At 47.4% G+C, this 288,358-nt stretch overlaps 1 protein-coding gene and 1 non-coding gene across 3 annotated transcripts; both read left to right on the top strand.

The window, feature by feature from the left end:
* Window positions 1–1,333: 1,333 nt before the first annotated feature.
* Window positions 1,334–1,406, top strand: TRNAV-CAC (transfer RNA valine (anticodon CAC)). The gene has a single exon. It is a non-coding gene; the product is annotated as a tRNA-Val (tRNA).
* A 50,803-nt stretch (window positions 1,407–52,209) lies between these two features.
* On the top strand, window positions 52,210–274,845 carry LOC141166932 (LIM homeobox transcription factor 1-alpha-like). 2 transcript variants are annotated; one of them, XM_073654138.1, is made up of 9 exons: window positions 52,210–52,385; window positions 58,344–58,435; window positions 79,855–80,035; window positions 193,453–193,685; window positions 201,061–201,212; window positions 272,191–272,280; window positions 273,129–273,246; window positions 273,506–273,658; window positions 274,318–274,845. In XM_073654138.1, exons 1-9 carry the CDS (start codon window positions 52,285–52,287, stop codon window positions 274,467–274,469), a joined length of 1,272 nt encoding a protein of 423 aa, XP_073510239.1. In that variant the 5' UTR covers window positions 52,210–52,284; the 3' UTR covers window positions 274,470–274,845. The 2 variants fall into 2 exon arrangements, with proteins under 2 accessions (XP_073510239.1, XP_073510240.1); XM_073654139.1 differs by having other exon boundaries at window positions 272,191–272,268; window positions 274,318–274,842.
* The last annotated feature ends 13,513 nt before the right edge of the window (window positions 274,846–288,358 follow it).

The raw sequence follows: 288,358 nt of genomic DNA, 5'->3' as shown, positions 1-288,358 counted from the left end.
TCTCTGCATGCGGGCTTTCCCCATAGACCTAACTTCTATAAGGAGAGTCCACATGTGGAAAAAAAAAATGGTGCCACTCATTAGCATATTGAGCAGCAGCCACCAGCAGCTTCTCCACAGCAGGCTCTGGATGGTGTGAACGTAGCCTTATTGTGCCCCCTCCACCATGTTATATTTTTTATATTTTTTGCCCCCTGGACGAAGCATTTCCTGTGCGAAACGCACGTCGGGTGGGTGCCTGGACCTCTGACCTGAGCTCATTGGCAACTATGGCTATATCTCAGTCTTTTTTATAGTCCCTTTGGGCATTGATATTTATATATATGGTTGTACTGGGATAATGGACCAACAGAGGTTATCTGCTAACTACTAATTTATATATTTATGGATTGTTATTATTCTCTGTGACAAGTATATATATCTTTTCTCTGTTGCTCGAGGTATTTAATATTGTGTTTTGTACTGACTACTAATTATATGCTTATGTTAGCTATTTGAATGACACAGTTGTCAGCTTACACACATTATGGGTCCAGGCACCCCACCACTTTTTTCATCTGTGGTGTGCCTTGCTTTTATGATTATTGTATGTATTTTTTAAATGTATTTCATTAAAGTATTGGCATTTTTCAACTTTGGGTCTTATAGTGTTTTTTGCCCTTATTATTTTTGGTGTATTTTTTAACTGAAGAAAGACCCTTTTTTCATCAAAATATCATTTTTTTTATTTTTAGACATTTTAAAGTCTCAAAAAAAGTCTCAATTTCACTCATTTTACTAAGAGCTGTAAAAATCAACGAAAAAACATCCTGGAACATGAGGTTGCATTTCTGAAGACTTTTCACTCATGGTAACTTTTGTGCTAATTAAGTCAAAATTTTTATTTTTTAGCAGAGTAAATTTGCCCCATCATTTGCAAGTTTGGTGCATGAAAATGTTAAAATATAAATCAGGGGTCTACAGAATTTACCATAGTCAATGGCTACCAAGATGTTGGATGCCAGTAACCTCGTTGCCACATTCTCAGAGCCATTACTATTCAATACTTTGGTCTTAGATGCAAATCAGTAATGTAATAAAATCTACAGCTTTTCTGCCCCGGGGGATTTTACCTTATCAGTAGCTGCAGAATGGATGTGATTTTAACAAAACTCATCCGCATGCTGAAGTATAAAATCTGGGTGGAGATCAGTATGAGATCGGTGGAGGTCTGGCTCCCGGACACCATCAGCGGCTGGACAGATGCAGTGTATGGTGCAGAACACAGCAGTTCCAAACAACCCCTCTCACATTCCTATTTTTGAACTCTGTCCCTGATCAAAGAGTCAGCTGTGTTTCTGTAGTGTAGTGGTTATCACGTTCGCCTCACACGCGAAAGGTCCCTGGTTCGAAACCGGGCAGGAACAGTTATGCAGTTTTAAAGGGTTTTTTTACATACTTTATGCAATTATGTACTTGTCATACATGCCCTGTCTGTGGTTTATACTACACAATACATGTATGTTCAGAGAAATTGTTACTTAACAAAATATTGCTAGTTAATCACCATTCACTGTTCAGGTAGAAAATGTGAAAGAGTTGATTATAAAATGAAAAAATGTTTTTGCTTCCGTACGTTTACTGCATTACAATTCTCCATGATCGACACTTGTAAAATAAAAGCTAAAGCTAATTATTACGGATGAGCGAGCATGCTCAGATAAGGAGTTATCTGAGCGTGCTCGGGTTTAAATAGAGGAGCCGGTGTGCTTGAGTCAGATGCTCAAGTACCCGCTGCCACATGTATCGTGGCTGGTGCACAGTCGCTAAACATGCGGAGAATGCCCGGTATAAATGACATTGAATTGAGGGTAGAGGGTGGGGGAGAGCAAATGATATTGAATTGAGGGTGGGGGAGAGCAGATGATAATGAATTGAGAGTGGAGAAAAGCAAATAATAATGAATTGAATGTGGAGGGTGGGGGAGAGCTAATAATAATGAATGGAGGGTGGGGGAGAGCAAATGATAATGAATGGAGAGTGGGGGAGAGCAAATGATAATGATTTGAGGGGATGGGAGAGCAACTGACAATGAATTGAGGCTGGGGGGAGAGCAAGTGATAATTATTGAGGGTGGAGGGTGGGAGAGAGCAAATAATAATATATTGAGGCTTGAGGGTGGGGGAGAGCAAATGATAATGAATTGAGTGTGGGGGCTGGGGGAAAGCAAATGATAATGAATTGAGGATGGGGTGGGGAAGAGCAAATGATAATGAATTGAGGGTGGAAGTTGGGGGAGAGCAAATGATAATGAACTGAGAGTGGGGGAAAGCAAATAATAATGAATTGAATGTGGAGAGTGGGAGAGAGAAAATGATAATGATTTGAGGGTAGGGGGTGGGGGGAGCAAATGATAATGAATTGAGGGTGGAGAGTGGGGGAGAGCAAATGATAATGAATTGAGGGTGGGGGTGGTGGAGAGCAAATGATAATGAATTGAGGGTGGGAAGTGGGGGAGAGCAAATGATAATGATCTGAAGGTGGGGGAGAGAAAATGATAATGAATTGAGGGTGGGGGTGGGGAGAGCAAATGATAATAAATTGAGGGTGGAGGTGTGGGAGAGAGCAAATTATAATTAATAGAAGGTGGGGGTTGGGAGAGAGATGACATAATGAATTGGGGCCATGGCGGCAAGTAAATATAATAAATTGGAGGGCATGTATTTATAATGAGTTTGAGGAGCGGATGGTGAACAGTGGAGGGCTTTGAGGATGCAGGGCAGAGGCTGGTAATAAATTGGAGGAAAGAGTACAGGGGCTAATTCATTTATATATTTATTGGCCAGCGCAAAGTGGCTAATTATAGTTAATGGGGGAAACAGTAGTGGATTCAATTTATATTTGTAATGACGGGTTGCATAATAGCTAATTATATATTAATGGCGTGTGCATGTCTGTATTCAGCGGTGCAGTGTGCGGGGATTTCTCATTTAGGAAACAAATATGTACATGTACAGTATGTGACATTTTTATTTTCAGGGGCGCGGTGATCAGTGTGGCAATTTCTGCAGTGACCGAGTACCGGTGTTAGGACGTCGACAAGAGGGTTTGATAAGGTGAAAGAGAAAAAGTCTGTAGACAGACAAAATGTAAGCGGTATGTAAGTATTTATTCTGTATAGAGTGTTACGGGTCCGGGTGGTGGAACCTCTGTGCCGCGGTGCAAGGAGGGACCCAGAGGGTCGTGACTAAGTATCAACTCAGACCGACCCTGGTCGTACGGCGGCTAACGACTCCGTGACCAGGGAGGGACCGAGCAGAGGGACCAGGTGCTACTCTGGGGACGACCTTGTAAGAGAGCAGGTGGCTCCCACGGGTCAGCAGACTGGGACTTACCGGTATAGCGGATGGAGACAACAGGCAGGCAGAAGTCTCTGGATAGTTGACAGGTGGTCACGGCACGTGACGGCAGAGCAGGTTGAAGTCTCTAGGTTAGCAGGCGGGTGGTCACGGCAAGTGACAGCAGGAGCCTTCAGGTAGGCTATCAGGTAACAGGCAGGTAACAGGCGAGTGCTCCCAGGTGAGCGGGCTAGCAGGCATGGCAGGTAGCAGGCAGGTAACTGGTAGGAACAGGCAGGTAACAGGCGAGTGCTCCCAGGTGAGCGGGTTAGCAGGCACGGCAGGTAGCAGGCAGGTAATTGGCAGATGCTTCCTGGTAAGCAGGCGGACTTGCCCATAGACAGACTGGCGGGTAGAACGGAAGGTAGACTGTCGGGCTGGAGAGTAGTCAGACTGGCAGGCTGGAACAGTAGTCAGGCTGGCAACTAGACCTGAGGGCTGAAGCAGAGGTAAGTATACTGTGCATCAACTTTTGCTAGGGCACCTCCATTTTGGAGGAGGTGCATTATATATGGGAGGACCCTCAGCTATTGGCCGGGGACTCCTTAGGACGGCGCGCGCGGCCCCTTTAAGAGAGAGGGAGCGCGTGCGCGCCCTAAGCACAGTGCCCGGGAAGCTGCACGCGCCGGCAGCACCAGGAAAAGGAGCGCAGGAGGACGCGGAGCGGGGAGATGAGTGGGACGGCGTCTCTGCCTGGCAGGAGGCAGAGACGCCGATGCTACAGTACCCCCCCTTTACGCCCCCTCTTTTTTAGGCCAGAAAGAAATTTTTCAAGGAGAAACGGGGCATGGATGTTCTCCCTGGGTTCCCAAGTTCTCTCCTCTGGGCCAAACCCCTTCCAATCCACCAGAAAAAAGGTTTTTCCTCTTACCCTCTTGGTGGCCGGAATGTTCTCTACCTCAAAAACGTCCTCAGCGGAAACCGGGGCAGGGGAAGTACCTGGATTGTTGGAAAAAGAATTAAAGACAACTGGTTTGAGGAGAGATACGTGGAAGGAGTTGGGAATCCATAAGGTGGCTGGAAGCTTTAACTTGTAGGCCACTGGATTCATTTGTTTAAGGACTTCAAATGGACCGATGAACCGAGCACCCAACTTGTAGGAGGGTATTTTGAGCCGAACATGTTTGGAGGAGAGCCAAACCTTGTCTCCCGGAAGGAATTGACTCGGATCCAGACGTCTTTTGTCAGCAAATCTCTTCATCCGCTCGGAGGACTGAAGAAGTGCGGACCTAGTATTCTCCCAAATGGTGAGCATTAACAAAGTGCCGGAGGTAGCCGGTAAGGATCTGGTTGATCCTCTCCACTTGACCATTGGACTGTGGATGGTAAGCGGAGGAGAAATCTAGGGTGACATCCAGCCGCTTACACGTAGCTCTCCAGAAACGTGAGGTGAACTGAACCCCACGATCCGACACGATGTGGAGGGGTAGACCATGGAGACGAAAGATATGAAGGAAGAAGTCCTTAGCTAGCTCTGATGCAGACGGGAGACCAGGCAGAGGGATGAAGTGGGCCATTTTAGAAAAGCGGTCGGAGACCACCCAAATGACTGTACAACCAGCAGAGACAGGGAAATCTATAATAAAGTCCATAGCAATGTGTTGCCACGAGGCATCAGGTACGGGAAGAGGTAGGAGATGACCGGCTGGTAGATGTCTGGGAACTTTGTTGCGGGCACAAGACGAACAGGCTGAGACGAAGTCTACCACATCCTTGCGCAGGGTAGGCCACCAGTAATGTCGGGTAATGAGCAGGAAGGTCTTTTTCTGGCCAGCATGGCCGGCTAGTTTAGATGAATGACCCCAGTGAAGAACCTTCTTCCGATCTGGTACTGCTACAAACGTCTTGCCGGGTGGAAGACGAGTCAGATCCAAGGGGGCCACATTCATAACCTTGGAGGGATCGATGATGTGCATAGGCTCCTCCTCTTGGTCGGAGGACAGGAAGGATCGGGACAAGGTGTCGGCTTTGACATTTTTGTCTGCCGGGCGGAAATGTAGGACGAAGTCGAAGCGGGCAAAGAACAAAGACCACCGGGCCTGACGCGGATTGAGTCTTTGGGCATTTTGGAGATATGCCAGATTTTTGTGATCTATATAGATGATCACCAGGTATAGAGCCCCTTCAAGCAGGTAACGCCACTCCTCTAGCGCCATTTTAACGGCTAACAGTTCTCGGTCTCCTATAGAGTAGTTGCGCTCAGAGGAGGAGAAGAGTTTGGAGAAGAAGCCGCAGGTTACCATTCTCCCGGAAGAAGACTTTTGGGTGATCACTGCTCTGGCACCGGAGGAGGCAGCATCAACCTCCAGGTAGAACTGTTTGTTGCAATCCGGACGGTGCAGCACTGGGGCCGAGGAGAAGGCTTGCTTTAAGGAAAGGAAGGCCTCCTCAGGTTCGGGTGACCATTCCTTGGGATTTTCTCCCTTACGGGTGAGCGCAGATATGGGAGCAGTCTGAGAAGAGAAGTGCGGGATGAAGAGACGATAGTAGTTGGCGAAGCCCAGGAATCGCTGAATTGCCTTCAACCCCTCTGGACGGGGCCACTTTAGGACAGCAGAGAGCTTCTCAGGATCCTTTCGTAGGCCTGTCTGGGAGATAACATAGCCCAGGAATGGAAGAGAGGTCTGCTCGAAGAGGCACTTCTCGTATTTTGCATAGAGGTGGTTCTGCCTGAGCCTAAGCAGGACCTGACTAACATCCCTCCGGTGTGTGGGAAGATCCGGAGAGAAGACCAAGATATCGTCCAGGTATACCACCACGCAGGAGAAAAGAAGATCACGGAAGATGTCGTTGAACAATCCTTGGAAGACAGTGAGAGCATTGCAGAGACTGAAGGGCATCACACGGTACTCATAGGGACCGTCCCGGGTATTGAATGCCGTCTTCCACTCATCGCCTTGACGGATTCGGACCAGGTTATACGCTCCACGTAGATCCAGCTTGGAAAAGATCTTGGCACCCTTAAGGCGATCAAACAACTCGGAGATGAGTGGCAGGGGATATTTGTTTTTTACCGTGATCTGATTGAGTCCTCTATAATCAATACAGGGGCGTAGCGAACCATCCTTCTTTTTGACAAAGAAGAATCCGGCTCCAGCCGGGGAGGTAGATTTCCGGATGAATCCCCTAGCCAGATTCTCTTCAATGTACTCAGACATGGCCCGGGTTTCGGCTGCCGACAACGGGTAAATACGCCCACGGGGTGGAGTGGCGCCAGGTACCAGGTCGATCGGGCAATCATATGGCCTATGAGGTGGCAGTGTCTCTGCTTCCTTTTTATCGAAGACATCCGGGGCCAGTAAGGAGCCGGTAGACTGGGTAAATTAGCTGGGGTAGGTGGAGGACGAGTCGGGCGAACCGGAATCAGGCAGGTCCTATGGCAGTCCTGCCCCCACCGGAGTACTTCTCCAGATTGCCAGTTCAGCATGGGTTCATGTGTCTGGAGCCAGGGTAGACCTAGCAATAGGGAGTGAGAGAGTCCGGACAGCACATGGAAGGAGATTTTCTCCGAGTGCAGCATTCCCACCTGCAGGGTTAGGGGCTCAGTGACGAGCAGGATGGTCACCGGAAGGAGTCTTCCATCCACGGAGGCGACGGACAATGGTTCAGCCAGAGGTTTGGTGAGAATTCGGTATCTCTCTACCAGGGACTGGGAAATGAGGTTTCCAGCAGCTCCAGTATCCAGATGAGCAATTTCAAAGAGACGGTTCTCTCCCCAGGAGATAGAGACAGACAAAATCAGGGATGGAGAGGGCTTACTTTTGCCTAGGACAACCTCTCCGAGTGGTCCTAGACACTGAAGTTTCCCGGCATCTCTGGGCAGGAACGGATCAGGTGCTCTTTACTGCCACAATAGAAACAGCTCCCCTCGGCTCGACGTGACTCTTGGCGAGATTTGACCATCTTGGTTTGGTCGATCTGCATGGGTTCGGGCGAGTGCGCCCGGGGAGTGACTGGTAGAGAGGCGGGTCTCTGGAAAGTAGGAGCAAGGCGGAGGAATTTTCTCTCCCGGGTGGTCTCTTTGATGCGTTCTTGGAACCGAATGTCAATCCGGGTAGCGAGTGAGACCAGGTCATCCAGGGTGGTTGGAATGTCCCGACCGGCTAGCTCATCCTTAATCCGGCTGGAAAGGCCCTCCCAGAAGATGGACACCAGAGCCTCGTTATCCCAGGCAAGCTCAGAAACGAGGGTACGGAACCATATGGCATATTGGCCCATGGTGAGACTCTCTTGGCGGAGACGTAGCAGAGAGGAGGCTGAAGAGGATTTTCGTCCTGGTTCATCGAAGACTTTCTGGAAAGCAGCGAGGAAAGATGATAGGTCGGACACCAGGGGATCCCCTCTCTCCCACAGGGGATTTAGCCATGCCAGTGCCTCCCCAATGAGATGGGACATAATGAATGCCACCTTGGCCCGGTTGGAGATGAACTGATGTGCCAAGAGTTCAAAGTGCAGGGTGCACTGGTTTATGAAACCCAGAGCTAAGGCGGGGTTGCCAGCAAAACGTGGAGGTGCCGAGAGCAGGGGTCCATAGCCGGATGCCATAATAGGACTAGGTTGTGGTGCCACAGAAGTAGGCGCTGCCTGACCAGAGAAGGACACAGACGGATCGGATAATGCACCTAGGCGAAAGTTAACAGACCGCAGGTAGGACAGGACCGACTCCTGTTGAGTAGTGTTGAGCGAACATGCTCGACACTGCTCGGTACTCGTCCGAGCATCACGCTACTTGGGATGTTCGGCGAGCACCGAGCATTTCCGGGTTACTCGGGCGGGAGCTCGGGTCTCCGCCCTGCATGTTTGCCGCTCTTTACAGAGCCAATGAACATGCAGGGATTGCCAGCCAGTCACTGTAATGCTGCAGCCATGTTGGTTGTGGGCATTACAGTGATTGGCTGGCCGCACAGCGTCACCTCGAGTATTTAAAATGGGGCGCCGCCATCTTGGGCACAGTCGCTCTGGATTAGACAGTGTAGGGACAACGCTGCTGATTTAGGGAGAGATATAAACTGCGAAATAGTTAGTGTAGGGTCTGTAAAGGCTGCCAGATCAAACAAACAGTCCTTTTCAGGACTAATATCCATCCCAGATACCAGACAGGCAGGTGGTATAGGAGACACAGTGGTTATACCAGTAAACGCTGCATTACAGTCCTGTGTGCTCCTGTTGCTGAAATTGCTGGACTTAGTAGGTGTCGGGGGCTTTTTTTTTTCATCTAAATCCTCCCTTTTTTTTCCTCCTTCACACTGTACAAATACCCGTCTTATTAACCTTTTGGTGTGTCCCCCCCCCCAAAAAAAAGTGTGTCTCTGATTTTTCAGGCACAAATATAACTGTTGAAAATAGTCTGGTGTAGGCTAGAGAAACAGAAGTGTTGTTTTGCACTTCCACGGTTCAAACCTCTGTATTATCCATTTTGGGCCATTTGTATCTAAAAAAAAAAAACAGTTTGAGTGTGTCGCTCACTGTTCAGCCGCAAATCTATATATTTAAAAAAGTCTGGTATATCCCAGTAAACAATAACTGTGGTTTTGCCATCCCACGGTAAAAAATCTCTATTATTCAGCTTTTGGTAGTTTTTTCCATAAAGAAAAACAGTAGTGTCTCCTGACTGTTGTGACACAAAAATATATCTGTTGAAAGTAGTCTTGTGTAGGCCCGACATCCCAGTGTGGTTTCACAGTTCCACAGGTCAAATCGCTGTACTATCCAGTTTTGGGCCTTTGGTATCTAAAAAAAAGCAGTTTGTGTGTGTCGCTCACTGTTCAGCCGCAAATATCTCTATTTAAAAAAGTGTGGTGTACCCCAGTAAACAATAACTGTGGTTTTCCTCTTCCACGGTTCTAATCTACTCTTTATTACCCTTTTTCCATTGATAGTGCAAGTGTAAGCTATTTTACTTCATTTACAATGGGCAAGGAAGGGACGTGGAAGTGGACGTTCTGGTGATGGTTCGTGCAGAGGACGGGGCCGTGGCCAAGGTGAAAATGTGCCACAACGAACAGCCACATCTTCTCGCTCCCACTTCTTGACCGAATTACTAGGGAAGCACAGAACAACACCAGTATTGAGAACTGATCAGTGTGAACAGGTTATTAATTGGATAGCAGATAATACTTCCAGTTACCTGGGCACCACCACCTCCGGTCTGTCTTCCACACGGTCAACTCTTAGTAGCCATGAGTCTCGACCGCATACTCCTCCTCACCCTGATGCTCCTTCCTCCCACCATGCCGAGTGTCGTCAGACAGCAAGTGATCCCACACTTGGACACTCTGAAGAGCTGTTCACTGGTCCATTTCCATATTTGGGCCCCTCGCCTGATACGCTTGAAGTGGTGGAAGAGGAGATCCCATGTTGCGATGCCCAAATATTTGAACAGCCACGGCCACAGGAAGTCGACGTTGGCAATCTGTCACAAGAGGTGGACGATGACGAGACACAATTGCCAGGAAGTGAGGAGGAGGATCGTGGTGTGCAAGTGGAAGAGGAGGAGGTGGTGGATGATCTAGTAACTGACCCAACGTGGGAGGAGGACATGCAGAGTGAGGCCAGCAGCACACAGGGGGAGGGAGGCAGAGTACCCCAACAGGCAGGAAGAAGCAGTGTGGTGGCCGCAGACAGAAGGCAGGCAACCGTTCCCCGTAACACCAACACGAGGGACGTTGCCAGTACAAGCGGTAGGTCTTCCAGAGTCTGGAATTTTTTTAAAGACTCTGCTGATAACCCCAAAAAGGCCATACGTTCCACCTGCCATGCCAGCATCAGCAGGGGTGACAAAACTACCAGCCTGACCACCACCAGCATGATCAGGCACATATCAGCAAAGCACCCGACTTTGTGGGGCGAAACCCAGGGTCCACGACCAGTGTCAGCGGGTGTCACCACTGCTTCTTCCACTGTTGTGCGTGCAATAGAACCCCCTGTTGTGTGTGAAAGGCAATCCCCTGTCCATACTGCATGTAAAGATGCCCCCTCCTCTCAGTCTTCACTTGTTAATGCAGTTTCTCAAGAAACAGCATCAACGTCCACGTCCACGTCCCACCGCAGCGTTCAATTGTCCATATCCCAGACCTTTGAACGAAAGCGGAAATTTGCAGCTAACGCCCCACAGGCCACAGTCCTAAATTCGCACATTTCACGACTGCTTGCATTGGAAATGCTGCCTTTTAGGCTGGTGGAGACGGAATCCTTCCGCAATCTTATGGTGGTGGCCGTCCCTCGGTACTCGGTCCCCAGCCGACACTATTTTGCCCGGTGTGCCATCCCTGCACTACACAAGCACGTGTCCCAAAGCATCTGCCGTGCCCTCAACAACGCAGTTACTGGGAGAGTCCACCTGACAACGGACACGTGGACAAGTGCTTGTGGCCAGGGACGGTACATCTCTCTGACGGCACACTGGGTAAACATAGTGGAAGCTGGGACCCAGTCGGACCTTGGGACAGAACACATCCTCCCCACACCGAGGATTGCGGGCTCTATGTCAGTCAGAGTTGCCCCCACAGTGTACAGCTCCTGCGCATCCTCCTCCTCCTCCTCATGTTCAGCCTCCATCTCAGATATCACCACATCAGTTACAAGCTGGAAGCATTGCAGTACTGCCTCCGCCAAGCGGCAACAGGCTGTGCTGAAACTCATAAGCTTAGGTGATAAACCTCACACTGCTTGTGAGTTGTGGACAACTGTGAAAGAGCAGGCAGATCTGTGGCTGAGACCGCTGAACCTACATCCCGGCATGGTCGTGTGTGACAATGGTCGTAACCTGGTGGCGGCTCTGAGGCGAGGTGAGATCACACACGTACCATGCCTGGCTCATGTGCTTAACCTCGTGGTTCAGCGGTTTCTTAAATCGTACCCCGAGTTGCCAGATCTGCTCGTCAAAGTACGTCGCCTGTCAGCTCATTTTCGCAAGTCGGCTACAGCTTCCGCCGCCCTTGCTGTGTTGCAGCAGCGTTTGCAGCTTCCGGCACACCGACTGGTGTGTGATGTCCCCACATGTTGGGACTCTACCCTCCACATGTTGCAAAGGATTTGTGAGCAGAAGAGAGCAGTTATGGAGTACCAGCTGCAACAAGGCCGTCGATATTCAGGTCAGACTCCACACATAAGACCTCAGTAGTGGACCTGGATGTCTGACATATGTACCATCCTGACAAACTTTGAGGAGGCCACCAAGATGGTGAGTGGCGATGACGCCATCATTAGTGTCAGCATCCCACTTGTCTGTCTTTTGCAACACTCTCTGCAGAGAATTAAAGAGGAGGCATTGCAGCCAGAGTATGAGGAGATGGATCAAGAAGCCGTAGCGGGCGATTACACACAGCCCAGCCTCATCTCATCCCAACGTGCATTGGGGGACAATGAGGGAGAGGAGGAGGAGGAGGAAGAACAGGAGCTGCTATCATGCGTTGTAGACGGTAGTACCTGTACAAGTGTCATACCGTCGGTTCAGCGTGGGTGGCCTGAGGACAGGGGGGAGGAGGAAGAGGAGGAGGAGGAGAGCATGGTCAGTCGTCATCTTGGTGAGGACACGGAAATCTTGCCCGTTACCAGTCTGGCACGCATGGCTGACTTTATGTTACGCTGACTTAACCATGACCCTCGCGTTGTCAAAATGTTGGGTGACAGTCATTACTGGTTGGTGACACTTGTAGACCCCCGCTACAAGGAGAACTTTCACTCTCTTATTCCTGAGGTGGAAAGGTCTACAAAAATGGGGCAGTACCAGAAGGCCCTTGCTGCAGAACTCTTAAAAAAATTCCCATCTGAACACGCTAGCGGCAGAGGTCACAGTTCGTTGCCCAACCAAGGCGTACAGGCAAGAGAGACGCAACTCCAATCCAGCAGAGGCAGGGGAACACTGTCAACGTTCTGGGACAGTTTTCTGACACCCGCCCAGCTTACTGGCCCTGAGGCGCGGGGTACTCTCACAAGGAGCGGAAAGTTTCAAAAGATGGTGAGGGAGTACCTTGCCAACCGTACCAGCGTCCTCCGTGATTCCTCTGTGCTTTTTTTTTTTTTTTTAAACCAATTATTTTTATTTAGGTTTCAAAAATTTACAGCAAACAGTTATCAATATACATATAACAATTCACATAACGTGTAGTAATACAGTCAAAACCCTCTCCCCCCTCCCCCCTCCCGCCAATACTCCTTATGCCGGGCATACCTGGGAACATTGACAATCATATTACCGCCATCCATGCGGACCATATTTTCCCAAAAGTTCTCTCTCCATGCCTCCGCCTGTAAATGCTTTCCTCTAAATGCATTACCGTACGTGTCTGAGCAATAAATTCCCTCCTAGTGGGGGTTCCGAATCTGTCCATTTTCGTGGTATTATTTTGTGTGCCACATATAGCTATCGCGCTATCGCCAGTTTGTAATGTTCTGAGACAGGTATTCCATCCACCTCCCCCAAAACACACAGCACCGGGTTTCTGTCAATTGTACATGTATAAGCCCTCTCAATTTTGTTAACAACGACCAACCAATAAGCCACTAGCCGTGGGCATGACCATAGCATGTGTAGCAGTCCGGCCTGGTCCGTGCCACATCTAGGGCAACTGGAATCTCCCCTCAAGCCCGCCTTGTACAGGCGCAGCGGTGTTTTGTATGTCCTATGTATTATGTATAATTGGGAGATCCGTGCCTGCTCGCTTAGAGAGATCTTCGGGACATATTCTAGAATTGCCTCCCATTGTTCTGTTGTGAGGGTACCCACCTCCCTTTCCCATTTACTCTTTGCAATGAAGTGATTTCCCCCCAGATAGGAGTGCAGTAGGTCATGATATAAGCTCGATATGATTCCCCTCGTTCCTCCCTTCATACATACAGAGTCTAGTACAATGTCACCCTGAACCGTCATGGCTCCCAATCCACACTGTGCCCTCCAAGCATGTCGAAGCCTATAGTATTGAAATCCCCATACCAAAGGCAAATCAAATTCTTCTCTCAATTTCTCAAAGGTCTTCAGGTCCGTTCCACTCTGCAGCTGGCACACATATCTCACTCCTTGCGCCTTCCAATTGCCCATTTGACACAGCTTATTAAGTTCCGGCAGATGTTCATTGCCCAACACCGGTGAGTACTTAGTCAGCCCGTCCACCCCCCTGATCTTTTTAATAGTGTCCCATACCTTCTGAGTCAAGCCTAAGGTAGGATATATTGCTCCCAATTTCTTAAAGGTACCATCCTCTAACGCCTGGACCAGTGGGCGTCTCCCCGACACATGTACCAGCACCCGGCAAGCTGCCCCTCCACAATCGGGTTCTCTCCATCCCCTGACATGCTGGCCCTGTACTGCCAAGAAATAGACCCAGGGATTGGGTGCGGCCAATCCTCCCTCCTCCTTCCCATTTTGCAGCGTTCCCAATTTAATCCTTGCCTGCCTCTTGCCCCATATCAAGGATCTGAAGATAGAATCAATACCCTGAAACCGTTTTTTTGGTAGCCATATCAGTGAGTTGTGCAAAACGTACATTAGTTGTGGCATAAGGACCATCTTAATCAGGTTAGTTCTACCCGTCACCGTCAAAGCCAATTGGCACCATGCGCCTATTTTCTTTTTAAATTTCTCTAGCAGAGGAACTAAATTCAGATCCGTGAATCGTGTCAATGGAAGCGCCACCCATATCCCAAGGTATTTAAATTGTGAAACCAGCTGGAGCTGCTTCCCCCTCTCATCTATCTCCTCCGCTTTTATTGGTCTATCTACAGCCATGACATAAGACTTGTGCCAGTTTATCTCCAGTCCCGAAATGCTCCCAAAGTGTTTAATTACATCCATCGTGCACCCCAATGTCTCTCCTGCATTTTCCAGAAATAACAGGATGTCATCGGCAAACAGTGATATTTTTTCTTACAGCCTCCCAAATTTAAATCCGACTACTCCTCTCTCAGCTCTTATTTTGGCCGCCAGGGGCTCCACTGCCACCGCAAACAATAGCGGGGACAGCGGGCACCCCTGCCTTGTGCCCCTATGTAAGTCAAACATCCCGGACCGTTCACCATTCACCTTAACTACCGCCCTTGGGGATGAGTACAATAACTTCACCCAGGCCATGAATGCGGGGCCAAATCCCATTATTTCCATGATTTTCCATAAATATTTCCATTCCACGCTATCAAATGCTTTTCTAGCGTCCAATGACTTCACTATTCTCCCGCCACCATTATCAGCAGGCAGCTGCATATTAAGAAATAATCTTCTCAAGTTAACAGCCGTGGAGCGGTTGGGCATAAAGCCCGACTGGTCCTCGTGAATAACAGTATGCGCAACCTCGGTGAGCCGGGTGGCCAGGATCTTAGCGAGTATTTTGACATCCGTTGTCAACAACGATATGGGCCTATACGACTCCGCATCCATGGGGTCTTTCCCCTCCTTTGGCAGAACCACTATCACCGCTTCCTCCATTGATCTCGGTAACGCCCCCTTCACCAAAGCCTCATCAAACACAGATTTCAATTTTGGAGCTAGCAGTTCCACCAGCTCCCTGTACACCTCCCCAGGTAGACCATCAACACCCGGTGATTTGTTATTGGGCATAGACAGAATTGCACATTCCACCTCCTCCACACTCACAGGTTCATCCAACCTCATCCTATCTTCCTCAGACAATTTAGACAGTGAGATGCCTTCCAAAAATTCCTCTACGGCCCCCTCCGTGTCCCGTACTCTTGAATTGTACAGTGCCATGTAATATTCCTTGAAGACCTCCAATATGTCCTTTGTGTCTGTCAGAGTCGTCCCCGTTTGGTCTCTCAACCTGTACACCCTGGAAGACTCCCTCTGTGCCGCAGATATCACCGCCAACAAGCGACCCACTCTCTCTCCTTCCTCAAAGAATTGGGCTTGCTGAAATGCCCTTTTCCTCTCAGCTTGCATCATGTGCAGTTTATTAACTGCCTCCTGTGCCAATTTTAGTCTATTGTGAGCTACACTCGTTGGCGCCAAAATCATGTCTGCCTCTGCCCTTGTCAAGTCATCCTTTATTTGTTGATCTGCCAATTTAGTTTTGGTCTTACACCGTGAGATCTCACTTATAAAGAGTCCCCTCGTAAATGCCTTCATAGCCTCCCACACCACTGTGGCCTCAGCACTCCCTTCATTTACTTGGAAGAAGTGCTCTAGTTCTTTGGTTATGCCACCCATATCCACCACTTTAAGCCACGTCGGGTGAAGACGCCAACCTCCCCTCTGACCCTGAGCAGATCCCACTAGAAGCGTGACAACCATAGGACTATGATCCGATAGAGTCCTCTGTAGGTATTCCACCTCCCCAACCATCCCATCCATAGCAGTATCCCCAAAAGCCAGGTCTATCCTTGACAGTGTTCCGTGTGTAGCCGAATGACACGAGAAGGTCCTCTTACCCTCATTTCGTACTCTCCACAGATCCACCAGCCCCAGCTCCCCCACGTAGGTGCCAAATGCAGTCATTCCGTCCCGTCCAGCTTCCATACCTGCCGGACGTACTTTATCCCAGTAATCATTCATGGTGTTGTTAACATCTCCCATAATCAACATCGGAGCCTCCCCCCATCTGGCCGTCAAGTCCATTACTGCTTGAAGTTCCTTTTTAGAATAAGGTGGAGGGATATATAAAGCCACTAAAATCATTTTGTGTCCATACAATCTGCACGTAATCCATACATACTGCCCTTCACTGTCTACTTGCACTGCCAGCTCTTCATAATGTGCGTTTTTGTGTATTAGGACTGACACCCCCCTGGAGTACGAGGAATAAGTGGAATGATATGTCTTTAACATCCACCCTCTCGATAGCCAGTGCCTAGTATCTCTAGTGAGATGGGTCTCCTGTAAGCACGCAATCATAGGATCACAAGATCTGATGTGATTCAGAACTGCTGCCCTCTTAATCCTGCCAGATATACCACGTAGATTCCAACTTAAAATCCGAACCGTACGGTTACTCATTGTGCATTAGAAAAAACAATCCACCATCATAAAGTAACATCTTTCCATTTTGTTCCCAAGCATACCAGGTCAAACAGCATAAGCAACCCCATTTTCCCGCAAATCCAACCCATCCAACTCCCCCCCTCCCTCGCCCTCCCCCACCCCCTAACCCCCATCCTTCTCTTGTCACTCTCTTCCCAACGTGAGAGTGGGAGCTCAAAGAACCTGAGCAACATCGTAGTATACCGCATATCAACATGCGCCGTGTCCTCCTCCAGCATTGGCAGTCTCTCCACCACATAATCAATAGTATGCATAGTCCCGAACCATTAATCAAACAAATTAACTATAAAACTATAAAACGTAGATCCCAGCGGGGGTTTCTCCCCCTCCTCTGCGGTTTCGCAGAGCAATGCAGAGCCACAACCCTGTCCAGTGGTCAGGATAGCAGGGTCGTGCATTCACCGTGCCGAGTCCTCAGCTTCTCTCAATTTGCTCCGGTTCCGCTCCAACCACGAGGCGGCCTCTACCGGTGACGGGAAAAAATTGACCTTTCCAAAGGCTTCCACTCTTAATTTGGCAGGATAAATTGTAGAGTATTTCACATTCAAAGAGCGGAGCTGTTTCTTCACTTCACCATACCTTTTTAATTATTGGGTATCCAAGCTGGACACTTGGAATGAACTCGCTCTGTACGCCTTGGAGGTCCTGGCCTGCCCTGCCGCTAGCGTGTTATCGGAGCGTGTTTTTAGTGCCGCTGGGGGAATTATAACTGATAAGCGCACTCGCCTGTCAACTGACAATGCTGACAAGCTGACCCTTATCAAAATGAACAAGGGCTGGATTGGGCCAGACTTCTCATCACCACCAAATGACAGCAGAGTAACATAAAGTCAAATCCACTGTGTTTTTTCGGGAGGTGTATTCACATGCACCGCTTCACACCCACACATGGGTATACGCTTCCTTGTTTCGGCTGTTTTACCTTCTTCTCCTTATCCTCAGCCTCCACCACCACTATACCACCAGGGTGCCAGCATTGAAAGTTCCTCCGTCCTTATTTTTGGCAGCTTTTGCTTGCAAGGCATAAGCAAATACTATGGGACACCCACTCCCCAATAATAGGACTTATGTTTGTAATATGCTGTACTGCATGGCTCTTGTAAGGGGCATTGCAAGTTGCTCCGTCCTAATTTTTGGCAGCTTTTGCTTGGAAAGCATAAGCAAATACTATGGGACACCCACTCCCCAAAAATGGGACTTATGTTTGTAATATGCTGCACTGCATGTGACGCGCCCCCTGGGCCGTGTGTACACGTGTGTGGGATACCCGGTGCCGGGTCTCTGGGGTCTGTAGTCTCCGTGGCGGTGACCTGGTCCCGTGGCTCAGGCTGGTCAAACCAGTGGCAGTCTTTCTTAGGTTTTGAGGTTAATTGTCCGACTGCGCCACCCGTGGATTGCGGTCAGGGAGTACCACCGCTGCGAGGCAGACCGCTGAGGCTGGTGTTGTGTGCGCAGCAGAGAATGGGATAACTCCCCACGGGAGGAGTATAGCCTCAGGGCAGTGAGTGTGGATGATGGGGGTGATGGTGCACGAGCGCAGCAGGAACGACTCAGAGTCTTTGCAGTGCAGTTCAGGGTCTTTACTGATGATTATAAGGTAGACCCTCCCGGGAGTACTGGCTAGCATAAGAGGCCTGGTCAGTCTGTGAGCAAGCAGGAATTCCCCTGGCCAGGTGGAGTTGTAGGCCTCCCCGTCTGTCTGCACTCTCCCTGGCTACCTTGCTGTAAGCGGGTAGAAGTAGCCCACGTCCCTGAGTGTACCGTGTAGTGCTCACCCGTATGGCTGGTGACTTGGGGCCTTCTGTTAGCCTCCGCTCCACGACGGCGGTGCTGATCCCTTGCTTGTGACTGAGCCTCCGGGCTTCTATGGCCAGAGGACCTGAAATCCCTTGCCGGCTGGTTTCTGCTGCTGGATATATAAGTCCTCACAACCTCGGACTCCTGTGTCCGGTTCCTATTGTCTTCTGCCAGGGCGAGCTCTGCTCAGCTTCCAACCCCTGGTCTTTAGCTCCTAGCCCCTACAGAGCTCCTTGCTGTTACTTTCCCTTGCTCTCACTCTGACTCTGACTGTTCTCTGTTCTCTGACTCACTCAGCCCCGCCCCAGATCCAGTTTATAAGGGCAGAATTCTCCCCTCCTAGGACTGGGGCAGGAGGATGTTGCATGTTTAAGGGATCCTGACCAGGAAACCTCCCACTTGCTCTCCGACGTAATATCTCTATTACTGTGGTGACCAGACCCCTGGGGTGCCACACATGGCTCTTGTAAGGGGCATTGCAGTTCCTCATAATTTTTGGAAAGCCTTCCATTCACTGCTTAGGCCAACAGTGCACAGGAGACCCAGTTTTTATAAATGGAAAAAAAGGTTTAGTTAACACCCTCTGACCTCCATGTAATTTCCAAGGGGCATTGGAGTGCCTCGAAATTTTTGGTAGGCATTGCACTCACTGTATGCCCTATAACTGTGTAGCCGAACCGCTCCTTTTGTTACAGAAACATATCCTACAAGACATATCTGGTTGACTGGCCTGATATTGATGTGAATGGTCCCTGTTCCTCCTGCTCTTTCTCCTTTGCCACTACCTCATCCATCATTTATCACCTGAAGCTTTGTTTTAACGGGAGTCATAGAACTTGGATAGTAGCAGGAAAACATCCAGCAATCCTCGGAGGAGGTAGGATATGCGCCAAAACGCTGACCACCTCAGGCCTAGCCACTACTACATACATGCGCTTGCATTACAACAAAACAAAGCAGATGCTAACTTCTATCATCCTCATCATGCTCCTCACCTTGGCACTCTCAACTCCCCTGATGGAGAAGCCAGGGCCCACCGGAGGAGTCTGATAGTCCGGTGGGCTCGGCCAATGCTGCCCTAAAGCAGGCCACGCTAAGAAAAGTGTGGGAAAGGTTACCGGGACAAATAGGGGTGGCTGGGGACCGAGTATGGACACCCGGCCACACCCTGGAGGCTGGGGAGCAAGCGGGGACACCCAGCCACCAGGCGGCTGGGGACTGGATATGGATACCAGGCCGCCGACACAGCCATGGCGTGGTGGCCAGATTCCGCCTCCACATGCCTAAAAGGCCCAATTTAAAGTGCAAGCAAGCAAGCAGTATGGTATTGCAGCCTGGTGGTGGGTGGGTGGCAGGCTGCATACTTGCGCTTGCATTGCTAGGAATGGGAGAGGTACAATTGAACACTGCCCTGGGACAAGGACTTGAATGGGGATAGTTGCAAGTCTGCAACGACAGGTGCAAGGTGGGAGGCATCTTTGCATGTACCATGAACAGGGGTTTGGCATGCACACACTACAGCGGAATAGGCTCTCCTTCCCACTAAATGCACTGGGGAGGGCACAGGTAATGTTTTGGTATACGCGCTTAATCTTATGTATAAGGCACACCAGGACAAATAGGGGCAGCTGGGGACTGAGCATGGATACCTCGCTGCCGAAGCAGCCATGAGATAGTGGCCAGTGGCCAGCTTCGGCCTCCTCCAAACTAAAAGGCCCCATTTCAAGTGCAAGCTAGCAGTATGGAATTGCAGTCTGGGGGTGGGTGGGTGGCAGGCTGCACACTTACACTTGCATTAAAAGAAAACATAGCAGATGCTAACTTCTGTCATCATCATCATGCTCCTCACCTTGGCACTCTCAACTCCACCGGTGGAGAAGTCAGGGCCCACCGGAGGAGTCTGGTTCTCTGGTGGGCTCGTCCAATGCTGCCTAAAGCAGGCCGGGCTAAGAAAAGTGTGTGGGGGGATGTTCCAAGGAGAAATAGGGGCGGCTGGGGACCGTTTATGGACACCCGGCTGCCCCCAGGCGGCTGGGGACCATGTGTGGACACCTGGCCGCGGGGCGGCTGGGGACCGAGTATGGACACCCGGCCGCCGGGCGGCTGGGGACTGAGTATGGATTCCAGGCCGCCAACACAGCCATGACATGGTGGCCAGATTCCGCCTCCACATGCCTAAAAGGCCCAATTTCAAGTTCAAGCAAGCAAGCAGTATGGTATTGCAGCCTGGGGGTGGTTGGGTGGCAGGCTGCATACTTGCGCTTGTATTGCAAGGAATGGGGGAGGTACAATTGAACACTGCCCTGGGACTAGAACTTGCATGGGGATAGTTGCAAGTCTGCATCTTCTGATGCGGCAAGGATCACTTATGATGGGCACACTTTTAGACAGTGACCTGGGTGTCATAGATGCTTCCAGGGGTCTTCCCCATGCTGTTCCCATGTCTTTTCAGCACTTTATGCATGTGTCACACAGCACATGGCCAGATAAGGTTGTAAAATGTTAAAATGACAATTCCCGGTGAATGCATTTGTCATAGTTGAAAGCAATACAAAAGTGCAAAAACGCATAAAAAATGCTACTTGTGAACATAGCCGAAGGTGTGGAGGAGTATTTTTGTTTTTGGTCATTTATTTTAACTTATACACAAGTCTTTTCCCTGGAAAGGATGTTCCTTAACATATTTCACAGGAAAAAAGTTTCACTTTCGTTTTTGAACGTTTTATTGTGAGCCCGTAAAAGTGGCTTAATACCTCTGACCACGTTGTTGACAGCAGTGACCTGGGGGTCAGAAATGCTTCCTGGGGCGATCCCCATGCTGTCCCCATGTCATTTGAGCACTGTCACTATCGTTTTGGGCACTTGTTAGGCTTTTAAAAGATTGCCGGGGGTGCCACCGCAAAAATGCTCGAGTATCCCATAGACTAACATTGGGCTCGTTGCTCGGGTTGAGAACCCGAGTATCACGGCGAGCTCGGCCCGAGCTTCGAGCACCCGAGCATTTTAGTGCTCGCTCAACACTACTGTTGAGCTCTCTGACGTAAGACCTCCTGGTGCAGGTCAGAGATTGCGGGGGTCTGGGGGCCACCGGGTTCCATGGCCCGAGCAAACTGTTACGGGTCCGGGTGGTGGAACCTCTGTGCCGTGGTGCAAGGAGGGACCCAGAGGGGCGTGACTAAGTATCAACTCAGACCGACCCAGGTCGTACGGCGGCTAACGACTCCGTGACCAGGGAGGGACCGAGCAGAGGGACCAGGTGCTACTCTGGGGACGACCTTGTAAGAGAGCAGGTGGCTCCCACGGGTCAGCAGACTGGGACTTACCGGTATAGCGGATGGACACAACAGGCAGGCAGAAGTCTCTGGATAGTTGACAGGTGGTCACGGCACGTGACGGCAGAGCAGGTTGAAGTCTCTAGGTTAGCAGGCGGGTGGTCACGGCAAGTGACAGCAGGAGCCTCCAGGTTGGCTATCAGGTAACAGGCAGGTAACAGGCGAGTGCTCCCAGGTGAGCGGGCTAGCAGGCACGGCAGGTAGCAGGCAGGTAGCTGGCAGGAACAGGCAGGTAACAGGTGAGTGCTCCCAGGTGAGCGGGCTAGCAGGCACGGCAGGTAGCAGGCAGGTAGCTGGCAGGAACAGGCAGGTAACAGGCGAGTGCTCCCAGGTGAGCGGGTTAGCAGGCACGGCAGGTAGCAGGCAGGTAAGTGGCAGATCCTGGTAAGCAGGCGGACTTGCCCATAAACAGACTGGCGGGTAGAATGGAAGGCAGACTGTCGGGCTAGAGAGTAGTCAGACTGGAGGGCTGGAACAGTAGTCAGGCTGGCAACTAGACCTGAGGGCTGAAGCTGAGGTAAATATACTGTGCATCAACTTTTGCTTGGGCACCTCCATTTTGGAGGAGGTGCCTTATATATGGGAGGACCCTCGGCTATTGGCCGGGGACTCCTTAGGATGGCGCGCGCATCCCCATTAAGAGAGAGGGAGTGCGCACGCTCCCTAAGCACAGTGCCCGGGAAGCTGCGTGCGCCGGTAGCAGCAGGAAGAGGAGCACAGGAGGACGCCGCGCGGAGAGCGGGGAGTTGAGAGGGACAGCGTCTCTGCCTGGCAGGAGTCAGAGACACCGATGCTACATAGAGGTTTTGTATAGGGGGATGTTTTCACAGACTGGCCAGTGGCACTAAACGACCACTAATCAGTTAACCATTACCGATCGACTGTCTTTTATTACAGTCTGTCTAAACAAGCTATCAAAGGGGTGGTCCGAGACAAAGTGTATTTTCATCCTAAATTTCTATTTAATAACATAATCAAATCTTTTTTCTAATATAAATTAAACATTCTTTATCCTTCCCTAACTACATTATATAACTGTTTTATTTTTTTTTCTACTACTTCCCTTTTGATGGCACCTCATGTGAGAATCTCACTGCATGCTGGGTTACTCAAATGAAGCATCATCAGGGGGCTTTCACCTCTCTGAAACAAAGAGTCATCAGTGACCTCTGTTTCAGGAGCTGAGCTAGTCCCTGCTCTACTGAGCATACGTCGTTGTCAATTCCGACAAATGCTCAGTAGATTCCTGTCACTGTACAATATTCTTCTCAGTGCATAGTGACCATGCATACTCTCGTCTGCTCTGATCAGAAGTGACGTCACTTGCAGAAGTGGGGCTGGTCTCTGCCCACTTGTTCTCTACTTATAATGTTCACTGACAGTGCTCTCTGCTGCCGGAACATCACTTCTGATGTAGTCTGCGAGAGAGCGCACCGTCATTGTGCACTTAGAAGAACAGTGCACAGTGACAATGTGGCTTCTACTCTCAGCTCCTCACTTGTCCTCTCTTCACCTCTCAATCTAGCAACACTCAGAGGTCCATTGACCATCTTCCATTTTTTTTGCATACTCAATTAAAGGGGTTGTCCGAGTGTTTAACATTGATGGAGTCTGCTTTGGAGAGGTCATCAATGTCTGATAGGTAGGGGTACAACACCCAACACTCCCGCTGATTAGCTGTTCCCAGTGTTAGTGGTGGATACCTCCGACATTGGGAATAGCTGATCGGTCGGAGTGGCGGGTGTCGTACCCCCACCGATCAGACATTGATGGTCTATTCTAAGGAGATGCCATCAGTGTTAAAGTACCTCAAGTACCAACAATGAAGAGTAGATGGTGCCAATACCACATTCTACAGTGCCCAGCACAGGAAACATGTACTACAATTATAGTCTTTTTCATGTACAGTACAACTTATCCTATAAACAAAGTGTGGCGCCCCTGAGGGTTCGACCGCCACAGGAATGCTGCACTTCTCCAATGTAGTGTGGTGTTCCTCCTCTGAGGTAAGGCCAGTGTGATAGTTGTGACCTAGCCTTTTGCATCCAACACCACATTTCTCCACCAGAGGGAGCTAGTTTGCACTAGGTGCTGCTCCCCTGGTTACAGGGAGACTGGGGAACACAAAGTGGTAGGAACCAGTTAGTGGGTGTGGGTGGAGGAACACTAGTTAGTGACACTTCAAATTTCATATTTAAAAGAATGCCATCTTTGATCTTGGTTCTTCTCTGGTCCTTTTGGATCTTCCTAAGTCATAGGTTCTAGTGGTCGTACTGTGCTGTCAAAATACTGTGTGTAATGTGACTTCCCTCCGGGAGCGCAGATCCTGTGTGGGCCTGCACCGGCATGGGACACAGCCCTCGTACCCCGATCTTTGGGACGAGAGGTAGGTTGCAGACAAGGAATGTCTCAACCCGGCCAAGGACCAGGATCAAGAAGGCCTGGGAGCTTTAGAGTGTGGCTCCCTAGCAAATGGGTCCCGGGGAGGATGCAGACGGAGCGGAGCATGCCACCTGTCCTCTCCTACCTGATCTATTCAGAGGGATTCCGGCTGCAAGAGGGGTACCAGCCCCCGACACCCGACCTTGTACTCCACGTCCAGGACGGGAAAGCCCGGTTAGGCCCTGAGGATTCCACCGGGCGTCGGATGGAGAGGAATTGCCACCCGAGCCCTACACCCGAGAGGAGCTCAGAGGGAGACCCGGCCTATCTACACACGCACAGACGGGAAAGGGTGAAGTCTGTAGTGCAGGAACACTCTGGTGTAGGGTCGCTACCGAACACTGGACTTCCTCGGAGGTAGTCGGACCCCCGTCCCTGGTGGCCGCAGGACTCCGCGAGGAGCAGGGAGTCGCCTTCCCGCTAATGTCTCTGAGTGAGTAAAGCCTTGGAAGTTCACCCCTATGGCCTCCGGACTGTTCATTACGCGCCATACCACGCGACGTGGTGCCCGTACTCCCCGCGCTACTGCTACCCCCTTCATCCTGCCTTGCCTGCCCTGAGGCCTTGCTCTGCCTGTGGGGAGCAGCAAGAACTTTAGCCGCCATGACATCGGGCCTCAGTGGACTGTAGCGGCGCTGGTGGCCCCTTCACCAGACACCACAGGTGGCATAGTCATTAATCAGCCACTCAACCCGGAATAGCCCACACCATCTCTTTCTAATGTGACTGCCCTGAGCACGGGTCGGGCCCGGGCCACGGTTGCATCCCATCTCTTCGACACAGGGCCCGACACAGAGTCCCCCAACACCCAGGGTAAAACACGGGCTTTCTGAGTAGAGGCGTCACAAAAGCAAATCACGTCTTTCAAACATAAAGCTCACTGATTCTGTCTGGTGCTATATCTGGAGGCACTTTGACTGGTATTGCGTGTAAGTGGGCACTTTATAGAGTTTATAGAGGGTTTCTCTAGAAACCACTACATAGGCATAAAAAGCACTCTCAATTTTTAGAGATTTTTTTTGCAGAAACCACTTTATAAGTACATACTTATTTAACTCACACTTTAAAAAAGGAGACACAATGGACACTCAAATTGACACTGTAATGTAAGAACATTCTCCTACTGATTGGCACTACGCAAGAGAGCACTCTAACAAGATAAAAGGTCAATTGCAAAAAGAACTTCGGCACTCCATACATGAAAATATAAGAAATATTGTATCTAGACTAATGTCACTTTGAAAAATGAAGGTTTTTTGCGCATAATTTGGCCAATTTATGTGTGCCCATCAACCATGACAAGGTCACCTTCGTATGATGGGAAACTACGCTACGCTACCACTGGATATGCCACTCTTGGGCTGTAAGCCTGTATGGACAATATGTCTTTGCTTGGGCTTTTAACCTACAATGTATGGGCTGGTAGAGCTAGTTAAAACCACCTGTGACTGAATGGGAGGGACACATGGTCAGAAAAAAGGCTGTCAAACTTCTAATAGTGTGAACACGTACCTGCTGCAATGCTCCAGGAGCGGGATCCCAAAAATGATTAATAGAAAAAAAGAGAGGGGTCGCTCACTGGTCTATTCGGGTGCTCTGAAGAAAAGAGTAATCTCAATTGCAAAAAGAACTTCGGCACTCCATACATGAAAATATAAGAAATATTGTATCTAGACTAATGTCACTTTGAAAAATGAAGGTTTTTTGCGCATAATTTGGCCAATTTATGTGTGCCCATCAACCATGACAAGGTCACCTTCGTATGATGGGAAACTACGCTACGCTACCACTGGATATGCCACTCTTGGGCTGTAAGCCTGTATGGACAATATGTCTTTGCTTGGGCTTTTAACCTACAATGTATGGGCTGGTAGAGCTAGTTAAAACCACCTGTGACTGAATGGGAGGGACACATGGTCAGAAAAAAGGCTGTCAAACTTCTAATAGTGTGAACACGTACCTGCTGCAATGCTCCAGGAGCGGGATCCCAAAAATGATTAATAGAAAAAAAGAGAGGGGTCGCTCACTGGTCTATTCGGGTGCTCTGAAGAAAAGAGTAATCTCAATTGCAAAAAGAACTTCGGCACTCCATACATGAAAATATAAGAAATATTGTATCTAGACTAATGTCACTTTGAAAAATGAAGGTTTTTTGCGCATAATTTGGCCAATTTATGTGTGCCCATCAACCATGACAAGGTCACCTTCGTATGATGGGAAACTACGCTACGCTACCACTGGATATGCCACTCTTGGGCTGTAAGCCTGTATGGACAATATGTCTTTGCTTGGGCTTTTAACCTACAATGTATGGGCTGGTAGAGCTAGTTAAAACCACCTGTGACTCAATGGGAGGGACACATGGTCAGAAAAAAGGCTGTCAAACTTCTAATAGTGTGAACACGTACCTGCTGCAATGCTCCAGGAGCGGGATCCCAAAAATGATTAATAGAAAAAAGAGAGGGGTCGCTCACTGGTCTATTCACTGTGTCCCTCCCATTCAGTCACAGGTGGTTTTAACTAGCTCTACCAGCCCATACATTGTAGGTTAAAAGCCCAAGCAAAGACATATTGTCCATACAGGCTTACAGCCCAAGAGTGGCATATCCAGTGGTAGCGTAGCGTAGTTTCCCATCATACGAAGGTGACCTTGTCATGGTTGATGGGCACACATAAATTGGCCAAATTATGCGCAAAAAACCTTCATTTTTCAAAGTGACATTAGTCTAGATACAATATTTCTTATATTTTCATGTATGGAGTGCCGAAGTTCTTTTTGCAATTGAGATTACTTTTTTCTTCAGAGCACCCGAATAGACCAGTGAGCGACCCCTCTCTTTTTTCTAAGATAAAAGGTCAGACACCCAGGGAGGAGATTTATGTTGTCACAGCAGGTCGGAATATGATGTAAAAGAGATGTACTAATTAAACAGTTTCACAGCAAGTACTGGAAATAATAGTAATAACAGTCTGGGCTGGATGGAGAAAAGTGAAAAAGGGAATGATAACAATTAAAATAGACATCAACCTAGGGATTATTGGATTTATCGTGGTTAGTCTGTGAGCTTTGGTCAGATTTTAGTAAGTTTAAAAATGACCTGTAGACCAACTATAAAAGGTTGTTATTTTGCTCCTCTGTGGTCAGATTTAATCACTGTTGGGTACAACCTGGATAGGCATTGCATGTTGCTGTTTTTAGACAAACCTTAGGAGACATATTTAGAGACCAGTCCACATAGTAGCCAGAAATGTTGCAACAGGTAAACTACTCTAGTGTAGATCCTTATAAAATGAAATTACAAGTCCACAACAGAAATCCAATTATCAACTTTGGTTCCTCTAATAAATATCCTTAGAGAAATTCATCAGGGCTGACTATACATACAATTTCAATCTTCCTTGGTGGTCTAGTGGTTAGGATTTGGCGCTCTCACCGCCGCGGCCCGGGTTCGATTCCCGGTCAGGGAAAGTAATTTTATTCTTCCAGTAATAATCTACAATAAATTTTATAAATAATTTATCATTATTAGCATCATTTATTTTTTGTTGCAGTCATTATGGATCAGTTTCATTATGTCAAAAGTTAAAATGTAACCTTTATTAATATAGCTAAAATAAATCAGAGACTTGATAACAGGTCACAAGGACCATGAGTGCAAAAAATTATTATCTGCTAACCTATTATGGGACCTACACCTCCCTATGTGTTAGGGGTGTGAATAGTATTAAGTGACACAGGTGGACACCTATGTACAACTCACCCACCAAATTAGCTGACAGATGGATGGTCAATAACAATAGACCAGCTGAGAGAAGCAACAACATGGGTATGACATATAATGGTTAAGTTGGAGAGTCACTATTATGAGAAATAATGGAACAGTCTCACCACTTTGAGGTCAGTAATCTCCAGTGTTCTCATCAGCTCACAGACCAGGGCTCTTTAAATACTCAGCCTCCAGCCGTGTAATAGACACACTCTCGACGCGTTTCCTCACATTGGTGGATCATCAGGGGAGATAAGTGTTGGTGTGTCAAGGTCTGTTGCCGGTTCTGGCATGCGGCACCGCTCATAGACAGCATCTAACCTTTTTATATTAAGCCGCGCTCCTATGCGGCCGATACGTCACTTCCGGTTGCGGCCCCATTACTTCCGGCGTGTGCGCCGCATCAACCAGCGGTGACACGCAAACGTCACATCCGATGCGCGCATGCTGCAGCGCTAACAGATTGGGCAAGACGCTTACTTCAGTAGTGATGGCAACCAAAGAAATAGAACAGTGACCAAATGGTCATCGCTTTAAAGGGGGGAAGTGGACAAAACACCCACTAGAACCCTAGTAGTCACCAAAACTAGAGAGAAAATAACCACAAAAACAATTAGCTAGAAATGAGTAGAAAGGCTGAATGTGATGACATATATCCAATTAACATCACACCGCACCTTTTAAGTGAATGGCAATAGGAATCTGTCACGGGATCAGTAAAGTCAGTAGGCTAGAGACAAACGATGTACAATCCGCGACGCACATACTGCCCCAGAAAAAAAGGGGGGGTAAAGGGTTGTTCAGAGATGGATGAGAGGAATTAAAGGGGCAGGTGAGCTGAGACACAGGGAGAACAGAGATCGGGACCGCAGGTGATGACTGGAAAGAGGAAAAAGATCTAGACAGACCCTACCAATTCCCTAAGCACCGTATTCCCTACCTAACTGTGGAGGTTGGCACCCTAAAAACCTGCGCAAGTTGGCGCCCCCACTCAGTGACGGCTGTTTCTACACTCCTTTCCCTATATTGTCCCTATGGCTAAAGAAAAGACCTAAAAGGCAGCTCTTCGTTCAGGCCATATGGGGTTACAGTCTGTAGTTTAAAGATCCATTTAGTTTCTCTCTGTATGATCATTTTGTCCCAATCACCTCCCCTGGGAGGGGGAGGAATTTTGTCGATGCCCATGAACCTCATGGCTTCCGGATGATCTGGATGCATGGTATTGACATGTCTTGCTATGGGGCTATCTCTCTTCGGGGTAGTGTCTCGCTGGTGCTCCCCCACCCTTCTCCTGAGCTCCTCTTTTGGTTTTACCCACATATTCAGCACCGCAGAAGCACGTGGCCTTGTATATTATCCCTTTAGACCTGCAGTTGATAAAGTGTTTTATTACAAAGGTCTCACCCGTAATGTTGCTCGTAAAATTCTTACCCTGGGTCATCAACTTGCAGGCCACACACCCACTACATTTGAAACTGCCTTTTATGGACCGTGATAGCCAGCTGTCTTCGTGATGGCTAATGTAGTGGCTATGAACAAGCCTATCCCCTAAGGATCTGCCTCTTTTATAGGTGATTTGAGGAGCAGAACTAACAGATGTGCCTATGTCCTCATCCATCTGGAGGATTGGCCAGTGCTTCAACAGTGTCTTATGGACCATGTCCGCTCTATTGGAGAAAGTCGTGACAAGCCTGCATATATTATCGTCCTTTTTGGGTTTGGGAGGTGGATTCAATAGAGAAGTGCTTTCCCTCACTACCGTCTCCCTGTATGCTCTTGACAACACCTTGCCCGGGTAACCCCTCTCATGAAAACGTCTACGCAGATTGACGGCCTGCTCTTCAAAGGAAATATCGTCCGAACAGTTCCTACGGACACGCATGAACTGCCCTTTCGGGATTCCCTTCTTAAGGGGGATTGGATGGTTACTCTCCGACCTCAGAAGGGAATTTGCTGCAGTTGCTTTCCTAAATGTTTTAGTGCTTATCAATCCATCCTTCTCCTTTTGGATTAAAATATCCAAAAAGTGGAGTCTCTCCATATCTATATCAAAAGTGAAGCGGAGGTTCAGGTTATTGTGGTTAAGTCTGTCAACAAAATCTTCAAAATGTCTCGTCCCCTTTCCACATCACTAAAACGTCGTCAATGTAACGGATCCAATGAAGCACACGGTCACTTCTGTCCACAGGTATGTCCCCGAAGACCACGGTTTCCTCCCACCAGCCCAGGTACAGATTAGCGTACGATGGGGTTCATGGACTCCCCATCGCCGTCCCCCTGAGCTGGTGGAAGTACTTCCTGTCAAACAAAAAAACTTTTCTTGACAAACAGAAACGGAGTGCCTCCAGGATAAAACTGTTGTGCTCACTATATTGTCTGCCCCTCCCACTCAAAAAGCGTTGAACTGCCTCTAGGCCCCTCTCGTGTGGAATAGAAGAGTATAATGATTCTACATCGATACTGGCTAACATCACCTCGGGGTCCACCACCATGTTTTCCAATCTTCGAAGGAGATCGGTTGTGTCACCAACAAATGAATTAAGACCTATTACAAACTGGCCTAGCTCCTTATCCAAGTAAATGCCCAAATTTTGGGTTAGATTTTTAACCCCTGACACAATTGGTCGCCCCTTCAAAGGTTTTAATCCTTTGTGTCCTTTTGGTAAACTGCAAAAAGTCGCCATAACCGGATGGCTTGGACAAATAAAGTCAATCTCCTGTTTACTGAGGACCCCATTCCCCAGGGCCTCCCTGGCTAGTCTATATAATTCCAGGGAAAACTCTTTAGTTGGATTGGAGTCCAAGATACAATAACAGTCTTTATCTTTTAACAGTTTTGTACACATAGAGTGATAATCACCCGAATTCATGATCACCACATTGCCGCATTTATCTGATGGTTTGATGGTTATTGTGTGATCTTTTTCAAGGGCCATTAGGGCTTGCCTTTCTTGGCGTGTGAGATTGTACTTATTCCATGATGGTTGTCTCCCCATATCTTGTAAGTCTTTAGTCACCATACCAAGGAAGACGTCAATCGGGCCGAGGACGTATTGAGGGGGGTGGGGCATCTTTGTGCTTTTAAATTTAAGGTCCGTAAAAGGGCCCTTCCCTTCAGAGTTGGGATCAGGGTCACTGAGATGAAAAAGTGTCCTAATGTCTGTCAGTAGGTCATCTTGTACTCCAAATTCGGTACACGTTTGTTTGTCATTCCTAATAAGAAGTTTGCGCCACTTCAATTTTCGGACAAACAGGTATATGTCCTTGATAGTTTCAAACGAGTCATAGTCAGTGGTAGGTACAAAGCTCAGACCCTTACTTAATACTGCCATTTCTGGGGCAGAAAGGGCCCTGGAAGACAGGTTGAATATTTGGGGGTTTATTGTGGAGTCAGGGGGTTTTCAGATTGAATCTGCTGCGTAGAGGATAACCCTCCTCTAAAAAATGTGTTCCAGGGGAGGATCTCCTGTTGTTACCTCGACCCCTACCACCCCTGCCTCTTTGTCTACCCCGTTGAGACTTGGGTCTTCCCTCTGACTCTGAGAAATCAGTGTCTGTTGATGATAGGTCAGTATCTGGATGTCTAAAACCCCTATTTGTTCTATTTCTTTGGTTGCCATCACTACTGAAGTAAGCGTCTTGCCCGATCTGTTAGCTCTGCAGCACGCGCGCGTTTGCGTGTCACCGCTGGTTGATGCGGCCCACACGCCGGAAGTAATGGGCCGCAACCGGAAGTGACGTATCGGCCGCATAGGAGCGCGGCTTAATATAAAAAGGTTAGATGCTGTCTATGAGCGGTGCCGCATGCCAGAATCGGCAACAGACCTTGACACACCAACACTTATCTCCCCTGATGATCCACCAATGTGAGGAAACGCGTCGGGAGTTTGTCTATTGCACAGCTGGAGGCTGAGTATTTAAAGAGCCCCTGTCTGTGAGCTGATGAGAACACTGGAGATTACTGACATCAAAGTGGTGAGACTGTTCCATTATTTCTCATAATAGTGACTCTCCAACTTAACCATTATATGTCATACCCATGTTATTGCTTCTCTCAGCTGGTCTATTGTTATTGACCATCCATCTGTCAGCTAATTTGGTGGGTGAGTTGTACATAGGTGTCCACCTGTGTCACTTAACACTATTCACACCCCTAACATATAGGGAGGTGTAAGTCCCATAATAGGTTGGCAGATAATAATTTTTTGCACTCATGGTCCTTGTGACCTTTTTATCAAGTCTCTGATTTATTTTAGCTATATTAATAAAGGTTACATTTTAACTTTTGACTTTTCTTCACCACTTCTCTGCTGTGTTAGGCCATGTGCCCAGGTAGCGTTTTTGTAGCGTTTTTTCGGCGTTTTTACGGCTGCGAAAACGCTTGTAAAACAGTCTTCCATACAAAGCAATGTGAATTCGGATGTGCTGTGCACATGATGTGCTAATTTGCGCGTGGTGAAAAAATGAAATAAAAAAGTTAAAAATAAACAAACCTGTATATTCACCTCTCCGGCGGCCCCCGGTCTGCTCCCGGCCACGTCCTCTCTGCTTGGCGTCCCGCAGTGTACTGTCAGGACCTGCGGTGATGTCATTTAGTCACCTGATGGTCACGCGACCGCTGACGTCGGCGGTCAGGTGATTGTCGCGTGACCATCAGCTGACTAAATGACGTCACCGCAGGTCCTGAAAGCACACTGCGGGATGCCGAAGAGAGAGGATCGCAGGATCGCCACCGGGAGGGGACTGGAGGAGACCAGAGAGGTGAGGATACCGTTTTTTTTTTTTATTTTTAACGTTTTAATTCTCTTTTTTTTTTACTATAGATGCTGCATTTAAAGCATCAGTTGTTCACACATTATAAATCCATGCCGGTTGCATGGATTTATATTGTGTGACCAACTTGTCAAGCACTTTTCCAAGTGATGCTCAAAATCGCTTGGAAAACTGCTTGAAAAAACGAATGCGAAAATGCTGAAAAAATGCTTCTCTCTGGAAGAAAAAACGCATGTAAAAACGCTGAAAAAATGTAAATCTGCATGCGTTTTTTTCTGCCACAGAGAGGCAAAAACACTCTGCATCAAATCTGCTACGTGGGCACATAGCCTTAAGCCCCCGTCTCACATAGCGAGATCGCTAGCGAGATCGCTGCTGAGTCACGGTTTTGGTGACGCAACAGCGACCTCACCAGCGATGTCGTTATGTGTGACACTTTGCAGCGATCAGGCCCCTGCCGCTTCAGCAGCAGGCTGGTAACCAGGAGCAGGACATCGTGGAAAGATTCTTTCCATGATGTCGCTGCTCCCCTGATCGCTGGTGAGCCTGCCTGTTTGACAGCTCACCAGCGATCACTTAGCGACGCACCAGCGATACCGGCTAGGTCACATCGTTGTCGGGATCGGTGGTGCTTCGTTATGTGAGATGGTACCTTTATACTCATTTATAAGTGGTTCCAACAATACCCTATTGTTTTTCTAATCAATTTCATTATGCACTGACTTAATCCCTTAACGACTGCTGATATCACCTCTTCATGGCAGGGACCTTATTCCTAAGCGCTGAGTTTTCACGCACTGAGGAGTAAGTGGATAGCACCCCCTATCTAGGGACAAAAATCCCACAGATGTCAGCTGTATATAGCCGATTAACCCCTTAAATGCTGCGGTCAATTGCGACAGTGGAATATATGTTTAAAAGGGGATAGGACTCCCTGTTTATCACTATCGGTGCCCCTCTAATTGTAATTGCGGGTGCTGATAGTTGCCATGGCACCCAGAGGTCATCTGATGATCTCAGGGTATGGTGCCCTGTTAGACTCTGTATGAAACAAACAATCAAATTGAAATATATTCATGCCCCAAAGTGGGACTAGTTAAGAAAAAGTTAAAAAAAATGTGTAAATATGTAAAAAAAAAAAAAAACACAAAAAATCACAAATAGCAGTTTCGCCGCTAAAAACGCAGCTTTTGCGTAAAACCAAAAATAAACAAATAAAAGTACACATAATTGTAATTGCCAGGTCCGGAACGAGCCAAACTATAAAATTGTCATGTTATTCATTCTATACGGTGAACACTGTTAAAAAAAAATACACAGCAAAAATGTAGCTTTTTCTTCATAATGACACACAAAAAACGACATAAAAATAAAAATAAATATTCTTCTACTGCTGTTTATTTGTTCATTCTGCCTCCCAAAAAATTGGAATAAGACTTGGTTCAGAATTATCCTGTGCTCTCTGCTGAGCACTTACATCGGGGTCTCCGTGAAAATTTCATAAAACTTGATTCATACAAAATCCCTGTTGGAACCACTCACTATAATGAGGCAGATGGAGACACTTTGGACTCCGCCTGGCTTCTGTTCTGGCCATGTCCCATTATTTTAGGCATCTTTTAAGCGCACAAGCTTGGATGACCACACATGTATGCATACCTAAAAAGATGCAGCCGCCAAATGGAGCAGACACCAAACGAACTGCAAAGCATCTCCATCTGCCTCATTATAGTGAGGGGTTCAGACGGGTTTTCAGCTGAATCGCATTTTTGTGGATTTACATGGAAACCCTGACGTACGTGCTCAGCGTAGAAAGCAAGAATGCGGTCCTAACCATATACTGAAAATATAATGTACCCAAAATGTTACCAATAAAACCCCTAACTTATCCTGCACAAAACCAACCCACATTCAGGTCCATCATCTGTCACTGAAAATAGAGGGGATTCTCACGTTACTGGTAGAACAAAGACTCTGAAAAAGCAAAATGGCTCTGACCCCTCAAATAAAGTCCAGTTAAACTGAGTTCCCAAAGCCAAATGCCCCCCTCCTTGTGTGTCCCACTGTGTGCCTAAACCACAGCAAGCGGCCACATGTATGGCATTACTGTAGTGGGGAGAGCCCAATTAACAATTTACAGAGTGCATGTCTCCAGATACACAAGCTGGGTATAGTCTATGGGGAACTACAATTCCTAAACTGCAATTCTCCAGAAAAACATGGTGTGGATGCTACAAAGTGAAAACACCCTTGGGGCGAAAATGGTCACTGCAGCCATAAATGAATTAATTGAGAGGTATTTTCTGCTGCTCTGGCACCTCAGGAGCTCTGCAAATGTCGCCGGCAAACTATTCTAGCAAAATATGTGCTCCAAAAGCCAAATAGCACTAATTCCTACTAAGCCCTGCTGTGTGATCAAACCGTAGTTTCTGATGACATATGTGGCAACAAATAGTTGTTCCAGTTTCAACTGTTAACATGTTGTATAACTGAAAAATTTGCAGCTAATAAAATAATTACTTTTTTTATCACTAAAATGTTATATTTCCATGTTCCAATTGTTACACGCATGCCGCTAGGTTCATATAGGGGCGAGACAGGTTATATGAATTCTTTGGAATCCTGAGGGAACCGTTACTCAGGGCGACCATAGACCATGTGCTGCAGCTTCTCTCAGGCACACAGGGGTATTGATCCTCATCCACAGACACGACGGTAGTTTCACTTGCTGACCAGACACACTTGACAAGAGTCCTCATAAACGGTAGAACAGTAGTATTTAATAAGAAGCCGCACAGCCAGTGCAAGTTACGTCTTATGAGCAACAGGCTCCAGTGACAAACAGTACAGTTTCCTTAGCAGCACAGCAGTTCACAGTCTTCCCAGTAGTACAGAACAGCACAGCTCTAATGCAAAGGCACATTCATGAACACAGCATTTCTTACAGCATAGTGAGATGGAGGAGGGGGTGGGTTTGCTGAGGGAGATGATCCCTGTGACACCATTTCTTCCAGTCCTTATCTTTCTGCCTGACAATACTCTGCACTGTTAATTCAGGAACTCTACCTGACCTGTGCTTAGCTTCACTCCTGACTTGAATAATTTTCACTTGCAGTGGCCTTCTGTGAGATACAGAACTCACACACACCACCTTTCTCTTCGGCTCCAGCCAGACAGTAAACAACTTCCCCACAATCCCCCTGGGGCTCTGCTAAAACACTCCCCTTCTCCTGTGACTGTGTTAACCCCTCTAGTGGCTTCTGGAGCACACTTCCTGTCTCATGTGCTTGTGCTACCTCTAATAGTTGTGAATGCTTTTAAAGCTACAGCACTATTTCTGCGTGTCACACTCTGCAACAGCACTACTTCTGCATGTCACACAATGTTATAAAATTCTGTGAGGCACCTGTGTGTTCAAAGTACTCACTACACCCCCAGATTAATTCCTTAAGCAGTGAATTCCAATATGACGTCATTTGTGGGTGTCTATGGCTTTTTTGTAACCTCAGGTCCTCTGCAAATGCAACACAATGTGCAAATTTGAGTTCCAAAAATTAAATAGCGCTCTTTGATTTCCAAGCTCAACTGGGTGTGCAAACATTCGTTTTTGATCACTTATGGGTTATCACTGTGTTTCAGATAAATTGCATAACAAATTATGGGGTCCATTTTCTCGCATTACCTCTCATGAAAATTATAAATTTGGTGCTAAAACAGTATTTTCGGTGGACAAAAATATTTTTTTTTGTCTTCACTTGTAAATGTAATAAAGTTTTGTGAATCACCTATGGGTTAAAAATTCTCAGTACATGCCTAGATGAATTCCTTGAGTGGTTTCGTTTTCAAAATGGAGTCACTTGTTGGGGGTTTCTGCTGTTTTGGCATGTCAATGAAAGAAGAAGAATAAAAAATAATAAAATAAAGGAAAAGCTGATGAAACTTTCGCAGACTTGCTTTATCTAGACATGCGACATGGTGTCCACAATCCGTGCATTCTAAAAATCAAATAGCACTCTTTCCATTCAGGACACTGCCATGAGCCCAAATGGGAGTTTTTGACCAAATATTGAATATTGCCACATTTGGGAAAAATTGCAAAACAAATTATGGAATCCGTTTTCTCCTGTTACCCCTTGAGAAAATAACAAACTTGGGGCAAAAATAAAATTTTACTGGAAAAAATGTAATTTTTCATTATCACACCCAAATGTTATAAAGTTATGTGAAGCACATATGGGTTCAAATTACTCAACAAACTTCAAAACAAATTAATTTTAGTTTCCAAAAAGGGGTCACTTTTAGGGGTTTCTGCTGTTTTGGTACCTCAGATTCTCTTTTCCATCCACAAGACTTGTTTTGGTAGAAGATATTTGGTAGATCTGAATGACACCGTTCATTTTACTATACAATATACTGGAAAAAAGGGAAAAAATTCCAACTGCGATGAAATTGCAAAAAAAAAAAAAATGAAATTGTTTTTCTAGATCTTGTATTTTTACCGCGTTCCTTCTGTGGTAAAAAAAGACCTGCCCCTTTTCCCGATCCTTCGTGCTACCAGTAATGGGGAAATCCCCCCTATTTTTCCACTGACAGATGATGGAACTCATTGGGGACAAATCTGCTCCATTGATTATTGTTGAATTCTCAGAGATGTTTTGAAGAAATCCAGGTTGGGAAAATCAGGTCACCTGGCCACATACCTCACTGCTCTATTCCCGGTGGGCCAGCAGAAGAGTGAGACTCTGTAATTTGCACCATCTTGTGTACTTGCTGGGACTGTTATATATGTTTTTTGTCTGTTTGGTGGTTCAATAAAGTATTGCCACACTGTTTTACCCTCACCCTGTGTTGTCTAAGTAATATCTCCACATTCGCTGTACTGCTATTGCACTATAACAAGTCCATTTGAGGTGGTCAAATTTTACTGTGGTAATAATCCTGAAATTTTTTTTGAAGCTGCAAAATATTATACTCCATTTAAACTGCGCCAGTTGTGCGTTGAAATCAGCCATCCAGACTTGGCCGGTAACCAATAGCATCGCTATACTGCTATTGCTCTAAAACAAGTCCATCAGAAATGGTAAATTTTATTGCGGTAATAATCCTGAAATTTTTTTGAAGCTGCAAAATATTATACTCCATTTAAAATGGGCAATGCGCATGGTAAGGGACCAGGAAGTGGACATGATGCTGATGGTGCACGCAGAGGCTGAGGCCGTGAGCAAGGGGAAACTGTGCCTGCTGCGGGAGCACAACAAACACCCAGGTCATGTTGACCTACCTTCTTGTCCCACTTTCTAGGAGGGCACGGAACACTACTCTTGAAGCCAGACCAGTGTAAAAAGGTTGTTGGTTGGATAGCAGATAATGCTTCCAGTCAGTTTGCCACCACCACCCTGTCTTCCACACGGTCCTGTCTCAGTAGCCGTGAGTCTGGACAACATATTCCTCACCCTGATCATTCTTCCTCCCACCATGCCAAGTGCCCGGAGGCAAGTGATTCCACACTTGGACACTCCGAAGAGCTGTTCACATTTCCATTTATAGATTCTGGCCTCTCGCCCTGCCCCCTTCAAGTGGGACATGAGGAGATCGCATGTAGCAATGCCCAAATATTTGAGCAGCCACGGTCACAAGAAGGTGACAGTGGGAAAGTACAATTAATGTCACAAGAGGTGGATGATGATGAGACACAATTGCCAGCAAATCAGGGGGAGGACCAGGGTGTGGAAGTGGAAGATGAGGTGGTGGACAATGAAGTCACTGACCCAACCTGGGAAGGTAATATGCAGGACGAGGACAGCACCGCAGAGGGGGAGGGATCCGTAGCACCACAACAGGCAGGAAGAGGCAGTGGGGTGGCCACAGACACAAGGAAGGAAACTGTTCCCCTGAACACCAACACGAGGGAAGTTGACAGTCCAAGGGTAAGGTCTTCCCGAGTCTAGAGCTTTTTTAAAGACTGTCCAGTTAACCCAAAAAAGGCCATTTGCAACATCTGCCATGCCAGCATCAGCAGGGGCAGCACAACTACCAGCCTGACCACCACCAGCATGATCAGGCACATGACAGCAAAGCACCTGACTAGTTGGGCTGAATGCCAGGGTCTAGAAACAGTGTCTGCGAGTGACACCACTGCCTGTTTGCCTTTTGTACATTTGCGACAATACCCTGTCTATGACGCAGGTGAAAATGCCTTCCACCCTGCACCTGTCTAGAAACAGTGTCTGCGAGTGACACCACTGCCTGTTTGCCTTTTGTACATTCGCGAAAATACCCTGTCTATGACGCAGGTGAAAATGCCTTCCACCCTGTACCTGTTGTTACACATTTGCAACCACCGTTAGAAACCATGTCCATGTTCCAGTGCAGCGTTCAGTTGTCCCTACCCCAGTCCTTAGAACGAAAGTGCATATGCGCAGCCACCAACCCAAACACCACAATACTAAATTGCCACATTTCCAGACTGATTGCCCTGGAAATGTTGCATTTCAGGCTTGTTGTGATGGAAGCTTTCCGCAACCTCATGGCGGCCGTCCCTTGGTATTCGGATCCCAGCCGCCACTATTTCTCCTAGTGTGCCATCCCTGCCTTACACAAGCATGTGTCCCAGAACATTACCCATGCCCTCACCAATGCAGTTACTAGGAAGGTCCACCTAATCATGGACACGTGAAAAGTGCTTGTGGCCAGGGACATTATATTTCACTGACAGCTCACTGGGTGAATATTGTGGAAGTCGGGGCCCAGTCGGACTCTGGGATGGAACACGTGCTACTGATGCCAAGGATTGTGGGCCCTGGTTCAATCAGGGTTGCCCCCACCTTCTACAGCAGTTCCTGTACCTCCTCCTCAGCCTCTATGTCCGCAACGACAACATCAGTCGCAAGGTGGAAGCACTGCAGCACTGCCTCGGCAAAGTGGCAACAGGCTCTGCTGAATCTAATCCGCTTAGATGACAAAACGCACACCGCTGTTTTGAAAGCTGTAAAAGAGTATACAGATCTGTGGTTCTCACCCCTGAACCTACAACCAGTCATGGTCATGTGTGACAATGGCCGTAACCTGGAGGCAGCTTTGAAGCTTGACAACCTCGTACACGTCCCATGCCTTGCCCACATGTCCACTTAGTGGTTCAGCGGTTTCTCAAAACCTACCCTGATCTGCCCGAGCTGCTTGTGAAAGTGTGTCGTGTGTGTGCCCATTCCCACAAGTCAACTACAGCTTTTGCCACCCTGGCAGTGCTTCAGCAGCGTTTGCAACTTCCAGCTCACCGACTGGTCTGTGACATCACCATGCATTGGAACTCAACGTTGCATATGTTGGGAAGGCTTTGTTAGCAGCAGAGGGCAATTGTTGGGTACCAGCTCCATCATGTCCGTCGATATTCCGGTCAGCCTCCGCACATAAGAGCTGATAAGTGGACATGGATGTCTGACATCTGTGCAGTTCTCCAAAACGTTGAGGACTCCACCAAGATGTTGAGCGGCGATGATGCCATAATCAGCATCACCATCCCGCTTCTCTGTCTACTGAAACGCTCATTGCTCACAATTAAAGATGAGGCTTTGCAGGTGGAGTAAGTTGTGATGAAGCAAGAAACTATACAGGGTTATGCTACGCAGCCCAGCCTCATCTCATCTTCTCAACGCGGATTGGGTGATAATGAAGAGGAGGAGAAACAGGAGCTGGTTTCCTGCGCTACAGATGGAACTACCCACATCACCTTCACCCTGTCTGTTCAGCGTGGTTGGCCTGAAGAGGAGGAGGAGAGGGAGGATGAGGAGGAGGACCAGGAGGAGGACGAGCAGGAGAACATGGACAGTCGTCCTCTTGGTGGGGACAGGGAAGTCTTGGCTGTTGGCAGTCTGGCACACATGGCTGAGTTTATGTTCCTCTGCCTTTCCCATGACCCTCGCATTGAAGGCATTTTGAGCAACAGTAATTACTGGTTGGTCATCCTTCTACACTCATGCTACAAGGAAAACTTTCTATCTCTCCTTCTCGTGGTGGAGAGGTCTATTAATATGTTTCAGCACCAGAAGGTCCTAGTTGAAGAATTATTAAAAAAAATTCCCATCTGACAGCACTGACAGCAGATGTCACAGTTACTTGGACAACCAAGGAGTACAGGCAAGAGAGACAGATACCAGATGCAACAGAGGCAGGGGAACACTCTCAAAAGTCTGGGACAGTTTTCTCACACCCTCAAAGAGCACAGGCCCTGATGCGCAGGGTACTCTGATAAGGAGGGAAAAGTTTTGGAAGATGCTGAAGGAGTACCTTGGTGACCTTACCAGTGTCCTCCATGATTCCTCTGTGCCTTTCAACTATTGGGTGTTCAAGCTGGACACATGGCATGAACTGGCCATGAACAGGCTTTCTACACATTGGAGGTCCTGGCCTGCCTTGCCACTAGCATTTTGTCAGAGCAGGTTTTTAGTGCCCCCGGTGGTATTATAACTGATAGGCGCATCCACGTATCAACTGAAAATGCTGACAGGCTGATTCTTATCAAAATGAACGAGGGCTGGATTGGGCCAGACTTCTCAACATCACCGGATGACAGCAGTGGAACATAAGCTGAAATCCAGTGATTATTGGAGGGTCTATTCCCATTCACCCCTTCACACCCAGACATTGGTATACGCTTCAGGAATTCCTCTTTTTTATGTCGTCCTCCTCCTTCTCCTTCTCCTCATCCTCCACCAACATATCACCAGGGTGACCATCATGCAACACCCACATAATTATGGTGTTCATGATGCCTGCAGGAACTATTTTTAGAGGCCTACCTCTAACATTCTATAAAATATATATGTATACCCCCAGGGGTAAATGTTTTTCAGCCTGGGCATTACCAGTCTAGGAGACCCACTAAAAAAAATTAAAAAAAATTCTGAGGCTGATTCAAATCAATTCTATATTCTGCAATATTTCCTCTCTTATCTGTATTTCGTGTACTGTGAGCTATCGCACAAGGGATAGCATATTGCAGGCATCTAGTCAGGGAGTATAGCCTGCTGCAACCAAAGAAAAAGAAAAGTAAATTCTATTCTATTCCCTATTAATACCGTTGATAGCTGCATTTAGTATAGGGATAGTTGCTAGGTGGTATCATCTGCTGGAAATGCGTGTTCATTCTGGTCACATACATCTCATCCATAGTCCATAACTTGATTGATTTCTTCCATACACTCATTGACTGAATCATAATTTTTACGGTGATCTGAACTCAGAAATTCATCAAAGTTGACAGAAATTTTTCAAAGTTGACAGAAATTCATCAAAGTTAATAAAATGTACCAATTTAATGTGTCATTCGCAGTTTCTCTTCAGCATTTGTATGTAAGAGATAGTGGTGGGAGACTTGATAATACTGGAGCTGGAATTACCATTTCAAAACTCTCCAGCTCTTTGTTTCTATCCATTTCTGGGTGCTTCTTGAAGTATGTTTGGGGTCATTGTTCTGCTGCTTGGACCCTTGACCCAGGATGCAAATCCAGCTTTTTTACACTGGGCACTACATTGTGACCCAAAATACTTTAAGAATCTTCACATTTCATGATGCCTTGCACACAGTCAAGGCACCCAGTGCTAGAAGCAGCAAAACAGCCCCTACATTTCTTTGAACCTTCACCATATTTGACTTTAACTAATTTACAGTAAACGGTTGTATGATGTGCTTTAACAAAAAGCTCTATCTTGGTCTCATCTGTCCACAAGATGCCCGCTGGCCCTCTAAAAACAGTGGGGGCCGCCTGCTGGCATGCTACAAATTGTGAGGGCTGCCTGCCAGCCCTCCAAGTTTCAAACTTTACAGTATTAATACTATTAATACAAAAAAGAAAATTTGACCACCTCAGATGGATAAACTATATTGCAGTAGAAATATACGGCTATGCGAAGCATAGCCAGATACTAGCCCTCCAAAAATTCTTTGTGAGAGATCGCTGCTGGCCCTCTAAAAATGTTGAGTGAAGGCCGGCTGCTAGAACTCTAAAATTTGAGTGAGGGCCACCTGCCCTCTGACAATAGTGAGAGCCACCTGATGGCCCTCTACATATAGTGAGGCCCGCCTGATGGCCCTGTAAAAGTAGGCTTTGTGACTTTCAGAGTCCCTCCTTCATAAATTAAACAGGATGTGTCTGATCATGTCTTACACATCACATGGCCAGATAGGGTAGTAAAATGTTAAAATTACATTTGCTGGTGAATGTTTTTTTCACCATTGAAAGCAACGCGAATGTGCAAAACTGAAGCAAAAACACTACGTGTGAACATAACCCAAAGTGTGGAGGAAATTTTTTTTTCTGTTATTTATTTTGCCTTATATACAAGTCATTATCCTGGAAAGAATGCTTCTTAACATTCTTTGCAGTAAAATCCTTTTTTTTTTTCAGTTTTATATGTTTTATTGTCAGTCCGTAAAAGTGGCGTAATACTCTGACAACATTGTTCTCAACAGCGCCCTGGGATTCAGAGATGCTTCCAGGGGTCTTCCCCATGCTGTTCCCATGTCATTTCAGCGCTGTTTCCATAGATTTAGCCAATTTTTAGACACCCTCCAGATGCCTATGTTTCCAATTGACTTCCATTATACTTGATACTCAGATAGAGCACCTGAGCATTATGATTTGCTCGACCCGAGTAACGAGTACCTGAGCATTTCAGTTTCTCGCTCATCACTACTTTTAATGCTCCATTCACATTTATCCTGTGCTCTATGCCGAGCTCTGTATTTCCATCTAAATCTCCAAAATATGTGATTCAGATAGAACCCCCGACTGATCGATTGTCTATAATGAGGCCACAGTTACTCTGCACACCATCTACCCTTTATTTGGTGGTGCCTGTCTTTTCAGAGTTGCACATAAGTGTATACGGCTGACCTTTTTCGCTGTAAAAAAACGTACACCAACAGACCACTCCGATAGATCGGGTTGTTCTGCACGTGGCAATACCAAATATTTTTGCTTTTTTTAACATAAGAAAATGAGAATTTATTGGCGAAACATGTTTTGTGATTTTTACATTATTTTTTTTTATATATATATATTTATTTTTACACTGTGCTGCTTGATGTGATACATTTTTGTTTGTGACTAATGATATTGCAGCAATGACATTTTTTTGATCTACATCTAAAAACTCGATTGAAAACTCAGATGTTCTTAATGATATAGTGGAAAATGTATGAGGGGGAAAAAAAAAAAAGTGTATATTGATTAATGCAATAATTACCAATATTGAAAAAAATATTTGTTTATTGTAAGATCTCATTTCTGTAAAAATAACTCATATTTTATGAAATTTTATATACTAGACTAACAATTATTATGTATTTTTATGATCAGTACCATGTATTTTTTTTTTATAACCACCACCAGGTATATTTTAATCACAACTATGTATTCTAAAATTACTATTATATATTATATATATTGAAAGAGAAAGAAAGAAGGGGAAAGGGAAGGAAATGAAAAGAGAAAGGAATTTTTATTATACATATGTTCATTCTAATATCAAAAATATACCATTCTAGTACCCAGAATGGTGTTAGAATGTAATGTTGAACAACTACCCACTCTCCTTACTTAATTGGGGTGCGGTGTCAATCCTAATTAATTTAACCAAGTTAAGGGAAAGAAAAAAGGAAAAAAAAAGGAAAAAAAACATGACATCTTAAGAGTGACCAGTCTATAAAGATTGTCTTCCCTTAAAGTCCTTACGAGTGCATATTATACCTGATGAAGGCCGTTGCTGGCAGAAACACGTTGTTTGTTCTTAGCATAGTGTCCGAATAAATCTGATTTAGAGAAAAAGAATTCATCTGTAGCCATCCTTATCCTCTGGAAGCGCCGAAAAAGGAAAATCTTCTCTCCACTACAATATCCAACATGCAAGCCTTACACCAGGGCTGCTGACATAGTTCCCGCATTTGTGCTGCAGACCAGAGGATTGCAAAGAGCTGATCCACTATACGGATCAATTGAGTAAAAATACAAGACATCTAAAGTGTGAGTGCAAAAAAACAAAACTTGTTGTGGTAAATGCAGATATTCATCTACACTTAGACTCTGCGACCCTTGTCTCCCCTTTTATCTTTCTTTATAACAGGTCTATCAGTTGAATTTGTTCGGAGGAGCATAGACTGGTGTTCAGTTGTATTATTTCGAGGATCTTCCAGCCATTCCACTCCAGAGTCGGCTCTGTCCTTTGAGCTTCGGACACAGACACAGTCCATGGTTTCTGCTCTTCTGCAATCAGGGCCCGTTGGATTTCAGGGACTGTCTCTCTTTCATATACTTACAAATCACGACAGGATAATCATGTACAGGGATGGATTAAGAGTATCACTTGACTTGTCACATGATCCCCCTTTGATAGATCATGTGATAGTTCATGTGAAATTAATTCTGCACAATATTAATATATTAATTATAATAATTTTTTTTATATTAATTGTATAACTTAGTATTGAGCACAATTAAGTATGCTGACATCCCCCTATGTATGTAGGGTCTCATACTGTATAATATGATCTTCCACATAATCCTCCTATACACAGCCGGAGTCCGCACGGCGCCCCCCCTCCCCCCGCACAGCCGGAGTCCGCACGGCGCCCCCCCCCGCACAGCTGGAGTCCGCGCGGCGCCCCCCCCCATGTACAGCCAGAGTCCGCACGGCGCCCCGCTCCCCGCACAGCGGGAGTCCGCACGGCGCCCCCCCCGCACAGCCGGAGTCCACGCGGCGCCCCCCCCATGCACAGCCGGAGGCCGCACGGCGCCCCCCCAGATACAGCCGGAGGCCGCACGGCGCCCCCCCAGATATAGCCGGAGGCCGCACGGCGCCCCCCCCAGATACAGCATGAGGCCGCACGGCGCCCCCCCAGATACAGCATGAGGCCGCACGGCGCCCCCCCAGATACAGCATGAGGCCGCACGGCGCCCCCCCAGATACAGCATGAGGCCGCACAGCGCCCACCCCCAGATACAGCATGAGGCCGCACGGCGCCCCCCCAGACACAGCAGGAGGCTGCATGCGATCACGCACATGTAACACGGGTACTTTAGATGCAGTGACACAGAAATACAGAGTAGCCAATACGAGGTTAATAAACAGGGGAGGTTTATGATAACAGGGTCAATCTCCACACAGGGAGTAACAGGGGAAAATATGGGGGAAAAACAAGGGAAGTAGCAGGTAAAAGTCTGTTACTGATAGTTCACAGTTTAACTAGATATAGCAGAGTTTTTTCACGCAGACATGCGCGCAAGCACAGTACGCAGTCAAGCGCGCACGCACGGTACGCAGACATGCACACACATGCACATGGTACACAGATATGCACACAGACACATGCATACAAGCATACGTACATATCTTATAAACACATAAAACTGTCCTGTTCAGCAGCTCCTCAGGCATGTCTCAGTGCAGGGCCGCCGGCGTGTCACAGACATGGCCCTGGACCATCAGAAGGGCCCACTCGCCGTTGGGGCTGGGCTGCTTCTACGGCATCTGTGTAGGACCTCTGGCGCTGCTTGATCGCCGGCACTTCACCTGACAAGGCCGTGTGCTGTGCGGTTGTGTCTGGTAGTAATGACGCGGCAGGGGCAATACACAAGCACAATTATAGGCGCAGTGTCGCCCCTGCCGTGTCATTAATACCAGACACAGCCGCACAACTCACGGCGAGGTCAGGTGAAGTGCCGGCGGTCCTGCACAGATGCCGGGGAAACGGCCCGGGCCCCGACAGCGAATGAGCCCCTCTGATAGTCCACAAATACATAGACATAGATACATTCACATATACATACATACACATATATGTGTACATATAAACACTGCTCAAAAAAATAAAGGGAATACTCAAATAACACATCCTAGATCTGAATGAATGAAATATTCTCATTGAATACTTTGTTCTGTACAAAGTTGAATGTGCTGACAACAAAATCACACAAAAATCATCAATGGAAATAAAATGTATTAATCAATGGAAGCCTGGATTTGGAGTCACCCCCAAAATTAAAGTGGAAAGACACACTACAGGCTGATCCAACTTTGATGTAATGTCCTTAAAAGAAGTCAAAATGAGGCTCAGTATTGTGTGTGGCCTCCACGTGCCTGTGTGACCTCCCTACAACGCCTGGGCATGCTCCTGATGAGGTTGCGGATGGTCTCCTGTAGGATCTCCTCCCAGACCTGGACTAAAGCATCAGCCAACTCCTGGACAGTCTGTGGTGCAACGTGACGTTGGTGGATGGAGCGAGACATGATGTCCCAGATGTGCTCAATCGGATTCAGGTCTGGGGAACGGGCGAGCCAGTCCATAGCTTCATAGCTGGCATTGTCCTGCATTAGGAGGAACCCAGGGCTAACCGCATCAGCATATGGTCTCACAAGGGGTCTGAGGATCTCATCTCAGTACCTAATGGCAGTCAGGCTACCTCTGGCGAGTACATGGAGGGCTATGCGGCTCTCCAAAGAAATGCCACCCCACACCATTACTGACCCACTGCCAAACCGGTCATGCTGAAGGATGTTGCAGGCAGCAGATGGCTCTCCACGGCGTCTCCAGACTCTTGTCACGTCTGTCACATGTGCACAGTGTGAACCTGCTTTCATCTGTGAAGAGCACAGGGCGCCAGTGGCGACTTTGACAATCCCGGTGTTCTGTGCATTTCTTCACCTGTCCAGGAGTTGGCGGATGCTTTAGTCCAGGTCTGGGAGGAGATCCCACAGGAGACCATCCGCAACCTCATCAGGAGCATGCCCAGGCGTTGTAGGGAGGTCATACAGGCACGTGGAGGCCACACACAATACTGAGCCTCATTTTGACTTGTTTTAAGGACATTACATCAAAGTTGGATCAGCCTGTAGTGTGTTTTTCCACTTTAATTTTGGGGGTGACTCCATATCAAGGCCTCCATTGGTTAATAAATTTTATTTCCATTGATGATTTTTGTGTGATTTTGTTGTCAGCACATTCAGCTTTGTACAGAAGAAAGTATTCAATAAGAATTTTTCATTCATTCAGATCTAGGATGTGTTATTTGAGTGTTCCCTTTATTTTTTTGAGCAGTGTATATTGTGCAGGGTAAAGCCTCAGGGGATTACAGTAGCCGCCATGTTGATGAGCTGGTGACAAATCTCATTTACTTGATTTACAATTTTTTTTTGCATGGAAGTGACCTGCGGAAGGGACTTTAAAATTCTGCTCAATGTAAATTGCTTGTGCGAATTTTAATAGGGGGGAAAAATGAAAGTGATTCTGCAGCAAAATACACAAACAGATTAGTGGCAAATGTGGACCCGACCGTAGTGATCATTGTTATAACTTATATTGAGGACCATTGATGGATGTATGGATGGATGGATTATGGAAAGATAGACAGAAAGATAGATAGATAGATAGATAGATAGATAGATAGATAGATACTGTAGATAGATAGATATGAATTCCAGTGTGACCTAAACAGCCACACTCATTACAAGGTACATACACACAAGGTATAAAGAAACAATGACTTCACTTACAATCAGCCTTTGGATGTAAAACAAATGACTCAAACTTTATACAAAAGCTAAAAAGTATAGACAGATAGAGCCTCCAGGAAAAATGTACAAGAGCTGAAAATGAATAACTGGTGTCCAGAGAATACAGGGAAATCTCTGTACCTGCCTTAAACCATGAAACAGGGCTGATACACAGGAGGAATATTGGTCTAGTACAAAGAGGAGCTCCAATAGCACATCAAATTGGTGAAGTGCAAAGACAGCCATATACGGATCAGAATCAGCAGTACCAACCTGACCTCTCATTCTGCTGTCTACCTCTGCGCCATGAACATACCACTGTTGGGGGTAGAAGAAGACATCTTGTCAAGAAGGAGTTAATGTGAATAGTGTTATATATGAATGTGTTATGGTTATTTGTTTGATAAAGAGTTTGCATTTTATCCTTATGGCTGGTTTGTGTCTCGGTTTCCTGGAGGTTTTATCTCAAGACCATCCTCGAGGAATGGGGAGGTCTGTCTATTAGGGGAACCATTACAAAACATTGGGATATAGTTTGCAACACCCAGGGTAGTATACAGTGAACAACTTTGGATTAGCCCATTAGTTGGGAGGGGTTAGATCACATAATAAGAGAAGCACTTCCTTGTTTAGTCAGTGGAGGACAGGAGAGAGTCAAGTTCGGAGTCAAGTGGTAGTGGAGTTCAGTCAGAGGAAGTGCTAGATAGTGACAGTGTTTGACAGGTTCCAAGACAGCGATTCTGCAGAGGTGAAGGGGTCCTGTCAGTGTCAAGTCTCCAAACAGTATGAGGACACATCCAAAGCTTGTGGACATCGGGGCAGTCTTGGGCCTGGGGCCCAGAAGAGTCATTGAGCGCCATGTCTCTGTCTCCTCTGTGAGAAAGATGCCGGGCCAGGTCACAATGAAAGGGAAAGATGGCGGGTCACAGGGAAGCTGTTATGCCAGATAGAAGGTCCCTGGTATCAACAGGTGCCGTTGAGGCAGGGGCACGTCGGGCAGAATGGAGTCAAGGACTGATAGTACACTAGACAAAGGGAACATCATCCAGTGGGGATTCTGTCTCACTCTGTGTGCTGCAACCTCATGTATCCGAATAGCACAGTAAAGCTGAACCTGTTGAACCGGAACTTCACCACCACCACAGTCCCCTTACTTCAATCCTCCAGTCAGCTTTGAGATTCTACAAGGAGAAACCGCCCATTATCAGGCCCGGGGCAAAGTTCTCATCTTTCAAGATGCCAGTGCAAAAACAGAGAGAGAAAAAGACTTTCTGACCACAGATTGAAGCTACATATCTGGTAGAAAGGTGATTCCGGCAGCTAAACAGGAAAGGGTTCTTTACAGTTAGAGCAGTCAGACTGGGAATGCCCGACCACAAGAGGTAGTAATGGCAGACACTACAAGAGCTTTCAAAAAAGGGCCGGATGATTTCCTTGATACACATAACATTGTGGATTACAGTTAAATTAGACAAAATGTACAATTGGGGGACGAAAGTTGAACGTGATGAACCTAGGACTTTATTCAACCTACGTTACTATGTTACTATGTTAAGAAATGGCAGGTGATGCAAATTTCCCATCTTTAAAAAAAAACAGCCTCCTCTAACCTTGTGCCAAAAAACAGAAGCCATTGGTTCTTCTAAGCAGCTGCCTAGCTCTCTGAAAATGAAAGTGGTTAAGGCCCACAAAGCAGGAGAAGGCTATAAGAAGATAGCAAAGCATTTTCAAGTTGCCCTTTCCTCAGTTTGAAATGTAATTAAGAAATGGCAATTAACAGGAACAGTAGAGGTCAAGATAAGGTCTGGAAGCCCAAGGAAAATTTTAGTGAGAGCTGCTCTTACGATTGCTAGAGATGCAAATCAGAACCCCCGCTTGACTGCAAAAGACATTCAGAAAAATTTAGCAGACTCTGGAGTTGTTGTACATTATTCTACAGTTCAGAGACACCTGCACAAATATGGCCTTCATAGAAGAGTCATAAGAAGAAAACCTCTCCTGTGTTCTCACCATAAACTTCAGCAACAGAAGAATGTAAAAGAACATCTAAACAAGCTTGATGCATTTTGTAAACAAGTCCTGTGGACCGATGAGGTTAAAATAGAACTCATTGGCCACAATGATCAAAAGGTATGTGTGGAGAAAAAAGGGCACATAATTTCAGGAAAAGAACATGTCGCCAACCATTAAGCATGGGGGTGGATCAATCATGCTTTGGGGTTGTGTTGCAGCCAATGGCACGTTGAACATTTCACGGGTAGAGGGAAGTCAATGAAATTTCAACAAATTCTTGAAACAAACATAACACCATCTGTAAAAAAGCTGAAGTTGAAAAGAGGATGGCTTCTACAAATGGATAATGATCCTAAACACACATCAAAATCCACAATAGACGACCTCAAAAGGCGCAAGCTGAAGGTTTTACAATGGCCCTCACAGTCTCCTAATCTGAACATCATTGAAAATTTGTGGCTAGACCTCAAAATAGCAGTGCATGCAAGATGACCCAGGAATCTCACAGAACTGGAAGAATTTTCCAAGGAAGAATGGATGAAAATCACTTATCCCTTAAGAATTGAAAGACTCTTGGCTGCCTACAAAAAGCGCTTACAAGTTGTGATACTTTCAAAAGGTTGGTGCTACTAGGTACTAACATGCAGGGTGCCGAAATTTTTGCATTGGCCCATTTTTGTAATTTTTAAAATGTAAAAGATAACTATATATATACAGTATATATATATATATATATATATATATATATATATATATATATATATATATATTTTAATTTATTTTTTTTTGCCAAAATACAAAGGAAATGTGTCATCTTTAACTTTAGGCCTTTTAGAGACCATTTCATCTTCAACTTGCTTAACTATTCACAATAAGAGTAATTTTGACCAGAGGTGCCAAACTTTTAGAGGCCATTGTATGTCAGTGACTAGAGGAACAATGTCATTACCTCACAGAAACTGACCATGTACTGGAGTCTAAAGCAAGACTACAGTCTGGCTCCATATCTGTAAAAATTACTGAACCTCAGAGACCACTGGATCCTGAGCCTGTACAGACCCAGTGCCCACACTCTGGCCATCGAGCCCGGCTGGTGCTGACAGACATACAAGCCCAGAGAGGATAGACTTTGCCCATACTGTGACCTGGAGCCCTTAAAGGATGAGACCCACTTCCTGCTACTCTGAACCAAACAGACAGCAGTGAAGGACACTTATTTCAGGAGACTCTCCGATCTTCCCGAATTTCATCCTGCTGGGGGAAGAAGAGAGCACGGTGGAGATAGGAGCACAGTAGCGCATGCCATAAACTATGAAAAAAATTATATACCATGGATTTGCATAGCTCCTAGCTTGGATGTGCCTCCATCTATCATCCCTACAGTCAATATCACTATTCCCTACTGTACACTTGCTTTGGCAAAACTATGTGTGATAGATGGATAGATGGATTGATGGATAGATGTATAGATGGATGGTTGGATAGATGGATGGATAGATGGATTGATGGATGGATAGATGGATAGATAGATGGATGGCTGGATAGATGGATGGATAGATGGATTGATGGATGGATAGATGGATAGATAGATGGATTGATAGATGGATGGATGGATGGATGGAAGGATGGATAAATGATAGATAGATAGATAGATAGAAGCAGCACCAACGCGGTCTGAGGGTGCAAATCAGACCTCAACCAGGTCTACAATAGAGTAGCTTGAGAAAGGTTCCTAGAGGAATAAAAAATTGCTATTGGATATGCACTAATAAAGGCACCGTATACTGTATTTTTTCACTTATTGGAGGAGTGCTGTAGTTCTTTGGACACCAGATAGATAGATAGATAGATAGATGTGAGACCTATTGATGTATCTATATTTATATGTATATAAATAGGAGGTAAATCTGTCACAGATTTGTGGTAAAATCTGCGGTAAGATTAGCGTCAGATGTAGACATGATCTTGATGGTTATTATTCTATCTTATATTGATGACCATTAGATAGCTAAATATGAGATGGAACAGATTCCGAAATTCTAATAAATGTCCGTTAATCTATACGGTTAACCTTTTATTGCCTAGACTGCAAAAAAAACAAACAACCAAGTAGACTTCACTTTTAACCAGCCCTCCTATTCTCCCTCACACCTCCCCTCCGTTCTTCTCTCTCTTTTTCAGGAGGTGAAGTCAGATGATGGATGAGCTTTCTTGAAGTTCTTATGATGAACTGATGAAGATTTTTGCTTATGGTAAAGATTAACAAATCTTGGAAGGAGGAACACACAGAACTAAGAAGCATAAATACGGGGGGAAAAAAAAAACATCTCGAGGTGATAACCGGTGCAAGGTAAGAAACGAGGCGTCATCGATCATTGAATGGTTCTAATTTTATAAATGGGGAGATAATTCCTCAGTGGATTGTACTTTGTGGGTTGTATCCGAGCTGTGTTATTTTCAAATTTTGTCTTTTTTATTGCACTAAGAAAGTAATTCTACATTTTACTTGCTTTTTATTTCATGTTTTAGTTTTGTTTTGTTTGTTATTTTACTTGTTTTATTATATATATATTTATATATCCTTTAATGTTTTAATAAAGCAAAGCAGAGAAGCTCCTGGTAATGTTATTGTTATTTTAATACCACAAGTATCAGGGGAATACAGCGCCATTCATGCAAAGGCTATGGTGGTTAATGTGATCTTAATATACCCTAGAGCCAGTGAGGTTTAATAAGGGGGAGACACAATAGCGTCAGGTTATATTAAAGCAGCTGATCCACAGAAAATTCTGACCAGACGTTTCATTTAGGATGGAGAACTTTAAGCGTGATTACCGGAATTGCTTAATGTTCATCGGAAGAAGATTAGATAAGGTGGAAGTCAGATTTGTATTAAAAAATATATTTTTTTCCAAGAAATATATTTAATATTGCAAAAATGATAATTCATCATAATAATATAAGAATATATAGTATGTACAGAATAAAATATAAGAATGTATTCTTAAAAAGAATACATTATATACTGCTTATATTACATTGTTGTGTAATGTCCATTACTTAATACCTGCAACATATATTCACTGCCACAACCATCGTTAGCTTTTCTTACATCGCTTAAGATCATTTAACAAAAGTCACTGATTAGGAAAGAAATATAAAATATATCATAGATATCTGGGGGTTTTTTTGTTTTCCTTTTTTTTAATCCTTTTTTTTTTAATAAATTAAAAAAAGAAAAAATAAATAGACATATATATATATATATATATATATATATATATATCCATGTATATGTTTCTTTTCTTTTCCTTTTTAACATAAATATATATATATATATTCACGTATATGTTTCTTTTCTTTTCCTTTTTAACATATATATATATATATATATATATATATATCCACGTATATGTTTCTTTTCTTTTCCTTTTTAACATATATATATATCCACGTATATATTTCTTTTCTTTTTTAACATATATATATATACATCCACGTATATGTTTCTTTTCTTTTCCTTTTTAATATAAATATATTAAAAAGTGAAAAAAAAAATAAACTTATAAAATAAAATAATAAAATTAACATAAATACACACAAACATTTATACATATATATGTTTTTTTTATATTAAAAAGAAGAAAAAAATATATGCGTATTTATATGTTTATTTAATATTTTTCACTCTTTAATATTAATTTATACATTAAAAAGGAAAAGAAAATATACATATATGTGCATATATATATATTCATATATAAATATATATATTTTTTTCATTTTCTAATCTATGAAAAAAAGGAAGAAAAAAGTTTATATATATATATATATATATACAGTATATATATATATATATATATATATACAGTATTTTATTATGCAAATATATATCTTATAGGTTTTTAAGGTTGAAGGGAGAAAATATAATAATTAAATATATATATGTGTGTGTGTGTATATATATATATAAATATGTGTATATATCCATATATATAGGTGTAATATAAATATATATATACATTTTTTTTCTTCTATGAATATATACATGCGTAAATATACTGTATATCAAGCATTATAGTCTGCCAATGGAATGCTGAAAACTGGAAAACTGGCACTAAAATAAAATTTTAAGTTACAGTTATCGACATAGGAATAATTTTATGCATAATATAGCATTTAAGGATAGGGTATATCATTTATATTGTTCATGTACTTAAATAAGCATAAAATAGACATAAAAAAGCATAATAACTTGGTTTATAATGGCCTTTTTTTATATGAACTGTACAGACCTTATACATTTTTCTTAATTCTTGCATTATTATACATGAGGTGTTGATACAAATAAATCTTTTTTTAAATTTCCAAAAATATAACAATAATAAAAAAATATACTAAAAACCAAACAATTGAAAATATTTATCATAGGACGACTGAGACAAAAAAAAATGAATTAAAAAAATAAATACAAAAGTTTTTGGATATTCTCAGTTGTAAAATTGGGAAAAAAAATAATTCAATGAAAGTAATCATAATTTTTTAGATTTTAATATAACTTTTTTAAATAAAATATGAATTGAACATTTTGCCTTCAATTTTACCAGGTTCGAAAATGAGCAACGCCAGATATTTCAACATATTAGGTTTAATAAAAAAATAATTTTAAAATAAACTTCTGTAAGGGAATGCTAGACCGACCTTGGAGCATGGTATAGTATAATATAATATTGCACTGTTGTTACGTAAAATTTATATAAAAAAAACCTCTAAAAACCCAATGCATTTGCTGTTATCGGATGCTCTCATGGATAATATTGCCGCTTTAATTTATTTACAGGCTGCTTGATTTGTTTCTTATATTTATAATAGTATTCTTTACTAAGTAATGTTTTTCAAGGTCGGTCATAAGGACTTTTATAAGGGAGATAACCAGTTTCCCATGTAAAAGGCAAACAGTTCCAACCTCTTCTTCTTGCAGATGAAGCAAGATCATAATAAGGCAGCCTGGGATGTGTTTTTGATCCTTAAAATTAAAAAAAAAAAAAAAAAATAGAAAAATCGATTCCAGTCCTATATGAAAAAAAAACCATCGACATGCTGCTGTTGATGGATCTGCCGTTGTTAGAGTCAGCATAGTCATTACTTACCAGTGTGTATGGGCTGTGAATGTCATTGTGTTTTGCACAAACTTATGTCTTACCCAGTCAGATCCAAGCCTTATATTACAAAACAGAAAATTAAAGCATCAACAAGCTGCTGTTGATGGATCTTTCATTGTTAGAGACGCTTAGTCATTACCTACTGGTGTATATGGGCTGTGAATGTCATTGTGTTTTACACAAACTTATGTCCTACCCAGGCATATCCAAGCCTTATATTACAAAAAAGAAAATGAAGCTATCGACATGCTGCTGTTGATGGATCTGCCACATCAGCATAGTCATTGCTTACTGGTGTGTATGGGCTGTGAATGTCATTGTGTTTTACACAAACTTATGTCCTGCCCAGTCAGATGCAAGCCTTATATTACAAAACAAAAACAAGCTGCTGTTGATGGATCTGCTGTTGTGAGAGTCAGCGTAGTCATTACTTACCCGTGCAAATGGCATCCTGCTTTGTATGGGTTGCAAAGATGATTGTGTTTTATACAAACTTATGTTCTACTCAGTCAGATCCAAGCCTTATATTACAAAACAGAAAATGAAACCACCAACAAGCTGCTGTTGATGGATCTGCCATTGTTAGAGTCAGCATAGTTATTACTTACTGGTGTGTATGAGCTGTGAATGTGATTGTGTTTTACACAAACTTATGTCCTACCCAGTCAGATCCAAGCCTTATATAACAAAACAGAAAATGAAACCATCAACAAGCTGCTGTTGATGGATCCGCTGTTGTTAGCGTCAGTATAGTCATTACTTACGTACTTCCAGTTTTGTATGGGCTGGGGATATGATTTTTTTTTAACAACCTTATTCCCTGTCCAGTCAGACTCATTAAGGATCCTTCCATGCCGCATCTTGCAGTATCCGGTGGAGGTCTAATATTCGTCCGGTGTATCTCCTCACCTTTGCCACCGATGTATATACAGTATATCATCTCTGTGTACCTCTAATATGGTGGCCTGACTGAGAACACATGGCACTCACACTTTTGGCCTCCATCAGATAAATGGAAATCTATAAATATGTCTAAGCAAGTGAAAATAGCCAAATACATAAAATGAGTGTTAGGTATTTATTTGGTGATCAGACTGTTGGGATAATGATCATCAAGTATTCATAATTTATCCATAACCATAAAAAGATTAATTGGTTACCACTGACCTGCTTGTTGACAGTCTCCATGTAGAAAACCATTAATATAGCTAGATTTACAGCTATTATTTTATAGCTAGATTTACATATTTTAACTGCACAAATGTCTTAGCATTGTTATATGGAGATAACTTCGCCAGAATAAACCTTTAGCTACATGCAAATATTACATTTCCCTCTTTAATAAAAGTTCTTATGCTTCTATATAATAAACACCTGAGTAGTTTGTTGAATGAATAATGAGATTCTGCTATTATCTGTACATTGTGAATCAAGTTTATTGGGCCAAATACTGCTCATGTTGGGCGGATAAGTGGCTTACTCCTGCACAGGGGCCCACCGGGGGATTCTCCAGTTGACCGGTGGGCCAGTTTGAGCCTAGTAGAGCACACTCACCAATGTTATTCAATAAGGCTGTTCAGATGACAATAACCGAGTGTCCATGTGAAAAAAATCGCAGCCTGCATTATTCTCTTCCATATTTCTAAATCACCAGAAGAAAAAAGCCAACAAGAGGTCAATAATATTGGTGCAATATATTGAAAATGTATTGATCAATGATGGGTGTACAGGTTTGGGAACAACAAACAAGAAAGCGAGCGCATGGTCTGGGTAGCAAACAAGTAATCACAAATAGGTAATTTTAAAAATAGAAAGTCAACTTAAAATAGATAAATTGATTTCTGTAAGATGTCAGAAATCAGATAGAATACAGACATATAAGTAGCCCGGGGATCTAAGTAAAAAGAGACATGGAGAGGTTATAATAGAAATGCACAGCCTTGTTATCAAAAGAGTTAAGTTGTAAGTATAAAAGAACCAGAAATGGGTGAGTATATATGATATATATAAAATGCTGCAGTGCAAAAAGGTGTCTCTGTGTAGGGATGACAAACAAGTGTATTGGATTAGATAACTCAGCTCATTTTATAATGTCACCATATCAGATAGATCCAGTCTCTACTGCGTGTTATACTGTTATATTCTGTACATATAAGTATACAAATCTTCTACAATATATATTGCGTGTACCTGTATGAGAGTCAGCCAGGTTGCTACCAGGATGCGCCCACCCCGACGCGCGTTTCAGCATGAGCCTTCGTCAGGGGTGAAAACATGGATGAAAAAGGTGTCTCTGTGTAGGGATGACAAACAAGTGTATTGGATTAGATGACTCAGCTCATTTTATAATATCACCATATTAGATAGACCCAGTCTCTACTGCGCGTTATACTGTTATATGCTATACATATGAGTATGTAAATCTTCTACAATATATATTGCATGCACCTGTATGAGAGTCAGCCAGGTTGCTACCAGGATGCGCCCACCCCAACGCGTGTTTCAGCATGAGCCTTCGTCAGGGGTGAAAACATGGATGAACCATGGATAATTTTTCATATTGTCATCTAACCCTGGTCTTAAAGGGAACCAGATATTAGATTCATGTAGCCTGAATGAACCACAGGCAGCATGAATCAGAGTCTATGCCATGGCGTTCTGGAGAAAATATACTTTGAATAGCCGACCTGGGAATGTGCATTTCGGATGAATCGTCCTAGGCGGGTTACAGCTGTCTCCACTACACTGACATGTCTTTCGTAGTCTCTAGCCGACTTTTCAGAATCTGTTTTCTCAGAAACACCGCAGTGTAACTGTCAAGTTCCTTTTCATTTTATTTTATATTATTTCTCCCCCGCTGCTGCTTTTTCCACGTTGTCTTTTTTCATACTGAGAATGTCTATAGATTCCCATAATGATATCTCTACATCTTTCTTGATTGATGATTCAAAGGAATGTAGAATAGAGAAAGCTAACTCATCCGGTGCTCGTTTCAGGATCAGGCGGGAGAATGGCTATAGCATTGGAGCATAATGTGGGTAGAGTCTGATAAAATAATAAAATATTCTATTTTACAAAAAAATGTAGGGTCTTTAACCTATGAAAGGAGGTTCTCCGATTCACTCTCTTCCACATGTTCTCCTCAGGTGTTGGATGCAATTGCTGAATCCTATGAAAACTATGAAAACGGAAAGTACTCCCTCTTCGTGCCAGGAACATTCCCCCTTTCGTGGGCTGGGTGAGTAATTACCTTGTAAACTTCAGCTTTGAATGCAATTGCTAGTATAGCTTTCTCATAAAATACGTCAACTAGTGTCCTCACAACTCAAGATTGGCACTGAATAGTTCAGGATTTCCTTGACGTGAACATTCAGCAGAATTGAAATACGGAAATACTAATTATAATGCAAAATTAGGGTCTCACAGATGTCGCTAAAAAACTTAATTCGAACCTGGGCCCAACATAGAATCATAGAATCATAGAATGGTAGAGTTGGAAGGGACCTCCTGGGTCATCTGGTCCAACCCCCTGCTCAAAGCAGGATTCACTAGATCATCTCAGACAGATGTCTGTCCAGCCTCTGTTTGAATACGTCCATTGAAGGGGAACTCACCACCTCTCGTGGCAGCCTGTTCCACTCATTAATCACCCTAACTGTCAAAAAGTTTTTTTCTAATATCTAATCTGTGTCTCCTCCCATTTAGTTTCATCCCATTGCTTCTAGTCTTTCCTTGTGCAAATGAGAATAAAGATGATCCTTCTACAATGTGACAGCCCTTAGCTATTAAGTCTCCTCTCAGTCTTCTTTTTTGCAAGCTAAACATTCCCAAATCCTGCAACCGTTCCTCATAGGACATGGTTTGCACACCAGTCACCATTCTGGTCGCTCTTCTCTGAACTTGCTCCAGTTTGTCGATGTCTTTTTTAAAATGTGGTGCCCAAAACTGTACACAGTATTCCAGGTCTGACCAAAGAGGAGTAAAGACCGATAATGACTTCACGTGATCTAGACTGTATGCTTCAGTTAATACATCCCAGAATTGTATTTGCCTTTTTTGCTGCTGCATCACACTGTTGACTCATGTTCAGTCTATGATCTATTAGTATACCTAAGTCTTTTTCACATGTACTGTTGCTTAGCTCTATTCCTCCCATTCTGTATATGCTTTTTTCATTTTTATTGCCCAGATGTAGTACTTTGCATTTTTCCCTGTTAAAAACCATTCTGTTGGTTGCTGCCCACTGCTCCAGTTTATTTTGGTCTTTTTGAATCCTCTCTCTCTCTTCTCTAGTATTAGCTATCCCTCCTAGCTTTGTGTCATCAGCAAATTTAATCAGTTTACCCTCAATTCCTTCATCTAAATCATTGATAAAGATGTTGAACAATACAGGTCCCAGGACGGAGCCCTGTGGTACCCCACTTGAGACATTCATCCAGCTGGATGTGAAGCCATTTACAACCACCCTTTGAGTCCGATCACTAAGCCAGTTATGAATCCACCTAACAGTTGCCTGGTCCATTGCATACTTGGTCATTTTTTCAATAAGGATGGTGTGAGATACTTTGTCAAATGCTTTGCTGAAGTCAAGATATACTATATCTACAGCATTTCCCTGATCCACCCAGCCAGTGATTCTGTCATAGAAGGAAATTAAGTTAGTCTGACATGACTTGTTAGTTACAAACCCATGCTGACTCTGGTTAATCACTTCATTCTTATCCATGTACTTACATACATGTTGTTTAATAATTTGTTCAAAGATCTTTCCTGGTATAGAAGTCAGACTCACCGGCCTATAGTTCCCTGGGTCCACCTTCTTCCCCTTTTTGAAGATAGGAACAACATTTGCTCTTCTCCAGTCTTCTGGGACTTCTCCTGTTCTCCAAGAATTTTGAAAGATTATGGAGAGTGGTTCTAAAATTTCTTCTACGATCTCCTTCAGTACTCTGGGGTGTAATTCATCTGGACCTGGAGACTTGAACTCATTTATGTTAGCTAAATATTCCCTCACAATCTTTCTGTTTACAGATAACTTGGATTCCTCTATTCCTTTAAAAGGACAGTGAAGATCAGTTGATGTTACATTTTCTTTCTGAGAGAAAACAGATGCAAAATAGAAATTAAAAAGTTCGGCCTTCTCAACATCCTCTCTTACCATTTCTCCATTTTCATCCTGTAAAAATCCTATAGCATCTTTGACTTTTCTTTTACTTTTGACATACCCCCAAAATCCTTTTTTATTGCTTTTGACATCTCTTGCAAGCCTTAATTCATTGTCAGCTTTAGCTAACCTGATACGTGCCCTACAGGATCTGCAGACTGCATTATAATCTTCTTTAGATATGCCTCCCTCTTTCCTCCAGTACAGATTTTATGATCTTCGGGTTACACATCAAGTCTTATTATGTAGTCAGCGTTTCAGGAAACATTAGCTTATAATTAATCAAGCCCGGTGTTTTATATGTCAGGCTTGATGCAGGGTTCTGCTGAAGTAAACTGGGTCAAATTCATTAAGAGGTATGCTCCACTTAATCAATTTGGCTCAACTTTCGGCTGTCCGGCGTGCCAGAATCAAAAAACATCCTGCAGTCATGGTCTGGTGAACATTTCTGCTATAATTTACCTCACTTTTGTGGTGTAAACTATATGTTATCTGTTGGGGCGCGAGGCCGTGTCCCTTTGGCCACATTTCAAAAACTTGTTGGAGCTCGTGTAAAAATGCCAACAGTCACCAAATTTTTGTGCAACTGCATCTTACATAAAATGTTGTGACTTTTTAATGGCAGAAAATGCTTGATAAATTGGCCCCTATGTGTCTAAATTTTAGATCCTTTCGATTCTTTACAACTAAAGCTTTATTCTCATCTTTAAAAGCTATTACCTATCTAAAGGATCGTTGGGGTCCAACTCCTAGGATTCCCACAGGTCATAAGAACAGGGCTCTGAAATGCACCATCAGAGTAGATTAAGGGTTGCATATGAATGCCACCATTCCAGTCGTTCTCTATGAAACTACCAGAGATAGCCCAGCGCTGAACGTAGTTATTTCCAGTAGACCAGTAGACAATGAGTAGGGTAGTGAAAAATAAAAAAATTAAAAATCGTTGACTTGTTTATATCTTGTATATTGTAGAATACAATCAATGTCATAATGCCTCCCAAAAGAGAAATACATATATATATATATATATATATATATATATATATATATATATATACAGTTGGAACCAGAAGTTTACATACACTATATAAAAAGACACATATGCATGTTTTTCTCAATATCTGACATGAAATCAGAATAAACCTTTCCAGTTTTAGGTCAATTTTTTATATTTGCCAAATGCCAGAATAATGAGAGAGAGAATGTTTTAAGGCATTTTTATTACTTACTACAAAGTCAAAAGTTTACATACATTTCATTAGTATTTGGTACCATTGACCTTAAACTGAATGACTTGGGTCAAACGTTTGGGATATCCTTCCACAAGCTTCTCACAATGCTTCGGGTCATTGTCCATTTGGAAGACCGATTTCCGCCCAAGCGTTAACTTCCTGGCTGATGTCTTGAGATGTTGCCACATAATCTTCTTTTCTCATGATGCCATCTATTTTGTGAAGTGCACCAGTCCCTCCTGCAGCAAAACAACCCCACAACATGATGCTGCCACCCCAGTGTTTCACAGTTGGGATGGTGTTTTTAGGCTTCCAAGCTTCTCCCTTTTTCCTCCAAACGTAACCATGGTCATTATGCCCAAAAAGTTCAATTTTAGTTTCATCAGACCACAGGACTTGTCTCCAAAAATTAAGGTGTTTGTTCCTGTGTGCATTTGCAAAAATTAATCTGGCTTTTTTATGCTTCTTTTGGAGTAATGGCTTCTTCCTGGCAGAGTGGCCTTTCAGCCTATGTTGATGCAGTACTCATTTCACTGTGGATGTTGACATAATCTTACCAGATTCCGTCATTATCTTGACAAGGTCTTTTGCTTTTGTCCTTGGGTTGATATGCACATGTCGGACCAAAGCACATTCATCTCTGGGACACAGAACCCATCTCCTTCCTGAGTGGTATGATGGCTGGACATTTCCATCTTGTTTGTACTTGCGTATAATTGTTTGTACAGATGAACGAGGCACCTTCAGATATCTTGAAATTGTACCCAAGGTTGAGCCAGACTTATGAAAGTCCAGAATTCTCTTCCTGATATCTTGGCTGATTTATTTACACTTTCCCATGATGTTACACAAAGAAGCAGTGTGTTTCAGGTGTGCATTAGAATACATCCACAGGTGTGTCTCTAATTAACTCAGATGTTGCTAAAAAACCTATCAGAAGCTTCCAAACACATGACATCATCATATGGTCAGTCCAGAATTGTTTAAAGGCATAGTAATCTTAGTGTATGTAAACTTTTGACTTTGCATTAAGTAATAAAAATGCCTTAAAACATTCTCTCTCTCTCATTATTCTGGCATTTGGCAAATATTACAAATTATGGTAATCCTAACTGACCTAAAACTGGAAAGGTTTATTCTGATTTCATGTCAGATATTGAGAAAAACATGCGTATGTGTCTTTTTATATAGTGGATGTAAACTTCTGGTTTCAACTGTATATATGACTAAAACGCACTTTCTGTAGGGAAAATTAGAAAAAAACTTTCTGTAATGAACCGAAAGTCATTTCCTGAAACAGTAATTTAAGTCAGTGGCTTTAAATAATTAAAATTTGGATCAATTTCAGAGGGGACGGATCTGAGTTGTTTGTGTAGACACCAAATATGGCTCTACCAATCTAGCTACAAATCCTAAATCAGAGGTTTCTGTACTGCATTTGGCAAAGGAATGAGAATAAGTCGAGGAATAAATTTTGGGACTTGTGGGTCAGTTCTAAATTTACAACATAGTTTGTATTGTTTAGTGCGCTGCAGCCTGTTCTTAACCACATAGAATATAACAACATAGTTGGCGATCATAAGCAGACAGAATAGGGATCCATGATGTATTTTGGTGAGTGCTAGAGCTAGTTAAAGTAAAATATTCTGCAAAACCAACATCAGGCTTAAGAATCTTTGTAACTGTTAGCACTATCGGGCCAATTCATCAAAGATTTTACGTCAGAAAAATGGTGTAAACGCTATGAAATCGTGGACTTGCACAAAAAAATTGCAACTTATGGATTTTTTCACGCCAGTATGATTTAGTTCTGCTAAAGTGTGAGGAGCTGGGGAGGAGACAGGATGGGGTGTGGCCACGCCCACCTGTCCAATTCCTAAAAAAGTGATGGTATTTTGTATGCCACAGATGCTTCTCCAGTACCTGACTGGAGTAGCATTTCTGGCACTGCTCAAGCCACTTTTAAAATGCAACCGAAATAAGCAAGTGGTGTGGGCCTCTTAATGAATTTGGTGCCTTGTACTCTATCAAGACCGGTGTAAAGCTTGGTTCATTTAAGCAATTTCACCAAAATTTTGACGTAAATTGATTAGAAAATTTACAAAATTTGGGGCATTTTCACACCAGTGTCCACCAGCTCCACCAAAATGGGCAAAGCTGGAGCAGGATGGGGGACGTGCCAGGGACAAGATGCCACAGGATGTCTAATTCATGATGAGCTGGGGCATCCCTTATGCCAGAAATCTTACTCCAGTCTTTGACTGGAGGAAGATTTGTGGCGAGATACTCAGAAGTGCACACCACTTGTCAAACACTCCTAATTCATTAAGGCTGTGTGCACACGATGCGTTTTTAGTGCGTTTCCGCAGCGTTTTTGCAGCTGCGGAAACACATTAAAAACGCATGGTAGAAGGGCAGCAATGTTCCCCAATGATAATCCGCATGTGCTGTGCTCATGCTGCGGATTTTTCCGCAGCGTTTATGCAGCGCTCAAAAATCCGCAGCATGTCCATTAATTTTGCGGAAATGTGGCGTTTTCGCCACCATTGACTTGCATTAGAACGCATGGATTACGCATCACTGTATATGTAGATGCGCATTCCATGCGTTCTAATGTGCGAATGGTACCCGGGTGTAGAGGAGAGGAGAGTCTCATTCACACCCAGGTACCATTAAAAAATCTGTAAAAAAAGAATAAAATAAAAAATAAATGTATACTTACCTTCTGTCGGCCCGCGCACCGCTCCTGCTTGGTTCGAGGCACTTTGCAGTGAGTTGAAGGACCTGCGCTGACGTCAGAGTCATGTGACGGGTCACGTGACGCTGACGTCGGCAGTAGTGTTGAGCCACCCCCGTAGTGTTCGAGTTCGGTTCGGTTCGTCGAACACCCGTGTGTTCGCCGAACTGTTCGTCAAACTGTTCGTCGAACACCTTCGAACACCGTTATAACCAATGGCAGGCAAACAAAAACACATAGAAACACATAGAAAACACCTTCAAAGGTGTCCAAAAGCTGACAAACTGCTCAGAAGACATAACTAACACATGGAAAAGTGACAAGTACATATAGTCATGCGAAAATAAAAGAGGTGGAGGAGTAAAAGGAGGGGGAGACACAGATATAGGCATGTCATGCCCTTCTAAAATCCAAAAAGTGAGAAGCCGACACGTTCAGTCCGCTCCTGCCCGTGCCACCTCCGTGTCGCCGGGTTTGTGCCAGAGCCGCGGTGAACCCTGACGGCCAGCCCCCCTCTCCCAATACTGGTGCCTGTCCGCTGGTGGGTCGAGCGAGCCCCCCTGTGGTGGAGGCAGCTCTAAGCTTTTTAATTTAAATTGTCTCTCTAATTTGAATGAATACACTTTAAATCCATTTACAAGGATCTATTGGAGGGCAAGTCTCATGCCAGCAGCCGCGTAATTCCAGCTCCAGTAGCGTCCACTAAAGCTGCTGCAGTTAAAAAGCTTTTATAAGGATCGAGCTCGGCTGTCCACCGCAAGGCATCCTACTGCCAGTCCCAGCCCCTATGCCTTGGGGTGCCTCCTGATGCTCTTCACTGAGTATCCCGTGGTCCCGAAGCATTTCCTTTGAAAAAATTAAGTGTCAAAACTACAGGTGGTGTAGCTTGCTTAACAGCCGGGATAATCTGCTGACTAGCAGACACTGCTACTAGGCACAAAGTATTTCCTGGGCTAGATGCAGTTAAAAATTTGTAATTAGATACTCTCGTTGGATGCTGAGAAAGCATTCCATAGAGTCTCCTGGCACGCCATATATGATTCTCTTAAAAAGCTTGGGGTAGGGGTCTAGGGGACCCTTTTATAGCCAAAATCACGGCCCTGTATCGCAATACGTCACCTAGGCTGAAGATAAATGGAACTGTATTACCCTGAGGGCTCGGTTGCTACAGAGGTATTGCACCTCACCCAGAGGTGTGATATCTCACTTTCAGGTAAGGATGGAGTGTGGATCAGGACCCGACACCTGCATGCATTACACCACATTGCCGTGGGGCAGGGCGACCAATATGCCCCTGAGATGGGCACGACAGTCCCTGTCCCTGGCTGGAGTGGGGGGAGGGAACACTGAGGAAGGGGAACCCTGTAGTGCAGGAGCAGGGAGGAAGCAGTTCCTGGGTGCATTGAGAAGGGAGTATAAAAGGTGGGCACCATCTTAGTTCAGTGCAGAGAAGTCTGAGCAGAAGTGGCAGGGAGCAGGGGCTCTGCATGAGCTCTGCTCCGGAGGCGGGCCTAGTAACAGAGGCCCAGGCCTGGAAGAGGGAGAAGGAAGGAAGAGGAGCAGAGAAGGCTCCAGGAACGAGGAATGAAGGGATCCCAGGGGTGCGGACGGGCGAGTCGCCACCGCACGCCCGAATCCACCTGCGTGGAGGGGTCAGGCCAAAGGGGGAGACCGGTCCCCGAAACTAGTGGAGGCAGGAAACGACCCTCAGCTAGAAACCGGAGGCTGTGACATTTTATGTGGCGCAGCCCCTCGCTACACCCGCTAGGAAGGCACCACATAGGGTCAGGGAAACTGGCGCCAAGTTTACCAAGAGGAGGCCCGAGGCAGCCGGACAGAAGGGTTGGTAAGAAAGGCCAGACAAAGGACACACAAAGGGGGTCCTGTGAAGCGCTCCAAAGTTATCTGGGAGTTGTCTGAGCCCCTCACCTGGTGAGCACAGTACGACGTGGGCAGCCGTTACCTGCAGACGTGGTCTGGATAATAAGAACTGTGAGTAAAGGCCCTGGACTGCATCACTGACTCCGTGTCGTTACTGCTGCTGCCCTGCACCATCACCCCCATCCTCCGCATACACTGCCCTGAGGCTATACTCCTCCCGTGGGGAGTTATGCTACGCTCTGCTGCACCCACAACACCAGCCTCAGCGGTCTGCCCTGGAGCGGCGGTTCACACTGACCGCAATCCACGGGTGGCGTAGTCGGACATTTAAACATCAAAACCACATAAATAGTTCCGCCACTGGTTTGACCGCCCTGAGCCACGGAACTGGGTCGCCGCCACGGAGACTACAACCACCAGCATCCACCAAAAAGGGTCCGGCTCCGGGTGTCCCAAGGCCCAGGGGGCGCGTCAGAACATTTTCATCACCTTTCACAATCACCAATGGGACAAGGCACGGATGTTCTCTGTCCCCTCTCTTATACATCCTAGTGACGGAGCACCTGCTCTCATCAATTCGCCATAACCCCAATATTAGGTGGATTGAGGTGGGAGGCACCGAGTACAAGTGCTCTCTATTTGCTGATGATGTCCTAGTATATATCACTCAATCACATATATCCATCCATGCTGTTATGGCTGAAATAGATCACTTTGTTACATGGTCAAATTTTAAAATCAATGCAGCGAAGTCTGAGGCCCTCGATGTCTCCCTCCCCAAATCCATATAGGATTCCATCCAGTCCAACTTTCCCTTTGCCTGGCCCTCACAGGGTATCAAATACTTAGGAATTCCTATTCATAGAGACCTCTCCCATCTATGTTATCTTAATTTTGGGCCCTTTATTGAACAACTCCATACAGACCACGGTTGGCAAGTTAGAACTGTAAGATTCACTACGTGAACCACTGGTGTTTTGTGGAAAAGCACATGTACACTGTGTTCCAAATTATTATGCAAAAAGTGTTTAGGAGTGATAAGGGAAGAATTTGTTTGTTTGTCAGTTAAACTCATTGATGGTGATGTGTGTCAGGGCTCTTTATATCACTGTAAGCAATTGCAGACACCTGTGCTAATTAGTTTGGCAGGTGTGTCCAATGAAAGGCAAGACTACTTAAGAAGGCTGTCTCACATTATTAAGCAGCCTACATTTTCTGCCAAAATGGGAAAGAAAAAGGATGTGTCGGCTGCTGAGAAGCAACAAATTGTGGAGTGTTTAGGTCAAGGCATGACTACAATCAACATTGTGCGATGATCAGGATGAAGTGTCTTGGCAATCAAGAAGTATGTAGCTGATTCACAGTACACACGTGTGCGTGCTGATAAGGGCAAATTGAGGACTCTTTCCTACAAGCAATTACGTCAGGTTAAAAGAGCAGCGGCAAAAAAGCCTTGTCATAGCAGCAGACAAGTTTTTGAAGCTGCTGGTGCCTCCAACGTCCCCCGAACAACAAGATGCAGGGTCCTTCAGAGGTTTGCAGCTGTGCATACGCCATCCTGTCGACCTCCTCTATCCACTTCACACAAGCAGAAACGGCTCCAGTGGGCCAAACATTACATGAAGACTGATTTCAAAACAGTTTTTTCACGGATGAGTGCCGTGCAGCGCTCGATGGTCCAGATGGATGGAGTGGAGGATGGCTGGTTGATGGACACCCCACGCAAACACGGCTACAGCGCCAACAAGGAGGAGGTGGAGTAATGTTTTGGGCTGGAATCATGGGGAGAGAGATTGTCGGCCCCTTTAGGATCCCTGAAGGCGCTAAAGATGAACTCCATAATGTATGTGGATTTTCTCAAACAGCACTTCCTGCCATGGTTCAAGAAGAAGAACCGTGTATTTCACAGCAAGATCATTTTTTTGCATGATAATGCACCATCTCATGCTGCACATAAAACATCTGCATCTCTGGCTGATATGGGCATAAAAGGGGACAAACTTATGATGTGACCCCCATGCTCCCCTGACCTCTACCCCATTCAGAACCTCTGGAGCATCATCAAAAGGAGTGTCTATGATGGCGGGAGGCAGTTCACATCTAAGCAACAGCTCTGGGAGGGTATTCTGTCCTCATGCAAAACAATTGAAGCAGAAACCATCCAAAACCTGACAAATTCAATGGACGAGAGAGTTCAGAAGCTCCTTTCGAACAAGGGGTCCTATGTGAAAATGTAACATCACCTAGAATAAAGTTTTGAGTTGAAAACTGTTTGATTTTAGTTTCTAATAACCTGCTAATGCTTATAATTTCAAAAATGACCATTTTTTTGGTCTTTATTAAAATGAAAAGGTTGATCGAAAAGTTTGGCGGATCTAAGAGTGTGGCAACCCAGTAGTCATGATTACTTCGAATTCTGACAATATGAGGGTCATGTTGCAGGTAGTGCAGCAAGAAGGCACTTATGTGTCTTGCGCATCTCGGAGCCCCAAAATTATTTTCCGGGCTAGATGCAGCTAAAAATTATTATTAATTTTAAATCTGGTGGAGCTTAGTATAGATGGCCTAATAGGATCAGTGCTGCACACTGCTACAAAGCCCAAATTATTTTCCAGCCAAGATACAGATAAACATGATTAGTAATTTTAAATCTGGTAGAGCTTATTATAGATGGCCTAATAGAATCAGTGCTGCACACTGCTACAAAGCCCAAATTATTTTCCAGCCAAGATACAGATAAACATGATTAGTAATTTGAAAGCTTAAAACGGTTGGTAGGGTGATTTTAACCAATCATCCATCTTTTACTCTCCCCAGGATGACACAGGGGTAGAAAAGTCGTTTCGGATCCATGATTTGTTCATCTTTATGAACGTGAGTCTGTCTACATTATCAGTGGAGAGCCGCGTGCGCTTATCTGTCAGCACACCACCAGCAGCGCTGAACACACGTTCAGACAGAACGCTGGCTGCGGGGCATGACAAGATCTCCAAGGCGTAAGTGGCTAGCTCCGGCCATTTATCCAGATTGGAAGCCCAAAAAGAGCAAGGGTCCAGTGACACAGTCATGGCTTCAATGTTTACTTGGAGATACTCCTGTACCATCGTCTCTAGGCGTTGACTATGTGTCAGACTTCTTGTCTCCTGTGGCCTTGCAAAGGATGGGCTAAAAAAGTGGTGAAATGATTGCGCAAAATTGATGTTACCAGCAGATACTGTGGTTCTGTTATGGTTTGAGTGCTGAACACTTGACGGTCCCACGGTTGGCAAGTTGGAACTGTGAGATTCACTACGTGCACCACTGGTGTTTTGTGGAAAAGCACATGTAAGATTCTGCAACAGTCTCTGCTGATACTCCTGCATGCGTGCATCCCTTTCTATGGCAGGAATAATTTCTGCAAATTTACTTTTGTACCGGGGATCTAACAGTGTGGCAACCCAGTAGTCAGGATTATTTCTAATTCTCCCAATTCGAGGGTCATGTTGCAGGTAGTGCAGCAAGAAGGCACTCATGTGTGTTGCGCATCCAGGAGCACCAAGTCCCTGTTGTGTTGGTGGCGAGGTAGCAATCATGCTTCCTTCCTCTGTCCTCTCCCCCCAACCTCGCACAACAGAAATGTGATCAAGGTCTCCCTCATCTGATGAGTCTTCCATCAGTTCGTCCTCCACTTCTTCCTGGGCTCCTGCACCTTCCTCACTAGTTTGGCTGCTACCATGCGCCCTGGTAAAACCATCTCCCCCACCCTCACATGCCTGCCGCCTTGGTGCTGCCGACCGTCTGGACCTTGCAGATGTTAGCCCTTCCGCATACAACTCCTCCTCCTCTACTTCCTCCACCTCCTCTTGTGCCACCACCTGACTCCGAATTCTGTTTAACATGTGCTCCAGCATGTAAATCACCGGAATAGTCATGCTGATAATGGCATCGTCAGCACTAAACATCTTCGTCGCCATTTCAAAACTGTGCAGAAGGGTGCATAGGTCCCTGATCTGAGACCACTCCTCCAGCGTGATTTGCCCCACGTCTGGATCTCGTTGGCCCAGGCTATACGTCAGAACGTATTGGACCAGGGCTTGTCGGTGCTGCCACAGTCGCTGCAACATGTGCAGAGTTGAATTCCACCGGGTAGGCACATCGCATTTTAGCCGGTGAAGTGGCAGGCCCAACGACTTCTGTAGAGATGTAAGTCGCTGAGCTGAGGGATGCGAACGGCGGAAGTGAGCACACAGCGACCGTGCCCTCTGCAGAAGGCCATCTAGTCTGGGATAGTGGGCTAAAAATTGCTGGACAGGTTCAACACGTGAGCCATACAAGGCACGTGTGTGACATTGCCCCGGCGAAGGGCCGCACCCAGGTTTGCAGCATTGTCGCACACGGCCTTCCCTGGTTTAAGGTCCAGTGGAGACAACCATTCATGAAATTGGTTCTCCAGAGCTGACCACAACTCCTCAGCTGTGTGACTCACATTTCCCAGACATTTCAAAGTAAAAACCGCCTGATGACGTTGAGCCCTACTGCCAGCATAGTAAGGAGGTGTGCAGGATACCTTCTGCGCAGTTAGAAAGCTTGTGGCATGACCAGACAGGCTTTGGGTGCAGGTGGAAGACCGAGAGGAGGTTGAGGAGGCAGAAGCAGTGGAGGAACTTTGACATAAAGAGGATTGACGCACAACTCGTGGGGACGGCAAGACTTGGACAGCAGCCCCTTGTCCTGCTGTCACCATAGTTACCCAGTGCCCAGTCAGCGACATGTAACGCCCCTGTCCATGCCTACTCGTCCAAGTGTCTGTGGTGAAATGCACCCTGTCACACACAGAGTTTCTCAAAGAAGCGGTGATGTTGTGTGCGACATGCTGGTGGAGCGCAGGCACACCTTTCTTTGAGAAGTAGTGCCGACTGGGCATCTGGTACTGGGGCACTGCGACGGACATAAGGTCTCGAAAATCCTCTGTGTCCACCAGGCGGAAAGGCAGCATTTCTGTAGCCAAGAGCTTGCAGATGGTGAAATTCAACCTCTTAGCTTTCTCATGGCTAGGAGGAAATGGTCTTTTACTTGTCCACATCTGAGGGACCGAGGGCTGGCTATTGTGCTTAGACGGGGTTGATAAGGGTGTCCCCGGCAAACTGCCAGTCTGTGAGGAAGATGCAGGCGGACATGTTAGGTTGCCTTGATCCAAAGGTGGTGCTATCGATGTCGGACAGCGCTCAACACCAGCTGGTATATTCAGTTTGCAACCTGATGGAGGTCAGTATAGATGGACTAATAGAGAAAGTCCCACACACTGCTAGAAGGCCAAATATTTTTTCAGAGCTAGATGCAGAAAAAAATTATATTCAATTTGCAACCTGATGGAGGTCAGTATAGATGGACTAATAGAATGATGCTATGCCCAAAAGATTTTACTTCACTAGGTGCAGTGAAAAAATTGGTATTCTATACACAGGTGGTATATCTTGCAACACAGATAGGCTACTCCACTGACTAACACACTCTGCAATAGGCCAAAAAGGATTAGCTTTGCTAGATTCAGCCAAATGCTGAGAAAAAAACTTGCACAGCACTGGCACAGACCTGCCTGGCAAAAACTGATAGGAACTGATGTAACCTAGTCCTGAAAAGGACTGCAATTACAATTAGTCTTTACTCCCACAATCTATCTATTTAAGAGCACAGACCTGCCTGATAAAAGTCATAGGAAATGCTGTAACCTAGTCCTTAAAAGGACTGCAATCACAACTATTCCCTACTCCCAAGCTATCTGTAGATTTGTGCGAAAATTGGCTTGAAATTAACAAGGTATAGCGCACACAGCAATAGCGGTGCCGTCTAACACGCAGCTGCAGCAGTGAGAAAATGGTGGCGACGGGGAAAATGGCTTGGTCTTATAGGGCAAGGACATGTGACATACACTGCCAATGACACATGCCCTTGCTTGTGTGAAAAAAAGCACTTCGCTCCGTGTGTGCGCTGCTGATAGGCTGACAGATTGCACCTCCCCACTGTAAATGCGGGAAAGAGAAAAAAAAATGGAGTTCTTCATTGTTCCTGCAGAGATCCATCCCCTGCCCCTCCCCCCGCCCCGCTGTACACTCAAACTGCGTATTAACATTAATTTTCATCATTACTGAGAAAAAATCCAGTTATGATTTTGGTGCACGAACAGTTATCGAACATAACCTCGAACAGCTGAATTTTTCTCAAATCGTTCGTGTTCGCCGAACAGCTCGAACACCGCCCAAAACAGCTCGAATTTGAGATTGGCGAACAGTTCGAGTAGAACAACGCTCATCTCTAGTCGGCAGGTCTTTCAATTCAATGTTGCCGGCAAGGGAGAGCGGAGTGAGCGGGACACCGGGGGCCATCGGAGGGTAAGTATACATTATTTTTTATTTTTACCACTCTCTCGGGTCACACTATATAAATCCATGCTGTTTGCATGGATTTATATAGTGTGACCTAGTTGTCACAAGCACTTTCCAAGTGATGCTAATCGCTTGGAAAGCGGTTGTCATTCCGCATGCGGAAATGTCAGTGGGTAACCGCTCCATTTCCGCATGTCCCTGGCAGGAAAACGCATGTACAATCCGCATGTACAATCCGCATGTACAATCCGCATGTACAAACCGCATGTACAAACCGCATGTACAAACCGCATGTACAATCCGCATGTACAATCCGCATGCGTTTTTTTCTGCCAGGGAGATGCAGAAACGCTCAGGAAAAAATCCTGAGCATTTCTGCATCGTGTGCACATAGCCTAAGGAACGTGTACTTCCTAATCAATCAAGAGCATCTAACTCTTTCACGCCCCTTGATCAAGACCGGTGTGAACAACACCAGTCTGGATGAATCAGGGCCTTTGTTTTTTGCGAAAAAGCAAACACCATTTTCAGGAAAGCCATTGTAGCAAAGCGCTCTCTGTACCCTTCCATGTGTTCTACTCTCCTCCTAGTAAAGTATCTCTCCATGTGGCCATTAAAAATTGTTGGACATTTGTATTATCCGAGGGTTGGTATTGTTGAGTGTATACCCAATTTAAAGCATGCAATTATATAGGTGGAATGCTGCAAACTTCTAAGATGGATTTTTTTTTCTTTCTTTGCCTCTTTCTTGAACGGTAAAATATGAGCAAGAGAAGGTTTGAACTGTCAAAAGAAGTATATGATGGATAAGGAAGTTCGATCTACTGCGCCCTGGCAGGTGGCGTGAGATTCATTTGCTTGTCAATTGTGACGTCACAGTCTACAGAGTGTCTTGCTGGTCAGAATTCATCCAACATGTTTCGGAGAAAAACAATCTCTTTCATCAGGAAGGATGATGTGGTTTATAAAGGTCCATAACGAGCATAACGAGTTCAATAATTCTTTTATCAGATACTTTATAGTTGGGGAACCCTGACAATCCTGCGCTAAAAAGACCACGCTGCATTCATAGCACTTTACCTGATAGTCTGGCACTTGGACACTCCATCTTGTAGCCTGTAAATCATAGTGACGTCTATGTAATGTGCTTATTAGAAATGACCAAATCAATTTGAAGAAAATTAAATTCACTTTCATAAAAAATTTGGATTCACCAGAACCTGATTTTTTTGTGATTCGATTTGCTTAATTCTTTTTAGGGCCAGGAAAGAGGCTAAAAATATATATATATATATTCATATTACCCATCATCTGTCCTTGTTTCGTATCTCCTCGGCCCGTTCTCTGCTTGCTCTCTTCTTCCCTCTGGCTCTTTTCTTCTGTCTTCAGCACTTGTGAGGTTGACTAGGCATTAAGTCACATCATTACGAGGTGAGGGCTAGTGATCGACACGGAAAGAGGAAGACTGAAGAAGGAGGAGAAGACTGGAACCAAAGGGAGAAGGCGAGTCAACAAAGGAATGGGCAAGGGAGTTGTGGCGCCAGGACAGATGAGGGTCATAGTGAGCATGATATATATTTTTTTAACCACTCTGTTCCTAAGGCTTTAGGATCTGGAGAGATTTCAGGGCATAATAAACAGCTTTTATCAGCAATATAATTTGTGTTGAGAATCCAAATTTCTGCCAGTTTTCAGCAGATTGGCTCATCTCTCGTGTTCATGTACAGATGTGTGATGGCTTGGAGGTCCTAATAATGTGGCACCAGTTGTCTATTACCAATTTTCATTTTATTTTAATAAAAAAAAAATCAATGTGTGACTTCTCCGCAGTGCAAAAAGTAGTGACTCATACAGCAGGCAATGCAAGGAGTTAACATTGCCGAGGTCACAAAGTCGAAACTCACTCCACTTGTGTTTGTATTGAAGATTGACTTTACGAAGGTCAAGTTTAGCCCTGTGTACATAGGATGGATATTCTCTCTGCCTCCACATTTCGAATGCTTCATCACTAACTTTGAAGAGATGCCAGAGATGAAGTACCAGATAAAATTAGACACAAACCTACATGTTCTTATTTCCTGTGGTAAACAGATGTATTTGGGTTTTACACTTGACTACAGATAATACGATGTCGGTGGAGAGAACATTCAACTTGTTTATGTTTCCCTTTCATTTTTTTGTTGGCAAAGGGTGGCATTTTTTTCTGTTTTTTTTTTTACAATCTACAAAGAATTAGATTAGACTAGCAAAAATTAGAGGTAGGACTACCAACCATGGACAAATATCTAGCACGGTAGAAGGTATAATAAAATAAAACTTTTATTGGGTATATGTTAAAATAACCATATGGCTCAAACAGAAAAACTGACCATGACAAGAAAAACAAAAAACGACACACATCAATAATAGCCACGAACACAACACACGCGGGAGGGGAAGCATACCCTAGTACTGTAGCCCCCTTATAGTGTAATAATGATGTAAATATAGCAGATGAATGAGAAAGGAACAGTCTCACCATTAGTTGGAGTACAGCCTTACTCATAGCAATTAGGATCCCCACTCAGCTGGTATTCCATCCAGAGAGGCACAGTCCACAGAGGAGATAATAACAATGGGGGTGGGGGGAGGGAATACCCACACAATAGCCAAAAAGAATATCTCTTGTATAAAAAGAGGACCGAGGATCTATTGCACATGTCCCAAAAACATTCCCATTCCCTACGCGTTTCGTTGATTAACTCATCAGGGGAGAATGGGGGAGAAGGGGACAGCCGTATTGGTCCTTGACAGAAAAGGGTTCCCAAAGCAATTAATAGTAAGGAACTACACGTGCTACACATAAGTGAGTGGCGTTTAAGTATACTCGCTTCTGGCGCCATATTTCAGACGAAAAACGTCACTTCCGGTGCGCGATATATCGCATCACGGCGCCCACGTTAGGCGGCATAGGGCGCAGAGACTAGTATGCCGTGCGCACCAAGCTAGAACGCACCCTTGGAACGCTCGCGTCATACAGGAAACCGGAAGGGGCGGGTAAGTGCGTCACTACCGGTCTGAGGCGATCCAGCCTGGAACGCATCGGCGATTCCTGCGCAGCAGTGTCGCACAAATAGAGATAAAAGGAGGCACATATTGCACACCTTGCGCTCAAAACAGGGACACAGGAAGAATTATAAGGCGCCACAAATAGAACACCCACCGGCATAAATAGGAGTGTAATTAGAAAGAGGAGCATGATATACATACAGAAGAAGGTATAATTCATGTCCACATGTATAACAATATTCCATATACGCTATAACACTTGATCAAGATGGAAAAAACAAGTGTGTGAAACACAAATACTGGGTATAAGATAGATAAATAGAAACATCATAATAAATCCAATAGATGCATCCCACTTTTAATGGTTCTAGAATTAAAGGGGTAAGAGTAGCAATCCAACAAAGTGGTTGCATAGCCCCTAAAAAAACCTTCAAACATAAACAATCCTACAACCTTGGGCATACAAAACCCGAGGGAGGATAGGAGTTTTAAGGTGGTAGTTTTGGCCGGGTAAGAGGCCAAAGGTCATGAATAGAGGAGTAAATGTCATAAAAAACTTGCTGACAGGCAGGTATAACAGGTGGATGGACCAACATGACATAGACTAGCAAAAACGAACACAAAAAAATTCCCAACTAAAAATATAAAAAATTGAGGGAATTTTAGTATAGGGGATGTTCATTGTGAAGGACAATGATTTGGCTCTCATGTGAATGGTCGGACTTTGGAATAATTTGTATTACAATTTTGTTCCTTTTGCTTTCCTTAATCTTTTCTTTATACATTTTTATGTAAAGTACAATATGAGGGATTATGCCTATGATGTCTTTTAGACGCCGGCACACCCACATCGATTTTGCTCTACCAAGACGCTTCAGGAAAATGCTATGTATTTCCTGAAGCTTCTTTTGTAACATCTTTTACTATGGGTTTGCCACCAATATCTTTTTTTTTTTTTTTTACATTCTATATATCCTATCTATAAAATATTGGTGGCTTCACGGCAGAATCCACCAACAGAATGGACCTATTAATTATTTTAGCCAATTTATTCCTTTCGAAGCCTGAAGTGGTTAAATGAAGTGACAAAAGATGGATCATATGTATGACAATTCGTTTTGACGTTGCAATGCATATGTTCATTCTTTTTGATATTTTTTAAGAGCTTTTTTCAGGCAGACTCCAAGTGGAATCCACCTAAAAAAGACGTTGTGTGCACATATCCTAAAATCACCAGGATATAGAACTTTGTAATAGGAACATTGAGACACCGAGCAAGTCCTCGACAAGACTTAAAAACGAGCGGCAAGCAACCAAGATATTTGGCCTTTACAGATCAGGATTTGTAAGGCTCAAAGCAACATCTTGTATCTAGAAAAAATAAGTAAATGTAAAAGAAAAGAAAAAGAAAGAAGAGCGTAGTGTTGGATGAAAAAAAGTGTGGAGATATACGAGGTGTTGCTAGGGGTGCACATTATAAGAGAAGAATTTGGAATTCAGAAGATTCTAAAAATGCAGTCTTATAATGTCAGGATTTGAGGAATTTATCATGATTTCCTTACAAGAAGCTGTGAGGTCCTTCATCCATATCACCTTCTGCACTTTCAAAAGCCAAAGTTTTAGTGATGGAGGGTCCGTTTCCAAAGAGTAAAAATAAAGGCTCTTGGCATCTATTAGATGACCTACTACCATCTTGTTGTAGGAGGATATTGGTATATAATTCAGTTGAAGAAGGTTTTGGTAAAAAATGGCAATGTAGGGTCAGTAAATTTTGAAGTTACACAATAGACTCCAGTCCAAAGCTGGTCAGCATAGGGCAATCCCAAAAGATTTGTTTAAGAGTACCAGTGTCCACCCCACATCTCCAGAGAAACTGAAAAACAGTAAAACCCACGGCCTATGAGAGACTCCATGCTTCAACCCACTTGGAAACTTCTGCAGGGACTCTTTCCGGTCCCTCAGGGGATGATGTCGGGTGTAGGGAGATCGGTCAGTCATGGGGAGCAAGACAGGGAAAAGCCACCGAGGATCTGCCTCTTAGACTAACCATCCAAGATGCATAGTGCAGCACTATGGCCGGCGCCCCTGCATGGTGTCCCCTTCCCCCTCCATGCAGGGACGCCGGCTTACTCACTGCTCCGGCCCTCGGCGTGGTCCCTGGCGTACTCCCTGTTCTCTACTGCTGAGCACACGCAGTACCCGGCGGCGCATTGTGCGCGCGCACTCCCCTGCTCTTAAAGGGGCAGCACGCATATACTAAATGCCCTCAGCTTGTTGCTAAGAAGCATTTAGCATAATGAGTACACCTGCTAGATGGCTCTCAGCCAATTGCTGGAAGTCATCCTGTATGAAAGACTCCCTCCCGATTAGGGAGTCGCCAAGCAATGAGTTTAGTCATTAGGTAGTGTGGTGTTCTACCAGGACAGCTGTGAGATCCCCTGGTCCCGGTGCGGCCAGGGTCCTGAACCCAGTGCGGCCAGGGTCCTGAACCCGAATGCCAGGTCCTGATGTGGCCAGCGTCCTGAACCCGAATCCCTGGTCCCTGTGTGGCCCGGTCCTGAACTCAAATTCCTGGTCCCAGTGCAGCCAGTGCCTGAACATTGTCCCCCAGTCCTGGTGTCCTGGTGCGGCCAGTCCTGTTCCAAAAGTCCCCTGGGCTCGGTGCGGCTAGTGTCTGAACATTATCCTCCATTCCTGGTGCGGCCAGTCTTGTTCCCAAAGTCCCCTGGTCTCAATGCGGCCAGTGACTGAATACTGTCCCCTGGTCCTGGTGTGGCCAGTCCTGTCACCTAACTCCCCTAGTCCCAGTGCAGCCAGTGCCTGAACAATGTCTCCTGGTCCTGGTGCCACCAGTCCTGTTCCCGAAATCCCCTGGCCCCAGTGTGGCCAGCGCCAGAACATTGTCCCCCGGTCCGTGTGCAGCCAGTCCCTGATCCAATATCCTAGACCGGTGTGTCTAAACGTAGCCTTAATTGGTGTCAGCTAACCTGACCCCTGGGGTCAGCAGCTGCAGTATAGGGTTCTGGCTAGGAGTGGTACCTGGCAGCTACCTGCAGCTCAGTCTGTCTCCACCATCAGGACCTCCAGTGAACACAAGGTAGCCTCTTAGTTATGCCCCTACCTAGGCAGGCCAGACCCTGTGGCACAGTGGGTCCACAAATCCAGGTGGGCCACCATTGGGCATAACACATAGTCCTTGATGAGCTTTTCAAAATGTGTTTTTTCTTAAACATTTTGGAGTAAAATATACATTGCCACAATAATGGCACCATTGTCTGCTTCATTCTGCCTGTGGTCCTGGCAGCATGAAGCAGATGGCAAGTTCTCTATAAAAGGATCCTCCTTATAAACTATTTATATACAGTATGCCATGTTGGAGGCAACATCGTGGCACTTTTGCCACCAAATCACACGGAGAGTCTCACCATCAATCTAGTCTCAGACTCTGTTCTCTGTGGTTCACTGCAGCTTCTTTACGGGAATCATCACTCTGCTAGTCCACTGGCATCGTCACTACACCCAGTTCATTCCCATTCATTCAATCTGTGTAGCCACTGATGACGGACAAGTTGGATTACCAGAAGAACTTTCAATACATTATCTGTCATATATTTGAGCCATCATTCCCTTTTGTTATAGAACATGATGTAATGTCAGATGCTGAGAAAACATTAATAATCAGTGTGCATTCATTGTGGTTTCCTCTGCCTTTTTGGAAATACTATTTTCAATATTTTCATAGTTTTTTTTTTATTAAAGGGGGCCTGTCTCCAGATCTACAGAGACCAGTTTTTAGTCTTATTTTATTCCTTCTGCTCTCCTGAGTAATCTGGTTTTTGTATTATTATAATCTGCTATACGGTTACAGAGATATGGTTGTTTTTAAATAGAGCTAATTTTTATGGTCTTAAGCAAATGGGGCGAGGCTAACGGGGAAATAGTGTGGAGTAGTCAAAAGACACGCCCTCAAAGAATCGTGTCAGCCACGCCCCCCTATTAAAGACCATGAAAATTATCTCTAAATATAAAGGCCTATATCTCTGGAACCGTATGGCGGATTTTAAAAAAACAAAAAACTGAACAATCAGGGGACCAGCAGGAATAAGATAAGAGCAAAAACTGTTCACTTTTGATCTGGCACCAGGTCTTCTTTAAGAAATGCCTAATTCTTATACAAGTTGATGATGATGTATAAAATCAGAGCATTACGAGATTTTCAACATGTTATTTCAGATCACAAGATGAATGAAGTGTGTGCGGGTTGTGGATGCACTATATCAGACCGATTCCTGCTCAGAGTGAATGACAGATCTTGGCACGAGTGCTGCGTTAAGTGCGCAGCCTGCCTACAGATCCTATCTGGGACCTGCTATTATCGTAACCGTCAGCTGTATTGCAAAGAAGACTATGAAAAGTAAGTGAGCATCATTACTAAAGTTCTCTTGGTAATTTTATAAGTATTGGTAGGGGTTACGTGAAGTAGTATATATTCCATGAACCGTTGGATTTCCATAGCTTTTTATTTTACAGAAGTGTGAAAAATAGGACAGTTTGGGGTGAGAGGGAAACATGGGCAGATCTTTTTGAGGCCAATTAAATTTGTCACAATTTTTTTTAAAAAAAATAAAAATCTGAATATTAATTTTTTAGGATTCGGCTTTAGGCTGACGGAAATTTGGCTGGATTATAAAGGGCCAGAAAAAAAAATTGAAAAAAAAAGAATTATTCTTATTTGGCTCTCATCTGTTTCGTTGCTCAGTCCTACTCTGGTCTAGTCGTTGTCACTGGTGCGGACTGTTCATGGATATGTTGGGTGTGGTATCCTGGTACCCGTTCGACGGCTGTTGATCGAAACAGTTGTCATAAGGCAGTAGATCTGTTCCAGAATAACTTTGGACACTGAATTAGGAACTGTTTAACCCCTTCACAACTTATGACGTGTATGTGCTATCTGTAGCAATGTAATAGAAGGAGAAAAGTCTTTCAGAGAGTCAGTGCGAGATGTATGTAATAAGGAGAAAGAGCGCCATCTGGTGAGCATTTCAAGTGACCTCCAGCAGAGGATTTCAAAATTTAACAGTTGAGCGCGCAGTGCCTAAGGTGGTTTCGGCGCCAGACACATGGAGAGACGTGACGCAGGCCGGACGCGCTCAAGGGCCCAGCGAGAGAGACCGGGGCGAGAGACTCGTAAGGCAAGACGGGTGGCTGCCGGTGAACGAGTGCGGGAGTCAGCGCAGCGGTCCCTTGGGTATCACGGCTACGGAAGAGGACCGGTACTTGGATACGACTTTAAGGAAATGTACAAGACCCTCCTACCCACGACGTGTTAAGCGACCCGATTGGCAGGACAAAGAGAGAATAGAAACGAGTCGTGCCGGAGAGATCACGTTAGCAAAAGCTGACGAGTGTCATCACTGAACAGGGCTGTCACTTCAACCGCTCCCTCACGGTACCGGGAACAATCGGGTTTCGGGTATCAGGTTTGGAAGGGGACGGATGAGGTGGAACAGGCCAAAAGGGATCTAATTGACTTAGCGGGAATAACCGGAGACCCCCGCTAGGGCCATTTGCCCAACCGATAACCGATGGACTTCAGTGATTAATCCCATATTTGGGCTAGATACAGTATTTTAGAGAAGGATTTTATTGCTATTTCATAAGTATTTGTTATTGTTTTCATTACTAACCCCTGTTGCAATCCGTATCAGCTTTGTTTGATATATATACATATATAAATTATTTATAGCTATTTTGACTTCCCTCATGTTTGGTATCTACAAACTCGTAATGACCTAGGGAATCATAATGACAGGTCAGCTTTAGCATTTAGTGAACATGGTAAAAAAAAATCCAGAAAACCATTGTGGAATTACACCTTTTTTGCTTTTTCACTGCACTTGGAAATTTTTTCTTGTTTTCCAGTACACAATATGGTAAAACCAATGGTGTCATTCAAAAGTACAATTTATCCCACACAAAAAAAACAAGCCTTCATACGGCTATATTGATGAAAAAATAAAAAAGTTATGGCTCTGGGAAAAAGGGGAGCACAAAACGAAAAACGCAAAAATGGAAAATAGCAAGGTGGTGAAGGGGTTAAAGGGAACCTGTCACCAGATTGTCCTCATATAAAGTAGGGCCAGAACTTGTAATCCCTATGTGACAGCATTCTAGAAAGCTGTATGTATGTCCTCAATCTGCTCCGCATAATTCTTTTATTATACTCACCTATGGCGGGGTTCTGAATTTATTTTATTTTTTTAAAGACAGAATCCCTTCCTAGAAAATTTTAGGTGGACTCATGAAATGATAAAATACTCATCTTAAAAAAGCAGATTTATAATTCTGACGTTGGTAAGTACACCAGCCTCATTAGCTGTAAGATTTTTTTTTTATTATTTTTTTTAAACAAATGCAGATGATAGTTTTGAGTTGAAATTTTTCAAAACTTGAAAAAAGGAAGAACAACTTTTTCGATTCATCCCGTCCTAATTTTGCCTCCCCCCCAAAAAAAAACAGGGAGTCGTATACGAGCTAGAGAATAGGCCTCCATACACACAGGGCAGTAATTCCAGGATGAGCTTTTATATAGTTCCCACTCCAAGCCGTATAGACAGAACGAGAGACTCACATTGTGGAAAATAGGAGAGAGAACCTATAAAAAATATCATCAGCGGGTGTTTTGCAGTCCGAAAACTGCGGATGAATGAAAGTTTGTGGGATGAGAAAGAAATAAGCTAAAACTAACAGCTGCGCCGGGGTCCGTACATGTGAGATATAATGCCGGGTGATGAAAAGCTTTAATCCCACACATGGAGCCCCTTCCTCGCCCTCTGTCCCAGGCCACAGACTTTCCTTGGCACCTGATTTAAGGCATGAGATCCGTGCCCAGACTGCGTCTTATCACAGAAGAATAGGGGTGGGATCGACAGAAACCATTTGATGGTCTATCCCTCCTCCGCAGCCGACTCATCTGAACGTCTTTCTTTTGCCAAATAACAAAAAAAAAAAATTGCATTGAATGCATATTAGCTGTAATCCCATTTTCAGGTCACTGGGTGGAGGATTTGTAGTTTAGAAAGAGATGTTACTAATGTTTATTGAAGTGAATTATTGGGGAGAGCATATCCCTGGGTTGTGACCAATCCATTTCCATCACATTATAAATTAAAATTAATGGTGAAAAAGAGCAAAATGTGTCCTCAAATATGGAGGATGTAGGAGATAGATCTGATTCTACAACAGAGCTTTCTTGGTATGCTCTGATCTGGGCAAAGGTCATTGCAAAAGGTGGGGAGGAGGTGAGCTGTGACATCACCTATTGTGAATGGTGGATCCTGTGTTATCTACTGTATATAGAGCTGTTATCAGTCATTGTACAGGAGGAGGAGGTGTGCTGTGACATCACCTATTGTGAATGGTGGATCCTGTGTTATCTACTGTATATAGAGCTGTTATCAGTCATTGTACAGGAGGAGGAGGTGAGCTGTGACATCACCTATTGTGAATGGTGGATCCTGTGTTATCTACTGTATATAGAGGTGTTATCAGTCATTGTACAGGAGGAGGAGGTGAGCTGCAACATCACCTATTGTGAATGGTGGATCCTGTGTTATCTACTGTATATAGAGGTGTTATCTGTCATTGTACAGGAGGAGGAGGAGGTGAGCTGCAACATCACCTATTGTGAATGGTGGATCCTGTGTTATCTACTGTATATAGAGCTGTTATCAGTCATTGTACAGGAGGAGGAGGTGAGCTGCAACATCACCTATTGTGAATGGTGGATCCTGTGTTATCTACTGTATATAGAGGTGTTATCTGTCATTGTACAGGAGGAGGAGGAGGTGAGCTGTGACATCGCCTATTGTGAATGATGGATCCTGTGTTATCTACTGTATATAGAGCTGTTATCAGTCATTGTACAGGAGGGGGAGGAGGTGAGCTGCAACATCACCTATTGTGAATGGTGGATCCTGTGTTATCTACTGTATATAGAGGTGTTATCTGTCATTGTACAGGAGGAGGAGGAGGTGAGCTGCGACATCACCTATTGTGAATGGTGGATCCTGTGTTATCTACTGTATATAGAGGTGTTATCTGTCATTGTACAGGAGGAGGAGGAGGTGAGCTGTGACATCACCTATTGTGAATGGTGGATCCTGTGTTATCTACTGTATATAGAGGTGTTATCTGTCATTGTACAGGAGGAGGAGGAGATGAGCTGTGACATCACCTATTGTGAATGGTGGATCCTGTGTTATCTGCTGTATATAAAGGCGTTATCAGTCATTGTACAGGAGGAGGAGGTGAGCTGTGATATCACCTATTGTGAATGGTGGATCCTGTGTTATCTACTGTATATAGAGGTGTTATCAGTCATTGTACAGGAGGAGGAGGTGAGCTGCGACATCACCTATTGTGAATGGTGGATCCTGTGTTATCTACTGTATATAGAGGTGTTATCTGTCATTGTACAGGAGGAGGATGTGAGCTTTGACATCACCTATTGTGAATGGTGGATCCTGTATTATATACTATATATAGAGGTGTTATCAGTCATTGTACAGGAGGAGGAGGTGAGCTGTGATATCACCTATTGTGAATGGTGGATCCTGTGTTAGCTACTGTATATATAGGTGTTATCAGTCATTGTACAGGAGAAGGAGGTGAGCTGTGATATCACCTATTGTGAATGTGGGATCCTGTGTTATCTACTGTATATAGAGGTATTATCAGTCATTGTACAGGAATAAGAGGAGGTGAGCTGTGACATCACCTATTGTGAATGGTGGATCCTGTGTTATCTACTGTATATAGAGGTGTTATCAGTCATTGTACAGGAGGAGGAGGTGAGCTGTGATATCACCTATTGTGAATGGTGGATCCTGTGTTTGTTATCTACTGTATATAGAGCTGTTATCAGTCATTGTACAGGAGGAGGAGGTGAGCTGTGATATCACCTATTGTGAATGGTGGATCCTGTGTTATCTACTGTATATAGAGGTGTTATCAGTCATTGTACAGGAGGAGGAGGTGAGCTGTGATATCACCTATTGTGAATGGTGGATCCTGTGTTTGTTATCTACTGTATATAGAGCTGTTATCAGTCATTGTACAGGAGGAGGAGGTGAGCTGTGATATCACCTATTGTGAATGGTGGATCCTGTGTTATCTACTGTATATAGAGGTGTTATCAGTCATTGTACAGGAGGAGGAGGTGAGCTGTGATATCACCTATTGTGAATGGTGGATCCTGTGTGTGTTATCTACTGTATATAGAGCTGTTATCAGTCATTGTACAGGAGGAGGAGGTGAGCTGTGATATCACCTATTGTGAATGGTAGATCCTGTGTGTGTTATCTACTGTATATAGAGCTGTTATCATTATCAGTCATTGTAGCTCTCCTAGCATAATGACATAATTGGATATTTGTTGGGGGCCTCGTGGTGGAGAAAAATGGACTTGAAAACTGAATATATCTTGAAAAATGCACACAGGGCCCAATTCATTAAGACTGGAGTTGCACAAACCAGTCTTATTGAAAGGGCTCACTGGAGTAACGTATTTCTTAAAGAGATGCACGCCACTTAAAGGGATATTCTCAAGTTGCCTTTTGAGCAACAAACAACTCTACAGATACCTTGCTTCCTAGTTTCTAGCCGGGCAGGCATTACTCCTGGAGTGACAGCACTGGTGAATAGCAGAACTGTAGTATTAGTCAAACTATGAAGCTCAGCACAAGGTCTGCTATAACACTTTCAGATATCAGTGGTTTGTTCAGGAATCTACACTGCTGTCATTCTATTTACACATAGAGAAAACACAACAATGAGAGCAAAGAGCCAAGATTAGCAGACATGCTCTGAAAGCTGTTGGGCTGGTGATTTATAACTGCATCTCTCAGAAGATAAGAGAGAAGGGGAGGGAAGTGAGCAGATAACTGTTGTGTATAAATCAATAGGCTGAAAAGAGATGTTTGGTGTATTAGAAGTTAACCTCTCTCCTGGAATGCAGCTGCTACTCACACTCATCGGGGTCTGGAGGCCAAGCTCTATGGAAACTAGCTGTACACTATAAAAGACAAAAGCTGGCAGGACAATGACAACAGAAAGAAAAAGCAGGTCTTTTGCAAACTTGCTAATTTTCATGCTGTCTAACAAATTAAAGCAATTAAGGACTTGACACTACCTCTTTCATGAAATACACGCAACTGTTAACTGGCATGTGTCACCATTAGAAATGTACTCCAGTCACTAAAGTGGCGTAACTGTTCATGAAAATGATGGCCAGACGTAGTCATGCCCTATCTTGCCCATGTCCTGCCCAAGACTTGCATGCAAGTACCAAATGTCTCAATATTTTGGTGCAACTTCAAAGTTTGTATTGCACCTTATTAAGGAATCTTAACCCCTTCAAACCCGGGCGATTTTCTATTTTTTCTTTTCGGTTTCGTTTCCCTTCTTCCAAGAGCCATAACTTTTTTATTTTTCTGGCCATATAGCCATATAAAGCCTTGTTTTTCGGCGGGACAAGTTGTACTTTTGAGTGACATCATTCATTTTACCATATCGTGTACTGGAAAAGGGGAAAAAAATTCCAAAGTGAGTTGAAATTGCAAAAAAAAGTGCAATTCCATAATAGTGTTTGGGTATTTTATTTACCATGTTCACTATATGCTAAAATTGACCTGGCAATATGATTCCAAAGGTCAGTCTGAGTATGCATATACTAAACTCGTATAGTTTTTTGTTTTTTTATTTAGTTGGTGAAAAAGAGTATGGAAATTTGTAAAAAAAAAATTTGTTTTTGTTGTCATTTTCCAAGACTCGTAATGTTTTCATTTTTTGGGATATGGGGCTGGATGATGGCTTACTTTTTGCGCCTGGAGTTGATGTTTTTAATGATACCATTTTTGGGTAGACCCAATGCTTTGATCGCCTCCTGCTGCTTTTTCTCGCAATGTTGCGGCTGCCAAAAAATGTAATGCTGGGGTGTTTTTAAAACATTTTTTTTTTCCTTTTTACAGAATTTAATAGCTTGAAGCTGCGGTCGTCCGATTGCCTGTGCTATACATAGCAGGGATTCAGCTCTGCTATATATAGTGAAAATCACAATCTCCTATAAACGCCGGTCACAGAAGGCTCGTAATGACTGGCACAGGAGTCATCAGCAGATCGACTGTCCTGTCAACCCAACGATCACGTGACGGGGCGCCGACGGGGACGATGAATGATGTGCTTCCGACCAATGCGTGTTAAATACCGGTGTCATTGATTGACAGTGGAATTTAACTGGTGAATTGGCCACCCCCAACTGTCAAAGGTAGTGAAGGGGTTAAGCCAGAACTCCGGTGCAACTATTACATTGTCCTACTGTTGCAATCACAATTATTCAACCTCCATTTCAAATTCGGTTTATTAGCAAACTTTTTGCTATTTGCACGAAACCAGTCAAACAAGAACATTGTAAATGATTCAACACAAATAAAACAAGTAGTTTCTCCAAATTCAGCAAAAAATATCACTTTTACTGACTACAGCAGTCCCCGAATTATTCAATTCCTTCATGACAAGTGTCTTTAGTACTTAGTAAAGTCCCTGTTATATCCTTTTTCAAATCTAATTCATAGCCAGACTCCAACTTCTGGCAACGTTCCTGGAGAATCTTAGCCCGTTTCTCTAGGGCAGTGGGTTCCAGTTCACTAATTTTCTTGCGTTGCCCAATAGTGTGGTCCAAAAAGTTAAGAGAAGAGATCATTGCCTCACACAAATAAGGAAAAAGATACAAAGGCATTGAATGTTCCTAGATGTAAAGCTGGAAGCAAACTTCAAGAAGCACTGATTATGACGCGCCCCCTGGGCCATGTTGTGCAGCGTTGCGCATGCGGGGGAAAACCCGGAGCCGGATCTGTTGGGGATAGTAGTCCTCGTGGCGGTGACCCGGTCCGTGCCCAGGGTGTCAAACTAAGCGGCGATGTTTTTAGTGGCAGATGTGATGTTGTTCGACTACGCCACCCGTTGAATGCGGCTATGAAGCCGCCGCTGCAGGGCAGTCCGCTGAGGCCGGTGGTACGGATGTGCAGCGTGGATGGTATAACCCCCAACGGGAGGGGTATAGCCTCAGGGCAGCTGATAAAGCAGGAAGAGATGATAGTGGTAGTAGTGGTGTGACAAGGAAGCTCAGAGACGTGCAATTGCAGTTTTCACAGCTTTACTCACAGTTCAGTTCTTTATCAGGTCCCTTGTGTACAGCTAGGACCACCCGAGCCGTGCTGCGTCCACCAGGTGCGGGACTCGGCCAACTCCCAGGCAGTTCCAGAGCGTGGTCCTGAGCTCCCCTCTCTTCCTTTCTACTGGCCGTCCCCACCAGGGATCCACCTTTGTCCGGCTCCCTCGGGCCTTCTGGTGGTGAAACCTTTCCCGGCTTCCCTGACCCTATACGTGGTTTGCCTTCCTGGTGGATATGGCGAGGGGTCGCGGCAAAACTTATCCACGACCTCCGGTTCCTGGCTGAGGATATTTGGCCTCCACCAGTTTGGGATCCGGTACCCTGTTCTGCCAACCCTTCACCCGTTAGCTCGTGGGATCTCAGGGTTCCCTCTTCTCTTGCGTCTCTGGGTCTCTCCTGGCGTTTCTGTTCTTTCTCCTTCCTCTGTCTCTCTGCGTCAGGCCTCCACTCCAGGCCTGACTCTGGAGCTGGGCCCGGACTGAGCCACAGCTCCCTGTCAGCCCTCTCTGGCTGAGCTCCTCTCTTAACAGACCCGGACTGGACCCTGATCTAAGATGGTGCCCACCTTTTATACTCTCTTCTGACACCCGAGCCCAGGTGACTAGCACCCAATGGGCTCCTACCTATGCCCAGAGTCCCTCCCCTCTCTGCTCCTACACCACTGGGATGTTCCTCCCCCCTCCCCACTCCAGCCAGGGACAGAGCTGTCGTACCTGCACATCTATCTGGTGGGAGTACCGTTGGTCTGTCCCCCGGAAATGGGGTGAGTGTAGTGTATGCAGCCTACTGAGCCCAGTTCCACGCTCCATCCTTACCCGGGAGTGGAATACCACACCTCTGGTTCGAGGTGCAATACCCCTGTAGCAGCCGAGTCCTCGGGGTGCTACAATTACAGTACCTGAATGTAGTTAAAAAAGGAAGATATCACCAGCTGCCACCACATTCCTGAGAAGGTAGGTAGCCAAAAACCAAGTGACTGCAAAAACCAAGCACCAAGATTTTGTGGGAGCAGACACTGAGGTTTCAGTTTACACAATAAGGAGCAAACTAAACTCTGAAGATTTCCATGACCGAACTCTAAGACGTCACCTCTGCTGACCCAAAAGCACAAGAAAAGTCAGTTACAATTTGCTCTGAATCTAATAAATAAGCCACAGAAATGTTGTGACTTTTGTGGAGCGATGAAACGAGACTGGAACTTTTCAGGGCATTGGATCAGCGGTATGTCCAGGGGAAGAAGAATGAAGCATCTGCTGCAAAGAACACCCTACAGTGTAGCATGGCGATAGCTTGATGAAGCCTACAGTGAAGCATGGCGATGACTCGATGAAACCTACAGTGAAGCATGGTGAAGACTTAGTGAAGCCTACAGTGAAGCATGGTGATGACTCGGTGAAGGCTACAGTGAAGCATGGCAGTGGCTCAGTGATGCCTACTGTGAAACAATGTGGTGGCTCAGTGTTAGAGTGATGGTTGCGCTGAAGTATGGCAGTGGCTCGGTGATGTCTACATTGAAGCATGGTGGTTGGTTGGTGATGCCCTGCGGCTGCTTTGCTTCCTCTTGCACTGACAACCGTCAGCGTGTGGAAGGAAAGATTGATCCAATCAAGTAAGTCCTAGAAAAAAACATCATTTTTTTGTGAGGAACCTGAAGTGTGGGCGTCTTTGGACCATCCATCAGGTCAATGATCCCATGCATACTTCAAGGACCATCATGACTTTGTTTGTGCAGAAATCTTGGAAGATTCTGGAGTGGCCATCACAGACGCCTGAATTGAATCTTGAATCTAATTGGAAAGATTTGAAGAAGATGATTGCAGCACCAAAACCCTAAGAATATTAATGACCTAGAGGTCACTGTCCATGAGGAAAGGGCTAGTATTCACCACGAACGCTGCCAGGAGCTGGTCTTTGACTATGGATCACATTTGCAGCAGGTCAAAACAGCTAAAGTGACTCTTCTAAGTACTAAAGACACTTAACATAAAGGGGTTGAATAACTTTGAGACGGCAGTTGTCAGTAAAAGTGGCATTTTGTGTTGATTTGAGATAAAATAATTGTTATATTAGTTGTGTTGAGCTATTGAAATAGTTTTGTTTGACAGCAGAAAATTTGTAAATTTTGGTAATAAACCTAATTTGCAATAGAGTTAAATCATTTTGGTGGCAGCTGTTGTATGTCACATTTTTGATTACCCATATAGAGCGATATAGAGGTAATATTCATACACCCATGTGCTTGCTTTAATAATGAAATGTGTCCAATGACTAATTCCTTTTTATCCTATTTCCCTTCCAGCCCGAGCTTTGAATTTAAATATTGCCTTTCCATTGACTTAATTTTTGTTTGACTTCCCAAGTAACCTCTTTCACAGTTTTAATCCCGCATCCTAGAAATGTAATTAAACGGTCCTCATACATGTTTAATATCTTCCCTCTCCTTCTGACTTTATTACAGCTGTAATAAAAGACAATTTTGAGAACAGTCCCATGGGCATTCCTCTTCCCTCATGGTGATAGCTCCTGGCATTTCACCAGAATGCACCTACACAGGATATTGAGTTTGTCCGAGCTCTTTGTAGAGATGCAGGATAAGAATACTTGTTTGTACACAGTCCTCGAATTCAATTCTGCTGCTGATGGGAGTAAACTGAGGAACGTTTCTGTGTTACAAACACTCAACCACCTTACATTCTCTGTTCGTTATACAGCACCAGTCAAACGTTTGGACATGCCTGTTCCTGCAATGGTTTTGCTTATTCTTATTGGAATGTGCACATTGTAGACTCAGGCTGAAGTCAGCAAAACCACAAGGGAGCCCATGGGGAAACGAGCAGTAAAGAAACATATATTAAAGAAACCTTTCACTCTGATGATAGCTTTACACATCCTTGCCATTCTCTCTGCAGCTTCATCAATTAGTCATCTGGATTGGCTTCCTATGAACAGGTAGGCCTCTTCAAAATTTTATTTGTAGAGTCACCAGCCTTCAAAAAGTGTTTGTAACCATAAGATGTGTTTTGCAGAGGCGGTGTTGGTACACAGCCCCATACAGTGCTGAGCCCTATTCTACAATAATATGACGAAAACCTCAATTATCTAAAGCAAAACAACAGTCCATCATTAGTTTAAAACGTGAAGGTCAATTAATCTGGAAAATTGCTAAATCCTTGAAGTTATCCTTAAGTGATGAAATTGGCACTCTTGAGGTGCACCGCAGGAAAGAAAGACAAAGAATTACCTCTGCTGCAGAGGATAAGTTCATCACATTCTGGTTTGTTTCACACATGTTACTTTACTCCTTGTTTCCATGTTTGTTCCTTCAATTTGAATCTACAATAGACACATTGCAATAAGAACATAGGAAACCATTGCATGAGCAATGTGTCCAAACTTTTGACTAGTGCTGTAGGTGCGGTTTATTCATTGTATGCTATGGTGGATGTTTCACCAATAGAATATAAGATGTTCTGAGTTGTCACAAGAGATGAACTCAATAGAGATAGAAGAATCAATAGAGATGAAGAATGTGATGATGAGTCACTTTTCACAGACAATCCGTAAGTCGGGATAGTCAAGGAGTCCGAGGTCAAAAGAACAGGAGGGTACATCATAAACAGAGGGAAGAGACAAAGGCGTTGTCAGGTAATGGTCCAAGGTCAGAACACCAGAAAGATAGCAGACCAGAACAAAGGGGTTAAATAGACGAATGGTCAGAACGAGGTCCAAGGTCAGGCAACGAAAGATCAACAAGCAGAACACAAGGTACAGAGAGACAAATCACAGAGAGCTGAATGTACGTCTGGCTGAACTGGGACTGACAGCCAAGCTAAGTAGCCAGGCAATCACCTGGGACAATGAACACCTGGAGACAGCCAATACCTCCCAGTCTCAGATTGGACAGCTGAACTGTCAATAAAAACACTGTCAACCCAGTACGACCCTGCATCAGACTGGATGACTTGGCTGTCAATCAAAGTACTGACAGCTTCAGCACGCCCCTGCACCAAACTGGGCACTAAGCTGTCAATCAAAGTACTGACAGCTTCAGCACACCCCAGTACCAGATTGGATGACTGAGTCGTCAGTAACTTCATCCCAGACACACTGAAGGGTGGAATCGTGACAAAGAATCAGTCACCACAGTGCAGACACAAGCATTATCTGCTCTTTGGTTGCGATCCAGTTTGCCATGGCCTGACGTCAACTAAGGAACAGAAGATCAAGTGTCTTCTTTGCTTCTGGACATACGCAGTGCTCCTCTGAAGCCTGGAAGCGTACACCCGGCTTCAGAGGTGCAATGACCTGTGAGAAAGAAAGTTATGCGCATGCGAGAGATTTGCAGAGGTTGTGATAACATGCTGACTTGGATGGCTAGTCTGGGGAAACATACGCCACATCGACCTGTCAAAAGGTTAATTTGCGTATTAAAAACAGACTTTAGATAAACTTTTTTTAAACATCTGTTAATATGTCAAACACTTTAAAGGGACTGTTAGGCGGGTGTTTATAAAGGAATAGAGAAATGCTGGTGGTTTAGCGGGCATGGAGGACCTATCAGATTCCCTTTCAGTATTGACATTGGTACATTTGCCCTAAATTGCAAAACTTAAATGATGCTTCCAGAAATTGACCGCAGCATTGCTTGCTGCTGTTAAAAGCAGGTGCCATTTGTTTAATGCAGCCTGCACCCGTCATTTATGGTTTAGACTCAACTTTTTAATATATAGCGGATATAGGCAAGCCTGACGATTGTGGAGGCCAACTGGAGAGGGGAGATGATAACTTGTTATAACTTGAATACGTCTTTAAACGTAAAATAAAAATTTGACATGGAATATATTTTATTCACATTTTGCTAATCTTCACCATTATTCCGAGAGCAGTCTATAAGCTTTACCAGAGTGCCAAAGGGCTCCATAGAAAAAATACAAAATACTATATAAAAAATATAGAAAATTTATTTGGTTCTGTATAGAGTGGAATTAATTTGGTTAGGATATCAAAAGTACGTAACATCTTATAACATCTTATTGGCTTATTTGATGTTGGATCATCTCGGGGTCAAGATGTTATGTATTGATTCCTTGATATCTTCACCAAAGTAACTTCACAGTCTATACAGAACAAAAAAAATTTTCTATATTTTTTGTAGCATTTTTTTCTTGTAGTTTTCATCTACATTTGACCTTTGGATTGAAAATGGTATTTTAATAATTTGCATAACTGGAGAGAAATTGAAGACGGACTAGGAAGGGGCAGTGAAAGGACACCTCAATATTTTCCCATCAGTGGGAATTGGAAATCCTGATCCAATGTATTGTTTCCTACTCATTTTGTGTAGGTTATCATCAAGATATTGATGTGGGATAGAGGGGGATTTTTAGTGATCACATCCTATATTGTGGTGTTATTGGGGATTGTGTGAAGAAATGTGTAAGAAAGCATTCTAGTAAATAAAGCACATGGCATATAGTATTTTTATTATAGAGGTGATGAACGCCGCCTACACTAGTCTTAGCCGAGGACGGCATGTTTTGCTGCTGCAGCCTCCTTCATCTATTGCATGTCCCAGAGGGAGATACTTTTATTAGCATCCAGCAGCAATAAGACCAGCCGCTGAGGGTTCTGGGAGATTTTAATAAAGAAGACAAGGCTGTGAAATGTAATCAAATGTCTGATCAGATTACCTGATGCCTTAGAGTCACAGATCTCATAAAATCGTAGGGACGTCACTTACTCAAACACTCGGAGACAAGGAGAAGCTGTGAGGTCTGGTGCTCAGTATGGTAATGTCTACTTCATAGATAACGCTGTTCTTTTTAGGAATCTGTCCAAGATTTGAAGAGGAAGGAGAGTATTTTAACCCTCTCAACCCAAAATTGGCCAGTTTGATTATCAGTGGTTAATCAAACAAGATCTAAAGCCCCCCATACACATGAGATAGCTGTCGGTCAAACAAGCATTCAGACCACAGCTATCTCTCCCTACTGTACTAGATTCCTTGATAGGGCGTTGATCCAGGGAACTAGTCTGATTGTCGTATGGTGTCGGGAAGGAATTTTTTCCCCAATGTGGAGCTTAGTGTTTGCCACATGTTTTTTTTTTGCCTTCCTCTGGATCAACATCTTAGGCTATGGGTTGAACTAGATGGACTTAGTCTTCCTTCAACCTTAAAAACCATGTTACTCTTCCATACGTAGAAGCACTCAGCTAGGCCAAATGTTCCTTCTTACTCGCCTTCGGACTCCTCTGACTTTAGCTAATCTTCTCGGTCGTTAAAATTCCACTGGTGTTCTTCCGGATCCTTCTCTCCCCCAACATCATCTGTCTGCCTAGAAACTAGAAACCTTCATACACATTAGTCTTCCAACTGATCCCACCATTATCAGGAGGATCATTTGACCATAAGGTTTGTGGGAGCCTTGAAGAAGTTATACTAAGTTTTGAAGTTATCCCCTATCCTAACTTACGTTGGGTACTGTTGGGTCTCTCACTGATCCCATCAACCATGACTCTAAAGAGCCTTGTGTGAACGGATTGGTCAATCGTTCACTCATTCGCTATGGGACCACCGGAGATAGATGAGCGCAGCTTTCAGCTGGTCTTCGGCTCACATTAAGAATAAATGGAGTGGCATTGCGCGTGATCGACCAATACTCCATTCACAATGGGGATCTGAAGAACCATGGTTTTCTGGAATAGAGTGGGTCCCTACGGTTTGACTTCCAGCAATTGGGAGGTTATCCCCTATTCTGAAGATTAAGGATTCTTTAAGGCTGTTTTTTTTTAAAGCGTTGCAGTTAGTAGCAATCACAATGAAGCCTCATTGTCCTGGAGGCCCATATTCCAAGAAACAATAGAAGAAACCAGAAAAGTGTAGGAGTGATGTACTTCTGAAAACACAGTAATGAAATCCTGCTACACTGGTCCATTATTATATACTGCACAAAATCAATATTTGACTCTGTATTGTCTTTCTTCATTATTTATGATGGCATGAGATGTCGTTGTTTGTTGGGTGGAGGGATTTTTCCCAGGGACAAGTTTATCCAGACTATAACCACAAGAACATGTAACCAGAATGCTCACTGAAAATCTCTTTCCTAACCGATGACCAAAATACCACTAATTCAGTATCCGTAAAAACTCTTCTGAATCATGGATTATTAGGATCCCCTATTGGTGGGATCTTTTCGAGAAAGTCTAAATGTAATACTTTAGGCAGTAGCATTGGGTTATGCGTGCACAAACTATCTTTGAAAGGCTGGAGATAATTATGATTTCCTGTGTAAGTATTATTCAAAATATCTAATAATCTTCAATGTCTATTAGTTTGCAACTTGCTGCCCAGGCACAGCGGATACTCAGAATTTGAAAGTATATTTTATAATTACTGTATATCTTTTTTTTTCTTTTATAAGCAGTGGAATTCTTTTAAGTCAATAATCAGCAAAAACTTTGATAATCTGGCACTTGTTTCCAGCACAGTAATGTCAGATTATGTGGAATTTCACAGCCAAAATTTACTTATACTGTCACTACCTCCACTAGGTAGCACTAGCAAGAGAGCTCAGTCTCAGAGCAAAATATAACCAAGTTTCATACTTTTTTTCCAAGGAGCAATGCCAACAGGACTTGGCTTGAGGAGAGTGACAAGCCAAGCCTGGCGTGTCAGAGTGAGGAGAAACGTTACCCCTTAGACCCCAGTCCAGAGCCACTCACCTAGCCAAATCAGATCTTATACTTTGCACTGATGAGGGGCAACACCCCAAAATACCGTCTCTGCAAATTGAGATTCTGGTTTGGCTTTTATCCTAAGTCATATCGCAAGGCTCGTTAGAGTCGATATTGACTTTTAGGATCACTGCTTCCAATAGGTAGCACTAGAGTTTCTCTCTGAAGAGACAATTTGCAAATTGCATGGCTGATATGTCTCCTCACTCTGACATGCCAGGTTTGGCTTGTCACTCTCCACAAGGTGAAACATTACCCCTTACTTTAATAAAGAATGTAATGTAAGTAAAAAAACATGTAATAAAAAAACCTGATGGAAACAATAGGTCAATTTCTAATGACAGCTTCCTTTTAAGGAGAGCCAGTCCCTGCTCAATACAGGCCCAAATCCGAAGACCGAACAAAAATGAACATAAAACAGACATCAGTCCACATTTCTGCATCTAAATCCTTTACGCTAATTGGGTGGTCCAGACAACAGTCCACATTTCAGCATCTACCGTATTTTTTGCTTTATAAGGCGCACTTTTTTCTCCTCAAAGTGAGGGGGAAAACTCAGTGCATCTTCAGCTATGTGCACACGATGCGGATTTAAAGCAGAAATTTCCTGAGCGTTTTTGCCTTTCCCTGGCAGAAATAACACATGCAGATTTTGCATGCGTTTTTGACACTTTTTTAATGCGTTTTTTACATGCGTTTTTTGAAGCGTTTTTGTACATCAATAAATGCTTTTTGGCGCAAAATAAAGTTATTTGGTGGGACATTGCTTAAACTTTTGGATTACCATAAGAGCTGAGGTAAGTATATTGGTTCATTTAAATGATTAAAGAATGTTGTATTTCAAATAAAGTGTTTACACTGTGTCTATGTGTTTATTTAACTCTTTACTTTACTTTAATTAACTTTGGTCATGAAAAGGTTCGATTGACACCTTGTCATCACCAAACAAAAGTGCTGGGTGTCAGCTAGCCCAATTCGCTCAATCTTCATTATCATTTCTATTTATTTAATTTATACGGCTGCTGTGAGCTGCTAATTTTAGCCTGGGAAGGTGCCATTAGGCAAACATGGTCCCTGGCCATAATTATCATCTCACAGCTGGTTCAATAGCCGCTACGTCCCCCCGATCAACACTCAGCAGCGCTTTGAACACATCATATTTTTGTTGCTTCCAAAATGCAGTCTTCTAATGCCGCACATTTGTTGTCGGTACATGTAATGACACTTCAATCGGTCAAAATCTGCAGCGGAGACTGGCGTGTCCGCTACAGAAATTGACATGCTGCGGGTGAGTTTGGGTACGTGGCCACGGTCAGGAGCCGCTGCAGGTTTGATGGTGCATGTTTATACATCATCAAACCTGCAGCGTCCAGATGTTACAGTAGAGTGGATGAGATTTCTAGAAATCCCATGTTCACTATGTGTTCAGCAGAGGCTGCGGAACACCCGTGAACACTGACATGTGGCGCGTCTTTCAGGACTGCAGCATTTCAAATTCTGTTGCAGAATCGCTAGTCTCCGCAACAGAAATTTGACCACTAGAAAGTATTGAATGCGGTAAATCCGCATGGTTCAGTGAACACATGTGGATTTACCTGCATTCAACAGAATGCAACGTTTTGGACGCAGAAATAATTTGCGTCCAAAGCACTGCTACGTCTGAATTATGGGCATAGAGCCTAAAATTTAAAAAAAAGATGGCGTGGCTCCCGTGTCGTTTTTTTAACCAGCAGAGGGAAAGCCGACCACTGGAGGCTGATATTAGTAGCCGGGGAAGGGGCCATTAGCCAACAATGTTCCCTGGCTATTAATATCAGCCTACAGCTGTTTCTGTAGCCTTTACTGGCTAGATTACAGGGGGACCCTAGAAAAAAATTGACGTGGGATCCCCCTATAAAATCTAACCAGCAAAGGCTAAACTAGACTGCTGTGCGCTGATATTAATAACCATGGAAGAGGCCATGGATACTAGCCCCCTCCGCGGCATCATAATCTGGCGCTTAGCCTCCGCTCTTCACACTGCCCTGTAGCAGTGGTGAGTGGGCTAATGGGGTTGGGGTTCACATCAGCCTTGTATTGGCGGCTGACGTGACCCGGGCAATCACAGCACAGGGCCATTACACTGCACTACAGTGCAGCCGGGGATCTACTTTAAGGCAGAGGAAAGAGAGGAGAGCGATTCTCCTCCCCCTCTGCAGGGCTGGATGCTGATTGGTGGAGGTCCTGTCAGTTTACAAGCAGCAGATCTTTAGGCTAGGTGAGCAGACACTGAAGGGGAGGTGCAATATAACTACAACCCCCATCATCCTTCAGAATATTAAACAGTACCAATAGGTGTATTCTGAAGGATGATGGGGATTGTAGTCATATTTAGAATAATCAATCCAGGGAGGGACTGTAATGTTTATTGTAAATGTGACTACCACCTCCCTCATCTTTCAGAATACACCCATGAGTACTTGGGTGTACAGTCATGGCCAAAAGTTTTGAGAATGACACCAAAATTATATTTTCACATGATCTGCTGGCCTCTGGTTTTTATTAGTGTTTGTCTGATGTTTATATCACATACAGAAATATAATTGCAATCATATTATGAGTACCAATAGGTTATATTGACAGGTAGAATGAGTTAATGCAGCAAGTCAATATTTGCAGTGTTGCCCCTTCTTCTTCAAGACCTCTGTAATTCTCCCTGGCATGCTCTCAATCAACTTTTGGACCAAATTCTGACTGATAGCAGTCCATTCTTGCATAATCAATGCTTGCATTTTGCCAGAATTTGTTGGTTTTTGTTTGTCCACCCGTCTCTTGATGATTGACCACAAGTTCTCAATGGGATTAAGATCTGGGGAGTTTCCAGGCCATGGACCCAAAATCTCTATGTTTTGTTCCATGAGCCATTTAGTTATCACCTTTGCTTTATGGCAAGGTGCTCCATCATGCTGGAAAAGGCATTGTTGGGTGCCAAACTGCTCTTGGACGGTTGGGAGAAGTTGCTCTTGGAGGACATTCTGGTACCATTCTTTATTCATGGCTGTGTTTTTAGGCAAGACTGTGAGTGAGCCGATTCCCTTGGCTGAGAAGCAACCCCACACATGAATGGTTTCAGGATGCTTTACAGTTGGCATGAGACAAGACTGGTGGTAGCGCTCACCTCTTCTTCTCCGAATAAGCTGTTTTCCAGATGTCCCAAACAATCGAAAAGGGGATTCATCAGAGAAAATGACTTTGCCCCAGTCCTCAGCAGTCCACTCCCTGTACCTTTTGCAGAATATCAGTCGGTCCCTGATGTTTTTTCTGGAGAGAAGTGGCTTCTTTGATGCCCTCCTTGAAACCAGCCCTTGCTCAAAGAGTCTGCGCCTCACAGTGCGTGCAGAAGCACTCACACCAGCCTGCTGCCATTCCTGAGCAAGCTCGGCACTGCTGGTAGTCCGATCCTGGAGCTGAAACAGTTTTAAGATAAGGTCCTGGCGCTTGCTGGTCTTTCTTGGGCGCCCTGGAGCCTTTTTGACAACAATGGAAGCTCTCTCCTTGAAGTTCTTGATGATGCGATAGATTGTTGACTGAGGTGCAATCTTTGTAGCTGCGATACTCTTCCCTGTTAGGCCATTTTTGTGCAGTGCAATGATGGCTGCACGTGTTTCTTTAGAGATAACCATGGTTAACTGAAGAGAAACAATGATACCAAGAACCAGCCTCCTTTTAAAGTGTCCAGTGATGTCATTCTTACTTAATCATGACTGATTGATCGCCAGCCCTGTCTTCATCAACACCCACACCTGTGTTAATGGATCAATCACTAAAACGATGTTAGCTGCTCCTTTTAAGGCAGGACTGCAATGATGTTGAAATGTGTTTTGGGGGTTAAAGTTCATTTTCTGGGCAAATATTGACTTTGCAAGTACAGTAATTGCTGTTAAGCTGATCACTCTTTGACATTCAGGAGTATATGCAAATTGCCATTACAAAAAATGAAGCAGTAAACTTTGGAAAAATTACTATTTGTCTCATTCTCAATACTTTTGGCCATGACTGTATTCTTAAGGATGAGGGGGGTGGTAGTCAAAATGTGACTACCACCCCATCATCCTCAAGAATACACTCATATATAAAGTACGTGCGTGTACTGATAAAGATGAGAGGGGTGGTAGTCAAATAGGGACTGTACTGTACGGTAATTAGTCAAAATGTTTCCTGTATTTTAATATGACAATAACCCCAGTCATCCTTAAGAATGCATGCAGACCGTGCAGTATATACAATGTATTTTGAAGATGATGGGTGCTGTAGTTACATTTAATATACCGTAAACACTGCCCAAGCACTATATCCCCCATAACAGTGCAGCATCCACAGATCCCCCCATAACAGTGCGTCATATACAGATATCGCATAACAGTGCGATATCCACAGATTCCCCATAACAGTGTGTCACCCACAGATCCCCCATAACAGTGTGTCCTCCACAGATCTCCCATAACTGTGCATCACCCACAGATCATCCATAAGAGTGTCATTCACAGATCCTCCATAACAGTGTGTACTCCACAGATATTTTTTTTCTTATTTTTCTCCTCTAAAACCTAGGTGCGTCTTATAATCAGATGAGTCTTATAAAGCAAAAAATATGGTATATCCTTTGTGGTAATTGCATGGTCCAGACACCAGTCCACATTTCAGCATCTATATCCTTTGTGCTAATTCTGTGGTCCAGACACCAGTCCACATTTCAACATCTAAATCCTTTGTGCTAATTGTGTGGTCCAGCCAGCAGTCCACATTTTAACATCTAAATTCTTTGTGCTAATTGTGTGGTCCAGACACCAGTCCACATTTCAGCATCTAAATCCTTTGTGCTAATTGTGTGGTCCAGCCAAATAAATACTGTTTGTTAATTTAGTGATATGTGACTGACAGGTCTGGGCTTAGGGTTGTGAAACAGCTGGTTAAAAGAGAGGAAGGGTACATCCAACATGAGTGGGAAAAAGCGAGGTCGTGGTGGAAGGAGGAATAGGCTTGGTGTTCGAGGTGTACGTGGGGTAGGTGGGAATGTTACTGAAAGCTCTACTGAACAAACACCGGCTCGTCCTATCCGAAGACAACTGACTACTGTTACTGGATGGGCTACTCCACTCCCTTTCTTTAGCAGCCGCACAGAGGTACGTTTTGTAGACAAGGGCCAGAAAGAGCATGTGCACCAGTGGATGGCAAGCTCTGCATCAAGTGGCCTCCCCTCTTCTTCCTCCACCTTAACATCACACACAGTACAGTCCTCAGAGGTGGCACCCTAATTACCCTTGTTTTTCCCCGCGTCACAACTCTCCAACCGCCCAACTGACTGTGGGGTACCACAGATGGGCGAGTCTGCAGAGCTGTTCGGACAAAGTAAGGTCCGAGCAGAATCCAGCCCTCGTCACCAGACGTTAACCCCCAGGGGTGGAGGTGATCCTGATGAGACTCAGATACCTGACTGCAATGGGCTGTCGAGATAGGATGAGGAGGAGGATGACTGTCAGGGCAAAGAGAGGGAGAACAGAGAGGATGACAATGAGATTGTAGATTCCACTTGGTGTGAAGCCAGAGGCACGCAGCTGAGTAGCTCAGCAGAGGAGGTGGAGGAGGAAGACGAGGAGGTTACGTTGTGGCTTCCCGCACAGACAAGGAGTGATGCAACCATGACAAGCACTGCATCCTCAGCCACAACTCTGGCTGTAGCCAGCAGCGAACACAGGTCTGCAATTCGCAGGGGAGGCGAGGGTTGCCTAGCCTGGGCCTTTTTTGAGACTGCAAAGGATGACCAAACTCACATTATCTGCCAACTTTTTAAAAAACGACTCAGTAAAGGCAAAAATTCCAATAATTTGACTACTACATGCTTGAACTGGCACATACGCGATCACCATGCGTTAGTCTGGCAATCTCACTGCGCTAAAATGCTCTACTGGGCCTTGCCAACCACCAGCCGCACCATCGACCACATCTGCTGCTTCTGCCTCCTTCGTCACCCTGGCAAGTGTTCTCACACAGGTCTACGGCTGCAGAACCTCCACTTGTTTACCTGCTACACTCGGGGTGAGTGAGAGCCTGTCAGCTGTTACAGAAGTGGACATGCCTGCTGTTTTGACCAATCTGAGACACCGAGCACACCACATCTTTCTCAATCCACCATAACATCTCCACCTGCACCTCATTCACAGTCCAGCAGTTTGTCGTGTTCACACTACTCTGCCCTCTCTCAGCACAGCGGCTAGCCCTCGGTCCCTCAGTTATGGTCACGTAAAAGATTGTTTCCTCCTATACATGCCAAAGCTAAGAGCTTGAACTTCACTATCTCCAATCTGTTGCCCACGGAAATGCTGCCTTTCTGCCTGGTAGATACAGACAGTTTCCGAAAGCTGATGGCCATTGCAGTCCCCCAGTACCAGTTGCCCAATCGGGATTACTTCTCTAAGAAAGCTGTGCCTGCACTACATCAGCATGTCGCAGACAGCATCACCTGTTCCTTGAAAAAATTTATATCTGACAGGGTGCATTTCTCTAAGGACACCTGAATGAGCAAGCATGGCCAGGGGCGTTACATCTCGCTGACTGGGCATTGCGTGACTTTGGTGGCTGTGGGGGCAGGATGGGGAAGGGACTGCTCCACAAGTCTTGGAATCTCCAAGGCTTGCAGGACAAACCTCTGTATCTAACACTTCCTCCACTGCTTCTGCCTCCTCCACCTCCTCTAGGGCCTCAACCTGCGCCCTCAACCTCTTGCTTAATAAGACACGCAGTCCAACAGTGCAGAGAGAATCCCCACCATGACGACATCCGGGTTACCAGACTGCAGGAAGATACTTTGATCATGCGCAGTGCACAATCAAAGTATCTTCTGCCTGTGCAGCTGTGACAGCCTGTATAGCACAGGGATGCTGCTGCATTCCTGTGCAATACAGGAGATCAGAATGTAAAAAGTGAAAGTCCCATAGTGAGACAAAGTGTAAAAGTAAGAAAAGTGTCAGAAAGTGAAAAAAAAATTAAAAATTTTTTTTAAAATATAAAAAAAATGAAAAAAATAATCCCCAAAAATAAAAATATAATGTACCCATTAATAAATATTATTATAAAAAAAAAAAGTACACATATTTGGTATCGCTGCGTCCGCAATGACCTGACCTATAAAACTGTCCCACTAGTTAACCCCTTTAGAGAACACGGTAAAAAAAAAAAAAAAAAAACAAAGCAAAAAACGATGCTTTATCATGATACTGCCAAGCAAAAAATTTAATAAAACGCGATCAAAAAGACGAATGTAAATATAAATGGTACCGCTGAAAACATCATCTTGTCCCGCAAAAATAAAGCTGCCATACAGCTCCATCAGCCGAAAAATAAAAAAGTTATAGCTCTCAGAATAAAGCGATGCAAAAAATTTTATTTTTTCTATAACATAGTTTTTATTGTGTAAAGGCGCCAAAACATAAATTAAACTATATAAATGTGGTACCACTGTAAACCTACTGACCCGAAGAATGAAGCTACCTTATCAATTTTACCACACGCGGAACGGCATAAAAAAAAAAAAAATAATTCCTGAATTGTTTTTTGTTTATTCTGCCTCCCAAAAATCGGAATACAAAGCGATCAAAAAATGTTACATTCCTGAAAATGGTACCAATAAAAACGTCAACTCATCCCGCAAAAAACAAGCCATCACATGACTCTGTCGGCCAAAATCTGGAAAAATGATAGCTCTCAAAATATGGCAATGCAAAAACTAGTCTTTGCAAACAAAAAGCGTCTTTTGGTGTGTGACAGCTGTCAATCATAAAAACCCGATATAAATCTGCCATCACTGTAATCACACCGACCCGAAGAATAAAGTCATCTGATCACTTATACCGCACAAGGAAAGCCGTAAAAAATAAACTCTAGGGTTAGGGTTGTGCTAGGGTTAGGGTTGTGCTATGGTTAGGGTTGTGCTAGGATTAGGGTTAGGGTTGTGCTAGGGTTAGGGTTGTGCTAGGGTTAGAGTTGTGCTAGGGTTAGGGTTGTGCTAGGGTTATGGTTAGGGTTGTGCTAGGGTTAGGGTTGTGACGCACCCCTGGGCCTTCGTCGCGCGGCATAGCGCGCACGGGAGCTTACCCGGAGCCGGATCTGTTGAGGGTTGTAGTCTCGTGGCGGTGACCCGGTCCGTGCCCAGGGAGTCAAACTGAGCGGCGATGTATTAGCGGTAGATGTTGGACGACTACGCCACCCGTTGAATGCAGCGAAGGAGCTGCCGCTGCAGGGCAGACCGCTGAGGCCGGTGGTAGGATTGTGCAGCGTGATAGTATCACCCCCAACGGGAGGGGTATGGCCTCAGGGCAGCCGACGTGGATGATGGGGGTAGCAGGAATCACTCAGAGACGATGCGGTGTAATTCAGGGTCTTTACTGGTGATAAAGATAGACCCTCCCGGAGTACTGGCTAGCGATTGGGGCCTGGTCAGTCCTTGAGCAGATGGGATCTCCCCTGGCCAGGCGGAGTTGTAGGCCTCCCAAACTGACTGTACTCTTCTGGCTACCTTGCTAGAGGCGGGTATAAGTAGCCCACGTCCCTGAGTGTACCGTGTGGTGCTCACCCGTATGGCCGGTGACTCGGGGCCTTCTAGTGGCGTCCGCTCCACGACGGCGGTGCTGGTCCCACGCGTGTGACCGTGCCTTCAGGTTTCTTGGCCAGAGGACCTGAAATCCCCTGCCGGGCGGTTTCTGCTGCTGGGTAAAGATTAGTCCCCACAGCCTCGGACTCCGGGTCGGTGATAGCTTCTCAGTCAGGGCGAGCTCTGCAGCTGCCAGCCCCTGACTCCTTATAGCACTGCTCCCACAGAGCTCCTGATGTTCTTTTCCTAGATCTGCTTCTCTTCTCTGTCTCTACTTCTTCTCTACTCACTAACCCTGCCTCAGCCCTAGGTTTATATAGGGGAAGTTCTTCCCCTCCCAGGACTGGGCAGGAGGTGTGGCATGCATAGGATCCCTGACCAAGAGACCTCCCACCTGCTCTCAGACATAACATTGCTGTTACTGTGGAAACCAGACCCCTGGGGTGCCACATTCCCCCCTAGTGAAATTTAGTACTCCGGGACTAAACATAACAAGGTATAAACAATAATAATACAATAAGAAAAACACAATAAGATGGTTACGGCGTGTCCGCAACCGGGTGCAGTTTTGAAGAAAACAAAGGTGTCCATTTCACCAAAACAGGGAGACGTAACCAGGTAGGGGTCTGTCCTGCCCCGAGTCCTTAACAGTCTTTAGTCCATTCCTGGGTTACGCTCCAACCAATTGTACAAGGATTCCCGGTAAATCCACCAAGGACTCCTAAAAATAACTAGAAACACATAATTATTTACAAGTAACAGACAGGTGACCACAAATAAAACAATTTAAACACTTCAAATCCTCCAACGTGCGGGTAACTGGCCTCTAGTGGCCCTAGTGGACCTACGGAGTTGACTGTCTGGCCCTGAACTACAGGGTGTAGGAGCTGTCAAGGGTAAACTGGGCAGCTGTCTACGGGCTCTTTGGCTCACTAGGGGTACGGCAGGCTCACTATAAGCAGAGGGTTGATCCTCCTGTTCTGCTTGTGTGGAGTCTGCTGCCTCCTGGACCGGCTGCTCTTCCAGCTCTACCTGTTGCTCCGTAGGCACTTGGGATGCTGGTTGGAGGAACGTGAGGACGAGTACCACAACTGCACCACTGACTTGAGTCCAGGGTCGAGGGAAGTCTCCGAGCACAGTACTAACCATATCTTCCCTTTCCTCTACGGGTCGAGGGTCTTCTTGCTCTCCTTCTGGGTTCCGTAGCTGTTCGGGACACTTCTTCAGGTGATCCCGGGATACAATGGCTGTGGTTTTCCCTCCGTCTTTACTGATGGTACAAACCTTTGGGTTGTCGTGGCTTGAGGGCAGTACGGTGTACGGGTCCTTCTCCCACTGGTCGTCCAACTTGTGGAGCCGTCTCTTCCTCTTCAAGACCTGCTCTCCGGGTACCAGGGGAACAGCGGGAGCATACTGGTTGTAATTTTTCTCTTGTCTTTCCCTAGCGAGACAGAGACTTCGCTCCACGCTCTCCTGTACTTTCCGGTACTGCTGCTGCCTCTCTGTGTCCCAGTCTGCTTCCGGTGAAGTGTCCTCGGGTGTCAGGACTCCCATCTCCAGGTCAACAGGTAGCTTACCAGGCCTTGCCCTCATTAGGTAAGCCGGGGTACAGTTGGTGGAACCTACAGGGATGTAGTTATATAGGTCCACCAGGTCGGGCAGCTTCTCAGGCCACAGACTGCGTTCTTCCAGGGGCAACGTTTTCAGAAGATCCATTACCACCTGGTTCATTTTCTCACAAAGTTCATTAGTTTGCGGATGATAGGGTGTCGTCCTTATCTTCCGGCAGCCATACAGATTGCAGAATTCCTGGAAGACCTCCGCTTCAAAGGCAGGTCCCTGGTCCGTCAGCACTTGGTCCGGGTACCCGTGTGGACGGCAGAAGTGCTGCTGGAAGGCTCTAGCTGCTGTTTGAGCTGTTAAGTCCTTAACGGGGACGACAACCAAGAACCGGGAGTAATGATCCACAATGGTTAACGCGTAGACGTAGCCACTTCTGCTTGGGGTCAGTTTTACATGATCCAAGGCTACCAGTTCCAACGGCTGCTTGGTGACGATGGACTGAAGGGGGGTCTTCTGGCTGGCACGGTCCTTCCTTCTTAGGTTGCACGGGCCACAGTCTCTGCACCACCTCTCGATGGTTCCCCTCATGCCTACCCAGTGGAACCGCCCGCGCAGCAGGAACTCCAGCTTCTTCCATCCGAAGTGTCCAGCCCCGTCGTGGTATGCCTCCATCACCATGGCTGCGTCTCTTCGTGGCACCACTACTTGCCAGATTAGTTCATGCGTCCGGGAGTTAACCATTCTGCGGCACAACTTCCCCTTGTAAAGGAACAGTCGACTCTTCTCAGCCCACAGTTGTTTGGCTTCCTCCGGAGCGTCTGGGTCAAGGCGAGCCTCTGGCCGAGTCAGCATCTCCTTCACCAGTCGGACGGCAGGGTCACTGTCTTGCGTTTCCTCCCAGTTGTAGTGAGGCAAGGGGTTAAACGTAGCGGCTTGCTTACTCCTTACCCGATGGGAATACTGGATAGTCCCATGACGGTGGAACGCGGGGAGTTCGACTTCTTCCAATCCCTCTGGATCTTCTCCTACGTCCGGTAGGTTTGGCATCCTGGACAGGGCGTCCGCGTTGGTATTGGAGCGTCCTGCCCGGTATTTGATTGTGAACTCGTAGTTGGACAGACGGGCCATCCATCTCTGCTCTAGGGCACCGAGTCTTGCGTGTCCAGGTGTGTCAACGGGTTGTTATCCGTGTACACGGTGAACCGGGAAGAAGCGAGGTAGTGCTTAAAGCGTTCGGTGACTGCCCACACCACTGCCAGGAACTCTAGCTTAAATGAGCTGTAATTCTCAGGGTTTCTTTCGGTGGGTCGCAGTTTTCGACTGGCGTAAGCGATTACTCGTTCTTTCCCCTGCTGGATCTGGGACAGTACGGCTCCTAGCCCGATGTTACTTGCGTCGGTGTAGAGGATAAAGGGCTGGCTGTAATCAGGGTACGCCAGGATTTCATCCCCCGTGAGGGCCATCTTCAGCTGGCGGAAGGACTCTTCTTCTAACTTCTCCCATTTGAAGGGCGGCTTCTGGTTCTTGGCCTTCCGGGACTGGCCTATCAGGAGGTCCTGCATAGGAGCTGCCTTTTTGGTGAAACCGGGGATGAATCTGCGGTAATAGCCTACCAACCCGAGGAACTGCCGCACTTCCTTTACACTGGAGGGACTTGGCCATTCCTTAATTGCGGTGATCTTATCAGGGTCGGGAGCCATTCCGTCAGCGCTCACCACGTGTCCCAGGTACTGCACCTTTGGTTTTAGGAGGTGACACTTGGAGGGTTTTACCTTTAGGCCGTAGTTTGCCAGAGCTTCGAACACTTCCGCCAGGTGTTTCAGGTGGTCCTCATAAGTCTTGGAATATACGATGACATCGTCCAGGTACAACAGGACCGTCTCGAAGTTTCTGTGGCCCAGACAGCACTCCATTAATCGTTGAAAGGTTCCTGGTGCGTTACAGAGTCCGAACGGCATGCAGGTAAACTCGCTAAGTCCCATCGGGGTGGTGAATGCGGTCTTCTCCCGGTCCGCCTCTGCTACAGGAACCTGCCAGTACCCGCTAGTGAGATCCAAGGTAGAGAAGAAGTTAGCAGATCTTAAAGCAGCCAAAGACTCCTCTATCCTTGGTAAGGGGTACGCATCCTTGTGTGTGATACGGTTGATTTTCCGGTAATCTACACACATCCTCATGGTGTTGTCTTTCTTTTTGACTAAGACTAGTGGAGCTGCCCAGGGGCTACAGCTATCCCTGATCACCCCAGCCTCCTTCATGTCCCTAAGCATCCCCTTGGCGTGTTGGTAGTGTGCAGGGGGTACGGGTCGATACCTCTCTTTTATGGGAAGATGGTCTCCCGTGGGGATGTGGTGTTCTACCCCCTTGACTCGCCCGAAGTCTAACGGGTGTTTACTAAACACTTTCTCGTACTCTTGAACCACCCGATAGACTCCCTGTCTCTGGTGTGAGGGAGTGGAGTCAGTACCCAAATGTAGTTGCTGACACCAGTCCTCCATTGTTTCCTTAGAGCCGTTACTTTCCTCCGGGGAAGATGGAGGCAAGGGTTCTACGGACTGTATGGAATTTTGATTGATGGTATACAATTTGGCTAGCGTGGCATACCGGGGCAGGTACACTTCCCTCTTCCCGATATTTATTATGCGAACGGGCACCCTCCCATGGCGTACATTGACCACCCCCCGTGCTGTCAAAATGGTGGGCCTACTGTCTGAGTAAACTGGTTCTACCATTGCCTGGTAATCTCCACCTCTCAGACCAATAGCTGCCCGGCACCAAATCATCATTTCACTTTTTGGGGGCATGGCAATAGGGAAAGGGTCACACATTCTCACGCTACCAATCTCACCGCCGGAGAGTTCCACCTGTTGCCGTCGCATCAGTGCCCGGATCTCTTTTTGGAGCACTCGCTGCTGGCCGGAGCTGGCGTTCTTGGCAACCTGCTGCAAAATAAAAATCACCTCTGCAAGACAATTTTCAATTACATTAGTTCCTAGAGTTATCTTAGGGTGACTCTCGCGCTTATCAATGTCCACAATTATCAGTCCCTGGGCTGCCAGCTCGACTCTACCGATTTTAATGGTCACCTCTTTAAATCCGATCTGTGGCACGGGCTGACCATTGCTGGCGATGATACTCAAGTCGTCGTCTGGGTAGCGGGTTATATCCGAGTCATTCCAGTACTGCTTGAAGAGCACGTACGGGATGGTGGTGACCTGTGACCCAGTGTCCAGTAGGGCACTCATAGGAATGCCATCCAGTACCACAGGCAAGACTGGACGTCCTCCCACATATTTGTCACGCCAGTTTGATGGGCCTGATGATCTTTTACCTAGGGGTTGGCCCTCTACCCTAGGTTGTGCCAGTTTAAAGGACAGTACCTTGCCATATGTCCGGGTTGATTGCAGCGGCGGCAGATAGGTTGTCCGTCCTCGTTGTATCGGTCGCTGGGTCTTCCTCTGGCCGGTGGGGTCCTCCTTGGTCGGCGCCACGGGATGTCCTCCGGTCCGGATGCCAGCTGGATCTTCCCTGGAGTAGAAACCTGTAAAGACTGCACAGTTCGGGTTAGCGCAGCAACGCTTTTAGCTAGCTCTTGGACCTGATGGTGCAGGTCGGGAGCCGGGTCATTGTTCAAAGCCTGCGCATCAGCTCCCACAGGCCCTGCCGACAAGGGCGCCGCCTCTTGGTGGTAAGTGGTAGTGGGGCGTCTGTGGGTCACAACGCCACCTGGTGCCGGTTCTCGGAGCACCCAGATGGCTCTGTCCTTGAACTGTGCAAATCCCAGATGAGGGTCCTGTAAGGCCATTGCCCGCAACTGGGTTCGGTGGGCATTGCAATATAAACCCTCTATAAATTGTTCAGTCAACAGCCGGTCCTCGTCTCCCACGCCGTCAGGGTCGGTCTGCTTAATGGCTCTCAGGGCCTCTTGTAGGTTTAGTGCATAGTCCCTTATACTCTCTTGTGCTCGCTGCTTGCACCCGTAGAATCTAAGCTTGATCTCGGCTGAGGTGCGGGTATCAAAGGTATCCTTCAGCCGGGTTAGTATCCCTGCGACAGTCCTTCCCCCAAGTGGCCAGGACTTTACCTCCCTTTGGGCTGCCCCAGTTAATTGGGCCACCAGGATGCTCACTTTTTGCTCTTCTGTGAGGGGGTACACCTGGAAGAGGCTATCCAGCTTTTCTCTAAAGTCATGCAGAGTATGTGACTCCCCTGAGTACTGGGGTAGCCAGGCCGCTCCCGGGATATAGGGCATGGTGAAAGGCATGACTGCAGCAGCGGTGGCGCTGGCGGGGATTGAGGCAGTGAAGCTCTCCTCCGTATCCGACATCTTCCTCCCCCCTAGTGGACCGTGGCCTACCTTGCGATGATCCTCTTCCGTAGGCCGCGGCTCCGCAGTGGATCGTCAGGGTTGAGGACCTTCCGTCGCGCTCCTGTGACGTCGGCGTCTGCTGGGCTCCTTCCAGGACCTTACGCAACGTCCGGACGTGAGGCGGGGCTTCAGTTCTCGCGCGCTTTCGGAGTCCACGCCCCTCTTCTTCCCGCGCGGCGTCTTCAAGATGGCGTCCAACGGCGGGAAAGCTCCACGGATGGCGGGAAGAAGGCAGAAGATGGCGCCGGATGGCGGGAATCTTCACCACTGGTAAGTTTGAACAGTCTTTTTCAGGCACGCAGTACCCGGTGGTTGCGGGCACGAGATCCTGCCGACTACGCCAAAAGTTGACGCACCCCTGGGCCTTCGTCGCGCGGCATCGCGCGCACGGGAGCTTACCCGGAGCCGGATCTGTTGAGGGTTGTAGTCTCGTGGCGGTGACCCGGTCCGTGCCCAGGGAGTCAAACTGAGCGGCGATGTATTAGCGGTAGATGTTGGACGACTACGCCACCCGTTGAATGCAGCGAAGGAGCTGCCGCTGCAGGGCAGACCGCTGAGGCCGGTGGTAGGATTGTGCAGCGTGATAGTATCACCCCCAACGGGAGGGGTATGGCCTCAGGGCAGCCGACGTGGATGATGGGTGTCAGGCAAAAGGTATTTCTGCCCGAGTTTTTAAAAATGAGAGATGTTTTAAAAAAGGAAAAAAAAAAAACCCCACCCCCTATCTGTTTGTAAGTGAAGACATAGAATTCACTTTTGCTTTCCCCCAAACCAGGAATTTTTATGACCCGCCATAAAACCTCAGTCCAGGGCAAGCGCTGGTACAAACCAGAATATCCCTCCAAAAATCCCATTGTTTAATTGTACAAACGTTTTATGCCAATTTTAATCACGCACAGGTCTGACAGAAACATCGGAACCACGTTTTTTGAATGCTCACCTTTTTCCCATTACAATAGTATAACTTGCATAACTGAGGAAGGACCGGGAACTGAGATAATGGATTCTGAGATTCTGAGCGTCATAGAGGTTTCATATTTAATATCTATCTTCATGAATATTGCTGACGGTCAAGATGATGTCTCCCTCTTGGATGTGGGACCCCCCCACACCAAGATATGGAATCTGAAGGATTTTTGGTCTTCTGCAGCTGGGTGGGCTCGCAAAGCCGAGCCCCCCTTGTAAGGTAAATAAGGGGTGTTCCCCAGAGTTTTGGCTGCTTACTAAAAAGCAAATCGGCCATTTTCAGGTCATTCCAACCAGGGACGCCGACGCATGCACTACACGCTGCGTGAAGGAATCAAGTCTAATTTCTGGGGAGCCGTCCCCCCCACAGAATCTGAGACCATCACCTTGTGAAGCAGGTTTTGCTATTACTTATCCCTTTTATTTTAATAACTGTTTATGCATATATGTAAATTGTCTCCTTTATAATATCTTGTATATATTTTGTAAACACTGCCCCCCTTTTGGGAGTAAATCATTAATTATTTACCAGTTTCTTTCTTCTTGTCCTATGTCGAGCAAACACGTTCCTCACCCGCTAATTCACGTTACCTACCAGGTACCCGATCCACCTGTTAAGCGATCGGTGGTGGCAGTATACCAGTATTTATGTGATATTGTGGTTTGAGGGTGGCTGGTCGGAGGTATATATACGTTCCTGGAAGGAACTGGTGGTATATATACGTCCTGTCACATCACGTGCCACAATAGTCGACATAAAATAGAGCAGCTGCACCCGTGCTTATCCTCTGTCAATACCGTGTTTGACCAGCAGGATAAGGGGGCGCCAGAGAGCTGCAAGGTCTGACCCAAGAGTGGGTGTTGTTTTCATGACAAATTGGTGGCAAGCGGTGGGATCATAGGACATTAGTGATCTGGTTTGAGCAATCATTCCTCTCACTAAAAACTTGCACAAAAGTTTTGAAGATCGAACTCAGTGTTTATTAAATCTGAGACAATACTGTATGTGTAGCAGTTACCCCTACCCTTCTTCGGTTTTTCTTTTCTATTTTTATTTTGGTGATCATGGTCATCGTTGGGGAGCTCTGGTACAGCCAGCAGAAAAAGGACACTCTTGCTGGAATATGTATAACCAAAGGCATTGACCCCCACGGCAAAAGCAAAGAACAAATGATTTCTGAACTGTTACAAGATGCTGCAGAGCCCGTCCGACAGCAGAGCCCTGATGAGGGGGCGGCCAGCCAAGGCCCGGATGGCGCTGCTCCCGGGGTCCAACCGGTGATTGCCAGCCATACCCGCAACCAGGGTAGTGTGGACCCCCACCTGCATATGGCCTTGGAGGAGCTCGCCACAGACAATCATGATGGACGACTGGAGCTGATCCTGAAATTCCAGGAGCGGGCTGAGCGACAAGCCCAAGCTGACCGAGAGGCTGCTGAGCGACAAGCCCAAGCTGACCGAGAGGCTGCTGAGCGACAGGCCCAAGCTGACCGACAACACCAGCTGGAGCTAGCCCGGATTCAGAAGGAGTCGCCCTCTACGCAGACCCGTGAGTCCAACAGTGCCAGCTGCTTTAAACCTCGTCCTGAGCACTTCCCTGTGATGGAAAAGGATGGGGACTTGGACACATTTCTGCGAGGCTTTGAAAAGGCCTGCAGGCAGTATCAGCTGCCCATCGACCAATGGGCAAGATATTTGACTCCAGGGCTCCGAGGAAAAGCTTTGGAGGTGTTTGCTTCCCTCCCTCGAGAGCAGGATGGAGACTATGAGGCCGTCAAGCAGGCCCTGATAAAAAAGTACCAGCTGACTCCGGAGGTTTACCGGAAAAAATTCAGAACCCTCCAACGTGGACCACAGGACACCTACCGTGATGTGGTAGACGGGCTCAGAACCAACTTTGAGCAGTGGATCAAAGGACTGTCAGCGACCACCTTTGAGCAGCTAAAGGACCTGATGGTGAAAGACCAGTTCCTGCATCTGTGTCCGACTGAGGTACGGCAGTTCGTGATGGATCGGGAGCCACCTGATGCCAATAAAGCAGCGCAGATCGCAGACACCTACGAGGCCAACCGGAGACCAGAGGTGCGGAAGCCGGTCGTCGCCAGCTGGAAAGGGGGTAAGCCATCAACCACCATCCCTGCCCCTGCCAGCCGACCTTCCGGAGGCCTTTTTCCCGTTGCCAAGGCCCTGCCTGCATCCGATGCCCGCAGGTGTTATTCCTGCAACCAGACTGGTCATCTCAGCGCCACTTGCCCAGAGAAGCAGAGGAAGAACCCCCCATCCAAGGCCCCAGGGCCTAATGCCTCAGTTCTTTTGGTGGGTGGGCCGGTTGGGAGGGCCTGTGAAAACTTTCAGTCTGTCAGGGTGGGGGACACTCTCACTGTAGGCCTCAAGGACACTGGGGCCGAACGAACCCTCATCCGACCCGAACTGGTGTCCCCTGAAGCGCTTATTCCAGGAAAGACCCTGACTGTCACTGGGATTGGGGGCGTCCGATGCCCCTTGCCCATGGCCCGGGTTTTTATTGATTGGGGTGCGGGGAGTGGGGTGAAGGAAGTGGGAGTATCCAAAAACCTACCTGCAAATGTTTTGTTGGGAACTGATTTGGGGAGGATGTTTGCTTATTATGTCCCTGACACCCCTCCCCGATCTGATATGGTTGGTAAGGTTAATGCTGATAATGTGAATGTCAATGCTTTACATGATGATGATGATGATGATGATGATGATGATGATGATAATGTTGTAGTATTGGAAGGTGCAGGAGAACTCAGCCATGTCACTCTGCGGGGTGATGTTGCTGAGGATCCCCTAGCAGGAGCAAATGTCAGTGCCAAGGGTAATGGGGAGAGGCACGAGGACCATGAAGCAGGTGGTGCTGTGCCAGTGACCAGTGTCACAACAGAAGGTGACCTGGCTGATGGTAGCTGCCGCATACGTAGCACTGTGCCTGAGGTAATGGAGGATGATGGAGAAGTAGTTCTCATGGCCTCTCAGGCTAATGAGACGGTGTTATTCCCCGGGGAGACGGCCTATATAGCCGCTGTTACCCGCAGTCAGAGTGCCCAGAATGCAAGTAACGCCCTGCCTTCTGGACCCTCCTCGGACAGAGGAATAACAGGATCAGGTATGGACCCAGAGCCGGTCCCAGAGGGTCCTAGTGAGGACGTGGCCTTAACCTCACTTCTGGCTTCCTCTAGCCAGGAGATTCAGGCAGCTCTGCACTCAGATGCTAGCCTGGAGACGTTAAGGAGCCTCGCTGAGAAGCCCACCTCCGAGTCTGATAAGGAGAGGGTATTCTGGGACCAAGGGAGGTTGTACCGGGAGACAGTTCCCTGTACACCCCAACAGGAGTGGCTGAGGGAAAGACAGCTGGTCGTCCCCTACCAATTCAGGGACGAGTTGTTGCGGATCGCCCATGAAATTCCACTCGCTGGACACTTGGGGGTTAGCAAAACCAAGGCCCGGCTGTCTCATCACTTTTATTGGCCCAAAATGAGGACAGATGTGGTGAACTACTGTCGCTCCTGTACCACGTGTCAAAGAGTGGGAAAGTCAGGGCCGGCCCCCAAAGCCCCCCTGATCTCTTTGCCAGTGATAGAGGAGCCTTTCCAGAGGATTGCTGTGGACATTGTGGGACCACTGGCCACACCCAGCAGCTCTGGAAAACGTTTCATCCTTACCGTGGTAGACTATGCTACCCGGTATCCGGAGGCAGTAGCCCTGTCCTCAGTTAGGGCGGATAAGGTGGCGGACGCCCTCTTGGCCATCTTTTCGCGAGTAGGATTTCCCAGGGAGATGCTTACCGACCAGGGGACTCAGTTCATGTCACGCTTAATGGAGGCCCTATGTAAGAAAATGCAGGTGCAGCATTTGGTATCGAGTGCGTATCACCCACAGACCAATGGTTTGTGTGAGCGATTCAACGGTACCCTCAAACAGATGTTAAAAATTCTGGTTGAGACCCAGGGTCGCGACTGGGAGCGTTACCTCCCACACCTGCTATTTGCTTACAGAGAGGTTCCACAGGCCTCGACGGGGTTCTCCCCCTTTGAGCTCCTGTATGGCAGGCGTGTCCGAGGACCCCTTGGGTTGATAAGGGAATTCTGGGAAGAAGAGCCGAGCTCCCCAGGAGTGTCCATCGTGGAGTATGTCATGCGCTTCCGTGACAAGATGCAGACCTTGACGCAGTTGGTGCATGACAACATGGCGCAAGCCCAGGCTGACCAGAAGCATTGGTACGACCAGAACGCCCGAGAACGGACCTACCAGGTGGGTCAGAAGGTGTGGGTGCTGGTCCCCGTACCAAAGGACAAGCTTCAGGCGGCCTGGGAAGGCCCGTACGTCATTCACCAACAGCTCAACCCGGTCACCTACGTGATCACACTTGACCACGAGCGGGGTAGGCGGAAGGCGTTTCACGTTAATATGATGAAGGCTCATCAAGAACGTGGAACCTGCGTCCTACCGGTCTGCAACCTGCCCGAGGATGGGGAGGATGACCCTCTCTTGGACATGCTCGCCCAAGCGAAGGCCAGCGGGTCCCTAGAGGATGTAGAGCTAAGCGACTTGCTATCCGCAGACCAGAGGTCTCAGATGCAAGCAGTGCTGAAACCCTTCCAAGCAGTGTTCACCAACCTGCCTGGCAGGACTGAAGTGGCGGTCCATGAAGTGGACACCGGGAATCATGCCCCACTCCGGCGGACAGCCTATCGAATCTCCGACGAGGTGCAGCATGTCATGCGCCAGGAGGTCGAGGAGATGCTGCAGTTGGGGGTGATTAAGCGGTCCAAGAGCGCGTGGGCCTCACCTGTAGTCCTGGTGCCTAAGAAGGACCGGACCACCCGGTTCTGTGTGGACTACAGGGGGCTCAACGCTATCACCGCCTCTGACGCACAACCCATGCCACGCATTGAGGAGCTGCTGGAGCGGTTAGCCAGCGCGAGCTATCTCTCCATTATGGATTTGAGTCGGGGATATTGGCAGATTCCCTTGAGCCCCGGGGCCCAGGAGAAGTCCGCCTTTATCACCCCCTTCGGATTGTATGAATCCACGGTCATGCCCTTCGGCATGAAAAATGCCCCTGCCACGTTCCAGCGAATGGTCAACCACCTGCTCCAGGGACTGGAGAGGTACGCAGTGGCGTACCTGGATGACATTGCCATCTTCAGTCCCACCTGGGAGGATCACCTCGAGCATCTGCAGCAGGTGCTCGGGCGCATTCACCAGGCGGGCTTGACCATCAAGCCGGGAAAGTGCCAGATGGGCATGAACGAGGTCCACTACCTGGGGCACCGGGTAGGTGGGGGTACTCTGAAGCCAGAGCCTGGGAAGGTGGACGCTATCGTGTCCTGGCCCACCCCCAGGACCAAGAAGCAGGTGCACTCCTTCTTGGGCACCGCAGGGTACTATAGACGCTTTGTGCAGGACTATAGTAGCCTTGCGAAGCCCTTGACAGACCTCACCAGGAAGAGCCTACCCCATTCCGTCAAATGGACGGATGAATGCGAGGTGGCCTTTAGGGCTTTGAAGACTGCCCTGAGCAGCTCTCCTGTACTAAAGGCGGTCGACGGCACACGGCCACTCTTAGTACAGACCGACGCCAGTGAGTTTGGCCTCGGTGCTGTACTCAGCCAGGTCGACTCGGGGAACCAAGAACACCCCGTGTTGTACCTAAGCCGGAAACTGCTGCCGAGGGAAGTGGCCTATTCCACCATAGAGAAGGAGTGCCTGGCCATTGTATGGGCCCTCAACCGCTTACAGCCTTACTTGTACGGGCGCCCCTTCACTGTCGTGACTGACCACAACCCCCTGAGTTGGCTGCACACCATGTCAGGTGCCAACGGAAGGTTGTTACGCTGGAGCCTCACACTCCAGCAGTACGACTTTACCGTTCAACACCGCAAGGGCAGCGAGCATGGCAATGCCGATGGGTTGTCCCGGCGAGGGGAGCCTCCCGACATACGCTTGGAGGAGTACCAGAAGGTCCTACCTCCATAGCGCAGTCAAAAAGGGGGAGGTGTCAGGCAAAAGGTATTTCTGCCCGAGTTTTTAAAAATGAGAGATGTTTTAAAAAAGGAAAAAAAAAAAACCCCACCCCCTATCTGTTTGTAAGTGAAGACATAGAATTCACTTTTGCTTTCCCCCAAACCAGGAATTTTTATGACCCGCCATAAAACCTCAGTCCAGGGCAAGCGCTGGTACAAACCAGAATATCCCTCCAAAAATCCCATTGTTTAATTGTACAAACGTTTTATGCCAATTTTAATCACGCACAGGTCTGACAGAAACATCGGAACCACGTTTTTTGAATGCTCACCTTTTTCCCATTACAATAGTATAACTTGCATAACTGAGGAAGGACCGGGAACTGAGATAATGGATTCTGAGATTCTGAGCGTCATAGAGGTTTCATATTTAATATCTATCTTCATGAATATTGCTGACGGTCAAGATGATGTCTCCCTCTTGGATGTGGGACCCCCCCACACCAAGATATGGAATCTGAAGGATTTTTGGTCTTCTGCAGCTGGGTGGGCTCGCAAAGCCGAGCCCCCCTTGTAAGGTAAATAAGGGGTGTTCCCCAGAGTTTTGGCTGCTTACTAAAAAGCAAATCGGCCATTTTCAGGTCATTCCAACCAGGGACGCCGACGCATGCACTACACGCTGCGTGAAGGAATCAAGTCTAATTTCTGGGGAGCCGTCCCCCCCACAGAATCTGAGACCATCACCTTGTGAAGCAGGTTTTGCTATTACTTATCCCTTTTATTTTAATAACTGTTTATGCATATATGTAAATTGTCTCCTTTATAATATCTTGTATATATTTTGTAAACACTGCCCCCCTTTTGGGAGTAAATCATTAATTATTTACCAGTTTCTTTCTTCTTGTCCTATGTCGAGCAAACACGTTCCTCACCCGCTAATTCACGTTACCTACCAGGTACCCGATCCACCTGTTAAGCGATCGGTGGTGGCAGTATACCAGTATTTATGTGATATTGTGGTTTGAGGGTGGCTGGTCGGAGGTATATATACGTTCCTGGAAGGAACTGGTGGTATATATACGTCCTGTCACATCACGTGCCACAATAGTCGACATAAAATAGAGCAGCTGCACCCGTGCTTATCCTCTGTCAATACCGTGTTTGACCAGCAGGATAAGGGGGCGCCAGAGAGCTGCAAGGTCTGACCCAAGAGTGGGTGTTGTTTTCATGACAATGGGGGTAGCAGGAATCACTCAGAGACGATGCGGTGTAATTCAGGGTCTTTACTGGTGATAAAGATAGACCCTCCCGGAGTACTGGCTAGCGATCGGGGCCTGGTCAGTCCTTGAGCAGATGGGATCTCCCCTGGCCAGGCGGAGTTGTAGGCCTCCCAAACTGACTGTACTCTTCTGGCTACCTTGCTAGAGGCGGGTATAAGTAGCCCACGTCCCTGAGTGTACCGTGTGGTGCTCACCCGTATGGCCGGTGACTCGGGGCCTTCTAGTGGCGTCCGCTCCACGACGGCGGTGCTGGTCCCACGCGTGTGACCGTGCCTTCAGGTTTCTTGGCCAGAGGACCTGAAATCCCCTGCCGGGCGGTTTCTGCTGCTGGGTAAAGATTAGTCCCCACAGCCTCGGACTCCGGGTCCGGTGATAGCTTCTCAGTCAGGGCGAGCTCTGCAGCTGCCAGCCCCTGACTCCTTATAGCACTGCTCCCACAGAGCTCCTGATGTTCTTTTCCTAGATCTGCTTCTCTTCTCTGTCTCTACTTCTTCTCTACTCACTAACCCTGCCTCAGCCCTAGGTTTATATAGGGGAAGTTCTTCCCCTCCCAGGACTGGGCAGGAGGTGTGGCATGCATAGGATCCCTGACCAAGAGACCTCCCACCTGCTCTCAGACATAACATTGCTGTTACTGTGGAAACCAGACCCCTGGGGTGCCACAGTTGTGCTAGTGTTAGGGTTGTGTTGGGGTTGGGATTTTTTCAAAAGTAAAGAAAGAAAATGATGACGATATGGGGACTAGTGTTGAGCGCAAGTGCTTGCTACTTGAGTTTGCATCGGGTGCTCGGGTATGCACCGAGTATCGCGGGTGCTCGAGTGACATGCTCGGGTCTCCGCCCCATATGCTTCACAGCCAAAAATACCTTGCGGGTATTGACTGCCATGCATGAGCGATCCCCGCATAGTTTTTTTTGGGTGTCTAACAACCGTGAAACATGCGGGGTGGGGACTCGAGCATGTCACTCGAGCACCCGCAATGCATGATGCATACCCGAGTACCCGATGCAAACTCAAGTAGTGAGCACTTGCGCTCAAGACTAATGTCAACTTATTCAATATGATGACCTAATGTTATCAATTTCTGTGTCGTACCTTTGGGTTCAAAATGTTCACTATACCCCTTGATAAAATCCTTGAAAGGTCTAGTTTCCAAAATGCGGTCACTTGTGGGGGGTTTCCACTATTTAGGCACATCAGGGGGCTCTCCAAATGCGACATGGCGTCCGCTCTCAATTCCAGCCAATTTTGCGTTCAAAAAGTTACACAGTGCTCCTTCCCTTCTGAACTCTGCCGTGCGTCCAAACAGTGTATTTTCCCTACATATGGGGTATCGACGTACTTAGAAGAAATTGCACAAACGTTTTTGGGGTCCATTTTCTCCTCTTACCATTGTGAAAATAAAAATTCTGGGGCTAAAACATCATTTTTATGGAGAAAGTTAGATTTTCTTATTTTCACTGCTCCATGTTATAAACTTCTGTGAAGCACCTGGGGGCTCAGGGTGCTCACCACACATCTACATAAGTTCCCTGATGGGTCTAGTTTCCAAAATGGTGTAAATTGTGGGGTGTTTCCAGTGTTTAGGCACATCAGGGGCTCCCCAAACGTGGCATGGCGTCCGCTAATTATTCAAGCAAATTTTGCATTCAAAAAGTCAAATGGCGCTCCTTCCCTTCCGAACCCTGCAGCTCGCCCAAACAGTGGTTTTCTCCCACATATGGGGTATCGGCTTACTCAGGAGAAATTGCACAGCAAATGGTATGGCGCAATTTCTCCTGTTACCCTTATGAAAATGCAAAATTGGGTGCTGGAAAACATTTTTGTGGGAAAAATGTGAAAATTTTATTTTTACAGCTCAATGTTATAAATTTCTGTGAAGCACCTGGGGGTTCAAGGTGCTCACTACACATCTAGATAAATTCCCTGAGGGGTCTAGTTTCCAAAATTGTGTCACTTGTGGGGGTTTTCCACTGTTTAGGCACATCAGGGGCTCTCCAAATGCTACATGGCGTCTGCTAATTATTCAAGCAAATTTTACCTTCAAAAAGTCAATTGGCGCCCTTTCCCTTCCAAACCCTGCCGTGCTCCTAAACAGTGGTTTTCCCACACATATGGGGTATCGACGTACTCTGAAAAAATTGCACAACAAATTTTGTGGTCTATTTTTTCCTGTTACCCTTGCAAAAATAAAAAAAATGAGGTTTAAAGTAACATTTTTGTGAAAAAAGTTAAATGTTCATTTTTTTCTTCCACTTTCCAAAAATTCCTGTGAAGCACCTGAAGGGTTAATAAACTTCTTGAATGTGGTTTTGAGAACCTTGAGGGGTGCAGTTTTTAGAATGGTGTCACTTTTGGGTATTTTCTGTCATAAAGGCCCCTCAAAGTCACTTCAAATGTGATGTGGTGCCTAAAAAAATGGTTTTGTAAATTTTGTTGGAAAAATGAGAAATCGCTGGTCAACTTTTAACCAAAATTGTGCTGATGTAAAGCAGACATGTAGGAAACTTTATTTATTAACTTTGTGTGACATATCTTTCTGATTTAAGGGCATGAAAATTCAACGTTTGAAAATTGTGAAATTGTCAAACTTTTCGCCAAATTTCCGCTTTTTTCACAAACGCAAGTCATATCGAATAAATTTTACCACTATCATGAAATACAATATGTCATGAAAAAAACAATCTCAGAATGAGTTCGGATCCATTGAAGCGTTCCAGAGTTCTTACCTCATAAATTGACAGAGGTCAGAATTGTAAAAAATGGCCTGGTCATTAACATGTAAACCACCCTGGGGGGTAAAGGGCTTAAAGGGGTTTTCCCACAAACGAATGTTGATTTTAATCAATAGATCTTGGAATGATAATAAGTTCCACAATTGCATGTGTTTAAATAAAATGTTCCTGTGCTGAGATAATCTTATAAATGTGCCCCTGCTATGCACTGTGTAATGGCTGTGTCTGACCGTACAGGAACATGGTCTGATCATACCACCGCTCCTGGGCAGGGGAGGAAGCAAAAGAGTATACAGACATTACAGCAGGGGATCACAGCTCATTCTTTCTTTGAAGTAAAATATTGTTTAAAAACAGGCAGGGAAATGTTTTACCCCACAAAAACAATCAGCTGTGACCCTGTACTGTAATATCTGTATACTCTTTTACTTTCTCCCCTGCCCAGGAGCTGTGGTATGATCAGACCATGTCTCTGTACGGTCAGACACAGCCATTACACAGTACACGGCAGGGGCACATTTATAATATTATCTCAGCACAGGAACATTTTATTTAAACACATCCAATTGTGGAAGTTATTATTATTCCTAGAGTTATTGATTAAAATAAACTACTTTCATTCGTGGGAAACCCCTTTAATTTAAACTTAAATTCAAACCTGTAAATGCTGGCCCATACACTGATACCTCATGCATGGCCCATTCTTGACTGCTGCTGTGGCATTCAAAAAATGTTTCTTTGGGTGCGTAATAGTGAGGAAGGGTGTAACCTTCCCCTGGGACTGAAGTAGTTAGAATTACATATCCCCATAGTTAGGCACTCTCTGAACTGCTATTAGGTCAAGTTACAGGGTTAATTTCAGTGGCGCAGTGAGTGGAGTAAGGGAGAAATGTAGTGACAGGGATAGACATTGGGCATGTCTAGAGGTTAGATATAATTCCTTGTGGGGCTGCAGTACTTGTTATCAGCCACAAGATGCCACTGCTGGTCACAGTTGTCAGTGAGAGGCAAGGCAGTTGCTAAGCAGAAGGCTTAGTGGGTGGAGCCTCTGGGTGTGCTAAAAATAGCTGCAGCCGTTATTTTTGAGTGAGTTGAAGCCCTGTCAGGGACGTGACAGGAACTCTTACGTGCAGACGTCCAGGGAAATTGGCTGCAAGGGTAGACGGGGGCTCTCTACCCTCAGACAGTGAACCCATAGTGTGAATATCTCCTCACGCAGGAGTCCCATTAGCCGGCCGGAGAAACTCAACGGAAGTATTGAGGACCAGGGGCACTTCTAGTCTGCAGGTAGCAGAGGAAAATAGGACTCCAGGATAAGCCATGAGGGAGATAAAGGATCTGGGCACACTGTCGCTGGTGAGGAACCGTCTCTTAGGCTAAGGAATAGAAACAGAGAGATGCTTCACCTAAAGAGGGCACCAGGGCTTAAGATGATTTTAGCACTTGTATGGGAGACAAGAACCCGTTCGGCCTTATCCAATCTACCAGACTGTAAATATTGTAATTACTCCTTTCCCACAAGCAAAACCCCAGTTATGGTTAATAACTTTGTATCCTCTGAAATTATTTCTGCCATGGTCCCAGAAGAGAAATGTCTGGAGACAGCCGCGACCGGATGGTGTGAAGTGAAGAATGTCACATGCACAGCCACACATCAGAGGGAGGACACGAATTGTCTGTAAGGTGCCAAAGCGAGCAGGGGCCACAACTCGCCCACGACTACCTCGCTGGGTCACCTTACATTTGGCGTAGTCGGCAGGATGCAAGCTCCTCGGTTGAAGAAAACGGGGAAGAGCCGACGCAAAACACTGAGGAGAAAGTGTTGGAAGACATGTGGAACAAGATGGCGGCCAAAGGCATGTCTTCTAAGATGGCGACAATGACGGTAAAGTATAGGAGAAGAACCGCCTATCGTGGGAGTGGACGGCGCCGGAGAGCAAGAAAAGGTGTCCAGCCCCTGCGAGTTCCAGCCCAGAGAAGAATGGGCCCAGCAGTAAAGATGCGTCCCAGGATGGGACGTCCAGTAAAGCAGAAGGCTTGGTACAGAGCGAAGTCCAGTCCAGTGAGTACCAGCGCGCCCAGAGAAGGGGCGCAGCTGAAGGTGGAGCTGCTTGGAGTAATTTGTGACGCGGCGGTCACTTTGAGAGCCCGGCCTAGAAAAAGGTGGAGTCGGACACGCAGGATGCTCGTCATTAGCAAGAGACCTGCACTATTTCCTGTTCAGCGCTTGAGGAGAAGGAAGATGGCAACCGGAGGATCAGGCAGCGCCATGGAGGTTAGTGATGAAGAGGAAATCCTCAAGGTCATTACCCCAGGGGCCGCAGCCGCAGGCTACCCATCCCAGGGCGCTGCCCGTGAGCCGACACCCTTACCACCGACGAGCGTCCAGTAGTTCATTAGGCCTCAGCCTGAGGTAGGCCTGCTCGTCCACAAGTTCAGAGTGTGGTGCTGGAGCCGGATGCTGGAAGATGTTCCCCCCTCGGCTGAGGGCGAAGAACAACCCGGCAGGGCCGAAGCAGCAGCCACAGCATAGCCAGTGGAAGGTGAGCAGCGTGAACCCCTGCGGCTAACCCCGCTCGCGATGCCCATGGCAACAAGCCTCGGGGCAGTGGCGGAACCGCCAGGCCAGAAGGTGGCACGGCAGAGGCAAGACCCCAAAAGCGGAGGTCCCACCGCATCAACTGGTGGCCGATGGCCATGGAGGCATTAAATACACCACCAGCAAAGCGCCACTCTGAGTCCGGCCACCTGTGGTCGGCAAGGCATGATCCCCCGATAACCCTACGGGAGCACCGGCGGTGGACTGATATCTTCTTGCTGGTCTGGCTGGAATGGTCCAACGCAACGTGGAGGGAGTCGGTGGAGGCCTCTCAGACCCGGGGGCGGGTGACAGAGTTCCACATAAGAGAGGGGTATGGATTCCTGCCGGAAGAGTGGACTGGTGACGAAGTGTTCTTTATCCGGGACTGTTTCCCAATGGGGGCAGAGTGCCCCATGTTCATTTAAAGTTAGAGGAATGTTCCTTAATTGGCCGTATGGCCTGAAGTTGTTTTATTTTCCCTGATGGAAGAAGGAGAGTCAGTTCCCCAAGACCGCCGAGGCCGGCTGGCCTATACGAAAGAAGGAGTGCCCTCAAGCCATCGAGCTGAGTAGGCTAAATTTTTATTTTCTTTATTTTTTATTTTTGTTGCGCCTTTTTCTGCTGGGATTTAAAACACTGAGGCACACATTGAGGATTGATGTCCTCTGCTACTAAGAGTCTTGCGGCCTAGCGGGAAGAACCGGTGACCCCCGCTAGGTTCAGGAAGAAAGAGACTCATGGGGTGCTTCCCTGTGACCATGTGCCTCAGAACGTAGCCCTTGAAGGAGATTGAGGGCTATTGGCGTTTGACCCGTTTTAAAGATATGGACATGGACACTGTGCTTCCAGGGTCCTTACCAAGAAGGACCGATACTCGTGAATACTGTTTAAGGCTATAATAATTGTTACGCTCACGCCTGGACTGACTGGCGTGAGCGTGATTAGTGATCCCACTGGACCATGAACCGAGGAGTGCCTGGAGGGGCGTAACTAAGTATCAACCCGGTCCGACCAAGGTCGCACGGCGGCTCAGTCGACTCCGTGAACCAGGGAGGAACCGAGCAGAGGGACCAGGTGCTACTCCAGGTCGGACCCAGGTCACAGCTGTTGACCCATACAGGGGAATGCAGGAACAGGCAGGTTAGCTGGTATGCAGACAGGTGGGTACTGGCAGGCACAGCTGGTATGACGGCAGGTGGGTACTGGCTGGCACGGCTGGTATGCAGACAGGCGGGTGCTGACAGGCACGACTGGAATGCAGACAGGCAGATACTGGCAGGTATGAACGCAGGCTGGATAGGGACTAGTACAGACTGAGATACAGGAACAGAGCCATAGGTGCGGTGGACTAGCAGAGCAAAACCGCAGGAGCGGTGAACAAGCAGAGTGGAGCAAAACCGCAGGTGCGGTGAACAAGTGACGCACCCCCAGGGCCATGGGGTACTCAGCAGCCGGGCCTCTGGATGCCGGTGGGGGATATCACGGTGGCTGGCCCGGTCCGTGGCCCAGGGCGGTCAACAAAAAGGGGAATTATTCATAGGGGATTTGGAAAGTTTGTGACGTCACCTGTGGAATGCGGCTAAAGGGAGCCGCCGCTGCGAAGCAGTCCTCTGAGGCAGATGGTAGGGCAGCTTGTGATGGAACGGCTCCCCACAGGTGGAGTGGGCCTCAGGGCAGCGTGGAGTAATGGATGGTGGTACAGGGGAGAGACGGCCAGAGCGGTTCAGGGGAAATGACAGACACTCACATGGGGGTTCGCTTCGATACCTTTACTGGTCTTGATGCAGGTATGGTCCAGGGTACTCGGTACGCAGGGTGTATTTCTGGACTCTAGCCAGTGAGTGGGTATAGGGCCTCATGATCCGTTGCTTCCACTTGCTAAGCTTCTGACCTGCCTGGAGCTAGTCCTGGCTTAATTACTGTCTCTCTCTCTTACACCTGCTGACCTGGTGGTAGGGCCTTCTCTTGGAGATCACTCTCCCTGGTCACTGGGGCCTCCATGACTCCTAGCCCTGGTACAGTAGTCAGCGTTGGTCGGCCTGGGACTTGTAGTCCTCCAGGTATCCGGTGGTCCCTACTGGGTATAAAGGGTCCCTGTAGGCGCGGACCCGGTGTCCGGTGTATAGTTCGGGGTGAGCCTGGTACGCTCCTCTGCCCCCTCAACTCCTCTCTCCTTTCCTCCTTGCCGTCGGCCGCACTCAGGGCCCTCACTACGGCAGCAGCAGACGAGCTGCGTCTTCGCTGCTCTCAGCGTCAGCACGCTCTCTGCACTAACTTCTGACTCCACTGAGCTGCCTGGCTCCACCCTCCCTATTTATATCCCTATCAGGGCTCCCTCTGGTGGTCTGAGGTGGTAGGGTGGAGGTGTGTGAATGTGTGAGGGCCTCTTGTGGAGAAGTCCATCCATGCACCCTACTGGTTTCTGTGGCACCTGTGCGTAGCAGGGCGCCACACAAGCAGAGCGGAGCAAAACCGGAGGTGCGGTGAACAAGCAGAGCGGAGCAAAACCGCTGGTGCGGTGAACAAGCAGAGCGGAGCAAAACCGCAGGTGCAGTGAAAAAGCGAGCAGGGGCCACAACTCACCCACAACTACCTCGCTGGGGCACCTGGTGAACTGATCAGTCAACTACCTGAGTAACCTACTGTTACTATCCTTATATTTTTCTACCAATAGTAGTCTACAAAACTGATTTTTGTGCCAACTGAGTGTGGCCAAGTAGAAAAGATGTTTGAGCTATTGCATGAGGTATCAGGGCTCCCAGCACAGCAGGCCTACACCGATCCCTCACCCACCTGGTTTTAATTTAATCTTAAATTCAAAGCTGTAAATGCTGGCCCAGACCCTGATACCTCATGCATGACCCATGACTGACTGCTATAAAATTTCTACTGTTGGTCAGTTGATCAGTCAACTACCTGTGTTACTATCCTTGCATTTTTCTACAAATAGTAGTCTACAAAACTGATGTTTATGCCACCTGAATGTGGCTGAGCAGAAAAGCAGTTTGAGCTATTGCATGAGGTACCAGGGTTCCCACCACAGCAGGCCTACACCCTCACCCACCTCGTCTTAAATTGAACTTAAATTCAAAGCTGTGAATGCTGGCTCAGACTCTGTCTCATGCATGGCCCATGCCTGATTGCTGTTGAGCCATTATAAAATTTCTACTGTGGGTCAATTGTTGCCACTTTTCCTGGTGTCTGCCCCTAATTTTTGGAAATGTTTGGACTCCAAGTTGTGTCTCCTTCTTGTGTGTTGCATGAATTTGGCAGGGCCCTCAGAGCACCGGGCCTATACCTGTCACTCATCCACCTGTTACTGATCAGTGTTTAAGCTAGAAATGTTGGCCCAAGCCCTGTCCCATGCATTCATGCTGTGCAATTATACTTTTTGTACTCTGGGTCAACTGATGCCACTCTTCCTGGTGTCTGTCCCTAATTTGAGCTGTTTTGGCAGCTTTTGGGCCCCCCTGAAGGTGTTGTCTATGCATTTGGCTTTGCCTCTCATTGAATGGGGTACGGATTTGTTTGAATAACTGTTTGCCGACCATCGGGAACCTTGAAAGGTTCGCTCATCTCTAGTCTTAACCACTGAACTCAGGTTTGTCATCCAGTCCCCTCCCCACTGGTGTATAACTTTTGGTCCCTCTCCTGCCTTCTGCCTTTACTAACCTGTGACTGAATGGCTTGTGGAAAAGAGCTCACTGATGCCAGCGGGGTCCTATAAGAGGAGCCACTGGTGTATAACATCTGATGTGACAGAGTGGCCGTTGGTGCAGAGCTCACTGATACTAGCGCGGTTCTGTAATAGCAGCCACCGGGTAACAAGTCTGTCCATGACATTTTTTCCTCCTAAATCTTCCCCCATCACCTGTGAGTGATATTACTGAGAAGTTGAAGGAACCGCAGCAACTCAGCTATGAAGTGGAGTTACAGAGCGAGGTCACCGAGTGCTGATGAGCAGAGGGCAGAAAAGTCATCAGCATCACCAACGCTCTGCTGACACCATAACTGTAGAGTCCAGACGTCCTCTGGTAAAACATCAGCACAAACACTGCGCCCCCGCCGGGAGCTTCATGGCCGAGCAGTTGCATGCAGCCTTACATCACCAAGCACAATGCCGAGCATCGGATGGAGTGGTGTAAAGCTGCCACCACTGGACCCTGGAGGAGACATGATCTTTGCAGTAACGGATCACCTGCCTCTATCTGGCGTATGATAAACGAGTCTGGGTTTGGTTAATGCACGAATGACGTTAAGTGCCTCACTGCATTGTGCCAAGTTTGATGGAGAAGCGATAATGCTACATGCTTGTGTTCCAGGGATTGTCTTAGATCCCTTAATGCCAGTAAAGAAAAATTTTAATGCTTCAGCACAAGACACTGTGGACAATTGTAGCTTCCAGATTTTTGGAACAGTTTGGGGAAAGCTCTTTTCTGTTTACCATGACAGTGCCCTGTCCACAAAGCAAGATCCATAAAGGCATGGTTAGGTTTGGTGTAGAAGAACATGACTGGCTCCAGAAAATACTTTTCGGATGATCTAGAACATAGCCTGTGAGGCAAGATGAGTATCTCGCTTAAAGCAGAAGTCTGAGGTGTCTCTTAGGGTCAGCAAAGTGTCACCCCCTTAGATCCCTGCCTAAAAGCTTGGTTTCGGAATGCCACATCCATCATGGATTGGGCTCTCAATGGGTGGAAGGAGCTAAGGAGCTGATCATGCTCCGTACAAATATGTCAGCTTTTTTTTACACAGCTGGCATCTGTCACCAGAAACAGCGGCTGGGGCAGTGCTTTTAACCATTTGGATGCCGTAGTTGATCTCTAAGAGCAGCATTTAAAAAGAGCTGTTGTCGGTGCAAGCTCGCACCAGCTCCAAGGCTCCCATTGTAGTGTTTGGTTTAGAAGAACTGCAGTGATCCCGGGCCTACATCTGATATATGTGTAGTTAACCCTCCGTCAGGGGCAACTGATCTGACAGGCGCAGCTCACTTAGTTTCATTTCTCTTTTTTCAGTGGTTTGTCTGGTTAGTGTTACTTTTCTGGTTAGTAAACATTTTTTTTCCACCTGATTATCTGTATTCTCATTTATTACATTCCTATTAAGGTAACTGATCACTTTTAGAGCATTGAAATTTTAAAAAAAAGGAAAATATAGCCAATTTTCTAGCCTGTGCCGGACAGGCGCAATGCCCCTAAACTCGTTATGAAACATATTGCCCCTGACGGAGGGTTAAAGAGCTTGTCCAGGATTTAAAAATAACATGGCACCAAAAACAGCCCCTTTCAATAGGTTGAGTCTGGTACTGCAACTCAGATACACTGGAATGTATGGGTGAGGTGCAATACCACTCACAACTCGTAAGAAGCTATGTTATTGGAGTGGAAAGAGGCCTAAGAAAAGGAAGGTTGTTCCTGTTTCTCTACTTCCAAGCAAAATTGTCAAAATGGGTGTTGTTGCAAGGATGTCAGTCTCTGGATACTTCTGTCCCTAATATCTGGTCTGGAGAATAGCCCAGGAGAAGGATAATATAGATCGGGTAAGACAGTGGTTATAGGGAATTTTATAATCAGGAAGGCAGACAGAATAAATTGACACCAAAACCACCTCAACCAAATGGTTTGTTGTCTCCCTGGTGCCAGAGTTTGGCATGTGGTGGAACGGGTTCATAAATTACTACGGGGAGCTGGTGATGATCTGGAGGTCATCGAGGTAGGAACCTCAGCACCACCAAATAAAATGAGACTGTAGGTCTTGCTGCAGTGTTAATTTATTTTGATCCAGCAAGGAGTCGAAAACAGATATGATCCAATGTTTCGACCAGGAGCGGTCTTTATCAAGGACATCTGTAGCAGGTGCAGGTAGGCAGAAATCTAGTAGAGCAATAATATAAATCATAAGATCTGCTTCATGTCAAGGAGGACCTGTGTGGAGCAAGAGCCAGGAAATGCGGTAAGCAGGGTGAAAGCCGTAGAGGTCAAGGAACCCAAGGGAACGAATGACAGAATAAGTAGTGGGTGGAGGATCCTTAAGAGTAGTTACTAAAAAAAAGTAGGATGTAAGCTGAAGGAAGTTCTCCATGGTAGTATTCTCTGGAATATTGCATGTGCAATATGCATCACAGGAAAGAAAGAGGGAACTTAGGGAGTTAAGTGCATGGCTTCAGTCTTGGTGCAGATCAGAAGGATTTTGGTTTGTAGAGCACTGGGTTGATTTTTCATTGGGGTATAATAAATATGCTGGACCACTTAAAACATAAGGTAAAACAGATTCAGTATCAAATCACGACCAGAGTCGGATGCTCAGGGGTCTCCTAAAACAGATGTCTCCATATAAACCTCCATGGATTGGTGTCAGCTCCTGCACAATCCACCGGAGGAACTTCCATACAACAAACGGACATCCTGTGTAAGACAGCAAGGATTGATTTATTAGTGTAATGCAGGTGCCACACAGAGACAAAAGATGAGAACAGTCAGGGGTTGATATAACCACTTTATATGTATAACAACTATTCTACAAAGGCGGTTAGTAGCAAGGGTAATAAACAGCAACTTGGAATAACAATGAGAAATATTTCAGTGAATAACAGTGCAGTCCTTTGCAACAGTGTGATGCACCCAGTCGTGGGAGACACAACGTGGGTTCTCTTTCTCTTTACAGTATATGGCCCTAGCAGGGGTCACCGGTTCTTCCCACTAGGCCGCAAGTCTCTTCCAGATGAGGTCTATCAGATCCCGTTCAGCCTCCCACGCACCAAACGGCCCCCACCCAACCTGTGATCCTAATCCCAACTGTCCCCTGTACCATAGGTGAGAGTTGTAAGTGACGGCTCTGTTCACTTGTGCGGTTCCTCCGCTGGTGCTTGCGCGTCTTTCCTCTTGCGGTCCTCTCTCAGCTTTTCTCGGCTTGACCGTCGACGGTAGTCTCTCACGCTTGGAGGAAGGGGTTCCCGACCTCGGCTCTTCACAAGCGGCATCGGATCCCGGGAACTTAGTGTGGGGAGAAGGTCCTGACTCTGACCAACATTCGCAGGGCTCAGTGGGGCTTCTGTGAGGAGTGCGGAGCCTCTCAGGCGATGTCCAACCCTGGTGCAGCGCAGCCCTCTGGCTGAGGCCTGTCGCGCTGGGCTCTGCCATCCCTCTGGAGCACGTCTGCTCCACTCTGTAGCCTGGCGCCAAAAATCTCAGCGTCTCCTCTTGGTACACATCTGCACTCTGCGCTGTCTTGGTGCCAAAAGCCCCTGCAATCTGGCACATAGGGCCTTTATATCCAGGAAACTCTCTGGGTCACATGATCAGGTCCAGCACACAAAAGTCTCTCCCCCTGCAAATCTGCTAGCAACATTTGGTACCTGCTAGCGCAATTCTTTGTTTACTTTCATTTTCAGTTTGTTCCAGCAGAGGGTGGTGTTTGCTTACAGTTATTTAGTCTCCCTTGTCCATCTCTCTACATTAGGTTCAGTGTATTTTGCATTTAAGAGCTTTTAAGAGCTTTAATATAATTACAAAGTCCATAAAACAGCACTTCTCACAACACTGACCCTGGTGGTGAGTAGATACTGAACCAGTATTACCTTATTCTTTGAGCGGTCCAAGATCATATTTATTGTGACATTTTTAGGTCTTTTAGAGGCTTACTATTAGCACCTGCTCCATAACAGACTGTTTTCATTGAGTTGGTATAAGTTGTTGGTATAAGTGCAATGTAGAGATGCACGTTCACACTGTGGCCGTTTAACAGACAGAACCTAAGGTAAAAACAAAATAAAGAAATACCCTGCACTAAGAAAATAAATAGTAATAGTACAGGGTACTAACTTGACGTTATTTTGACATTATTTTGATCATAAGAGAGTAAAAGCCATCTCACCACGACAAGGTGTAACCAATAAGGATTGTCCATAACTCTGGTAATCTGTTTTTATTGAGTGTAGTTTTGCACTGGCTCATTCTAGAAGAAATAAAAAGTTACAGCTCTCAGAATATAGTGATGCAAAAACAAATTCATTTTTGTAAAATATCGTTTTTACTCTGTAAAAGCAGCAAAGCATAAAAAAATATGCAAATATGGTAATGCTGTAATCATACCGACCCGACAGACAAATATGTCTTATCACTTTTACCGCATTGTGACTGGAGCTTAAAAAAAAAAAACACTGAATTGCTGGTTTTGTTCATTCTGTGTCTGAAAAATCTGAATATAAAGCGATCAAAAATGTTATATACCCCATAATGGTGCCGAAAAAATCTCCAACTTGTCCAGCAAAAAATAAGCCTCATACAGCTCTGTACACCAAAAAATAAAAAAGTTACAGCTCTCAGAATATTATGAAAAGGGATTTTACTGTGTGGTAGCAGCAAAAGATAAAAAAAATAAATAAATAAATCTGGTATCGTTGTAATCACACCGTCCCGAAGAATAAATCCTCCTTATCACTTATACAGCATGATGAACTGCGCAAAAATAAAAATAAGAACTATTCTTATACTGCTGTCTATTTGTTCATTCTGCCTCCCAAAAATCAGAACAAGACTCGGCTCACATTTATCCTGCGCTCTCCACTGAGAGCTTACAAAGGGGTTTCCATGTAAATTCTCCAAAACCACGATTCAGACAAAACCCAGAAGGAACCACTCACTTATGAGGCAGATGAAGTCACTTTGTAGTGGTCTCTGTCCCGGCGGTGTCCCATAATTTTAGGCTTCATTTTAGCGCACAAGTGTGGTCGGCCACAGATCTGTCCACAAATTAATAATGTGATGGTATGGGTAAGTTGTGCAGAGTACATCAGACTATTAAAGGGTGTTGTGTCAACAGGGCAAAACCAGATTTTATTAATGGTATGTGGTATGCTTTGAAGCAATCCTCAAACCAAAGACCGGGTTTCTCAGAGCAGGTTTCACAATGGTAAATTGTGTCTTTTCATATTCCCCTCTTGGAGCATACTCTGCACCTCTTTTGTGTTTTTCCCTTCTTCACAGTTTGGGGAACCTAACCGAGAAAATGCTGACCTGGTACAGTATGGTCACCATCAGTTTCAAAAGTCCTAGGACCCTCACCTTTCTGACTGCCAAACATTAGGGCCTTAATGACTACCTCCTGAAACTGAAGGAAGCTCCTAGTATTGCCTGCACATCAAATCATCACAAAAACATTGTACAGTAACATCTGTACAATGTACACGGTCAACTTTTTGTACCATATTTTTGCTTTTCGCATGGCACTGCATGGTTTGAGGACCTGATCTGAGAGATCTACGTCCTCCCTAAAAACTTATTATAATCCAGGATGCAGGCTGGCTTTGGGACCTCTGTTGTGGTACCTCGGACAGCTGTTGTCACGGTGTATGGTTGTCAAGATAAGGACAACCCTCTTGTCCTTATACTTGACCACCAGCATGTTGTTGCTGCATTGGGCTCTGCTGTCGCTCTTTCTTAGCAGTTGCCCAATTAGCGGCTTAGAGAGGCCTCTCTGATTTCTTCGCATGGTGCCGCATGAAACTGTACCTCTGGCAGAGAGGGTCTTAAAGAGTCAGATTCTGGTATAAAAGTGGTGATAACCCTTATCCAGCTGTAAAGTGTCTGAGAGCGGTAGTCGTGACCGAACTGCTGTCCGATTTCGCTTTGGCACTTTACAGACAAGGGGTGTCCAAGCACCAGTGTGCTGTATGGTGTGGGGGGCATCAAACTCACTTGTAGGCCCCACGCTTCACTGGATCCAGGCTTCTGTCCTCAGAAGTTGCTGCTGCACACAATGCATGGGACACCAAGTTTTGTAACAGTCAAACTTTTACTAAACAATCCAAGTTCATCAGGTGGGCACAGGTGGGATAGGGCACAACAATTTGCACTTCCTTCCTCCTTAGTACAACACCTCTTCAGCTCTGCCACCCGTGTGTCCTGGACTACCCCCAAGCCCGCTGACTCCATCAGCCTCAGGGATTCGTTGTCCACTCCGACAGTGCACTCGCGAACGGCCACCTCACGTAGCTCCACATCCACCGACCTTGTGATATCAAAAGACCAGGCCCGCTCCTTGGTACCCTGCCCGAGCCCTAGGCTCCAAACACTGTTGGAATGTCCATTAGGGATCTCCATCTGGCCTCCCATTGCCTTGAACATTTGGCCCATGCTGCCCCTTGCAAATTGTGGTGGGCCGCTGGGGAGGCGCCAGATGTTGTAGAAGTGCCAGCTGGGGTGTGTAATCTCACTGGCAGCAGATAATGATGTCACGGCAGCTGAAGTGGGTCGCTGGACCCCTCAACACTTCCCTCATGTTCACAACAATTTCAAAAGCGGGAGGTGGCACTTGTGGATGGTATAGGACCCCCCGGGGGCACTCCTGTAGCGGTGGTGTCTGGGTGCAGGTTTTGGAGTGCCTGTGATGTTTGTGCAATCTCAAGCAGCCAGACTCGCAGGTGAACTTAAACATAACAATTTTACTGAATGAGGTAACAGGGTACAGTCGCTCTTACAAGCAAAGTTCACAGTATATTGTACATATGAAAGTAATGGTTTTCTCCTCATGAGACAAGCATTGTTATGGCCTCTCATGGCGGCTGGAGCAGAGTTCTCTTCACTTGCTAGTAGAGGAAATGCTATGCACAGTCCAGGAAATATTACACTGATGCAGGGACCTTCACAGATTAGCTCTCTGTGGAAATGTGGCACCCCAGGGGTCTGGTTTCCACAGTAATAGCAATATTACGTCTGTGAGCAGGTGGGAGGTCTCCTGGGCAGGAATCCTAAGCATGCCACACCTCCTGCCCAGTCCTGGGAGGGGAAGAACTTCCCCTACATAAACTGGGGCTGAGGCAGGGTTAAGAGAGAGGAGTTCCAGACAGAGACGGAGTCTGGTCTGGACACGCAGAAACAGGGACAGATAGACATCAGGAGCTCTGTGGGAGCCAAGGAGAAGCGCCAGGGGCTGGAGCTGTGCAGAGCTCGCCCTGGGAGAAAGTACTGAAACCGGACACAGGAGTCCGAGGCTGTGGGGACTAAGATATACCCAGCAGCAGAATCCATCCGGCAGGGGATTCCAGGTCCTCTGGCCATAAAAGCCCGGAGGCTCAGTCACAACGAAGGGACCAGCACCGCCATTCCGGAGCGGAGGCTGGCGGGAGGCCCCAGGTCACCGGCCATGCGGGTGAGCGCCACACGGTGTGCCCAGGGACGTGGGCTACTTGTAACCGCCGAAAGCAGGGTAGCCAGGAAGGGTACAGACTAACGGGAAGGCCTACAACTCCACCTGGCCAGGGGAACTCCGGCTTACTCGCAGACTAACCAGGCCCCAACTACTAGCCAGTACTCCCGGGGGAATTTGCCTTGTACCATCAGTAAAGACCCTGAACTGTACCCTCGCGTCTCCGTGCTTCCTTGTCGCACCATTAGTGCTGGGACATCCACACCATCACTCCCAACATCAACCTCATCCTCTGCCCTGAGGCCATACCCCTCCCGTTGGGGGTTATACCATCCACGCTGCACATCCGTACCACCGGCCTCAGCGGACTGCCCTGCAGCGGCGGCTTCATAGCCGCATTCAACGGGTGGCGTAGTCGGACACTAATACCATCATACCAATAACTGCCACTTAGTTTGACCACCCTGGGCACGGACCGGGTCACCGCCACACGAAGACTACTACCCCCATCGGATCCGGCTCCGGGTATTCCCCGCGCGCACGCGCGCCGCACTACAGCACTGGCCCAGGGGGTGAGTCAACTTTGGCGTAGTCGGCAGGATTACGTGCCCGCAACCACCGGGTACTGCGTGCCTGAAAAAGAGACTTTTATACTTACCTGTGGTGAAGTTTCCCGCTGTCCGGAGTCGTTTCCCGCCATCCGGAGCCGATTCCCGCCATCAGACGCCATCTTGGACCGTTTCCCGCCGTCTTCTGCCTTCTTCCCGCCATCCGCAGCTGCTTCCCGCCTTCGGACGCCATCTTCGGGACGCCGCACGGGAAGAAGAGGGGCGTGGACTCCGAAAGCCCGCGAGAACTGAAGCCCCGCCTCACGTCCGGACGTTGCGTAAGGTCCTGGAAGGAGCCCAGCAGACGCCGACGTCACAGGAGCGCGACGGAAGGTCCTCAACCCTGACGATCCACTGCGGAGCCGCGGCCTACGGAAGAGGATCATCGCAAGGTAGGCCACGGTCCACTAGGGGGGAGGAGGATGTCGGATACGGAGGAGAGCTTCACCGCCACAACCGCCGCCAGCGCCACCGCTGCTGCGGTCATGCCTTTCACCATGCCCTATATCCCGGGGGCAGCCTGGCTACCCCAGTACTCAGGGGAGTCACATACCCTAAATGACTTCAGAGAAAGGCTGGATAGCCTCTTCCAGGTGTATCCCCTCACGGAGGCGCAAAAAGTGAGCATCCTGGTGGCCCAATTAATCGGGGCAGCCCAAAGGGAGGTAAAGTCCTGGCCACCTGGGAGGAAGAGGACTGTCAGAGACATACTAACCCGGCTGAAAGACACATTTGACACCCGCACCTCAGCCGAAATAAAACTAAGATTTTATGGGTGCAAACAACGGGCACATGAGAGTATAAGAGACTATGCTCTGAACCTACAAGAGGCCCTGAGAGCCATTAAGCAGGCAGACCCTGACAGCGTGGGAAATGAAGATAAGCTGTTAACTGAACAATTCATTGAGGGTCTATTGTGCAATGCCCACCGAACCCAGTTGCGGGCAATGGCCTTACAGGACCCTGACCTGGACTTTGCACAGTTCAAGGACAGAGCCATCCGGGTGCTCCGAGAACCGGCACCAGGTGGCGCTGTGACCCACAGGCGCCCTGCTATCACTTATCACCAGGAGACGGCGCCCTTGTCTGCAGGGCCTGTGGGAGCTGATGCGCAGGCTTTAAACAATGACCCAGCTACAGACCTGCACCATCAGGTCCAAGAGCTAACTAAAAGCGTTGCCGCGCTAACCCGAACTGTGCAGTCTTTACAGGTTTCCACTGCAGGGAAGATCGAGCTGGCATCCGGACCGGAGGACATCCCGTGGCGCCGACCAAGGAGGACCCCACCGGCCAGAGGAAGACCCAGCGATCGATACAACGAGGACGGACGACCTATTTGCCGCCGCTGCAATCAACCCGGACCAAGTGCTGACAGACCAAGGGCCAGCCTTCGAAGCGGAAGTCTTCCAGGAGTTCTGCAACCTGTATGGCTGCACGAAGATAAGAACAACGCCCTATCACCCACAAACTAATGGACTCTGCGAGAAGATGAACCAGGTGGTGATAGACCTCCTGAAAACATTGCCCCTGGAAGAACGCAGTATGTGGCCTGAGAAGCTGCCTGATCTGGTGGACCTATACAACCACATCCCTGTAGGTTCTACCAACTGTACCCCGGCTTACCTAATGAGAGCGAGACCTGGTAAGCTGCCTATCGACCTGGATATGGGAGTCCTGACGCCCAAGGACACCTCGCCAGAGGCAGACTGGGATACAGGACGGCAGCAGCAGTATCGGAAAGTGCAGGAGAGCGTGGAGCGAAGTCTGTCTCAAGCTAGAGAAAGGCAAGAGAGGGCTTATAATCAGTATGCTCCCGCTGTTCCCCTGGTACCTGGAGAGCAGGTCTTGAAGAGGAAAAGACGGCTCCACAAGTTGGACGACCAGTGGGAGAAGGACCCGTACACCGTACTGCCATCAAGCCATGAGAGCCCAAAGATTTGCGTGATCAGTAAGGATGGAGGAGAAACCACAGCCGTTGTCTCCAGAGACCACCTGAAGAAGTGTCCCGAGCAGCTGCAAAGCCCTGAAGAAGAAGATCAAGAAAACCCTCTACCCGCAGAGGAAAGGGAAGAAATGATCAGGACTGTACTCGGAGACTTCCCCCGGTTTTGGACACAAGTAAACGGTGCTGTCGTGGTACCCGTCCTCACCTTTCTCCAGCCAGCCCCGCAAGTGCCTACAGAAGAACCAGTAGAGCTGGAAGAGCAGCCGGCCCAAGAGGCAGAAGAGTCCACACCAGCAGTACAGGAGGATCAACCCTCTGCTAGTAGTGAGCCTGCCGTGCCCCTAGTGAGCCAAAGAGTGCGCAGAAAGCTGCCCAGCCTGCCCATAACACCTCCTACACCCTGTAGTGCAGGACCAGTTAGTGAGCTCCGTAGGTCCACTAGGGTTACCAGAGGCCAGATGCCCGTACGTTGGAGAATCTAAGTTGGCTAATTGCTTTAACTATTTTATGTTTACCTGTTTTGTTGTAGCCGTTGCTAATTATGTTTTTCAGTTACAGATTTCTTTATATGGACTGACAGGTTATGGACAGTGAGTAACCGGAACTCTGTTGTAAATATGTTTGGAGCGTAACCCAGGAATGGACTAAAGACTGTTAAAGACTCGGGGCAGGACAGACCCCTACCTGGTTACGGCTCCCTGTTCTTTGGTGAAATGGACACCCTTATTGCTTCCCGGTTACGGACACGCCGTGACCATCTCATGTATTTAATTGTTATTGTTTATACCCTGTTATGTTTTCAAATATATGTTTAGTCCGGGAGTACTAAATTTCACTAGGGGGGAATGTGGCACCCCAGGGGTCTGGTTTCCACAGTAATAGCAATATTACGTCTGTGAGCAGGTGGGAGGTCTCCTGGGCAGGAATCCTAAGCATGCCACACCTCCTGCCCAGTCCTGGGAGGGGAAGAACTTCCCCTACATAAACTGGGGCTGAGGCAGGGTTAAGAGAGAGGAGTTCCAGACAGAGACGGAGTCTGGTCTGGACACGCAGAAACAGGGACAGATAGACATCAGGAGCTCTGTGGGAGCCAAGGAGAAGCGCCAGGGGCTGGAGCTGTGCAGAGCTCGCCCTGGGAGAAAGTACTGAAACCGGACACAGGAGTCCGAGGCTGTGGGGACTAAGATATACCCAGCAGCAGAATCCATCCGGCAGGGGATTCCAGGTCCTCTGGCCATAAAAGCCCGGAGGCTCAGTCACAACGAAGGGACCAGCACCGCCATTCCGGAGCGGAGGCTGGCGGGAGGCCACACGGTGTGCCCAGGGACGTGGGCTACTTGTAACCGCCGAAAGCAGGGTAGCCAGGAAGGGTACAGACTAACGGGAAGGCCTACAACTCCACCTGGCCAGGGGAACTCCGGCTTACTCACAGACTAACCAGGCCCCAACTACTAGCCAGTACTCCCGGGGGAATTTGCCTTGTACCATCAGTAAAGGCCCTGAACTGTACCCTCGCGTCTCCGTGCTTCCTTGTCGCACCATTAGTGCTGGGACATCCACACCATCACTCCCAACATCAACCTCATCCTCTGCCCTGAGGCCATACCCCTCCCGTTGGGGGTCATACCATCCACGCTGCACATCCGTACCACCGGCCTCAGCGGACTGCCCTGCAGCGGCGGCTTCATAGCCGCATTCAACGGGTGGCGTAGTCGGACACTAATACCATCATACCAATAACTGCCACTTAGTTTGACCACCCTGGGCACGGACCGGGTCACCGCCACACGAAGACTACTACCCCCATCGGATCCGGGTATTCCCCGCGCGCACGCGCGCCGCACTACAGCACTGGCCCAGGGGGTGAGTCAGAAACACACTAAAGTGTGGATGTAGTCACAGTTTTTATCCCACCGTTCCCTCTCACTGGGGGTAGGTTTACACAAAGTCGGTGGCGTGGCAGCCACGTGGATTTGGTCCTGGCTAGAAGCGATCAGGATAACCAGAGAGCAGGAGAGTCCATGTACGGCGTTCTATCTCCTGACTAGAAGACTCTTCACTCTTTTTGTGAAGGAGATTATGTGAGGAAAAATGTCCCCTCAGCGTAGACTGGCATTGAAAACTCTTCTCTGAGAGAATAATGTCTCTCCTCAATCTTCCTGAGGAAGCAGGAGCCGCCCATAACTGGTTTTGTACCAGAGTTCAGTCAGAGTGAGAGCCCAGAGCTGGGAGGCTCGTCCCTGCCGTTGCTATGGCCACCACTTGTTGTGAGGAAAATAATCATTACTTCATATACACATATTGGCCAGCAGATGGCAGGAAAGTACAATTTACAATGCAATGTATTATATCCCCTAACTCAGTAGACATATTGGAACTAATCTACTGCCACACGACAACTGTCTCATTTATCAGTAGTAGAACGGGTACCGGGATGCCACAAACCCACCCCACCTGAACTTGGCCTTCACCCTCCACTTCACTAACTGACATTGATCTCCCCTAACCAGGAAGTGCCCCCCTTTAATCAGTACTAGTGCCCACTCACTGGGCCAGCTCTATCCTTAACCATTTCCTATCTTATATGCTAAACCTATTACCCTTATTCTATAAACTATGCTGTACTAAGCTTATCCTTACGCTATACTCACATTATGCATTAACACCTTATATACTGCACATCACCATAATACATTGCATTAGACACACCTTACTTTTACATATAAAGCCGCACGATGGTATTCACATAGGGCGTCTGTTGTCTTCAGTGGCAGGAACAGGGTAAGACAGTCCACATCCCTACACAGCTGTGGGTACACCAGTTCCCACACAATTTTCCCACTCATCCCTAGGACAGGGAGGAATTCAGGGGGGGTCAATCCAGGTGTCTCTCCCTTCATAAACCCTAAATCTGTAAGTGTACCCTGAGGTACTGTCGCACAGCTTGTACAGTTTAATTCCGTACCTGGCTCTCTCACTGGACAGGTATTGTCAAATTTTTGCCTCCCTTTGAAATGAACCAGAGATTCATCTATAGAGATGTCCTTTTGGGACTGCTGAAGTGTTCAACTACTTGCCGAATTTTGTATAGACAACAAAAGTTAGGATCGTCTTGGGGAGGACACGGCGCATTATCACTATAATGCAAAAATTTTTGGATCGCTTCAAATCATGTCATTGACATGACCATACAGAATGCCAGTGTGCTGTACAATATATCAGTGCTCCAGTATTGCTGAAGCTGTTTTTTTCACTATGCCCATATTCAGCACAATGCCCCAAAATGTCCTAGTTTCTGCTGCATTTACAGGGGTCCATCTGGTGTGTGATGACGTACGATTTTGGGTGAAAAATTGATGGGCATACAAATTTGTCTGGGCAACCATAAGATTTATTATTTCCTTGCTGAAAAAGAATTTGAAAAAGTAAATTTCAGTGAGGCTTGTAACCTCAAATTGGATTCCTGAGCTACTGATGAAATCCAGAATAACAGGCTGATAATTTTCAGGGGGTAGAGTCCATGTGGGATCAATTGCTGAAGTGGTTGTTTCGGTCCTAGGGCACCTTGATGGAAGTCCCTACTAACTAGATGAGGAGAAGGAGGAAGAGAAATAGAGGAATGTGGGATCTTCCTCACTGCCTGAATCTGAAAGAGTATGTGTTACATGCACGCCGCCTAAGTTCAGATAGGGGCGAGACCGGTTACATGAATTCGTTGGAATCCTGGATGAACCGTTACTCTGGGCGACCATAGGCTGCATCTTTTCTCAGGCACACGATAGATTCACTTGCAGACTAGACACATCTGACAAGAGTCTTCATAAACGGTAGAACAGTAACATTAAATGAGGCATGGACTGTGTAATGCAAATGTCTCCTTGAGCAATAGGCTCCAGTAATAACAGTACAGTCTCCTTTGCAGCACAGCAGGAGACAGTCTATTATCCAGTAGCACAGTACAGCACAGTTTTAATGCATACTCAACCACAGGCTTTTCCTTCACAAGGACTCAATAGTACACAGCATTCTGCATGGAGATGGGTGAGGGAGGGTTTGATGAGGGAGATGATCTCTATGACAGGCTTCCTTCCAGTCCTTATCTTCCTGGCCGATAATACTCCACACTGTTAGCTCAGGGAGTCTAACTGACCTTTGTTTAGCTTCCCTCCTGACCTGAATTATGTTCTCTTGGCTTCTGTGAGATACTGATCATCCACATTTCTCTTTGGCTCCAGCCAGACAGTAAACAACTTCCCCACAATCCCCCGGGGCTTTGCTAAAACACTCCCCTTCTCCTATGACTGTGTTAACCCCTCTAGTTGCTGGATGTTTCTGGAGCACAACACTTCCTGTCTCCTGTGCTTGTGTTACTTCTAATAGTTGCTGAATGCTTTTAAAGCAACAGCACCACTTCTGCATGTCACACTCTGCAACAGCACTACTTCTGCATGTCACATATGCCTCATCTGGTGAATAGCGTCTTCTTGACGAATGGACCATGTTTATTTTATTGTTCTAACTAGTGGGGATATGTGTAAGCGGTGCTTTTACACTTGTATTGTGTTGGGCATGTGTAAAGGGTACTATTTATTATAAAATGTAGAGAGAAAAAAAGTAGAGAAAAAGAAGTAGAGAAAAAAACTAAAAAGGAAAAATTAGAAGAAACATTTAAATAATAACAGTGGCATTCAATACACTAATACGCTTATCATAAAGTTACTTGGCGCTAAAGTTACTATTCTTTTTTTGTGCAAAAGAAAAATGGACGTCACTAACACTGCGACGTATGCTCACCTAATGCACTAGCTATGTAGCTACTCGGCGCTAACTATTATTAATTTTCTTCAAAAGGATGGGGTGGAGGGGCGGGGAGCTGGAATAGGGATTTGGGAACTGCTCCTGCTGTCATCACAGATCAGTCACACAGCAGCCAGCACAGCACAGCACGGCACAGGATTACAAGAGACAAGGAGGATCGCGCCAAGATCGCACTGGCCACCAATGATTTTTTTATTTCTCAGGTACACATAGAGGGGTCTACAATCACTGTGCATGCCAGATCTTAGGAAAAGATAGCATGCAGAGCGGCGATCGTTATTTTAAATCATCCCTTTTGGCGTAGATTGGTCAGTAACTATTGTTCAGCCAATCGATGCCTAAAGGGTTAAAAACAGATGTGACGTCGTGACCATCCCATGCATTTTGCCACCAATCACAGAGTGTCATATTGATTTTTTTTTTTACGTTTATTATCAAATCGCTGTGAATGGCTGGTCAGAATTGACTGGCCAGTCACAGCGATGGGATGGTCTGCAGCCATCCTAACTAGCGCCGTACATGTACAGCGGATATCGTAAAGGGGTTAAAGTCTATGGACCCAATTTATCAAAACTGGAGATGTTAAGGTCAGTCTTGATGATGGAACGTGCTGAAGTCAGAAGCTCCTGTTTCATTAACAGGCTCTTCTTAAAAGTGGTGTGCGCTTCTGTACATCTCATCATAAATCTTCCTCCAGTCAGTGACTAAAGTAAGATTTCTGAACGCCACAGCTCATCATGAATTAAAAGAACTGTGGAGTCAAGTCACGCCCCACCCCCTGTCGTGCCTCAGCTCAGTTCATTTTGGTGGAGCTGGGCAAAACTCCAAAAATGCCAAAAGTAGCTCCAAAAAAAGTTACTCCAAAACCTAAAAAAAATGTAGCGACTTTTCAAAGCAATTTACACCAAAATTCTGGTGTAATCACTTTGATGAATCAGGGCCTATGTTCTCAAATGGCAGATGTCTAAAAAATAAAGTGGAAGAGTTGGAAGCTTTGATACTAGTGGAACACAGTGGTGTGGTTGATGTTGCTGTGATAGGGTTGGATTGTTCACATGATTGGGATATAAATCTTCCTAGTTTACACTATTCAGGAAAGGCATGGGAAATGGGAAAGTAGGAAGGGTATGTGTAACGTCCATAGCTGGCACCCCTGCATGGTTCACCTGCTCGCTTCATGCGGGGACACCGACATACTCACTGCCCCGGCCGCAATAGCATCCTCGCGCTCCTCTCCCTCCTTCTCCTGTGCACACCTACAGGCTTCCAGCTGCGCACCAAGTGCACGCGCTCCCCTGCACTTAAAGGAGCAGTGTGCTCACCTGCAAAGATGACCCCAGCCAATGGCATCTTGCATAAAATGCACCCTCGCCAATAGTTTGTTTGTTAGGCACCCTCCTATAGTTTGTTAGTGGTAGTGTGTGTTCAACTGTATGTTGCCAGGTCTCGTGACGTTAGTCTAATATAGTTATTTCCTTCTTCAGTATCTTCCCTGTAGTCTTGTGTAGTTTATTCATGACCCTGATGCCGCTCCGGCAGTACCTGTGCCCGCGTCGGTGGTACCTGAACCGTTTCCCGAGACCTGTGTGTCTGGTCATGAACCTATCCCCGAAGTCCATGTTGTCTGGACTCTCCGTCAGTCTCCAAATCCTTCCTGTCTGTGTCTCCGCTCCCGTGTCCCCGTCCAGCGAACCCGACCCCTGGGATCAGCAGCTGCGGTACTGGGGGCTACCTAGGAGCGGTACCTGGCTGCTACCTGCAGCTCAAGCCTGACTCCACCATCAGGAGCTCCAGAGAACACCAAGTAACTGCTTAGCTACGCCCCTCCTAGGCAGGCCCGGCCCTGTAGCACAGTGGGTCCATGAATCACATGTGCCACCGGTGAGCTTGACAGTATGTCTGCATATTAGGGGTGATATGAAAGCAAGTGTGACAGAGGCAATAGTAGGGGAGATTGACTGGGGTCATGGTTCTGCTTCAACTTCAAAGGGAAGAAAATGTCTCAGCTGGTCTTAGGATTATGGGACAGTTAGTAGAAGACGCTACAAAGGGTGATACTCAGTTAGATCTGGCATTTCTAACCATGCAGAGTTTGCTGTAAAACTGTTTGCAGAAACCACATTGTAATTTCATTTTTGTTAAACTGTAAAAAAAACATCCTTTGGCCAGGTAGACAAAAACACCTCATTTTAAAAAGGCTAATTTCCCACAGATTGATGGCTGCACTTCAGGACATTGACTGGGAGCAGCTACTGTCAGATAGTGATAGTGATATAAATATATGGAAGCGCTTTAAGTCTATATAGGTCCATTACACTGCAAACTGTATTCCTATAGCTAACAAGTATAGGTGACAAAAATTAAATCCCACATGGCTTACGCATACTGATATAAAGGCCAAAACAATATAATTTAGAATTTATAAATCTGAGAGGCCAGGTCCAGAAAGAAAGATAAATGTAAAATGATGTGCCTGGGCACTACTAATATGCAGGCAGAATGTTTTTTAGGGGCGTAAAACTAGGAGAGGCACTTACTAAGAAGGATCCTGGTGTATGGGTAGAGCACAGGCTAAATAGCAGCATGCAATGTCAATCAGCAACTAGTAAAGCCAGCAAGAAATTGTCATGTATTTAAAAAAGGAATGGACTTGGGGGACAGGGACGTAATATTACTACTTTATAAAGTGCTAGTGCGACCTAGTCTCGAATATGCAGTTTAGTTCTGGGTACCAGTTCATAGAAAGAATGTCCTGGAGAAAGAAAGGTACAAAGAAGAACCAGGAAACTGATAAGGAGTGAGGAAATGTATAAAATTCTTCTTTTGAATGTTGGTCCAGTCCATCTGTAATGCAGGTGTCTGGATGCAATGCACAGATATCACTAGTCAACGACAGTCAATGACTGATAAAATTCTATTTAAATACAGTAGTAATTTTACAGGAATTTAAAGTAACTCTGAACAATTAGTGTTGGTAACTAGGCAAATAAACAATGAAACCAATAAGAATAAGCTTGAAATATCAAATAAAGTCTTTCACTATATGACGTTAGTGTTCCTTTAACAAGGGTGGTGTACCCATTCATGAGATTCACCACGTAAATTCTTTCTGCAACTCTGGCCCTAACGGGTGTCACCGGATTTTCCCGCTAGGTCACAAGTCTCTCTCTGACGTAGTCTATTAAAGCACGTTGAGCCTCCGATGCACTAATCGGCCTCCTCCCAACTTGTTGTCCTAGTCCCAGCCGACTCTGATACTGTAGGTTATAACTGGAAGTGAGGGCCCTGCTAACGCACGTTGTCCCTCCGCAATCGCAGGAGTGCCTCTCCTGGCTCGGCGACCCCGGTACTGTAGGTTATAACTGGAAGTGAGGACCCTGCTAATGCGCGTTGTTCCTCCGCAATCGCAGGAGTGCCTCTCCTGGCTCGATCTCCTCGCGGATCTTCTCAGCTTGACCATTGGCGGAAGTCTCTTGGACTTGGGGTGGAAAGGACTGGGCCTCGGCTTCTGAGAGGCAACATCTGGTATCCGAGGTTTAACCGGCATAGGGTGCAGGTCTTGGTCTTGACCGGCCCAGTCTGGACCTTGTCTGAAAGCAGCCAGCACCCTGCTAGCTCACGGCTCCTGCTGCAGCCTGTCACTCTGGCTGCAGCGTCTTCTCCTGTGCACATCTATACCTTGCACTCTCTTGGCTCCAAAGCCTCCTGCGATTTGGCGCGCAGGGCTTTTATACCCCGGAACTCTGTTCCGGCGCAAGAACACGCTTCCCCTGCAATTCTTCGGTGCAATTTGGTTCCACTTGATTTCACCTGGCCAGTAGATGACAGTCTCTCCTCATTAATGGTACATCCTGCAAGGTCTCTTCAGGGATATCATTGCTTCTTATTACATTTTGACACTTGGGATCAAGAGGAGAAGGCTTTCTCTTTAGGGCAGAGTGGATCATGCATTACGTATATATACCTATACCTCATTACCTTTATCCTTTTCCATCCCTCGGTGGAACTTGATGCCCACATCTTTATTTCTACCACACTATTTTTGTCAACAGCACATACACAATCTCAGCAACAGCGCATACAGTAGAGATATAATTGTTGAATCTGACAAGACGGCCCTAAAGTTCCAGCATAAGACAATTCCAAGAGATAAGTACTGATACTGAGAAGTATTTTGAGATAGAGGTAGATACTGTAGATAGAAACAGAAATATGAGATATATTGATACAAGAAGGAAAGAAAAAAGGCGAGAAAGAAAAAGAGAAAAAAAACAGAGAAAGAAAAAGAGAGATAGCAAGAGAGAAAGAAAAAAAGTGAAAGAAAGGGATATAAAAGAAAGTCAGAAAGAGACAAAGAAAGAAAAAAAAGAGAAAGAAACATAGAAAGATAGAAAAAAGAGAGAAAGAAAGAGGGAAAGAGAAATAGACTAAGAAATAAAGATAGAAAGAAAGATAAAGAGAGAAAGAAAGAAAGAAAAACAAAGAAAAAAGAAGGAAAGCAATAAAGGAAAAAATAGAGAGGGAATGAGAGAAAGAAAAAAAGAGAGCAAGAAAGAAAGAAATACAAAAACAAGTAAAGATAAAAAAAAGAGAGAAAAGGAGAAAGAAAAAAAGAAAGAGGAAAAAAGAAAGAAAGAAGGGAAGAGAGAAAAAAGCAGGAAAGAAAAGAAATAGAGAAAATAACAAAAGAAAGAGTGAAAGCAGATGATAGATGTAAACAAACACACCCCAGATATTGCTGTCAGATCACTGTTAGTGTTTAATCCAGGAATAATTTTATTGCGTTCTCCTGTTGATACAGGGTTACACAGCGGAGATTTATTATGAGCAGGCTCCGATAATCCAGACATTATTACATCGCCTTAACTGGATTCCAGCTATATTAAAAAAGAGAGGCTATTCAGGCGCTCCTGACGCTGGCACCGGATCCAGAGACCTCGTGGTGTAATGTAGGCTGACAAGGTGTTTATTAGCTGGGAGCTGCCCCTGCTGCCTAATTGCTGCTGTGGAGCACAGATATTGCACACGTCTCACACTACCTTGCCTTCTCTTAACCACTCTTTTTGTTGGACAAGTCCATGGAGACATTGTGGAAATGTACAAAGTGCTTAACCAAAGAGAAAAGTTTTGTGCATATGCAAAGGAAAAACAGACATCGGACATCTTGCAAAGTCACACTAAATACAGACGTGCTGGACTCCATACTGGTTTTAGGGTTGCCAGCTTACTATTCTATTTTTTTCTTGACAACTGGACCAAAATTTACAGCTGGTCCAAAAATTTTTCTGAATATTTGCTACTTCCCACAGATATAACGAATAAAAGCAGATACTGAGAATTACACCCAGTATACACAACAGACGTGGTACCTGTGCAGAGGATATATACAGAATATTACAGATACTGAGAATTACACCCAGTATACAGGACAGGAGAAGTGGAACTGAGCAGTGTATATATACAGGACAGGAGAAGTGGTACTATGCGGAGGATAAATACAGAAAAGTACAGATACAGAGGATTACACCCAGTATACAGGACAGGAAAAGTGGTACTGTGCTGTGCATATACAGAATAATACAGATACTGAGGATTACACCCAGTATAGAAGACAGGAGAAGTGGTACTGTGCAGTGTATATATACAGAATAATACAGATACTGAGAATTACACCCAGTATACAAGACAGGAGAAGAGGTACTGTGCTGCGCATATATAAAGAATAATACAGATACTGAGAATTACACCCAGTATACAGGACAAGAGAAGTGGTACTGTGCTGTGCATATATAAAGAATAATACAGATACTGAGAATTACACCCAGTATACAGGACAAGAGAAGTGGTACTGTGCTGTGCATATATAAAGAATAATACAGATACTGAGGATTGCACCCAGTATACAGGACAGGAGAAGAGGTACTGTGCAGTGTATATGTAGCGCCCCGAGGGCTCGGTCGCTACAGGGGTAGTGCACCTTTGCCAGAGGTGTGATATTCCACTCCCAGGTAAGGATGGAGTATGGACCAGGGCTCGGTTAGCTGCATACAGCACACACACCCCATTTCCGAGGGACAGCTCAACGGTGCTCCCACTAGACAGAAGTGCAGGCACGACCGACTATGTCCCTGACTGGAGTGGGGAGGGGGGTGGAACACCCAGTGCTGTAGGGGCAGATAGGGGTTGGTTCCTGAGCGTAGATAGGAGCCCATTGGTTGCTGGTCACCTGGGCTCATGGTCAGAGGGAGGTATAAAAGGTGGGCACCATCTTAGAACAGTGTTCAGTCTGTGAGGAGAGCTGACAGGGAGCAGCAGCTCAGGCTGAGTGCTGCTCCAGAGGCAGGCCTAGAGAAGAGGCCGGAGCCTGAGAGGAGAAGGAGAAGTGGGCCAGGAGAAGAGGCCAAGGGAAGGAGGAGAAGACAGAACAGGAAAGAAGGAGAAGAGAGAGAGAAACAGAAGGGCTCAGGAACAAGAAGGTGGAAGGGACCCTAAGAACCCACGAGAATCCAGGGTGAAGGGTCAGGCAGATTAAGGGTACCGGATCCCAAGTTGGTGGAGGAGAAACTACCCTCAGCCAAAGACCGGTCGTCGTGATCATCTATTGGTACGACACCTCATCAAACCTGCTAGGAAGGCACCATATAGGACAGCGGAGGACGGGGCCCACGTTTAACCGCACAAGTCCGCGGCAGCTGGACAAAAGTGGGTCACTGGTGAGGCAGGCCAGAGAAAGGATTAAAGGGGGTCCTGTGCCATGCTCCTGAACTGCCTGGGAGTTGACCGAGCCCCACACCTGGTGGACGCAGCACGGCTTGGGCAGTCACCGCCGGTACCAAGGTGACTAGGACCAGTAAAGAACTGTGAGTAAAGACCCTGGACTGTAACTTGTTGTCTGTGTGCTCCTTCGCGCCTCCAGCACTACCGGTACTGGGACTCTCACCACCATCACTCCCACCATCCACTACACTGCCCTGGGGCCGCACTCTTCCCGTGGGGAGTCACACCATCCCAGCTGCACACGTCATTGGCCCCAGCGGACTGCCTTGCAGCGGCGGTTCCTAATAGCCGCAATCCACGGGTGGTGTAGTCGGACATTATCTAAAGTACAGTAGCAGACTACCATTGGTCTGACCACCCTGAGCCGCGGGACCGGGCTGCCACTACTACCCCCATCGTTCCCCTATCGCCCGGATCCGCGTGCCCCACGGCCCAGGGGGCGAGTCAGCTTTGGCGTAGTCGGCAGGATTTCGTGCCCGCTAACCACGGGTACTGCGCGCCTGAAAAGAGACTGTTTCACGGTACTAAAGATGGCGCCCGCCCCAGAAGAACGAGCGCCATAATGTGCGCGCCAAAAGACCACAGAAGGCCGCCTCCCATCGTGGGCCGGGTCCCAGAATGGCGCCAAAGAGGAAGCCCGCCCCCAACAACCATGAGCACTGCTGTGGAAATGTCCGTCAACGTGGGGGGGCTGCCCCTGAGAGTGATTGTCAGCAGAATGCCCCAGGACCACCCCCCATGGGGGCGGAAAGAGAAGAAAGCTGTGGGGCAGGGTGCGGTCTGGATCAGTCTGGCCAGGCCGCACCCGGAGATGGAGGGGGAAATCAGTTCCAGTACCCTGGCAAAGGGCCTGCTGCAAGCTACACCACCATGCAGCCTCACCGAGCTGTTAGCCCATCTCCCCAAGGAGGACCCCGAATATACACGGGCGGCGTTGGAAGAGCTGGACCGGAGGATGGTCCGGGCGCAGCAGGACGCGATCGCCGGATGGAAGAAGGAAGTGGCCCGGCGGGCTGTGATCCTGCAGCCGAAGGCGCCATCGACGAGCAGCGCACCAGCCACCGAGGGCAGTGAAGGCAGAGCGGAGACCAAGGACGACGCCGCGGAGGAGGCCGCGACAGCAGAGGCAGGTAACGGAGACGCCCCTGCACCGAATCCTAACGCCGCCGACCTGCCCCTGCACCCCGTCGCGGAGCCCAACGCACCGGGACCCGCCGTCGACACCGTGCCCCCACCGCCATCAACCGGCCCCCAGGCCGCAGACACTGCCAGTGAGCCCCGCCCCACGCCGTACCCTCTGACCCCGGGCGTGCTCAGCCAACCGCCATCGCAGGCCCGGCCGCAAGGCTCTGCGCCCCCGGGCGCCGCTGCCCTGACGGAACCCCCCGCACCTGCTGTACCACCCTTGGGAGCAACAAGGAAACGATCAGCACGGGCCTGGTCGCAAGGCCTAGTGCCCCCGTACGCCGCCCGTCGACGGGAGTACTGCCGCCAACAGCTGGAGGTGTTCGAGAGGGAGCAGCGGGAGCAGTGCATGAAACAGGAGAAGCTGCAGGCCCAAAGTGCGGAGCAGAAGATGAAGGCCCGACGAGATCCCCGAGCTGCCCGCGGTCCCCGAGTCACCGGGACTGTCGTGAAATTTCACATGGAACATGGCTGCGGTTTCATCCGAGACCCTGAGACCATCAGCGATGTGTTCGTGACGAGGAGAGATGTGGAGAGCCACCTGCTGGAGGGTCATCGAGGGCGAGATCTGTTTCCAGGGGATGTGGTGTCTTACACCCGACACCAAGGCGTGAAGGGATGGTACGCCCTACACGTCCGCCGAGTAGTAGAGGAGGAGGAACAGCACTACTCGGACGCCGAGTACCAGGAGGGCCCGGACGGGCCTGAAGATCAGTATGAGGAGGAAGAAGGAGCGTCACGAAGACACCGTTACCAGTGAACGGTCAAGTGGCCTTGTAAATAGTTACCCGTAAGGGTGCAAAGGAACTGTGTGGGACTGTTTCAAAGTGAGTGTGTGGTCCCCGTTGGGACTGTTAAGAGACTGTTACCTGTGTGCCCCTCATCCCCTACCAGGCTGAGGACTGTGAGCAGCCATTCCCTTCCCAAAACTGGCCGAGGACTGAGAGTGGTCAAATCCCTTGTATATAGTTGCGCTTCCTAAAGCGCCCCCTACTGGTTTTATACAAAAACCGCAACGTTTACCTCAAGATTTGCTGGACTGTTGCACCTTTACCTGGTCGAGATCCAAGAATCCAAGAATGTGCTTTACTTAAAAATGTGTTACATGAGAAAGTTTTATATGCTGCTAGGTGATAATGCAAATGTTTTACAAGATGTTTTATATGACAAAAGAGTTCAAGAAGTATTAGTATGTGTTTTATAATAGTGTGACAAGAAAAGAAAAGTGTGTCCCATAAAGGGAGTTGAACAATGTCGTCCGTTTCTAAATGTAAAAAGTTTTAAAAAGTTTTGCATGTCCTGTAATCAACTGTTTTTGCTCTTTTCCAGCCCGAGGACGTGCTGTGGTTTACCAGGGGGGAATGTAGCGCCCCGAGGGTTCGGCCGCTACAGGGGTATTGCACCTCTACCAGAGGTGTGATATTCCACTCCCAGGTAAGGATGGAGTGTGGACCAGGGCTCAGTTAGCTGCATACAGCACACACACCCCATTTCCGAGGGACAGCTCAACGGTGCTCCCACTAGACAGAAGTGCAGGCACGACCGACTATGTCCCTGCCTGGAGTGGGGAGGGGGGTGGAACACCCAGTGCTGTAGGGGCAGATAGGGGTTGGTTCCTGAGCGTAGATAGGAGCCCATTGGTTGCTGGTCACCTGGGCTAATGGTCAGAGGGAGGTATAAAAGGTGGGCACCATCTTAGAACAGTGTTCAGTCTGTGAGGAGAGGAGAGCTGACAGGGAGCAGCAGCTCAGGCTGAGTGCTGCTCCAGAGGCAGGCCTAGAGAAGAGGCCGGAGCCTGAGAGGAGAAGGAGAAGTGGGCCAGGAGAAGAGGCCAAGGGAAGGAGGAGAAGACAGAACAGGAAAGAAGGAGAAGAGAGAGAGAAACAGAACGGCTCAGGAACAAGAAGGTGGAAGGGACCCTAAGAACCCACGAGAATCCAGGGTGAAGGGTCAGGCAGATTAAGGGTACCGGATCCCAAGTTGGTGGAGGAGAAACTACCCTCAGCCAAAGACCGGTCGTCGTGATCATCTATTGGTGCGACACCTCATCAAACCTGCTAGGAAGGCACCATATAGGACAGCGGAGGACGGGGCCCACGTTTAACCGCACAAGTCCGCGGCAGCTGGACAAAAGTGGGTCACTGGTGAGGCAGGCCAGAGAAAGGATTAAAGGGGGTCCTGTGCCATGCTCCTGAACTGCCTGGGAGTTGACCGAGCCCCACACCTGGTGGACGCAGCACGGCTTGGGCAGTCACCGCCGGTACCAAGGTGACTAGGACCAGTAAAGAACTGTGAGTAAAGACCCTGGACTGTAACTTGTTGTCTGTGTGCTCCTTCGCGCCTCCAGCACTACCGGTACTGGGACTCTCACCACCATCACTCCCACCATCCACTACACTGCCCTGGGGCCGCACTCTTCCCGTGGGGAGTCACACCATCCCAGCTGCACACGTCATTGGCCCCAGCGGACTGCCTTGCAGCGGCGGTTCCTAATAGCCGCAATCCATGGGTGGCGTAGTCGGACATTATCTAAAGTACAGTAGCAGACTACCATTGGTCTGACCACCCTGAGCCGCGGGATCGGGCCGCTACTACTACCCCCGTCGTTCCCCTATCGCCCGGATCCGCGTGCCCCACGGCCCAGGGGGCGAGTCATATATATACAGAATAATACTGATACTGAGGATTACACCCAGTATACAGGACAGGAGAAGTGGTACTGTGCAGTGTATATATACAGAATAATACAGATACTGAGAATTACACCCAGTATACAAGACAGGAGAAGAGGTACTGTGCTGTGCATATACAGAATAATACAGATACTGAGGATTACACCCAGTATATAGGACAAGAGAAGTGGTACTATGCAGAGGATAAATGCATAAAAATACAGATACAGATGATTATACCCAGTATACAGGACAGGAGAAGTGGTACTGTGCAGTGTATATATACAGAATAATACAGATACTGAGGATTACACAAAGGATAGGCCGCGACCAATCAGTACAGCGGTGTTTTAAATTTCGCACTAATCAGCGAACTGCGTTAGTGAAGACCGGGGAGCGGCGCTGCCTGTGCGGGTACTTCCGCTGCGAGAAGCCGGGAGATGACCGGCTAGCAACGGTCATCTCCCGGTTGCATCGCCGCTGACCTCCATGCGGCTACCGTCGGGAGATCAGTGGCTAGGGCAAGTGTGAAGGGAGGACCGGGGAGCAAGGCCGCCGGTCAGAGTACTTCTGCTGCGAGCAGCCGGGAGATGACCAGCTAGCTCCGGTCATCTCCCGGCTGCATCGCCGCTGACCTCCGTGCAGCAGATGAGCCGCTAACGGCCGCCATCTTGTTCTAAAATCCCTCGTCGCTGATTGGTCGTGGCCGGGCAGGTGCGACCAATCAGGGAAGCGTGTTTCAAATCCGGCGCCAATTCGCAGCCGGACTGCACTTGTTGCTGATTGGTGGCGGCCGCTGACCTCCATGCGGATACCTTTGGGAGATCAGCGGCTAGGGCCGCTGATCTCCCGATGGCAAGTGTGAAGGGAGAACCGGGGAGCGGTGCCGCCTAGGCCGCCGGTCGGGGTACTTCTGCTGCGAGCAGCCGGGAGATGACCGGCTGGCGCCGGTCATCTCCCGACTGCATCGCCCCTGACCTCCGTGCGGCAGATGAGCCGCTAACGGCTGCCATCTTGTTCTGAAATCCCGCGTCACTGATTGGCCACGGCCGGACCAATCAACGACGGGATTTCCTGGACGGACAGACAGACGGGATAAGCCGATTATATAGTAGATACCGATACAGAGGATTACACCCAGTATACAGGACAGACATGGTACTATGAAGAGGATATATACAGAATAATACAGATACTGAGAATTACACCCAGTATATAGGACAGGAGGAGTGGTACTGTGCAGTCTGTATATACGGAATATGTAGATGCTGAGAATTACACCCAGTATAAAGGACAGGAGCAGTCGTATTGTGCAGTGTATACAGTATATACAGACTATACAGATGCTGAGAATTGCACCCAGTATAGAGGGTAGGAGAAGTGGTACTGTGCAGTGTATATGTTACACGCGCGTCACTAGGTTCAGATAGGGCGAGACGGGTTTCATGAATTCGTTGGAATCCTGGGGGAACCGTTCCTCAGGGCGACTATAGGCTGCAGCTTCTCTCAGGCACACGATAGATTCAGTTGCTGACCAGACACATCTGACAAGAGTCTTTTTCAACAGTTTAATAGTGGAATTTAATCGGAAGCACGGCCAGTGCAATTCAGGGATATTACAGCAACAATCTGCATGACAGTACAGTCTAATAAAGCAGGCACAGTAACATCAGTCTCTTCAGTAGTATAATTCAGCACAGATTAGATCTCTTAGCAGCACACTTCTATGCATACACAACCACAGGCTTTCCCTTCACAAGGACTAAATAGTACGCAGCATTCTTTATCCTGCATGGAGATGGAGGGGGGAAGTTTGATGAGGGAGATGATCCCTGTGACACAATTCCTTCCAGTCCTTATCTTCCTGCCTGATAATACTCTGCACTGTTTGTTCAGGGAGTTTATCTGACCTGTGTTTAGTTTCTCTCCTGATCTGAATCCTGTTCAGTTGCCTTCTATCAGATACAGGTAACACACCACCTCTCTCTTTGGCTTCAGCCCCCACAATCCCCCTGGGGCTCTGCTAAAACACTCCCTGTCTCCTGTGACTGTGTTTACCCCTCTAGTTGCTGGATGTTTCTGAAGCACAACACTTCCTGTCTCTTGTGCTTGTGTTATTTCTAATAGTTGCTGGATGCTTTTGAAGCAACAGCACTACTTCTGCATGTCACATTCTTCCCTCCTTTTTGAATGTCGTCCTCGACATTTGTCTTAATTGGTCAATCTGACCAATTCTGAGACAGTGGTGAAAGTTGAGTAACTTTATATACAAATTGGCATTGTCAAATTGGCATAATATTTATAAACATTTATAACAACCTATTCTACGATCTTTTTCTTGTAGTACTCCTGTAAGAAATAAACAATTAACACAATTGACACAATCGGCATCTCTTCAGCTGGAGCTTTTCATACATCTTCAGCCAGCTCTCTTTCTCTCTAGGCCTTAACAGTTCTTTGTTTCTACAAAGTCTTTTAAGGAAAATCAAAGAATGAAAACAAGTCTTTCCACCAGGCAACATGTTCCATACTGCCTGTCGGTGGTGAATACCACTCAAGTGGACTTACCTGGTCTGCAGACAGAGAAACCTGATTCCAGTCGACAGTCCGTGGCACTTGACTCGGGTCACCAAGTGTCTCATACGTCAGCATCATGGGCCTCCTCACTTCTTGAGTCCACATCCTCCTGGTGGGTTGTTCCTCAGATACCACGGGTTCTTCGGTTACAGGAGTTTCTTCCACCGCACTCATTTTCTCAGATGCTCTTGGATCTGCCTCTGTAAGTTCCTGTACTTCTCCTAAATCGCATGTTTCCACATGATCTGGTGATTCCGCTCCTCCCGAGTGTCGATCGGTCTCTTCAGTGATCGGTATTCGATCATCAGATATGAATTGGACTTCATCTGTACTCCTTGGTACAAACTCTGGAGCCTCGGGACTTAGCTCACTCTCCTGAGCATGGTACATCCCTCTCCTTGCCGGACCGAGAAATACAACGGTGTGCTCTTCCTCATCTGAACTTTCAAGGTCACTATCCACCACCGGAGCTTCAATCTGTGATGGTCTTAATCAATCTCAGTTGATGTCGGTCTGCTTCTGGAAAGTTTTGTTGTGGTGGGAGATAATCACAGGGTAGTAATAAATTCTGATGGACTATTCTGGTTTTCTTGTCCCCTCTTTCCAATCGGATTTCATACACTGGACTGTCATTGGCTTTCCTCTTTACGACCACATACACCTTGTCTTACCAGTACGGGTGATAGGGCGTTGTGTGGGATCTCTGAATTCTACAGTACTTTCCTAGCTTGGCAAAGAGCTGGTTCTCAAATTCTCTTCCTTGGTCATGGTGTAACCTCGTAGGGAACCCAAACCTCAAAGCAAAATCATTGAAGATCTTCTCTGCCGCTGTTCGAACAGCTTTATTGGTGGTGGCATATGCTTGGACAAATCGAGTAAAATGGTCCATCACCACCAATACGTATTAGTAACCATCCTTGCACGTCTCGAGATGTAGAAAGTCTATTGAGACCATCTGAAACGGATACGTACTTTGGATGTTGCCCATAGGTGCCCGGGTTGATGTGTTGGGACATTTATCTTTCAGACACCCACACTCCCTGGTCACGTACCTCTCAATATCTCTCTGCATGTACGACCAGAAGAAACGTTCACGGATCAAGTTGGTTGTCCTTTCCACTCCCAGGTGTCTCATGTTTTCATGGAGTTCTTTGAAGACCAACCTACGGAATACTCTGGGTAGTACCAACTGCTGGTTTTGTCCTCCTTTAAGACACAGGATACCGTCTTCAGTGAGGTAGACCTTCGTCTATTCTTTAACTAAAACAGGTACTGCTGGTGACTCATTATCTCTCTCCTGTTTACTTGGAAACAGATTTTGGTCCACATAAAGTAGTATTCTACCAATTATCTGATCTTAACATTGTGCTCTACGGATGTTTCCTTTCTGTAGTTGTTGAATGGACAGGGGGTGATCTTGTTCTCTCGCTTTTACACTGGTTTCCACTGTCAACGGACACCACAATAGTGTGTCTTCCTCTTGATAAGCTTGTACTGCTTGGGTAGTGCTCTCAATAACTTCCAGACTGACTTCCTCCGAGCATTCTTGCATGAACTCCTCAGGTTCTAGTAGCATTCTCGACAGTCTGTCAGCATCCACATTTCATTTTCCCTGGCCTGTACTTGATACTGAAATTGAAGTCAGCTAGTTCAGCGACCCATCTCTAACCCGTTGCATTCAGTTTGGCTGTAGTGAGGACATAGATGTTTCGCCAGGTGTAAGTGCAACACAGAGGGAAAAGGGAGAGGGAGCCCAGACACCAGGGAAAGGAGGAAGTGGAGACCTCCTAGTCTGGTCTAGCGTCACCCTGTCTCAACTAACATCTCTATATAGCCTCCTCAGCTATCGCTGATCCCGTGCCTCACCCTACTTTCCCTGGCGTAAGGCTACGGTTAGGGATAGAAGGAGATGAGCACTAGTCAACATCCACTAAAACTCTAAAGACAACAAGGGTATACAAAACAGGGGAAAATGGCTTAGCTTTAGATGAACTCCAAATGTGCACACGGCCTCAAGCTCCAGAGAGGACGAGGTACAGCTCCTGCTAAGCTTCACAAGTAGAAATGAATATAACCGGCGACGCCCTCTCAGACACACCAGGTATATATACACCCAGGCCAGAGAGAAAATTAACAAGAGAGAGGTAGTCGCTCGGTCCTAAAGACAGCCTCCTATCTAAGCAGCTTTCTGCAATGCCAAACGTGGAGATCTCCTGCAACCCACTGCTGGGTGACTGTCTGTCACCTCTGACACACCCGGGACAGTACCCCCCCCTTTACGAGTGGTCTCCGGACACTCAGGACCGGGTTTCTCAGGAAAAGAGGTGTCGAATGAGCGAACCAATCTGGGAGCGTTCACCTCTGAAACCCACATCCTCTCCTCTAGACCATAGCCTTTCCAGTGCACCAAGTATTGTAGAGAATGACGTTGGAGATGAGAATCTACAATCCTCGAAATCTGGAACTCCAGATTACCATCAACCATTACAGGTGGCGGTGGTAGAGGTGAGGGCTCAAGAGGTTCCACATACCTTTTGAGTAAGGACCTGTGGAACACATTGTGGGCTTAAGGGCCTAAAGAAGTTCAAGATGAAACGCTGCTGGGTTAATGATGGCAGTTATTTTATATGGACCAATAAACCTAGGTCCCAGCTTAATAGAAGAAACTTTCAATCTTATATTCCTGGTAGACTACCACACAAAGTCATTCACATTCAGGTCCGGACCTGGCAAGAATTTTCTGTCAGTCATACATTTATACCTGTCTCCCATGGTCTTTAAATTACACAGAACACCCTGCCATACCAAGAGGAGCGACGAAGCAAACCGTTCCTCCTCAGGATCTCCTGAAGCTCCCTCCCCCACTGAAGTTACCAAACAGTGGATGATAACTGTATGCACCGAAGAACGGTGACCTGCCAGTGGATTCTTGACAATGATTATTGATGGCAAATTCTGCCAAAGGTAAGTAGGATGCCCAATCCTCCTGATTTTCGGAGACAAAACACCTGAGGTATGTCTTCAAGTTCTGCTTGGCACGCTTGGTCTGACCATTCGACTGAGGGTGGAAGGCAGAGGAAAAGGACAGCTGCACCCCCAGTCGAGAACAGAATGCCTTCCAGAACTTGGAAATAAACTGGGTCCCCCGATCAGACACCACATCGGAGGGAACCTCGTGAAGCTTCACAATCTCATTTATGAACACCTGAGCAGGTGTCTTGGCATTGGAAAGTGCAGGTAATGCGACGAAGTGAACAATTTTACTGCACCTATCTACTGCCACCAAAATCACCGTTTTGCCTGCAGAAACCGGTAGGTCAGTAATAAAATCGGTGGACAAGTGTGTCCATGGCCTACTAGGGACAGGTAGCAGAAGTAGAGTACTAGATGGATGGATATGCGAAGCCTTAGAACACGCGCAAATACTACAAGCAGCTACATGTTCAATTACATCCCGATGCAACCCCAGCCACCAAAAACGACGAGAGAGGAGGACCGCGGTTACCTTACCACCTGGATGCCCAGCAAGCACAGAGTTATTATGTTCCTTCATTACTTTGTGGTGCAGATCAGATGGAACAAATAACTTTCCTGAAGGGCAGGAGGCAGGGGCGTCCCCCTGAGCCTCCAACACCTCACCCTCCAGTTCAGGATAAGGAGCTGAAATGACTTCCCCTTTCGGTAATATCAGGGCAGGGTTCTCATGGTCACAGAGTTATTATGTTCCTTCATTACTTTGCGGTGCAGATCAGATGGAACAAATAACTTTCCTGAAGGGCAGGAGGCAGGGGCATCCCCCTGAGCCTCCAACACCTCACCCTCCAGTTCAGGATAAGGAGCTGAAATGACTTCCCCTTTCGGTAATATCAGGGCAGGGTTCTCATGGTCACCACCACCAGAGAAGCTCCGGGACAAAGCATCAACCTTGACATTTTTGACTCCTGGCCGAAAAGTGACAACTAGTGTTGAGCCACCCCCGTAGTGTTCGAGTTCGGTTCGGTTCGTCGAACACCCGTGTGTTCGCCGAACTGTTCGTCGAACTGTTCGTCGAACACCTTCGAACACCATTAAAACCAATGGCAGGCAAACAAAAACACATAGAAACACATAGAAAACACCTTCAAAGGTGTCCAAAAGCTGACAAACTGCTCAGAAGACACAACTAACACATGGAAAAGTGACAAGTACATATAGTCATGCGAAAATAAAAGAGGTGGAGGAGTAAAAGGAGGGGGAGACACAGATATAGGCATGTCATGCCCTTCTAAACTCCAAAAAGTGAGAAGCCGACACGGCCAGTCCGCTCCTGCCCGTGCCACCTCCGTGTCGCCGGGTTTGTGCCAGAGCCGCGGTGAACCCTGATGGCCAGCCCCCCTCTCCCAATACTGGTGCCTGTCCGCTGGTGGGTCGAGCGAGCCCCCCTGTGGTGGAGGCAGCTCTAAGCTTTTTAATTTAAATTGTCTCTCTAATTTGAATGAATACACTTTAAATCCATTTACAAGGATCTATTGGAGGGCAAGTCTCATGCCAGCAGCCGCGTAATTCCAGCTCCAGTAGCGTCCACTAAAGCTGCTGCAGTTAAAAAGCTTTTATAAGGATCGAGCTCGGCTGTCCACCGCAAGGCATCCTACTGCCAGTCCCAGCCCCTATGCCTTGGGGTGCCTCCTGATGCTCTTCACTGAGTATCCCATGGTCCCGAAGCATTTCCTTTGAAAAAATTAAGTGTCTAAACTACAGGTGGTGTAGCTTGCTTAACAGCCGGGATAATCCGCTGACTAGCAGACACTGCTACTAGGCACAAAGTATTTCCTGGGCTAGATGCAGTTAAAAATTTGTAATTAGATACTCTCGTTGGATGCTGAGAAAGCATTCCATAGAGTCTCCTGGCACGCCATATATAATTCTCTTAAAAAGCTTGGGGTAGGGGTCTAGGGGACCCTTTTATAGCCAAAATCACGGCCCTGTATCGCAATACGTCACCTAGGCTGAAGATAAATGGAACTGTAGCACCCTGAGGGCTCGGTTGCTACAGACGTATTGCACCTCACCCAGAGGTGTGATATCTCACTCTCAGGTAAGGATGGAGTGTGGATCAGGACCCGACACCTGCATGCATTACACCACATTGCCGTGGGGCAGGGCGACCAATATGCCCCTGAGATGGGCACGACAGTCCCTGTCCCTGGCTGGAGTGGGGGGAGGGAACACTGAGGAAGGGGAACCCTGTAGTGCAGGAGCAGGGAGGAAGCAGTTCCTGGGTGCATTGAGAAGGGAGTATAAAAGGTGGGCACCATCTTAGTTCAGTGCAGAGAAGTCTGAGCAGAAGTGGCAGGGAGCAGGGGCTCTGCATGAGCTCTGCTCCGGAGGCGGGCCTAGTAACAGAGGCCCAGGCCTGGAAGAGGGAGAAGGAAGGAAGAGGAGCGGAGAAGGCTTCAGGAACGAGGAATGAAGGGATCCCAGGGGTGCGGACGGGCGAGTCGCCACCGCACGCCCGAATCCACCTGCGTGGAGGGGTCAGGCCAAAGGGGGAGACCGGTCCCCGAACTAGTGGAGGCAGGAAACGACCCTCAGCTAGAAACCGGAGGCTCTGACATTTTATGTGGCGCAGCCCCTCGCTACACCTGCTAGGAAGGCACCACATAGGGTCAGGGAAACTGGCGCCAAGTTTACCAAGAGGAGGCCCGAGGCAGCCGGACAGAAGTGTTGGTAAGAAAGGCCAGACAAAGGACACACAAAGGGGGTCCTGTGAAGTGCTCCAAAGTTATCTGGGAGTTGTCTGAGCCCCTCACCTGGTGAGCACAGTACGACGTGGGCAGCCGTTACCTGCAGACGTGGTCTGGATAATAAGAACTGTGAGTAAAGGCCCTGGACTGCATCACTGACTCCGTGTCGTTACTGCTGCTGCCCTGCACCATCACCCCCATCCTCCGCATACACTGCCCTGAGGCTATACTCCTCCCGTGGGGAGTTATGCTACGCTCTGCTGCACCCACAACACCAGCCTCAGCGGTCTGCCCTGTAGCGGCGGTTCACTCTGACCGCAATCCACGGGTGGCGTAGTCGGACATTTAAACATCAAAACCACATAAATAGTTCCGCCACTGGTTTGACCGCCCTGAGCCACGGAACCGGGTCGCTGCCACGAAGACTACAACCACCAGCATCCACCAAAAAGGGTCCGGCTCCGGGTGTCCCAAGGCCCAGGGGGTGCGTCAGAACATTTTCATCACCTTTCACAATCACCAATGGGACAAGGCAGGGATGTCCTCTGTCCCCTCTCTTATACATCCTAGTGACGGAGCACCTGCTCTCATCAATTCGCCATAACCCCAATATTAGGTGGATTGAGGTGGGAGGCACCGAGTACAAGTGCTCTCTATTTGCTGATGATGTCCTAGTATATATCACTCAATCACATATATCCATCCATGCTGTTATGGCTGAAATAGATCACTTTGTTACATGGTAAAATTTTAAAATCAATGCAGCGAAGTCTGAGGCCCTCGATGTCTCCCTCCCCAAATCCATATAGGATTCCATCCAGTCCAACTTTCCCTTTGCCTGGCCCTCACAGGGTATCAAATACTTAGGAATTCCTATTCATAGAGACCTCTCCCATCTATGTTATCTTAATTTTGGGCCCTTTATTGAACAATTCCATACAGACCACGGTTGGCAAGTTAGAACTGTAAGGTTCACTACGTGAACCGCTGGTGTTTTGTGGAAAAGCACATGTACACCGCGTTCCAAATTATTATGCAAAAAGTGTTTAGGAGTGATAAGGGAAGAATTTGTTTGTTTGTCAGTTAAACTCATTGATGGTGATGTGTGTCAGGGCTCTTTATATCACTGTAAGCAATTGCAGACACCTGTGCTAATTAGTTTGGCAGGTGTGTCCAATGAAAGGCAAGACTACTTAAGAAGGCTCTCTCACATTATTAAGCAGCCTACATTTTCTGCCAAAATGGGAAAGAAAAAGGATGTGTCGGCTGCTGAGAAGCAACAAATTGTGGAGTGTTTAGGTCAAGGCATGACTACAATCAACATTGTGTGATGATCAGGATGAAGTGTCTTGGCAATCAAGAAGTATGTAGCTGATTCACAGTACACACGTGTGCGTGCTGATAAGGGCAAATTGAGGACTCTTTCCTACAGGCAATTACGTCAGGTTGAAAGAGCAGCGGCAAAAAAGCCTTGTCATAGCAGCAGACAAGTTTTTGAAGCTGCTTGTGCCTCCAACGTCCCCCGAACAACAAGATGCAGGGTCCTTCAGAGGTTTGCAGCTGTGCATACGCCATCCTGTCGACCTCCTCTATCCACTTCACACAAGCAGAAACGGCTCCAGTGGGCCAAACATTACATGAAGACTGATTTCAAAACTGTTTTGTTCACGGATGAGTGCCGTACAGCGCTCGATGGTCCAGATGGATGGAGTGGAGGATGGCTGGTTGATGGACACCCCACGCAAACACGGCTACAGCGCCAACAAGGAGGAGGTGGAGTAATGTTTTGGGCTGGAATCATGGGGAGAGAGATTGTCGGCCCCTTTAGGATCCCTGAAGGCGCTAAAGATGAACTCCATAATGTATGTGGATTTTCTCAAACAGCACTTCCTGCCATGGTTCAAGAAGAAGAACCGTGTATTTCACAGCAAGATCATTTTTCTGCATGATAATGCACCATCTCATGCTGCACATAAAACATCTGCATCTCTGGCTGATATGGGCATAAAAGGGGACAAACTTATGGTGTGACCCCCATGCTCCCCTGACCTCTACCCCATTCAGAACCTTTGGAGCATCATTAAAAGGAGTGTCTATGATGGCGGGAGGCAGTTCACATCTAAGCAACAGCTCTGGGAGGGTATTCTGTCCTCATGCAAAACAATTGAAGCAGAAACCATCCAAAACCTGACAAATTCAATGGACGAGAGAGTTCAGAAGCTCCTTTCGAACAAGGGGTCCTATGTGAAAATGTAACATCACCTAGAATAAAGTTTTGAGTTGAAAACTGTTTGATTTCAGTTTCTAACAACCTGCTAATGCTTATAATTTCAAAAATGACCATTTTTTTGGTCTTTATTAAAATGAAAAGGTTGATCGAAAAGTTTGGGGGATCTAAGAGTGTGGCAACCCAGTAGTCATGATTACTTCGAATTCTGACAATATGAGGGTCATGCTGCAGGTAGTGCAGCAAGAAGGCACTTATGTGTCTTGCGCATCTCGGAGCCCCAAAATTATTTTCCGGGCTAGATGCAGCTAAAAATTATTTTTAATTTTAAATCTGGTGGAGCTTATTATAGATGGCCTAATAGGATCAGTGCTGCACACTGCTACAAAGCCCAAATTATTTTCCAGTCAAGATACAGATAAACATGATTAGTAATTTGAAAGCTTAAAACGGTTGGTAGGGTGATTTTAAACAATCATCAAGCTTTTACTCTCCCCAGGATGACACAGGGGTAGAAAAGTCGTTTCGGATCCATGATTTGTTCATCTTTATGAACGTGAGTCTGTCTACATTATCAGTGGAGAGCCGCGTGCGCTTATCTGTCAGCACACCACCAGCAGCGCTGAACACACGTTCAGACAGAACGCTGGCTGCGGGGCATGACAAGATCTCCAAGGCGTAAGTGGCTAGCTCCGGCCATTTATCCAGATTGGAAGCCCAAAAAGAGCAAGGGTCCAGTGACACAGTCGTGGCTTCAATGTTTACTTGGAGATACTCCTGTACCATCGTCTCTAGGCGTTGACTATGTGTCAGACTTCTTGTCTCCTGTGGCCTTGCAAAGGATGGGCTAAAAAAGTGGTGAAATAATTCCGCAAAATTGATGTTACCAGCAGATACTGTGGTTCTGTTACGGTTTGAGTGCTGAACACTTGACGGTCCCACGGTTGGCAAGTTGGAACTGTGAGATTCACTACGTGCACCACTGGTATTTTGTGGAAAAGCACATGTAAGATTCTGCAACAGTCTCTGCTGATACTCCTGCATGCGTGCATCCCTTTCTATGGCAGGAATAATTTCTGCAAATTTACTTTTGTACCGGGGATCTAACAGTGTGGCAACCCAGTAGTCAGGATTATTTCTAATTCTCACAATTCGAGGGTCATGTTGCAGGTAGTGCAGCAAGAAGGCACTCATGTGTGTTGCGCATCCAGGAGCACCAAGTCCCTGTTGTGTTGGTGGCGAGGTAACAATCATGCTTCCTTCCTCTGTCCTCTCCCCCCAACCTCGCACAACAGAAATGTGATCAAGGTCTCCCTCATCTGATGAGTCTTCCATCAGTTCGTCCTCCACTTCTTCCTGGGCTCCTGCACCTTCCTCACTAGTTTGGCTGCTATCATGCGCCCTGGTAAAACCATCTCCCCCACCCTCACATGCCTGCCGCCTTGGTGCTGCCGACCTTCTGGACCTTGCAGATGTTAGCCCTTCCGCATACAACTCCTCCTCCTCTACTTCCTCCACCTCCTCTTGTGCCACCACCTGACTCCGAATTCTGTTTAACATGTGCTCCAGCATGTAAATCACCGGAATAGTCATGCTGATAATGGCATCGTCAGCACTAAACATCTTCGTCGCCATTTCAAAACTGTGCAGAAGGGTGCATAGGTCCCTGATCTGAGACCACTCCTCCAGCGTGATTTGCCCCACCTCTGAATCTCGTTGGCCCAGGCTATACGTCAGAACGTATTGCACCAGGGCTTGTCGGTGCTGCCACAGTCGCTGCAACATGTGCAGAGTTGAATTCCACCGGGTAGGCACATCGCATTTTAGCCGGTGAAGTGGCAGGCCCAACGACTTCTGTAGAGATGTAAGTCGCTGAGCTGCGGGATGCGAACGGCGGAAGTGAGCACACAGCGACCGTGCCCTCTGCAGAAGGCCATCTAGTCTGGGATAGTGGGCTAAAAATTGCTGGACAACCAGGTTCAACACGTGAGCCATACAAGGCACGTGTGTGACATTGCCCCGGCGAAGGGCCGCACCCAGGTTTGCAGCATTGTCGCACACGGCCTTCCCTGGTTTCAGGTCCAGTGGAGACAACCATTCATGAAATTGGTTCTCCAGAGCTGACCACAACTCCTCAGCTGTGTGACTCACATTTCCCAGACATTTCAATGTAAAAACCGCCTGATGACGTTGAGCCCTACTGCCAGCATAGTAAGGAGGTGTGCAGGATCCCTTCTGCGCAGTTAGAAAGCTTGTGGCATGACCAGACAGGCTTTGGGTGCAGGTGGAAGACCGAGAGGAGGTTGAGGAGGCAGAAGCAGTGGAGGAACTTTGACATAAAGAGGATTGACGCACAACTCGTGGGGACGGCAAGACTTGGACAGCAGCCCCTTGTCCTGCTGTCACCATAGTTACCCAGTGCCCAGTCAGCGACATGTAACGCCCCTGTCCATGCCTACTCGTCCAAGTGTCTGTGGTGAAATGCACCCTGTCACACACAGAGTTTCTCAAAGAAGCGGTGATGTTGTGTGCGACATGCTGGTGGAGCGCAGGCACACCTTTCTTTGAGAAGTAGTGCCGACTGGGCATCTGGTACTGGGGCACTGCGACGGACATAAGGTCTCGAAAATCCTCTGTGTCCACCAGGCGGAAAGGCAGCATTTCTGTAGCCAAGAGCTTGCAGATGGTGAAATTCAACCTCTTAGCTTTCTCATGGCTAGGAGGAAATGGTCTTTTACTTGTCCACATCTGAGGGACCGAGGGCTGGCTATTGTGCTTAGACGGGGTTGATAAGGGTGTCCCCGGCAAACTGCCGGTCTGTGAGGAAGATGCAGGCGGACATGTTAGGTTGCCTTCATCCAAAGGTGGTGCTATCGATGTCGGACAGTGCTCAACACCAGCTGGTGTTACCACCTCCAAAGAAAATGATGACCTGCCAATCACACTGGCTGTTGCGGGTAAAGAGGTGGCAGGTCTGCGCCCCAAAACAGGTGTGACTGCTGTCCCCCCAGTCACAGAGGATGAAGAGGCCGCGGATGCACAAGATATGGCAGACGGTGGTTGGCCCGGCCGGCTAGGCCGCATTGTAGCACACTGAGCTTCCCACTGCAACTTATGCTTCATGTCCATGTGCCGGTTCATGCATGAAGTACTCAAACTATGTATTTTTTGGCCTCTACTTAGCTTTTGCTGACAAATGTTACAGATAACACGAGTTGGGTCATCTTTATCGATCTGAAAAAATGCCCAGGCTATGCAAGGCTTAGCACCCATGCGACCTGAAGAGCCACCACGACTTGTGGTGAGAGGCAGAGTTGTGTTTGAGGATGCAGTTGTTGACGTGCTTCCAGTACTACGTCTCTGTCCAGGAAGGCGCAACCTGACCTCGTCGTCACTAGCATCTTCCTCCACCTCCTCTGCTGACCTCATCTCTTGGCTGACTGTGGGTTGACAGTAAGTGGGATCTCCGACCTCATCATCATCACCCTGTGCGTTATCACACCCGTCGTCCTCAGAGCCAACCTGTTCCTGCCCTGACAAAAAACTAAAGTTGTCGCTCCAATCAGGTATTTGAGTCTTATCATCGTCTTCCTCATTGTCTCCACCAACAGGAGTTACAGTTTGGGAATGAGGGTCTACATTATGGTCAGAACCTTCTGCGTCTGGTCCTGGATCCGACTCATAAAGATTCTGGGCATCAGTGCAGATCATTTCCTCGTCTGGATTCACAGAAGCGCTGGAGTCGACCTCTGATTCCCAGGCTATAGTATGAGTAAACAGCTCTGCAGACTCAACCATCTGTTCTACCTCATACTCAGACGGGCAGCTGGAGATTTGGGAGCTGTGAGGAAGCAAGTGCGATTTGGGTGACACCTTTGAGGACTGGAGTATTTGTGATGTTGAAGTTGATGTGGAGGAGAGCCCACTTAAAGGAGCACTTGATATCCGTTGACGCACCTGCTGTTTTTGTGCCTCATCTGGAATTTGTAGCGATTGGCGTGGCCGTAAGAAAGGGATCTTATCACATTGTCCGCTAAAAGAAGTAGACATTTTAGTTTGGCTGGAAGATGGTCTTTCTTCTGCAGATGTTACTGCCAAATATTTTTTCAGAGGTAGATGCAGAAAAAAATATATTCAGTTTGCAACCTGATGGAGGTCAGTATAGATGGATTAATAGAACAAGACCCACACACAGCTAGAAGCCCAATATTTTTTCAGAGGTAGATGCAGAAAAAAATATATTCAGTTTGCAACCTGATGGAGGTCAGTATAGATGGACTAATAGAACAAGTCCCACACACTGCTAGAAGCCCAAATATTTTTTCAGAGGTACTGTAGATGCAGATAAAAATTAGTTTTAATTTGCAACCTGATGGAGGTCAGTATAGATGGACTAATAGAGAAAGTCCGACACACTACTAGAAGGCCAAATATTTTTTCAGAGCTAGATGCAGAAAAAAATTATATTCAGTTTGCAACCTGATGGAGGTCAGTATAGATGGATTAATAGAACAAGACCCACACACAGCTAGAAGCCCAATATTTTTTCAGAGGTAGATGCAGAAAAAAATATATTCAGTTTGCAACCTGATGGAGGTCAGTATAGATGGACTAATAGAACAAGTCCCACACACCGCTAGAAGCCCAAATATTTTTTCAGAGGTACTGTAGATGCAGATAAAAATTAGTTTTAATTTGCAACCTGATGGAGGTCAGTATAGATGGACTGATAGAATGATGCTATGCCCAAAAGATTTTACTTCACTAGGTGCAGTAAAAAAATTGGTATTCTATACACAGGTGGTATATCTTGCAACACAGATAGGCTACTCCACTGACTAACACACTCTGCAATAGGCCAAAAAGGATTAGCTTTGCTAGATTCAGCCAAATGCTGTGAAAAAAACTTGCACAGCACTGGCACAGACCTGCCTGGCAAAAACTGATAGGAACTCATGTAACCTAGTCCTGAAAAGGACTGCAATTACAATTAGTCTTTACTCCCACAACCGATCTATTTAAGAGCACAGACCTCCCTGATAAAAGTCGTAGGAAATGCTGTAACCTAGTCCTTAAAAGGACTGCAATCACAACTATTCCCTACTCCCAAGCTATCTGTATATTTGTGCGAAAATTGTCTTGAAATTAACAAGGTATAGCGCACACAGCAACAGCGGTGCCGTCTAACACGCAGCTGCAGCAGTGAGAAAATGGTGGCGACGGGGAAAATGGCTTGGTCTTATAGGGCAAGGACATGTGACATACACTGCCAATGACACATGCCCTTGCTTGTGTGAAAAAAAGCACTTCGCTCCGTGTGTGCGCTGCTGATAGGCTGACAGATTGCACCTCCCCACTGTAAATGCGGGAAAGAGAAAAAAAAATGGAGATCTTCATTGTTCCTGCAGAGATCCATCCCCTGCCCCTCCCCCCACCCCGCTGTATACTCAAACTGCGTATTAACATTAATTTTCATCATTACTGAGAAAAAATCCAGTTATGATTTTGGTGCACGAACAGTTATCGAACATAACCTCGAACAGCCGAATTTTTCTCAAATTGTTCGTGTTCGCCGAACGGCTCGAACACCGCCCAAAACAGCTCGAATTTGAGACTGGCGAACAGTTCGAGTAGAACAACGCTCATCTCTAGTGACAACAAAATTTAACCTAGTAAAAAATAGGGACCATCTGGCTTGCCTAGGGTTGAGACGTTTAGCTGACAGGAGATGTGACAGGTGTTAGAACCTTGCTCTTAGGTTTTTTTTCCTTTGCTGGTCACATGACCTTGTTGGCCTATTTAATCCTGCTCCGCCCTTCTGGCTTTGCTGGACTTCATTGTATATCTACTTTCTAGCTAGCCTGTGCTCTGTGTCTTGCTCTGTTAGTTTGCTTGGTCTACTGACCTCTATGTTCTATACATTTTGTTTGTTCGTCTGTCTGCTACTATTTCTGTTAGGAGGTGTCCCATATTCCTCCCAGTCCTTAGTACTTGTAGGGATTCCTTCCCCACATCTATAGGTCTCCGTACAGACTAGCTTAGGACTTTAGCAGGTCTGATCGCAGGATCAGGTCCCCTGTTACATCGTAGGGATTAAGCTGAGTTCTATCGTAGGGACAGATCTCCTCTCTTTCCTTAGCTCTGGTAGCAGAACATATCAGTAAGTCCAGCCAGCAAATTCTCTAAGGAAAGATTTTTCTGTTCCATCATGGTGTCGGTTCAGGATTTGGTTCATCGCCTGCAGGGACTCTCTCTGGAGGTGGCCGAGCTCCGTCAGCACGTGAGTAACTGTCCTGGAGCACATTTCTTGGAGCCTAAGGTATGTTTGCCGGATTTATTTTTTGGTGAACACCGAGAATTTTTTTCATTCAAAAATGCTTGCTTATTGTATTTTCGTTTGAGACCTAAGTCCTCTGGGGATGAATCCCAGCGCGTAGGGTTCATAATGTCACTTTTGCGCAAAGAGCCTCAGGAGTGGGCCTTTTCTTTGCAACCTAGTGATACATGCTTCAGATCAGTGGATAGTTTTTTTTCTGCTTTGGGACTATTATATGATGATCCTGACCGTGTCGCATCAGCTGAGACTGAGTTGAGACGTTTAAAACAGGGATAAGGTAATGTGGAAAAATATTGTACTCATTTCCGTCGTTGGTCTACTCAAACAGGGTGGAACGATTCTGCTCTGAAAAGTCTATTTCTTGCTGGGCTCAGTGAAAGGGTTAAAGACCTGCTAATTGCTTATCCTACACCTGAAGATTTGCAACAGGCTATGCAATTAGCTATACGGGTGGATAGGAGACTGCGTGCTAGGGTTAATGAGAGCAAATCCTCTGCTATGTCAGTTTCTGGTTATGAGAATGTGTGTACTAACAGTGGTGAACCGATGGAGATTGGATCGGTGGCACCTCGATCTCAAGAAAAAGACCATCGATTTTCTGAAGGCTTGTGTTTCTATTGCGGAAAATCTGGTCATTTGATTAAAGGCTGTGAGCTTCGTATGAAGAAAGAATAAAAAAAGGTCAGTCACGCCCGTATTGCCTGTTTAAATTCCAAGGGTATATTTTTAGCTGCTTCCACGATTGCTCAGAAAAAATTAATGGAATTTCGGGTGTTTGTTGATTGCGGGTCTACTCTGAATGTAATTGATGGGGGATTCGTGGAAAGACTCAATTTAAAACCCGAACCTTTATCATCCCCCATTGCTGTGGTTTCTGTGGATGGTTCCCCTTTGAAGAATATTACTCTCAAGGTCTGTGAATTTCCTCTCACTATTAATGGTGTTCACCATGAGAAATTGGATTTGGTAGTGTTGAATAACTTGCCTTCTACAGTAATATTGGGATTGCCCTGGTTAAAATTTCACAATCCTGTACTGGATTGGTCTACCAGTGAAATTAAATCCTGGAGCCATAAATGTTATGACAAGTGTTATAACGGGCGTATTGCAGCTTTGGATAGGGGAGAATTGCCTGTTCCTATTCAGGATTTTTGGAGAGTTTTTTCTGAGAAGGAATCGCAGGTTTTGCCTCCCCATAGAGACTATGATTGTTCTATTGAATTTGTCCCTGGAGCGACTCTTCCTAAAAGTCGTTTATTTAACCTTACTATTCCTGAGAGGAAGGCTTTGGAGGAATACATACAGACAAGTTTGGCCGCCGGTCACATTAGGCCCTCTAAGTCTCCTGTGGCGGTTGGATTTTTTTTTGTAAAAAAAAAGGACGGCGGTTTACGTCCTTGTCTGGATTTTCGTGAGATTAACAAAATTACTGTACGCAATCCTTACCCACTGCCATTGATTCCTGATCTGTTTAACCAGTTAATGGGGGCCAAGTGGTTCTCTAAAATTGACCTTAAGGGGGCATACAATCTGTTGCGCATGAAGGAGGGTGATGAATGGAAGACTGCTTTTAACACTCCTGTGGGTCATTTTGAGAATCTGGTTATGCCTTTTGGTCTTACTAATGCTCCTGCATTTTTTCAGAATCTGATTAATGACATCCTTAGACCTTTGATCGGCAAAAATGTGGTTGTGTATTTGGATGACATTTTGATTTATTCGCCGGATCTGGAGTCTCATTGGCGGAGCGTGCGTGAGGTATTACAGTTATTAATGGACAATTCGCTTTTTGCTAAGCTGGAGAAATGTGAGTTCGCTGTACAGAGAATTAGTTTTTTGGGCTACATTATCTCCAGCAAAGGTTTTGAGATGGATCCGGTTAAGGTTCAGGCTGTGCAGGAATGGCCTAGGCCTATTGGTTTGAAATCGATACAGAGGTTTTTGGGTTTCGCCAATTACTACAGAAAATTCATAAAAAAATTTTCTAGTATTGTCAAACCTCTGACTGATCTCACCAGGAAAGGTGCTGATGCGGTTCAGTGGTCTTCTGAGGCCATTGAAGCTTTTGTGTATCTCAAGGAGAGGTTCACCTCTGCTCCCATCCTTATGCAGCCTGATGTGACTAGGCCGTTTTTGGTTGAGGTTGATGCTTCCTCTGTGGGGGTTGGCGCAGTATTGTCTCAGGATAACGGGGATGGATTACATCCCTGTGCCTTTTTTTCAAAAAAATTTTCGGAGACTGAACTGAATTACGATATTGGTAATCGGGAATTATTGGCTATTAAACTCGCATTTGAACACTGGCGCCACTTCTTGGAAGGTGCGGAATTTCCCGTTCAGGTTCTTACGGATCATAAAAATCTGATATATCTTGATGCTGCCAAGCGCCTGAATGCCCGTCAGGCTAGGTGGGCACTGTTTTTCTCGCGGTTTAATTTCTCTGTTACTTACATCCCTGGTACTAAGAATGTTAAGGCGGATGCCTTGTCTCGCATTTTTTCTCCCTTAGTCGGTGCTGAGAAAGAGGAGAACATTTTACAAGAAGGTGTTGTGATAGCTGCTTTGGACTCCGTTTTGGAAAATGAGATTCTTAAAGCACAGGAGAATGCCCCTTCTAACACTCCTCATGGGAGGTTGTTTGTGCCTGGGACCTTTAGGAGAGATTTGTTTGTTGAGTGTCACGAATCTCGGTTGGCAGGTCATCCCGGAATCTCTGAGACCAAGAGACTGGTGGGTCGCAGTTTTTGGTGGCCTGGATGGCAGAAGGAAGTCATTAAGTGGGTGCGTCAATGTACTATATGTGCTAGATCTAAGTCCTCACATACTCCTGCTGCGGGGTTGCTTTGTCCTTTGGAGGTTCCCAGTGCTCCTTGGACACATTTGGCTATGGACTTTATAACTGACCTTCCCCCCTCTGAGGGTTTTACTGTCATCTGGGTGGTCGTGGACCGTTTTAGCAAGATGTGTCACTTGGTTCCTTTCGTCAAACTGCCCTGCGCTAAAACTCTCACTAAGGCCTTTGTCAAGGAAATTGTCAGACTTCATGGCGTTCCTACTGACATTGTTTCTGATAGGGGTCCTCAGTTCGTGGCTCGTTTTTGGCGTGCCTTTTGTGATAGGTTGGGAGTTCATTTGTCGTTCTCGTCCGGATATCATCCTGAATCTAATGGCCAGACAGAAAGGAAAAACCAGGATGTTGAGCAGTTCTTGCGTTGTTTTGTGGCAGACAATCAAGAGGGGTGGTCTGAGTTTCTGCCACTTGCTGAATTTGCTCTGAACAATCATACATCTTCTTCTGCTGGTTGTTTGCCTTTTTTTTGTTGTTCTGGGAGACATCCGTCGTTTGGGTCGTTCTCCAAGTTGGGATCTGCCGTGCCTGAGGAGGAGAATTTTTCCGGTGATTTGGAGAGAGTTTGGACGGATGTGCGTGGTAATCTTCAGGAGGCCAACAGAAAATCTAAAGACTACTTTGATAGGAAACGACAGGAGGTTTTGTTCGCTGTTGGTGACATGGTTTGGTTGTCCTCTAGGAATCTGCGGTTGAGGATTCCTTCAAAGAAATTGGGTCCCAAGTTTCTAGGGCCCTTTAAGGTGCTTCAGGTTGTCAACCAATCTGCTGTTAGGTTGGAGGTTCCTACCTCCTGGAGAATTAATCCGGTATTTCATGTCTCTCTGTTGAAAAAAGCTGTTGTATCGGATTGTGACGCCTCTGCCTCTGTTCCTCCGGTGGTGGAGGACGGGGAATATGAAATTTCTCGCATCCTTAACTCTAGACGGTATAGAGGTAGTTTGCAGTATCTTGTGGCCTGGAAAGGTTTCGGTCCCGAGGATAACTCTTGGGTGAGGTCGGATGATGTTTCCGCGTCCAGACTTATCAGAGCGTTTCACAGGAGATTTCCTGATAAGCCTGGTCCTAGGGGATCCGGAGGATCCTCTTAGAAGGGGGGGTACTGTTAGAACCTTGCTCTTAGGTTTTTTTTCCTTTGCTGGTCACATGACCTTGTTGGCCTATTTAATCCTGCGCCGCCCTTCTGGCTTTGCTGGACTTCATTGTATATCTACTTTCTAGCTAGCCTGTGCTCTGTGTCTTGCTCTGTTAGTTTGCTTGGTCTACTGACCTCTATGTTCTATACATTTTGTTTGTTCGTCTGTCTGCTACTATTTCTGTTAGGAGGTGTCCCATATTCCTCCCAGTCCTTAGTACTTGTAGGGATTCCTTCCCCACATCTATAGGTCTCCGTACAGACTAGCTTAGGACTTTAGCAGGTCTGATCGCAGGATCAGGTCCCCTGTTACATCGTAGGGATTAAGCTGAGTTCTATCGTAGGGACAGATCTCCTCTCTTTCCTTAGCTCTGGTAGCAGAACATAACAACAGGTTCTTATGTCCAGTAATAACAGTAATAGGATGGACAGTCCCCTTCAACCAGTTACGCCATTCCTCGAAAGCCAATTTGATCGCCAAAAGTTCCCTATTACCCAAGTCATATTTTCTCTCAGCCGAAGACAATTTTTTAGAAAAGAAGGCACATGGATGCCATTTACCAGGGGACGAACCCTGAGACAACACAGCCCCAACCCCAACATCCGAAGCATCGACCTTCAAAATAAAGGGTTGAGAAACATCGGGTTGACTGAGTATAGGTGCAGTAGCAAAATTATTCTTTAAGGAACAAAAAGTCTGGAGGGAAGCATCCGACCATTTGGAAAACTCAGACCCCTTCTTAGTCATGTCAGTAAGGGGTTTCACAATAACAGAGTAATTTTGGATGAATTTCCTGTAAAAATTAGTAAAGCCCAGAAAACGTTGTAGTGCCTTCAGGTTCTCGGGACGTTCCCAGTCAATGACTGCACGGATCTTCTCTGGATCCATCCAAAAACCTGAAGATGACAACAAGTACCCCAACAACTGCACCTCCTGAACAGCGAAAACACATTTTTCCAGTATGGCATAAAGTTTGTTATCCCTTAAAATCTGGAGCACCTGCTTAACATGCCCCCGATGAGTCTCAAAATCAGATGAATAAACCAAAATATCGTCCAGCTAGACCACCACAAACCTCCCCACCAAATGATGGAAAATATCATTTATGAAATGCTGGAATACCGCAGGTGCATTGGTCAAACAAAAGGCATAACCAGACTCTCGAAATGTCCTTCCGGGATATTGAACGCTGTCTTCCATTCGTCCCCTTCTCTGACTCTAACCAGATTGTAGGCTCCCCTTAAATCCAACTTGGAGAATACCTTAGCTCCCACAACCTGGCTGAACAAATCAGGAATCAGAGGAAGAGGGTATGGATCACGGATGGTAATTTGATTTAATTCTCAGAAATTTAAACAGGGACGTAGACCTCCATCTTTTTTCTTCACGAAGAAGAACCCTGCCGCCACGGGCGAAGATGAGAGTCTGATAAGTCCCTTCTCCAGACTTTCCGCAATGAAATCCTTCATGGCTTTTCACTCAGGGCCAGAAAGATTATACAGTCTGGATTTAGGTAGTTTAGCTCCGGGGGTCAGGTTAATAGGGCAGTCATAAGCACGATGAGGAGGCAAATCCTGACACGCCCTCTCAGAAATAAACGTCCTCAAAACCAGACAGAAAAGCAGGTAATATTTCCGTAGAGACAGCAGCAATGAAAACATCCAGACAGTTCTCATGGCAGTAATCTCCCCATTTAATAATCTCCCCGGTTTGCCAATCCACCAATGGATTATGTTTAACAAGCCAAAGGATACCCAAAACAATCGGAGTAGGAAGATTGTCCAGAAGATAGCAAGGGATTATTTCACAATGAACTGACCCCACCCTCAGTTTTACATTATGTACAATCTGAGTAAATGCTTTCTGTGTAAGTGGTGCAGAGTCAATGGCAAAGATGGGAATAGGCTCAGCTAAAGCAAAGCAAGCAAGACCATGAGTTTTCACAAACTCAGCATCAACTACGCTGACCCCGGCTCCACTGTCAACAAACACAGAAATGTTTTCGGTTTTGCTCTCTAGCACCACCTCTGCTGTCAGGACAAAGCGGTAACTGCAGATTGGCCACAAATGCACCCCTTGTTTATCCAACTCCAGACTACCGAGAGTTAATCGAGTCTCCTTTTGTTTAGGAATTGAAGGACAGGTCCCAACAAAGTGTCCCTTTTTCCCACAAAAAAAACATGCAGAGACACCTCGTAACTGCATGGGTTCCTCCACCTCCCCCAGTACTGGTACACCCCCAGATCACTCCCCTGGCAAAGGTACACAACCCCAACCAGAAGGCCTAAAAGAAGGTGGTCGCAACTGTCCGCACCTATCCAAACGTATGGCCAAAGACATGGCAGCCTCCAAGGACTGAGGAGTTTCATATACAGCCAAGGCATCTTTCAACCTTTCAGTAAGCCCCTCACAAAATTGACTTCTAAGGGTTGAGTCATTCCATTTGAAATGCATTGCCCATCTACGGAATTCCGAACTGTACGTTTCCACTGACCGAATCTCCTGCTGAAGGTGACGTAGCCTAGAATCAGCAAAGGCGACTCGGTCAGGGTCATCATAAATGAGGCCCAGAGCTCGAAAAAAAACCTCCACAGATTGGAGACAAATCGAGTCCTGCGGTAACCAAAATGCCCATGACTGAGGATCGCCCTGCAATAGAGAGATCACAATATCAACCCATTGCTCCTCATTATCGGAGGAGTAGGAACAAAGTTTGAAATACAATTTGCATGCCTCCTTAAATACAAAAAATCTGTCCCTACCTCCTGAAAACCTGTTCGGGAGGGCAACCTTGGGTTCAGGCTGGACAGGCCTACCTGCAGAGACCCCTACATTGGTGGCCGGTAACCGCTGATGCTGCTGCTGAACCTCACAGGTCATTCACCTCCAGAGACAGACAGTGGAACTGCTCTCCGAGCTCTGCAACTGATCCCATACCAAGGGAGAAAGGAAAAAAAAAGAGCACGCCCAAAAACACACAAAGAAAAAAAAAAACACAAAATGTCAGTATTTTTTATATTTTCCTAAACGTGCTTGGCCGGTTATAATGTCACGCCAGGTGTAAGTGCTACACAGAGGGAAAAGGGAGAGGGAGCCCAGACACTAGGGAAAGGTGGAAATGGAGACCTCCTAGTCTGGTCTAGCGTCACCCTGTCTCAACTAACATCCCTATATAGCCTCCTCAGCTATCTCTGATCGCGTGCCTCACCCTACTTTCCCTGGCGTAAGGCTACGGCTAGGGATGGAAGGAGATGAGCACTAGTCAACCTCCACTAAAACTCTAAAGACAACAAGGGTAGACAAAACAGGGAAAAATGGCTTAGCTTTAGATGAACTCCGAATGTGCACCCGGCATCAAGCTCCAGAGGGGACAAGGTACAGCTCCTGCTAAGCTTCACAAGTAGAAATGAATATAACCAGCAATGCCCTCTCAGATACAGCAGGTATATATACACCCAGGCCAGAGAGCAAATTAGCAAGAGAGAGGTAGTCGTTCAGTCCTAAAGACAGCCTCCTATCTAAGCAGCTGTCTGCAATGCCAAACGTAGAGATCTCCTGCAACCCACTGCAGGGCGACTGTCTGTCACCTCTGACATACCCGTGACAATAGATCAAAGGGTTGTTGTCAGTGTATATCTCAAACTCTTTGCTGTAATAGAGATAATCTCTAAATCGTTCACAGATAGACAATTTCAATGCCAGGAACTCCAATTTTCCGGAATGTAGATGATAATTCTTCTCGGCGTCTGTCAATGTTTTAGAACCGTAACCGATGACTCTCAATTTTCTAGCTTGATGCTGATACAGGGCAGCTCCGAGTCCAACTTGAGAAGTGTCACAATGAAGAACAAATGGTAAATTGAAATCAGGATATCCTAAGATGGGTGGTTTTACCAGGTAATCTATTAGTTCTTCCAATACCTCCTGGTGGTCTGCTGTCCAGAGAATGGGCTGTTGGGATGAAACGGCGTTGTTTCTTTTAAGCCCGGTCCTGCCCGTGTTCTTCTTTTCTTCCAAGGGTGTTGTTGAATCTGTCGTCCCCCCCAAGAGGAGGTATAGTGGGGTGGCAATCCTGGAGAAGTTCCAAACGTAAGTATGATAGTAGGAGAGGAATCCTAAGATCTGCCTCAACTCCCCGATAGTAGATGGCCGCTTGTCTTTTAAGGCCAGTACCGAAGTGATTTCTGCTGGGTCCATGGTATATCCTTCTCCGGACACAATTTTCCCTAGAAATCAGACTTGCCTTTTGAACAGTTCACACTTCTTTGGGGTCAACTTAACTCCGTGTTGTTGATACCGCTGTAATACGGTCCTCACGTGTTCAACATGCTCCCGGAAGGTTTTGCTGTGTACCACATTGTGATCCAAGTACAGCTGGCAAATATCATCCCTCAATCTTTCTAAACATGTCTCCATGCTCCTCTCGAATTCTGCTGGAGCTGAATGGAGCCCAAACGGTATGCGGATCCACTCATATAACCCCCACAGTGTAATGAATGCTGTCAAGAGTCTACTGGACTCTTCAACAAACCATGATGGTATGCTTTACCCTCATCGAGGACAGAGAACCAGGTACTTCCTGATAGTCTATCCAGCATATCTTGTATCTTTGGTATCGGGTGTCGATCAGGTACTGACTTTCGGTTTAGTTTCCGGTAATCACAACAGAGTCTGAAGGTACCTTCCTTCTTCCTAAAACAGACAATAGGAGAGGAATAAGACGACTTTGACTTTTGAACCCAACCTCTGTTGATTTAATCTTGTAAATACTCTTTCACTGCAATTGCAACGACGAGATACAGCCTATATCAGAGTCATCTTTGGAGAATGCATGACACTCTTCTCTCAGCATCTGTTTTCCTATCGCTATATCTTCAGCCCACAAGTTTTCCAGGGGTACTGGGGGATCCCAGGACCCTGAGGTGGGTCATGCAATTTCCTCCCCTGGGCAACTCCTGTCCCTTGGTGGGGAGACTGAATTCACGGTAGACCCTTGAGCGGGTCTCACAGTTGCTGGATATACCATTTTAACGGTTTCAATGTGACCTAAAACAGTCTTTGGATCCAGTCTAATTCTGTGTTTCGTAGTATTCATCACCGGTACTGTCACCCATCACTAGGAATCGTAAACACAGTCTCACCTTCAACTTGGCCTTCCGGAAGTTCTGAGGAGTCTTTTGGCATGAACAGTCTTTTCTTAACTTTTCTCCCCGGTTCTACCCGGACTTCACACCTCACTCCCACCATTTGGTTTGCAGGAATGATGGTTGCGTGCCAGCCTACCTTGACTTCTCGTAGGCCCATTGTATTCTGTGCTTTCTTTACTCTATGAATCACATTTTCCGCCACGGCGTTGGCTATGGCAAGTGATGTGGCGATTGCGTCCACCACCCGCATCCATGACTTGTGTTTCATGATGAACTCACTGATTACATTATAACCCAGGATATGATCCTCTGCCACATTCTGATCACTGGTCACGAGAAAAGGTACCAAAAATTCAATGGTGTTGCTGTTCTTCGTGGCCCTCAGTTGAAAAGTCACTTCCACCCAGCCTATGAAAGGGATTTCGGTCTGGTTGACAGCTTTGCCATGGAGTTCCACTGGTCCTAAGAGTTCTTTTAGCGACCGAAGGCAGGTATGTGGCAGGTAGCACCTTCTCCATTCTTCATTTAAAAGGCTCGCTTGAGCTCCTGTGTCCCACAGTGCTTTGACCAAGAGTCCATCTAGCTGGCACTGTATAAAGCACCTTTCACCGATTAGGCTGATGAGGCTATGTTTACTGAACGAGGAATCCTCCTCCCAGGAGTACATCGTTTGACCTCTGCACTGGCCATTAAGTAACCGATGCCCCTGTCTTTCTTGCAGCTGTTGTAGACGGGAGCACACTTGGGATAGTACTGATGCAGCCATTTTACCTCATGCGTCGTTCTGGGGTTTGGTGAGATTTAGATTTGCTTCTGGGGCCTCCTCCTTGTTGCGGTTACCAGTCGCCCTGCACTGGCAACCTTCTGTCTTTTAACCCAAACAACCGTGACCATTGGCATTCCTTGGCATAATGTCCTTCCTCACCACATCTTAGACAGTGGACAACTCCGTACTGTGATTTGATGAACGGCACCCTTCACAAGCCGGGTATCTTCTGTTTTGGAACCCACTCCTGGGTCTGAGGGATACAGGTTCTGGCCTGGAACGAATCAACTTTTTCACCTCAATCAACTCGGCTCGCAGTTCTCCTATTACTTCCTCCCAGTCAGCGCTGGCAGTCCTCTCTTTTGTTGGTGATTTAAGGTTCCCTCTCGGAGGTGGCACTTGAGGGTCTCCATGATGATCTTTGGACTGGCCACCGGGGGTCTCCAACTTCAGCTGACTCATTTTGGTGATTTTAGGAGCAGAGCCTTTATTTAACTTCTGTTCGCTCTCTGACTCCAAACTAGCTACCTCATTCATTTTTTCATCCAGAATGCCAGGATCTTCTAGGTACTGTTTCCAGCTGCAACTTGATGTCTTTGCTGATTAACTCCGTTCCCAATGATCTCAAGAACTTCTTCTGGACTAGTCCAGCATCAAACTTCTCCTCCGCTTCTACATCTCTGGATGCAAACAACAGTCTATCCTTCAGTTCAATTGCTCTGAACAAGAAACTTTGGGGTGATTCATTATTTTTCTGTGAGAGGTTAATAAGTCGGTGGAACAATTCTGAAGTACTCTCTTCTTTATAGTGACCTTTTAAAATCATCTCCAGCTGTTGCAAGGTCAATTGAATTTTCATTTCTAGCATACTACGGAGGTTCAGTCCTGGGCTGATCGCTTTCACCACCCCCTCAACGATCTCATCTGGCTTGTAGCCTTTCTGTAAGCCTGCATCGATTTGGTGCAACAAGTTCATATAAGACAGTTTCTCTTTCTGTTCACACTCTCCAATCTGTCCCAGGATCTTGAATTCTTTCCTTATGGTGATTTGTGGTGTTAGAGAGGACTGCCTTCCTGATTTATCTAACCTGAGCAAGTTAAAGGTTCTGTCTACGTCTGTCACCCGTTCAGAGGTTTTGGTCGATTCCTGCATGGCTGTTGTTAGGGCTTTGAATTGTTCTTTCAATTCCTTTCCATTCTGTCTGCAGACGGAGATTCCCGCTTTTGGTAATTGGTGCCGCCCCTCCATCCTCCAACTTCAAACTGGTTAGAAATTGTGTTAGCTCCTGGATGAAAGTCCTCATGACGTCTTCAGCTTCTTTCTCCCCCAGCTCATCCATTTTGCATTAATGGCAGCTAACAGTTGCCTGCGGTTGTGTGCTTTAGAAATCTGTTCTTCTGACATCTTTTTATTTTCTGCTACTGTTCTCCATTCTTCACAGGTTAACTGAAGAAGCAGCTCACTAATTCTGTCCATTTGAATTTCCACATTCATTGCTGCTAGTGAGTTTTCTTTAGGGCTGGTCCACTTTAACTGATGTAGCAGAGTTGAATTGAGGTGCTAAACTGCTGTGTTTTTCCAGATACTTTTCCTCTTCTCCCTTTACATGCTAATTCCCGCTCAGGACTCCCCATACGGGCCACCATTGTTACACGCACGCCGCTAGGTTCAGATAGGGCGAGACGGGTTTCATGAATTCGTTGGAATCCTGTTGGAACCGTTACTCAGGGCGACTATAGGCTGCAGCTTCTCTCAGGCGCACGATAGATTCAGTTGCTGACTAAACACATCTGACAAGAGTCTTTTTCAACAGTTTAACAGTGGAATTTAATCTGAACCACGGCCAGTGCAATTCAGGGATACTACAGCAACAATCTTGATTACAGTACAGTCTAATAAAGCAGGCACAGTAACGTCAGTCTCTTCAGTAGTATAATTCAGCACAGATTAGATCTCTTAGCAGCACAGTTCTATGCATTCACAAGCACAGGCTTTTCCCTCCCAAGGACTCAATAGTACACAGCATTCTTTATCCTGCATGGAGATGGAGGGGGGAGGCGTTTGATGAGGGAGATGATCCCTGTGACATAATTCCTTCCAGTCCTTATCTTCCTGTCTGATAATATTCTGCACTGTTAGTTCAGGGAGTTTATCTGACCTGTGTTTAGTTTTTCTCCTGATCTGAATCCTGTTCAGTTGCCTTCTGTCAGATGCAGGTAACACACCACCTCTCTCTTCGGCTTCAGCCCGACTACAATAACAAGTTCCCCACAATCCCCCTGGGGCTCTGCTAAAACACTCCCTGTCTCCTGTGACTGTGTTAACCCCTCTAGTTGCTGGATGTTTCTGAAGCACAATACTTCCTGTCTCCTGTGCTTGTGTTATTTGTAACAGTTGCTGGATGCTTTGGAAGCTACAGCACTACTTCTGCATGTCACAGTTGGTATCAATGCATAAACTCGAAAAACTTTAGCTCGTTATAGTCAACACCTTCAAGCTGGGGGATATTGGCTTCAGCTGCTCATTTCCTGTACAGCGGCCACTACAGGGTAAATGCAGTATTGCATTTGTTCATTGGTGTAATGTGAATATTTGACAGATTGTTCTTCGCTCTGGCTCATAGAAAGGCATCTCCTGATGGGGCTGAAGATTATGGCTGTAGCTTTCAGTCAACCCATAAAGAAATGGTAAGAAAGTGACATCAAATGCAGAGGGAGTGTTTTTGCCCAGTTTCGAACCGGGGACCTTTCGCGTGTTCGCGTGTGATAACCACTACACTACGGAAACTTTCATGTGGACACTCCACTTGACTAAGTGCCTTGTTGCCAACAGCAACCAATCATTCTATGGATTACAAAATAATTCAGATATGGTTGCTATGGGCGACAAAAACTGTTTTTCTAATTGAAATTTTTTTAAATGTAGCCCAACAAAAGTCATAATGAACATTTCCCATCATTTCTCAGGAGCTGAAGTGTTAATTCTTAGGGAATTTGACAGTCTAACGTCACTTTGTTAACTGAGACAGGTAGCTTTAAGTTTAAAGGGGTTGTTTGGTTTAGGAAACACATTTTCAAGCACCCTATTGAGTCATTAAGAGTTAATATAGGGAAAACTCATTCTCAGAACTCCCTATCGATTAGCGAGAGCAAAGAAGGATTATAAAGAGCCTCTCTGTGTCTTGAGCACATCTATTTATTACATGGACAGCCTATTTTTCTCTAAAGCATTGGTATAATGAAGAAGATCCTTGGGGGCCCTTTGATAAATGTATCATTAGGAATCCTATGTAGCAAAATGGGATTGTCCCCTTTAAATGGGTTGTCCAGGATCAAACTATTGATGAACTATCCATAGGATAGGTAATGTATAATTATTCGGATCTGACACCAATCACCAGAATACTTAGTTCCAGTCTCTACAGGACGACGGTCGCAGAGGTCATGACCGCGGACAGACACAATGTGGCTGGGGGCCCATGCTGGTGAGCGGTCCTCAGATGCACATCCAGTTGAAGGGTATTGTGGTGCACAAACCCGTCGGGTTCGTGAGCAGCAATACACACTACCGAACTCAGTGTGCACGTGACTGGGGGAGCATGGCAGTGACATCATGCACTCCCGTCGCTTGCACTCTGAAATCAGCTGCTAGGTTTAGAAGAGGATGCCAAACGGCGGGGGAGCGGAGGGAAGGTGAGTAGAATGGTTTATTTTTTTCTATGCATTAAATAATAGCAGCAGAACGGGGGACATATACCAGGATGGGGGATATATATACCAGGATAGGGCCCAGGTTAAGGGACATATATACCAGGATGGGGGATATATATACCAGGATGTGGCCCAGGATAAGGGACATATATACCAGGATGGGGGATATGTATACCAGGATGGAGCGTATACATACCAGGACGGGGCCCAGGATAAGAGACATATATACCAGGTTGGGGGATATATATATCAGGATGGGGCCCAGGATAAGGGACATATACCAGGATGGAGGGTATACATACCAGGATGGGGCCCAGGATAAGGGACATAAATACCAGGTTGAGGGATATATCAGGATGGGGCTCAGGATAAGGGGCAAATACCAAGAATGGGGATATATATACTAGGATGAGGGCTATATACTGTATACCAGGATGGGTCCCAGGATAAGGGACATACATACCAGAATGGGGGATATATATATACCAGGATGGAGGACATACAGTACAGACCAAAAGTTTGGACACACCTTCTCATTTAAAGATTTTTCAGTATTTTCATGACTATGAAAATTGTACATTCACACTGAAGGCATCAAAACTATGGATTAACACATGTGGAATTATATACTTAAGAAAAAAGTGTGAAACAATTGAAAATATGTCTTATATTCTAGGTTCTTCAAAGTAGCCACCTTTTGCTTTGATGACTGCTTTGCACACTCTTGGCATTCTCTTGATGAGCTTCAAGAGGTAGTTTGAAGAACCTAGAATATAAGACATATTTTCAGTTGTTTCACACTTTTTTGTTAAGTATATAAGTCCACATGTGTTAATTCATAGTTTTGATGCCTTCAGTGTGAATGTACAATTTTCATAGTCAGGAAAATACAGAAAAATCTTTAAATGAGAATGTGTGTCCAAACTTTTGGTCTGTACTGTATATATAACAGGATAGGGGAGGGCCAAGGTCCAAATCTTGCACCGGGGTCAATCGGACTCTAGTTACGCCACTGGGTGTCATTTGTCAGCCCGCATCAATTTCAAATCGACTACTTATCCTGTGGATAGTAAATCAATACTTCAGTCCTGGACAACTCCTTTGACCTGCTTATTTGTGATTGCAGAGGCAGAGTCCCTGATTCCAGCGATGTGTCACTTACTGGGCTGCTTGTTGTAGTTTTGATAAAATCACGGCTTTATAAGCATAGAGACATAGTAACATAGTTTTTAAGGTTGAAGGAAGACTAAGTCCATCTAGTTCAAACCATGGCCTAACATGTTGATCCAGAGGAAGGCAAAAAAAGCTCCACATTGGAGAAAAAAATTCCTTCCTGACTCCATACGGCAATCAGACTAGTTCCCTGGATCAACGCCCTATCAAGGAATCTAGTGTATATACTGTATAACCTGTAATATTATACTTTTCAAGAAAGGCATCCATGCCCTTCTTAAATGTTAATAGTGAATCACTCATTACAACATCATGCGGCAGAGAGCTCCATAGTCTCACTGCTCTTACAGTAAAGAATCTGCGTCTGTGATTATGATTAAACCTTCTTTCCTCCAGACGTAGAAGATGCCCCCTTGTCCCCGTCTCTGGCCTCAGAGTAAAAAGATCGGTAGAAAGGTCTTTGTACTGTCCCCTCATATACTTGTACATAGTAATAAGATCACCCCTAAGCCTTCTTTTTTCCACAGTAAATAACCCCAAGTGTAATAACCTGTCTTGGTATTGAAGACCCCCAGTCCTCTAATAACCTTGGTCGCTCTTCTCTGCACCCGCTGTAGTTCAGCTATGTCTTTCTTATACACCGGAGACCAGAACTGTACATAGTATTCTAAGTGTGGTCGCACTAATGACTTGTATAGAGGTAAAATGATGTTCTCTTCATGAGCATCTATGCCTCTTTTAATGCTTCCCATTATTTTATTTGCCTTTGCAGCAGCAGCCTGACACTGGCCACTAAACGTGAGCTTGTCGTCCACCAATACACCCAGGTCTTTTTCAGTTACAGTTTTGCCCAGTGTTTTACAATTAAGCGTATAATTATACATTTTATTTCCTCTGCCCAAGTGCATTACCTTACATTTATCCCCATTAAAGCTCATTTGCCATTTATCAGCCCAAGCTTCTAGTTTACATAGATCCTCCTGTAATATAAAATTGTCCTCCTCTGTATTGATTACCCTGCAGAGTTTAGTGTCATCTGCAAATATTGAAATATTACTCTGTATGCCCCCTACAAGGTCATTAATAAATATGTTAAAAAGAAGGGGGCCCAATACTGACCCCTGTGGTACCCCACTGTTAACTGAGACCCAGTCTGAGTGTTTTCCATTAATAACCACCCTTTGTTTCCTATCACTGAGCCAATTCTTAACCCACATACATATATTTTCCCCTATCCCCATTGTTCTCATTTTATGTATCAACCTTTTGTGTGGAACCGTATCAAAAGCTTTTGAAAAGTCCATATACACAACATCCACTGCATTTCCTTGGTCCAGTCCAGAACTTGCCTCCTCATAAAAACTGATCAGATTAGTTTGACAGGAACGGTCCCTCGTAAACCCATGTTGATATTGGGTCATGAGGTTATTCTTCTTCAGATACTCTATTATAGCATCTCTTAGGAAACCCTCCAGGATTTTACCCACAGTAGAGGTTATTATTATTAAAGTAAACCTGCTGCTTTGTAGTCCTCTATTTTCATGAGATCTATATAACCTTGCCCCTACCACTGATTGGCTGCTTTCTGCCTATGCACAGTGTATGCAGAAGGCTGCTAATCAGTGGTGTGGGCGGGGTTATACCAGGGGTGGGATTCAAATTTTGAACAGGTTTCCTGTTTGTGTTATGAAACCACGCCTTTTTAAAAATCACACCCACTTTAAAGCCACGCACATTTTCCTCAACCACAAAATATAAGTAACAGGAGCTAAAAGTAAAAGTGCATACCCGTTCATGCTCCACCTCTGCCTTCATAGTTAGTCTCATTGCCTCTTGTCATGTGCACATTGTTCCAGTTAATGTCAGTCACTTCTTACTATGGTGAATAGTATTAAAGGATTTTCTACAAGTTTTTTAAAATTAGTACTAAAGAAACACCACTCAAATAGGAAAGGATGGTCATCTGTCCATCTCTAACCTCAATTGTCTGCTGCACCTAATCTCTATAGTGTCAGTGTACAGGTAATGTAGGGATCACCAGTGACATTATACACAGGAGCTCTGTGTATAGTGTCAGTGTAGAGGTAATACAGTGATCACCAGTGACATTATACACAGGAGCTCTGTATATAGTGTCAGTGTACAGGTAATACAGGGATCACTGGAGACAATATACACAGGAGCTCTATATATAGTGTATAGTGTACAGGTAACACAGGGATCACCAGTAACAGTTTACACAGGAGCTCTGCATATAGTGTCAGTGTACAGGTAATACAGTGATCACCGAAGACATTATACACAGGAGCTCTGTATATAGTAACAGTGTACAGGTAATACAAGGATCAACAGTGACATATACAGGAACTCTGTATATACTATATAGTATGTAATGTAAGTGTACAGTTAATACACTTACTTACCAGTGACATCTGTAGTTGAAGTCTTAATCTTCACTTTTCTTCTTCATCCGGCTCAGACTGCCATCACTTCTTCCAGCCAGGACTCGACTCTGCAGAAAATAACACAGTTATCTAAACTGATTGCTTCTAGATGACATTCCCCACTATCTTCCCCGACTTCTACACTGCGCCAGATGAAGAAAAAAAGCAACATAGTGCCACCTTGCACAGTAACGGGACCTCCCTTTTGTTCCCCTCCATGGAAAACAGACTCCTCAAAAATCAAATATATTACAGCAGTAATAATTAGAGATGAGCGGTGTTCGACTAGAACTGTTCGCCAATCTCAAATTCGAGCTGTTTTGGGCGGTGTTCGAGTTGTTCGACGAACCCGAACGATTTGCAAAAAATTCGGCTGTTCGAGGTTATGTTCGATAACTGTTCGTGCACCAAAAGCGTGTCCTGCATGTCTGGAGCTATTTAGAGCACCAATCATGCAGGGATTGTCTGCCACTCACTGTAATGCCACAGCCATGGTGGTTGTGGCATTACAGTGATTGCCCAAATCGATGGGAACAGTGCCAACAGTGAAACATGAAAAGCCGGCAATTCAGCAGCGGCATACACCTGTACCCGACAATTTAGAACCGAAAGAATAGAGAATCACACATAGATTAGATAGATATAAACATGTCAGCCACATATATACGAAGTACAGTGAAAGTGCTGCTTACTGTACTTGTCATTTAGCGTAAAGGATTTATCAAAAAAAATAATAGTGTTTTCATGCACCGTCTCTTTAAAAAAGCCGGCCGGCAATTCAGCAGCGGTACCCGACAATTTATAACAGAAAGAATAGAGCTTCACACATAGATTAGATAGATAGAAACATGTCAGCCACATATATACGAAGTACAGTGACAGTGCTGCTTACTGTACTTGTCATTTAGCGTAAAGGATTTATCAAAAAAAATAATAGTGTTTTCATGCACGGTCTCTTTAAAAAAGCCGGCCGGCAATTCAGCATCTGTACCCGACAATTTATAACAGACAGAATAGAGCTTCACACATAGATTAGATAGATAGAAACATGTCAGTCACATATATATGAAGTACAGTGATAGTGTTGGTTACTGTACTTGTCATTTAGTATTAAAATAAAGGATTTATTATTAAAAAAATTGGCGTGGGGTTCCCCTTAATTTTAGGCTCTAGCGGAGGTTAAGCAGACGGCTGGGGCAGATGTTTGAAGCCTGGGAAGGGGGTAATACCCACGGAGCTTCCCAGGCTACTAATATCAGCCCCCAGCTGAATACATAGCCTTTACTAGCTAGTAAAATGGGGGACCCCCCCAAAAAAAATGACGTGGGGTCCCCCCTAATTTAATAGCTAGCAAAGGCTAGGCAGACAGCTGGGGGCTGATATTAATAGCCCAGGAAGGGAGCCATGAATATTGGCCCCCTCCCAGGCTAGAAACACCAGCCGTCAGCCGCCCCAGAAATGGCGCATTCATAGGATGCGCCAATTCTGGCACTTAGCCTCGCTCTTCCACGCTGCCCTGGTGCGGTGGCAGGGGGTAATAGGGTTGGGGTTGATGTCAGCTTATAATGCCAGCTGACATCAAGCCCAGGTTAGTAATGGAGAGGCGTCTATAAGACACCCCCATTACTAACCCCATAGTCAAAGTTAAAAAAAACACAAACACCCAGAATAAAGTCCTTTAATTGAAATAAAGACACAATCCTTTATTGTTCTAAATTAAACCATACTTACCGTCACGCCCATTCCAGCTGAAGCCAACGATCTCCTGCAATAAAAGAAAAATAATAAAGCAACCTCATCCTTACCTTTCCATGGTTCCCACGACTGCTTCAGCTCTGCTACATCGAGATGACAGGCTGGACCGCAGCAGAACGCTGCCATCCAGCCTGTCATCCCGCAGACACTGAGAAGCGCAGGCTTGCTTGCGCTGCTCAGCGTCTCTCTGTGACGACATCCAGAGGAGCCGAGTTCATGTCCAATGAACTCGGCTCACCTCATGCACGTCACTGACAGCGTGGGAAAATTCTCACGCTGAAGCGGTGAGTGCAGGAGAATTCTCCCACGCTGTCAGTGACGTGCATAAGGTGAGCTCATGTCCAATGAACTCAGCTCACCTCCTGCACGTCACTGACAGCGTGGGAGAATTCTCCTGCACTCAGCGCTTCAGCGTGAGAATTCTCCCACGCTGAAGCGCTGAGTGCAGGAGAATTTTCCCACGCTGTCAGTGACGTGCATAAGGTGAGCTCATGTCCAATGAACTCAGCTCACCTCCTGCACGTCACTGACAGCGTGGGAGAATTCTCCTGCAATCAGCGCTTCAGCGTGAGAATTTTCCCACGCTGTCAGTGACGTGCATGAGGTGAGCCGAGTTCATTGGACATTAACTCGGCTCATCTGGATGCCCTCACAGAGAGACACTGTGGAGCGCAAGCAAGCCTGCGCTTCTCAGTGTCTGCGGGATGACAGGCTGGATGGCAGCGTTCTGCTGCGGTCCAGCCTGTCATCTCGATGTAGCAGAGCTGAAGCTGTCATGGGAACCATGGAAAGGTAAGGATGATGTTGCTTTATTATTTTTCTTTTATTTCAGGAGATCGTTGGCTTCAGCTGGAATGGGCGTGATGGTAAGTATGGTTTAATTTAGAACAATAAAGAATTGTGTGTTTATTTCAATTAAAGGACTTTTTTCTGGGTGTTGTGTTTTTTTTAAATACTTTACTAGAAATTCATGGTGGTCATGTCTAATATTGGCGTGACCCCATGAATTTCGGGCTTAGGGCCAGCTGATAATGCCAAGCTGGCCCTAACCCCTTTATTACCCAGTGAGCCACCGCATCAGGGCCCTGGATGAGTTGGGTACAGCGCCAGAAGATGGCGCTTCTATGAACGCGCCATTTTCCGGGGTGGCTGCGGACTGCAATTTGCAGCGGGGGTGGCCCAGAAAGCTTGGGCCTCCCTGCGCTGCGGATTCCAGCCCCCAGCTGCCTAGTTGTACCTGGCTGGACACAAAAACAGGGCGAAGCCCCACGTCAATTTTCTTTAAATTATTTCATGAAATAATTAAGAAAAAAAGGGCTTCCCTATATTGTTGTGTCCGGCCAGGTACAAATAGGCAGCTGGTGGTTGGGGGCAGCCCGTTCCTGCCTGCTGTACCTGGCTGGACACAAATATAGTGCGAAGCCCCACGTCAATTTTTCTTAAATTATTTCATGAATTTCATGAAATAATTAAAAAAAATTGAAGTGGGGCTTCGCACTATATTTGTGTCCAGCCAGGTACAGCAGGCAGGAACGGGCTGCCCCCAACCACCAGCTGCCTATTTGTACCTGGCCGGACACAACAATATAGGGAAGGCCTTTTTTTCTTAATTATTTCATGAATTTCATGAAATAATTAAAAAAAAAGTACGTGGGGCTTCGCCCTATTTTTGTGTCCAGCCAGGTACAACTAGGCAGCTGGGGGCTGGAATCTGCAGCGCAGGGAGGCCCAAGCTTTCTGGGCCCCCCCCGCTACAAATTGCAGTCCGCAGCCACCCCGGAAAATGGTGCGTTCATAGAAGCGCCATCTTCTGGCGCTGTACCCAACTCATCCAGGGCCCTGGTGCGGTGGCTCACTGGGTAATAAAGGGGTTAGGGCCAGCTTGGTATTATCAGCTGGCCCCAAGCCCAAAATTCATGGGGTCACGCCAGTATTAGACATGACCGCCATGAATTTCTAGTAAAGTATTTAAAAAAAACACAACACCCAGAATAAAGTCCTTTAATTGAAATAAAGACACAATTCTTTATTGTTCTAAATTAAACCATACTTACCATCACACCCATTCCAGCTGAAGCCAACGATCTCCTGCAATAAAAGAAAAATAATAAACCAACCTCATCCTTACCTTTCCATGGTTCCCACGACAGCTTCAGCTCTGCTACATCGAGATGACTGGCTGGACCGCAGCAGAACGCTGCCATCCAGTCTGTCATCCCGCAGACACTGAGAAGCGCAGGCATGCTTGCGCTCCTCACTGTCTCGCTGTGACGGCATCCAGATGAGCCGAGGTCATGTCCAATGAACTCGGCTCACCTCATGCACGTCACTGACAGCGTGGGAAAATTCTCACGCTGAAGTGCTGAGTGCAGGAGAATTCTCCCACGCTGTCAGTGATGTGCATGAGGTGAGCTCATGTCCAATGAACTCAGCTCACCTCCTGCACGTCACTGACAGCGTGGGAAAATTCTCCTGCAATCAGCGCTTCAGCGTGAGAATTTTCCCACGCTGTCAGTGACGTGCATGAGGTGAGCCGAGTTCATTGGACATGAACTCGGCTCCTCTGGATGTCGTCACAGAGAGACGCTGAGCAGCGCAAGCAAGCCTGCGCTTCTCAGTGTCTGCGGGATGACAGGCTGGATGGCAGCGTTCTGCTGCGGTCCAGCCTGTCATCTCGATGTAGCAGAGCTGAAGCTGTCATGGGAACCATGGAAAGGTAAGGATGAGGTTGCTTTATTATTTTTCTTTTATTGCAGGAGATCGTTGGCTTCAGCTGGAATGGGCGTGATGGTAAGTATGGTTTAATTTAGAACAATAAAGGATTGTGTCTTTATTTCAATTAAAGGACTTTATTCTGGGTGTTTGTGTTTTTTTTAACTTTGACTATGGGGTTAGTAATGGGGGTGTCTTATAGACGCCTCTCCATTACTAACCTGGGCTTGATGTCAGCTGGCATTATAAGCTGACATCAACCCCAACCCTATTACCCCCTGCCACCGCACCAGGGCAGCGTGGAAGAGCGAGGCTAAGTGCCAGAATTGGCGCATCCTATGAATGCGCCATTTCTGGGGCGGCTGACGGCTGGTGTTTCTAGCCTGGGAGGGGGCCAATATTCATGGCTCCCTTCCTGGGCTATTAATATCAGCCCCCAGCTGTCTGCCTAGCCTTTGCAAGCTATTAAATTAGGGGGGACCCCACGTCATTTTTTTTGGGGGGTCCCCCATTTTAATAGCTAGTAAAGGCTATGTATTCAGCTGGGGGCTGATATTAGTAGCCTGGGAAGCTCCGTGGGTATTACCCCCTTCCCAGGCTTCAAACATCTGCCCCAGCCGTCTGCTTAACCTCCGCTAGAGCCTAAAATTAAGGGGAACCCCACGCCAATTTTTTTAATAATAAATCCTTTATTTTAATACTAAATGACAAGTACAGTAACCAACACTATCGCTGTACTTCATATATATGTGACTGACATGTTTCTATCTATCTAATCTATGTGTGATGCTCTATCTTTCTGTTCTAAATTGTCGGGTACCGCTGCTGAATTGCCGGCCGGCTTTTTTAAAGAGACAGTGCATGAAAACACTATTATTTTTTTAAATAAATCCTTTACACTAAATGACAAGTACAGTAAGCAACACTATCACTGTACTTCATATATATGTGACTGACATGTTTCTATCTATCTAATCTATGTGTGAAGCTCTATTCTTTCTGTTCTAAATTGTCGGGTACAGATGCTGAATTGCCGGCCGGCTTTTTTAAAGAGACGGTGCATGAAAACACTAATAGTTTTTTTAATAAATCCTTTACACTAAATGACAAGTGCAGTAACCAACACTGTCACTGTGCTTCTTATATGTGTGACTGACATGTTTCTATCTATCTAATCTATGTGTGATGCTCTATTCCTTCTTGTCTAAATTGTCGGGTACCGGTGTATGCCGCTGCTGAATTTGCCGGCCGGCTTTTTTAAAGAGAGTGTCTTCTGAGCAGTTTGTCAGCTTTTGGACACCTTTGCAGGTGTTTTCTATGTGTTTCTATGTGTTTTTGTTTGCCTGCCATTGGTTTTAACGGTGTTCGACGGTGTTCTAAGGTGTTCGACGAACAGTTCGACGAACAGTTCCTCGAACATCCCGGTGTTCGACGAACCGAACCGAACCCGAACACTACGGGGTGGCTCAACACTAGTAATAATGTCCCCTCACTGGCCCCCACAATAATTATGTCCCCCACTTGTCAATATAAAGCAATAATCTATGTTACTCAATCTGGCCCCTATACAGTAATTATGTCACTAATCCTGGCCCTTTCTGTAATAATGACCCACATCCGGTAATAATTTCTTCCGTCTTGGCCCCTTCTGTAATAATGTCCCTACCCTGGCCCCTTCCTTTAATAATGTCCCTATCCTGGCCCCTTTATTTTATGTCACCATTATGGGCCCTTTCCTGTAATAATGTCCTCCATCCTGACCCCTTTATGCAATAATGTACCCCATCCTGGTCCCCATATGTCCCCCATGTTTCTCATCCTGGGCCCCATATGTCATCCATCCAGGTCCCAATATGTCCCTCATCCTGTTCACCATATATCCCATATCCAGGTTTCAATATGTCCCTCATCCTGTTCACCATATATCCCATATCCAGGTTTCAATATGTCCCTCATCCTCTTCACTTTATATCCCATATCCAGGTCCCAACTCATACTAGAGTTCCAACATATAAGTTTCCAAATAATTACTTGAATATTCATGTCTTATAGGCTTTTTTCTACCAAATGCAACAGCTGCCTGAAGACTGTGCTGCCATCTGAATTCATCATGCGGGTTCTCAGCCACGTGTACCATGTGGCCTGCTTCTACTGCTGCGAGTGTGAGCGAAGATTAGAGCGAGGAGATGAGTTTGTCTTAAAGGAAGGGCAGCTGCTGTGTCGAAGTGACTATGAAAGGGAGAGAGAGATGCTCAGTGCCTTCAGCCTCACACCAGCCGGATCGGGTAGGTTGCAGACCATCTATTTTTATACAGTGAGATGGTTCTGTCATCTACAAATGTGTGTGCACATAGGGTAATGTACGTCATGCACCAATTGCTGTACTTCCATAATTACTAATGCCAACCAGACAAGTTGATGGCCAGTAAAAGTTTTCAATTAAGAATAAAAAAAAAAAAAGTATTAAAACTACCAATTCAAAAAAAGATTGTTTTTCCCACTTCCGAGTAGAGATGAGAGAATCGAATTAGCCTCAAATATTATCCAAAATTTGGGTTCACTTGAAACCTAATTTTTTGTTATTCACTTAAGTGAATCCAGAAAAATGCCACCGCCTTTTGATTGGATTATAGAGAGCCGTGAATGGGGTTACATTTTTCTTTTTAAAGTTATACTCATCTGGCCCTCACCTGTTTCGCTCAGGTCCGGTCATCTTCTTTTTCGGATCGCTGGCCATCTCTTCAAAGGCATCTTCAGCACCAGGACTAAACTCTGCAACATCAGATTCCTTTGAAGAGGTTGTACCAGTGACCAGAGCAGAGATGGCGAGATGTGGGTGAGTATAATATATATTTTTTTGTTGTTTGACTTATGTTTATGATGTTCTGGTTTCTGGAAAGACCTCAGAACATAATAATTCATATCCAGTTCTCATTGAATACATTTTACGCAAATCCAATTTCCTGGATTAATTCAAGTGAATCTACTAAATTCCAATTTCGGCCGATTGTCTCATCCTCACTTCCAAGAAATGAAAATAGCTCATGAGATGATATCATCCGTAGAAACCGGTAAAGCTCTTTTTACATGGGCAGATAAATTATCCGCAGATATATATGTATATATACAGTGCCTTAAAAAAGTATTCATACCCCGTGAACATTCCAACATATTTTCACATTATATCCACAAACTTAAATGTTTTTTTATTTGGATTTTATGTGATACCAACACAAAATAGCAAGTATTTGTGAAGTGTAAAGGAAATGATACATGGCTTTCTGAATATTTTAAAAATATAAATCTAAAAATTATGATATGTATTTGTATTCATCTCCCCCGAGTCAACACTTTGTAGGACCACCTTTTGCTGCAGTTATTGCTGCAAGTCTTTTGGGGTCTGTCTCTACCAGATTTGCACATGTAAAGGTGACATTTTTGCCCATTCTTAGCACACTCACTCTCGCTCATTGAGATTGGATGGAGACGTCTGTGAACAGCAATTTTCACATCTTGTCACAGATTCTCAATGGGATTTCAGTCTGGACTGTAACTGGGCCATTTACACACAGGAATATGCTTTCAGCTAAACCATCCATTGTAACTCTGGCAATATGTTTAGGGTCGTTGTCCTTCTGGGAGTGAACCTACTCTTCAGTCTCAAGTCTTTTGCAGCCTCTAACAAGTTTTCTCCAGGTTTTCCCTGTATTTAGCTCCATCCATCTTCCCATCAACTCTGATCTGCTTCCCTGCCCCTGCTGAAGAAAAGCTTCCCCACAGCATGATGCTGCCACCAACATGTGTGACGGTGGGGATGGTGTTTTCAGGGTGATGTGCAGTGTTAGTTCTCCGCCACACATAGCATTTAGCACAAAAACTTCTACTTTAGTCTCATCTGACCAGAGCACCTTCTTCCACATGATCACTGTGTCCTCTACATGGCTTTTTGCAAACTGCAAACAGAACTTCTTATGGCTTGTTTTCAAAAATGGTTTTCTTCTTGCCAATCTTCCATAAAGGCCATATTTGTGGAGTTTATGACTAATAGTTGTCCTGTGGACAGATTCTTGCCCCTGAGCTGTTGGTCTCTGCAGCTGCTCCAGAGTGACCAGGGGTCTTATGGCTGCTTCTCCAATTAGTGCTCTCCTTACCTCTGATGTTAGGTTAGGTGGACGGCCATGTCTTGGTAGGTTTGCATTTGTGCCATACTCCTTCCATTTTGGAAGATGGATTAAACAGTGAGATGTCAATAGCTTGACTTATATTTTGTATTGAAAATATACAAAAAACTAATTTCCATAAAATAATTCTTATTCACAAAAGTGTACACTACTATAAATAATCATACATAATATAGGGAAAGAAAAGAAAGGTAGAGTGTGTATAAAATATAACTTTTAATGATTAGATTAAATTGTGATATTATTAAAAACTGCAATGGCACTATACACTCTAGATTATCTGAGCGTATGAAGGACGACAACTGTGCACTAAATAAGACTGATAAATTACAGTATTTCACAGCAGTACTCCACCAGAGGGTCCCATATTGTATTGGCAGAGAATAGTAAATTGTACCTGCCAATATAGAGTTGTAATCAATATCCCTAAATGCTATAATTGACCACAGATTTATTTAGGAGGGACAGAGCCAGCTAGAATGATCTCATCTGTATAGAACATAAAGGAGGAATATAAGGTGCAGTCAGATGGCCATATTTCTCGCGTGAGGATCGCATCGCAATCCTTGGACTGGCCATCGGCTCTCCTCACCTAAGCTGCATAGAAATACCTGCTGTCACGCTCAGGTCAGGAGAGCCAACAGCCAGTCCGAGGATTGCGATGCGATCCTCGCGCAAGTATCATAATATGGCCGTCTGACTTCACCTTTAGGCAGCGTACGCTAGGTAAGTGCACAGCGTCATCAGATGATCTTGTAACTAACTTAATGGTATGTGTCCAATAAAATATATATTACCCCTTAGATCCCACTATGAAGCCACTTATACAGCCAAATCAGATCTCATACTTTGCACTGACGAGGGACAATACCCCGAAACACGTGTCTGCATATTGAGATTCTGGTTTGACTTTTATCCGAAGTCATATGGCAAGGCTCGTTAAAGGGTCGATAGTGACTTTTAGGATTGCTGATTCCAATAGGTGGCGCTAGAGTTCAAGTCCTCTTCGTCTCTGAAAAGGCAATTTGCATAAATGACACCAACAGTCAGACTGCTATTAGATGAAAGAACTCTAGCGTTGCAATGAGCGCTGAGGCTAGATGTCTGCCGAAGTCAGCGTTACACGTGTGTCTCTGCCTGTGCTGCGGCTGAACAGCAGATAATCTGACCCTAAACTACAAGCTGGGACAAAGGTTCCTAAATAAATATATATGGATGAGGTCATACTAGCTGGCTCTATACCTCCTAAATAAATCTGCGGTCAATTATAGTATTCAAGGATATTGATTATAACTCTATATATTGAGGTTAAATTTACTATTCTCTGCCACTACAATCTGGGACCCTCTGGTGGATTACTACTGTGAAATAACTTATCAATTTTATTTAGTGCACAGTGGTGGTCCTTCATACACTCAGATAATAGTATAACATTTTAATCTAATCATTATATTATATTATATATCAAGTTATATTGTATTCACACTCTACCCTTCTTTTCCTTTCCTGTATTATTTATGGCAATTTTATTTTCACCTAACCCTGCTTTACTCTTCTCCACAACTTTATCCCTGACCTGTCTGGTGTGCTCCTTGGTTTTCATGATGCAGTTTGATCCCTAATCTTCTCAAACAAACATCTGGGGCCTTCACAGAACAGCTGTAGTTAAACAGAGTAAATTATACACAAGTGGACTCAATTTTCTAATTATGTAACTTCTGGAGGCAATTGGTCATTCAGAATTTTATTTAGGGGTATAATATATGCGTGTCACAATTTTCAGATTTATATTTTTAAAATATTTAGAAAACCATATATCATTTCCTTTATACTTCACAAATACTTGCTCATTTGTGTTGGCATATCACATAAAATCCCAATAAAATGCATTTAAGTTTGTGGGTGTTACATGAAAAAATGTGGAAACGTTCATGGGGTTGAATACTTTTTCAAGGCAATATATATTGTGGTAGATTGCTCACTCAGCTGCATACGGAGGTAAACACAGTTACTCTGTCTCTTTAAATCTATTGTTGGATTATTAGAATGTGGCATAAACCAAAATAAACACAGCCCTTTGGGCAAAACGGGAAAACAAATAAAAACAACGTGGTCATGCAGAACACAGTCCTCGTGTAGGCAGGGGTCCGCCTGCTCAGAGTTTAGTTACTCCAAGTGGTTCAGGTCAGCACAGAGCACACATCTCCTGTCTGATGTATGCCTCTCCAGATACACTGAACTCCTAATAGCTCAGCAGGCCGTGTATTTAAACCCCTGAGGTGGAGATATGGTGAATGACCTCCCACCCTTCACAATGGTCATTCACAAAAAACACTCCCTTTTAAAATGGCTGATTAACCCTCTCTGCAGCTACCATGCAGGAGCAGACTTCATGGTTTCAATTCTAGTAGGACCCTGGTCAAGTCCGCCAGAGAACATCAGTATATCCTGGTGGTACTGGACTATGCTACATGGTATCCGGAGGCCGTACCACTACAAAACTCCTCCTCCAAGTGTATAGCCCGGGAGTTGGTCCATATCTTTTCCAGGACAGGGTTGCCTAAAGAGATCCTAACGGACCAAGGAACTCCATTTATGTCAAAGGTGATGAGGGAGTTGTGCAAGACCCTGCAAATCACACAACTCAGTACCTCAGTCTACCACCCACAGACAGATAGCTTGGTGGAGAGGTTTAATAAAACCTTGAAGGCCATGTTGAAGAAGGTCATAGAGAAGGCCTTCTGAGACTGGGACTGTCTGCTGCCGTACCTTCTGTTCTCCATCAGAGAAGTCCCACAGGCCTCTACTGGATTCTCCCCTTTGGAGCTGTTATATGGCCGACACCCCTCCGGACTCCTGGACATAGCAAAGGAGACCTGGGAGGCGGAGTCTACACCCTACAGGAGTGTAGTCGAACGTGTGACCCAGATGCAAGAGAGGATTGAAGAGGTGATGCCCATTGTGAAAGAACACCTCCTCAAAGCACAAGAGGCACAGTCGAGGGTGTACAATTGGTCAGCGAGTGTGAGACACTTCAACCCTGGGGATTGAGTACTGGTGCTGGTACCTACGGTGGAGAGCAAATTCCTGGCTGAGTGGCAGGGCCCCTATGAAGTAGTGGAAAAGGTGGCGATGTCAACTATAAAGTCCACCATCCAGGGAGAAGGAAGCCCTACCAGGTGTACCAGGTCAACCTGATTAAGCCATGGCGAGATAGGGAGCCCGTGGAAGCTCCGTGTTTGGTGGCGAAGTCTGAAGCCAATGTGGCGCCCGTGTCTTTAGCGCCACAAAATGCCTGCATGTGTGATATAATTCATATGTATTTCCAGCAATGCTGAGGGATAAGTTATCTGCTGTTATCATTACATATACACATTGTTACCCGATCCCTTACTGGATGATTGTGCACTTTTGACAAACCAGGAAGTTGTGGACTATCCCTCAGAGAAGAGAGGAGGTGCTTCAGTAGTGGTAGTTGTAGTGTGAGGAAGAGGAAGCACCATCATGGAGTTCCCTGTGCAAGGGAGAGAAGTGTGCTCTCTGCAAGGACAAGCTGCATGAGGCAGGGTCCAGTCCCTAGAGCACAGAGACTTCCAGAGTGTTTACCTTGTACCCCTGGGGATCCAAGGAATCGTCTACCAGAGGTATAATTAGCAGCAGGAAGGCTACACGACCTCACAGCAGAGAATATAACCTCACCATGCAGACCTGACAAAACCCTGTATGTGAATTGCATAGAAGCTTCTGGAACTGTTTGCAGAACTCCAGTAAAAGGTAGAAACTGCTTATTACCCTGTCCAAAGCTGATTATTTTCTGCGGTGCCATTCCTGCTCCAACTCCCCTGGGAGCCAGCCCTGGTTGGGAGGGGTTAATCATCTGGCATGGCTCATCACCACCTAACTCCCAGGGGCCTTCATCAGTGCCCGGCCATATCAGGCCGAACATCCCAACTGGAGTCACGAACCCTTTTATTATTTTATTATTAACCCTCACAATTGCTAAAGACTGGCGCGCGCCCCCAGCCAGACCATACCAGCACTCAGACCAGTCACCAGTACAGTGACCGCAGCAGCCCGGCCGGGGCGGCACACCGACGTGGAAGAGGTCAAGGTGGCAGAGTCGCTGTCACGTGCACAAAAGCAACAGTGCCGAGAGTTGCTACAGCGGAACAGGGACCTGTTCTTGGATCTACCGGGGTGTACTCAGATCATAGAGCATGAGGTTCTTACGGAGCCTCCTGTTCGAGTAAACATGAAGCCATATCGGATTCCTGAAGCTCGCCGAGAGGTGATCTCGAAAGAGGTGAAGCGAATGCTGAGTCTGGGAGTCATTGAAGAGTTCAAGAGTGGATGGTCCAGTCTTATAGTCTTAGTGCTGAAACCAGATGGAGAACGGCGGTTTTGCAATCACTATAGGAAGCTCAACGAGGTCTTGAAGTTCAACACCTACCCAATGCCCAGTGTAGATGAATGGATTGAAAGGTTGGGGCCGGCCAGGTACATTGCCACCCTTGACCTCATGTAAGGATATTGGCAAATACCCATGTCCCAAGAGGCCAAGGAGAAGACGGCCTTCTCAACGTAAGACGGTTGTTTCCAGTACACAAGGATGCTGTTTGGGTTGCAAGGAGCCCCGGCTACCTTCCCATGAGCCATGGACCGGATCCTAGCTCCCCACAAGAAGTACGCAGCAGCCTACCTGGATGACACTAAGGTGGATGAGGGAGAAGAAGGGGAACAGGTGGTTTCTAACTCTTCAGGATTTTAGATTCCATGTAGAACATAGGCCCGGGAAACTGCATGGCAATGCTGACGCACTGTCGAGGGCCCACTGTTTGATAGCGGAAGGTGCCCCCCGGCTTTGGGCAGAGGGGGGGTATGTAAGATGGCCGCCGGACAGGTCTTTGATGGGAGATAAGTATAATCGAGGTTGGTAGCTCGATGTAAACCCGGGAAAGCATGCTCCAGCACGTATAGTGTTGAGAGGGTTAATAGGGAGTATCAGGGCCGGGTTTTACGAGCAGTCATAAGAGATGGGTGTGAATGGCTGCTCACATATCCCCAACCCAGGGTGTGGTTTTGTAAATAAAATGGAGACTGCAAGTGTCTGTGGCTCGAGGTGTGGAGACCTCCTGTGTGTTTTGATGAAGGACCTGAGAGGGTGAACCCGCTATATTGTATGGACTCTTTATTTTCTGTTTTCACTCTGTGCTAGAAAAAGGCTGTCTTTTTGGTTGCTTATGCTGAGCTGTTTAGGAAGTCTGAATACACCTGCCTGAACATTTTTATTAAACCGCTTTCTGTGCATACCTCAATCGCAGCTGAGTGAGTACCAAACCCTACAACAGAGAGATATAATAGACAGATAACGCGAAAAATGTTAAAACAATCAAGATCACAGGGTATTATATATCGCTCTTTATTGGTATAAACAACCATCGTGGTTTGGTTCATCCATGGATATATGTTGTACTTACAGTTAAAAGTGAAGAAGAGGATGGAAATCATGGCAAAGGAAGCGATGAAGCAAAAGACCTTAAACGATCGAAAAGGCCGAGAACAATTCTCACCACGCAGCAGCGCAGAGCTTTTAAGGCATCATTTGAGGTGTCTTCCAAGCCTTGCAGAAAGGTACCCACTCATAAGAAACCATCTCTAAGCAAGATATAAAAGTACATAGTTAGAGGTAAATCTTTATATGAGCTCAGTGTTTTCCATCCTCTCTTTTCACTGAATTCCAGTACCAGTATGACGTATTAGTCTCCTAGGCAAAAGCAGCTGGGACTTGTAATTTAATGTTTCGCTGCTGAGGAACTTATATTCAAAGCTTCTTATAATGATACCTTTACTGACAAATGCTGGTCTTTACAGTCGGGTATTCGGAGTAGTCTGTACCTGACAGCCGTGTGCAACTCTACTTAGGTTATGGCCAGATGGTGCGGTCATGGCATGACGGCAGTGTGACAGGAAAATGACTACACGATTGTGAAACAAAGTTATTCTGCAGTTGGCTACGGTGGTGTGTTTCTGCCCTACCCTTACTTTACACGTTATGGAAGAAAGTATTGGGCTCAACATCTTAATCATCGAATTCCAATTTTATATTCAGCCCCTCGCGCCCGGTGTATAACATATGGCCCTGTCACCCCCAATACATGACATCCAACCCTGTCACCTCCGTGTATACAGTAACTTCCAGCCCCTCATCCCTGGTGTATAACATCCGCCCCTGTCACCCCCGGTGTATAACATCTGACTCTGTAATCCTCGGTGTATAACATCTGACCCTGTCATCCCCGGTGTATAACATCTGACCCTGTAATCCTCGGTGTATAACATCTGACCCTGTCTCCCCCGGTGTATAACATCTGACCCTGTCATCCCTGGTGTATAACATCTGACCCTGTCATCCCTGGTGTATAACATCTGACCCTGTCATCCTCGGTGTATAACATCTGACCCTGTCATCCCCGGTGTATAACATCTGACCCTGTCATCCTCGGTGTATAACATCTGACCCTGTCATTCCCGGTGTATAACATCTGACCCTGTCATTCCCAGTGTATAACATCTGACCCTGTCATTCCCGGTGTATAACATCTGACCCTGTCACCCCCGGTGTATAACATCTGACCCTGTCACCCCCGGTGTATAACATCTGACCCTGTCACCCCCGGTGTATAACATCTGACCCTGTCACCCCCGGTGTATAACATCTGACTCTGTCACCCCCGGTGTATAACATCTGACCCTGTCATCCCCGGTGTATAACATCTGGCCCTGTCACCCCCGGTGTATAACATCTGACCCTGTCACCCCCGGTGTATAACATCTGACCCTGTCATCCCCGGTGTATAACATCTGACTCTGTCACCGACGGTGTATAACATCTGACCCTGTCACCCCCGGTCTATAACATCTGACCCTGTCATCCCGGTGTATAACATCTGGCCCTGTCATCCTCGGTGCGGTGTATAACATCCGGCCCCGTCACCCCCAGTATATAACATCTGACTCTGTCACCCCGGTGTATAACATCTGACCCTGTCACCCCCGGTGTATAACATCTGACTCTGTCACCCCCGGTGTATAATATCTGACCCTGTCATCCCTGGTGTATAACATCTGACCCTGTCATCTTCGGTGTATAACAACTGACTCTGTTATCCTCGGTGTATAACATCTGACCCTGTCACCCCCGGTGTATAACATCCGGCCCCGTCACCCCCGGTGTATAACATCTGACTCTGTCACCCCCGATGTATAACATCTGACCCTGTCACCCCTGGTGTATAACATCTGACCCTGTCATCCCCGGTGTATAACATCTGACCCTGTCACCCCCGGTCTATAACATCTGACCCTGTCATCCCGGTGTATAACATCTGGCCCTGTCATCCTCGGTGCGGTGTATAACATCCGGCCCCGTCACCCCCAGTATATAACATCTGACTCTGTCACCCCGGTGTATAACATCTGACCCTGTCACCCCCGGTGTATAACATCTGACTCTGTCATCCCCGGTGTATAACATCTGACCCTGTCATCCCCGGTGTATAACATCTGACCCTGTCATTCCCTTTGTATAACATCTGACCTTGTCATCCTCGGTGTATAAGATCTGACCCTGTCACCCCTGGTGTATAACATCTGACCTTGTCATCCTCTGTGTATAACATCTGACCCTGTCATCCCCGGTGTATAACATCTGACCCTGTCATCGCCGGTGTATAACATCTGACCCTGTCATCCCTGGTATATAACATCTGACCCTGTCATCCCCGGTGTATAACATCTGACCCTGTCACCCCCGGTGTATAACATCTGACCCTGTCACCCCCGGTGTATAACATCTGACCCTGTCACCCCCGGTGTATAACATCTGGCCCTGTCACCCCTGGTGTATAACATCTGACCCTGTCATCCTCGGTGTGTAACATCTGACTCTGTCACCCCCCGGTGTATAACATCTGACCCTGTCACCCCCGGTGTATAACATCTGACCCTGTCACCCCCGGTGTATAACATCTGACCCTGTCACCCCCGGTATATAACATCTGACTCTGTCACCCCCGATGTATAACATCTGACCCTGTCACCCCCGGTGTATAACATCTGACTCTGTCACCCCCGGTGTATAACATCTGACCCTGTCATCCCCGGTGTATAACATCCGGCCTCGTCACCCCCGGTGTATAACATCTGACTCTGTCACCCCCAGTGTATAACATCTGACCCTGTCACCCCCGGTGTATAACATCTGACCCTGTCACCCCCGATGTATAACATCTGACTCTGTCACCCCCGGTGTATAACATCTGACTCTGTCACCCCCGGTGTATAACATCTGACTCTGTCACCCCCGGTGTATAACATCTGACCCTGTCACCCCGGTGTATAACATCTGACTCTGTCACCCCCGGTGTATAACATCTGACCCTGTCATCCCCGGTGTATAACATCTGACCCTGTCACCCCCGGTGTATAACATCTGACCCTGTCATCCTCGGTGTATAACATCTGACCCTGTCATCCCTGGTGTATAACATCTGACCCTGTCATCCTCGGTGTATAACATCTGACCCTGTCATCCCCGGTGTATAAAATCTGACTCTGTCACCGACGGTGTATAACATCTGACCCTGTCACCCCCGGTGTATAACATCTGACCCTGTCATCCTCGGTGTATAACATCTGACCCTGTCATCCCTGGTGTATAACATCTGACCCTGTCATCCTCGTTGTATAACATCTGACCCTGTCATCCCCGGTGTATAACATCTGACTCTGTCACCGACGGTGTATAACATCTGACCCTGTCACCCCCGGTGTATAACATCTGACCCTGTCATCCCTGGTGTATAACATCTGACCCTGTCATCCTCGTTGTATAACATCTGACCCTGTCATCCCCGGTGTATAACATCTGACTCTGTCACCGACGGTGTATAACATCTGACCCTGTCACCCCCGGTGTATAACATCTGACCCTGTCACCCCCGGTGTATAACATCTGACCCTGTCACCCCCGGTGTATAACATCTGACCCTGTCACCCCCGGTATATAACATCTGACTCTGTCACCCCCGATGTATAACATCTGACCCTGTCACCCCCGGTGTATAACATCTGACTCTGTCACCCCCGGTGTATAACATCTGACCCTGTCATCCCCGGTGTATAACATCCGGCCTCGTCACCCCCGGTGTATAACATCTGACTCTGTCACCCCCAGTGTATAACATCTGACCCTGTCACCCCCGGTGTATAACATCTGACCCTGTCACCCCCGATGTATAACATCTGACTCTGTCACCCCCGGTGTATAACATCTGACTCTGTCACCCCCGGTGTATAACATCTGACTCTGTCACCCCCGGTGTATAACATCTGACCCTGTCACCCCGGTGTATAACATCTGACTCTGTCACCCCCGGTGTATAACATCTGACCCTGTCATCCCCGGTGTATAACATCTGACCCTGTCACCCCCGGTGTATAACATCTGACCCTGTCATCCTCGGTGTATAACATCTGACCCTGTCATCCCTGGTGTATAACATCTGACCCTGTCATCCTCGGTGTATAACATCTGACCCTGTCATCCCCGGTGTATAAAATCTGACTCTGTCAACGACGGTGTATAACATCTGACCCTGTCACCCCCGGTGTATAACATCTGACCCTGTCATCCTCGGTGTATAACATCTGACCCTGTCATCCCTGGTGTATAACATCTGACCCTGTCATCCTCGTTGTATAACATCTGTCCCTGTCATCCCCGGTGTATAACATCTGACTCTGTCACCGACGGTGTATAACATCTGACCCTGTCACCCCCGGTGTATAACATCTGACCCTGTCATCCCTGGTGTATAACATCTGACTCTGTCACCCCCGGTGTATAACATCTGACCCTGTCACCCCCGGTGTATAACATCTGACTCTGTCACCCCCGGTGTATAACATCTGACTCTGTCACCCCCGATGTATAACATCTGACCCTGTCACCCCCGGTATATAACATCTGACCCTGTCATCCTCGGTGTATAACATCTGACCCTGTCATCCCTGGTGTATAACATCTGACCCTGTCATCCTCGGTGTATAACATCTGACCCTGTCATCCCCGGTGTATAACATCTGACTCTGTCACCGACGGTGTATAACATCTGACCCTGTCACCCCCGGTGTATAACATCTGACCCTGTCATCCCTGGTGTATAACATCTGACTCTGTCACCCCCGGTGTATAACATCTGACCCTGTCATCCCTGGTGTATAACATCTGACCCTGTCATCCCCGGTGTATAACATCTGACTCTGTTATCCCCGGTGTATAACATCTGACCCTGTCACCCCGGTGTATAACATCTGACCCTGTCATCCCCGGTGTATAACATCTGACCCTGTCACCCCCGGTCTATAACATCTGACCCTGTCATCCCGGTGTATAACATCTGGCCCTGTCATCCTCGGTGCGGTGTATAACATCCGGCCCCGTCACCCCCAGTATATAACATCTGACTCTGTCACCCCGGTGTATAACATCTGACCCTGTCACCCCCGGTGTATAATATCTGACTCTGTCACCCCCGGTGTATAATATCTGACCCTGTCATCCCTTGTGTATAACATCTGACCCTGTCATCCCCGGTGTATAACATCTGACCCTGTCATCTTCGGTGTATAACATCTGACTCTGTTATCCTCGGTGTATAACATCTGACCCTGTCACCCCCGGTGTATAACATCCGGCCCCGTCACCCCCGGTGTATAACATCTGACTCTGTCACCCCCGATGTATAACATCTGACCCTGTCACCCCTGGTGTATAACATCTGACCCTGTCATCCCCGGTGTATAACATCTGACCCTGTCACCCCCGGTCTATAACATCTGACCCTGTCATCCCGGTGTATAACATCTGGCCCTGTCATCCTCGGTGCGGTGTATAACATCCGGCCCCGTCACCCCCAGTATATAACATCTGACTCTGTCACCCCGGTGTATAACATCTGACTCTGTCACCCCCGGTGTATAACATCTGACCCTGTCATCCCCGGTGTATAACATCTGACCCTGTCACCCTCGGTGTATAACATCTGACCCTGTCATCCCTGGTGTATAACATCTGACCCTGTCATCCTCGGTGTATAACATCTGACCCTGTCATCCCCGGTGTATAAAATCTGACTCTGTCACCGACGGTGTATAACATCTGACCCTGTCACCCCCGGTGTATAACATCTGACCCTGTCATCCTCGGTGTATAACATCTGACCCTGTCATCCCTGGTGTATAACATCTGACCCTGTCATCCTCGTTGTATAACATCTGACCCTGTCATCCCCGGTGTATAACATCTCACCCTGTCATCCTCGGTGTATAACATCTGACCCTGTCATTCCCGGTGTATAACATCTGACCCTGTCATTCCCGGTGTATAACATCTGACCCTGTCACCCCCGGTCTATAACATCTGACCCTGTCATCCCGGTGTATAATATCTGACCCTGTCATCCTCGGTGCGGTGTATAACATCCGGCCCCATCACCCCGGTGTATAACATCTGACCCTGTCACCCCCGGTGTATAACATCTGACCCTGTCACCCCGGTGTATAACATCTGACCCTGTCACCCCCGGTGTATAACATCTGACTCTGTCACCCCCGGTGTATAACATCTGACCCTGTCATCCCTGGTGTATAACATCTGACTCTGTTATCCTCGGTGTATAACATCTGACCCTGTCACCCCGGTGTATAACATCTGACCTGTCACCCCCGGTGTATAACATCCGGCCCCGTCACCCCCGGTATATAACATCTGACTCTGTCACCCCCGATGTATAACATCTGACCCTGTCACCACCGGTGTATAACATCTGACTCTGTCACCCCCGGTGTATAACATCTGACCCTGTCATCCCCGGTGTATAACATCCGGCCTCGTCACCCCCGGTGTATAACATCTGACTCTGTCACCACCGGTGTATAACATCTGACCCTGTCACCCCCGGTGTATAACATCTGACCCTGTCACCCCCGGTGTATAACATCTGACTCTGTCACCCCGGTGTATAACATCTGACCCTGTCACCCCGGTGTATAACATCTGACTCTGTCACCCCCGGTGTATAACATCTGACCCTGTCATCCCCCGTGTATAACATCTGACCCTGTCATCTTCGGTGTATAACATCTGACTCTGTTATCCTCGGTGTATAACATCTGACCCTGTCACCCCCGGTGTATAACATCCGGCCCCGTCACCCCCGGTGTATAACATCTGACTCTGTCACCCCCGATGTATAACATCTGACCCTGTCACCCCTGGTGTATAACATCTGACCCTGTCATCCCCGGTGTATAACATCTGACCCTGTCACCCCCGGTCTATAACATCTGACCCTGTCATCCCGGTGTATAACATCTGGCCCTGTCATCCTCGGTGCGGTGTATAACATCTGGCCCCGTCACCCCCAGTATATAACATCTGACTCTGTCACCCCGGTGTATAACATCTGACTCTGTCACCCCCGGTGTATAACATCTGACTCTGTCACCCCCGGTGTATAACATCTGACCCTGTCATCCCTGGTGTATAACATCTGACCCTGTCACCCCGGTGTATAACATCTGACTCTGTCACCCCCGGTGTATAACATCTGACTCTGTCACCCCCGGTGTATAACATCTGACCCTGTCATCCCCGGTGTATAACATCTGACCCTGTCACCCTCGGTGTATAACATCTGACCCTGTCATCCCTGGTGTATAACATCTGACCCTGTCATCCTCGGTGTATAACATCTGACCCTGTCATCCTCGGTGTATAACATCTGACCCTGTCATCCCTGGTGTATAACATCTGACCCTGTCATCCTCGTTGTATAACATCTGACCCTGTCATCCTCGGTGTATAACATCTGACCCTGTCATCCCTGGTGTATAACATCTGACCCTGTCATCCTCGGTGTATAACATCTGACCCTGTCATCCTCGGTGTATAACATCTGACCCTGTCATCCCCGGTGTATAACATCTGACCCTGTCATCCTCGGTGTATAACATCTGACCCTGTCATTCCCGGTGTATAACATCTGACCCTGTCATTCCCGGAGTATAACATCTGACCCTGTCACCCCCGGTCTATAACATCTGACCCTGTCATCCCGGTGTATAATATCTGACCCTGTCATCCTCGGTGCGGTGTATAACATCCGGCCCCGTCACCCCGGTGTATAACATCTGACCCTGTCACCCCCGGTGTATAACATCTGACCCTGTCACCCCGGTGTATAACATCTGACCCTGTCACCCCCGGTGTATAACATCTGACTCTGTCACCCCCGGTGTATAACATCTGACCCTGTCATCCCTGGTGTATAACATCTGACTCTGTTATCCTCGGTGTATAACATCTGACCCTGTCACCCCGGTGTATAACATCTGACCTGTCACCCCCGGTGTATAACATCCGGCCCCGTCACCCCCGGTATATAACATCTGACTCTGTCACCCCCGATGTATAACATCTGACCCTGTCACCCCCGGTGTATAACATCTGACTCTGTCACCCCCGGTGTATAACATCTGACCCTGTCATCCCCGGTGTATAACATCCGGCCTCGTCACCCCCGGTGTATAACATCTGACTCTGTCACCCCCGGTGTATAACATCTGACCCTGTCACCCCCGGTGTATAACATCTGACCCTGTCTCCGACGGTGTATAACATCTGATCCTGTCATCCCCGGTGTATAACATCTGACTCTGTCTCCGACGGTGTATAACATCTGATCCTGTCATCCCCGGTGTATAACATCTGACCCTGTCACCCCTGGTGTATAACATCTGACCCTGTCACCCCCAGTGTATAACATCTGACCCTGTCATCCCTGGTGTATAACATCTGACCCTGTCATCCCTGGTGTATAACATCTGACTCTGTCTCCGACGGTGTATAACATCTGACCCTGTCACCCCCAGTGTATAACATCTGACCCTGTCATCCCTGGTGTATAACATCTGACCCTGTCATCCCTGGTGTATAACATCTGACTCTGTCTCCGACGGTGTATAACATCTGACCCTGTCACCCCCAGTGTATAACATCTGACCCTGTCATCCCTGGTGTATAACATCTGACCCTGTCATCCCCGGTGTATAACATCTGACCCTGTCTCCCCCGGTGTATAACATCTGACCCTGTCTCCCCCGGTGTATAACATCTGACCCTGTCATCCCTGGTGTATAACATCTGACCCTGTCATCCTCGGTGTATAACATCTGACCCTGTCATCCTCGGTGTATAACATCTGACCCTGTCATTCCCGGTGTATAACATCTGACCCTGTCACTCCCGGTCTATAACATCTGACCCTGTCATCCCTGGTGTATAACATCTGACCCTGTCATTCCCGGTGTATAACATCTGACCCTGTCACTCCCGGTCTATAACATCTGACCCTGTCATCCCCGGTGTATAACATCTGAGCCTGTCACCCCCGGTGTATAACATCTGTCCCTGTCATCCCTGGTGTATAACATCTGATCCTGTCATTCCCGGTGTATAACATCTGACCCTGTCATCCCCGGTGTATAACATCTGACCCTGTCACTCCCGGTCTATAACATCTGACCCTGTCATCCCGGTGTATAATATCTGACCCTGTCATCCCCGGTGTATAACATCTGACCCTGTCACTCCCGGTCTATAACATCTGACTCTGTTATCCTCGGTGTATAACATCTGACCCTGTCACCCCGGTGTATAACATCTGACCCTGTCACCCCCGGTATATAACATCTGACCCTGTCATCCCCGGTGTATAACATCTGACTCTGTCACCCCCGGTGTATAACATCTGACTCTGTCACCCCCGGTGTATAACATCTGACTCTGTCATCCCCGGTGTATAACATCTGACTCTGTCACCCCCGGTGTATAACATCTGACCGAGTCATCCCCGGTGTATAACATCTGACCCTGTCATCCCCGGTGTATAACATCTGACCCTGTCATCCCCGGTGTATAACATCTGACTCTGTTATCCTCGGTGTATAACATCTGACCCTGTCATCCCCGGTGTATAACATCTGACCCCGTCACCCCCGGTGTATAACATCTGACCCTGTCACCCCCGGTGTATAACATCTGACTCTGTCACTCCCGGTGTATAACATCTGACCCTGTCATCCCCGGTGTATAACATCTGGCCCTGTCACCCCCGGTGTATAACATCTGACCCTGTCACCCCCGGTGTATAACATCTGACCCTGTCATCCCCGGTGTATAACATCTGGCCCTGTCACCCCCGGTGTATAACATCTGACCCTGTCATCCCCGGTGTATAACATCTGACCCTGTCATCCCTGGTGTATAACATCTGACCCTGTCATCCTCGGTGTATAACATCTGACCCTGTCATCCCTGGTGTATAACATCTGACCCTGTCACCCCCGGTGTATAACATCTGACCCTGTCATCCCCGGTGTATAACATCTAACTCTGTCACCCCCGGTGTATAACATCTGACCCTGTCATCCCTGGTGTATAACATCTGACTCTGTCACCCCCGGTGTATAACATCTGACTCTGTCACCCCCGATGTATAACATCTGACCCTGTCACCCCCGGTGTATAACATCTGACTCTGTCACCCCCGATGTATAACATCTGACCCTGTCATCCTCGGTGTATAACATCTGACCCTGTCATCCCTGGTGTATAACATCTGACCCTGTCATCCTCGGTGTATAACATCTGACCCTGTCATCCCTGGTGTATAACATCTGACTCTGTCACCCCCGGTGTATAACATCTGACCCTGTCATCCCCGGTGTATAACATCTGACCCTGTCATCCCCGGTGTATAACATCTGACCCTGTCATCCCCGGTGTATAACATCTGACTCTGTTATCCTCGGTGTATAACATCTGACCCTGTCACCCCGGTGTATAACATCTGACCCTGTCATCCCCGGTGTATAACATCTGACCCTGTCACCCCCGGTCTGTAACATCTGACCCTGTCATCCCGGTGTATAACATCTGGCCCTGTCTTCCTCGGTGCGGTGTATAACATCTGACCCTGTCACCCCCAGTATATAACATCTGACCCTGTCACCCCCGGTGTATAACATCTGACCCTGTCACCCCCGGTGTATAACATCTGACTCTGTCACCCCCGGTGTATAATATCTGACCCTGTCACCCCCGGTGTATAACATCTGACCCTGTCATCCCCGATGTATAACATCTGAAACTGTCACCCCCGGTGTATAACATCTGACTCTGTCACCCCCGGTGTATAATATCTGACCCTGTCACCCCCGGTGTATAACATCTGACCCTGTCATCCCTGGTGTATAACATCTGACCCTGTCACCCCCGGTGTATAACATCTGACTCTGTCACCCCCGGTGTATAATATCTGACCCTGTCACCCCCGGTGTATAACATCTGACCCTGTCATCCCTGGTGTATAACATCTGACCCTGTCATCCCCGGTGTATAACATCTAACCCTGTCATCCCCGGTGTATAACATCTGACCCTGTCATCCCCGGTGTATAACATCTGACCCTGTCATCCCCGGTGTATAACATCTGACCCTGTCATCCCCGGTGTATAACATCTGACCCTGTCACCCCCAGTGTATAACATCTGACCCTGTCATCCCTGGTGTATAACATCTGACCCTGTCATCCTCGGTGTATAACATCTGACCCTGTCATCCCCGGTGTATAACATCTGACCCTGTCATCCCCGGTGTATAACATCTGACCCTGTCATCCTCGGTGTATAACATCTGACTCTGTCATTCCCGGTGTATAACATCTGACCCTGTCACCCCCGGTGTATAACATCTGACCCTGTCACCCCCGGTCTATAACATCTGACCCTGTCATCCCGGTGTATAACATCTGACCCTGTCATCCCCGGTGTATAACATCTGACTCTGTCATCCCCGGTGTATAACATCTGACCCTGTCATCCCCGGTCTATAACATCTGACCCTGTCACCCCCGGTGTATAACATCTGACCCTGTCATTCCCTTTGTATAACATCTGACCTTGTCATCCTCGGTGTATAACATCTGACCTTGTCATCCCGGTGTATAACATCTGACCCTGTCATCCTCGGTGTATAACATCTGACCCTGTCATCCCCGGTGTATAACATCTGACCCTGTCATCCCCGGTGTATAACATCTGACCCTGTCATCCCCGGTGTATAACATCTGACCCTGTCACCCCCGGTGTATAACATCTGACCCTGTCACCCCCGGTGTATAACATCTGGCCCTGTCACCCCCGGTGTATAACATCTGACTCTGTCACCCCTGTTGTATAACATCTGACCCTGTCACCCCTGGTGTATAACATCTGAACTTTTCATCCTCTATGTATAACATCTGACCCTGTCATCCCCGGTGTAAAACATCTGACCCTGTCATTCCTGGTGTATAACATCTGACCCTGTCATCCCTGGTGTATAACATCTGACCCTGTCATCCCCGGTGTATAACATCTGACCCTGTCATCCCCGGTGTATAACATCTGACCCTGTCATCCCCGGTGTATAACATCTGACCCTGTCACCCCCGGTGTATATCATCTGACCCTGTCACCCCCGGTGTATAACATCTGACCCTGTCATCCTCGGTGTATAACATCTGACCCTGTCATCCTCGGTGTATAACATCTGACCCTGTCATCCTCGGTGTATAACATCTGACCATGTCACCCCCGGTGTATAACATCTGACCCTGTCACCCCCGGTGTATAACATCTGGCCCTGTCACCCCTGGTGTATAACATCTGACCCTGTCATCCTCGGTGTATAACATCTGACTCTGTCACCCCTGTTGTATAACATCTGACCCTGTCACCCCTGGTGTATAACATCTGACCCTGTCACCCCTGTTGTATAACATCTGACCCTGTCACCCCTGGTGTATAACATCTGACCCTGTCACCCCCGTGTATAACATCTGACCATGTCATCCCCGGTGTATAACATCTGACCCTGTCACCCCTGGTGTATAACATCTGACCCTGTCACCCCCGGTGTATAACATCTGACCCTGTCATCCCTCGGTATATAACATCTGACTCTGTCATCCTCGGTGTATAACATCTGACTCTGTCACCCCCCAGTGTATAACATCTGACCCTGTCACCCCCGGTGTATAACATCTGACCCTGTCACCCCCGGTGTATAACATCTGACCCTGTCATCCCCGGTGTATAACATCTGACCCTGTCATCCCCGGTGTATAACATCTGACTCTGTCATCCTCGGTGTATAACATCTGACTCTGTCACCCCCCAGTGTATAACATCTGACCCTGTCACCCCCGGTGTATAACATCTGACCCTGTCATCCCTGGTGTATAACATCTGACCCTGTCATCCCCGGTGTATAACATCTGACCCTGTCATCCCCGGTGTATAACATCTGACCCTGTCATCCCCGGTGTATAACATCTGACCCTGTCACCCCCGGTGTATATCATCTGACCCTGTCACCCCCGGTGTATAACATCTGACCCTGTCATCCTCGGTGTATAACATCTGACCCTGTCATCCTCGGTGTATAACATCTGACCCTGTCATCCTCGGTGTATAACATCTGACCATGTCACCCCCGGTGTATAACATCTGACCCTGTCACCCCCGGTGTATAACATCTGGCCCTGTCACCCCTGGTGTATAACATCTGACCCTGTCATCCTCGGTGTATAACATCTGACTCTGTCACCCCTGTTGTATAACATCTGACCCTGTCACCCCTGGTGTATAACATCTGACCCTGTCACCCCTGTTGTATAACATCTGACCCTGTCACCCCTGGTGTATAACATCTGACCCTGTCACCCCCGTGTATAACATCTGACCATGTCATCCCCGGTGTATAACATCTGACCCTGTCACCCCTGGTGTATAACATCTGACCCTGTCACCCCCGGTGTATAACATCTGACCCTGTCATCCCTCGGTATATAACATCTGACTCTGTCATCCTCGGTGTATAACATCTGACTCTGTCACCCCCCAGTGTATAACATCTGACCCTGTCACCCCCGGTGTATAACATCTGACCCTGTCACCCCCGGTGTATAACATCTGACCCTGTCATCCCCGGTGTATAACATCTGACCCTGTCATCCCCGGTGTATAACATCTGACTCTGTCATCCTCGGTGTATAACATCTGACTCTGTCACCCCCCAGTGTATAACATCTGACCCTGTCACCCCCGGTGTATAACATCTGACCCTGTCACCCCCGGTGTATAACATCTGACCCTGTCATCCCTGGTGTATAACATCTGACCCTGTCATCCTCGGTGTATAACATCTGACCCTGTCATCCTCTATGTATAACATCTGACCCTGTCATCCCCGGTGTATAACATCTGACTCTGTCACCCCCCGGTGTATAACATCTGACCCTGTCATCCTCGGTGTATAACATCTGACCCTGTCATCCTCGGTGTATAACATCTGACTCTGTCTCCCCCCGGTGTATAACATCTGACCCTGTCATTCCCTTTGTATAACATCTGACCTTGTCATCCTCGGTGTATAACATCTGACCCTGTCCTTCCCGGTGTATAACATCTGACCCTGTCATCCCCGGTGTATAACATCTGACCCTGTCCTTCCCGGTGTATAACATCTGACCCTGTCACCCCCGGTGTATAACACCTGACTCTGTCACCCCCGGTGTATAACATCTGAAACTGTCATCCCCGGTGTATAACATCTGACTCTGTCACCCCCGGTGTATAACATCTGGCCCTGTCACCCCCGGTGTATAACATCTGAAACTGTCATCCTCGGTGTATAACATCTGAAACTGTCATCCCCGGTGTATAACATCTGACCCTGTCATCCCCGGTGTATAACATCTGACTCTGTCACCCCCGGTGTATAACATCTGACCCTGTCACCCCCGGTGTATAACATCTGACCCTGTCATCCCTGGTGTATAACATCTGACCCTCTCATCCCTGGTGTATAACATCTGAAACTGTCATCCTCGGTGTATAACATCTGACCCTGTCACCCCCGGTGTATAACATCTGACCCTGTCATCCCTGGTGTATAACATCTGACCCTGTCATCCTCGGTGTATAACATCTGACCCTGTCATCCCCGGTGTATAACATCTGACCCTGTCGTTCCCGGTGTATAACATCTGACCCTGTCATCCCCGGTGTATAACATCTGACCCTGTCGCCCCCGGTCTATAACATCTGACCCTGTCATCCCGGTGTATAATATCTGACCCTGTCATCCTCGGTGCGGTGTATAACATCCGGCCCCGTCACCCCCAGTGTATAACATCTGACTCTGTCACCCCAGTGTATAACATCTGAAACTGTCACCCCCGGTGTATAACATCTGACTCTGTCACCCCCGGTGTATAACATCTGACCCTGTCATCCCCGGTGTATAACATCTGACTCTGTTATCCTCGGTGTATAACATCTGACCCTGTCACCCCGGTGTATAACATCCGGCCCCGTCACCCCCGGTATATAACATCTGACTCTGTCACCCTCGATGTATAACATCTGACCCTGTCACCCCCTGTGTAAAACATCTGACTCTGTCACCCCCGGTGTATAACACCTGACCCTGTCACCCCCGATGTATAACATCTGACCCTGTCACCCCGGTGTATAACATCTGACCCTGTCACCCCCGGTATATAACATCTGACTCTGTCACCCCCGGTGTATAACATCTGACCCTGTCACCCCGGTGTATAACATCTGACTCTGTCACCCCCGGTGTATAACATCTGACCCTGTCATCCCCGGTGTATAACATCTGGCCCTGTCACCCCCGGTGTATAACATCTGACCCTGTCACCCCCGGTGTATAACATCTGACCCTGTCACCCCCGGTGTATAACATCTGACCCTGTCATCCCCGGTGTATAACATCTGACTCTGTCACCGACGGTGTATAACATCTGACCCTGTCACCCCCGGTCTGTAACATCTGACCCTGTCATCCCGGTGTATAACATCTGGCCCTGTCTTCCTCGGTGCGGTGTATAACATCTGACCCTGTCACCCCCAGTATATAACATCTGACCCTGTCACCCCCGGTGTATAACATCTGACCCTGTCACCCCCGGTGTATAACATCTGACTCTGTCACCCCCGGTGTATAATATCTGACCCTGTCACCCCCGGTGTATAACATCTGACCCTGTCATCCCCGATGTATAACATCTGAAACTGTCACCCCCGGTGTATAACATCTGACTCTGTCACCCCCGGTGTATAATATCTGACCCTGTCACCCCCGGTGTATAACATCTGACCCTGTCATCCCTGGTGTATAACATCTGACCCTGTCACCCCCGGTGTATAACATCTGACTCTGTCACCCCCGGTGTATAATATCTGACCCTGTCACCCCCGGTGTATAACATCTGACCCTGTCATCCCTGGTGTATAACATCTGACCCTGTCATCCCCGGTGTATAACATCTAACCCTGTCATCCCCGGTGTATAACATCTGACCCTGTCATCCCCGGTGTATAACATCTGACCCTGTCATCCCCGGTGTATAACATCTGACCCTGTCATCCCCGGTGTATAACATCTGACCCTGTCACCCCCAGTGTATAACATCTGACCCTGTCATCCCTGGTGTATAACATCTGACCCTGTCATCCTCGGTGTATAACATCTGACCCTGTCATCCCCGGTGTATAACATCTGACCCTGTCATCCCCGGTGTATAACATCTGACCCTGTCATCCTCGGTGTATAACATCTGACTCTGTCATTCCCGGTGTATAACATCTGACCCTGTCACCCCCGGTGTATAACATCTGACCCTGTCACCCCCGGTCTATAACATCTGACCCTGTCATCCCGGTGTATAACATCTGACCCTGTCATCCCCGGTGTATAACATCTGACTCTGTCATCCCCGGTGTATAACATCTGACCCTGTCATCCCCGGTCTATAACATCTGACCCTGTCACCCCCGGTGTATAACATCTGACCCTGTCATTCCCTTTGTATAACATCTGACCTTGTCACCCCCGGTCTATAACATCTGACCCTGTCATCCCGGTGTATAACATCTGACCCTGTCATCCCCGGTCTATAACATCTGACTCTGTCATCCCCGGTGTATAACATCTGACCCTGTCATCCCCGGTCTATAACATCTGACCCTGTCACCCCCGGTGTATAACATCTGACCCTGTCATTCCCTTTGTATAACATCTGACCTTGTCATCCCGGTGTATAACATCTGACCATGTCATCCCTGGTGTATAACATCTGACCCTGTCATCCCCGGTGTATAACATCTGACCCTGTCATCCCCGGTGTATAACATCTGACCCTGTCATCCCCGGTGTATAACATCTGACCCTGTCACCCCCGGTGTATAACATCTGACCCTGTCACCCCCGGTGTATAACATCTGGCCCTGTCACCCCCGGTGTATAACATCTGACTCTGTCACCCCTGTTGTATAACATCTGACCCTGTCACCCCTGGTGTATAACATCTGAACTTTTCATCCTCTATGTATAACATCTGACCCTGTCATCCCCGGTGTAAAACATCTGACCCAGTCATTCCTGGTGTATAACATCTGACCCTGTCATCCCTGGTGTATAACATCTGACCCTGTCATCCCTGGTGTATAACATCTGACCCTGTCATCCCCGGTGTATAACATCTGACCCTGTCATCCCCGGTGTATAACATCTGACCCTGTCACCCCCGGTGTATATCATCTGACCTTGTCACCCCCGGTGTATAACATCTGACCCTGTCATCCTCGGTGTATAACATCTGACCCTGTCATCCTCGGTGTATAACATCTGACCCTGTCATCCTCGATGTATAACATCTGACCATGTCATCCCCGGTGTATAACATCTGACCCTGTCATCCCCGGTGTATAACATCTGACCCTGTCATCCCCGGTGTATAACATCTGATCCTGTCACCCCCGGTGTATAACATCTGACCCTGTCACCCCCGGTGTATAACATCTGGCCCTGTCACCCCTGGTGTATAACATCTGACCCTGTCATCCTCGGTGTATAACATCTGACTCTGTCACCCCTGTTGTATAACATCTGACCCTGTCACCCCTGGTGTATAACATCTGACCCTGTCACCCCTGTTGTATAACATCTGACCCTGTCACCCCTGGTGTATAACATCTGACCCTGTCACCCCCGTGTATAACATCTGACCATGTCATCCCCGGTGTATAACATCTGACCCTGTCACCCCTGGTGTATAACATCTGACCCTGTCACCCCCGGTGTATAACATCTGACCCTGTCATCCCTCGGTATATAACATCTGACTCTGTCATCCTCGGTGTATAACATCTGACTCTGTCACCCCCCAGTGTATAACATCTGACCCTGTCACCCCCGGTGTATAACATCTGACCCTGTCACCCCCGGTGTATAACATCTGACCCTGTCATCCCCGGTGTATAACATCTGACCCTGTCATCCCCGGTGTATAACATCTGACTCTGTCATCCTCGGTGTATAACATCTGACTCTGTCACCCCCCAGTGTATAACATCTGACCCTGTCACCCCCGGTGTATAACATCTGACCCTGTCACCCCCGGTGTATAACATCTGACCCTGTCATCCCTGGTGTATAACATCTGACCCTGTCATCCTCGGTGTATAACATCTGACCCTGTCATCCTCTATGTATAACATCTGACCCTGTCATCCCCGGTGTATAACATCTGACTCTGTCACCCCCCGGTGTATAACATCTGACCCTGTCATCCTCGGTGTATAACATCTGACCCTGTCATCCTCTATGTATAACATCTGACCCTGTCATCCTCGGTGTATAACATCTGACTCTGTCTCCCCCCGGTGTATAACATCTGACCCTGTCATTCCCTTTGTATAACATCTGACCTTGTCATCCTCGGTGTATAACATCTGACCCTGTCCTTCCCGGTGTATAACATCTGACCCTGTCATCCCCGGTGTATAACATCTGACCCTGTCCTTCCCGGTGTATAACATCTGACCCTGTCACCCCCGGTGTATAACACCTGACTCTGTCACCCCCGGTGTATAACATCTGAAACTGTCATCCCCGGTGTATAACATCTGACTCTGTCACCCCCGGTGTATAACATCTGGCCCTGTCACCCCCGGTGTATAACATCTGAAACTGTCATCCTCGGTGTATAACATCTGAAACTGTCATCCCCGGTGTATAACATCTGACCCTGTCATCCCCGGTGTATAACATCTGACTCTGTCACCCCCGGTGTATAACATCTGACCCTGTCATCCCTGGTGTATAACATCTGACCCTCTCATCCCTGGTGTATAACATCTGAAACTGTCATCCTCGGTGTATAACATCTGACCCTGTCACCCCCGGTGTATAACATCTGACCCTGTCATCCCTGGTGTATAACATCTGACCCTGTCATCCTCGGTGTATAACATCTGACCCTGTCATCCCCGGTGTATAACATCTGACCCTGTCGTTCCCGGTGTATAACATCTGACCCTGTCATCCCCGGTGTATAACATCTGACCCTGTCGCCCCCGGTCTATAACATCTGACCCTGTCATCCCGGTGTATAATATCTGACCCTGTCATCCTCGGTGCGGTGTATAACATCCGGCCCCGTCACCCCCAGTGTATAACATCTGACTCTGTCACCCCAGTGTATAACATCTGAAACTGTCACCCCCGGTGTATAACATCTGACTCTGTCACCCCCGGTGTATAACATCTGACCCTGTCATCCCCGGTGTATAACATCTGACTCTGTTATCCTCGGTGTATAACATCTGACCCTGTCACCCCGGTGTATAACATCCGGCCCCGTCACCCCCGGTATATAACATCTGACTCTGTCACCCTCGATGTATAACATCTGACCCTGTCACCCCCTGTGTAAAACATCTGACTCTGTCACCCCCGGTGTATAACACCTGACCCTGTCACCCCCGATGTATAACATCTGACCCTGTCACCCCGGTGTATAACATCTGACCCTGTCACCCCCGGTATATAACATCTGACTCTGTCACCCCCGGTGTATAACATCTGACCCTGTCACCCCGGTGTATAACATCTGACTCTGTCACCCCCGGTGTATAACATCTGACCCTGTCATCCCCGGTGTATAACATCTGGCCCTGTCACCCCCGGTGTATAACATCTGACCCTGTCACCCCCGGTGTATAACATCTGACCCTGTCACCCCCGGTGTATAACATCTGACCCTGTCATCCCCGGTGTATAACATCTGACTCTGTCACTGACGGTGTATAACATCTGACCCTGTCACCCCCGGTGTATAACATCTGACCCTGTCATCCCTGGTGTATAACATCTGACTCTGTCACCCCCGATGTATAACATCTGACCCTGTCACCCCCGGTATATAACATCTGACCCTGTCATCCCCGGTGTATAACATCTGACCCTGTCATTCCTGGTGTATAACATCTGACCCTGTCATCCTCGGTATATAACATCTGACCCTGTCATCCCCGGTGTATAACATCTGACTCTGTCACCGACGGTGTATAACATCTGACCCTGTCACCCCCGGTGTATAACATCTGACCCTGTCATCCCTGGTGTATAACATCTGACTCTGTCACACCCGGTGTATAACATCTGACCCTGTCATCCCTGGTGTATAACATCTGACCCTGTCATCCCCGGTGTATAACATCTGACTCTGTTATCCTCGGTGTATAACATCTGACCCTGTCACCCCAGTGTATAACATCTGACCCTGTCATCCCCGGTGTATAACATCTGACCCTGTCTCCCCCGGTCTATAACATCTGACCCTGTCATCCCGGTGTATAATATCTGACCCTGTCATCCTCGATGCGGTGTATAACATCCGGCCCCGTCACCCCCAGTATATAACATCTGACTCTGTCACCCCGGTGTATAACATCTGACCCTGTCACCCCCGGTGTATAACATCTGACTCTGTCACCCCCGGTGTATAATATCTGACCCTGTCATCCCTGGTGTATAACATCTGACCCTTTCATCCCCGGTGTATAACATCTGACTCTGTTATCCTCGGTGTATAACATCTGACCCTGTCACCCCGGTGTATAACATCTGACCTGTCACCCCTGGTGTATAACATCCGGCCCCGTCACCCCCGGTGTATAACATGTGACTCTGTCACCCGCGATGTTTAACATCTGACCCTGTCACCCCCGGTGTATAACATCTGACTCTGTCACCCCCGGTGTATAACATCTGACCCTGTCATCCCTGGTGTATAACATCTGACCCTGTCATCCTCGGTGTATAACATCTGACCCTGTCATCCCCGGTGTATAACATCTGACCCTGTCATCCCCGGTGTATAACATCTGACCCTGTCATCCTCGGTGTATAACATCTGACTCTGTCATTCCCGGTGTATAACATCTGACCCTGTCACCCCCGGTGTATAACATCTGACCCTGTCATCCCTGGTCTATAACATCTGACCCTGTCACCCCCGGTGTATAACATCTGACCCTGTCATCCTCTGTGTATAACATCTGACCCTGTCATCCTCGGTGTATAACATCTGACCCTGTCACCCCTGGTGTATAACATCTGACCTTGTCATCCTCTGTGTATAACATCTGACCCTGTCATCCCCGGTGTATAACATCTGACCCTGTCATCCCCGGTGTATAACATCTGACCCTGTCATCCCTGGTGTATAACATCTGACCCTGTCATCCCCGGTGTATAACATCTGACCCTGTCACCCCCGGTGTATAACATCTGACCCTGTCACCCCCGGTGTATAACATCTGGCCCTGTCACCCCTGGTGTATAACATCTGACCCTGTCATCCTCGGTGTATAACATCTGACTCTGTCACCCCCCGGTGTATAACATCTGACCCTGTCATCCCCGGTGTATAACATCTGACCCTGTCACCCCTGGTGTATAACATCTGAACCTGTCACCCCCGGTGTATAACATCTAACCCTGTCACCCCCGGTGTATAACATCTGACCCTGTCACCCCCGGTGTATAACATCTGACCCTGTCATCCCTGGTGTATAACATCTGCCTCTGTCATCCTCGGTGTATAACATCTGACCCTGTCATCCCCGGTGTATAACATCTGACCCTGTCACCCCCGGTGTATAACATCTGACCCTGTCATCCCTGGTGTATAACATCTGACCCTGTTATCCCCGGTGTATAACATCTGACCCTGTCATCCCTGGTGTATAACATCTGACCCTGTCATCCCCGGTCTATAACATCTGACCTTGTCACCCCCGGTGTATAACATCTGACCCTGTCACCCCCGGTGTATAACATCTGACCCTGTCACCCCCGGTGTATAACATCTGGCCCTGTCACCCCCGGTGTATAACATCTGACCCTGTCATCCCCGGTGTATAACATCTGACCCTGTCATCCCCGGTGTATAACATCTGACTCTGTCATCCTCGGTGTATAACATCTGACTCTGTCACCCCCCAGTGTATAACATCTGACCCTGTCACCCCCGGTGTATAACATCTGACCCTGTCACCCCCGGTGTATAACATCTGACCCTGTCATCCCTGGTGTATAACATCTGACCCTGTCATCCTCGGTGTATAACATCTGACCCTGTCATCCTCTATGTATAACATCTGACCCTGTCATCCCCGGTGTATAACATCTGACTCTGTCACCCCCCGGTGTATAACATCTGACCCTGTCATCCTCGGTGTATAACATCTGACCCTGTCATCCTCTATGTATAACATCTGACCCTGTCATCCTCGGTGTATAACATCTGACTCTGTCTCCCCCCGGTGTATAACATCTGACCCTGTCATTCCCTTTGTATAACATCTGACCTTGTCATCCTCGGTGTATAACATCTGACCCTGTCCTTCCCGGTGTATAACATCTGACCCTGTCATCCCCGGTGTATAACATCTGACCCTGTCCTTCCCGGTGTATAACATCTGACCCTGTCACCCCCGGTGTATAACACCTGACTCTGTCACCCCCGGTGTATAACATCTGAAACTGTCATCCCCTGTGTATAACATCTGACTCTGTCACCCCCGGTGTATAACATCTGGCCCTGTCACCCCCGGTGTATAACATCTGAAACTGTCATCCTCGGTGTATAACATCTGAAACTGTCATCCCCGGTGTATAACATCTGACCCTGTCATCCCCGGTGTATAACATCTGACTCTGTCACCCCCGGTGTATAACATCTGACCCTGTCATCCCTGGTGTATAACATCTGACCCTCTCATCCCTGGTGTATAACATCTGAAACTGTCATCCTCGGTGTATAACATCTGACCCTGTCACCCCCGGTGTATAACATCTGACCCTGTCATCCCTGGTGTATAACATCTGACCCTGTCATCCTCGGTGTATAACATCTGACCCTGTCATCCCCGGTGTATAACATCTGACCCTGTCGTTCCCGGTGTATAACATCTGACCCTGTCATCCCCGGTGTATAACATCTGACCCTGTCGCCCCCGGTCTATAACATCTGACCCTGTCATCCCGGTGTATAATATCTGACCCTGTCATCCTCGGTGCGGTGTATAACATCCGGCCCCGTCACCCCCAGTGTATAACATCTGACTCTGTCACCCCAGTGTATAACATCTGAAACTGTCACCCCCGGTGTATAACATCTGACTCTGTCACCCCCGGTGTATAACATCTGACCCTGTCATCCCCGGTGTATAACATCTGACTCTGTTATCCTCGGTGTATAACATCTGACCCTGTCACCCCGGTGTATAACATCCGGCCCCGTCACCCCCGGTATATAACATCTGACTCTGTCACCCTCGATGTATAACATCTGACCCTGTCACCCCCTGTGTAAAACATCTGACTCTGTCACCCCCGGTGTATAACACCTGACCCTGTCACCCCCGATGTATAACATCTGACCCTGTCACCCCGGTGTATAACATCTGACCCTGTCACCCCCGGTATATAACATCTGACTCTGTCACCCCCGGTGTATAACATCTGACCCTGTCACCCCGGTGTATAACATCTGACTCTGTCACCCCCGGTGTATAACATCTGACCCTGTCATCCCCGGTGTATAACATCTGGCCCTGTCACCCCCGGTGTATAACATCTGACCCTGTCACCCCCGGTGTATAACATCTGACCCTGTCACCCCCGGTGTATAACATCTGACCCTGTCATCCCCGGTGTATAACATCTGACTCTGTCACCGACGGTGTATAACATCTGACCCTGTCACCCCCGGTGTATAACATCTGACCCTGTCATCCCTGGTGTATAACATCTGACTCTGTCACCGACGGTGTATAACATCTGACCCTGTCATCCTCGGTGTATAACATCTGACCCTGTCATCCCTGGTGTATAACATCTGACTCTGTCACCCCCGATGTATAACATCTGACCCTGTCACCCCCGGTATATAACATCTGACCCTGTCATCCCCGGTGTATAACATCTGACCCTGTCATTCCTGGTGTATAACATCTGACCCTGTCATCCTCGGTATATAACATCTGACCCTGTCATCCCCAGTGTATAACATCTGACTCTGTCACCGACGGTGTATAACATCTGACCCTGTCACCCCCGGTGTATAACTTCTGACCCTGTCATCCCTGGTGTATAACATCTGACCCTGTCATCCCCGGTGTATAACATCTGACTCTGTTATCCTCGGTGTATAACATCTGACCCTGTCACCCCGGTGTATAACATCTGACCCTGTCATCCCCGGTGTATAACATCTGACCCTGTCTCCCCCGGTCTATAACATCTGACCCTGTCATCCCGGTGTATAATATCTGACCCTGTCATCCTCGATGCGGTGTATAACATCCGGCCCCGTCACCCCCAGTATATAACATCTGACTCTGTCACCCCGGTGTATAACATCTGACCCTGTCACCGCCGGTGTATAACATCTGACTCTGTCACCCCCGGTGTATAATATCTGACCCTGTCATCCCTGGTGTATAACATCTGACCCTTTCATCCCCGGTGTATAACATCTGACTCTGTTATCCTCGGTGTATAACATCTGACCCTGTCACCCCGGTGTATAACATCTGACCTGTCACCCCCGGTGTATAACATCCGGCCCCGTCACCCCCGGTGTATAACATGTGACTCTGTCACCCGCGATGTTTATCATCTGACCCTGTCACCCCCGGTGTATAACATCTGACTCTGTCATCCCCGGTGTATAACATCTGACCCTGTCATCCCTGGTGTATAACATCTGACCCTGTCATCCTCGGTGTATAACATCTGACCCTGTCATCCCCGGTGTATAACATCTGACCCTGTCATCCCCGGTGTATAACATCTGACCCTGTCATCCTCGGTGTATAACATCTGACTCTGTCATTCCCGGTGTATAACATCTGACCCTGTCACCCCCGGTGTATAACATCTGACCCTGTCATCCCTGGTCTATAACATCTGACCCTGTCACCCCCGGTGTATAACATCTGACCCTGTCATTCCCTTTGTATAACATCTGACCTTGTCATCCTCGGTGTATAACATCTGACCCTGTCACCCCTGGTGTATAACATCTGACCTTGTCATCCTCTGTGTATAACATCTGACCCTGTCATCCCCGGTGTATAACATCTGACCCTGTCATCCCCGGTGTATAACATCTGACCCTGTCATCCCTGGTGTATAACATCTGACCCTGTCATCCCCGGTGTATAACATCTGACCCTGTCACCCCCGGTGTATAACATCTGACCCTGTCACCCCCGGTGTATAACATCTGGCCCTGTCACCCCTGGTGTATAACATCTGACCCTGTCATCCTCGGTGTATAACATCTGACTCTGTCACCCCCCGGTGTATAACATCTGACCCTGTCATCCCCGGTGTATAACATCTGACCCTGTCACCCCTGGTGTATAACATCTGAACCTGTCACCCCCGGTGTATAACATCTAACCCTGTCACCCCCGGTGTATAACATCTGACCCTGTCACCCCCGGTGTATAACATCTGACCCTGTCATCCCTGGTGTATAACATCTGCCTCTGTCATCCTCGGTGTATAACATCTGACCCTGTCATCCCCGGTGTATAACATCTGACCCTGTCACCCCCGGTGTATAACATCTGACCCTGTCATCCCTGGTGTATAACATCTGACCCTGTTATCCCCGGTGTATAACATCTGACCCTGTCATCCCTGGTGTATAACATCTGACCCTGTCATCCCCGGTGCATAACATCTGACCTTGTCACCCCCGGTGTATAACATCTGACCCTGTCACCCCCGGTGTATAACATCTGACCCTGTCACCCCCGGTGTATAACATCTGGCCCTGTCACCCCCGGTGTATAACATCTGACCCTGTCATCCTCGGTGTATAACATCTGACTCTGTCATCCTCGGTGTATAACATCTGACTCTGTCACCCCCCGGTGTATAACATCTGACCCTGTCACCCCCGGTGTATAACATCTGACCCTGTCACCCCCGGTGTATAACATCTGGCCCTGTCACCCCCGGTGTATGACATCTGACCCTGTCACCCCCGGTGTATAACATCTGACCCTGTCATCCCCGGTGTATAACATCTGACCCTGTCACCCCCGGTGTATAACATCTGACCCTGTCATCCCTGGTGTATAACATCTGACCCTGTCATCCCCGGTGTATAACATCTGACCCTGTCACCCCCGGTGTATAACATCTGACCCTGTCATCCCCGGTGTATAACGTCTGACTCTGTCATCCTCGGTGTATAACATCTGACTCTGTCACCCCCCAGTGTATAACATCTGACCCTGTCACCCCCGGTGTATAACATCTGACCCTGTCACCCCCGGTGTATAACATCTGACCCTGTCATCCCCGGTGTATAACATCTGACTCTGTCATCCTCGGTGTATAACATCTGACTCTGTCACCCCCCAGTGTATAACATCTGACCCTGTCACCCCCGGTGTATAACATCTGACCCTGTCACCCCCGGTGTATAACATCTGACCCTGTCATCCCCGGTGTATAACATCTGACCCTGTCATCCCTGGTGTATAACATCTGACCCTGTCATCCTCTATGTATAACATCTGACCCTGTCATCCCCGGTGTATAACATCTGGCCCTGTCACCCCCGGTGTATAACATCTGACCCTGTCATCCTCGGTGTATAACATCTGACTCTGTCACCCCCCGGTGTATAACATCTGACTCTGTCACCCCCCCCAGTGTATAACATCTGACCCTGTCACCCCCGGTGTATAACATCTGACCCTGTCACCCCCGGTGTATAACATCTGACCCTGTCACCCCCGGTGTATAACATCTGACCCTGTCATCCCTGGTGTATAACATCTGACCCTGTCATCCTCTATGTATAACATCTGACCCTGTCATCCCCGGTGTATAACATCTGACCCTGTCATCCTCTATGTATAACATCTGACCCTGTCATCCCCGGTGTATAACATCTGACCCTGTCATCCCTGGTGTATAACATCTGACCCTGTCATCCTCTATGTATAACATCTGACCCTGTCATCCCTGGTGTATAACATCTGACCCTGTCATCCTCTATGTATAACATCTGACCCTGTCATCCCCGGTGTATAACATCTGACCCTGTCATCCTCGGTGTATAACATCTGACTCTGTCACCCCCCGGTGTATAACATCTGACTTTGTCACCCCCCCCAGTGTATAACATCTGACCCTGTCACCCCCGGTGTATAACATCTGACCCTGTCACCCCCGGTGTATAACATCTGACCCTGTCACCCCCGGTGTATAACATCTGACCCTGTCATCCCTGGTGTATAACATCTGACCCTGTCATCCTCTATGTATAACATCTGACCCTGTCATCCCTGGTGTATAACATCTGACCCTGTCATCCTCTATGTATAACATCTGACCCTGTCATCCCTGGTGTATAACATCTGACCCTGTCATCCTCTATGTATAACATCTGACCCTGTCACCCCCGGTGTATAACATCTGACCCTGTCATCCTCGGTGTATAACATCTGACTCTGTCACCCCCCGGTGTATAACATCTGACCCTGTCATTCCCTTTGTATAACATCTGACCTTGTCATCCTCGGTGTATAACATCTGACCCTGTCCTTCCCGGTGTATAACATCTGACCCTGTCATCCCCGGTGTATAACATCTGACCCTGTCCTTCCCGGTGTATAACATCTGACCCTGTCACCCCCGGTGTATAACACCTGACTCTGTCACCCCCGGTGTATAACATCTGACCCTGTCACCGACGGTGTATAACATCTGACCCTGTCATCCCTGGTGTAAAACATCTGACCCTGTCATTCCTGGTGTATAACATCTGACCCTGTCACCCCCGGTGTATAACATCTGACCCTGTCACCCCCGGTTTATAACATCTGACCCTGTCACCCCCGGTGTATAACATCTGGCCCTGTCATCCTCGGTGTATAACATCTGACCCTGTCATCCTCGGTGTATAACATCTGACCATGTCATCCTCGGTGTATAACATCTGACCATGTCATCCCCTGGTGAATAACATCTGACCCTGTCATCCTCGGTGTATAACATCTGACCCTGTCATCCTCGGTGTATAACATCTGACCATGTCATCCCTGGTGTATAACATCTGACCCTGTCATCCCCGGTGTATAACATCTGACCCTGTCATCCCTGGTGTATAACATCTTACCCTGTCATCCCCGGTGTATAACATCTGACCCTGTCACCCCCGGTGTATAACATCTGACCCTGTCACCCCCGGTGTATAACATCTGGCCCTGTCACCCCTGGTGTATAACATCTGACCCTGTCATCCTCGGTGTATAACATCTGACTCTGTCACCCCCCGGTGTATAACATCTGACCCTGTCACCCCCGCTGTATAACATCTGACCCTGTCACCCCTGGTTTATAACATCTGACCCTGTCACCCCCGTGTATAACATCTGACCCTGTCATCCCCGGTGTATAACATCTGACCCTGTCACCCCCGGTGTATAACATCTGACCCTGTCACCCCCGGTGTATAACATCTGACCCTGTCACCCCCGGTGTATAACATCTGACCCTGTCATCCCCGGTGTATAACATCTGGCCCTGTCATCCCCGGTGTATAACATCTGGCCCTGTCATCCCCGGTGTATAACATCTGGCCCTGTCATCCCCGGTGTATAACATCTGGCCCTGTCATCCCCGGTGTATAACATCTGGCCCTGTCATCCCTGGTGTATAACATCTGACCCTGTCATCCCTGGTGTATAACATCTGACCCTGTCATCCCTGGTGTATAACATCTGGCCCTGTCATCCCCGGTGTATAACATCTGGCCCTGTCACCGACGGTGTATAACATCTGACCCTGTCACCCCCGGTGTATAACACCTGACTCTGTCACCCCCGGTGTATAACATCTGACCCTGTCACCGACGGTGTATAACATTTGACCCTGTCATCCCTGGTGTATAACATCTGAGTCTGTTATCCCCGGTGTATAACATCTGACCCTGTCATCCCCGGTGTATAACATCTGACCCTGTCACCCCCGGTGTATAACATCTGACCCTGTCATCCCTGGTGTATAACATCTGACCCTGTCATCCCCGGTGTATAACATCTGACCCTGTCATCCCCGGTGTATAACATCTGACCCTGTCATCCCCGGTGTATAACATCTGACCCTGTCACCCCCGGTGTATAACATCTGACCATGTCATCCCCGGTGTATAACATCTAACCCTGTCATCCCCGGTGTATAACATCTGACCCTGTCATCCCCGGTGTATAACATCTGACCCTGTCATCCCTGGTGTATAACATCTTACCCTGTCATCCCCGGTGTATAACATCTGACCCTGTCACCCCCGGTGTATAACATCTGACCCTGTCACCCCCGGTGTATAACATCTGGCCCTGTCACCCCTGGTGTATAACATCTGACCCTGTCATCCTCGGTGTATAACATCTGACTCTGTCACCCCCCGGTGTATAACATCTGACCCTGTCACCCCCGCTGTATAACATCTGACCCTGTCACCCCTGGTGTATAACATCTGACCCTGTCACCCCCGTGTATAACATCTGACCCTGTCATCCCCGGTGTATAACATCTGACCCTGTCACCCCCGGTGTATAACATCTGACCCTGTCACCCCCGGTGTATAACATCTGACCCTGTCATCCCCGGTGTATAACATCTGGCCCTGTCATCCCCGGTGTATAACATCTGGCCCTGTCATCCCCGGTGTATAACATCTGGCCCTGTCATCCCCGGTGTATAACATCTGGCCCTGTCATCCCCGGTGTATAACATCTGGCCCTGTCATCCCTGGTGTATAACATCTGACCCTGTCATCCCCGGTGTATAACATCTGGCCCTGTCATCCCCGGTGTATAACATCTGGCCCTGTCATCCCCGGTGTATAACATCTGGCCCTGTCATCCCCGGTGTATAACATCTGGCCCTGTCATCCCCGGTGTATAACATCTGGCCCTGTCATCCCTGGTGTATAACATCTGACCCTATCATCCCTGGTGTATAATATCTGACCCTGTCATCCCTGGTGTATAACATCTGGCCCTGTCATCCCCGGTGTATAACATCTGGCCCTGTCATCCCCGGTGTATAACATCTGGCCCTGTCATCCCCGGTGTATAACATCTGGCCCTGTCATCCCCGGTGTATAACATCTGGCCCTGTCATCCCCGGTGTATAACATCTGGCCCTGTCATCCCTGGTGTATAACATCTGGCCCTGTCATCCCCGGTGTATAACATCTGACCCTGTCACCCCCGGTGTATAACATCTGACCCTGTCACCCCCGGTGTATAACATCTGGCCCTGTCATCCCTGGTGTATAACATCTGGCCCTGTCATCCCCGGTGTATAACATCTGACCCTGTCACCCCGGTGTATAACATCTGACCCTGTCACCCCCGGGGTATAACATCTGACCCTGTCATCCCTGGTGTATAACATCTGACCCTGTCATCCCTGGTGTATAACATCTGGCCCTGTCATCCCCGGTGTATAACATCTGGCCCTGTCATCCCCGGTGTATAACATCTGGCCCTGTCATCCCCGGTGTATAACATCTGGCCCTGTCATCCCCGGTGTATAACATCTGGCCCTGTCATCCCCGGTGTATAACATCTGGCCCTGTCATCCCTGGTGTATAACATCTGACTCTGTCACCCCCGGTGTATAACATCTGACCCTGTCATCCCCGATGTATAACATCTGAAACTGTCACCCCCGGTGTATAACATCTGACCCTGTCATCCCCGGTGTATAACATCTAACCCTGTCATCCCTGGTGTATAACATCTGACCCTGTCATCACCGTTGTATAACATCTGACCCTGTCATCCTCGGTGTATAACATCTGACCCTGTCATCCCTGGTGTATAACATCTGACCCTGTCATCCTCGGTGTATAACATCTGACCCTGTCATCCTCGGTGTATAACATCTGACCCTGTCATCCCTGGTGTATAACATCTGACCCTGTCATCCCCGGTGTATAACATCTGAACCTGTGATCCTCGGTGTATAACATCTGACCCTGTCATCCCTGGTGTATAACATCTGACCCTGTCATCCCCGGTGTATAACATCTGACCCTGTCATCCCCGGTGTATAACATCTGACCCTGTCATCCCCGGTGTATAACATCTGAACCTGTCATCCTCGGTGTATAACATCTGACCCTGTCATTCCCGGTGTATAACATCTGACCCTGTCATCCTCGGTGTATAACATCTGACCCTGTCATCCCTGGTGTATAACATCTGAGTCTGTTATCCCCGGTGTATAACATCTGACTCTGTCAACGACGGTGTATAACATCTGACCCTGTCATCCCTGGTGTATAACATCTGACCCTGTCATCCCTGGTGTATAACATCTGAGTCTGTTATCCCCGGTGTATAACATCTGACTCTGTCACCGACGGTGTATAACATCTGACCCTGTCATCCTTGGTGTATAACATCTGACCCTGTCACCCCCGGTGTATAACATCTGACCCTGTCACCCCTGGTGTATAATATCTGACCCTGTCATCCCTGGTGTATAACATCTGACCCTGTCATCCCTGGTGTATAACATCTGAGTCTGTTATCCCCGGTGTATAACATCTGACTCTGTCACCGACGGTGTATAACATCTGACCCTGTCATCCTTGGTGTATAACATCTGACCCTGTCACCCCCGGTGTATAATATCTGACCCTGTCACCCCCGGTGTATAATATCTGACCCTGTCATCCCTGGTGTATAACATCTGACCCTGTCATCCCTGGTGTATAACATCTAGCCCTGTCATTCCCGATGTATAACATCTGACCCTGTCACCCCCTGTGTATAACATCTGAAACTGTCATCCCCGGTGTATAACATCTGACCCTGTCACCCCCGGTGTATAACATCTGACCCTGTCATCCCCGGTGTATAACATCTGAAACTGTCATCCCCGGTGTATAACATCTGACCCTGTCATCCCCGGTGTATAACATCTGACCCTGTCATCCCCGGTGTATAACATCTGACCCTGTCATCCCCGGTGTATAACATCTGACCCTGTCATCCCCGGTGTATAACATCTGACCCTGTCATCCCCGGTGTATAACATCTGACCCTGTCATCCCCGGTGTATAACATCTGACCCTGTCACCCCCGGAGTATAACATCTGACCCTGTCACCCCCGGTGTATAACATCTGACCCCGTCATCCCCGGTGTATAACATCTGGCCCTGTCATCCCTGGTGTATAACATCTGACCCTGTCATCCTCGGTGTATAACATCTGACCCTGTCATCCTCGGTGTATAACATCCGCCCCTGTCATCCCCGGTGTATAACATCCGCCCCTGTCATCCCCGGTGTATAACATCTGACCCTGTCATCCCCGGTGTATAACATCTGGCCCTGTCATCCCCGGTGTATAACATCTGACCCTGTCAACCCCGGTGTATAACATCTGACCCTGTCATCCCCGGTGTATAACATCCGCCCCTGTCATCCCCGGTGTATAACATCCGCCCCTGTCATCCCCGGTGTATAACATCTGACCCTGTCATCCCCGGTGTATAACATCTGGCCCTGTCATCCCCGGTGTATAACATCAGACCCCGTCACCCCCGGTGTATAACATCTGACCCCGTCATCCCCGGTGTATAACATCTGGCCCTGTCATCCCTGGTGTATAACATCTGACCCTGTCATCCTCGGTGTATAACATCTGACCCTGTCATCCCCGGTGTATAACATCTGGCCCTGTCATCCCCGGTGTATAACATCTGGCCCTGTCATCCCCGGTGTATAACATCTGACCCTGTCATCCCCGGTGTATAACATCTGACCCTGTCACCCCCGGTGTATAACAGCTGACCCTGTCATCCCCGGTGTATAACATCAGACCCTGTCATCCCCGGTGTATAACATCTGGCCCTGTCATCCCCGGTGTATAACATCTGACCCTGTCACCCCCGGTGTATAACAGCTGACCCTGTCATCCCCGGTGTATAACATCTGGCCCTGTCATCCCCGGTGTATAACATCTGGCCCTGTCATCCCCGGTGTATAACATCTGACCCCGTTATCCCCGGTGTATAACATCTGGCCCTGTCATCCCTGGTGTGTATCATCTGACACTGTCATCCCCGGTGTGTAACATCTGAAACTGTCATCCCCGGTGTATAACATCTGAAACTGTCATCCCCGGTGTATAACATCTGAAACTGTCATCCCCGGTGTATAACATCTGACCCTGTCATCCCCGGTGTATAACATCTGACCCTGTCATCCCCGGTGTATAACATCTGAACCTGTCATCCCCGGTGTATAACATCTGAACCTGTCATCCCCGGTGTATAACATCTGACCCTGTCATCCCTGGTGTATAACATCTGACCCTGTCACCCCCGGAGTATAACATCTGACCCTGTCATCCCCGGTGTATAACATCTGACCCTGTCACCCCCGGAGTATAACATCTGACCCTGTCATCCCCGTTGTATAACATCTGAACCTGTCATCCCCGGTGTATAACATCTGACCCTGTCATCCCTGGTGTATAACATCTGACCCTGTCACCCCCGGAGTATAACATCTGACCCTGTCATCCCTGGTGTATAACATCTGACCCTGTCACCCCCGGAGTATAACATCTGACTCTGTCACCCCCGGTGTATAACATCTGACCCCGTCATCCCCGGTGTATAACATCTGACCCTGTCATCCCTGGTGTATAACATCTGACTCTGTCACCCCCGGTGTATAACATCTGGCCCTGTCATCCCTGGTGTATAACATCTGACTCTGTTATCCCTGGTGTATAACATCTGACCCTGTCATCCTCGATGTATAAAATCTGACCCTGTCATTCCCGGTGTATAACATCTGACCCTGTCATCCCCGGTGTATAACATCTGACCCTGTCACCCCCGGTGTATAACATCTGACCCTGTCATCCTTGGTGTATAACATCTGGCCCTGTCACCCCCGGTGTATAACATCTGACCCTGTCATCCTCGATGTATAAAATCTGACCCTGTCATTCCCGGTGTATAACATCTGACCCTGTCATCCCCGGTGTATAACATCTGACCCTGTCACCCCCGGTGTATAACATCTGACCTTGTCATCCTCGGTGTATAACATCTGACCCTGTCATCCACGGTGTATAACATCTGACCCTGTCATTCCCGGTGTATAACATCTGACCCTGTCATCCCCGGTGTATAACATCTGACCCTGTCACCCCCGGTGTATAACATCTGACCCTGTCATCCTCGATGTATAAAATCTGACCCTGTCACCCCCGGTGTATAACATCTGACCCTGTCACCGACGGTGTATAACATCTGACCCTGTCACCCCCGGTGTATAACATCTGACTCTGTTATCCCCGGTGTATAACATCTGACTCTGTCACCGACGGTGTATAACATCTGACCCTGTCACCCCCGGTGTATAACATCTGACTCTGTTATCCCCGGTGTATAACATCTGACTCTGTCACCGACGGTGTATAACATCTGACCCTGTCACCCCCGGTGTATAACATCTGACCCTTTCATCCCTGGTGTATAACATCCGACTCTGTCACCCCCGGTGTATAACATCTGACCCTGTCACCCCCGGTATATAACATCTGACCCTGTCATCCCCGGTGTATAACATCTGACCCTGTCACCCCCGGTGTATAACATCTGACCCTGTCACCCCCGGTATATAACATCTGACCCTGTCACCCCCGGTATATAACATCTGACCCTGTCATCCCCGGTGTATAACATCTGACCCTGTCATCCCTGGTGTATAACATCTGACCCTGTCATCCTCGGTGTATAACATCTGACACTGTCACCCCCGGTGTATAACATCTGACCCTGTCATCCCTGGTGTATAACATCTGACCCTGTCATCCTCGGTATATAACATCTGACCCTGTCATCCCCGGTATATAACATCTGACCCTGTCATCCTCGGTGTATAACATCTGACCCTGTCATTCCCGGTGTATAACATCTGACCCTGACATCCCCGGTGTATAACATCTGACCCTGTCACCCCCGGTGTATAACATCCTCGGTGTATAACATCTGACCCTGTCATCCCCGGTGTATAACATCTGACCCTGTCACCCCCGGTGTATAACATCTGACCCTGTCATCCCCGGTGTATAACATCTGACCCTGTCATCCCCGGTGTATAACATCTGGCCCTGTCATCCCTGGTGTATAACATCTGACCCTGTCATCCCCGGTGTATAACATCTGACCCTGTCATCCCTGGTGTATAACATCTGACCCTGTCATCCCCAGTGTATAACATCTGACCCTGTCATCCCCGGTGTAAAACATCTGACTCTGTCACCCCCGGTGTATAACATCTGACCCTGTCATCCCTGGTGTATAACATCTGACCGTGTCATCCCTGGTGTATAACATCTGACCCTGTCATCACTGGTGTATAACATCTGACCCTGTCATCCCCGGTGTATAACATGTGGCCCTGTCATCCCTGGTGTATAACATCTGACCCTGTCATCCCCGGTGTATAACATCTGGCCCTGTCATCCCTGGTGTATAACATCTGACCCTGTTATCCTCCGTGTATAATATCTGACCCTGTCATCCCGGTGTATAATATCTGACCCTGTCATCCTCGGTGCGGTGTATAACATCCGGCCCCGTCACCCCCAGTGTATAACATCTGACTCTGTCACCCCAGTGTATAACATCTGACCCTGTCACCCCCTGTGTATAACATCTGACTCTGTCACCCCCGGTGTATAACATCTGACCCTGTCACCCCCGGTGTATAACATCTGACCCTGTCACCCCCGGTGTATAACATCTGACCCTGTCATCCCTGGTGTATAACATCTGACCCTGTCATCCTCGGTGTATAACATCTGACCCTGTCATCCCCGGTGTATAACATCTGACCCTGTCATCCTCGGTGTATAACATCTGACCCTGTCATCCCCGGTGTATAACATCTGACCCTGTCATCCCCGGTGTATAACATCTGACTCTGTTATCCTCGGTGTATAACATCTGACTCTGTCACCGCGGTGTATAACATCTGACCTGTCACCCCCGGTGTATAACATCTGACTCTGTCACCCCCGATGTATAACATCTGACCCTGTCACCCCCGGTATATAACATCTGACCCTGTCATCCCCGGTGTATAACATCTGAATCTGTTATCCTCGGTGTATAACATCTGACCCTGTCATCCCTGGTGTATAACATCTGACCCTGTCACCCCCGGTATATAACATCTGACCCTGTCATCCCTGGTGTATAACATCTGACCCTGTCACCCCCGGTATATAACATCTGACCCTGTCACCCCCGGTATATAACATCTGACTCTGTCACCGCGGTGAATAACATCTGACCTGTCACCCCCGGTGTATAACATCCGGCCCCGTCACCCCCGGTGTATAACATCTGACTCTGTCACCCCCGATGTATAACATCTGACCCTGTCATCCCTGGTGTATAACATCTGACCCTGTCACCCCCGGTATATAACATCTGACCCTGTCATCCCCGGTGTATAACATCTGACTCTGTTATCCTCAGTGTATAACATCTGACTCTGTCACCGCGGTGTATAACATCTGGCCCTGTCATCCCCGGTGTATAACATCCGGCCCCGTCACCCCCGGTGTATAACATCTGACTCTGTCACCCCCGGTGTATAACATCTGACCTGTCACCCCCGGTGTATAACATCCGGCCCCGTCACCCCCGGTGTATAACATCTGACTCTGTCACCCCCGATGTATAACATCTGACCCTGTCATCCCTGGTGTATAACATCTGACCCTGTCACCCCCGGTATATAACATCTGACCCTGTCATCCTTGGTGTATAACATCTGACCCTGTCACCCCCGGTGTATAACATCTGACCCTGTCACCCCCGGTGTATAACATCTGACCCTGTCATCCTCGGTGTATAACATCTGACCCTGTCATCCCTGGTGTATAACATCTGACCCTGTCATCCCCGGTGTATAACATCTGACCCTGTCATCCTCGGTGTATAACATCTGACCCTGTCATCCCCGGTGTATAACATCTGACCATGTCATCCTCGGTTTATAACATCTGACCCTGTCATCCCTGGTGTATAACATCTGACCCTGTCATCCCCGTTGTATAACATCTGACCCTGTCATCCCCGGTGTATAACATCTGACCCTGTCATCCCCGGTGTATAACATCTGACCCTGTCATCCCTGGTGTATAACATCTGACCCTGTCATCCCCGGTGTATAACATCTGACCCTGTCATCCCCGGTATATAACATCTGACCCTGTCATCCCCGGTGTATAACATCTGACCCTGTCATCCCCGTTGTATAACATCTGACCCTGTCATCCCCGGTGTATAACATCTGACCCTGTCATCCCCGGTGTATAACATCTGACCCTGTCACCCCCGGTGTATAACATCTGACCCTGTCATCCCCGTTGTATAACATCTGACCCTGTCATCCCCGGTGTATAACATCTGACCCTGTCATCCCCGGTGTATAACATCTGACCCTGTCATCCCTGGTGTATAACATCTGACCCTGTCATCCCCGGTGTATAACATCTGACCCTGTCATCCCCGGTATATAACATCTGACCCTGTCATCCCCGGTGTATAACATCTGACCCTGTCATCCCCGTTGTATAACATCTGACCCTGTCATCCCCGGTGTATAACATCTGACCCTGTCATCCCCGGTATATAACATCTGACCCTGTCATCCCCGTTGTATAACATCTGACCCTGTCATCCCTGGTGTATAACATCTGACCCTGTCATCCCCGTTGTATAACATCTGACCCTGTCATCCCCGGTGTATAACATCTGACCCTGTCATCCCCGGTGTATAACATCTGACCCTGTCATCCCTGGTGTATAACATCTGACCCTGTCATCCCCGGTGTATAACATCTGACCCTGTCATCCCCGATATATAACATCTGACCCTGTCATCCCCGTTGTATAACATCTGACCCTGTCATCCCCGGTGTATAACATCTGACCCTGTCATCCCCGGTGTATAACATCTGACCCTGTCATCCTCGGTGTATAACATCTGACCCTGTCACCCCCGGTGTATAACATCTGGCCCTGTCATCCCTGGTGTATAACATCTAACGCTGTCATCCCCGGTGTATAATATCTGACCCTGTCATCCTTGGTGTATAACATCTGACCCTGTCATCCCTGGTGTATAACATCTGACCCTGTCATCCCCGGTGTATAACATCTGACCCTGTCATCCCCGGTGTATAACATCTGACCCTGTCATCCTCGGTGTATAACATCTGACCCTGTCATCCCCGGTGTATAACATCTGACCCTGTCATGCCCGGTGTATAACATCTGACCCTGTCATCCCCGGTGTATAACATCTGACCCTGTCATCCCTGGTGTATAACATCTGACCCTGTCATCCCCGGTGTATAACATCTGACCCTGTCACCCCCGGTGTATAACATCTGACCCTGTCATCCCTGGTGTATAACATCTGACCCTGTCATCCCCGGTGTATAACATCTGACCCTGTCACCCCCGGTGTATAACATCTGACCCTGTCATCCCTGGTGTATAACATCTGACCCTGTCATGCCTGGTGTATAACATCTGACCCTGTCATCCTCGGTGTATAACATCTGACCCTGTCACCCCCGGTGTATAACATCTGACCCTGTCATCCTTGGTGTATAACATCTGACCCTGTCATCCCCGGTGTATAACATCTGACCCTGTCATCCCCGGTGTATAACATCTGACCCTGTCACCCCTGGTGTATAACATCTGACCCTGTCATCCCCGGTGTATAACATCTGACCCTGTCATCCCTGGTGTATAACATCTGACCCTGTCATCCCCGGTGTATAACATCTGACCCTGTCATCCCCGGTGTATAACATCTGACCCTGTCACCCCTGGTGTATAACATCTGACCCTGTCATCCCCGGTGTATAACATCTGACCCTGTCATCCCCGGTGTATAACATCTGACCCTGTCATCCTCGGTGTATAACATATGACCCTGTCATCCCCGGTGTATAACATCTGACCCTGTCATCCCCGGTGTATAACATCTGACCCTGTCATCCCCGGTGTATAACATCTGACCCTGTCATCCCCGGTGTATAACATCTGACCCTGTCATCCCCGGTGTATAACATCTGACCCTGTCATCCTCGGTGTATAACATCTGACCCTGTCATCCCCGGTGTATAACATCTGAACCTGTCATCCCCGGTGTATAACATCTGACCCTGTCATCCCCGGTGTATAACATCTGACCCTGTCATCCCCGGTGTATAACATCTGACCCTGTCATCCCCGGTGTATAACATCTGACCCTGTCATCCCCGGTGTATAACATCTGACCCTGTCATCCCCGGTGTATAACATCTGACCCTGTCATCCTCGGTGTATAACATCTGACCCTGTCATCCCCGGTGTATAACATCTGACCCTGTCATCCTCGGTGTATAACATCTGACCCTGTCATCCCCGGTGTATAACATCTGACCCTGTCATCCCCGGTGTATAACATCTGACCCTGTCATCCCCGGTGTATAACATCTGACCCTGTCATCCCCGGTGTATAACATCTGACCCTGTCATCCTCGGTGTATAACATCTGACCCTGTCATCCCCGGTGTATAACATCTGACCCTGTCATCCCTGGTGTATAACATCTGACCCTGTCATCCCCGGTGTATAACATCTGACCCTGTCATCCCCGGTGTATAACATCTGACCCTGTCATCCCCGGTGTATAACATCTGACCCTGTCATCCCCGGTGTATAACATCTGACCCTGTCATCCCGGTGTATAACATCTGACCCTGTCATCCTCGGTGTATAACATCTGACACTGTCACCCCCGGTGTATAACATCTGACCCTGTCATCCCCGGTGTATAACATCTGACCCTGTCATGCCCGGTGTATAACATCTGACCCTGTCATCCCCGGTGTATAACATCTGACCCTGTCATCCCTGGTGTATAACATCTGACCCTGTCATCCCCGGTGTATAACATCTGACCCTGTCATCCCCGGTGTATAACATCTGACCCTGTCATCCCCGGTGTATAACATCTGACCCTGTCATCCTCGGTGTATAACATCTGACCCTGTCACCCCCGGTGTATAACATCTGACCCTGTCATCCTTGGTGCATAACATTTGACCCTGTCATCCCCGGTGTATAACATCTGACTCTGCCATCCCTGGTGTATAACATCTGACCCTGTCATCCCCGGTGTATAACATCTGACCCTGTCATCCCCGGTGTATAACATCTGACCCTGTCATCCTCGGTGTATAACATCTGACCCTGTCATCCCCGGTGTATAACATCTGACCCTGTCATGCCCGGTGTATAACATCTGACCCTGTCATCCCTGGTGTATAACATCTGACCCTGTCATCCCTGGTGTATAACATCTGACCCTGTCATCCCCGGTGTATAACATCTGACCCTGTCATGCCCGGTGTATAACATCTGACCCTGTCATCCCTGGTGTATGACATCTGACCCTGTCATCCCTGGTGTATAACATCTGACCCTGTCATCCCTGGTGTATAACATTTGACCCTGTCATCCCCGGTGTATAACATCTGACCCTGTCATCCCCGGTGTAAAACATCTGACCCTGTCATCCCCGGTGTATAACATCTGACCCTGTCAACCCCGGTGTATAACATCTGACAATGTCACCCCCGGTGTATAACATCTGACCCTGTCATCCTTGGTGTATAACATCTGACCCTGTCATCCCCGGTGTATAACATCTAACCCTGTCATCCTCGGTGTATAACATCTGACCCTGCCATCCCCGGTGTATAACATCTGACCCTGCCATCCCCGGTGTATAACATCTGACCCTGTCATCCCCGGTGTATAACATCTGACCCTGTCATCCCCGGTGTATAACATCTGACCCTGTCATCCCCGGTGTATAACATCTGACCCTGTCATCCCCGGTGTATAACATCTGACCCTGTCATCCCCGGTGTATAACATCTGACCCTGTCATCCCCGGTGTATAACATCTGACCCTGTCATCCCTGGTGTATAACATCTGACCCTGTCACCCCCGGTGTATAACATCTGACCCTGTCATTCCCGGTGTATAACATCTGACCCTGTCACCCCCGGTGTATAACATCTGACCCTGTCATTCCCGGTGTATAACATCTGACCCTGTCATCCCCGGTGTATAACATCTGACCCTGTCACCCCCGGTGTATAACATCTGACCCTGTCATCCTTGGTGTATAACATCTGACCCTGTCATCCCTGGTGTATAACATCTGACCCTGTCATCCCCGGTGTATAACATCTGACCCTCTCATCCTCGGTGTATAACATCTGACCCTGTCATCCCCGGTGTATAACATCTGACCCTGTCATCCTCGGTTTATAACATCTGACCCTGTCATCCCTGGTGTATAACATCTGACCCTGTCATCCTCGGTGTATAACATCTGACCCTGTCATCCCCGGTGTATGACCTCTGACCCTGTCATCCCCGGTGTATAACATCTGACCCTGTCACCCCCGGTGTATAACATCTGACCCTGTCATCCCCGGTGTATAACATCTGACCCTGTCATCCCTGGTGTATAACATCTGACCCTGTCATCCCTGGTGTATAACATCTGACCCTGTCATCCCCGGTGTATAACATCTGACCCTGTCATCCCCGGTGTATAACATCTGACCCTGTCATCCCCGGTGTATAACATCTGACCCTGGCATCCCCGGTGTATAACATCTGACCCTGTCATGCCCGGTGTATAACATCTGACCCTGTCATCCCCGGTGTATAACAACTGACCCTGTCATCCCCGGTGTATAACATCTGACCCTGTCATCCCCGGTGTATAACATCTGACTCTGTCATGCCCGGTGTATAACATCTGACCCTGTCATCCCCGGTGTATAACATCTGACCCTGTCATCCCCGGTGTATAACATCTGACCCTGTCATCCCCGGTGTATAACATCTGACCCTGTCATCCCTGGTGTATAACATCTGACCCTGTCATCCCCGGTGTATAACATCTGACCCTGTCATCCCCGGTGTATAACATCTGACCCTGTCATCCTCGGTGTATAACATCTGACCCTGTCACCCCCGGTGTATAACATCTGACCCTGTCATCCCCGGTGTATAACATCTGACCCTGTCATCCCTGGTGTATAACATCTGACCCTGTCATCCTCGGTGTATAACATCTGACCCTGTCACCCCCGGTGTATAACATCTGACCCTGTAATCCCCGGTGTATAACATCTGACCCTGTCATCCCTGGTGTATAACATCTGACCCTGTCATCCCCGGTGTATAACATCTGACCCTGTCATCCCCGGTGTATAATATCTGACCCTGTCATCCCCAGTGTATAACATCTGACCCTGTCATCCTCGGTGTATAACATCTGAACCTGTCATCCCCGGTGTATAACATCTGACCCTGTCATCCCCGGTGTATAACATCTGACCCTGTAATCCCCGGTGTATAACATCTGACCCTGTCATCCCCGGTGTATAACATCTGACCCTGTCATCCCCAGTGTATAACATCTGACCCTGTCATCCTCGGTGTATAACATCTGACCCTGTCATCCCCGGTGTATAACATCTGACCCTGTCATCCCCGGTGTATAACATCTGACCCTGTCATCCCCGGTGTATAACATCTGACCCTGTCATCCCTGGTGTATAACATCTGACCCTGTCATCCCCGGTGTATAACATCTGACCCTGTCATCCCCGGTGTATAACATCTGACCCTGTCATCCTCGGTGTATAACATCTGACCCTGTCACCCCCGGTGTATAACATCTGACCCTGTCATCCCCGGTGTATAACATCTGACCCTGTCATCCCTGGTGTATAACATCTGACCCTGTCATCCTCGGTGTATAACATCTGACCCTGTCACCCCCGGTGTATAACATCTGACCCTGTAATCCCCGGTGTATAACATCTGACCCTGTCATCCCTGGTGTATAACATCTGACCCTGTCATCCCCGGTGTATAACATCTGACCCTGTCATCCCCGGTGTATAACATCTGACCCTGTCATCCCCGGTGTATAATATCTGACCCTGTCATCCCCAGTGTATAACATCTGACCCTGTCATCCTCGGTGTATAACATCTGAACCTGTCATCCCCGGTGTATAACATCTGACCCTGTCATCCCCGGTGTATAACATCTGACCCTGTAATCCCCGGTGTATAACATCTGACCCTGTCATCCCCGGTGTATAACATCTGACCCTGTAACCCCCAGTGTATAACATCTGACCCTGTCATCCTCGGTGTATAACATCTGACCCTGTCATCCCCGGTGTATAACATCTGACCCTGTCATCCCCGGTGTATAACATCTGACCCTTTCATCCCCGGTGTATAACATCTGACCCTGTCACCCCCGGTGTATAACATCTGACCCTGTCATCCCCGGTGTATAACATCTGACCCTGTAATCCCCGGTGTATAACATCTGACCCTGTCATCCCCGGTGTATAACATCTGACCCTGTCATCCCCGGTGTATAACATCTGACCCTGTCATCCTCGGTGTATAACATCTGACCCTGTCATCCCCGGTGTATAACATCTGACCCTGTCATCCCCGGTGTATAACATCTGACCCTGTCATCCCCGGTGTATAACATCTGACCCTGTCATCCCCGGTGTATAACATCTGACCCTGTCATCCTCGGTGTATAACATCTGACCCTGTCATCCCCGGTGTATAACATCTAACCATGTCATCCCTGGTGTATAACATCTGACCCTTTCATCCCCGGTGTATAACATCTGACCCTGTCACCCCCGGTGTATAACATCTGACCCTGTCATCCTCGGTGTATAACATCTGACTTTGTCATCCCGGTGTACAACATCTGGCCCTGTCACCCCCGGTGTATAACATCTGGCCTTGTCACCCCCGGTGTATAACATCTGGCCCTGTCACCCCCGGTGTATAACATCTGGCCCTGTCACCCCCGGTGTATAACATCTGACCCTGTCATCCCCGGTGTATAACATCTGACACTGTCATCCCCGGTGTATAACATCTGACCCTGTCATCCTCGGTGTATAACATCTGACCCTGTCATCCCCGGTGTATAACATCTGAATCTGTCACCCCCGGTGTATAACATCTGACCCTGTCATCCCCGGTGTATAACATCTGACCCTGTCATCCTCGGTGTATAACATCTGACCCTGTCATCCCCGGTGTATAACATCTGACCCTGTCATCCCCGGTGTATAACATCTGACCCTGTCACCCCCGGTGTATAACATCTGACCCTGTCATCCCAGGTGTATAACATCTGACCCTGTCATCCCCGGTGTATAACATCTGACCCTGTCATCCCCGGTGTATAACATCTGACCCTGTCATCCCCGGTGTATAACATCTGACCCTGTCATCCCCGGTGTATAATATCTGACCCTCTCATACCTGGTGTATAACATCTGACCCTCTCATCCCCGGTGTATAACATCTGACCCTGTCATCCCCGGTGTATAACATCTGACCCTGTCATCCCCGGTGTATAACATCTGACCCTGTCATCCCCGGTGTATAATATCTGACCCTCTCATACCTGGTGTATAACATCTGACCCTGTCATCCCCGGTGTATAACATCTGGCCCTGTCACCCCCGGTGTATAACATCTGACCCTGTCATCCTTGGTGTATAACATCTGACCCTGTCATCCCTGGTGTATAACTTCTGACTCTGTCATCCCCGGTGTATAACATCTGACCCTGTCATCCCCGGTGTATAACATCTGACCCTGTCATCCTCGGTGTATAACATCTGACCCTGTCACCCCCGTTGTATAACATCTGACTCTGTCATCCTCGGTGTATAACATCTGACCCTGTCACCCCCGGTGTATAACATTTGACCCTGTCACCCCCGGTGTATAACATCTGACCCTGTCATCCCCGGTGTATAACATCTGACTCTGTCATCCCCGGTGTATAACATCTGACCCTCTCATCCCTGGTGTATAACATCTGACCCTGTCATCCCCGGTGTATAACATCTGACCCTGTCATCCCCGATGTATAACATCTGACCCTGTCACCACCGGTGTATAACATCTGACCCTGTCATCCTTGGTGTATAACATCTGACCCTGTCATCCCTGGTGTATAACATCTGACCCTGTCACCCCCGGTGTATAACATCTGACCCTGTCATCCTTGGTGTATAACATCTGACCCTGTCATCCCTGGTGTATAACATCTGACCCTGTCATCCCCGGTGTATAACATCTGACCCTGTCATCCCTGGTGTATAACATCTGACCCTGTCACCCCTGGTGTATAACATCTGACTTTGTCATCCCCGGTGTATAACATCTGACCCTGTCATCCCCGGTGTATGACATCTGACCCTGTCACCCCCGGTGGAAAACATCTGACCCTGTCATCCCCGGTGTATAACATCTGACCCTGTCACCCCCGGTGTATAACATCTGACCCTCTCACCCCCGGTGTATAACATCTGACCCTGTCATCCCTGGTGTATAACATCTGACCCTGTCACCCCCGGTGTAAAACATCTGACCCTGTCATCCCCGGTGTATAACATCTGACCCTGTCATCCCTGGTGTATAACATCTGACCCTGTCATCCCCGGTGTATAACATCTGACCCTGTCATCCTCGGTGTATAACATCTGACCCTGTCATCCCCGGTGTATCACATCTGACCCTGTCATCCTCGGTTTATAACATCTGACCCTGTCATCCCCGGTGTATAACATCTGACCCTGTCATCCCCGGTGTATAACATCTGACCCTGTCATCCCCGGTGTATAACATCTGACCCTGTCATCCCCGGTGTATAACATCTGACCCTGTCATCCCTGGTGTATAACATCTGACCCTGTCATCCCCGGTGTATAACATCTGACCCTGTCATCCCCGGTGTATAACATCTGACCCTGTCATTCCCGGTGTATAACATCTGACTCTGTCACCCCGGTGTATAACATCTGACCCTGTCACCCCCGGTGTATAACATCTGACCCTGTCATCCCCGGTGTATAACATCTGACCCTGTCATCCCGGTGTATAACATCTGACCCTGTCATCTTCGGTGTATAACATCTGACCCTGTCATCCTCGGTGTATAACATCTGAACCTGTCATCCCCGGTGTATAACATCTGACCCTGTCATGCCCGGTGTATAACATCTGACCCTGTCATCCAGGGTGTATAACATCTGACCCTGTCATCCCTGGTGTATAACATCTGACCCTGTCATCCCCGGTGTATAACATCTGACCCTGTCACCCCCGGTGTATAACATCTGACCCTGTCATCCCTGGTGTATAACATCTGACCCTGTCACCCCCGGTGTATAACATCTGACCCTGTCATCCTTGCTGTATAACATCTGACCCTGTCATCCCTGGTGTATAACATCTGACCCTGTCATCCTCGGTGTATAACATCTGACCCTGTCATCCTCGGTGTATAACATCTGACCCTGCCATCCCCGGTGTATAACATCTGACCCTGTCATCCTCGGTTTATAACATCTGACCCTGTCATCCCCGGTGTATAACATCTGACCCTGTCATCCTCGGTGTATAACATCTGACCCTGTCATCCTCGGTTTATAACATCTGACCCTGTCATCCTCGGTGTATAGCATCTGACCCTGTCATCCCCGGTGTATAACATCTGACCCTGTCATCCCCGGTGTATAACATCTGACCCTGTCATCCCCGGTGTATAACATCTGACCCTGTCATCCCTGGTGTATAACATCTGACCCTTTCACCCCCGGTGTATAACATGTGACCCTGACATTCCCGGTGTATAACATCTGGCCCTGTCACCCCCGGAGTATAACATCTGACCCTGTCATCCCCGGTGTATAACATCTGACTTTGTCATCCCGGTGTATAACATCTGGCCCTGTCACCCCCGGTGTATAACATCTGGCCTTGTCACCCCCGTTGTATAACATCTGGCCCTGTCACCCCTGGTGTATAACATCTGGCCCTGTCACCCCCGGTGTATAACATCAGACCCTGTCACCCCCGGTGTATAACATCTGACCCTGTCATCCCCGGTGTATAACATCTGACCCAGTCACCCCCGGTGTATAACATCAGACCCTGTCACCCCCGGTGTATAACATCTGACCCTGTCACCCCCGATATATAACATCTGACCCTGTCATCCCCGGTGTATAACATCTGACCCTGTCATCCCTGGTGTATAACATCTGACCCTGTCATCCCCGGTGTATAACATCTGACCCTGTCATCCCTGGTGTATAACATCTGACCCTGTCTCCCCCGGTGTATAACATCTGACCCTGTCATCTTCGGTGTATAACATCTGACCCTGTCATCCCCGGTGTATAACATCTGACCCTGTCATCCTCGGTTTATAACATCTGACCCTGTCATCCCTGGTGTATAACATCTGACCCTGTCATCCCCGGTGTATAACATCTGACCCTGTCATCCCTGGTGTATAACATCTGACCCTGTCATCCCCGGTGTATAACATCTGACCCTGTCATCCCCGGTGTAAAACATCTGACCCTGTCATTCCCGGTGTATAACATCTGACCCTGTCATCCCCGGTGTATAACATCTGACCCTGTCTTCCTCGGTGTATAACATCTGACCCTGTCATCCCCGGTGTATAACATCTGACCCTGTCATCCCCGGTGTATAACATCTGACCCTGTCATCCCCGGTGTATAACATCTGACCCTGTCATCCTCGGTGTATAACATCTGACCCTGTCATCCCCGGTGTATAACATCTGACCCTGTCATGCCCGGTGTATAACATCTGACCCTGTCATCCCCGGTGTATAACATCTGACCCTGTCATCCTCGGTGTATAACATCTGACCCTGTCATCCCCGGTGTATAACATCTGACCCTGTCATGCCCGGTGTATAACATCTGACCCTGTCATCCTCGGTGTATAACATCTGACCCTGTCATCCCCGGTGTATAACATCTGACCCTGTCATCCCCGGTGTATAACATCTGACCCTGTCATCCCCTGTGTATAACATCTGACCCTGTCATCCCTGGTGTATAACATCTGACCCTGTCATCCCCGGTGTATAACATCTGACCCTGTCATCCCCGGTGTATAACATCTGACCCTGTCATCCCCGGTGTATAACATCTGACCCTGTCATCCCTGGTGTATAACATCTGACCCTGTCATCCCTGGTGTATAACATCTGACCCTGTCATCCCTGGTGTATAACATCTGACCCTGTGACCCCCCCGTGTATAACATCTGACCCTGTCACCCCCGGTGTATAACATCTGACCCTGTCACCCCCGGTGTATAACATCTGACCCTGTCATCCCCGGTGTATAACATCTGACTCTGTCATCCTCGGTTTATAATATCTAACCCTGTCATCCCCGGTGTATAACATCTGGCCCTGTCATCCCTGGTGTATAACATCTGACCCTGTCATCCCCGGTGTATAATATCTGACCCTGTCATCCCCTGTGTATAACATCTGACCCTGTCATCCTTGGTGTATAACATCTGACCCTGTCATCCCCGGTGTATAACATCTGACCCTGTCATCCCCGATGTATAACATCTGACCCTGTCATCCTCGGTGTATAACATCTGACCCTGTCATCCCCGGTGTATAACATCTGACCCTGTCATCCTCGGTGTATAACATATGACCCTGTCATCCCCGGTGTATAACATCTGACCCTGTCATCCCTGGTGTATAACATCTGACCCTGTCATCCCTGGTGTATAACATCTGACCCTGTCATCCCTGGTGTATAACATCTGACCCTGTCATCCCCGGTGTATAACATCTGACCCTGTCACCCCCGGTGTATAACATCTGACCCTGTCACCCCCCGGTGTATAACATCTGACCCTGTCACCCCCGGTGTATAACATCTGACCCTGTCACCCCCGGTGTATAACATCTGACCCTGTCACCCCCGGTGTATAACATCTGACCCTGTCACCCCCGGTGTATAACATCTGACCCTGTCACCCCCCGGTGTATAACATCTGACCCTGTCATCCCCGGTGTATAACATCTGACCCTGTCATCCTTGGTGTATAACATCTGACCCTGTCATCCCCGGTGTAAAACATCTGACCCTGTCATCCCCGGTGTATAACATCTGACCCTGTCACCCCCGGTGTATAACATCTGACCCTGTCATCCTTGGTGTATAACATCTGACCCTGTCATCCCTGGTGTATAACATCTGACCCTGTCATCCTTGGTGTATAACATCTGACCCTGTCATCCCCGGTGTAAAACATCTGACCCTGTCATCCCCGGTGTATAACATCTGACCCTGTCACCCCCGGTGTATAACATCTGACCCTGTCATCCTTGGTGTATAACATCTGACCCTGTCATCCCTGGTGTATAACATCTGACCCTGTCATCCCCGGTGTATAACATCTGACCCTGTCATCCTCGGTTTATAACATCTGACCCTGTCATCCCTGGTGTATAATATCTGACCCTGTCATACCTGGTGTATAACATCTGACCCTGTCATCCCCAGTGTATAACATCTGACCCTGTCATCCCTGGTGTCTGACCCTGTCACCCCCGGTGTATAACATCTGACCCTGTCATCCCCGGTGTATAACATCTGGCCCTGTCACCCCCGGAGTATAACATCTGACCCTGTCATCCCCGGTGTATAACAGCTGACCCTGTCATCCCCGGTGTATAACATCTGACCCTGTCATCCCCGTTGTATAACATCTGACCCTGTCATCCCCGGTGTATAACATCTGACCCTGTCATTCCCGGTATATAACATCTGGCCCTGTCACCCGCGGTGTATAACATCTGACCCTGTCATCCCCGGTGTATAACATCTGACCCTGTCATCCTCGGTGTATAACATCTGACTTTGTCATCACGGTGTATAACATCTGACCCTGTCATCCTCGGTGTATAACATCTGACTTTGTCATCACGGTGTATAACATCTGGCCCTGTCACCCCCGGTGTATAACATCTGGCCCTGTCACCCCCAGTGTATAACATCTGGCCCTGTCACCCCCGGTGTATAACATCTGGCCCTGTCACCCCCAGTGTATAACATCTGACCCTGTCACCCCCGTTGTATAACATCTGGCCCTGTCACCCCCAGTGTATAACATCTGGCCCTGTCACCCCCGGTGTATAACATCAGACCCTGTCACCCCCGGTGTATAACATCTGACCCTGTCATCCTTGGTGTATAACATCTGACCCTGTCATCCCCGGTGTATAACATCTGACCCTGTCATCCCTGGTGTATAACATCTGACCCTGTCATCCCCGGTGTATAACATCTGACCCTGTCATCCCCGGTGTATAACATCTGACCCTGTCATCGCCGGTGTAAAACATCTGACCCTGTCATCCCCGGTGTAAAACATCTGACCCTGTCATCCCTGGTGTATAACATCTGACCCTGTCATCCCCGGTGTAAAACATCTGACTCTGTCACCCCCGGTGTATAACATCTGACCCTGTCATCCTTGGTGTATAACATCTGACCCTGTCATCCCTGGTGTATAACATCTGACCCTGTCATCCCCGGTGTATAACATCTGACCCTGTCATCCTCGGTGTATAACATCTGACCCTGTCATCCCCGGTGTAAAACATCTGACTCTGTCACCCCCGGTGTATAACATCTGACCCTGTCATCCTTGGTGTATAACATCTGACCCTGTCATCCCTGGTGTATAACATCTGACCCTGTCATCCCCGGTGTATAACATCTGACCCTGTCATCCTCGGTGTATAACATCTGGCCCTGTCATCCTCGGTTTATAACATCTGACCCTGTCATCCCTGGTGTATAACATCTGACCCTGTCATCCCTGGTGTATAACATCTGACCCTGTCATACCTGGTGTATAACATCTGACCCTGTCATCCTCGGTGTATAACATCTGACCCTGTCATCCTCGGTGTATAACATCTGACCCTGTCATCCCCGGTGTATAACATCTGACCCTGTCATCCCCGGTGTATAACATCTGACCCTGTCACCCCAGGTGTATAACATCTGACCCTGTCATTCCCGGTATATAACATCTGGCCCTGTCACCCCCGGTGTATAACATCTGGCCCTGTCACCCCCGGAGTATAACATCTGACCCTGTCATCCCTGGTGTATAACATCTGACTTTGTCATCCCGGTGTATAACATCTGGCCCTGTCATCCTCGGTGTATAACATCTGGCCCTGTCATCCTCGGTGTATAACATCTGACTTTGTCATCACGGTGTATAACATCTGGCCCTGTCACCCCCGGTGTATAACATCTGGCCTTGTCACCCCCGTTGTATAACATCTGGCCCTGTCACCCCCGGTGTATAACATCTGGCCCTGTCACCCCCGGTGTATAACATCAGACCCTGTCACCCCCGGTGTATAACATCTGACCCTGTCATCCCCGGTGTATAACATCTGACCCTGTCATCCTTGGTGTATAACATCTGACCCTGTCATCCCCGGTGTATAACATCTGACCCTGTCATCCCTGGTGTATAACATCTGACCCTGTCATCCCCGGTGTATAACATCTGACCCTGTCATCCCCGGTGTATAACATCTGACCCTGTCATCCCCGGTGTATAACATCTGACCCTGTCATCCCGGTGTATAACATCTGGCCCTGTCATCCTCGGTGTATAACATCTGACCCTGTCATCGCCGGTGTAAAACATCTGACCCTGTCATCCCCGGTGTATAACATCTGACCCTGTCATCCCCGGTGTATAACATCTGACCCTGTCATCCCCGGTGTATAACATCTGGCCCTGTCATCCCGGTGTATAACATCTGGCCCTGTCATCCTCGGTGTATAACATCTGACCCTGTCATCCCCGGTGTAAAACATCTGACCCTGTCATCCCTGGTGTATAACATCTGACCCTGTCATCCCCGGTGTAAAACATCTGACTCTGTCACCCCCGGTGTATAACATCTGACCCTGTCATCCTTGGTGTATAACATCTGACCCTGTCATCCCTGGTGTATAACATCTGACCCTGTCATCCCCGGTGTATAACATCTGACCCTGTCATCCTCGGTGTATAACATCTGACCCTGTCATCCCCGGTGTAAAACATCTGACTCTGTCACCCCCGGTGTATAACATCTGACCCTGTCATCCTTGGTGTATAACATCTGACCCTGTCATCCCTGGTGTATAACATCTGACCCTGTCATCCCCGGTGTATAACATCTGACCCTGTCATCCTCGGTGTATAACATCTGACCCTGTCACCCCTGGTGTATAACATCTGACCCTGTCACCCCCCGGTGTATAACATTTGACTCTGTCATCCCTGCTGTATAACATCTGACTCTGTCACCCCCGGTGTATAACATCTGACCCTGTCATCCCCGGTGTATAACATCTGACCCTGTCACCCCCGGTGTATAACATCTGACCCTGTCACCCCCGGTGTATAACATCTGACCCTGTCATCCTCGGTTTATAACATCTGACCCTGTCATCCCTGGTGTATAACATCTGACCCTGTCATACCTGGTGTATAACATCTGACCCTGTCATCCCTGGTGTATAATATCTGACCCTGTCATCCTCGGTGTATAACATCTGACCCTGTCATCCCCGGTGTATAACATCTGACCCTGTCATCCCTGGTGTCTGACCCTGTCACCCCCGGTGTATAACATCTGACCCTGTCATTCCCGGTATATAACATCTGGCCCTGTCACCCCCGGTGTATAACATCTGGCCCTGTCACCCCCGGAGTATAACATCTGAACCTGTCATCCCCGGTGTATAACATCTGACCCTGTCATCCCTGGTGTATAACATCTGGCCCTGTCATCCTCGGTGTATAACATCTGGCCCTGTCACCCCCGGTGTATAACATCTGACCCTGTCACCCCCGGTGTATAACATCTGAACCTGTCACCCCCCGGTGTATAACATCTGACCCTGTCACCCCCGGTGTATAACATCTGAACCTGTCACCCCCCGGTGTATAACATCTGACCCTGTCATCCTTGGTGTATAACATCTGACCCTGTCATCCTCGGTGTATAACATCTGACCCTGTCATCCCCGGTGTATAACATCTGACCCTGTCATCCCCGGTGTATAACATCTGACCCTGTCATCCCCCGTGTATAACATCTGACCCTGTCATCCCCGGTGTATAACATCTGACCCTGTCATCCCCGGTGTATAACATCTGGCCTTGTCACCCCCGTTGTATAACATCTGGCCCTGTCACCCCCGGTGTATAACATCTGGCCCTGTCACCCCCGGTGTATAACATCAGACCCTGTCATCCTCGGTGTATAACATCTGACCCTGTCATCCCCACTGTAAAACATCTGACCCTGTCATCCCCACTGTATAACATCTGACCCTGTCATACCCACTGTAAAACATCTGACCCTGTCATCCCCGGTGTATAACATCTGACCCTGTCATCCCCGGTGTATAACATCTGACCCTGTCATCCCCGGTGTATAACATCTGACTCTGTCACCCCCGGTGTATAACATCTGTCCCTGTCATCCCTGGTGTATAACATCTGACCCTGTCATCCCCGGTGTATAACATCTGACCCTGTCATCCTCGGTTTATAACATCTGACCCTGTCATCCCTGGTGTATAACATCTGACCCTGTCACCCCCGGTGTATAACATCTGACCCTGTCATCCTTGGTGTATAACATCTGACCCTGTCATCCTCGGTGTATAACATCTGACCCTGTCATCCCCGGTGTATAACATCTGTCCCTGTCATCCCTGGTGTATAACATCTGAGCCTGTCATCCCTGGTGTATAACATCTGACCCTGTCATCCTTGGTGTATAACATCTGACCCTGTCATCCTCGGTGTATAACATCTGACCCTGTCATCCCCGGTGTATAACATCTGACCCTGTCATCCCCGGTGTATAACATCTAACCCTGTCATCCCTGGTGTATAACATCTGACCCTGTCATCCCTGGTGTATAACATCTGACTCTGTCATCCCCGGTGTATAACATCTAACCCTGTCATCCCCGGTGTATAACATCTGACCCTGTCATCCCTGGTGTATAACATCTGACCCTGTCATCCCTGGTGTATTACATCTGACTCTGTCATCCCTGCTGTATAACATCTGACTCTGTCACCCCCGGTGTATAACATCTGACCCTGTCACCCCGGTGGATAACATCTGGCCCTGTCACCCCCGGTGTATAACATCTGACCCTGTCACCCCCGGTGTATAACATCTGACCCTGTTACCCCCGGTGTATAACATCTGACCCTGTCATCCCCGGTGTATAACATCTGACCCTGTCATTCCCGGTGTATAACATCTGACCCTGTCACCCCCGGTGTATAACATCTGACCCTGTCACCCCCCGGTGTATAACATTTGACTCTGTCATCCCTGCTGTATAACATCTGACTCTGTCACCCCCGGTGTATAACATCTGACCCTGTCATCCCCGGTGTATAACATCTGACACTGTCATCCCCGGTGTATAATATCTGACCCTGTCACCCCCGGTGTATAACATCTGACCCTGTCATCCCCGGTGTATAATATCTGACCCTGTCATGCCCGGTGTATAACATCTGACCCTGTCACCCCCGGTGTATAACATCTGACCCTGTCACCCCCGGTGTATAACATCTGACCCTGTCATCCCCGGTGTATAATATCTGACCCTGTCATGCCCGGTGTATAACATCTGACCCTGTCATCCCCGGTGTATAACATCTGACCCTTTCATCCCTGGTGTATAACATCTGACCCTGTCATCCTCGGTGTATAACATCTGACCCTGCCATCCCCGGTGTATAACATCTGACCCTGTCATCCTCGGTTTATAACATCTGACCCTGTCATCCCTGGTGTATAACATCTGACCCTGTCATACCTGGTGTATAACATCTGACCCTGTCACCCCCCGGTGTATAACATTTGACTCTGTCATCCCTGCTGTATAACATCTGACTCTGTCACCCCCGGTGTATAACATCTGACCCTGTCACCCCCGGTGTATAACATCTGACCCTGTCATCCTTGGTGTATAACATCTGACTCTGTCATCCCCGGTGTATAACATCTAACCCTGTCATCCCCGGTTTATAACATCTGACCCTGTCATCCCCGGTGTATAACATCTGACCCTGTCATCCCTGGTGTATAACATCTGACCCTGTCATCCTCGATGTATAACATCTGACCCTGTCATCCCTGGTGTATAACATCTGACCCTGTCTTCCCCGGTGTATAACATCTGACCCTGTCATCCTCGGTGTATAACATCTGACCCTGTCATCCCCGGTGTATAACATCTGACCCTGTCATCCCTGGTGTATAACATCTGACCCTGTCATCCCCGGTGTATAATATCTGACCCTGTCATGCCCGGTGTATAACATCTGACCCTGTCATCCCCGGTGTATAACATCTGACCCTTTCATCCCTGGTGTATAACATCTGACCCTGTCATCCCCGGTGTATAACATCTGACCCTGTCACCCCCGGAGTATAACATCTGACCCTGTCACCCCCCGGTGTATAACATCTGACCCTGTCATCCCCGGTGTATAACATCTGACCCTGTCACCCCCGGTGTATAACATCTGACCCTGTCATCCCCGGTGTATAACATCTGACCCTGTCATCCCTGCTGTATAACATCTGACCCTGTCACCCCCGGTGTATAACATCTGACCCTGTCATCCCCGGTGTATAACATCTGACCCTGTCACCCCCCGGTGTATAACATCTGACCCTGTCATCCCCGGTGTATAACATCTGACCCTGTCACCCCCGATGTATAACATCTGACCCTGTCATCCCTGGTGTATAACATCTGACCCTGTCATCCCTGGTGTATAACATCTGACTCTGTCATCCCTGGTGTATAACATCTGACCCTGTCATCCCCGGTGTATAACATCTGACCCTGTCACCCCCGGTGTATAACATCTGACCCTGTCGTCCCTGGTGTATAACATCTGACCCTGTCATCCCTGGTGTATAACATCTGACCCTGTCATCCCTGGTGTATAACATCTGACCCTGTCTTCCCTGGTGTATAACATCTGACCCTGTCATCCCTGGTGTATAATATCTGACCCTGTCATCCTCGGTGTATAACATCTGACCCTGTCATCCCCGGTGTATAACATCTGACCCTGTCATCCCTGGTGTATAACATCTGACCCTGTCATCCCCGGTGTATAACATCTGACCCTGTCATCCCCGGTGTATAACATCTGACCCTGTCATCCCTGGTGTATAACATCTGACCCTGTCATCCCCGGTGTATAACATCTGACCCTGTCATCCCTGGTGTATAACATCTGACCCTGTCTTCCCTGGTGTATAACATCTGACCCTGTCATCCCTGGTGTATAATATCTGACCCTGTCATCCTCGGTGTATAACATCTGACCCTGTCATCCCCGGTGTATAACATCTGACCCTGTCATCCCCGGTGTATAACATCTGACCCTGTCATCCCTGGTGTCTGACCCTGTCACCCCCGGTGTATAACATCTGACCCTGTCATTCCCGGTGTATAACATCTGGCCCTGTCACCCCCGGAGTATAACATCTGACCCTGTCACCCCCGGTGTATAACATCTGACCCTGTCATTCCCGGTGTATAACATCTGGCCCTGTCACCCCCGGAGTATAACATCTGACCCTGTCATCCCCGGTGTATAACATCTGACCCTGTCATCCCCGGTGTATAACATCTGACCCTGTCATCCCTGGTGTCTGACCCTGTCACCCCCGGTGTATAACATCTGACCCTGTCATTCCCGGTGTATAACATCTGGCCCTGTCACCCCCGGTGTATAACATCTGGCCCTGTCACCCCCGGAGTATAACATCTGACCCTGTCATCCCCGGTGTATAACATCTGACCCTGTCATCCCTGGTGTATAACATCTGACTTTGTCATCCCGGTGTATAACATCTGGCCCTGTCATCCTCGGTGTATAACATCTGACCCTGTCACCCCCGGTGTATAACATCTGACCCTGTCATCCCCGGTGTATAACATCTGACCCTGTCATCCCTGGTGTCTGACCCTGTCACCCCCGGTGTATAACATCTGACCCTGTCATTCCCAGTATTTAACATCTGGCCCTGTCACCCCCGGTGTATAACATCTGACCCTGTCATCCCCGGTGTATAACATCTGACCCTGTCATCCCCGGTGTATAACATCTGACCCTGTCATCCCTGGTGTATAACATCTGACTTTGTCATCCCGGTGTATAACATCTGGCCCTGTCACCCCCGATGTATAACATCTGACCCTGTCATCCCCGGTGTATAACATCTGACCCTGTCACCCCCGGTGTATAACATCTGAACCTGTCACCCCCCGGTGTATAACATCTGACCCTGTCATCCTTGGTGTATAACATCTGACCCTGTCATCCTCGGTGTATAACATCTGACCCTGTCATCCCCGGTGTATAACATCTGACCCTGTCATCCCCGGTGTAAAACATCTGACCCTGTCATCCCTGGTGTATAACATCTGACCCTGTCATCCCCGGTGTATAACATCTGACCCTGTCATCCCCGGTGTAAAACATCTGACCCTGTCACCCCCGGTGTATAACATCTGACCCTGTTCTCCCTGGTGTATAACATCTGACCCTGTCATCCCTGGTGTATAACATCTGGCCCTGTCATCCCCGGTGTATAACATCTGAACCTGTCACCCCCCGGTGTATAACATCTGAACCTGTCACCCCCCGGTGTATAACATCTGACCCTGTCATCCCTGGTGTATAACATCTGACCCTGTCATCCCCGGTGTATAATATCTGACCCTGTCATCCTCGGTGTATAACATCTGACCCTGTCATCCCCGGTGTATAACATCTGACCCTGTCATCCCCGGTGTATAACATCTGACCCTGTCATCCCCGGTGTATAACATCTGACCCTGTCATCCCCGGTGTATAACATCTGACCCTGTCATCCCCGGTGTAAAACATCTGACCCTGTCATCCCCGGTGTATAACATCTGACCCTGTCATCCTTGATGTATAACATCTGACCCTGTCATCCCTGGTGTATAACATCTGACCCTGTCATCCCCGGTGTATAACATCTGACCCTGTCATCCCTGGTGTCTGACCCTGTCACCCCCGGTGTATAACATCTGACCCTGTCATTCCCGGTATATAACATCTGGCCCTGTCACCCCCGGTGTATAACATCTGGCCCTGTCACCCCCGGAGTATAACATCTGACCCTGTCATCCCCGGTGTATAACATCTGACCCTGTCATCCCCGGTGTATAACATCTGACCCTGTCATCCCTGGTGTATAACATCTGACTTTGTCATCCCGGTGTATAACATCTGACCCTGTCACCCCCGGTGTATAACATCTGACCCTGTCATCCCCGGTGTATAACATCTGACCATGTCATCCCTGGTGTATAACATCTGACCCTGTCATCCCCGGTGTATAACATCTGACCCTGTCATCCCCGGTGTATAACATCTGACCCTGTCACCCCCGGTGTATAACATCTGACCCTGTCATCCCTGGTGTATAACATCTGACCCTGTCATCCCCGGTGTATAACATCTGACCCTGTCATCCTCGGTTTATAACATCTGACCCTGTCATCCCTGGTGTATAACATCTGACCCTGTCATCCCTGGTGTATAACATCTGACCCTGTCATCCCCGGTGTATAACATCTGACCCTGTCATCCTCGGTGTATAACATCTGACCCTGTCATCCCTGGTGTATAACATCTGACCCTGTCATCCTCGGTGTATAACATCTGACCCTGTCATCCCCGGTGTATAACATCTGACCCGGTCATCCCTGGTTTATAACATCTGACCCTGTCATCCCCGGTGTATAACATCTGACCCTGTCATCCCCGGTGTATAACATCTGACCCTGTCATCCCCGGTGTATAACATCTGACCCTGTCATCCCTGGTGTATAACATCTGACCCTGTCATCCTCGGTGTATAACATCTGACCCTGTCATCCCCGGTGTATAACATCTGACCCTGTCATCCCCGGTGTATAACATCTGACCCTGTCATCCCCGGTGTATAACATCTGACCCTGTTATCCTCGGTGTATAACATCTGACCCTGTCATCCCCGGTGTATAATATCTGACCCTGTCATGCCCGGTGTATAACATCTGACCCTGTCATCCCCGGTGTATAACATCTGACCCTGTCATCCCTGGTGTATAACATCTGACCCTGTCATCCCCGGTGTATAACATCTGACCCTGTCACCCCCGGTGTATAACATCTGACCCTGTCATCCCTGGTGTATAACATCTGACCCTTTCATCCCCGGTGTATAACATCTGACCCTGTCATCCCCGGTGTATAACATCTGACCCTGTCACCCCCGGTGTATAACATCTGACCCTGTCATCCTTGGTGTATAACATCTGACTCTGTCATCCCCGGTGTATAACATCTAACCCTGTCATCCCCGGTTTATAACATCTGACCCTGTCATCCCCGGTGTATAACATCTGACCCTGTCATCCTCGGTGTATAACATCTGACCCTGTCATCCCCGGTGTATAACTTCTGACTCTGTCATCCCCGGTGTATAACATCTGACCCTGTCATCCTCGGTGTATAACATCTGACCCTGTCATCCCCGGTGTATAACATCTGACCCTGTCACCCCCGGTGTATAACATCTGACCCTGTTATCCTCGGTGTATAACATCTGACCTGTCATCCCTGGTGTATAATATCTGACCCTGTCATCCCTGGTGTATAACATCTGACCCTGTCATCCCCGGTGTATAACATCTGACCCTGTCACCCCCGGTGTATAACATCTGACCCTATCATCCTCGGTGTATAACATCTGACCCTGTCATCCCCGGTGTATAACATCTGACCCTGTCACCCCCGGTGTATAACATCTGACCCTGTCATCCCTGGTGTATAACATCTGACCCTGTCATCCCTGGTGTATAACATCTGACCCTGTCATCCCCGGTGTATAACATCTGACCCTGTCACCCCCGGTGTATAACATCTGACCCTGTCATCCCTGGTGTATAACATCTGACCCTGTCACCCCCGGTGTATAACATCTGACCCTGTCATCCCTGGTGTATAACATCTGACCCTGTCACCCCCGGTGTATAACATCTGACCCTGTCACCCCCCGGTGTATAACATCTGACTCTGTCATCCCTGGTGTATAACATCTGACCCTGTCAACCCCGGTGTATAACATCTGACCCTGTCACCCCCCGGTGTATAACATCTGACCCTGTCATCCCCGGTGTATAACATCTGACCCTGTCACCCCCGGTGTATAACATCTGACCCTGTCATCCCTGGTGTATAACATCTGACCCTGTCATCCCTGGTGTATAACATCTGACCCTGTCATCCCTGGTGTATAACATCTGACCCTGTCATCCCTGGTGTATAACATCTGACTCTGTCATCCCCGGTGTATAACATCTGACTCTATCATCCTCGGTGTATAACATCTAACCCTGTCATCCCCGGTGTATAACATCTGACCCTGTCATCCCCGGTGTATAACATCTGACCCTGTCATCCTCGGTGTATAACATCTGACCCTGTCATCCCCGGTGTATAACATCTGACCCTGTCATCCTCGGTGTATAACATCTGACCCTGTCATCCCTGGTGTATAACATCTGACCCTGTCATCCCTGGTGTATAACATCTGACCCTGTCATCCCCGGTGTATAACATCTGACCCTGTCATCCCCGGTGTATAACATCTGACCCTGTCACCCCCGGTGTATAACATCTGACCCTGTCACCCCCCGGTGTATAACATCTGACCCTGTCACCCCCGGTGTATAACATCTGACCCTGTCCCTGTCATCCCCGGTGTATAACATCTGAACCTGTCATCCCCGGTGTATAACATCTGACCCTGTCATCCCCGGTGTATAACATCTGACCCTGTCATCCCCGGTGTATAACATCTGAACCTGTCATCCTCGGTGTATAACATCTGACCCTGTCATCCCTGGTGTATAACATCTGACCCTGTCATCCCCGGTGTATAACATCTGACTCTGTCATCCCCGGTGTATAACATCTGACTCTGTCATCCTCGGTGTATAACATCTGACCCTGTCACCCCCGGTGTATAACATCTGACCCTGTCATCCCCGGTGTATAACATCTGACTCTGTCACCCCCGGTGTATAACATCTGACCCTGTCACCCCCGGTGTATAACATCTGACCCTGTCCCTGTCATCCCCGGTGTATAATATCTGAACCTGTCATCCCCGGTGTATAACATCTGACCCTGTCATCCCCGGTGTATAACATCTGACCCTGTCATCCCCGGTGTATAACATCTGACCCTGTCATCCTCGGTGTATAACATCTGACCCTGTCACCCCCGGTGTATAACATCTGACCCTGTCATCCCTGGTGTATAGCATCTGACCCTGTCATCCCTGGTGTATAACATCTGACCCTGTCATCCCCGGTGTATAACATCTGACCATGTCACCCCCGGTGTATAACATCTGACCCTGTCATCCCTGGTGTATAACATCTGACCCTGTCATCCCCGTTTTATAACATCTGACCCTGTCATCCTCGGTGTATAACGTCTGACCCTGTCATCCCTGGTGTATAACATCTGACCCTGTCATCCGTGGTGTATAACATCTGACCCTGTCATCCCTGGTGTATAACATCTGACCCTGTCATCCCTGGTGTATAACATCTGACCCTGTCACCCCCCGGTGTATAACATCTGACCCTGTCACCCCCGGTGTATAACATCTGACCCTGTCATCCTTGGTGTATAACATCTGACCCTGTCATCCCCGGTGTATAACATCTGACCCTGTCATCCCCGGTGTATAACATCTGACCCTGTCATCCCTGGTGTATAACATCTGACTCTGTCATCCTCGGTGTATAACATCTGACTCTGTCATCCTCGGTGTATAACATCTGGCCCTGTCATCCCCGGTGTATAACATCTGACCCTGTCATCCCCGGTGTATAACATCTGAACCTGTCATCCCCGGTGTATAACATCTGACCCTGTCACCCCCGGTGTATAACATCTGAACCTGTCATCCCCGGTGTATAACATCTGGCCCTGTCATCCCCGGTGTATAACATCTGACCCTGTCACCCCCGGTGTATAACATCTGAACCTGTCATCCCCGGTGTATAACATCTGACCCTGTCACCCCCGGTGTATAACATCTGAACCTGTCATCCCCGGTGTATAACATCTGACCCTGTCATCCCCGGTGTATAACATCTGACCCTGTCATCCCCGGTGTATAACATCTGACCCTGTCATCCTCGGTGTATAACATCTGACCCTGTCATCCCCGGTGTATAACATCTGACCCTGTCATCCTCGGTGTATAACATCTGACTCTGTCATCCTCGGTGTATAACATCTGACTCTGTCATCCTCGGTGTATAACATCTGACCCTGTCACCCCCGGTGTATAACATCTGAACCTGTCATCCCCGGTGTATAACATCTGACCCTGTCATCCCCGGTGTATAACATCTGACCCTGTCATCCCCGGTGTATAACATCTGACCCTGTCATCCTCGGTGTATAACATCTGACCCTGTCATCCCCGGTGTATAACATCTGACCCTGTCATCCTCGGTGTATAACATCTGACCCTGTCATCCTCGGTGTATAACATCTGACTCTGTCATCCTCGGTGTATAACATCTGACCCTGTCACCCCCGGTGTATAACATCTGACTCTGTCACCCCCGGTGTATAACATCTGACCCTGTCACCCCCGGTGTATAACATCTGACTCTGTCACCCCCGGTGTATAACATCTGACCCTGTCATCCCTGGTGTATAACATCTGACCCTGTCATCCCTGGTGTATAACATCTGACCCTGTCATCCCTGGTGTATAACATCGGACCCTGTCATCCCCTGTGTATAACATCTGACCCTGTCATCCCTGGTGTATAACATCTGACCCTGTCACCCCCGGTGTATAACATCTGACCCTGTCACCCCCGGTGTATAACATCTGACCCTGTCACCCCCGGTGTATAACATCTGACCCTGTCATTCCCGGTGTATAACATCTGACCCTGTCACCCCCGGTGTATAACATCTGACCCTGTCACCCCCGGTGTATAACATCTGACCCTGTCACCCCCGGTGTATAACATCTGACCCTGTCATCCCCGGTGTATAACATCTGACCCTGTCACCCCCGGTGTATAACATCTGGCCCTGTCACCCCCGGTGTATAACATCTGACCCTGTCACACCCGGTGTATAACATCTGACCCTGTCATCCTTGGTGTATAACATCTGACCCTGTCATCCCTGGTGTATAACATCTGACCCTGTCATCCCCGGTGTATAACATCTTACCCTGTCATCCCCGGTGTATAACATCTGACCCTGTCATCCCCGGTGTATAACATCTGACCCTGTCACCCCCGGTGTATAACATCTGACCCTGCCATCCCTGGTGTATAACATCTGACCCTGTCATCCCCGGTGTATAACATCTGACCCTGTCATCCCCGGTGTATAACATCTGACCCTGTCATCCCCGGTGTATAACATCTGACCCTGTCATCCCTGGTGTATAACATCTGACCCTGTCATCCCTGGTGTATAACATCTGACCCTGTCATCCCCGGTGTATAACATCTGACCCTGTCATCCTCGGTGTATAACATCTGGCCCTGTCATCCCCGGTGTATAACATCTGGCCCTGTCATCCCCGGTGTATAACATCTGGCCCTGTCACCCCCGGTGTATAACATCCGACCCTGTCATCCCTGGTGTATAACATCTGACCCTGTCATCCCCGGTGTATAACATCTGGCCCTGTCATCCCCGGTGTATAACATCTGGCCCTGTCATCCCCGGTGTATAACATCTGGCCCTGTCATCCCCGGTGTATAACATCTGACTCTGTCATCCTCGGTGTATAACATCTGACCCTGTCATCCCCGGTGTATAACATCTGACCGAGTCATCCCCAGTGTATAACATCTGACCCTGTCATCCCCTGTGTATAGCATCTGACCCTGTCATCCCCGGTGTATAACATCTGACCCTGTCATCCTCGGTGTATAACATCTGACCCTGTCATCCCCGGTGTATAACATCTGACCCTGTCATCCCCGGTGTATAACATCTGACTCTGTCATCCCTGGTGTATAACATCTGACCCTGTCATCCTCTGTGTATAACATCTGACCCTGTCATCCCTGGTGTATAACATCTGACCCTGTCACCCCCGGTGTATAACATCTGACTCTGTCACCCCCGGTGTATAACATCTGGCCCTGTCACCCCCGGTGTATAACATCTGACCCTGTCACCCCCGGTGTATAACATCTGACCCTGTCATCCTCGGTGTATAACATCTGACTTTGTCATCTCGGTGTCTAACATCTGACTTTGTCATCCCGGTGTATAACATCTGACCCTGTCATCCCTTGTGTATAACATCTGGCCCTGTCACCCCCGGTGTATAACATCTGACCCTGTCATCCCTTGTGTATAACATCTGGCCCTGTCACCCCCGGTGTATAACATCTGACCCTGTCACCCCCGTTGTATAACATCTGGCCCTGTCACCCCTGGTGTATAACATCTGGCCCTGTCACCCCCGGTGTATAACATCTGACCCTGTCACCCCCGGTGTATAACATCTGACCCTGTCATCCTTGGTGTATAACATCTGACCCTGTCATCCCTGGTGTATAACATCTGACCCTGTCACCCCCGGTGTATAACATCTGACTCTGTCACCCCCGGTGTATAACATCTGGCCCTGTCACCCCCGGTGTATAACATCTGGCCCTGTCACCCCCGGTGTATAACATCTGACCCTGTCATCCTCGGTGTATAACATCTGACTTTGTCATCTCGGTGTCTAACATCTGACTTTGTCATCCCGGTGTATAACATCTGACCCTGTCATCCCTTGTGTATAACATCTGGCCCTGTCATCCCCGGTGTATAACATCTGACCCTGTCATCCCTTGTGTATAACATCTGGCCCTGTCACCCCCGGTGTATAACATCTGACCCTGTCACCCCCGTTGTATAACATCTGGCCCTGTCACCCCTGGTGTATAACATCTGGCCCTGTCACCCCCGGTGTATAACATCTGACCCTGTCACCCCCGGTGTATAACATCTGACCCTGTCATCCTTGGTGTATAACATCTGACCCTGTCATCCCTGGTGTATAACATCTGACCCTGTCATCCCCGGTGTATTACATCTGACCCTGTCATCCCCGGTGTATAACATCTGACCCTGTCATCCCCGGTGTATAACATCTGACCCTGTCACCCCCGGTGTATAACATCTGACCCTGTCATCCTTGGTGTATAACATCTGACCCTGTCATCCTTGGTGCATAACATCTGACCCTGTCATCCCTGGTGTATAACATCTGACTCTGTCATCCCTGGTGTATAACATCTGACCCTGTCATCCTCTGTGTATAACATCTGGCCCTGTCATCCCCGGTGTATAACATCTGACCCTGTCATCCCCGGTGTATAACATCTGACCCTGTCATCCCTGGTGTATAACATCTGACCCTGTCATCCCCGGTGTATAACATCTGACCCTGTCACCCCCGGTGTATAACATCTGACCCTGTCACCCCCGGTGTATAACATCTGACCCTGTCATCCCCGGTGTATAACATCTGGCCCTGTCACCCCCGGTGTATAACATCTGACCCTGTCACCCCCGGTGTATAACATCTGACCCTGTCACCCCCGGTGTATAACATCTGACCCTGTCACCCCCGGTGTATAACATCTGACCCTGTCATCCCCGGTGTATAACATCTGACCCTGTCATCCTCGGTGTATAACATCTGACTTTGTCATCTCGGTGTCTAACATCTGACCCTGTCATTCCCGGTGTATAACATCTGACCCTGTTATCCTCGGTGTATAACATCTGACCCTGTCATTCCCGGTGTATAACATCTGGCCCTGTCACCCCCGGAGTATAACATCTGACCTTGTCACCCCCGGAGTATAACATCTGACTTTGTCATCTTGGTGTCTAACATCTGACTCTGTCATCCCTGGTGTATAACATCTGACTCTGTCATCCCTGGTGTATAACATCTGACCCTGTCATCCTCTGTGTATAACATCTGGCCCTGTCATCCCCGGTGTATAACATCTGACCCTGTCATCCCCGGTGTATAACATCTGACCCTGTCATCCCCGGTGTATAACATCTGACCCTGTCATCCTCGGTGTATAACATCTGACCCTGTCATCCCTTGTGTATAACATCTGGCCCTGTCACCCCCGGTGTATAACATCTGACCCTGTCACCCCCGTTGTATAACATCTGGCCCTGTCACCCCCGGTGTATAACATCTGGCCCTGTCACCCCCGGTGTATAACATCTGACCCTGTCATCCCTGGTGTATAACATCTGACCCTGTCATCCCCGGTGTATAACATCTGACCCTGTCATCCCCGGTATATAACATCTGACCCTGTCACCCTCGGTGTATAACATCTGACCCTGTCACCCTTGGTGCATAACATCTGACCCTGTCATCCCTGGTGTATAACATCTGACCCTGTCATCCCTGGTGTATAACATCTGACCCTGTCATCCCCGGTGTATAACATCTGACCCTGTCATCCCCGGTGTATAACATCTGACCCTGTCATCCCCAGTGTATAACATCTGACCCTGTCACCCCCGGTGTATAACATCTGACCCTGTCATCCCCAGTGTATAACATCTGACCCTGTCATCCCCGGTGTATAACATCTGACCCTGTCATCCCCGGTGTATAACATCTGACCCTGTCATCCCCAGTGTATAACATCTGACCCTGTCATCCCCGGTGTATAACATCTGACCCTGTCATCCCCGGTGTATAACATCTGATCCTGTCATCCCCAGTGTATAACATCTGACCCTGTCACCCCCGGTGTATAACATCTGACCCTGTCATCCCCGGTGTATAACATCTGACCAGTCATCCCCGGTGTATAATATCTGACCCTGTCATCCCTGGTGTATAACATCTGACACTGTCATCCTTGGTGTATAACATCTGGCCCTGTCATCCCCGGTGTATAACATCTGACCCTGTCATCCCCGGTGTATAACATCTGACCCTGTCATCCCCGGTGTATAATATCTGACCCTGTCATCCCTGGTGTATAACATCTGACCCTGTCATCCCCGGTGTATAACATCTGACCCTGTCATCCCCGGTGTATAGCATCTGACCCTGTCATCCCCGGTGTATAGCATCTGACACTCTCATCCTTGGAGTATAACATCTGGCCCTGTCATCCCCGGTGTATAGCATCTGACCCTGTCATCCCCGGTGTATAACATCTGACCCTGTCATCCCCGGTGTATAACATCTGACACTCTCATCCTTGGAGTATAACATCTGGCCCTGTCATCCCCGGTGTATAGCATCTGACCCTGTCATCCCTGGTGTATAACATCTGACCCTGTCACCCCCGGTATATAACATCTGACCCTGTCATCCCCGGTGTATAACATCTGACCCTGTCATCCCCGGTGTATAACATCTGACCCTGTCATCCCCGGTATATAACATCTGACCCTGTCATCCCCGGTGTATAACATCTGACCCTGTCATCCCCGGTGTATAACATCTGACCCTGTCATCCCTGGTGTATAACATCTGACCCTGTCACCCCGGGTGTATAACATCTGGCCCTGTCATCCCTGGTGTATAACATCTGGCCCTGTCATCCCTGGTGTATAACATCTGGCCCTGTCATCCCTGGTGTATAACATCTGACCCTGTCATCCCCGGTGTATAACATCTGACCCTGTCACCCCGGGTGTATAACATCTGGCCCTGTCATCCCTGGTGTATAACATCTGACCCTGTCATCCCTGGTGTATAACATCTGACCCTGTCACCCCGGGTGTATAACATCTGGCCCTGTCATCCCTGGTGTATAACATCTGGCCCTGTCACCCCGGGTGTATAACATCTGGCCCTGTCATCCCTGGTGTATAACATCTGGCCCTGTCATCCCTGGTGTATAACATCTGACCCTGTCATCCCCGGTGTATAACATCTGGCCCTGTCATCCCCGGTGTATAACATCTGACCCTGTCATCCTCGGTTTATAACATCTGACCCTGTCATCCCCGGTGTATAACATCTGACCCTGTCACCCCCGGTATATAACATCTGACCCTGTCATCCCTGGTGTATAACATCTGACCCTGTCATCCCTGGTGTATAACATCTGACCCTGTCACCCCCGGTGTATAACATCTGACCCTGTCATCCCCGGTGTATAACTTCTGACCCTGTCACCCCCGTTATATAACATCTGACACTGTCATCCCTGGTGTATAACATCTGACCCTGTCATCCCCGGTGTATAACATCTGGCCCTGTCACCCCCGGTGTATAACATCTGACCCTGTCATCCCCGGTGTATAACATCTGACCCTGTCATCCCCGGTGTATAACATCTGGCCCTGTCACCCCCGGTGTATAACATCTGACCCTGTCATCCCCGGTGTATAACATCTGACCCTGTCATCCCCGGTGTATAACATCTGACCCTGTCATCCCCGGTGTATAACATCTGACCCTGTCATCCCCGGTGTATAACATCTGACCCTGTCATCCCCGGTGTATAACATCTGACCCTGTCACCCCCGGTGTATAACATCTGACCCTGTCACCCCCGGTGTATAACATCTGACCCTGTCACCCCCGGTGTATAACATCTGACCCTGTCATCCTCGGTTTATAACATCTGGCCCTGTCATCCCCGGTGTATAACATCTGACCCTGTCATCCCTGGTGTATAACATCTGACCCTGTCACCCCCGGTGTATAACATCTGACCCTGTCATCCCCGGTGTATAACATCTGACCCTGTCATCCCCGGTGTATAACATCTGACCCTGTCATCCCCGGTGTATAACATCTGACCCTGTCATCCCCGGTGTATAACATCTGACCCTGTCATCCCTGGTGTATAACATCTGACCCTGTCATCCCCGGTGTATAACATCTGACCCTGTCATCCCTGGTGTATAACATCTGACCCTGTCATCCCCGGTGTATAACATCTGACCCTGTCACCCCCGGTGTATAACATCTGACACTGTCATCCCTGGTGTATAACATCTGACCCTGTCATCCTCGGTGTATAACATCTGACTCTGTCACCCCCGGTGTATAACATCTGACACTGTCATCCCTGGTGTATAACATCTGACACTGTCATCCCTGGTGTATAACATCTGACTCTGTCATCCTCGGTGTATAACATCTGGCCCTGTCACCCCCGGTGTATAACATCTGACCCTGTCACCCCCGGTGTATAACATCTGACACTGTCATCCCTGGTGTATAACATCTGACACTGTCATCCCTGGTGTATAACATCTGACTCTGTCATCCTCGGTGTATAACATCTGACCCTGTCATCCCCGGTGTATAACATCTGGCCCTGTCATCCCCGGTGTATAACATCTGACCCTGTCATCCCCGGTGTATAACTTCTGGCCCTGTCACCCCCGGTGTATAACATCTGACACTGTCATCCCTGGTGTATAACATCTGACCCTGTCATCCCCGGTGTATAACATCTGGCCCTGTCATCCCTGGTGTATAACATCTGACCCTGTCATCCCCGGTGTATAACATCTGGCCCTGTCATCCCTGGTGTATAACATCTGACCCTGTCATCCCTGGTGTATAACATCTGACCCTGTCATCCCTGGTGTATAACATCTGACCCTGTCACCCCCGGTGTATAACATCTGACCCTGTCACCCCCGGTGTATAACATCTGACACTGTCACCCCCGGTGTATAACATCTGACACTGTCATCCCTGGTGTATAACATCTGACCCTGTCATCCTCGGTGTGTAACATCTGGCCCTGTCATCCCCGGTGTATAACATCTGACCCTGTCACCCCCGGTGTATAACATCTGACACTGTCACCCCCGGTGTATAACATCTGACACTGTCATCCCTGGTGTATAACATCTGACCCTGTCATCCTCGGTGTGTAACATCTGGCCCTGTCATCCCCGGTGTATAACTTTCAGCACCATTGCCCCCAGTGTAAAACATCCAGCCCCTTGTCTCCAATGTATAACATCTGCCTCCCCTCCATGCCATCTGCCTTTACTAACCTGTGACAGAATGGCCGGTGGTGCAGAGCTCACTGATACCAGCGCGGTCCTGTAATAGGAAACACCGGGGTAACAAGCCTGTTCATGACATTTCTTCCTCCTGAATCTTTCCCCATCACCTGTGAGTGATATTATTGAGAAGTAGAATGAAGCAGCCATGAAGTGGAGTCCCCGTAACGTTACAGAGCGGGGTCACCGAGTGCTGACTCCATAACTGTCTAGAACCTACTCCAGTAAGGGGTAATCTCAATAGGCTCATCATAAAAAACATTGTGGATAGTTGTAGCTTCCATCTTAGTAGGAACAGTTTGGGGAAGACTCTTTTCTGTTCCCCATGACCGTGCCCAGTGCACAAGGTCCATAAATAAATTTTGGAGTGAGAGTATTGTGGAAAAACATGACCGGCCGCACAGAGCCCCAAACTCAACCCCAATCAACACCTTTGGGATGATCTAGAATGGAGATTGTGAGCCCGACCTCTTCTCCAACATCATTGACTGACCTCACAAATGCTCTTGTGGATGGAAGGGCAAAAATTCCCACAAATCTTGTAGAAAGCCTTCCCATTAGAGTGGGAGCTGTTATAGCTGCATAGGCGTCGACTCCATATTAATTCCCATGGATTTTGAATGGGAGATCATTAAAGCTTCTGTGGGTATAATTGCAGGGGGCACATATAGTGTATGTTTACATGGTGTTTTTCTTTGCAGGTTAGGGAGACACTGGCAGCAGAGACAGGTCTGACCGTGCGTGTTGTTCAGGTTTGGTTCCAAAACCAGAGAGCCAAGGTACAGATACAGGTCTTTACAAACTCTTCTTTACCATTAAAGGGGTTGTCTCTTCAGAAACAACGCCTTTTATACTACAATTCCTGTGGCGATCAGCTGACTACTACATATTAGTCACAAGCTGCTTATGCAATCGTGTGCCAGACATTTCCTTTTAAGCAACTGTAGTACTACATGGTGGTCAATAAGATGAAAAGTTTATAATACATGGACAACTTGAGTCCGCTTGCATGAGAGTCTCTTATTATGGGAACCTATCTGTATGATGTGTATACTCACTACGAATGTATATGGACATTAGTTGTCTTTATACCTGCTCCACCACTGGTGCAGTGATGTTAACAAGCCCAAATACTCTTATCAGTGGTACCAGTCATATATATTCTAATTAATAAACAAGTGTGCAAGCCTCGGACTTATCTGAATGTACAATCTTCTGTTCCCAATAAAATGAAGCTTATACCAGTCTCGCTCACATTCCCATGGAATGCCAGTACTGGTTTTATGTCTTCCACCATCACTTCGTGTTCACTTCTCTCCTTGTGTTACGTCTCCTTCTATGCCCTGCGGCAAGAAAGAGCAAGCGAGAATACCCCATTATGTTGACGCTCCTTGGGGACCAATTATCACCAAAGTAATTTAGTTTACTTACTAGATTCTTTCAATAATACCTATAAAGCCAATTATAGTGTGATAATCCATCTAACTCTGAGTTTCGCCTTATGGTTTCTTCTGGGGGTATGATCTCATTAACCCATTTCCTTTTAGATAATCTGCTTGTGGGCTTTATTAGCCCATTGATTTGGATTATGACAGTGTGTTTATCCGGCTCATACTTAATTTAGTCATATATTCTGTAGATGAAGAAAATAGCCAGGAGGCAGCAACAGCAGGACCATGAACAGCTGGCCTCACAACGTCTGGGCTCTGCTTGTGGGAATCGTGGAAGTAGTAGACAGAGTAATGATGATAGTGAAGGTGAGTAGATGATGATGGCATTTTATAGTGTTAAAATTATTTAATGCTAGGCTCTCTTTTCAGAGCCTACTCCTTTTTACATAAGAAGGATATCCAGCATGTATTGACCAGGTAGTGCTGCTACGCCAGATCAATAACAGTAGGCTAGTAAACATAGAAAGGCCTTATAGAATAACAGAGCGAATAGTTACCGTCATGCTGCCCATTGGAACCAGATTCTAACTTTTATTTTCATGGCATTTGTGTTTGCATCCTTTAGATGGCAGCAGTGGCATAGAAGGTGTTATGATACCATATTCTAGGTTACAACAGCAGCCACTCCTCCAATTAGACCAGAGTCTCTACAACACGGATCTCTACCGGCAAAGTCTTACTCCTCCTCAACTGCCTGGTGACCATTTACATCCATACGGTATGTAGAGCTTCAGATGCTTTCAAATTACAATGTATATGCACCTAATAAATAAAGTAGCGCTCAGTAACACTAAGTATGAAATATATGACATTTGAATAGCATTACTGCTCTAGAAAATAGAAATAATTGAGAAATATTAGTCTCTAAGAGAGGATACACATTGGTAGGTTCCTGGCAACGAGAAACACCTTATTGTGGCTACCAGGTACACATGAATTTATGGCTAATTCATGTGTACCTGGTAGCCACAATAAGGCATTTCTCATTGCCAGGAACCTACCAATGTGTATCCTCTCTTAGAGACTAAAGTCTGCTTGTGTATGGGAAGGTAAGATCCTGCTGTAATTTAAACTGCCCGAGGCTTAGGGGTGGAGGGCTCAGTCAGAGAGAAGTAACGTCCAGTAACATAAAAAATTTGCCGCTCTTGGAAGAAGGGGAGGAAAAAATGAAAGCGCAAAAACGGATAATCACAAGGTCGTGCATCCTTTTACATAAGAATCAAATTAGTGACATATGTTCCTGTATGGTATACATACTTGGTACTCACAACGGCGTTGAAAATGAATGTAAACCAAAAGTGAGATATGAATAGAGCCTCCAAGGGATTTTCAGGTTTAAATAATTCACTTTCTGATACATTTGTTTTTTTTTAACAGACGCTGATAACGTTTTTCATGATATGGACAGTGATGGCCTCAATTATCTAAGTGGATCATTACTGACGTCTTCTGATGGAAGCAATCTACAGGCCCGAGCAGGACCCATTGATCGTCTGTACTCCATGCAGAACTCTTATTTTGCCTCTTGACCATCGCAAATAATATATAACTGTCACAGTCAGTTGCACATTTTTCACCGAGGGGGTAATCATTCAACCTACAACCAAAATATCAGGACATAAAAATCTGATTTATGGATTTATGGACTGGGAAATTCAGATCAACCCAAAGGTTATAAAATCCATAGTATCCATTTTATTTATATAGATTTTACATGTTGATCTACCTGTGTAATTCATAAGAATACATTCCTTCTTCTGACAGTTTTCTTTGGCATGCTACTTTTATTCCAAAGTTCTTGTGCACATCTCTATAACTGTAAGACAATGAATGAGGAAAAGCTGAAGATCTACGGCTGAAAAGTGGGTTGAATAAATTAAAGATTATGGTTGTTTGGAGTTGAATTTTTCCTAATTGATTATTTTAACAATTAAAGAGGTATTCCATCTGTTACACTGATGGCATATTAAAAGACAATGCAGGACCGATTCAAGATTTTTTTGCTGCCAGAAGAGAAAATATAAATGGCGCTCCTATGTAAATAATAATAATACAAATATTATTACTAATTATTATTTTTTAGAAAATCGTCACCCACCCTCCCCTGGCCACCATAATGTGTTTGAGAAACCGCCTGTGTAGTGGTTCAGTTGCAGAGGGAACCAGATGGGGAGGAGGACCATTCAGCTCCTGTAGAGGCTGACTTACTGAGCACCAGCAGCTACACAAGAGGAGGAAGGGGGTATGTTCTGGTCTTTATCACCACAAATAACTGTAAAGAGGGTGCAGATCACCTAACCCTCACTTAACCCCCTGTATATAGTATGAGGTCTCACATAAGCTCCCTATATACAATATGAGCCCTAACATAGCCCCCTAGGTTATCCTAGTAGTGGACAACCCCTTTAATGATGGAAGAAGGAGCCAGCGGCTCCCTCCTCCACCTTCATATTCATCACTAACTGAATCCTGAGGATGCAAATAGCACCGAAATCGGGATGCTGGGCTGGGAAGAGTGGTCGCATGGTGTGGCCCAAAGGCCGGTGTTTTTAGCCCTTCTACTGTCTTGTTCTGAGGGCCGGTTGTTGCCTGCAGGCCGCACTTTGCAAAGGTCTGACCTAAGCAATGCCTGACCAGCTGTAGTGCACAATTTCAGGAATCAGACCGTGATAAAGTAATGGGTAATAACCCTCTGACAATCTATGCAGCTGCCTCTACTTGCATGTTTTAATGTTGAGCTTTTGCCATAGTTTCCACAATTTTCTGAACACTGATTTCGGACATAATTTTGTATCTTGTCAAAAATCACAGCGTTTTTGAAGAAATTTTTGTTCAAAATGTGGCAAAACAGCATCTACAAAGTTATGAAGCACCTAACCACCTACAGTAACAATTTTTATTATTTAACAGCCTTTGGCTGGGTCTTAAGCCATGTGACTTGATGCCAAACTAGGCAAGTCATAGCCTGATGATCTTTGCTTCGAGTGACATGTATGGTTTGATTTGTTCCAAGATTGATTTGTTTGCCATCAATGTATTGATAATATCCTTCTCCAGCAGCAAATTTCATAGGCGTCGATTCTTCTTCTGTCTTGTTTCTTTATCGTCCAGGTTTCACATCCGTATGTTACCACAGAAAAGACCAAACGATGTACAAGTCATGTTTTCTTCGCCAGTGAAATGTTCCTCGATTTGAGGACCTTGTCCAGTGGCTTCATTGTTGATTTGCCCATAGCTATTCTCCTATTGACTTCTGGTGTCGTCGCTGCATCTTGAGTGATCATTGATCTGAGTAGGTTGAAGTCCTTTACAACTTCCAGTTCGTCGCCATCCATCTCAAATGTGTCCCTGTTGTACCTTAAAGTAGTCAATATCTTTGTCTTCTTTGTGTTGAGTAACAGTCCCATGTTCGAGCTTTCCATCTTCACACTCCGTAATAAGTCCTTCAATCAATCTATGCTTGTTGTTATCAATGTTGTATCATCTGTATATTTAAGATTATTGATGATTTGTCCACCAATTTTGATTCCTTCTTCTTGACGCGCCCCCGGGGCAATGGGGTACTCGGCAGCCGGGCCTATGGATACTGGGGGAGATATGTCACAGTGGCTGGCCCGGTCCGTGGCCCAGGGCGGTCAACCAAAAAGGGGTTTGTAACTTGGATAGAAAATAAAAATAAAGTAAATAGTTTGTGACACCACCTGTGGTACCTGGTAAGGTTTACCAGCACTGCTGCAGACCTCCGGGGGGTGATGGGATGGCAGCTGAGGTGTTTCTGCTCCCCACAGGTGGAGCGGGCCCCCGGAGCAGTGTGGAGTTTGGTGGGTGGTGATGCTGGGACTTGTAGTGCAGGCGGGATGGCGCAGCAGGAGTAATTGACAGAGACAGGGGATTCGCTTCAATACCTTTACTGGTGCGGATGTCAGGTACGGTCCAGGGTACTCAGTAGGATGGGTGCACTTCAGGACTTCTCCCCAGTGAGCGGGTATAAGGCCTCCTGGTCCGTGTCTGCCTCTCTGTATGCTCCTGGCCAGCCTGCAACTGGGCCTAGCTTATGTGTTGTGCTGTTCCTTCACCTGTCGCTCAGTAGTGGTACTTTCTGCTGGCAACCACTATCCCTGGTCGCCGGGGCCTTCGTGGTTCCTGGTCCTGTAATGGGTCTAGCTTCAGGTCTGCCAGGGACTTGTAGTCCTCCTGGAATGCCGGTGGTCCCTATTGGGTATAAAGGACCCTGTAGGCGCGGACCCGGTGTCCGGTTTGTATCTTCGGGGTGAGCCTATGATGCTCCTCTGCCCCTTTCAACTCCTCTCTCCTCTCCTCCTTGCCGTTGGCCACACTCGGGGCCCTCAGAACTCAGCAGCAGACGTGCTGCGTCTTCGCTGCTCTCAGCGTCAGCACGCTCTCAGACTCTCTGACTCTGTCTGACTGACTGACTGACTGACTGAACTGCCTGGCTCCACCATCCATATATATATCCCTAACGGGCTCCCTCTGGTGGTATGAGGTGGAAGGGTGGAGGTGTTTTTATGTAATGAGGGCCTCTTGTGGAGAATTCCATCCATGCACCCTGGGTCCTGTGGTACCTGTGAACAGCAGGGTGCCACATTCTTTTTCGGCAAGTCCAGCCTTCCTGAAAATAGTTTCTGCATATAAATTGAAGAGCAATGGTGAAAGGATGCAGTCTTGTCTGACACCTCACTCTACTTTGGACCATTCCGTTAGGACTGTTGCTTCTTGGCCGATGTAAAGGTTCCTAATGAGGCTGATCATATTTTGTGGCACACCCATATCCTTCCTGTTATTCCAAAGTTTCTGGTGTTCAACACAGTCGAAGGCTTTGCTGTAGTCGGTGAAGCAAAAAGTGTACAATAATGATCATCACACCACAGCAACCATGATGTACAGTAACTATCATCTCTCCCCAAAGTAACCACCATCCCTCATCTCAGTAACCATGATGTCTAAGAATCATCATCCCACACCTCAGTAACCATGATGTAGAGAAACAAATCATCCCTCCCCACAGCAACCATGATGTACAGTAATCACCATCCTTCCCCTCAGTATTCATGATATACAATAATCGTCATCCTGACCATGATGTAGAGCAGGGTGGGAAACCTTTTTTTGCATATTTATAACCTCATTTGTAGGCAGAGCCAGGACAAGAAGTAGGCAGGATAGGTGCCCGCCTAGGGCGCTACCTAATGCCTCCCCAAGGGGGCGCACTTTGGGGGAAAAAAACGGACATTGCTGAATTCTTGCGGCCGTCTGGCACCTTCCTCCAGCTGCAGGCATTCAGCTCTCAGATGTGAATACAATTTTATTATTATTATTTATTATTATAGCGCCATTTATTCCATGGCACTTTACATGTGAAAAAGGGGGGTATACATAGCAAAAACAAATACAATAATCCTGAATCACAACTGGTACAGGAGGAGAGAGGACCCTGCCCGCAAGGGCTCACAGTCTATAAGGGATGGGTGAGGATACCGTAGGTGGGGGCTGAGCTGGTTGTGCAGCAGTATGGTAGAGCAAGGGTCACTGCACATTGTAGGCTTCTCATAAGAGGTTCCTTTTGGAGGTTTCCACAGTAGGCGAGAGTCTGATATGTTGGGGTAGAGCATTCCAAAGTTGGGGGGATACACAAGAGAAATCTTGTAGGCGATTGTGGGAAGAGGAGACTAGAGGGGAGTAGAAAAGGAGATCTTGTGAACTGGAGTCCCTGGGCAATGGGGAGCCAGTGAAGGGATTGACAGAGAGGAGAGGCCAGGGAAGACACTAGTTGTTAGCGACAGCTTGAAGAGGTGGGTTAGGGTTGGGATGAAGACTGTGGTAAGGTTAGGGATGAGATGGGATGGGATTGGGTCAAGTTCACAGGTGGTGAGGTGTGATTTGGAGAGTAAAGAGGAAACTTGATCTTCCGTAGTTGTGGAGAGGCTGGTTTTGGAGGAGGAGGGTTGAGTAGATATGAGGAGGGACTTTAGGCAAAAGCTTTGTCTGATTTTGTCAATCTTCTTCTTGAAGAATGAGGCTAAGTCTTCAGCTGAGATGAGAGGCGAGGGAGGAGGCACTGGGGGACAGGGGAGAGAATTGAAAGTGTTGAATAGCTTAGGGTTGTGAGACAGGGAGGATATGAGAGATGAGAAGTAGGTTTGTTTTCCTGCAGTAAGTGTGGACTTGAAAATAGTGAGGAACTGTTTGAATGCGATGAAGTGCTCGTTGGAGTGGGACCTTTCTATCTCCGCTCAGCAACCCTGGAAACCCGTCTTAGTTCTTTAGTCAGGTTGGTGCGCCAGGGTTGCCTGTTGATTGTGCAAGCTTTGGTATGTGTGAGGGGGGCGACCGAATCAAGAGCTGCAGCTGTTGTGCTGTTATATAAAGCAGCAGAATCTGCATCGTGTAAGGAACTTATTTCTGTAAGAGGGAGAAGGGATTCAGAGAGTGAGTGTAGGTCAAGGTGCTTGAGATTTCTGCGAGAGTGTGCAAGTTTGTGAAGTGGGGATTGTGGACTTGGAGAGGAGAGGGTAGAGACTGTAAGTAGGTTGTGGTCAGATAGAGGGAGAGGTGAGTTAGAGAGTTTAGATAGGGAGGCGGGTGAAAATGAGGTCCAGTGTGTGGCCATCTTTGTGAGTGGCTGCAGAAGACCGTTGAGCAAGGCTGAAGGAGAAAATGAGAGATAGAAGCTTAAAGACAGATGAGTGGGAAGTGTCCACGGGGATGTTGAAGTCGCCCATGATGATAGTCTGGATGTCAGCGAAAAGGAAGTTAAGTAGTCAGGTGGTGAAATGGTCGAAGAAAGTGGTGGCTGGCCCTGGGTGGTGGTAAATGACAGCCCATTGGAGGTTGGAGGGGGAGTAGATGTGCACACAGTGTACCCCAAAAGAGGGAAGAGTAACGGAGGGAGGCAGTAAAATTCAGGTGAAGGAGCAGTTATCTAACAGGAGAAAACCAACTCCTTCACAATGTTTGCTGCTGGGGAGGGGTGTGGGAACGGTGGAATCCACCGTATGAAAGTGCAGCTGGAGAGGCTGTATCAGAGGGAGTGAGCTAGGTTTTGGTGATGCCGAGGAAGGAAAGTTTGTTAGTAATGAAAAGATCATGGATGTAGAAAAGTTTATTGCAGACAGAGCGAGCGTTCCAAGAGCTCCTGTTAGAGGGACTGGGGAAGAGAAAGCTGGGCAGATGGGTACAAGGTTAGAAAGGTTGCGAGTGTTTGTGATAGATCGTGGATAGGAGGTGGAATGTGGTGATGTGGTGAGGAGGACCAGGATTTGGAGAGATGTCGCCAGCAGTGAGGAGGAGCAGGGAAAGTGTTATCAGGTGGGAGCAGCACAAGGCATGAGGTGGCTGTCTGTGTTTGGAGGGACAGAGTAGGAGGTGAGATGGATGGGAAAGACGGAAGGAGAGATTACCAGTTCCTTACTAGGTGTAGGGACTAGGGGGGTTAGTAGAAAGGGAAGGGCTATAGAGGAGAGAGTAAAAAACAAACAAAAACACTATTTACTTTGACTGTGTGTCCAGTTTCCCTCAGTTCCCTTCAGGTTCAATTCAGGTCTAATTCATGCATCACACTTGTCTGACACACTTGCGTGATACACTGCACAGACTACGTCTGCAGACTCAGTACTCACAATATAGGAGGTGTGAAGCTGAGGGGAGAGGCCTCTGACCCATCTTTATTAATACAACTGATGTGCTGCCACCGGCACAGGAGCAGAGGAGCTGCCTCCGGCACAGGAGCTCTCCCCGTACGTGGGATGGTAAAATGCAGTGACGTCAACCAGCCATCCATCGCCCCCACTGCTGTACAGAACAGAAGAGGAGACTGAGTCAGCGCTCGATGTGGAGCCAGGGTTGAGTGACTATAAGCTTTTTTTTTATTTTTCTTATATAGTATTGCCACAGAACAGGGGCCATTAAAGAGGAGCTCGCTGTGGAGACATAATATTGAGGGCTACTGGCTGTGGGGGCCATTATACTGGGGGCTTCTGGCTGTGGGGGGACAGTAATACTTGGGGCTGCTGGCTGTGGGGGACCATAATACTGGGGGCTGCTGGCTGTGGGGGATCATAATACTGGGGGGCTGCTGGCTGTGGGGAACATTATACTGGGGGCTGCTGTCTGTGGGGAACATTATACTGGGGGCTGCTGGCTGTGAGGGACTATCACCCGGGGGGGGTCTGGCTCTGGGGGAAGAAGGGAGAAGAGGGAAGTCCGCAGAGATGAGCTGTGGATGCGAAAGGTCATCATGGAGTCTGGACACAAAGGAGACAAAAAGAAAGAACAACTGCTGAGAAGATGTCACCTATAAGGTATCTGGATGTAAATGTTTACTTGTTGATACTTTGTCTCATCAGTTCTGTGGTTCCTGTATGGTTCACAATCTGATAATGACTGATAAGAACAACTTCCAGAGTCTCCTTACCATTGTTAAAGACACACTGGGAATTGTAGGTTCATGCGATACAAATGTAAATGGGGCTGACTTGAGATTACAATTGATTGCTGTCTTAAGGCCCCATCACACTAAAGGCCCCGTCACACTAAGCGATGCAGCAGCGATCCCGACAACGATACGACCTGTCAGGGATCGTTGCTGCATCGCTAATACATCGCTGGTGAGCTGTCAAACAGGCAGGCTCACCAGCGATGAGGGAAGCAGCGATATCGTCCACGATGTCCTGCTTCCCGTTACCAGCCTGCTGCTGAAGCAGGAGCAGGCTGGTAACTATGGTAAACATCGGGTTACTAAGTGCGCATGTGCCCCTAGTAACCCGCTGTTTACCATGGATACCACTCTGCTACGGTGCGCGGGAGCCTCCGCGCACCGTAGCAGAGTGGTATCCATGGTAAACAGCGGGTTACTAAGTGCGCGCGTGCCCCTAGTAACCCGATATTTACCATGGTTACCAGCCAGATCGTTGGTCCCGCTGGTCACACACAGCGATGTGTGCTGGCCAGCGGGAGGCCAACGACCAAAAAATGGTCCAGGACACTTTGCAGCGATCAGCGACCTCACAGCAGGGACCTGATCGTTGCAAAGTGTCACACATAGCGACATCGCTGGTGAGGTCGCTGGTGAGTCACCAAAACCGTGACACAGCAGCGATCTCGCTAGCGATATCGCTATGTGAGACGGGGGCTTTAGCGAGATCGCTGCTGAGTCACAAGTTTTGTGATGCAACAGCGACCTCAGTAGTGATCTCGTTACGTTTGACACTTAGCAGCGACCAGGCCCCTGCTGTGAGATCGCTGGTCGTGTCGGAATGGTCTGGACATTTTTTGGATCGTTGAGGTCCCGCTGGGTAGCATGCATCGGTGTGTTTGACACCTTACCAACGACCTTGTTGACGACTCAGACACAGAAACACATAGGCGTGCATCGTTATACAGATCGTTACGGGTCGCCACATCATTGCTGCGTCGTTGGGAAGATCTGACTGTTTGACATCTCACCAGCGACCACATAGCGACGCAGCAACGATCCCTGACAGGTCGTATCGTTGTCGGGATCGCTGCAGCATCGCTAAGTGTGACGGGGCCTTTAAACTCTGTGATGTACACTGTGTGCAGAATTATTAGGCAAGTTGGATTTTAGAGGATTATTTTTATTTTTGATCAACAACTATGTTCTCAATCAACCCAAAAGACTCATAAATATCCAAGCTTAATATTTTTGGAAGTTGGAGTGGGGTTTTTTTTAGACTTGGCTATCTTAGGAGGATATCTGTTTGTGCAGGTAACTATTACTGTGCCGAATTATTAGGCAACTTAATAAAAACCAAATATAATCCCATCTCACTTGCTTATTTTGACCAGGTAAACCAATATCAGTGCACAAAATTTAGAAATAAACATTTCTGACATGTAAAAAAAATAAATAAATTAGTGATCAATATAGCCACCTTTCTTTATGATGACACTCAACAGCCTCCATCCATAGATTCTCTCAGTTGCTTGATCTGTTTTCGATCAACATTGCGTGCAGCAGCCACCACAGCCTCCCAGACACTGTTCCGAGAGGTGTACTGTTTTCCCTCCCTGTAGATCTCACATTTTATGATGGACCGCAGGTTCTCTATGGGGTTCAGATCAGGTGAACAAGGGGGCCATGTCATTTTTTTTTCTTCTTTTAGACCTTTACTGGCCAGCCACGCTGTGGAGTAGTTGGGTGCATGTGATGGAGCATTGTCCTGCATGAAAATCATGTTTTTCTTGAACGATACTGACTTCTTCCTATACCACTGCTTGAAGAAGTTGTCTTCCAGAAACTGGCAGTAGGTCTGGGAGTTGAGCTTCACTCCATCCTCAACCTGAAAAGGTCCCAAAAGTTCATCTTTGATGATACCAGCCCATACCAGTACCCCACCTCCACCTTGCTGGCGTCTGAGTCGGAGTGGAGCTCTCTGCCCTTAACAGATCCAGCCTCTGGCCCATCCATCTGGCCCATCAAGAGTCACTTTCATTTTATCAGTCTATAAAACCTTTGAGAAATCAGTCTTAAGATATTTCTTGGCCCATTCTTGACGTTTTATCTTATGTTTCTTGTTCAAAGGTGGTCGTTTTTCAGCCTTCCTTACCTTGGCCATGTCCCTGAGTATCACACACCTTGTGCTTTTTGATACTCCAGTAATGTTGCAGCTCTGACATATGGCAAAACTGGTGGCGAATGGCATCTTGGCAGCTTCACGCTTGATTTTCCTCAATTCATGGGCAGTTATTTTGCTCCTTTTTTGGCAAACACGATTCTTGCGACCCTGTTGGCTATTTGCCATGAAACGCTTGATTGTTCGGTGATCACGCTTCAAAAGTTTGGAAATTTCAAGACTGCTGCATCCCTCTGCAAGACATCTCACAATTTTGGACTTTTCAGAGCCCGTCAAATCTCTCTTCTGACCCATTTTGCCAAAGGAAAGTAAGTTGCCTAATAATTAAGCACACCTTATATAGGGTGTTGATGTCATTAGTCAACACCCCTCCTCATTACAGAGATGCACATCATCAGATTTACTTAATTGGTAGTTGGCTCTCAAGCCTATGCAGCTTGGAGTAGGACAACATGTATAAATAGTATCATGTGATCAAAATACTTATTTGCCTAATAATTTGGCACACAGTGTAGTTATGTACTGATGGTGGTTCTAGTGATGTATTTGTGTACTGGTGTATTTATTTACTGAAAGTGGTTCTCGTGATGTATTCATGCACTGATGATGATTATGGTGATGCATTAATGTACTGATTACAATTGATTGCTGTACTAAATTTGGTGTTGTAGTCATTTACTGATGGTGGTTCTGGTGATGTATTCATATACTGGTGTATTTATTACTGACAGTATTTCTTGTGATGTATTTATGTACTGATTATGGTTCTGGTGATGCATTCATGTATTGATGGTGATTCTGGTGATACATTCATGTACTAGTGGTGGTTCTGGTGACGTATTTATTTACTGATGGTAGTTCTGGTGCTATATTTATGTACTATTGATGGCTCTGGTGTTCTATTTATGTTCTGATAATGATTTTTATTTCGTATTCATGTACTGATGATCGTTCTGGTGATGAATCCATCACCATAACCTTCATCACTACATGAATACATCACCAGAGCCATCAGTAGTACATGAATACAGCACCATAACCACCATCAGTACAGGAGTACAACACCAGAATTACCATCAGTATATGAATACGCCACCAGAACCACTATCCGTACAAGAATATGGCAACAGAACTGTAACGGATCTGAAGGTGGAACCTCTGAGCTGCAATACAAAGGGGAAGTCCTTGTAAGGAAGCGGGTGACTCCCAGGGAAGGTAAGCAGGAAGTCACAGCAAGTGACGGGGACAGTCTCTGGGTAAGCAGGCAGGTGGTCACGGCAAGTGACGGGGACAGTCTCTGGGTAGACAGGCAGGAGGTCACGGCAAGTGACGGGGACAGTCTCTGGGTAGACAGGCAGGAGGTCACGGCAAGTGACGGGGACAGTCTCTGGGTAGACAGGCAGGAGGTCACGGCAAGTGACGGGGACAGTCTCTGGGTAGACAGGCAGGAGGTCACGGCAAGTGACGGGGACAGTCTCTGGGTAGACGGCAGGTACCTTCAACCCAGCGGGCAGATAGACACGGCAGGTACTGGCAGGTGCTTCCGGGTAAGCAGGTGGATAGCCGAGGCAGGTGCTGGCGGGTGCTTCCGGATAAGCAGGTAGATAAACTCAGCAGGTGCTGGCAGGTGCTTCCAGGTAAGCAGGTAGAGATACAGCAGGTGCCGGCAGGTAGCAGACAGGTGACAGGCAGGAATCAGGCTGGACTAGACAGGCTAGCGGAGGGACCTGAGGGCTGAAGCAGAGGTGAAGACACAGTGCGACAACTGTTGCTCGGGCACCTCCATTTTGGAGGAGGTGCCTTAAATGTGGGAAGTCCTCTGGCCATTGGCTGGGGACTTCTTAGGAAGACGCGCGCAGTCCCTTTAAGAGGGACCACAGCAGGGAAAGGAGCGCAGGGAGAAGCCGCGCCAGGAGCCGGGGGGCGAGAGAGACGGTGTCCCTGTCTGACATGGGGCAGAGACGCCGCTGCGACGACAGAGAGAGCAGCGCTGGAGGGACCCACGTGAGGAGCGCGGAGGTGAGAGGGACGGCGTCCCTGCCTAGCAGAGGGCAGGGGCGGCGATGCTACAGTACCCCCCCCTTTTTATGCCCCCTCTTCTTTAGGCCAGAAAGAAATTTATCAAGGATGAGTGGGGCATGGATGTTCTCCCGAGGCTCCCACGTTCTCTCCTCAGGACCAAACCCCTTCCAATCCACTAGAAAAAAGGTCTTTCCTCTTACCATCTTGGTGGCCAGAATGCTCTCTACCTCAAACTCGTTTTCAGCAGAAACCGGAGCAGGAGGCGTACCTGAAGACTTGGAAAAAGAGTTAAGTACCACGGGTTTGAGGAGAGATACATGGAAGGAGTTGGGGATCCGCAAGTTGGCCGGGAGTTTCAATTTATAGGCCACCGGGTTGATTTGCTTGATAACTTCCAGTGGGCCGTTGAACTGGGGCCCTAACTTGTAGGAAGGAATCTTGAGCCGGACATATTTGGACGAGAGCCAGACCTTATCTCCAGGACGGAATTGGAGCGGATCCAGACGTCTCTTGTCAGCCTGTCTCTTCATACGCTCGGAGGACTGAAGAAGTGCAGATCTGGTACTCTCCCAAATGGTGGAGAATTCGCTAACAAGAGATTCCGCGGCCGGGTTGTCCACCAAGGCGGAGACGGGAAACGGGATCCGGGGATGTTGGCCGTAGACTGTAAAAAACGGGGATTTGGAAGAGGATTCGCTCTCGTGATTATTGTAGGAGAATTCGGCCTACGGTAAAAGATCCAGCCAATCGGATTGGTGGGCATTAACAAAGTGCCGGAGGTAACTGGCTAAGATTTGGTTGATCCGCTCTACTTGACCATTGGACTGTGGGTGATAAGCAGAAGAGAAGTCCAAGGCGACCCCCAGCAGTTTACACGTAGCTCTCCAGAAGCGAGAGGTGAACTGAACCCCTCGATCGGACACGATGTGGAGAGGAAGACCATGGAGACGGAAAATATGATGAATAAAGTCCTTAGCCAACTCAGATACAGACGGAAGACCCGGCAGGGGAATGAAGTGGGCCATTTTAGAGAAGCGATCAGCGACCACCCAAATGACCGTACAACCAGCAGAGACAGGGAGATCCGTTATAAAGTCCATGGCTATTTGCTGCCACGGGGCAGCAGGTACGGGAAGAGGCAGAAGGCGGCCGGCTGGCAGATGTCTAGGAACCTTGTTGCGGACGCAGGACGCACAGGCCGAGACAAAGTCTATTACCTCCTTGCGCAGGGTAGGCCACCAGTAATGCCGGGCAATAAGCTGGAGGGTCTTCTTTAGACGAATGTCCCCAGTGCAGAACCTTCTCACGATCAGGTACTGTCACGAACGTCTTACCGGGTGGAAAACGATTCAGATCCAAGGGAGTCACTTGCATTACCTTGGCGGGGTCGACGATGTGCTTAGGCTCCTCCTCTAGATCGGAGAACAGAAAGGATCGGGACAAGGCATCGGCTTTGATATTTTTGTCTGCCGGGCGGAAATGAAGAATGAAATAAAAGCGGGCGAAGAACAAGGACCACCGGGCCTAGCGCGGGTTAAGTCTTTGGGCACTCTGGAGGTAAGCCAAGTTTTTGTAGTCCGTTTAAATTATTACCGGGTGAAGACCCCCCTCGAGCAGGTAACGCCACTCCTCCAGTGCCAATTTAACGGCTAACAATTCTCGGTCTCCTATAGAATAATTGCGCTCAGACGAGGAGAAGAGTTTGGAGAAGAAGCCGCAGGTTACCATTCTCCCGGATGGCGACTTTTGGGTGAGCACCTCTCCGGCTCCGGAGGAGGAAGCATCTACTTCTAAGAAGAATTGTTTGTTGCAGTCCGGACGGTGCAGCACAGAAGCAGAGGAGAAAGCTTGTTTCAAAGAAAGGAAGGCCTCTTCAGCCTCGGGAGGCCATTCTTTGGGACTAGCGCCCTTACGGGTGAGCGCGGAGATAGGGGCAGTCCAGGAAGAGAAGTGCGGAATGAAGAGGCGGTAGTAATTGGCGAAGCCCAGGAACCGCTGAATAGCCTTCAACCCCTCCGGTCGGGGCCACTTCAGGATGGCAGAAAGTTTCTCAGGATTCATTCGTAGGCCGGTCTGGGAGATGACGTAGCCCAGAAATGGAAGCGAGGACTGCTCAAAGAGGCACTTCTCAAATTTTGCGTAGAGGTGGTTCTGCCTGAGCCTGAGCAGGACCTGACGAACGTCCCTCCGGTGTGTGGGAAGATCCGGAGAGAAGACCAAGATGTCGTCCAGGTACACCACCACGCAGGAGTAGAGAAGGTCACGGAAGATGTCATTGACCAACTCTTGAAAGACGGCGGGAGCATTACAGAGGCCGAAGGGCATTACGAGGTATTCATAGTGGCCATCCCGGGTGTTGAATGCCGTCTTCCATTCATCCCCCCAACGGATACGGACCAGGTTATACGCCCCATGGAGATCCAGCTTGGTGAAGATTCTGGCACCCATCAGACGGTCAAATAATTCAGGAATGAGCGGAAGGGGGTATTTATTCTTCACCGTGATCTGGTTAAGACTTCTGTAGTCTATACAGGGACGGAGTGAGCCATCCTTCTTTTTAACAAAGAAGAAGCCTGCTCCCGCCGGGGAGGTAGATTTTCGGATAAATCCCCGGGCCAGATTTTCCTCGATATATTCAGACATGGCCCGGGTCTCGGCAGCGGACAACGGGTAAATACGCCCACGGGGTGGAGTAGCGCCAGGTACCAGGTCGATTGGGCAATCGTATGGTCTATGGGGGGGTAATGTCTCTGCTTCTTTCTTGTTGAAAACATCAGCATAAG

This window comes from Phyllobates terribilis, unplaced genomic scaffold (genome assembly GCF_046119375.1).
Source record: "Phyllobates terribilis strain yellow unplaced genomic scaffold, ASM4611937v1 Scaffold_11__3_contigs__length_659146591, whole genome shotgun sequence".
NCBI lineage: Eukaryota > Metazoa > Chordata > Amphibia > Anura > Dendrobatidae > Phyllobates > Phyllobates terribilis.
Note: the sequence above shows the minus strand (reverse complement) of the source record. Positions and strands in the feature narration are given on the sequence as shown.

Bases quoted from the DNA above. Each gene is read 5' to 3' on its own strand.
- LOC141166932 (XM_073654138.1), top strand. From the start codon at position 52,285: ATGGTAAAGATTAACAAATCTTGGAAGGAGGAACACACAGAACTAAGA. The intron at 80,036-193,452 runs GTAAGTGAGCAT...CATGTCTTATAG, and splicing joins TGCAAAGAAGACTATGAAAA to GCTTTTTTCTACCAAATGCA. The intron at 273,659-274,317 runs GTATGTAGAGCT...TTTTTTTAACAG, and splicing joins TGACCATTTACATCCATACG to ACGCTGATAACGTTTTTCAT.